At 40.4% G+C, this 283,953-nt stretch overlaps 2 protein-coding genes across 13 annotated transcripts; both read right to left on the reverse strand.

Moving 5' to 3' along the window:
• Positions 1 to 14,256: 14,256 nt before the first annotated feature.
• Positions 14,257 to 189,627, reverse strand: DISC1 (DISC1 scaffold protein). Its single transcript, XM_080615550.1, has 13 exons — positions 188,653 to 189,627; positions 185,202 to 185,271; positions 156,183 to 156,333; positions 152,738 to 152,867; positions 148,651 to 148,886; positions 132,558 to 132,612; positions 128,044 to 128,146; positions 116,444 to 116,632; positions 63,075 to 63,135; positions 38,302 to 38,545; positions 32,590 to 32,634; positions 22,662 to 22,772; positions 14,257 to 16,036 (listed from the first exon to the last, which is right to left on the reverse strand). The coding sequence occupies exons 1-13, from the start codon at positions 189,610 to 189,612 to the stop codon at positions 15,884 to 15,886; spliced, it is 2,508 nt and encodes an 835-aa protein (XP_080471676.1). The 5' UTR covers positions 189,613 to 189,627; the 3' UTR covers positions 14,257 to 15,883.
• Positions 189,628 to 220,559: 30,932 nt separating this feature from the next.
• Positions 220,560 to 258,753, reverse strand: TSNAX (translin associated factor X). Of its 12 annotated transcripts, none has more exons than XR_013956721.1 (9): positions 258,414 to 258,639; positions 257,337 to 257,367; positions 256,351 to 256,458; positions 251,321 to 251,435; positions 249,532 to 249,662; positions 234,310 to 234,437; positions 227,944 to 232,087; positions 227,744 to 227,830; positions 220,560 to 225,216 (listed from the first exon to the last, which is right to left on the reverse strand). XR_013956721.1 is itself a non-coding variant. In XM_080616827.1 (7 exons), the coding sequence occupies exons 1-7, from the start codon at positions 258,501 to 258,503 to the stop codon at positions 231,845 to 231,847; spliced, it is 846 nt and encodes a 281-aa protein (XP_080472953.1). In that variant the 5' UTR covers positions 258,504 to 258,639; the 3' UTR covers positions 226,179 to 231,844. The 12 variants fall into 12 exon arrangements, 3 of the variants coding, with proteins under 3 accessions (XP_080472953.1, XP_080472951.1, XP_080472952.1); XR_013956723.1 differs by lacking the exon at positions 227,744 to 227,830 and having other exon boundaries at positions 225,181 to 225,216; positions 228,336 to 228,402; positions 229,397 to 232,087; XR_013956725.1 differs by lacking the exon at positions 220,560 to 225,216 and having other exon boundaries at positions 226,179 to 227,830; positions 227,944 to 228,018; positions 228,323 to 232,087.
• Positions 258,754 to 283,953: the final 25,200 nt, after the last annotated feature.

The following is a 283,953-nucleotide window of genomic DNA, read 5'->3' on the forward strand; positions in this document are numbered from 1 at the left end:
TTTACTTTGGATGAAGCTCACTGCAAGTGAGATATTTATTCAGTGGAGGGAAGGTCGGAACACTATGTACAATTGCACCCATTGGAGTTTAGAGGAGGGCTTTAGAGCCGAGCAAATAATGTTTGTGGTTTGCCTGTTCCAGTGAATGCATATCTCTTCTGTATATGCAACTCTGCCTCTTCTCCTAAAATCCAGCTGGGAAAATAAGTCAATCATTTCTCATCAGGCTACAAGAATTTCAGAACTCCTCTCCAGGGCTCCTTCCACACTCCTCTGCCTACATCTTAATTTCCTGTAACAGTCCTAATCTGCTTCCCATAGGTACCCATGGGAGCCTTGTTATCGACCTCAACTGGAAAAAGGATTTTTTCTACCCCTCATTATAATTGCTATTAACTGGCATAGTTCTTGCCTGTCTCCATCACAGAGGGCATTAACATAATAGGTCAGAGAAAGTGAGCTCTGCCTGTGGCCCTTGAAGGTGTCCCTGCAGTGTGGGGATGGAGCGTGTTGGCTGTGCAGGAGGGAGCTGATCTGGCTTCCCTCCCGCTTGGGGAGCGTCGAGACCTGGGGCTGTCAGAAAGGGCATCCTTCAGCAGTGTTTAAACCCCCACGTCTGGAATAGTGATGTGGGTGACAGGCTGAAACTTCCCATGGCTTCTGTTCCTTAATTGCCTGTTCCTGAAGCAACCTCTGGGGAGAACTGGTGTTCAGTAGCTTGTTACCTGCATGGCTCCACAGGCTTCCTGCAGAGGCAGTGGGTAAAAGAGATGATGAACTGTCCTTGGAACTTGCCTTTCGCCTCTGCCTTCCCAGAGTAACTAGGCACTGGACCTAGGGTGAGCTGCTGATTTGAACAGCCCTCCCCCTCCTGCAGTGGTGTGACAGAGTACACTGAAGTCTCACCTTGCTCTCCAGCACTGGAAATACCCAAATATCAGACCAGGGCTCAAATGGACTGGAAACAGATTTGGTGGCAGAAATGAAATAATACTGGAGTCCCATGTGCTTGTTCTAGGAGCAAGTCACATATCCTATGAGGAAGATCCTGGGTTAGCTGTGGCACGTGAAATATCCTCAGGATTTTTAGCTACCTCAGCTAGATGCATGTGGGGCAAGAGGCAAATGTAGCACAGGCTTGTTCAGGTCTTGGACTGGCCACTGGAAGGTGTTTCAGATGATAATGCCCTCCAGGGAGATGCATCTGTTCTGGGAAAGCAGCCCCTTTCTTCACTGAGTGTTGCAGAGGAGGGAGATGCTTGTTCTGTGCCTATGCTCTCGTGTTTGCGGTGCCTTGAGCTAGTCCTTACACAGGCATTTGAGATGGGAGGGCAGACCAAAGAGACAGCCCTTCTGTCCTCTGCAGCCTGCTGGCATGGGCCAGCGATAACCACTTCTTTTGCAATAGCAGTCTCAATGTCTAGGTCTTGCCAGGTATATCCACACAGGGCACTTAACCTGAGACAAGCTCAGTGTGTGTGCTAAGTCTGGGACAGGCCTGTAATTAAAATCTGACTGGTGTTACAGACCTCATCGCCTGACATCTGCCCTGAGTATTTTCATGTGGCCGTACAGATTAAGCGGGATGTGAAGGAAAAGATAAGAAAAATAAGCTCCTGTGCTGGGCAGCATATAGTCTTCAATCCTGACAGATCAAAAGCGTCAAACTTCAGTCTGGATAACGTAGGACTTAGTGACTTGGTGATGTGCTTTTTTTGGGGGGGATAAGGGGGCTGTGGTGGTGTGTCAGAAAATGAGGTTGGAGAAGTACTCGTAGCACATGGCCAGTATGCAGAGCTTGCTAAGAGCCATGAAGACCTGTAACTACATTTGTATGGATTATACAAATCCATGAATTTTTAACCCATGAGACCTGGCCATGTTGAGCTAGAGAAGCACAGAATTACCAGACACTGCTTTGTGATGTGCTAGTACATGTCCTGTGGCTTTTTTTCTTACCCCTATTAGGACCTGTCTAGTAAGGTGTTGTTGCGTTCCTACAGCCTGGGTTCTGATTGGTAGTGACGATTCGACTTTTTTGGAGCACAACTTCAATTGTACATTTAGGAGGCAGAAAAACTTCACCACTCTTTAAACTTGCTTTAAGGGACAGCATAATCAGGGTTTTATTTAAATATAATCCATGGATTCACTTACATGTTCTTATTTTCTTACTTTGCTTGCATTTACATAACCAACACCAATCTTAAAAGTCCAGATCATGGTTTACATTGCTCACCTTTGAGAATAAACTCACCCCATCTTCATCTATTTCTCATTATCTTTCTTAATGCTGCAATTTCAGGGTCCCAGTCCCCACAGGGAACAGCTCATCTCAGGCTGCTCACTGGCATTTCACTGTCTGAATTCTAGCTCTCCCTCTTAATTTTGGCAATTGCTTGAATATCCCTGGCAGTACCCTTTTAAAAATGTTTCATCTGACTTAGCAAGCTAATGCCTCCTCTGGGACCAAGGGAACATTATTTCATGTGCTCATCCAAGCCTTCTAAAAACTACGGAGGCTTCTGAGGAATGTGACTGCAACCTACACTCAAAGGAGGTTGTGGCCAAATGGAACACCTTATACATCATTAAATGTGACTGAAAGATAAAGTTAAAAATCATCAACCTCAAGGGCTCAGGGCTTGAGCTAAAGTAACTGACCCCTCCACTAAGCTGTTGAGTATCCTCCATACCTCCTGAAAGTGAGGATGCTGGAGGTGCTTGTGATGTGATCATCTCACACCTGTAGCATTGAACCCTTCTTGCTTAACTGGGGAACAGCAGTGCGGTAACACCAGTTCAATATTTGTCTGAACTATGTTTTATGTTACAAAGTTTATATTATTAATGTGGACTGAAGCCAGCCTGTGGAGGTCACATTCCTGTGGGTTCTGTGCCCATAACTTGTTGGACCCTGGATCTATTCAATGTGTTATCTTTGAAGATGTACTAAACCAGGCAGGGTGGTCAGATGAGTTGTGCTGTGGAGTAACCCATCCAACAGAGACTTTATAAAAGTTAGGTTTTTGTAGGAATCCATGTTGGAGGGTGAAAACACATAAGAGGCATCTTCTAGCTACAGGGGGCAGGGAAATAGCAATATAGTTATTGAGGGGAACCAGGGCTCACAAGTACTATTTGGGAAGTGTTGGAACAGCAGTAACTGAATTTCTGAGCTCCAGCGTACTTGTGAACTGCTAACCTGATGTGACTGCTTCCTGGCATATAAAGCACTTTAAAAAATGCTTCAGTATGTGATGCTGCCATCTGCTATGAGATAGAGGTGTCTTCATAGTGGCTAATAACAGGATTTCTCTCAGCAAGTTTCATGTGTTCCTCTGCAAATGTAGATGGGCCCCTCAGTACCCTCCCCAGGCCCACTAAATGTCCTTTATCAGGCTGAAAGTCAGGAAATGATCCAGGGATCTGCGGCCAGCCTGTGTTCCAGACCCCATCTATTGTAAATTGCCATTAATCTCAGTGGCACTGGGATTCAATACCTCTAGTGAAGGTTACAGGAGGAGGTGGATGTAGTTCTTGGCTTAGAACCATGGCTGGACCTGTCTAGTGCTTACTGGCCTCCAAACAGCCACATTTCCTAATTCAGAATATGTAAACTGATGGATGTTAGAGTGGGTACTGGTCCTGGCTTGCCCCAGGTTAGTCAATATTCTCTTTCCTGACAAAGTTCAGAACTACCTTTCCAAAATAAAACATTCCCTCAGTTTCAGTCACACCGTGCATCTGCACTGGTGTCTATCCAGTGCTGACCAGAGAGTTAAGAGAAATACTGAAGCTTCATTAAGAAGTCTGCAAGCTGGAAATAGAGAGGAGGGCAATATGGCCCTGAGGGTGGGGAGTGGGAGAAGGTGAGGAGAAATATCATGTTCATGCAGAACATTTGATATTTAAAACTTGGTAGCATTTGCAGGGTAAACTGATATCTGTGGTTCAAAATGGGATGTGAAATGTATCCCCAGGACTCCAGGGGATGCTCATCCTGTTCCCAGATTCAGTGGGGCTTGATAGAGCTGTTACTTTTTGTTTGCAGACTGTTTGGCACCACGACCTGTGTGATGTGGCTACTGAGTCAAAACAGGCTTATGGGCTCTGTGGCTTTCATCGAGCTACTTTTAAACTGGCTAAGCATCATCTAACACAGATACGGATGTGTCAGAGCTCTCATACAAAACATGCCTGATGTGCTAAAGTGTGATCTGGCCCAAAAGCGTATCTGGAACACACCAGTGAAGTGATTTATGATGTAGATATGGTCTTTGCTTTGGTCCTGCCATGTCTCTTTATGTTTCCTGATGCAGAGCACCCTGTCACTGTGTGCACAGCGGCTCTTCAGCATTGTGGAGCCATGCAAGTGGGGCAAGCTGCAGTGCAGCAGGCAGCATGGCCATCCAAAATGTGCCCAGCTGCCCTCCGAAGCTTCTCTGGTGCAAGAACTACAGCACTGATGTGTTAAATAAGAAAGTGTAGACCTACTTTTACCAGCTAATTACTGTGTCAGAATTGGTTAATTAGCCCATGTCATGATGAAAACAGGGTCCTGTATGTGCATATAGGAATGAATAGTACCAAAGGGCTGTGTGGTGGGGAAAGAGAAAACAACCCTGCAGATTAGCTGGGAATATTGTGCACCCCAAAGAGGGAATTGCAGGGTGGGTTGGAGAGTCCTGATTATCTAGCCCTCATCTAGACAATCTCTGCCCTGATTTCTGCATGAAACATGGTACATCTGTCTGTGAGCTGACGTTTGCATTCACTTCTCTTGGTTTTGGTGGGTCAGTGGTGGGACAATCCCCCCCTTCTCCTCTCAATGTGAAGCTGATGAGAGCCAGTAGTGGGAATGGTGAGCTCCTTGCTCCTGCTGCTGAACGGGTTGCATGGAGGGTTTCTTTGCTGCCGTGGAGTGAGCTGCTGCTTGGCAAGCTCACAGTATTTATTTTATTAACTGGGCTTAGAGGATCTGTGGGGAGCGAGAAAGATGTCTCCAGTGTGTGCAGAATGGAAATGAGCAGTAGGGAGAGGAAACTCTCTCAGCAGGAGCTACCTGTGCCTGTGCAGACCAGGCAAATGGTGGGGGACCCTTGTTTCTTTGGATTAGCTCCACATCTGGGCACAATTTTTTATGTCTTGGTCGGTGAACCTGGGTGAAGGAGGCTGTGTGACTATTCTGTGCTAGGTTTGCAAGGGTGAAAATCCTGTGAAGAAAGTTACTGTCCTTGGTTTGACACAAAGCATGAAGTTTGTTCCACACAAAGTAGTCTGACATGAATAATATTGCTGCTAACTCCAGGTGTGTGAGGAGATGGTGGTTGAGCTCATCTCCTCTTTTTTTACCTCAGCTCCTTTTTTCAATAAGGTAGCAGGGTTGGGTTTTTTTGTTGTTATTTTTATTGTGATCATTAATTCACGTAACACAATATATAAAGGACTTACACCACCTTCTGCACTGTCTTGCTACTGACAGAGTGATGGCAGTGACTAATGCTGTGGACCAGTGTGGGCAAGCATTACGTATGAATATGTAACCACCTCTGTCATGATAGATAAGACTGCTGAGAATAGGGGTCCTCACTGCTTTGTGACTGTGAATATTTAATTCAAGAGATGGCTGAAGACATTATTTTTCCTGGTTTGGAAAAACGATACCTTGCTCTTCCCAAGTGATCTCTAGCGTTGCTGACTTACATTTATCCCATTATTGTGATGGAAAATGAGGACTACATGTTTCCTTTTTAAAACAGTTGGGCAGCATCCCCACATTAGAATAATTCCTTACACCCTTTACAACAGGAACTTTGTTTCAGCTGACAAGAAAATATTCACAACATTTTTTGGATGAGAGGTGAAATAAAAAATCTAAGGTAGTATTTTCCTTAGCAAATCCACCGATGGCAGTGCTGCCATCACCTGAAATGCATGATGTGCTCTGGGGTCTTACAAACCCTTACACAGAGTGACCCATGAAGTAAGTTATGCTAAATTGTGCCCTTTGCAGGGACCTGCCTCGCATCTCGTGCCTCACTGGATGAAAAGTGTCACACTCATGGGTAATCTGTAGCAATTTTGCAGGATCTGGCCTGAGTTTGCTTTCTGTTTATTGCAGGAAGAGCAAGTTCCTATCGCCCTCTGAGAGCTTCACATCTGTTCCTGAGCTGAGCTGGAGAAGCCAGACTTGTGCTTTACTTTGCACTGACTACCTTCTGGTGCAGAGTTTCAGTGACAAATGTCGTCATTCCTATTATTTTATGAGCCTGAAACAGATGAGCTAAGAGAGGACTGTCTTACATCAGTTTCAAAGGAGAGACACACACAAGGAGCCCAGGCAAGAGTTCAGATGCTCTAGGGACATGGTTGCAGATGGCAGAGCTTTTTATCTTATCACCTTAGGTCAAGCTTTCCTTAAGCAGCTCAGTTTTTACTCCAAAAGGGGCAGTGAATTGTTTCCTGTGCTTAAATCTTATATTTGGGTCAGTGCTGCTTGTAAAGATGCAATTCAGAAATGAAATGCACTTACTGGCTGCCATTATAAGGATCCTGTGTGAGTATTTGTCTAATCTCAGGTTTCCCTAATGTTTTAAGAGCAGAATTTGAGAGCCATGTCAGTGGCATGCCTGTTGCCTCGGCTTTTCTGCTGGTATTGCTTTGTGACTCTCCTTGGAGACCTCTATATGATCCTGCACACTGTAATGCTCCCTCTAGCAAAACCTCTTAAAGGATTACTTTGACTTGTGACAAAAAGTGGTAGGGAACACTTGACAGATCGGAAACTCTTAACAGAGCAGTCCACTTTACTTTCTGGGCTTTTTTTTTTTTTGCCTCTTATTTGTGTTTTAAAGCAGTCAAATTGCTGCCATGCCTGGAAGGGCAGGTGGGATTTGGTTCAAGACTCAGTGTTTAGCCTAGAAGAGGGCGGGGTGGAAATGTGTTATATTATAATACAAAGCTTGTATTGAATGTATGTATGAAGGAGAAGCTTTCCCTTTGACAGCCCATGATATAAAATCTTATACTGTGTCCTCTATGAAAGAGGCTGTATATCTGCAAGGGGAAACTCCAGAGGGCATCAGCAGGTGGAAAGAGCAGCTGAAAATCAGCATCAGGCTGTGGGAAGTGGAGCTGCTCCCTGGACTCACCTGTGTACGTGGCACTTTCTGAAACTCAGTCCAAGTCCCTCCCAAACGCAAATCAGTTTTGTTCCTCCACATGAGCAGAAGTTGTCACGTTCTCCTTCTACCCAAAAATAGCATGGGAGAAATTGTTCTGCCTTTTTGTGAGACTTGATGCTAGCACCGTAACCTCTTGGCCAATGGCTGGAGGTTAAGTAGTGGCATTTGATGTTGTACTTGAGGCTCCTGCTAGGGCAACTTGCTCACTCTGGGTGAGAATGAAGTTGCATTCAGTGACAGAGATTTGCAAGAGCATATGGTTGGAATCTTGTCACCAGTTCACAAGGAAAGACTTGACCTCTAACAGGCAGTGCTGTTTGTGCATTCATGGAGTCTGTCTTCTATGTCATGTGCTTCATGGAGGGTATCTTATGAGCTTAATTTCCTCTTTATCAACCCAGGATCACATAAATCTCTGCCTAACTGCAGATGACCATGACACTTTGTGGGTGCTTTTTACCCCAAACTTCACTATTGGCATTTTGAAAATCAAAGTGGTGTCCAAAGTCAGAAGAGATGCAGACCGAAAAAAGGGTCTGAACATCCTGTGCCACGTGAACAGTGTGTCTTTGCACAGGGGACAGACTGGCCAGGAGACCTGACAGCCAGCAGCGAGTGTTGAGTTTGGCAAGAATAGAGAGGTATGTGGATTTCATCCTAGGATTAGTGAAGGAAGACAGACCAGAAAGTTCAGCTTGGACAGCCTTGACAGCATTCTGTTTTTATAGTGAGGGCATTGATAAAATTTACTAGGGGCTTGAGTTTACATCCTCAAAAGCATTAATGTGTTTAAAACCCCAGAGCGAAAGCAACCTCTCCCCTTTCATCCCTCTTCAATGAGAGTAGTGCTGGGCAGCATTACTGGTTATTTGGATAACTTGTAGTTGCCTATCAGGTATGAGAAGTTCATCTCTCCTGTTTGAAATCCTTCACAACTAGTAACTGAGCTACACAGTAACCATACAGGACTGATATATTAACTATATCTGAGCCTGGTACAGTTTGGGGCAGAAAGCCTGTGATCATACAGCTGAGTTTTGATAGGGCCAGATGGAGAACCAGACTGTCCTTGACTCGTGAGTTTGGTTTTGTTGTATTTCCAGGCAGATGAGTTTGCTTTGCCCTTTCAAAGGGGGTGTGTGAACTTGTTACTGCAGCTGATAAGCCCCCATGAAAGCCTGAGCACAGTAGCTCAGGCGTGTTGGGTGCTGACGGGATCGTGCAGCTCTTCCTCCTCTGGGGGAACTGGCAGGGTGAACTCCTGCCTGCCCAAATTGTACCTTCTGCCTCCCACTTCAGCCAGTGGAACTAAGCTTTCTTTCCAATCTGGTGGTGTTTTGTCAGTGCTTCTGCAGTGATAAGGCGAAGATTTTATAGATGCTTTGGGCATGTGGTTACAGACAAACAGCTCTGCTCTGTGTCGGGCTGGCCTCAACTTCTGAAGAGGCAGATGTGTGTGAGACTGCTGAAAACAGCTTTCTTTGAGCTCACCTCTGTGGATCCTTAATCCCTGACAGGCATGCTTGCCTCTCCTAAACATCGTTTCAACAGTGTTCAACCCAAAGGAAACAAGGTGAAGCTCTGTTTAGTCCCTTGGACTGAGTGTGTGTGAGCATGTGTGTGCGTGCCTGCGAACATGTGCGGAGTGCAGGGGTGAGGACTGCCACAACCACCCATGTCTCTGAGCTGAGATGCAGCCCACGGCAGAGGCAAAATGTTGTGCAGGGAAATGAAAGAGCTGAAATGAAAAGATGACTAGCAGACAGGGGGGAAAAACACTTGAATTCCAGTGCGAAATTAGCTCCTTTCTTTCAAATCTGCTCACTGTTTAGGACATGCATAAACCATATGTTAAAGGTGTTAAAGGGATGAATGTAGAGTACATCTGCCTGCCTAAGCCTTTATCCAGGGGTAGACTGACTGAAGGGAAGGATAACCACCCTGGGAGCTCCTTACCAAGAGACATAAGCCTCTTTGCTTAGGTTGCTGTATTACAGGACTGTCTGTACACAGGAGTTGGGATTATTTTCTCCTGTTGATTCAACTCCTAGAGCTTAATACCACCTCCCATAATAAATGATCCGGTAATCATTAATAGTTTTAGAGGCAAAACTTGATGCTTTCCAATATCTTTTGCAAAAGATAAGCAGGGTCTGTTACCAATTTATAGGGAAAGTGAATAAAGAAATCCCTGAATGATTGTCCCCCTGGCCACAATATATCTTCTGGGAAGAACTTTCTAAAGCCCAAGAACTAAGGCTGCAGAAGAGGAGACATTAACCAGGCCTGGTGATTTATTTATCTTTTAGGAGACACCATTGCTGCTTCATTTCTTTTATTTTCCACTACAGAAGACCTTTATCTTAATAGGATTACTAAGCATTGATATTTAAGAAGACCTAATCAATATTACATTTCCAATTCAGGATAATAAAAAACATACACAGTAAAAAGAAGGAAATAAAGCTGTGATGCCTTACTGTTCCCATGTCATAACCAGGGAGTAATACTGTATTGGAAGAGCTGCTCTGTGTTGCTGTCTTCTGTTCAGGATGCTAAGGAGAAGTTTCAAGGAGAGCTGGGGGTTTGGTAAGCTGTAGCACATATTCACTCAAAGACTTTGGGGTACTTGATGGGAAGGCAAAGAAGAAATGTTTCCTGTCAGGATTAATGGAAAGAAACTGGCTTCACTTGCTACAGCTCATAGAGAATTAGCAATGACAAATCACATATGGCTGTGAGAGGCAGGGTGCTCTCTTCACTTTTTCCTTCTCACTTAATGAAAACGAGTGGCAATAGGTTGATCAAATGCCAGCACTGGAGCCAAACCAAGCAGTGCCTGATGGCTGTGGTGCTGGTTGGTTTTCTCTGGGTTTTCTTCTTTTGCAGAGGATGTTGTGCAGTGCTGCAAACAGCTGTGCTGCCTGTTAGGCTGGAGCACAGTGCAAGTGCTGAGCAATGCCTCTGCTCCCAGACACAAGCCCAGTGTGGGCATCACCCCATTCTGCCTGGTTCTGCATCATGAAATGTGCCCCCAGCCACGTTTAACCTGCTGGCCCTAAGGAAAGAGGGAATTTGGCTTGAAACCCTTGGCTCCTGCCTAGTCAGGCTCTGAACCATTTTGTAATAGCTTTAGTCTTGGCATCCCAGGAAAGATTTACAATAAGCCCTTCCTTAATGTTTGGTTTCACTTGCCCTTTTGAGCTAATGTCAAGATCAAAGAATAGGTAAATAGGTTGTTGCAGCTTGCAGACACCCAGCTGCCCTGTCTGCCAAGTCTACCTCTGCTGCTAAAAAAAGCATGTTTTCTTTCTGTGCCCTTTTTATTTTCAAAGCCACTAAAGATAATGCCTATATTTAAGGTAAAGCACTGTGCCTACTTGTCAGTGGCATCCGAATCATGCATGTATGAAACTGCATTGTGGTGCTTCCTGAATCAAATGTGTTTCATCTGGGATGCAGGAGGGCTTTCTTCACAATTTCAGAAAAGAAGGAAAAAATAAAATCCCAAGCTTGGTTTAACTTTGAGACAGTTTCTTGCTCCAATGGTCAATTCTTGCCCTCCCTAGAAATGTCTTATTTTCCTGTTGTGGAGGATTCTGCTAAATGAAATTACCAATAGGCACTGGAAATCTTCCCCAATGTAAATACTAAAGGATGCAAGTGAGTCACATTTTGGTCTTTAGCTGGCTAAGTTACTGGTTACCAGCTTTGCTGGTCTGTTGTGAGAAAGTTTGATTTTCCTAATCTCAGCCATTCTTGTACCCCTTTACCTGAAACCTTGTCCGCTTTCATTTTGTGGGGTCAGTGAAGTTGGCACCATTTGTAAAGTCTTGTCAGTGCTGTGTGCAGGTGCCAATACTATGTTCCTGCTCTTCAGCATTGCCATCTAAGTGGGGGAAAGTAGCCTGGTCGACCAGTCAGCAGCTGCTCCAGGAACTCTGGTTATTGAAATTACAGGAGTAAACTTTGATCCAAACTCATCAGACAACAGCCAAGAACAAGCAGGTCCCATTGCCTGACCTTACTGTATTAGAGCTAGGAGAAACTAATCCTGGTCCTTTCAAATTTCATGAAAGATGCACAAGGAACTTTCTGAAATGTGCTTTAAACAATAGGAAAACAAAATTTTTAAGTCTCTAGAAGAGCACAGAAATAGTGAGATGGATGTGTCCCTATTGCCCCTCCCAATCCCCAAGAAGTGGAACAGGTATCTCTAAGCCAGTTCTTGTGACACTGACTCCCAGTACAGCCCTGGAGGAGCTCCTATATCCAGCGCTGTACCTGTCTCCAGGCTGCTGGCACTGGGGTGCTCCTAGAGGGAAGCCTGAGAGTGTACACAAGCTATAGGTCTTGGGATTGAGCTGATACACATAAAATCTTGAGCCTACTTGGTAAGAAAATCCAGAAGTGTTTCCTTTGGTGTTTCATAGCCTCATTGTCAGAAAAGTAAAACATGTGAGGTTGTTTTCTTATTGTAAATTGGATTGTCACTGTGGAAAGGTCTCTTAATTTTCCATTTCTCCAGTCAGACCAATCCTGTGTCTCCTAGCTGTGACTCTGATTATTTTAATATTTTCTCTCATTTTCCACTTAGTATTCCTGTGTGGCTGCTTATTATAAACTATTTGTTCAACTTTGCAGATGATTATAAGAACAAATAGCCTAGTGATGTACTGACCTTGTGTGTGTCTTTGACAATACCGCAACACCCCCTTCCGTAGGACGCTGCTTTTCCAGACAAGAAAACCAGGAAAGAGTGGCCGAATGCCATGCATGTGAAGAACTCAGACATTTCCTTACTCACTCAACCCCAGATGTTCTTTTCCCAGGCCTCATACTCAAGCCTTCGTTAGAAATTTGAGAGAAATGCTTTACTGTGGCTGCTGGCTTGGCTGCTTTTCAGGTTCAGAAAGAATCTCCTATATTCACAGGCCTTTCTTACTTTTTCTTTTTTTAATCTCTCTAGAAACTTCTACTATCTTCCTTAATAAACAGTACAGAAAAATATCCACATGTGCATAGTATTTTAGAGCGTCTTTGTATCATGTTAATCTCTGAGACTAAAAAAAAAATCTCTTGGTCCCAGTCTCATTTATAAGAGGATAGTAAACAAAGAGGATACACATGAGGTTTATTCTAATCTTACCCTGGAGCTCTCTCCAGCACTATCTGGGATCCATTATTGAACTGCCTTCTCCATTGCTCTAGAAAAGACGTGCTTATCTTGATTTAACAAGTAATGATAGCAAAAGTCTGAGCTGTCATGCTTTAAAAAGAATGGATTAGCTAATTGATTGTGAAAAAGAATACTGGGCTGGAGCTAAACACCCTTTGGGGTGCTGTCCCCTCTTTGCTTTCTCCTTTAGTCCCTTGAGTATGTCTGTACATGGCTGGGGGTGGTGTTGGTGGTGTGTATTAAACATAACTAACTCCTCCTCCTCCAAAGCACATGCAACGGACTGCTTGAGGTGAGCTGCTTTCTCATCTTGCACCTTTCCTCAAGCAGTCTATTGCACATGCTTTGGAAGAGCAAAGAACCTGGTGAAGGTTCCAACCTAAACAATTCTATGATTCCTTTGATGTGCAAAGGCTTAACACACAAAGCCTGTATGCCTGTCTGTGTACTCCTCAAAACTTCGAGGGCTTGGGGTCTTAGATAAGGAGAGCACCCTGCTCAGAAATGAGAAAGAGGCTTATTTCTGTTGAGAATCATTGCTTGCAGGTGGTAGGACTTGAATTCACCTGGAGGTGATGGAGTCCTAGCAAGCATATGTGAAACACGTCCTTGGGATACCGCAGATGCTCTTTTACTTCTCATCACACCAGGTTTATCTGTCTGTGTAGCTCACAGCATGCTATTTCTCTTCCTTTCACAATGAAAATAGCTACATTTTGCTGTGAGACTCTGGTCTTGAATGCATCTTTATAGACTGCTTCCAGAAGGCATCATAGAATTTCCCAAGCAGAGGCGTTGCTGCTGTCAACAGCACAATAAAATAACAGTCACGCACGTGGTTTCTTTCTCCTCTCCTCCCCTCTTCATCCACACCCACCTCCCCAGGATGAAATTTCTAAAGCCTTGTATGCTGCAGAGAATGTAAACAGGCATCGGGTTAGTTAAAAACATTCTTCTCTTTATTTGAAAGTTTTCTACCCACCAATAAAAGGCAGCTAATACATTGCATAGTATACCTTCCTTTAAGTATGCTTATTATACAGCATGTCTGAGAAAAGGAATGATTACTGGCTCTAACTTCCCACAACAAACAGTGAAGTTAATGGAATAATAAATTATAGTAGTCCACATTATGTATAAAATAAATGTTAACAGAGACAAATATGACATGAATGATGACTGATTCAGTTTTCCTTCTCCTTAGGAGTTCAGTGTCTTACTAAAGTGGTTGCATAGGTTGAGTTTTTATTAAAATGCAGCAGTGCTCTGAAACACAAAAGCCACACGGGCTTTTTAACTGAGTGGGAATGTCTTCAAGAAAGGGGCAGTGAGAATGAAGGTGCTGTTCTCCTGCCCCTGTGATGGTTGCTGAGCAAGGAAGCAGACTTCATGCTTGGCTGGCTCTAAGGCACGCACTTACAGGGCCTGCCAACTGTTTACATTGTGGGCACTACTTATTCAGAGGACAAAATTCCATACGCCCCTCTGTGTGGGAGAAGAAGGGTCATGCAACCTTAGTGTACTGGCCATCATCTTGTCACCGTCCTATATAAGAGCTCATAGCTAGAAACTCAGTACCTGGGCCCTCTGTGGTGTTAACCCACAAGAAGGTTCTACAGGTCTTAAGGAAACACTTGTAAGAGATTGATCTTGTCAGTGTGCTTTCTTTGCTGTTTACCTGAACTCAGGTGGGTTCCAAACGATGGGAGCTGGTCCTGTGTATGGGGTGAACATCAGGGTGCCACAGGCACCTGGTAATTGGGTTGCCAATTGTTACCCATGGTAATTGGGCTGCCTTGAGCTGGAGACAAATGCCTTGTTTATCTGTCTAGGTGCATTTCAGAAAGTGCCAAATCTGCTATGGGGATGTAGGTATTGAACAGGGACTGTCCAGAAAAGCTTGGAGAAAGAACTGGTCAAAGAGAGGAGCAGCAAGAGATTGCCATTTGAAACTGGGGATGGGAATTGAGTGGCACAGTCCAGGCAAGGTGAAGATCCAAAAGTCTTTACCCACAACAAGGATGCTGGCTCATGTTTTACACAAAAAGAAAAGTCAACCATGTTCTGAATTACAGGGTTGCAATTCCACCTTGAGGATCTGATGACTACAGCAACCACCTGAGCTTTGCTTTGACAACCATATGCTTCTGGATGCAATTATAATCCTGTTGTGTGTCTTGGCTGCCTGGAACTTTTTTCCCTTCTATCCTTAACATTGAGGTAGAAGTTTCAACTAGTGTTAAAACTCAGAAAGCAATTGAACACAATCTTAGTGGGCTAGTAGTCCAATGACCTTCCAAATTTGTCAAAACCTTCACAATGTGGCTGTAAAATAAGTAATTCAAGAAGAACAAAAAAGTAATCCTAAAAATGTCAGAGCAATGGTATAAAAAGTACAGTACTGAGGTGCAAGATGTTTTCTTCATCTATTGGCTTAATAAAAAAAAAAAAACAAACCAGATTTCCTTTTTAAATTCTCCCCCTGCAACAAATGGCAGAAGCAGATTTTTTTTTTTGTGACATCAGAGATATACTGGTATCCAAGTAAGAGTACTTGATGAATTCCTAAAGGCATTAACTGTTTTGAACAATGATTTAAGTATAGATCATTTATATTAGTTGGCTTCAGTTGAGTACGGGTTTTATTTCCTATAAAAATACATGTTTACGTATATATACATATACCTGTCTGTCGCAAAAAAATCTGCATTCCTGTTGAAGTTCATAAGGAAGATCGAAGTAATATAATAGTAGTAATAATCTTTACAAGGAGACATAATGACATATTCATACAGTATTTAAGGTAGACAAATTATCAATGTAATAATTCTTTGTGCTTTACAACCCCTGTAATACTAAAGCAAGTTTATATTAATACGTAAAATGAAGCGAGTTAAGCTACTGCTATAGGGGTTGCTGTTAGTTACCTCCACTGTACTCAATACCACTGAGTAAATGAGGTCCAAATTTCAGTTGAAAGAACGCTGTTAGCTTGAATTTCATCCTATTGATTTAATTATTGCAGGAATGTGAAAATGCATTCAGTGAAAGAAAGCTGTTAAAGCCACAGGAAGAGGAAAAAAAAAAAAAAAAAAAAAGTTGTTCTTACAGCTAGTTTTCAAGAAATACTCGATGTTCCAGCTTCAATGCTACATTTTAAAATCAGAGATAAAAATCCATGAGTAAGGAAGACAGATACTGTTTATGAGTCTTCAAGGAGAACATTTCACTGACATTAAAGGCAACTTTGCAGACTCACTTGAAATGTATCAATTTGTAATCTACACATTTACAGGGGCTGCTCTGCTCTGAAAGCTGTTTCCCAATCTGTGCCAGAACATGTGAGCCTGTGTAGCATACTTCTGATGATAGACCTCCAGGCTCTGTTGCTCCATAATTGATTTAGTTATTAGTTATGCAGGGAGAGAAGAGATCCCTGAGGCTTGGTAAAACAGTATTCAGTTACTAAAAGCAGCCCTTTGTGAATTAATGTCATCGTACCAGCTCTTTCTGCTCATTATTCCTTCAAGTCTTGTTTTCCTGGACACCAGCTGTCACAGAGGAAGTCTCCAGCCTTTTCTTCTGCCTCCCTTGCTGGCTGAAGTTGCATGAGCACTGTCTGGAGTGCCTCCTTCACCACCTGGATCTCCCTCTGCAGAGACTGTGCAAGCTTTATTAAGGAATAAATCTATAGGTGATTGGCAGTCCCTCTTCTCTTTCCAAGTTATTAAATAAATTCTTGTTCTGCTGCTCACAACAGATGGCCATGGCTATCTTATTGTAGCTTCAAGTTCTTCCAAATTGTTAGGATTAAATATTAATACATTTCTCACACTTGCTTTCAAAAAGAAAAAAAAAAAAAATCCAGGCAAACTGGAGTTCTCAAGTAGCATTATTTAGCACTTTAAAAGAGGAACAGGATGGGGGATACTGCTTGGATATTGTTCTCAGGGGAAGGAAGGAGATGAAGAACTTGTACCATGCAGGCAGCAGCACTAGCTGCAAACTGCCTACTGGGTGGAGGGTGGACTTCTAAGCCAGAGCCACAGACCTGAGTGGATCAGACCCCAGAGATAAAGGCAACAGGGCAGCAGGAGCAGTCTGAGATGTAAGCCAAGCAACCACAGCTTGTGTGGCTCTAGCAAGCTCAGCAATGTGTGCAATCAAGGAGTGTTGGGAAGCTAGGTAAGTAGCAAAATTAGCTTATAGCAGAGAAAATTTGTGCTCTACTTACCTACCTCCAGAAAGCTTTAATCTTAGCCGAATTATCAGTATAATTACAGCACAAAAAACCACAAATATAAAGCTATAGGAGGTCTCACAGTGAATGTTTTGAACAAGTAGAAAAGCAAAGAGATTAGCAGCAGCAAGGTTATGCAGTTGTGCATGAAAAGGAGAAAGGCCACCAGAAATGCATCTGATAATTCAGTAAATATACTTCATTTGGTTAAGAGAGTTTTCCACATTTTATTTGCCATTGTGTATTTCGGATTTCCTGCAAGGCACTCGGGAAGAAAACTACGGCTAATGGATCGGCCTCTTAGGAGACCTTCCACTTCTCTCATTCCTCAGCTCCACAATGAGAGGCAAGATAGCAGGAATGAGAACATGAGGGGTGCAGCAGTGAACAGACTGGCAGATGAAGGCAGGATATGCATGGGAGCTAGTGGCAACTGCTGAGACACACATGATTTTTAAAGTGGCATAGCTTCTTAGGCAGTACAGCTTTTTGTTCTGGTGACTACTCTCTCCTGGGAATAAGCATAGTTTGTACTATCAATATATCAGCCTTGCTACTGATAATCTTCTGTCAGTGAGACTATCCATTGTTGAATCAAGTGCAAGGACTGGGTATAGATCAAATGACACAACCAACCTTATTTTCTCTTCCACAGATTACACTATGTGGAGAGCAAAGCAAACACGATACAAGTTAGAGCCTGCTGAAGCTGTGAACCAACAAGCAAGCCCTTGTGAACAAGCCCCAGGGACCACCCCTTCCACACTGAGGCCTCCTGTACAGGTATGGCTTGAAAGGCAAGGACCCCAGAAGGTTAACCCAAGCAGGCCATGAGAGAGAAAAATATGTTCATTTCTAGCAGTAAGTCATCAAATGATCTCTGAGAGAGCCAGAAACTCACTTCAAGGGAAATGAAACAGGCTGACACTGAAACAACTCCATTTCAAAAATACAACACACAGGAAGGATGACGCACAAGGACAGGCTTTATCCTTTACAAAGCTCATCCATTATGAAAAGTTGTTTTACTTGACCCCAATGTCAATGCAACGTCAAGAAAAAAAGACACCCTCAGGTTATGTAACTGTAAAAAGTGAGCTGCTATGTTTGAAAAACTGTGACTAGAGAGGACCATGGGAAAGCTATACCAATCATAGCTATTTCAGGCAGTCACAGTTATGCCTTTGAAAAGCATTTTGTCTGCTTTTGATTCTGTTATCAGGTCCTCAAACTTTCATCTTTGTATATTTACATACATTTACTATGATGTTTTACTCTTAATACATTCATCAGGAGTATTCATGCACACTTCTAGTTTCTGAACAGCTCTTATTAATATAACAGGATTATGTCTGTTATTACAAGTAATAGCACACATAAAACTTCTCCTAGGATCTCAAAGCACCATACTAGGATCTCAAAGCACCATACAAGGACAAATTAATTATGCTTTGCATCTCCTCTGAAGTAAAAAACATTATTGTCTTCTTATGAGCAGTCCTGGACTGTCCACCCCTCTGCAACTTAATCATGAGACTCTGCTGAAAACCCAACTGGTAGAATGGAAATTCTTCAGTTTATGAGCACCAGGAAGCCTCTGAAATTTAATTACTTCTGATGTGCAGTTTCTGGCTACATGCTGTTATTTGTAATATCCTAAACTATTACAAAATCTCTTTTCAGGTAGAAAGAAAAAGCAAAATTTAAACATTTCGGTGCCAGTGGATAAGAAACCTTGAAGGATGGATGAAAATTAAGAAGACAGGGAAAGAAACTCTTAACCAACAGGAAGATGGAGTGACAAGAAAGATGACTGCATAGTCTAACTGCAGCAAGTTTCAGTAACCTCATAAATAATACCACAGCCAGCTGTAGACCAGTAACTGTCAAAATAAGCCAGTATAGCTAGGAAAAATATATGGTATAGGGCTCAGCATTGAATCACTATACATATACAGAGGTTATGTCTGGATAAACAACTTCCCCCATTCTAAATATGGAAAAAAACACCCTAGTTTTGCATGGATCCACATGCAAATATGTCCTTAATGCTTAAATTCTCAGCCCCAATGCTGCAAATATTGAGCCAGTATCAAAATAGAAGCCAAAATGAGTTTCAACTAGGAACATTTTGTGGTCCTGCTATCTTCCTGTGAAATACTGGCAAAATCTCTTCAATGTCTCATAAGCAGTAAATTCAAGTATTTAGGAACAGCTTCACATAAACACAATCCAAATTCTGTGACAATACCACAGCTCTAATGTTGTCTTGACTGTAGCTTTTCAGCTATTTGACTTTCTTTCTCTAAAACACTTTAGCAACATGATACAAAGCAGAGCTAATTATGGCAGACTTCATTTTTAGACAAAATGGGCTCATCGACGATCTTTTATTTTCTCAGCTCAAATGTTTAAGGAAAAGAGACAAAAAGCAGGTATTACAAAACAGTTGCCTTCCTATAGGAAAGGTTAGAAACTAAGAGTATACTGTAAAACAAAATGGAGGGCAAAGAAGCTGCAGCACATGGGTATAAATACACTGATCTACTTCCATCATACATAAACAAGTGGAACCACGTTCTCTCAATGTGACACACAGTGGAAAGAGCTCACCCTCCTCTCGTCTAAAATAAAATCAAAGAGGGCACCATTGACACCTCTCACTCTTGTAGGATCCCAACATTTAGTGCAGGTTCACCCAGGATGAGATTCCACACTCCTGGTTCTGTTGAAAACCTACTCTGGTGTAAAGCAAGATTTGATGGATCCTGCCATATGATCAAGGTGAAGGGTTAGCAAAGTGACCTGCAATGACTAATGAACAGGCACAAAATTCCGATTTCAAATAAACTGTTTAAAATGCCCATTTAAGGATGACAAATGCAGATTGTTTTTATAATAATAGTCCAGCCAGGTTTCTTCCAACAAAAGCGTTTTCACCAGGAGGAACTATTACAAGCATTCAAATTGTCTATCAAAATGTAACTGCTAATTAAGAACAAAAATGACTGTGAAATTGCAATATAGGCTCCATTTAATTTTAGTGGGAATTCCAAGCCTTTACTGTCAGGAAAGTAACACCTCTCATCAGCTCTGCAGACACCAGAATGAGTCGCTTTTCATCCTTTGCTATTTCCAATTAATGATGTGGACTGTTTTCATACACTCAGCAATAATTAGACATAATTGAATGTTCTGTAGGTTTATTTGGTTATACTACATAGAATTTAGCAAATATGTCGTAGTGCTACAGAGGAGATTTTCTTCCCCCTTCCTCCCCCATTGTTTGATGCCTTTTATACAAAAGTACAGTTTAATATTTGCTGTGAAAGGCTTCAATAATAAATGAGAATCCCAAGTCAGCCTGTGCCTATACTCGGAACCAAGAAATAGCACTAGATTTCTCTTTTGTTCAGGTTGTGCTGGCAATTATGATGAGCAGCATGGTTGATTTAAGTGTGCTATGCCACCAGAACATAGAATGAAAAACAATGACATCTGGGATTTTTCTTCTAATACAAACTTAATTATTAATCAAAGCTATGACACACACTAAACATTGGCAAATGGCTTAAGAGCATCAGGAATTTATTTTTCTCAGTGGAGTCTTCAAAAGTCTTTTAATAATCAGATGACAGGACTAATTTACATCTGTGCAGCCCCAGTTAGATTTCTGACCTAATACAATTTGTAACATTTATTCTTAAGGCAGTTTTGGGGGGGATGTTGGGAAGGCCAAAAATAACCAGCAAACAAGAGTTTGAAAAATTTATCCTCCTTTCATTACAATCACAGATCTTTAAGCTCCTGCTCTCAAGAGTTCTACAGGTTTTTAATGAACACTGAATATTTATCCAATATTGGGATAAGAAGTTGATTTATTTTAAACCAAATAAACTACCATGCAAACAATAGATCCATCTATTAATCGTAAATCATTCTACTGAGGCAATATAGGCACGTTCCTGCAATATAGGCATGTTACAATGACTGAAAGTTTATTTTATAGGCACTGAGCAGTTTTTACTTAAAAAACAATCTACAGGTCTGTAGCACTGTGGTAGCTATTTTTCCTCATTCCTTTTTGAAGTATAGCACAGCAATTACACGTACCAGATGGTAACATTTTATGCACATTGATCTGGACTACCTCTGAAATAGCAACTGAATGTTAATAAGGGGTAGCTGAATTGCTGAACTGCTTTCTCTGTATGTTCCTATGTACTAAACATGGTTTCTCATTTTGTGGCTGGTGGTCTTGCTAGGACCAGGATATCACAGTGTGCATTCCTGTACTTAGATAACATGAGCTGAATTTCATCAACAGTGGAAATCAGATCTGTATCAGACAAGCGTGGCTTAGAGCGAGATTAATCTGCAACTCTTCTCAAACTTTCAATGATTAGATTTTATTTTTCCAACTACTTCTTGTAGTTTCACCAGCTACAAAGAAATATGCACACTCCATAGAAAATACAAATGCTACTATTTTACTTGCAGTGTATTTTCTTCAGGAATCAAAAAGCAGTTTTCCAGCTTATTTCACCTTACCTAGTAAACTGTAACCACAATCAGGCCTAACTACGTGGTTTGAATGTGAATTTAAGTCCACTACAAAGAATCCATAACTCAATGTTCTTCTATCGGGGTTAATGAGAAAAGCTTATTTGAGAGCAAAAATGCATAAAGGAGGAATTAGATGCTCTGCACACACACAAGACGCACACATTCATATAGCTCTGAAAAGAATGCTCACAAAGAGCATCAGGGAAATATAAATGCAACCAAGCACACAGGCTGTAAATATAATTGAAAGAGTATTGCAAACTGGTCTGTCATATATACAAGAAAATAATCTATCTGTACATTGAAATATTTAGGGAAGAAAGATTTGAAGTAGTAACAAATCAATGACTGCCTTTCTCCCCTCTGATGTAGCACCTCCTGGTACATTCCTCCCCTTCTCTGCCTTAAAGTTTATAATTCTGATACCTTTACAGAAACTAAGTTTCTACAATAGGATTTTGCAATATGCTGGCCATAGATGCCAAATTATCTAAACTACAGTGGTATTTCCACACACTGTGCTTATTATCCTTTCTCTAAATCCTCTCCTGCAGGCCTGCCCACCTCAGGTTAGGAGGAACTGAATCCTTCCTCACCTCAAATCACCTTCAGGTGTCTGTAAAGGCTCTTCTATTAATCTCTCCAACCTGAATTTATTCATCTTTCCTCATTATCCATTGCCTGCCACCTCTTTTCCTTTAAAACCTAACCAGCTAAGTACTCTCATCTTCCTTAGCCCCATCGGTTCTCATTATTTTTTTCTCTTTCTTAGCTGAACAAAATCCCTTTTGTGATAAGCTTTTCTATGAAAGTTACAAATGAAATAACACTCTGGGCTCTTAAATTTTGAAAAATGCCCAATGAATACCTCATAAAAGTTAAGCAATTTTCAATCAGATAAGGAATGACAGATGAAGCACAGAAAGATACGGGTGCTTTATAAGACAACATCTTATCTGGTTACTAGCACTGGGGAGTTAGAGGCAGATCAAATTGCATAGGATGACACATGATGCACCTGCTGCCCATTTATTTTTTTAAAGGGAAACCCCCTAAACTACAGGTGACAATATGCACAATCTGAGTCAATGATGTAGCATTTAATTCGGCTAAATCATGTTGGGAAATGCAGGTGCATGGATACTTGTATCCATGCAGCTTTTAGTGTGCTAGGCATTTACTTATATGAGCATTACTAACAAAAGGATTTTAACAGTAGTATAAAGGCTTTTCAGTGCCTAATCTCAGCATGCACAGAAATAACTTCTGTTTAAATCAACTAAATCAGACCACAGTGAAAGTTCACTCTAGGAAAACTTGCTACAACAAAAACACCCACCTCAGCAAGACAATCAATTTCATCTTCTTAATGTATTTAATCTAAATTAAAAACTAGTATTCCATTTGAACCTGAAAGGCAAGTATTCCACATGCATACTTACATAGATTGATACATATCTGTAGCTGTATCAAAAAGGATATGAATAACTCCTTCATCAACTCTGGAGGCAGAACTTTGCAATTGATCTTCCAGGTGCACCAATTTCTCACTTATTGCTTTACATTTTTCTCCCAACTCTGCAGAAAATATGAAGAACTCCTACAGGAAGTTGGAAAAGAAAAGAAACCATGTTTTCTGCGGACTACAACCTTCTACATCAAATTTGCATCAAATTAAAGGGAAAATAAAGTATTAGTCAGGGGAAATGATACTTCGCAGTGCTAAGACATTGCCTGAAAGCAAATTCCCATTACAGAGACAAAAAGTTGTTACTATAAAATAAACAGGTGGTTTATATGAAATGGAATAAACTTGTGGTCTCAGTCTATTTCTCAGCACAAAAAAAAGTCATGATCTCACTTTCAGCAGATGATTAAAGGGGTGTGAAGACTGAACTGCTCTCCCTCTTCCCTGTTGTTTCACCATAGCAGGGGAGGAAAATCCCATGCTGACTATGCCATTTAGGGCATAGTCAAACTGTTCATGTAAATATGATTTACACTGTTGGGCCATTTAAAAATTTAAAAGAGACACCACTTCTGGTATCTGTTATAAACACAAAATATACTTACTTTTTTAAAGGAAAAATATGGTTAGAATACCTAGGGACTTCGTTCAACTGACAACAGAGAATGCATCAGACCAGAGAAAATGCATCAAAGCCTTAAGAGATTACAAAATGAAACTACACTTTTTGTGTTATCATGAAATATGGCTAATTTTTCAAGAGTAATGCTTCTCTACTTACACAGATAAACTCTTTTTTTCTATTTTAAACTGAATATTTTAAACCAGTTGCAAAGTCCTTCCCCTAAGATTTACTGCACAATAGTGTTTGTATCTTTATATTTTGTACTTTTTATTTCTTTGAGAAACAACCCAAATAAGCAGAAAATACAAGAGGGGGAGGGGAAAAAAAAAAATCAATCAATTTGTGCAGCACTGAGACAAAGCCTCTCCTCTCCTTCCCAAGACATCATGAAACTGTCTACAGTGATTGATAAGGAGTACATGTAAGGAAATATAGTGCCAAGATGAAGTTCTGCTGGAGCCATGTTGACAAAAAAGGAGTCATTCATCTGCTGGAATACAGAAGAGTGGATTTTTTCTAGACCTAGTCTATACACTTGTCCATAAAGCCAGCTGCACATGTGGCCATATGCAATCTTAATAAAGATTTTCTCCTTTAAAAAAGTACTTGAAGTCCTTTGCACTGATCTGTTGCTATGATAACAGCCCATCAGTGGTTGCTTAAGAGAAATCAAACCTTCAAGCAAAGGCCTTCCAAAGAAATCGTGCTAATACTGATTGGAATGCTGCCCGTTGTGAAACAATCTGATTTTTGGTAAACGCGTTCACCAGACTTCAGTTCTGTGCTACCCTTACGCTTCATGTCACACAGTACATACATAGAGTCAAGTGTCAGAAGAACTCTGCTTGCTGGCACATCCTCTGTTACAGCACAGGGCTTTGATCTTTCTGCTTTCCTAGGTCTTCTGCCAGACATGGCTGTTCAGCAGACCACATGCATATGCATCCAGCTGCAGCTTGAATCCTGGATGAGTGAGCTGGTTAAGAAAGGTTATGTTGCAAATACCCACAGCTTAGAGAAGCACAGTGTGAGAACCAGCTGGCTAAGTCCCTGACTCTGCGTATGAGTTCCTAGCAGCCATCTTCAGAGTCAGTACCAAACATGAGAATCTATGGCAGCACTCCACAGAACCGATAGACATAAAAATGACCCACTGTTTCAAAAATAAGAACAGGGGAGGAGAAGGTACACATTCTCACTCCAGCAACTAGGAATGTCCTTTCCTCAAGGCCAGGAACAGAAGACGAGTAACAAGTCTTCCATCCAGCCGCTAAATCATTATCCAGCACACCAGCAGGACTCTGTATGCTGTTAGGGAGTGGAATAACCCAGGCTATTTATATCAACAAAAAGCTTTTAGGGAACCATGCTGTGACATACATGCAAGAACCGATGACAGTGGTCTGAGAGAACTTAGGTCTCAGGCCAGAAGAGTCAGTAAACTGCAAAAACCTAGTACTCTGAAAGCACATCTGAAATTCTGAGCATCTAGAGAAAGATCCAACTCAGAATACTGATTTTCTCTAACAGCTAATTACACCTAAGAAAAACAGGTCTTCGCATAACCATCATCTCAAACACAAGAAACACAAGTCAAAAATACTCAGTTTGTCCATTAATTAAAAGCTGTTATTCCTAAATTAACTGTTCCATGATTGTATAGCACTAAGTATTGCTCTGACAGGCAAAAGCCATAGGTGAAGTTTTCCAAACCAGCCTCTTTCTACAGACTGTGTACTTTGACAAAATGAATTAATCCTGTACAGATCCTGAGGAGCTGCTATGTCATAGTGACACATAAAAAGCTGATTCTTGCTCTTATAACATCAAGGTATTGAATGCTTTAGTGTGATCCAGTCACTGCTTTTATCAAAAACTATTACCATATGAGATTTTGGATCACACTAATGCTGTCAAGAAGGATGACACTTCCAGTCCCAACTTGAAATCATCAGTTACTACAGAGAGCAAATAAAGAACAGTACATGTTACAGCACACTCTTGAATACCTGTGTCATTAAGCATATTTAAATATAAAAAGCAATACAAAGATATGCATTACAGTAGGGATCCCTTTCTTTTTTAGTGTACTGTTGATAGCTTGAACATTTATCCAGATAATCTCTCACCCAATTAGCAGTATCATCAGTTGCTGTAAGAGAAGATCCATTTCCTCCACTTTAAAACTGCTCTCATGTTTCCTGTCTCGTATATGCAAATACACAGAGTTCACTGAGCAGCTAATCTAAATGATAAGCACACCGGCCGGATTTGCCCAGCCCTGCTGTGCCAGTGAACGTGCAGGGCAAAATGGGCCTTTTAGACTAACCACCTCACTGAACTTCAGGTGGGTTAAAAGATGCTGGAGACAGCATTTAGACACCTGGTTGGTAAAACAGGCTCAAAGCTGCAAGTGTGGCCTAACTCTGATGCACACAGACCCTGAAAATCCGAAATAAAATAAATATAACTAGAGCCTGAAATCCACAGGTGCAATGCATAACTACATTATAAGTGGATAACTACACTTAGTGGTGTACTGCTACGTAATCTGATTTCACGTTTGACATTTTCTTTCCCCTTTTAAAATAAAACTTTACAGCAAAGTAAAGAAAAGCCCCAGGAAGGATGGAAGTAACCAACTCAGCAAGCAAGACCCCCAAGGCCCTTGGACTTCAGGTGAATGCTAATTCTGTAGCAAAGGCATCTCATGGTGCCTTCGAATCAGTACAAACCTGTATTTGGGATTCTAAGATTTGGCTAGTAGCTTCTAACCCACTGCAATTCCAGGCAAGGACTTTATTGGTATATTGATCTCACACTAAACACATTTAGAAATAAGAGACTATCATTTTTATCACTGGCTTTAGATCCTTTGTCAACCAAATACTTAGATTCTCACTTAAAGTAAAACATCCATTCTATCTCAGGAAAAAAAAAGCCCAGTGTAGCGCTCCTGAATGATCACATTTTGAGTATGTAATGAATTGTCTAAAAAAGTAACAAAAATTCCGTTTACCCTGGAAATGAATATAAAATGAGCAATGAGTACTAGGACAATGCACTCAATGCAGATTTGTTACAACAATAAGGGAAGCCAGGAAATCTGAGAACATAAAAATCAATCAAACTTGTTTAGGTCTTTAAACACTTGAAACCTATTTAATCATACCTATATGGCTATAGTTGCACTGCAGTGTAACTAAAATAACTCCATGAGGTAGGGGTTATATTTTATTAATCTTAAACTCGTAATAGGTATTTTGCGGCTTAATTCCTCTTTACTACAACAATAATAGTGTATGAATAAACTATTTTTTGCACCTACATGACACAGCTGCCTTTTTAGTTGAAATGAGAAGTTCCTCCATGGTTTAGACAAGCATTGTCCCTGAGGAACTTACTCAAGGATCACATGAAAAATGCAGAAAGGTCATCATATAAGTTATAATTTTCCAGAACATGTATATATTGCCTTTCTTATTTTGGATTGGAAAGATGAGGTCATGCAGAGAACTCTAATTGAACAGGAGGAAGAGTTACAATAGGAAAAAAAATATATTGCTCTCAAAATATACAAGAATAATTCTAAAAATTCAACCCATTCCACAGCTTCTGCCCCCAAGCCCCTGTTTGAAAAGAGTTCAATAACCCAGAGATGTAGATAGGAAAGATTTCTCTCAGTGCCGCTCATGCCTAGCAACGTCACTGGTAACATTTTTATTTCACATTTGTCTATGTAGGCAGGGAAAAAGCTATCAATGACACACAAACTATTCAGAACAGCTCCTGGTTGGAAAGTGGCACTTTACACTGATCAACATCTCTGAGAGAAGAGTGGACTCTGCCTCCAGCTCAACACATTAATAAAATACAACTCGTCCAAGCTTGTAGGTTATGTCCATGCTACAAGCTACTGTAAGACTTAAAAATGCTTTGCTTATTTTTGTACTAACAGCACTTTTAGAAAGCAGATAGGAAAGACTGCAGGAGTCAGGAGAGAGCTGAGATGTAGTATTGCTTTATGGATTTTTCTGTGAATGGCTGGCTGGAATCCCCACCCCCCATCCCCCATCCTTAAGCAGGTGAAAACAGCACAAATGTGGGTGTAATTTGTTATTTTTTTAAGGTGAAACTCTTCTGTTTTCTCATGCAAAGTAAAAATTTTCTTTCTGTCCCAGAGATGTGAGAGTCTGATGCAAGAAATGGGAAGAACAATGTTTCAGCTAATGCACAGCTGGAGCACCAGCATCCTGAATTAAGAGCAAAGGGCTTCCACTTTAGTCTTCTGCATTTCATTTTAACCCTTTTACAAATCATTTCAGTCACCTGTGAGCAACAGCTCCTCGACAGAATTACTCAAGGAAACTGTCTGATCAGCTTTTCCACTGCAAACACCTTCCATCCTCTCTTGGATCTAGTTCAGCAATTTTACATGGAAGAATCAGTATTGTAGTAGCTAGATTAAGCTAACTCTATTAGAGACTCTGTTAGGGATTAGAGCCACCATTAGAGTCTGTGGTGGTTGTGCTGAGAAGCAAGATTCTCAGATATATCCTTAAAATTAATTCTTTCTACAAGAGGAACTTTAGTAAAAAGGTGTTGCCTTACTTCCAACTAACAATATCATAACCCCAATAAGATAAAAGCCTTAGATGACCTTCTGCAGAACATCCAAGCCTCAAAGAGTAAGAGATTTACAAGAAGTAAATCCTCTCTCTCCTACAATAGTTGAAATAATTCAAAATAACAGAAATAACAACCACAAAAAGTTGGCCTTGCAGATACTTCACACTATGGGACAAGGTTTAGAACAAGTGACTTATCGCTGGCAGCAGTGCCGCATGCTTACCCTCACCCTTTTGCAGAAGTTAATGTAAATTGTGAGCACTTGAATCTCCAGAACATCAGGCCAGGGCACCTCTTAAATCATTTCTAGAAACAAAAATGCAACCATCCATCTGTTTGTCCTGAACAAGCAGATGCTTCAGTCACATGCAAGCTAAGCACACAGGCTTTCAGATAGTGAGCTACGCAGCCACAGAATGTCCAAAGTGCAGGTGGAGGCAGGACATTTGTCCCTGCATTGTGGGCATTGTCCTGGGCAGGCCTAATCTATTACTCTGAAAATAACACATGTAACTCATTACCAGCACCATCAAGGTGACTGGCAAGGCTGATGAGGAAGCAACCAAGGAGCACCAATGCCTGCTCTGTGTCTTGCAGTACTATTAAGCCCACTGTAACTCTTCTCAGCTGCCATCTGCCTACACAGCTCTTAGCAGCTGACAGAACAGAGCCTGCTCCAGGGCTTAACCGCCCTTGGACTGAGCAAATCTTCCTACTGCAAATTTCCCTTGCTATAAACCAAAATGGCCACATTTCATTTTATCTTTCTATATCACACAATGATAACTAACAGTTGTCTTCTATATAATTATTTTTTATGCAATTGAAGACTCTGACTTTCAACCAGACCAGGATTTCTAAACCTTTTATTTCTGTTGCTTTCCTTCTTTTCTTCAGTATGTTCCTGTCTTGTACAGTGAGGTGTCCGGACCAGTAGTCCTCTGGAGTCTTTGACATTCTCAGCTAAGCACAGTAATTATTTCTGTCTTACAACTGACATTCCCATTAATGAGGCTGCAAATGACATTTGCCCTTTCTTGGATGAAGGTAATGAATCTCACTATCTGTAGTCCACTATAATCTTAGCTTCTGCAGTACTGTCATCTTAACTGCTATTTACCACCTGTATACATAACTCCAAATTTTTCTTCCTCAAATGCAATTTGCACCTGTCTTTTAACATATCCCATCTTATTGATTTCAGGCTATTCTTTCAATCTATCAAGAACATTTTGAATTCTAATCCTAACTGAAATTATGTTGACTGGCACAAGCTCCTGGCCTGCCTCCTTTTTAAAAGCAAATACCAAGTCTGCCTTTTACTGATCCCCTGAGACTTCAAGCTTCCTCCAGGAGTTTTCAAAGAGGTTTGTTAATGGTTTGGAGATTGTTTTTCTTGGCTCCTATTCACTCAGAAGAAATTTCACCAGTCTAGCCTGACTTGAATACATCTCACTTGCCTTAGGATCCTTTTCTGTTTTCAGTTCTTGCTACCTTGAAGTGAATATTAAGAGCACTACATTATGGACATAGTTTATCACTTTTAGAAAGACCAAAAGCCAAGATAATAAGGAATGGGAAGAAATACCTCTGCCCTCTGCTCTCATTTCAGTATTTTCTCATTCACCTTTATTACTAGAAGACACACATGCTTTCTTTCACCTACTCTTTACATACAGCTTATTCCTGAACTCCCTTGCCATTTTGCATGTCTTTTGTTTACAATACATTTACAGTACATTCAAGGGTCTTGCTGACGCATTCTTACAAGGTGTAGTAGTACACATTTAGGCTCATTCTTAGGAACATTTTATCCTTTCCTTTACAAAATTCGTTTGGACCACTGAAGAGTTGTTGACACAGATGTGTAGATTGTTACTGTTCACTTTTTTTCTGCCCCAAAAGGAGATGGTGCTGTACTATAAACATGATGTCTTCTGGAGGTTACCAAAGATCATCTGCTGATTCCTCAACCCACAGAAACTCTGTCTTTTCACAGAAGAGGGACCAAGGTTCTTTCCCAATTACTTTTGCTCTTATTACCTTCCACTTACAGACTGCTAGCTTGTTCCATCAGTCTGTTTATGTTATATATATTTAGGAGACTGCAGCACTACAACACATTCCTCAGTTTCTCATATGCAACAATTCATGCATAAAGCTTTCCAGACAGCTGTTTTGCAACTGTGTCCTACCTCCGCCCCATCATCACATGCTTTTCCCACATTCCCTTTGCTTGCACTGATCGCCTTCCCTCAACCACAGGGATATACCACCACATGGGAGTGTTAAATGACACATCAAAATTACAGTCCGATGCTGGCAATCCTTCCCCTCCTCTTCCATTACAGCAGTGGAGGAATGTCCTTGGAAAAGCATCTACATGGGAATAGAGGTTTCCACTGCCTTCCAGCATTCTGCTGTGGTCTGGGCGACAGCAGTCTTCCCATTCTCATCTCTAGTAGACTGAAGATCTTCCCTGAGTGCAGATTCCCTAAAATGCAGATTTCCTAAACACTACTGCACTGACTCATTTCATTAAACTGGGACAACTCCAGCTCCTGCTGTGGGAGGATGAGGCTATTTACTGACTTACCAATAAAAATTCACAGCGGATCAGGACTTGGAAAAGAAACAAAAGTACCAAACTGTTTTCTAGTGTCCACACCCTGGTGTGCTAGGAGTCAGCATAGCTGGATATCACTTATAGGTGGTTTCTAGTATTGTTCACTCCCGTCTCTGCTCCCGAGTCACTAAGATGCAAGAATCTGAAATGACTAACAGGGTGCTCTCCTGCAGGCAGCGAGGAGACTGACAACAGTGGATTAGGGGACCAGAGTATCAAAGGAGCATTTAGGCAAAGCTCTGACATGGTAAATGGTGCTGACAGTTTCATAGAGCTGTCTACAAGTCAGCATCAATCCAGCTGTGGCAGTGTGGTAGCGCCTGGCTTTTTAGTAAATTTCTATTTCCTTTATTTGCATCATTGCTCTCTATTATCTTGATGCAGGTTTTCCCCCTCAAGACTTGAAAACGGCAAAGTTCCTCTGCCTGTGAGGACTCTCAGATATTAAACTGTTAGTGAATACTTCTACAGTGGCAGCCCTCTGTGCCTGTGAGCCCTGGTGCGTGTGTAAACCCAGCACACACATCACACATGCTCTGGGCACATCTCCTGTTAAGCAAAGAACAACTTCAGCCAAGGGCTGGGTTGTACTACAGCTTTCAGTACAGGTCACTGCTGGGCACAAACATGCAGTTGTACTCTCATTTGCTTTGGTCCAGACCATATGGGAATGTTTAATTTCCAGCTGTCTTGGCAGCTGTCACTACCAATGTGCCCTCAGTGTTTTGCCCCACTGGCAGTAGCGCTTTTTGCTATCTTTATCCTGTGGGACTAACTGCTCCTATTTCACGTCATCTGTGGACACAAGCACCTGCACGGTTTTGCTTTAACTCACAGCAAAGTTCAACAATAAGAAAGGCTATTTGCATATTCTGCAAAGTTCACCTTCACTCTCAGGGCCTCTTGGTTTTATTAATGCTGAATCTACACCCAGCCAAGCAGTTTATCCTAGGTGTGCTCTCATGTCACAGTCTCCTTGTATGCAAGGTCAGCAATCCGAGTTTGGTCTTGCAGTTAGATTATCTTTCCTGGAGCATTCCAGTTGCTCCACAGATTTTGGATTCATGGTGGGAATCCAAAGAAATGCATCTGAAGAGTTATCCCAACTGCAGTTTTTATTTATTTAGTATTCCTCGGCTGAGCACTTGCCACTTGTACTTTACATGCGGCATATATGCCGTTATGGAAGGTGACTGGGGGTTACTCACCTGTGTAATTAATTTTTTGGCTGGACACAATGCTTGCATACTGTATTTCCTTAATATGTAAGTTGCAACCCAAGGCATACCAATAAAAAAACAGACCAGACTGAATTAGTACAGCTCTTAGAACCAGTATAACTCTCCTTACACATCTATTATCTAAGCTTTTAGTTTGTGTGTAGACCGATTTTTCTCATCACTTTCAGCAAATGCATCTCCTGTTATTCAATTATCCTAGACTTCATTAAATATATAGACTAGGATCTGATGTCTTTTTAGTTATGAAAATAGTAAAAAAATGACAACATCCAGTATTTTATTCAGATGAAATTCCTATTACACACTGTGCCTGACAAGCCACAAAGATGATCAGGGGGCTGGAGCACCTCTCCTATGAAGACAGGTTGAGAGAGCTGGGCTTGTTCAGCCTGGAGAAGAGAAGGCTCTGGGGAGACCTTAGAGCAGCCTTCCAGTACCTAAAGGGGGTCTACAAGAAATCTGGAGAAGCAGTTTGTACAAAGGCATGTAGTGACAGGAGAAGGGCGAATGGCTTTAAATTGGAAAACGGTAGATTAAGATTAGCTGTAAGGAAGAAATTCTTCACTATGAGCGTGGTGAGGCCCTGGCACAGGTTGCCCAGAGAAGCTGTGCCTGCCCCATCCCTCACAGTGTTCAAGGCCAGGCTGGACAGGGCTTTGAGCAACCTGGTCTAGTGGAAGGTGTCCCTGCCTGTGGCATGGGATTGGAATCAGATGATCTGTAAGGTCCCTTCCAACCCAAACTATTCTATAATTTTATGAAGTGTCATTAGTTCTGAGGCCCAGAAAAGTTTGTACGATATCACTACACTGTCTAGAAAACACTTACCTCAGATAAACAACCCTCTGCTCCAAATGAAATGTCTTCTGTAACCTGTTAGGGACAAAATTATTAAGCATACAGTAGATACATGCTATATAAACAGTAAGATTTCAATGGAACTTACAAAAACCATATAGCACATTAAAAAGTTATATAAGGAGAACAATTACATCATTTTCTTTCACACACATGAAACATTTCAATCACATTTATAATGGAGCATTTGTAGCCACCCAATATTTAAAGCTAAATTTGAGTACATTTTACTAAAGCCTGCCTTTGGCTTCACAGTTAAAACCCACAAGGAATACAGCCTCTAAAGCTGAAGGACTAACTACAGATTAAACCAAACTTTTCTATCAAGCTTTTATGGATCTATACACCATTCAGGAGTCTACAAGAATTTTCTGTCACAAACCCTGTAAGTGACTTCCGCCAGGACATACCAGAGACCCCGCTGATGATTTGTATTGTTAACGCATGCTAATTATAGTCAATTCCTCTTTCAAAACTTGCTTCATCTGTAAAGTCTGTAAGAAATTAGCCAACACTTTATTGATTGGCTTAGGAGCAAAGAAATTTGATGTTACCATTACTGTATAATATAACAGCATTGATAATCTTGCAATAAGCTGAGATAGGGATATTCCTTTGGTAGGGCAATAGTTAGTATCACAGATATGTACATATATATAATAAAGTGCAAAATCATTACTCTACTATAAGATCATTATTACTGCTAGGTACTCTTTTTCAGTAATCTATCTGAAAAGAGATTGCTTAGATTTCTTTTAACTGTAATACTGATTTTCTAATTACATTTTTACTGCAAAATACACATAAGCATTAAGCTTACTGAGATGCTATGATCTACAGCTAATGAGACAGTATTTTTACCAGTGGATACTGTATAACAGGATCACGTGCCACTCAGGGGCATCATACTGCACAACAACACATGTGACTGTACAATGATGATCTGACCCTTGTGTACAAGCCAGCTGCCTGTTGCAGCAGAAATCCTTTCCAGCTTGGATCAAACACTGGCTTTCAGTGATGCTTAATGCTGACATTTAAAATGAAGATTAACATTTCTGAATTATTTTTGCAGCTCTACAAATACAATATTTAATTAAAACTCAAACGAATGCCAGTTTATTTAGCCTTCTAGAGGCTTTGTCCTTTACACATCGCACATTTGCCTCCTGGAGCACAGGCTATCTCAATGCACAGTAATGAGTTACAGCCTGCTGACAGAGGCTTTCTTGGTGCTTGCTGTCTCTACATTCTGAAAAATGTATTGTCATATCCTGTGATGATTTCTTTTTAATGACAGACACCACATTAGATATTATTATCCTTTCACAATTGTCCACTTAGTATCACTTAGAACATTCAATATCTTAAAAACGGTGAGTCACATGAAGGCTTTACAATTACAGAACATCTTCCCAAAACCAGAATGCTCTACAGAGGATCTCAAAACATTGTCCCAGATGGCAAAACTGCAGTATGGAGAGTTGGGGAAAAGACAGCAGCCCTTACTCTTACCTCTGCTCCTGGCTTCTTTTATGGTGAAAATGTGAGAAATGATCTACAAAGAATTCTGACAGGATAACTACCAAAAATGCTGACTTACAAAAGGTAACACTACTGAATTTTGGTTTTTACCTTGTAACTTTAATCACCTCAATTTTCTTGAAATCTAGTAGGTGTTTCTTTCCTTCATAGTGATTAAGAGGGAGCACTGCACAGCATGCCAGATAGCAGAAGAAGAAGAAAAAAGGATAGGTCAGGAACTCAAGCTTGCAGGTGCACACATACTCATGTTCATCAAGATATTTGGTGTTAGGGAGGTCCCAGCACACACACACACACTGTCTGTTTATTAGTTATCATCTGTTTCTGGTGTTATAACAAGGTTTTTCTTACACATACATTATCAACAAGCAAAAAAAATAAAGCAAGATATCCTAAGGAGTGGTAAAAGCAGGCACTAATCTCTGAAGAGAAATTAATGTTACTGTATATTTTAAAAATCATCCAGATATATATCTTCATGTATAAAAATGATCATAACAACTCTGATCTCACTCACATGTCACCTGGGAAAAATAACTTGCAGTCAGTTTGAAAGTATGGAAAATTTCTCGGATGAAAACGAAAATCAAGCCAAATTAGTCATAAAAAGACAAACTATAACTGCAGTGATGGGGCACCCTAATTTCATGAAGAGAGCTACCAGCTGGGGAGTATATGCTTATATGAAAATTCAAGAAGCAGTATCAAATACATCAGACAATGAGCTGACTTGCACATGGCTGAGGCCACTAATAATGTCTATAACTTTTCTTAAATATATATTTTAAATACTTAAACCTAATGAATTACCTGTATGAGAGGAATACGTCTTAATTTTTAAGTAACTAAGAGTGCTCCACAGGATGATTTCTGCTGGCCTCACTTTATTTAGTTTTGAATTAGTAACAATGTGTCAACAAGCTGAGATGCCCAAGCATGCAATTGCCTTCCCTGGTTAACCATTATAAAGGAAATTTGATTTACTGGATTATTTTGGGATGCCATAGTCTACACTACTGGGAAAAAGAAATTCTGTACTGTCCTAGAGAACACAGTTATGAAGACTATAAAATAACTGTTGACAGTTATCTGTGTTATGTGCTTCACACATGACACTGAAATATCTGAACTTTCAAAGAATTTATACCTTACATATCTTATAACAGAACATGTCATATTTTATGATCTAGTGAGGATATTTAATTAAAAATGAAAGACACTCCCTCTGCAAGCAGCACCTGAGGATCTAAGTGAAGGGTGCTTTCAACTCATCTACTTTGCTTTTCTTATTACCACGTTTCTTGCTTGTTTCTTTGTTTTCTAATGAAACCTATACAGTAAAACACAGTTCTGTGCAAGGAAACTATATTTATAGTGTACATCAACAAAACCAATATCCAATCCACAGTAATACTTAGCCAGACATGACATGATAAATAGCTGTAGAGCTTCGTTTACAGCATTTCACCATAAAGTAAATCAGTCACCTAAGAAAATAATATACCTTCCAAGGCATATAGGCTATTATTACCATTTTCTATACTGTTTTGAAGCAAGAAATTCAATAACCTCTAAATACAAAGAATGCCACTGTTTCATTCCACTTCAGTGACCAACAGCACTTTCCAGAAATTCCCCAATGGGGAACAAGAGACATAGTTCAAGAGCATAGTCATTCTAGAAACATGGCAACCACATCAAGCTAATTCTCACAGAGGGACACCACAGCCTTCTTAAATAATATCAAACCAAGTATTTTGACAAATACATGCTTTTCTCCCAGGTATGCCCACTTACTGTAAATGGCTACAAAAAGGTTCATTACTAATGGACAACAAGTTTTCCTATGAAAGTCATATGAATGACTAAATTTAGAGGCTAAAAGCCACGCCACTGTTGTTTCATGGGTTTTTTGGGGTTTTTTTTTGCCACAAACATTAAATTATTGTTAAATAAAAATAATGCAATGCCCTATGCCAGACCACTTAAATGCTCCGGCAGTGGTTTATCTTTCAACTAAGTCCATTTACGCACCAAGACAGATCCTGTCTTGCACTTCAACATGTTCAAAACTGGAAGTTAGCATGATTTGTGTGAGGGTTTTGTTTGGTTTTATATTCTGCCCTGTGATGAACTACTAGGAGATGTTATGGAATGTTATGCTATTGCTCTTTTCTGAAAGTGTAGATACTGCCTGTCACTCATACTGAGATCCTACCAGTTTTACTATCTAAAGCGTACTCATCTGGGTAAAATTGCTAAGCCCCAGAACAAGCAAAAAAATACTAGCTCCTGAAAGTATAAAAGCAGACTAACCCTAATTCCAGAACAAGAATATAGTCTATACGTTGGAGTTGTTTATGGTTGCAAGGGGGTGCAGTCATCACTGATGTATAACTTTGCCTCATTGATCAAAGCTGTAGGCAGCACTGAAGCAGGGGAAGGCTAGTCAACTAAGCTGTAAAATACAGCTGCGCTGCTCAACTGCTTGTAAAAACTGGAAAATGAACTGTCTTATACTAACAAAATTGCTTTTTTTTTTCTGTCAAGTTTGTCAGTTCTAGGAGCACTGTGGAAACAAATGCAGGAATACTGATGGGAATTTTTCTGTTTATATGTGCACATTAGCTTCTGAATGGATTTTGGCATGTTCTCAAAATGGAGTTTGTTCAGGGTACCAGGACAAGCCATATCCCAGGCAAAGGCATTTATACCACAAAGTTAAGCACTTAGATGGAATGCAGAAGTTTGGAAGTAGTCTCCCAAAGTTCCCTCTATGGTTGGTAGAGGCAGAGGGAAGTTATCAAAAAGCAAGTTCAAAAAGAAGACCTTAATGGAAGCACTGCAGGTATGCTTTCCTCTTCCATTAAACATATGGGGAACCTGTCTGTCTTGAGTCCTACACATCTCTCCAGAACCAGAAGTCACCTCACTTCAGCTGCCTAGATGTCATTCTAGGATAGCAATGCTGATTTCCAGGCAAATAATCTGGAATTGCAGAGGTGAAATAGGCGATCATCTACTGCACAAATCTCAAGAGTACTACACAGTCACAAACCACCTCCCCCCCCCCGCCCAGAGCTTCTCAGCCTCACTTCTGAAAGGGGAATGCAGCTTTCCATAACCAACAGAACTCTTATTACTTCATCAGACTCATCAGGAATACAATAAGAAGGGGCTGGGGAGGCAAATCAAAGTCACAGTTGACCACCTCCAATAAAAATGCTGTCTATGTGGAGTCAGTCCATAATCCATTTTCCCTAGGAAAAGGCTGCAAGCACTCTTGAAGCCCACACCAAGAACTTTACTAATGAGAAGATTTTACAGTAAGGTAAGGGCCTGCTTTCCACTAAGTTTCAGCCAATATAAATGCAAAATTAGGCATCAGCTTTCAATGTAACACAATGGTTCAACGGCTCATAACATGAGGTGTAATTAACCACACTTCCAGTTTTTGTCCATGAAATTCCAAGATAATAAAACTGACAACTCCTGTTGGAGGGTCTTTTTGTCACAGTGGTGCTGGTGGGCTGATGAAGCTTATTAACAGCTTGTTTGCCTTGGCAGTGCAGTAAGATTATTAGGTAGCTGTATATTTTTTAAGCGTGAATGGCACTCCAAAACAGAACATGAACTTAGAAATTTGTCAAACTATTTAAGCCTTATGACTTTTTTCCTCATTTTAATACTTGTTGCATGCTGGAAGCCTACCAGCATCTGAGCTAGGAAACCTTTGACCATTTCGCTAGGGGAGGAAAACTTGTTCTACCCCCCATTTCAGCTAACATACATCCAGGCTAACAAGTCAGCAGAACTAACTCAGTGACACTCATCAATGAGATGAGGAACAGCTGACAGCTTGCGTTAAATACTTAATTGTTTTTCCTTTAGGTCCTGATGTACATTCTGTACTTACCGTCTGAATAATTTCCACATTTTACAAAGACTGATTGTGAAAAGAAAAAGGGTTGAAGGGCTTCTGAGAAGCTAGTAAGCTATTTTATTCATGTCCCAGATAGGAGGTCAGATATTAAATTCACACTTAACCTGCCCCGCTGACCCATCACCCAGATTCAAATCCTCCTCTCAGAAAGAAAACTAGCAGTTTGAAATGCAGCTGTAGAATATTTCAGATACCTCTTCTAGCTCACTGTGCTTGGGGCAGGGAACAGAGCCCCACTCTATGCCCTTTGGAAAGTGACCTTCTTCTCTTTTCTCAGAATCAGATGGGCCATCAGCAGTCATCTCCATCTCATCCATTTGGTTCTCCTCTTGCTCAAAACCACAGCAACTCGTTTCTTTCAGTTGAAACCCTCGGATCAACAGCTGACAGGCCTCCAAGTCAGCTTCCCACACTCTTTGGAGCAGCTGGCTCCCGCAGCTGAAATAAAAGCCAAAAGAAAACAAAACTGCAGTTCACAGAGAATAGTTGCTATTTCAAGAAACTTTCGGGGTGAGTGCTTATTATTAGTTAGGAAAATAAAAACAACAAAAGAACAACAGCAGCTCAAATGCTTCCACAGAGATAACACAAGTGATTTAAAACTGAAAATGAACATGAACATGAGCTGGCAGTGTGAGCTCACAGCCCGGAAAGCCAACTGTATCCTGGGCTGCATCAAAAGCAGCATGACCAGCAGGTCGAAGGAGGTGATCCTGCCCCTCTACTCTGCTCTCATGAGACCTCACTTGGAGTATTGTGTGCAGTTCTGGTGTCCTCAACATAAAAAGGACATGGAACTCTTGGAAGAAGTCCAGAGGAGGGCCACAAGGATGATCAGGGGACTGGAGCACCTCCCGTATGAAGACAGGCTGAGAAAGTTGGGGCTGTTCAGCCTGGAGAAGAGAAGGCTGCGTGGAGACCTCATAGCAGCCTTCCAGTATCTGAAGGGGGGCTATAGGGATGCTGAGGAGGGACTCTTCATTAGGGACTGTAGTGACAGGACAATGGGTAACGGGTTCAAACTTAAACAGGGGAAGTTTAGATTGGATATAAGGCAGAAATTCTTTACTGAGAGGGTGGTGAGGCACTGGAATGGGTTGCCCAGGGAGGTTGTGAATGCTCCATTCCTGGCAGTGTTCAAGGCCAGGTTGGATGAGGCCTTGGCTGGCATGGTTTAGCGTGAGATGTCCCATGGCAGGGGGGTTGGAACTAGATGATCTTAAGGTCCTTTCCAACCCTAACTCTTCTATACTATTCTATGAAAAGCAGTAAAATTGTGGCCCTATTACAAAGCCAATACCATAAAAAAAAAAAACAACTTTGTGTTAAGATGTTGCTTCCAACTGTATGCTGTACACTGGCTTTACACGTCCTTCTCCAGATCACACCAAAGACCAGGGTTCTTGTGATCACAACCAGAGCTTCATTCATCCTACTGGATATACAGGCTCGCCACCCTAAAAGTAGTCATGTGGTTTTCCCAGATTTGATGTAGAACATCATGTATAAACAACCACACTATCCACTGCATTAAATCAGCTCTAAGTTTTGAAAAATATATACACTGTATTTCTTGTTATACTGAAACGTGCTTACTTCAGCTCTGGTGAATTTGATTAGATCAAACTGTAATACTCTTGCTTCCCCTCAGCCTTATACTTCTGTGTATTGTCCTTACCTCTCACTAATATATATTTTGGGTTTTATTTCTACTTTGTTATCCCACCAAAGAAAAAACAAAAGTATTACAAAATTCAAAATACCCAGCTTCCTCATACCTTTAATCTATTGATCATCTCTCAGAGATACCCATGTATGTTACAAATACTGCTCCTGAGATCCATCCAATAAGTATTTCCACCTGACGTAAATGGGAATTCTAGGCATAGATAGTTTATCAGAACAAGACACTGGTTACTAAGATCACACTGCTCTCAAGAGATGTGGTCACATCTTCATTTAATACATGTTGTCTCTAAGGACCAAAAGATTAGGTTGCCTGCTAAAATATAGCAGATAAGTGGCAGAGCCCAGGATGGGACTCAAAAGCACCAAGACTCATGGCAGTACACACTTCCAGACAGATTTCAAGGCTAATATCTAATAACCACAGTATTTTTTTCCACAGTGCTTTTCAAATGATATTATTTACTATATAATTGTAAGGATTATAAGTGACTGAAGGAAGGAAAATAACCATTTAATTTCAGGTTTTCTGACTAAATTAAATACCAGCTTATCTTTTATTCTAAATGAAAGATAAAGGAGCTGCACTGCTCACACGGATTTCATTAACCTAACAAAGGTACATTTTAACCCTACAAACTCTACAAGATGTCAAGCTGTAAAATCCACACAGCAATATTCTGAGACTGAGAATAAAATTACACTCCAGAAGCTAAGCTTTTTCATCTGTGCTTAGAGTCAGTATATATGTTTATTGAAGGCAGAATCCAGCATGAGGTCCACAAATTGGTCTCCCTCAAGGAGTTCAGAGTATTGCTAATTAGAAAGGAAAAAAAACCTTCACTAGATTACACCTGTGTTCCATTCAGGTAGCATTTCACCTACGAAGCCAGGAAAACAATATACCCTCCACTGTTTCTCTACTTGTCAGTCACATCATCATGGTTACACAGCCAAAACATTTCCTTGCAGACATACATAAGCCCATTTACTTGTTTTTTGAAAAAGTTTGCTTGCAGCTGTATCTGGTTTATTATTATAGGCTTAGAAAAGACACTGGAGACCTAAATCATGATTTCCAGTGGATACCTTGTTTTCGCTATTCAATTTAACAAAGTGCTCTACTGACAAAACTAAGGCAGAGATAGTGATGTATGCAGAATTCACAGTGGACAAAATGAATAGCAAATATATATAAATATAAATGTACAGAGCAATGGTGCCTGAGCTGCTGTTATTGGGCCGTATCTCACCTCATCGGTCAACATGCTTTTGACTGACACCTGTTTTAGTAATCAGCAGTTACTGAACATACCACTAATTGCTTACTTTTATTTTAAGAATAGCTTTGTTTTACCACCATATCTGTAAAACTCTGATACATCTTAAACTAAGACACTGAGATGTTAGGATGAACTTTTAAATTTTATCAGTGAATGCATATACACTTGGATATACTAAACTTATATACCCAAGCCCAAGAACCCTGTATCTTTTAGTCTGTGTTTGAAATTCAGTGCCTAAAAGCATTTTTCAAGCACACTTTTTGAAAGAAAATTACTTGAAAGCTGCAAATAGCTGACAAACACATACAGAAATTATTCAAAATTATGTTGTTACCAGCATGCAAAAATCTTTAGGTTTTTACATCAGGTGTGAAATCAAGCTCAATTGAATTTCAGAGTTTGGTTTATTCATGATCAATCCACACTAAAAGCGCATTTGCAGCCTCCGTGAAGCCAAAAATATGTGGATGCTTTTACTGAATAAAGTTTTTTCATATATGCAACTTTTCAAAATGATGGATCAAGATTGGATCCGATTTTGTATTATTCCTATACTTATAAATACTTTATGATATATCAACCTCTGGGTGTTATATGCCTGTCTGTATTTTACTAACAAAGTGGCATATATGGCAAGTTCAGTGGAGATGCCAGGATCAATTTGCTGGAATCCACAGCAAATCACAATCCACCAACCATTTATAGACCCAGCAATAACAAAGCATACCTTAATCACTTAACAGATTGTGAACTTACAAGTTCTCATGAGTGCTCATGAGTACAAAGTGCCAGGCTTTGTACAAGATACAGATGAGGATGTTCAAAGAAACAGAGACAACAGTGGACTGAACATGGCACGTTAGTTACAGTACAATGGTTTAATTTGCTACATCAGTAACTAATTAGTCTAATCACTGTCAAGTACATTGAGGTATCACCATGAATGAGCGTTTTAAGGACCTGCAGGAGGCCATGAAACAGGTCAGTGGATATCCAAGATCTTCACCCTTCCATAAAGAAATCATGTAAGAAAAAAGCAAAAGCAAGAGCAAAAAGAGCAAAAGAGGTTAGTATAAAAATGCAACGGGCAAGTGATTGATACCAATGTGGTTTAACAAAAAAAAAAGAACAAAAGGACTGAGTAGGTGGTAAAAGACTGTGAGCAGCCTTGACACTGAAAGCTAGTAGTTATACATGATGTGACAGGACAGAGGGAACCAATGGAGAAAAGCAAACAAATTGAAATTATCAGAAACACAGAACTTAAGAGAAAGAGAACAGTCATTGCAGTGTCAACAGCTCTTTGAATGGATGAGAGTAGGGCAAGACTGCTTTATCAAGTCATGGCCAGGGAAATGGATGTTTCAGTAAGATGCAAGACTCAACTTGAGCAATTTTTTTAGCTGGATGGATAGGTGGGACAGGTCTTATCTCAAGGACACTATGTAGAAAGAACCTACAAGAGCAGGCCTAAGTTGACTTGAAAAATGGCTGAGACATCCACAGCAACACAAAAGGACACAGCAGGAAGTATTCTGGATTTGATCAAGTTGATGATGATGAAAGAGCTGTCAGAGAAACTGAGATTTTTATGGACAGGAGGAAATGAATGCAGAACAGAGAGGTTTATCCTTGAGTTCTCTTCATAAAGTAGCAACTGAAATTGTAATCGCAGATGCCTTTACCAAAACTCAAGTAGTTTTCTAGGAAACAACACCAGAGACCAGAGAGTACAAAGAAACTAGAGGTTATCTTCAATCTACAAGCCACGTTGGGTGAAATTCATGTCAGGAGTCATATCCAACAAGGATTCTCCCTCTCTTCCTTGAAATCCAAAGAATATTGCTCCACTGTCTTTTCACAAGATTCTGAAAGATATCAGTGAGTACTCTCTATGTGTCTCTCAGCACAACATTATTCTAAAGCTATTTATAGTACTAACTGGAACTAGGAGAACATGACTTTCCTATTGAGGGCTCTGCATACATACAAAAGGCACATCCAGTTCCTGAACACTACAGCCTAAATAAAAACATGCCCATATAAAAATAGCAGAAGATTTTATATTAAACCCTATTGAAAAAAAAAGACAATTAACAAACTCAAAAAAACTAAAAGCCACCAAACAAACAAACAAAAAAAAACCCCAAACAAAAACCAAAAACACACACACACAAAAAAACCCAAAACAAAGTCCCCAAAATCTCTTCAAAAGCAAACTAGAATCATGCCAGAGAGATGGCACTACTTTAAATTTCATCATCTCTAGTGCCCCTTGGTGAGTGACTTTTTAAAAGCGGTTTGTAAAACTCTCAGATCTACTGCGTTGGTAGAGAAATTTGCTTATTTCACAGGAAATCCCTGTAAGACACATCTTGAAAGCCAAGAGAGTGAGACTGAAGTTAAAACGCTACATAATAAGACATATATTTAGAAACTGCATAAACAAAAGCCGACTTATGAGGTAAAAGTAACCATCACTAAGAAGAAATACTCTAGACACTTCTCTTCTAATAGGTGAGCCGCTCCAAGGTGCAGATTCAAGAAAGTATGAACTTTTCCCAGTACCTAGCACTCATGTTAACACTGCATTCACTGAACATAAAGGTGGTTTTCTCTGACAAAGCAGCAAACAAAACACAACAAAAAAAGTCTGGTAGAAACACCAGGGATTTTCATTACAACAATTAAAATGATTGGAAAGTTTTGAGGCTTGCAGAATCAAAAGACTTTGTTCTATATCCCTGTTCTTTGTCACTCTATTGTACAAACTAAGGAAAGTTCTCTATATTTTGGTCACCCGCTTCTATTTATATTTTACAGAAAAAGGAAGGAACTAGCTCTTCTTACTCTAAATTTAGTTATGCCTTTGTTGCCTTTTCTTAAGGCAACAGCCATGCAGTGAACAAAGGAGGCAAGGGAAAGACAGTATGGAATAATAATATTTGAAGGAAGGAAGAAAACCATATTGCTTTACTGGTAGCAGAAATCCGCCCCTCTTATTTGGTTTATCACATTAACTCAGAGTTATGCATTAACAGCCCTTCTTAAATCTAAGAAAGAAGTATTTACTACTTCAGGAATATGTTTTGCCTTTCTCCTTCATTAAAAAAAAAAAAAAAAAAAAAAACAACAAACAAACAAAAAGAGGTTTCCAGCCTGATCAGTTCTTCATCTTTCACCTTAGCTGTTATATTTTAAGATGTCTACAACCAATCTGTTGAACAAACCATGGACTACAAGGTTCATGACCCCCTTATGTGGCTCATGCAAGGCTCTAGAGAGGGAGGCACTAACCCTGTTTTCCCCATCTGGCTGGTGTGCAATGGCAGACTGATAAGGAGAATATATAGCTAGAGCTCATTAGATCACAGCTCTCAGCTGATGAACATAAAAGAAAGAAGAAAGGAGGTACAGGGAAAAGAACAGAGAAAACCTGGAGTCTGCTGAACAGCAAAACTTATTTTATTTTTTCTTGCCCTGTGCAATATAATGTCACTTCTTTTAAACATCTGAAATAACAGTCTTCTGCTTTTTTCTTCTTGCAAGTCTTCCTAATCCTATAAACCCCTTCATAACAACCTCAATTTCACAATTCCATTCCTTGCATTGTGTCTCTTTCTCTCCAATCTCCTCAGGAGCTGAAAATCTCATGAACTGACTTCATATTGTTCCGATCATCTGGTCATCCCCCAGTGCAGGAGACATTCTTCTCACTCCCTTATTTCAAAGCTCACTGACAACATTTGTTTGCTGTTCAGCACTATTATTGCACTTCTCCATGTAAGAACAAAACTCACTCTCTGAAGGTCAGGAGAGTCCACACTCCCCTGCTACATGTCAACCTGCTCCAACACTTGCCTTGGAGACTAGCTAGAACTCCTAGTCTGCAGTTCGCAGTACTTTTCTCTGGCACAAGCAATTTGCTTCTCTGACCTTGCCTTCTTCCTTATAAAACACAATAATATCTAGAAAACAACAAATAACTGACCCTCTTTAAATGTGATGTTTGACCTATTAGAGAATACTCTGTCCCAGAACCACAAGAGCCTCAAAAAGCAACCCTCACAATGTTCATCTAACCTAGACTCCTACATTCATCTTCAATACCCAAAAATTTTGCTCTGGTTAACCTTTCTAATACCTAAACCTGATGAGCCACAGACAAGTCCACTGTGTAACTTCCTAGACAAAAGACATCCAGCATACCAGACAGGACATGATTGTACATCACAGAGATGGGAACACTACTTTCACGCATCTTTAAGAATAGATGATAGCAGTGTCTCTGCTTTCCACAGCACCCCAGTAGCAGAGGCAAATGTGCAGAAAGGGACAGATTTGATGAAACAGGTGAGCAGAGCTCCTAGGCCAAACCAGCCCTCAATGTGATAGCTTTGGCATCCTCCTCTCGTCTACTCAGGGATGTAACAGAGCTGAGTACGCCTGGAGGTGCAGCAGGCAGCATAACTGGAGCCCGGCATCCTGTGTGTTTGTTGAGTGATCTGACCTTTATGATACTCTTCGGGAACACCCACCAGTCTTTTAAGTTATGCTGGGATTAGAAGCTATGAGCTCTTGACTTTGTGAACAAAACAAAGAACAACAGTTCAATCCCCTCTTTGCCGACATCTGCCAAATTTCACACAAAGCGTAGTGGAGAACCCCAAATACAAGCAGACACCTACTCATCCAAGATATCTAACACGGTAGACACCCAAGGCCCAGTTTAAAAAAGTCTTACAGAACAGAACTGAAATGTAACTAAACCACTTTGGAAACAAAATGCCATGCAGGAACACAACCACTCAAACACTGCACAATCTCCTTAAGACTGGTGCTGCCTGCTGCACAGACCTTGCTTTTCACATCCCCCCTTGCCCGTCTGAGCTTTCACTCCAGGGACCGTGTGTTTCTGCAGGTCTGACTCCAGGGACAATCTCCATCAGTCTTTACACTATTTTCAGTTGAAAACTTAACTCTTTTATTCCCTGATTCTATTTTCTTCCCCCCCCTCCCTCTCTCTTTCCCCTCCATGCTATTACCTAGCAGGTAACACTGCCATTTTATTACTCTGACATTTTATTACTTGTGGTAGCTTCAGGTAGTGCCTTTAGATGAAGATCCTATGAAAGACCATGCACAGAATAAGTATACGCTGTACTATAGAATTAACTAGCTGAGAACATGAAAATCATGTGTTATGTTTACATGTATTACGTTCTATTTTTAAACAATTTTAATTGTATTGTTTTATCCTTAGTGAAGGACCTCATAATATGTGATGATACATGGATGTGAAGATGTTCGTATATGAAGGAAATAAGCTTTTTATATTGTGTAAATACTTTCCTTTTAAAATAATGGTAGTGACATTGAAGTAAAATCAATGTACCACGTAACTATTATATATTTCACAGTGCTACAAAATGAGGGACAGATTTTCAAATGTGCATACCAAATTGTCAAAGCAAGGTAAACAAAAGGGAGCTGTGAGTGTAGGTAGTTTCCTAATTTGCATTTGTAGCTGAATGATTTCTATCAGCAGCTGAGATACATTACTGAGAATACAGCCTTTTGTGCAGAAGGCAAGACAAACCTTGTATTAGATGGGAGGGCTGGAAGCAAAACACTGCCCAGGACTAACTGCAAGGGCACCACTATGTCTGATCTCCTTCCAGAAATCCATTCTTCTCTCTAGTTCCACAGATTCTGATTTAATAAATCATTGTTTTACAGCAATAGCTGTATGTTAACAAAGTGATGAACCAGATGTGAGTTGTAATATTTCCCATAAATTCGACTCCACATTAGTCCCTAAGTTATATGTAATGAAATCTAAATTACATGTAATGCATCAAAATATTTCTCACATGGAGAGTCATTACATTCTCACATTAATGCTTTAAATCAGTTTTGAGCATTTTGTACCTGTGCATAATGAGGTTATATCACCAATTCCATGCACTGTACAATTAAGAAAAAAAAAATGATAAATGCCTTCTATTATGATAGATAGATTCTAAGATTCCTAGGAAATCTTCTCAGACCTTTTATATGCTATTAAGTTGAACTGGCTTCATGATTTTCTGTAAAAATTCCTTCCCTTTACGACACTCAGATTTTTCAAAGAAGCTAACAACAACAAAGAAGAAATAATATTCGTATAATAATATTCGTACTTAACCCCTCACAGTGATGTCAGTAAACAGAAACACATAAATATCTGACAGTATTTGCTGCCAAATGTTTTAAAAAAATTAAGCCTATCAGCTGCACTCATCATCCACAAATTCTTCCGCTCTGTAAAATGTTACCTACTGCATCCCATTAGAATCTAAACTAAAATCTAAAAACAATCTGCTAATAATCATGACATCTTTCTCCTGCCCGTAGGAAAAAAACCTGATATCAGCATCTTGAGGTCTGAACTGCCACCGCGTATTTTATATGAAATGTACATATTTTATGTCTGCCTTTTCTTCCTTGAAGGGCCTGTTCAAAACAAGGAGGAGGAGCCATTTTTCTAGTGCTTAAAACCAACAATGGACATTTGATTAGTGTTATAAAAAACAAGATACCATACAATGCCAAACAATATTTTTGCCGGTTTCTCATCAAGCCGCTACCCATTTATTTTATCCAGCACAAAACTTTAATCATGGCCTGTCATCTTTCTATCAATATTCAATGTCACTGTGTTATACTTAAATTATCTCCACTGGAAACACAAAATGATAGACTGCAGCAGCTGATGGTTTTCACTTTGATTCTTAATGCAAGGTGGATGCAGGAATGGGACCGACATGTCGAATGCAGGAAATTAAGTAATTTACAAGGGAAGAAGGAATGCACCTTGTAGTAAGAATTTACTGCTCAATTTTGTCCCTACATCTACTGTACTGCCTAATATATAATGTGAAAATTTAGTACCTGTTTTCAGGGCTATTTATTTGTCTTTAAAAAAAGGAACAAAGTAATGGTCCTCTGCCCCTACCTCCACTGAAACATCTATTAGAAATAACCTATTCTAAGAGTAAAAAACTTAACTTTGATAGATGAGGAGAAAGCTACCAGGGAATTCTTCTTAATAAGCTGTCCACATAAAGCCAGCTTCTAAACCCTTCTTTATCATTCACCTCATTCATAATCTGATAAAGCACCTTCAAGTTTGGTACTAACTCTGATAACTCAGTCTGCATGCTGCTTGCCTTTGGCTCCTGCAATAACAGCAATGTCCCACAATGTCATTAAACAGTCGGATCAGGTTGTTTGGGGTTTTTTGACTGGATGGGAATTGCTGGAATAAGATTATTTTTTTTCTGCACTATTTAATATTTGATCCAAAATCAGATTTAAAGGAGAGGCATGAATTAGGCCCTCATTTTGGAACGCATGCATCTCAAGATATATGTATTCATCTACGCTTTGCTCAAACAGCTGAGCTGCTGCACAAGCCTAAATCCTTTGTGAGATCCCACAAAGGCTTCTAGTAACTTCCACCGAAACTGAAGCAATTCAGTGGCTTTCAAAGCCAAAGCCAGTTCTAAATCCAAGAAAATGCATTTGTTTCCAAAAGTATGCCACAGGAAGAAAGCACAGCGTTTCCATTGAGGCCACATCCTCAGCTGCCACAAATCCACTCTGCTGCAATGGCAGCAATGGCTATTTATACCAATAGAAGAATGTATTCTTATCACAGAGCAATTAGAATAGCCAGCCTGATCTCTCCTTGTTTATTACAGTCTCTGACCGCATGTGTTAGGAAGAATATAGAAGGAATTTATAATTCTCCTATCATTTTTATTCTGTTCTCTGATATAAAAAAAAAATCCAACAGTTTATAATATAGTCCTCTCTCTGAAAAAAATAACAGATTTAGACTTTCACTGTCAAGTGAACTTGGGAATGTGAATCATTCTGTGTACTACTGACCAAGCAGAAATTAAGCACACATAACAATTGGAAACAACAGGACAAAGGAATGTCCTTTTAGAAAAGATACAATTGGGAGAGATTATATATTGTTATGATGTGGAAATGTACCTTGAAATTCAACCTCTGTGACCAGAAAGACACACCTGGAAAAATGAATGCTTGCCAAATCGTGATGTCTATAGACGCGTACTTACGGAGTTCCCCTGAAATGTCCAAGGGCATGATATGACCTATTGTAGCTACAGGGTCAAATAAAGTCAGGAGCCAGATCCTGTTCTGGCTCAAAAAGAGCAAGAGAGAAAGGGCAGTGTCTACAGATCCTCCCTGGTGGGATCCTGTTAGCTACAATGAAGCCTGCACTGCTGACAGCACACTCTGAATTGCTGGGGCCTGTGTGCCTTCCCAGAATGGTACAGCACATCCCTAGCAGTAAGTACATTAAGTAATGAATGCTTCCAAATGCTATTGGGAAAGACTGTCCCAGTTGTGCACAAGAGAGAGCTATCCTGCGTCTTCGTACTCATGCTATACAGGTGGTGATACTTTATCTCTGCTTCTTTAATTATCATGATGATTGCGTCTAATTGGCTAGTCAGCACTTTGTACAAAGTATTGTCCAAACATAGGGCAGGAGGATTTAGCAGCACTACCGGACAGCAGGCAGATGACACAGAGATGTCCATCCTCATCTTCCTTGACTGCTCTATGTTACTACTGTTGATGGCAATCCTGCTCAAGAGAGATAACAAAGCTTCTGAGAAATGCACAAACTGTTTTTGAGTCTTGTCTTCAGGAATGCACTCAAAACCTGCAGCAGTAGGAAAATACACATCCACTTCTGAACAATTTTCTTGCCAAGTTCAGAAAGGAGCAGGTCTTTCTCACTATTTATGTGCATTTACATGCAGCCACCAAAGGGACGTGGTAAGAGAGCAAAAGCCTGATGCCATAACACAGAGGTGACCCACAGCTTTGCCTATCCCTCCCTCTCTTCACATAGTTCTTTTTTCACAACTAAGATAGGTTGAGGTTTGCATTAAACAGCTCACAGAGAAAACAACAGCAGAGCAGAGCCGGGCAAGGAACAGGTGATGCCGACGGGCAAAGAGGAGTACTTTGAAGAGTTTACATCCATTATGCACCCACTTTTCAGTAAAAATAAAAGACTGGGAAAGTCCCACAAAATTGCTGGAAACAGTCTTCTGCTTAAGTAGATGTCTTTTTATCCATTTTTCAAAATCAGTCCCTAGTTTCCAGAGTGCCTCTTACCCAACGCTATGTTCTTAACAAAACATCTGCAAATAACACCAGCACCTCCTGTTGAACATTTTCTCCGTTATCTGGATGGGATGATGAAACCACTGTCCTTCAGCTTGAACAAGTATCCAAAGGTAACTCCTCAGCATCTATAGCACACTGCAAATGCATCCTCAAAGTTGATGGTCTTGGACCTTATCTTCAAACAACCCCTGAAAATCGCAGGATGAGGTCAATAGCTGAACATTCATTATGAAGCCAAGCGGAGCCATAAGGTAGAAATCTCTGAGAGCCATTGGAAATGGAAAACTATTAAAAAGCAAATAACTAAAGCTCTTTGTATCAACCTTTCCATCTTTAATGCAAATGTACATTAACATAGGTACCTAAAAGAAAAATTTTATAGGCTTCCACATCAAAAACCACACAACCTACTCTCAGGGAAGAGGAAGCCAGTATGGCTTGTCAGTCATGTTAAACATTCTCCACAAAATGTGATCCTCTCTGCAATGAAAAGCATCCCTGATTCACAAACAAAATATGAGTATTAATTTTAAACTCCTAATAAAATTCATGTAATTGAATCATTTGAAAAGAGATGAGAAAACAGATGGGGAAAAAAAAGTAAAATATTACTTCTGCTCCAAAATAGGGAAATCTGAGCACATCAAAGCAGCTAAGTGATGTAGAATTACTCATTCCTGATAAGGCAGGAGTTTGCAGCATGAAAGACTACTGTGACATTAATGAGTTTCAGCAGAGTGTTGAACTCTAGCTTTTCAGGCATGACTGACCAGCACCAGAACAATGTAGCCTAAGAAAAAGGCACACAGAGTAAGAAAAGATCCTCACAAAATACACAATTACTAACCAGCTAGAAAGGCTGTGAACTTTCAGCACATTTTCTTTTTAAGCAATACTTTCTGGTTTTAGAAGGGGAGACCCAGCCTTGTCCTCTGATGATTTTTGCTATGCTAAGTATAAAATGAATGGAAGACAAAGAGCCTGGAGGGAATGGGGGTAGGCAGGCAAGCTTTTCCACAAATAAGCAGCAAAATCCCGTCACCTTGTCTTTGCCAATGCTGCACACTAACTACTCAAGTTAATTCTGTAACTTTGAAAAAGCCCTAATCTAGATGAAGCCTGAATTAATATGGACAGACTTACCAAAGGCTGTGTGACCATGTGCTTTGCTTCTTCTAAAGCTTTAACAGACCCTGGAAACCAACCTCAAATCTGGCCTTTTTTTTTTGCCTAAAAACAAATCTAGTTTCAATGCTGAGATTCGATTTAAACCAAATACAGTTTTCCCTTACTTCTCACAAATCAGTATAGTCATGTGCCACAGTTCCCCCACTTCCCAATTAAAAGCAAAAAAAAAAATCAATTATTTGTGACCCAGCATCCCTAAATAGGCAAAATGCAAAAAGAAAAAGAAAACAGACAACAATTGCTAAGCTTGCAGTTCTTGTGCCCTTCTTCACTTCTTACTCTCTCATACAGAAGTCAGTCAGCCATTAAAAAATGTTCAAGGCACTATATACACATATATATACACATCAAATATACACTGGTGCAATACTAACTCGCCACTAGAACTTACAGTGGAAAAGGAAATTTTGTGTTTTGTCGCCTTCTCCCAGACAACTACTGGACCCTACACTGCAAGGTCCTACACCTGGGTCAGAGCAATCCCAGGCACAGCTACAGGTTGGGCAAAGAAGAGATTCAGAGCAGCCCTGCGGAGAAGGACTTGGGGGTGTTGGTCGATGAGAAAATGTACACGAGCTGGCTGCAATGTGTGCTCACAGCCCGGAAAGCCAACCGTATCCTGGGCTGCATCAAAAGGAGCGGGACCAGCAGGTCGAAGGAGGTGATCCTGCCCCTCTACTCTGCTCTCATGAGACCTCACTTGGAGTATTGTGTGCAGTTCTGGTGTCCTCAACATAAAAAGGACATGGAACTCTTGGAAGAAGTCCAGAGGAGGGCCACGAGGATGATCAGGGGATTGGAGCACCTCCTGTATGAAGACAGGCTGAGAAAGTTGGGGCTGTTCAGCCTGGAGAAGAGAAGGCTGCATGGAGACCTCATAGCAGCCTTCCAGTATCTGAAGGGGGGCTATAGGGATGCTGGGGAGGGACTCTTCATTACGGACTGTAGTGACAGGACAAGGGGTAACGGGTTCAAACTTAAACAGGGGAAGTTTAGATTGGATATAAGGAAGAAATTCTTTACTGAGAGGGTGGTGAGGCACTGGAATGGGTTGCCCAGGGAGGTTGTGAATGCTCCATCCCTGGTGGTGTTCAAGGCCAGGTTGGACGAGGCCTTGGGTGGCATGGTTTAGTGTGAGGTGTCCCTGATCATGGAAGGGGGGTTGGAACTAGATGATCTTAAGGTCCTTTCCAACCCTAACTATTCTATGATTATATGACCCAAAACCTCCCCATCACATCTCTCCCTTTCTGCAAAAAAACTCTTCCTCCACACCTTTACCCAGCAGGTGGGTCCTCAGGAATTAAAACTAACTCCTTCTTCCCTTGCAGCAAGCATTTGTTTTATCACTACAGACTCAGAAGGTCCTTGCTATTGCCACAAAAGACATGGAGAGTACCGTCAGTTCAACTATGTCCTATATCGTGAAGGCCATTAGACAGAATCAATGGGGATTTTTTGTTTGGGGTTGTTCTTTTTTTTTCATTTTCTCACTTAGTGGACGAAGCAGATTGCATTCTTTGTCCTCCTCTGTTTTTACTGCTCGTACAAAATGCTTTTCATCTATAGAAAGGTATAAATATTAGTTCTGCCAGTGCTGAAATACACAAGCTCAGGCTGCAGACCAAGAGTTGCACCCTGGCATGAGACGTGAGTTTGTCTACCAAATGATCTCCGCTGGCAAATGGCACCCTAAAGATGAAATACGTATTATACTGCAGACATGATTCCAAACTCTAATCTGCTGCACTTCCAGAGTGATTATTTCAGTTTCCATTCCCATGAGCATTAGCTATACTTTTCACATCCAGAAACAGAAGGAACAACAAAGATTGTCCCCTTTCCTACCGACCCAGTTAATCTAGGTTAATCCATTTTCTTGTAAGATTATTTAAGTTTAAATTTACTGAGAGCTTCCAAGATACTATACTCTGTCTGGACATAGCAGGCATTTTCAAATGTATTGCAAGTGATTACGAAGATAATGAGAACCTACACTGTGGTCATGCTTTCTAAGATATCTCAAAAAGAATCTGCTGTGTTTTAAAATTGATAATAGGTTTTCTGTGAATCAAGTGCTTAATTATATTCCTGCCATCCAACCCCCATGATATACAGAGAAGAGATACACAGAAATAGGTGTGCTAAGTAATGAAGTTGGAAATAAAAGAAAGAAGGTAAGAATAAAATTTACAATGTGGAAATAAGACAAGTGGGAGACACAGAAGCTACAATAAACGAAACACCAAGAGGAGAATAAGAAAGCTGTCTCTCTAAGAATGCTAACTTCAAGATAGAGCAATTAAAGAAGAACAGCAAACATTAGAAAAAAAGAAAGCACACAAATATTTAAAGCAGAGGAAAACCAAAGAAATAGAGTAATAAAGGATACTTAATTTTTTCTACTTTGTTAATTGGATTCACCATTGTGAAAATTAAGTTTCCAGAACTAGTAAAAAAAAAATGTATGTATCTCCCAAATAAGGCTGGGCCAACACAGCAACCAAAGAATTACCTGTAATTTATTAACTAGCACACTTAGCAGTTTGCTTTTCATTATTCATTCCTTTTATTCATTAATATTTTGGGCAAGCAGTCTTTCCTCACTACAATAGTAACAAAACAAAAGATCAGTGGGATCTTGCCCATTTTTCCCTCCCCTACAGAAATCTATTTAAAACACTATTTTTGTTTTCAAGTCTCTATGTTCTTGTAACCAGCTACACAGATGAAGCGATAATCCTTCAATTCATAATATCATAACCTTTCCACAGCAAAGTAAGTGCTATGACACAGGCAGTTTTCAAACTAGAGTATCAGGAAAACATGAGCCTTTAAAAACAAAGATGCTGTTTTCATGGCAGTGTCTCTCATGTAGACTAAAGAATAAGGTAACTGAAACAAAGCGAATGTACACAACAAAGAGAACCAGTTCTCCCAAGTAAAGTGTGATCATCCTCACACGGGTTTGGTGACACTGCAATGCTTTTGCAATATTACTGGGACAAATATCCCATATAGACAGGAACAGTAGAGAAGTCATAAATAGGTACAAGAGCTATGCATCCAACAAGGACACACAGCCCTTTTGATGTGCTCTAAGACAATCTTCAACCAGCTTTAGGACCATCAACAGTATGAAGCACTGTCCCTTCAGTGTGCCACGCTATTAAGAGTATTTGTACCCAGCTGTGCTCCCAGACACATTTCTGAAACTTAGTATGTTATAAAGGAGACTTGAGACATATGGCATTTAGCTAATAGGGTGAATAATAAGGGAAAATAATAACTGTTTTAAGACTGTTTAACTTCACGTAAACTGGAATGTGATGTGGTGCCAACTACTCTTGACCTGGACCCTTCACGACATCAGATGTCTTGTCTGAAGGAATGGAAGTCAGTGAAGATAGTGTGTTCAAATGCATTCAAAACATTGCTTGCATGAGAAAACCACAAGTTTCTGATACAGAATGCATACTCAGACTAGGAGTTGCAGCAAGCAGGTTGCAGCCACATTTGTTCTGAACTAGTCAAGTGGCATTTGATTGAAACCCTTAAAAAAAATTATCACAGATGCACAAGATCCGGTAAAACACACCTTAGGTTTGACTTCTGCTTCTTCAGTAAATGCTAGTTGTCCTAATCACACACAATCCCCTTCACACCTCAGTGAACAAGGAGCCATGCAGATGAGCACACCACACAGCAGGGTAAGACCCCGCTAAATTTCCTGTACTGTGCATCCGTGAGTTGAAAAAAGCCACCATTAACATGAAAACAAACATTCGTGAACTGAAAATCAACCAAGTGAAAGAGAAACAATTAAAGAAGAAAGGTTTCACATACATTTGTGAAGCTACCAGGCGCTGTATCGTTCAAAAAATGGCAAAACACATACCAGCAGATGCATTTATTCATTTCCCATTTCTTGCAGAATAACTCAGAAAATAGCTCAATAAAACACCTTTGTGTAATTGTCACCAGTTACTCTTGAACAATATTATTCCCAAAAAAATTCACAATTCCTATCCAGGAATTAGAAAAAGCCACTAAAAAGTCCTGTGTTTGTGATGAATGGAAGTCACATCATAATCTTTGGAGGCCTGGAGAACAGCACAATCACATTAAATTCCCTCAGCTCAAGAAATGTCATCTTTGCATTGGCTGGTATAAGAAAAGCTGTTTGCAGCCTGAGGCAGTTATGATAAGGGATTTAGAAGCCATCACCATGTGGGCCATGAGATATAAAGGAATGCATCACCGCATATAAAGTGTCTGCTGCTCACAGTTTCAGAGCTAATGTTCTCACAGCTGTGTATGACTTAGACCAGCTGGGAAGAAGAAAGGGACTAAATGAGTCACTAAAAGGATCTAGTATCTTGTCTAACCTGCATTTAACACTCCTGCAGCAAAACTGCTGGTAAGCAAAATAAGATCAGATCATTATCCACCAAGGGATGGGGCTGTGCGCTCTCTTGGAAGCACAGCAAAAAACACATAGTCTTGGGAACGTAGGCAAAGATGGCATTACAGTCTCTGCACTCCTAAGATACTACCGGCAGCTAAAATGGCCCTCAGTGCAACTGGGGCAGGTCACAGGTCACACAAATTACTGCAGGCCATCTGGCACTCCCACAAGCATGCCTGCACTGCTGCACATAAGAGAGGGAAAAGCTTTTGAAAAGTCTTACTCAGCAGTCTTAGCACAGCAGTTCTCTAGCAAACATCAGGCTTTCTACACAATGACATACATGACACTAAGAGCCCAAGATGAAATCTTACCCTTACAAAAAAAAAGAGTTTGAAGATGGCCACAGAAGAGCTTTGTCATTAAAATGCTCAACATCTGCAAGCTTGTGCTTGTAGGCTTGGATACCACAGACTTCAAACAGGGCTCTGGGTGGATGCAGGATGCTAGAAAGCTCCAGTTGGACACAGAGACCTCACAGTGGAAAAATCATTACAGGCTTGAGAAATGTTTAAGGATCTAATTGTTTAATTAGCAATGAAGGCAGCTCCTTCTGGGGTTTTTGCTGCCTCGGGGTTCAATTCTCCATGAAAGGTCCGGCTCTTACATTCTGAGTGCATGCAGAAGGATAAATCATGCCCCCAAAATCTTTGGTTTTGCCTGGCATTTCATTTGCTCTCTGCCTCCTTCCTCCTCAAGATGTATTTACACTTGGTGAGATGCTCCTTCATCCAACATCATATCTGCCATTAATTGATCAGGCTATGGTTCAGGCAAAATTTTCTAGTTATGCAGTATCACTCAGGAAATATTTGGTATGCCAAAAACCCCAATTCTTAGGACAAATGTCAGATCATTCACAGCATATAGAAGAGAAATCTTCAGAAGAAGCTATCTTCTAACAATTCTGCTACATTTACTCCATCTGCTTAAAAGTGCAAACTTTCACAGATTATCAGTTTCTGATAAGTTTCACAAGGGCAATATATTCCAAATATGCTTCAATGGGTATCTAGCAGATGAACACTTGAAAAATAAAGTATTATTTCAGCCTAAATCTCATTAAGCTGATTTGCACCATTAATCTTAGTTTTGCTTGGTATAAAGAAATACAAAATAAGTACAGAAAAAGGGTTTTATTTAATTCATAAAATGCCTTATTTCCCTCTGCTACTGCAAGAACAGCGTAGCAGTGTCTCCAAAGGTAAGACTGAGCTGAAAGAAGCAAAGCCTTTTGCTGCATGTTTCAGTGATGTAACTGAATTCCTGGTTTTGCACAGCACTTTATAAGATAACTGTATTTACTGGAGAACATTTACTGGCTTCTGTAAGGGCAATGGTCTGAAAGATAATTTTTATTTTTTTCAATTTTACCTTGTTCCACACATTTGTTTTCATTTCTCCAGCTATCAAAAAGAGTTCTCATAGAGATCAATCTTTCTATGCACACGTATTCTCACACAACCTCCTCTACAATGGAAGGGAAACAGACTGAAGCTAGGACAGAGATTTAATGAAATACAGGGCACATGTAAAATGTGACAGAGACACAATTGCTCATATCATGTGACTTCACTGAGATATGCAAGAGCTAGCAAATAACCCAGGAGATGATGGATTTTCATGCAGAAATACATATCAAAGGTTTCTTAACCATTTAAAATGCAGGTGATTTTTTTGGTATCTTCAAAAACAAGTGAATATTTACAAACCCCAAGTCTAGACTTGTATTCTCACATCTAAGTACCTAGCCAAACACAACTTAGCACTCTCTCTCCATCTCCATTCATTTCAAAGGTGTTTATTGGTACCCCACACACTTTGCAAAATCTGGCCGCTTCCATTTAACTAATGAGTTAGGAGATAGATAGCATATTTAAGCACAAAATCCCAACCCAAATTTTCTGCTCTTACAGCTTTCTAGCAGCCTTTTGTGGGCTCAATTCATGACTCTCAACCATTTACATGACTTCAGCTCACTTATGGCAGAATTTAGTGGTTCTTTAAAGAGTTGGATTGCTGAATCATAGAATAGTTTGGGTTGGAAGGGACCTTACCGATCATCTGGTTCCAATCACCGTGCCACAGGCAGAGACACCTTTCACTAGACAAGGCTGCTCAAAGTCCCATCCAACCTGGCCTTGAACACTTCCAGGGATGGGGCACCCACAACTTCTCTGGGGAACCTGTGCCAGTGCCTCATCACCCTCATAGGAAAGAAGTTTTCCTAATATTTAATTTAAATTAGATAATAATCTAAACACTCTTTTAGTTTAAAGCCATTCTCTCTTATCCTATCACTACACGCCCTTGTAAAACTCATTCTCTGGATTTCATGCAGGCCCCTTTAGGCACTGGAAGCTGCTCCAAGGTCTCCCTGGAGCCTTCTCTTCTCCAGGCTGAACAAGCCTAGCTCTCTCAGCCTGTCTTCATAGCAGACGTGCTCCAGCCCTTTGATCATGTTCATGGCTCTTCTACGGACTAGAAGCCCACTTTAGTCACAGTACTTATATAAAACCCTAGCAGAGCCTTCACTTGGAGAGAAAGAAATGAGACGCAAAATACTTTCTGTGGAAGAACAAGGGTCACATAAGAAGATAATCAGATGACTTTCAATGAGCTAGATCAGACATCTATAAGTAAACTTATCCTGTACAATCCCTCTTAAATCCCTCATCTCAAGTAATGAGCTGAAGTTATCTAAGCAAAACTTCTTGCACTTCAGAAATTCATACAGACAGATGAACACAGAGTTTTATTATGCTAACTTTAACCTCTTTTGCACATTTCCTCTTTACTAACAAAAGATAAAACTTTTGTAAGGTGTACCATGGCCAGGTTGGACAAAGCCTTGGGTGACATGGTTTAGTGTGAGGTGTCCCTGCCCACAGCAGGGGAGTTGGAACTAAATGATCTTAAGGTCCTTTCCAGCCTTAACTATTCTATGATACTATGGAAGTGACAGCAATGGTATTTACACTCTTAAAAGAGCAGCTAATGATTTAATGTATAAGCCCCAGAAGCGGCTTGATATATATATCGGTGACTGGAAAAGAGTCAGCCTGCACTCAATGTACTTATTATTTGATGGGAGGATATCGTTCTCAGCAGTTGCCAATCCACTGCTCAGAATACAAACTATACTTCAAAAGGAAAAAAACACTGCCAAATGATTTGTATACTTAATGGGTTAACTTTCTCTGGAGTGAAATTATTAGAGACTGAACATATTTCCTTTTTTGTCAGTGCATATTTTCCCCCTTTTTTTTTTTCCAGATCATATTTTCCTTTCTTTTTTTTCTGTAGGCACAAGGCTATTAAAAGAGTACTGTTTCTAATCAAACAGATTGACATTCTATAAAGCTATTTGAGAAGAGAGATATTTCGTAGGCTGCAGGAAAAGTATTGCATTTGTTTAAAAAATAAAACCTGAAAACAAGACCCCCCAAAAGGCACTCCAGTGAATAAGCTAGGTTCCACCCCCACCCTCTATTCCCAAAAAACCAAAACCAAGCAAAAACCAAAAAATATCACAAGAGGAATATATTCAAAGTTTTCTTAAAAAAATAAAAGAGAAGGAGGGGGGGTGTCATGGTTTAAGCCCCGGCTGTAAATTAGAACCACACAGTCTACTTCCCCCCCCACCTTTCTTCCCTCCGCTTCTGGAGAGACGGGGAGGAGAATCGAAAGAATGCAACTCCCACGGGTTGAGATAAGAACAGTTTAATAACTAAGGTATAACACAAACCACTACTGCTACCACCAATAATAATAATGATAAAGGAAATAACAAGGGAAGAGAATACAACCGCTCACCGACCGGTACCTCGCCCCCACCCCGTCGTGATCCAGCCCTTCCGGGCACTCTCCGTTCTACCTCCTGGGCATGACGTGCTGTGGTATGGAATACCTCTTTGGCTAGTTTGGGTCAGGTGTCCTGTCCCTGCTTCCTCCCGGCTTCTCCTCCTCCCTGGCAGAGCATGAGACTCACAAAGTCCTTGGTCAGTCTAAACATCTGTGTTATCAGCTCCGTTCCCAGGCCGAAAGTCAAAAACACAGTGCTGCAGCAGCTACTAAGAAGGAGAAAAACTGACTGCTGCTGCTGAACCCAGGACAGGGGGAAAACATTTTCATTGACAAAACTGATGCTTTTTTAACCTTAATCTTCGTTAAAGCTGTTTTGGTCTGAGTTTTCGTTAATTCTCGTGTGTTATAAAAGTAGTCAAAAATTACATTTCTAAGAGTTCAATCTTATTTTGAAGGTATATCTCAAACTGAAGGGTTCTGAATCTAGGTTTCTACTTAGAACATTACCTAGCAAAATTATATGTTTCAGCTGGAGGAAAAACTTTAGAAGCTTATTTGAATTCATGCTTATTTGAATTCATGCTGCACAGATTTGATCCTCTACTGGTTTCAAAGGCACCAAAAAAAGTGCATTCATGAGCCAGATGCAAATTCTTCCTCTGTCTACAACGTGAACTTACAATTTACTCTTTAAACTTTCCATAGAGAGTCTTTCTTTAGGTTATGATATACATAAAGGAGTAATCTGGGCACCTATATGAAGACCAAACAACGAGAAACAGTTTCTCAGGTTATTTCTCTAAGGGGAGGTGCTTGGAGGGGAGGAAGCCTCTTGGGCTCTTGCTTACTTAATTATTCAAGCTGTATAGCAGGTGTAGTTAATTACTTAAAGTCCAAAGAACCTTTAAAAAACAAGTATCTATAACAACTCTATGAGCATAAATACAAAGAGATTTTAATGATGTAGTATCTTAGAGACTTCTTTTTGTCAAAAATACCAGAGATTTTCTCTTTCCACCAGTATTAAAAGAAATTCTCTTCCCTTAATTACTTGGGATAAACTATTTTTAGAATAATAGCATCTGTATGTATTGAAAAACTGTCACACTATTTCAGGACTCAATCTTCACCATCTGGGAGCTTGGCCAGCACTGCATTGGGTTGTTTGGGAGTTTGGTTTGGGTTTATTTGGTGAGTTTTAAGGGGTTTCGTTGTTGTTGGGGGGGGTGCTGTTTGGGGCTTTTTATTATTTATTTTTAATTCTTAAGAGAAGGATGAAAAATTTTATAAGCCTGGCAACACCACAACAGCCTGTTACAGAAGCTGATGGCAATCCCTGAACTGCATGTTAAACTGCATGTACAGCTGCAGTGATATACTTTGACTTCGTGCATTTGTGTCCTCAGCAAAGGCTGGAAGAACACTTATCTCAACAGCAAACCTTTGAAGCCTGGTTGCAATAGAGAACCTAGACTGAGGCCCAGGTCTATGGGGTATTCAGAAAAGCAACCCTTGCATACAAAAGCAACAAATTATATTACAACATCTGACAACTCTTTCATCTTCTAAGGGAACTTTGAAATGGTCATCTACTGTTCATCATAATATGCTTCCAAATTATAAAGCAGTGCCAGAAAGAGGGTTTAACTTTTAATCCTTCCCCTGAAACGATACTTCTCACAGAAGCAGGATGAATACCAGCAGTTCAGCATGGAAATTTCTCCCAGAAATAGCAGGAAGAGTGGAAACAAGCATGCTGCAAGGTCATTAACCCCTATCAAGATACACAAAAATGTGTAGTAATACAAAATACTGGTGCAGAAAAGTCCAGGTAGACAACCCAAAAATTACACGAAAAGGCATAAATAAATTAAAACAAATAACAGCTGCAGAGTCTATCTAATGAATCCTTGGAAGGTGGTGGTGGTGGTGAAACATACAGATTCTCCAAGTATTTAATAGTTAAAGAGAAATATACTTGTTTCCGGAAGCTTGATAAGTCAATTGAATCTATACAGCCTAGAAGCATCAATACATGTTGTTATGCATTATATTTTAATATTAAACATTAATTTTAATATATTTAATAAAGAGTATAGTTTTCAAAACAACAACCCTCAGAAAGTTCTTAAGACTTGTCTTACGCTTATGGACTGGAGTATATAGAACCATAGAATCAGCTAGGTTGGAAAAGATCTCTAAGATCATGAAGTCCAACCATTACCCCAGGACTGCCAAGCTCACCACTAAACTATGTCATGAAGTAAAATGATATTAAGAGGCGGTTAGGCAGCACACAGTCACACAACTTGATCTTGAGGTCTGTTTCCATCATTTTTCACTTAGCACTAAATTGCTTTTGAATTTAAGAGTTATGCAAAATAAATACTTCCATATTCAAAAGTACCGAGTGAGCAAATCTAAATATCTAGAACCCTCTTTTTATAAATATACAACCAAAAATAATGAGGTCAACAAGGCAAAGTCCACTACTGTAAAATAGTCATTATAACAGCACTGCAACATTTGCTAAGCCTATTTCAAGGAGCAGCCTAAAATGTAAGGGGTGATCTAGAGTCCCTTTCACACAGTAAGAGAAAAAAAAATGCAAATGCTAGCATTTGAGGGGAAAAAAAAAAAAAAAGAAAGAAAAAGAAAAAAAAAGGAAAAAAAAGTCAGCAGGCAAAAAAAGAAAAGGCATAAAAATAAGCAAATTTTTCATTAGGATTCAGTTCTTAAAATATCTCCATTGTTGTCTCGGTTTCTATTTGTTTTCCACAATCACCCAAAATGGCATGCTTTCAAAACTGTTATATAAAGACTCATTACTTGTTAAAGATGCCCAGAATTCTAGTATGGGATTCCTTGGCTCTGCTCAGAGCTGGGTTTTGCATAGGAACAGATGAGTGATTTTTCAACCAGCTGTCACATCCCAAATACTTCAGGGCTTCTGGATGTTCAAGACCTCACACCACCAATTACAGCACCTGCAGGCAGAGCTGGAGCAATGCACACCAACCATACGCATGCTCCCTTTTCTCCAGCCATTCGACCACAGCTTCAGAGCAGTCCTATGCACTTGAGAACACAGTGATTTTTCTTTTACCTATATCCACTGGCAGGCTTGTGGCAAAGCTGCTGAGCACAGCCACAAACAGAGATCTTAACAATAACACAGGGTTTCCAGCTTTGAACCATTTTTTGTATTATACTAACACAAGTTCCAAAACATTCTTTAACACTTTTATGCATATCAATGCTGCATTAACCAGCATTTTTAAGCTTACAAAGGTTTCCATAATATCATCCTTACCTATGCAGTTTATCCTCCAGTATCTCCATATACTTTTCAGCATTTTCTTTTACACTGGTGACTGCAAAATAAAAGTTAAAGTTAGGTAATGGTATAACTGTACGGTTTTTAACCAACTCATTTCTTATCCACAGGTTTTATATATACCAGTTAGAAATTATAATTCCATTAATCTTTTCCACATTCAAATTGCAGTGTGGGTGTCTTCTCCCTTTTTTTCTTGACAGTCTATTGTATCTGTATTGCATTAATATATCTTGTAAATCCCACACACCTAGATCCTCCCCTTTACCATCAGGAGAAGCAAGGAAGCTTAACTAATTTGTCAGTCCACGCACAAGAGTCCTTTCAAATGTTATGAACCTTATATCAAACTTGTTTTGATAGAACAAAAACAGTATAGAATGGAAAGAGTTACCACTAAAGATTGTTTTAAGATTTGTGATGGGTTTTGTGTTTTGGCATTTTGGGTTGGTTTGTTTGTTTTTAAACTGGGTACCTAGATACTGCCTTCATGAGTCTTCTCTCACTTCTTCTCTCAGAAGAAACTCCAATAAATCACTCATCATAACACACAATAATAAAGCCATTCCTCTGGATGACACTTGGTCCTCCATCATGGGTATGAGTGGGGGAAAAGGTAAATCCCCTCCAGGAAACAGGAGGCTTTTAGAGAATAACCATTTTCACATTATGATAACTTTTTTTTCCCCTCCCTAACAGCTGCTTGCCAACTCCTAGTCTAGTAAGGTTATAAACCAGTTGGTCACTTTTAAACTCTTAACTCATTGTACATCAGTTAAATATACATTTTACATAAAAATGCATTCTACAGAGCATCACTGTTTTGATGGGCAAAGCTTGCTGCATGGATGAGGTACCCTGTCAATGTAACCATCCGTCTCCCCCTATCTTCCCTATAATACAGTAATGCCTCCAAGCACATTTTACACATATCAGGTACTTCATATTTCTCGCTCCCCTCTCTTCCCTCTTTTTTTTTTCCCCATCACAAAATATAATGTCACACACTAAAACCTTAATCTGAAAACTCAGCATTAATCAAATCAGCTGTGCTAAAGTTCTGTTCACACACACATACCCACGGAGGATTTCACTAAATGAAACCACATGGGTATTACCATTAGCAGTGAGCATCAGGGTCAACCTAACATCAGCTGTCTGCAGACAGTGTTATTCACCTGGTCACACAGCAGTTACACATCACTTCAGGAGTCTGCATCCTAATAGCATATATAGGACACATTTTGCAAAGGTGATTTACTTTGGGGGGGAGGGTATTTAATTTACAAGAGACTTTATCAGAATAGCAACACCCCCAAAACCCTACAAGCAATGACAAACCCAACCAACCAATCAAAATAAAACACCACAATCCTAGTACTCTGGAAAGCACCACGATTTTGTAACATCCTTAATCCAGGTTCACTGTCAGAGTAGGTTCTGCAACACATCTTGAGCCAGCAGGATTCTGGAAGACTGTATTTTACACAGACACCTGCATTCATTTGTATATTCACAGACCCATCTCACCATGAGAAGACTGCTGATGAATGTTATGCAAAAGGTTATATAAGGATAATGGCACTGGAAACTAAAAAAGTTTCCTCAGCTTGCAGCAGTCCTCTAATGACTAAAGGACTTAGCAGAAGTTCTCTGTTTCTTTACCATGCTTTTATTCCTATGCTTCCTGCGGAACTGTGGAAAGCCTGCAAGACTGCAAGCTTTCCTTTAATGACACGCTACAGCTTTATATAAAATACCACCACTTTTTCCAAACTCCCTATCCGTCAGTCCCCAATGTGCTGACCTGAGGGCCAGTGCATGCTTTGATAGCAGATAGCTTAAAGGTGTATGGCTGCTGTACTTCCCCTTCACTTGCTATTGTCGTAATATCCTTCAACATGAGCTGTTTCAACTCAGGAGCTTATTCTTTTGGATAATAAAGTCAGCAGATATTATTAATTTTTTAAGAGGAATGAGAAGAGGTGGAGAATCTGTTTCACACTCACTTTGTTTCTAACCGATATAGTGACTTCTTATGTTACATGAAAGATAAACCTTGCTTTCAATTTCTCCTGCTGTGCTTGTCACTTTTTAATTGGGTATGATCTGATAGAGTAATTCGCACTTTCACAGTTCAGTCGTGCCCCTACATGCAATTTTACAATGCCCTTGAAGCACACAGCTTAATATATCAGCATTATTCAATGACAAAAAGTAATGGACAAGAATACACCACTAGTCAAAAGTAGGTCAGTAAAAAGCTAACACTCATTTGGAAATCACCTCACGTCACTAAACCCTACTCTCTCCTGTCAAATGTTTTAACTACATTAAAAGAAATGCAAACTTTGCTGCTGAAAAAGAAAGCTCCCCAGACTATCTCCATCTCCTTGCCTTCTTCTGCATGTAATTGGATGAGCTGTGACCTGGAGATTTCGTTGAAGGAAAACACTGCTTAAAAATCTTACAGAGGTTATTTCCCTCACAACAAACCGCAAGTAGCACTGCACCAAATAAAGAAATACTTCCAGCCTTTTAGATCATCCATTTGAAACAGAAGACAAGTAACAAATTAGCAGATTTTTTGTTCTGAATTAATGAATCTAATCACCATCACTTCAAAGAAAAAAAATGCAAGCAGAAAGCTGTGCATGCCTTCAATCTAGCTAAGAAAGTACTAGATGACAGAGGAAAAAAAGGGCAATAATAATTTATGAGATTCTTTTCTGCATAAACATGCCAAATGGTTTATTTTTACATTAAAGTGAAGGGGATTGGTTTTTTCATCAGTTCTCTGAGGATTTACATGCTTAGCTCTTATTGGCCTTAAGACGTGGTATTAAAATAAGTATAAATACAGAAAATCAGACACCAGGGCATTTACTAAGATTAAAAAGACTTTTTTGTGAAGCCTTAATTGAAAAAAAGGGATTCAGCACTTCTTTCTCTTATTTTAGCATATATTTTTCTTCCTCCTTACAGCAGCAGGAAAAGTCCAATCTTGGAAAGACTTCTGGCCAGATGGAGCTGAGGGGCAATGGTGAGCTCCTGGGGTGTCCATTTGGTTGTTACAGAGCATAAATCTGCCATTTTAAAAGCTGGGTAAACATCTTCCAACAATTAACCTATACAGTGTTATTCTAAAGTAACATCATGTGATGTTTCTCATCTAAAAGCAGCCCCACTGGGGTAATGATACTTCTATTACCATTTGAGCCTGCACATGGAAGTATATCATCATTTATATTCTCCAATCTTGGTCCTCCCAAATTGAGCTTACAAAGACCTAAGGACCATGACATATGCTTTGGATTCTATGATCAATGTTTTCAAAAACTTTGTGAAACTTGAGTATCTGACTGGAGACACCTTGAACCCAGTATCCATATGGAAGCTCTAGGTGTAGGGATGTAAAAGCTTGGCACCTCAGAAGAGTAAGGGGCCTCAAAAAACTGGTAGCCAATATCAAAGTGCTAGCCCAAAAGTCTGTAGTTCTCTGCCAGATGAGCAACGAACACCATGAGTCCCAGAGATGCAAATCCAAACTTCTTGGTTTTGAATCTAAAAGGCATTTTTTTTTTTTTTTAGTTGGTTGGTTTTTTTGGGGGGGAGGGGGGGTTTGTTTGGTTTGTGGGTGAAGAGTGGGGGTGAGCCATTCTATGGTTCTGTGAACAGTGACACATATTTTTACACAAAATCAAAGGTTGGAACAGCCACAGTGGCTGCTAGCAGATCCAGACCGAGCATGAAAAACACTGCCAGACATCACCTGCCCACAGAACAAACCTGAAGCCTACACAATTAGCCTCTCCAATCCACAAGCATTACATTCCTTCTCAAATACTTTATTAGTCAGGTAAAGCAAAACTCCCACTGGCTTAGGTTAGATTTTTGTATGATTTAATGATCTAAGATGAGATTTCGCTCTTAACGATAATGTAAAAATAGAAGTAACTGATAGATATGCATTGATCCACCTGTGATAAACTCTTGAATGCAGAATTAGGAGTGAACAAGGTTGACAGGTTGCTTGTCCTGTCACTATACAATTTTTAAATGCAGAAATTATTATTAACACTAAGAAAAAAGCAAAACCAGAACATGATTAGTTGAAAATATCTGATGTTTTCTGTCACGGAAGATGTGCTGCATTAATGTGTGAAGTTGGAGTCTGAAAAACTACAGAATGGCTTCAATATATTTAAAGGTTGACTTGAAAAGACAGTCAAACTTTCAGCGATGACATCTCAGATACTCACCTAGATGTCAAACTGATTTACCAAGCCCCAATAACAAGAGTTTAGATTACAGGATAGTAAGGCATTTTGTATCTTGCAGACAGAAAGAAGAAAAACCCAAAGAACGAGCTCTGCATCAAGAATAACAGCCTCTCTCCAGTCCATTATTTCCAGGGAACTTGATTAAAAAGAACAAAAAAGGCCAGGATTAAAGAAAAGGAAATATATGGACATGCAAATACTCAAAAAATTAGAGCTCACATTCCGGGTTAAGTCAAGCCACCATATTCTATGCAGGTCCATTGACTGCTTTCTAGTAATGAAGTAAATACTGAGATATGTAGTTACCGCCCGTCTCTTCCAGCATTATGGTTTGTTATAAGGAATGTGATAATCTTCTAAATATCATTGCAGAGGAGCACAAAAAACTGCCTCAGGAAATTACTGTCACCAGAAAGGAAGGGGCCAAAACTTCGGAGTCATCTCAACAGATTGGCTATTCTGTGAATAGGAACACTACATAAAAGTAAAGTGGAAAGACTAAAATTAGTACTGAACATCTGTGACATGAAAGCCACACATTTAAAGACAACCCAAACTTACCTGATGGAGTTGAAGATACTATCTGCCTAATTGGAGATGATTTCATAACACAACCACAAGCTTTCTTCCTCCTAAAAACAGTTGGCTTGGAGAATCGGATACTGTCCTGTCACACAAATGTAAAGCAGTGCTTTGCAGTGACATGCCACCAATGGGTAGCTTTAACACAGCGGTTCTGCAGGGACTGAGTTGTATGAATGCAGCAGGGCTGTACTATGTAGGGCTGCTAAACAGCCTCAGTCCCTTTGGATTGAAGAGAGTCTGCAGCAACTGCTGGGTGATTTGGTAATGTTGACCTCACCATAATCCCATTCCAAGAGGACAGAGGGCTTTCATGGGTATATAGTTAAATGCCACTCCACTGCTTTCAGAGAGAGAAGCAGTATGCTGCCTCTTGAAGATATGAATATTTCTGCCATCAGCTTCAGTTGCCTCTCCAGCACTTGTTGTCAACTGCTCTGATACCATAGGGCAACTCTTCTGATATACAGAAACAAACTATTAAAGGTTCTAGCTCTAGCATCGTCTTCAAACACTTTGCTCACTCTAATATTTAAAATCTCAGAGTGTACTCCCACATACCCTCCACCTTTGCTGAGGGAAGTAATAAAAATACATGAAATAAAAATATATAAAGAGTAATGAAGAAATACAAAATTGGCAGAGCACATTACAGCATAACATTTTCCCTCTTACAATGCACTGAAACAGGAAAAGCGGAAAACTAGAGAGTGAACAATTCATCTTCCTCAGGAAGTTCCCTTTGGGGCTGTCAACACAGAAGGTCTACTGTTAACTTTCTGTCAAGCACATGGGTACATCCTGAACAGGAGGAAGCACACAGTCTAACCTCTAGACATGCTGGGAGTGGGTGGGCGATGGTATACCCAAGACAATCAGCTTCCTCTCCTTCAGGAGACCCCAGAGAGGCCAAGAATCAGCTCATCTAGAGGGATAGCAGTGTTTTACACATAACAGAACATGCACAAAGCACATAGTGAAGAACATGCTCCACTTATGTCTCTGCCTACAAGGCTCTTTGCATATTTACAGCTGGCTTAATTTTTAGGCCTTGCTGCAAAAGTGAATTTGAGCCTGCAATGAGTCAAGTGATACCCTGCCTTTGTAAAAAATTATAGCTAAACTTATATAGTATATAGAAATATTGATTTTAAAGAGAAGCCTCATCCTGCCCTCAAGGTAGATGTCAGGGCAGATACAAGCTACAGAAAATCTCAGCATGAACAGAAGTTTGACAAAGAAATAAAAACCTAGAAAGCTAGATCTGATAAAGAGAAATGACAGGAGGCAACAGCAGCTCTGCCTGTAACAACTTACAATTCTGCCTCTGAGCATGGCATAAAAGGTTTGCAGAGCAGAAGAGTGGGGAGGGGGAACCACCCTGAATTAAAAAGCACATTTGAGAAACAGACATTCCAGGAATTTACCTCCTGAAGCTTCTTCATTGTATGTGCTACTTTTTATCCAAAGAGACAGGTAACCCTTCAAGTTCTGTGATGAGTAAATTGCCTAAATTGAAAAGAATTACCATACTTTCACAGGGTTTCTAAGGCTGCTTTCACATTTCTGCAAAACCTGGCGAGCCTGACACACAGTGGCTCCTCCTGTGCTACATATGGGAGACAGGAGGGGAAGGAGGCAAATTACTTTCTAAATACTTTCACAGTAAATAATCTACCTTAAAAAAATAACCTGAAATGTTACAAATTGTTTTATTCCGCAGCACCAAAGCAAGCACACTGCTTCTAAATTAAAGGGGTGGTAGGTGAAATGTTGGCCCAGCAGAGACCAGAGCACTGAAGTTACATGACAATAGACCTGCCTTGATACTTATGGAGACTATATAAAGCTTAGTGAGGGTTATCAAGTAATTAGTGCAAAACCACCCACCTGTCCAGCCATGGGTCTGGGAGCAGCCTCCAGGCATTCTATCTTAAACGTCTCTCTTGCACATACCACCTCTGAGGTGGCACAAGCCAGGTGCAGAGACTCCTATCACAGGTTTTGTTACTTTTCCATAAATTATTCAAAAGCTGCAGATGTTTAGGATGCACCAAATGAAGCCTTAAATTGGTTGCAGACCTAGAGAAAACCACTCCTGCTACTTCATACACCTGGTACCAGATGGCAACATTCTCCATTTTACTGCAAGGAAATCTGACCTCAAACCCAAACTATATCTCTGCTTTAAACTGCTGACATAAATAAGCCAACTTCCCCTGAAAGGTGTTCTTCATGACAGACAAGTTTTACTCTATTTAGAAAGATGCAGAACCATGCACAATTCTTAGCTCCAGAGTGACTGCACAGCACCACTTTCTGGAAGGATGCTGGAGATCTGCACTGAGAAATCCTTACGGGCAGAGCCTCTTAAATTCTCCTACAGGCAAGGCAAGGGTTGAGTTTTACTCTCCCATCCCATTCCATGGATAGGATCTTCCTGTTTTGCTAGCTTCTCTGCAGTCACCCAGGTTAGTGTTTACATAGGACATTACACAACAGTTTATCAATGCACCTTAGGATTGAAATTATCATATCCTTTCCAAAAAAACATGAGGAAATTTTCCTTTCCCTTTCCATTCTTATTTCCCTTCCATTCTTCACTGAGGAACTAGGGAGAAATGAAGCAGAAGGCTGAGGGAGAGCAAGCAATCTGCTTACATTTTCTTCACATTCTCCCTTACCTGGCTTTCCTCTCTGCCTGTTCGCTACTTACTACTTCAATCCTCTGCTGACCATCTGTTCAGACCCCCCCCAAAAAAAACTATTTTATCTTTACTCATTTCTCCTTGCAAAGCAAAGCCTAAACATCAAGGAAAGCCATGTGTCCACCTTGCCCCCTGTGGGATTGTCAGCAATCACAAGAGATCATCTGGAAGCCATTACACAAGCTGAAAAGGCAATGAAACTCAACATGTGCATAGGCACCAAGAGAGTTCAAACCTTTTACTCAAATTGCCACAAGATTTTCCTGAAAGTAAGATTTATTTTAACACTGTTAGATTTAAAAAAAAAAACAAAAAAAAAAAAAAAACCAAAAAACCACACCAAAAAAAACAACCAAAAAAACCCCAACAACCCACAAAGCCAAAACCAGAATGAGCCCTTTACATAGCTTTCCAAGACAAACAGAGAACAATCAGGCTTTATGCAGGAGCTAAGCTCCATGACAATACCTAATGCCTATGTTATGAAAAGGAGGAACAGTTCAAACTTCTTTTGGCTGAGGAGACAAACTGTGCAACAAAAGAAACCGTGATTCAGCTTTTAACGGGATACCCTGTGGCTAACAGGGATGATCCACTGACCATCAGATATAGTCACAGCTGGTCAGCAACACCAAGACTTCTAAAACGTACAGTAGCTGGTTTAAGTTCTCCCACAGTGGCTGTTACAATGAAGTTTCAAGTAGACATGCTTACACCTAATATTTTAGTCCTTTACAACCAAAAATTGATATTAAATGAGTAACCCACTTTGGCTCTTTAATTTAAGGTCACAAAGGAAAGACTGCCAAAGATTCCTCTGAATCACTCACACTCCTCCAGATATTTTTCTCCAAATGGACTCTGCAAAATTTCATGCTGCTGTTAATAGTGCTAATTACCTTTTCTCCACCTCAACATCCTGGCTAGTCATGCTATACAAATGAGGAGGAACCCAGGCACCTACAGACAAAAAGCCAGAGGATGAAATACATTTTGTACTTCAACAAATACAATTATTTAATGCAGAAGATGCTTGTGCTCAAAAACCTTCTTTATGGAACAATAACACAGCAGTGCAACACAGGAAGAAAGAAAAAAAAAAACCTCAACCAAAAAAAGTAAAAAAAAAAAAAAAAGGGCGGGGGCAGAATTTGCTCCCAAATGCTGCCATAGAATCTGGTTACTAAAAGAGATGAAAAGGAGAGCTGAGTACAAGCGTAAGAGCTTTGAAAAGCAAAAGAAAAGAGGGAAAAAAGCGTTAAACAAGGCCAATGTTACCACTGACAAAGGAAAATGACAAACACTTATCTTCACTCCAGTAGAACAAATGGCTGCTAAGACATCAGTCTTTCAGATTATTTTAAAGACAGCAAAGCAGAGCTTAAACGTATATACTGAAGTAATACATACTGCACTAGCGACAAGAGGAATATTCAGCATTGCAAGCTATTCTTTAGCAAACGCGAAATGACATCAAATAAAGCATCAAGCTCCTGTACCAGTATTTAAAAATTATAATGGCAAATAGCACTAACTTGCGTTTTTGCACTGCTGTTCTCTCCAAGAATCTAGAACAGGTCTTCAAACTACAAAGTGGCATCAATTTCTGTTTTGAAAAATAGCTGACAATGCACAGCGATACAAAGAAGCAAAGTGTCCCACATAGACCAATACACTGCAGTTTTTAGAAGCCCTTTGTAAACTACTTGTCCGCTGATGGCTATACCAGGCAACTTTTCTTCAATGCAATTACAGGGCTTCTAAATGCGAAAAAATGTGAAGCTGAGCAGAGCCTTTTCTGTAGTCATTCCAGGCACAAGGAATAAAACAGACAGCCTTAATATATTACTTCCCTTAATCCCTAATAATCTTTGCCCTGCTGCTGCCTTCTCCTGGTATTATGCAACCTGCTCACAACTGCTTATGAGTTTCATTAAACTCATCGGCAACATTTGGCTATACTTGACATATCACTGTAAACATGATGCTTTCGACCATGAACATGCAGCAACACCTCAAAGACCTCTCTACTAATAGCATGCAAAGCTGGAGCAGATACACAAAATGTAACTTGGAAAATTACAGCAGCTGAGCAAAACAGATGGAGCTGCAAGAATGTATGTGCACTAAGTGCCCACACTAACACTGAGCACCCAAAAGAGTAGAGTCACAGACACGAGTGCACACTGTTGAGTGTGACCTTTTACGAACTACTTTCAAGACAGGATCATTAATTTAATTGGCTGACTTAGAAAATACTGCTTACACTATAAAATCTGTGTTACCTTTCTTATTAACTTTCTAGTGCAAAACTCTATTATACTAGAGCTCTTGAAAGCAACAGATTTAATATCTCTAAGCTAAGGTGGTTCCAATGAAGGCATAAGATTCCCCATAAAATCATAAAGTACATTTTATAACAAGTTGCACATACCACTTCTGACTGCACAATAAACAAGGGATTCCAATGACATTCCAACGGAAGAGAAAACCTACTAGATTGCAGACTATCATGTAATTTCCATCTATGCTGCTCTATATGTCGTAACGTTTTTTCTTTGACATCCTCCTCTCTCATCAGAGCCAGACATAAGTCTGCATCTTCCCCTTATCTGGATAAACTGTAAAATATTTGAGCTCTGTCTAACCTGGTGGGGTTTTTTGGTTTTGTTTGTTTGTTTGTTTGTTTTTGGGAGGGGGGAAAGACTGACTTATTTCTTACTTCATACTTGGATTACAGAGATAATGAAAAAAAGCAGCTTTATTACTAGTTCAAATTCTCCTTTGAGATTGAAGCAGTTTCAGCATTAATAGAAAAATCTTTTACTTGAACTAAACACTAAGACCTCTGTTTGAGTAATGTCCATAAAAGAAGGGAGTTAAAGACCTTGCCCTTCGTAGAAGTTTCATCAGCATTGCTGTACTGTAAGTAGGATGAGTGGTTTCATTCTTCATAGCAGCACAACGCTTGAATGCAGTGGCTCTTACCCCCCAAAATAACTATTTCTGGTGGACCTGACACTTTTTGTTGACTGTTGACTGTGATTTCCTTTTTTGTACATTTTGTCTGCCATACGAACCTAGCTGTCTGACTCACAAGTCTACACTGTTCGTCTCATTTTCTCCTTCATTCTTTTTTCTTTTCACTTCACTGTCTTTCAAATTCCTCTTTTTCGGTTCTTGTTGTCTTAGCTCTTCCATTTTAGTTGGAAATCATTCATTACCACAGGGATTTTTACTTCTGGTTTTGCTCTCCATACCAAACTTGCAGTGCTTCAGTTCCTGCCAGAAAAGAAAACTTTCAGCGCAATCTAATAAGTACTCCCAAGTCGGTAGGTTGTGGACACTCTACTGGTTATTCTGGTGATGTTGAAATAGCTTCCCAACGGCTGCTGTAGACTCTTTGTATAGTAGCTTAATTTAACATATTCTAAAACGAAGTGTTCTTTAGGTATGAATTCACATGCTTAATTGATCTAATCTTCATGACCGAAATTATTTTTCAAGAGGCACCTGGAAAGTTTCAATTTCTTAAGTTTTAAAGACGTGAGTTCAACTCCAGTAAAAGTCAACATCCAAATCTTCAGGACATCCCAAAACCAATAGCAACAGCACCAGTGGTATTGTGAGGCTGCTCCAAAATGTACAAAATTAGGATTTTATCCCTCCTCTCCCAACCTTTTCTTTTCACATATAAGAGCAACAGTAACTCTTACTTCTTCTAGCCCCTCCCAGGAGAAAGTAATCAGCTTTTCAGACAACATCCACCTGTTTCTCATCACTCCTTCATGGAAAAGCTAGCCAGGTAGATGGAATTGTCTGCAAGCCACCAGGCTGGACCACACCAAATTGGAGCTGTGATGGCTAGGGAATTTAATTTTCCACTACTCCCACAGCCTGAACAGAGAGAGGATGACTTGGGTTTCCTGCTCAGCTACGCAATCTAAGTACTGGGCAGTTAACAGTATAAGAGAGACAGTGTGCCCAGGAACAGACAGGAGCAGTGCCAGAAAGAGAAGTGGATCAGGCCAAACAGGAGAAAAAAAAAAAAAAAAGTCATAATGAAGAGCAGGTTAGAAAGTGCTGCTGAAAGAACTGAGCCCAAGGGGATACTTGGTCTGAGCTGATCTGCAGCTGATCAGCACATTACAGCCCCATTTCCAAGGCACTCTGTTTAAGTCTGAGTAGAGCCAAGAGTGATTTGCTTACCTTTGAGTTTTGGTGGGTTTTTTCCCCAGTTGAATTCTAAAGGTTGGGCCAAAATGCCCACAGTCTAAGAGAACTGGACTTGCACCAGCCTGTATGTTTATGCAATGCTGAAGAACATTCAGTGGTTTTCTGAACTTTAAGGCCTCCCATAGATTTTGCTGCTCACACCAGATCAAGCTGTGGAAGCGAGAAATGCTCATACAGCAATGCTTCCACAGTGCTGGATTGCAAGAGGCTTTTTCAAAGTGGTTTGTGCATTTTATCCGTGAAACTTCCAGTCATATCAGTAGGAGTCACACAGCTAAATTCCTAAGCAACACTTTTGGTCGATGACTTATATTTAAAGGAGGATTAGAAGAAAATACTTCTTAAATCATTTCCCATGTAACATTATCGTTCTTAAATTCAGAGAAACATGGAATCATTTGGGGGAAATACATGATTCACTGGGTATCAATTTTCCCATCCAATTAGGTTGGGCAGCTATGCTGAGTGTTTAACATATACTCATACTTCCCCCACCCTTTCAACAGAGTGTATACATTAAACACAAGTTAAGGCTTCTGGGTTTTCAACTTTGTTGATTTTACACTCCTTTTGGGATTTAAAGTACTGTTTTGTTTAATTATTTTTCCTCTACTCATCCACAGTATTGAATGACAGTAATAATGAGCTCAGAATCATTGTACAAATCCCAGTAGGAACCATTCATAGTTTGCTAATAGGACATTATATTTGCATTACCAAGTTCAGTTCAAAGCACGTTGTGTAAATTAGCTCTGAGGGTTACTACTACAAATCTAAAACCAGAACACCAGGTCAATTAGCACAGCTCTAAAGCACATTAGTTTGGGTGAAAACATAAGGGGTATGATTAAAGTTCTAGGAAATTCTCTCCCTTCTCAGGCTAAGTACCTCTCAAAATAAGCCTGGGTTTGCTTCTGGGAGAAACCAGAATGCCTCAGCTTACAGCAGTGTGGCCTGATGCTGGTAACCCCAATGCCTGATAAGCGATGCTAGGCTGTTCCAAACAGGAGGGCAAAATTAACTTGCAGGAGGTGTGAAAATCCTCAGAACACCACTTTCTTCTTCATCCAAATTAAAAAACAGGTGAGTGTGAGGAAGATTTGGAGGATCTAGGAATTTAGCATAAAATATATTGCTTATATGAAAATGCAGCTGACACAGAAAAGCTATTTAACTTCTACCACTGAGATAAATGTAGCACCACCAAGCCCACAGCCACAGACCAAAAAGTCACAGTTCAATAATGATGAAAGGAGGCCTACAACTCCCTAAGGCAGGGAGTTCTCAGTAACCAGTACTGTAGGACTACTTACCTTTTGGCAAACAGCATACATATATATACACACACAGACACACAACTAGCATCTTTGGATCAAACTGCTGGAACAGAAGCATACAGACCCAACAGGAGAAGGGGTATCCTAATGAAGTTCTACCTCAGACTACAACTCTAATGAAGCTGAAGGATGTCACATTAGAGTTAAAAAAAAAAAAAAAAAAGGGCCAAAGGAAATTATTTTGGTCAAGTCAGTTTATTGGTTTAAAACCTCTAGTCAATTCAGGTCAGCCTTACCAAGCCATCAAGTCAGCACAGTATACTTCTGCTCAGTCAAAGATGATCTTAAGATTCATTCCTTTATCATTTGGTGGTTAGCTTCTGAAATTTTATTTAAACAACTGCCTTATAAAGCTGCTTATTTGAGAAAAACTCAAAAATACATCCCATTCTCTGCAGAAACACATCTGAAATAATAGAGAGGTGACTTAAAAAAACATGTAATCTTAAACCAAATTATGGGATTTCCAATTACATAAATCATTCAATGGACAGGTTTCATAATCAAATAAAATTGGTCATTCCTCATACACTAAGATGAATATAGATGTGACACAGAGGAGGATTTCAACAGTAATATTTGTAACTCCTTTCTCTGTACCACTGTTCGGCAACTGCCTAATGGACATACAGGAGCTGAACTCACCAAAGCTTCTGACAAGCCTGGGAAGAAATGACTCTAATAGATGCAGAACCAGGTAGAAAAGTATTAAAAAAAAAAAAAAAAAAAGACAGATACTGGAAACCTAGTTTGGATGTTTGAGTCGAGTACCTCTGTGAAATGCTTCCAGGCCCATGAACATGACCAGCTAAATAGCTGTAACCTCCTGCTGGATGAAGTAGGGAGAATGAAAGGATTTGCCTGCACAAGACACCGGGCATGCTTTCTGGGAGAAGGCAGCACACAAAAGCATTACAGATCCCACCCTACCTACAGTGCAAACTGATGTGTGAAACAGAAAATTGGCTTTTAGTGAATTACAAGCAGCTGGCAAGGACTTACAACTACTCAGCTGGGTGAAAAATGCTCTATATGGAAGACAGTAACACATGAAAGATCAGAAACCACACATAAATTGAAAGAAAATGAATGTATTGTCAGAATGCAAACAAGCAAAAGGGATATTTCAGAAAATAAGCACTGTAAGATGCTTTACCATTACGTGAAAACTCAGCAACAAAAACAGACGAACTGGAGTGCCTACCAAAGTAAAAGCTATTTGGTATAATAAGTGCTTTTGAAACCAGGTAAAGTAACACAAATCAATAGACTGCTTATTATATCTACCTATTTAGTAGCACAGGAAGGCTCAGATTAGCCTTAGTAGGATTAGATTTCAAGCACAAATGAATTTGCAGAGGCAGGGAAGCAACATGTTACTGCAAGGTTCAATAGGATCTACTGTGGAGAAAATTCTGTCTTTAAAGGACTATTCTGCTGAATTTAAATTTTCCCTTTTTTAAAAATCATCTCATGACTTATTTTCTTTCCTTATTTCAGTTACAGCTGTTCATTCCAATTTGCTGGTCTTTTTCGTCGGGTTCATAGCTAATGTTTCTTCCATCACATTTTATATCCACTAAAGAGGCAGAGAAACTGCCAAGTATTTTATTTGGGGAGGGTTTTTCTGTCATTCTGCATTTCTATATTCCCCACAGAAACATCAATTAGAAGTTTCTCTTTAACATATACAAACACACAAATGGATGGGAATCTGGGTAAGACTATTCTTCAAGATGCATCCACTCAGTGTCAGGGCAAGCACAGAAGGAAGAAAAAGCTTCTCTGCTTTGCCTGTGTTTTACATGAGACTGTCAGTCCGATATCATTTCCCTAATGAGTGGTGTAACTATTATCCTAATTATGCATTATTCCAATTTTCAGCATTTTTAAAACCCAGTTGCCCAAAGAGAAGGGAGATGTCCAAAGGGGAACCATTCCCTAAGAAAACACATTTGAGTAGTAGCAATTAAATAGCCACTTTCTACAAAGTTATGAGGCAGAATTGCTTAATAATGATTCATTTCAAATGATCCCAGAGAACCTCAGGTTTGGGGTGGTTTTTTTTAATAGCTTCATTCTCCTACGTCTTCCCCAGAAGATATTTAAATGGGAGGCAACACTGCAGTCAGCAGCAGGAAGCAGGCACTGCTTCATAAAACAAAATGGAGCATATCAGCAAAGGAAAACAGCTGCCTAACCTTGGTTTGTGGAACTGCATCTTTGCTCAAGATATATTCTTGTGGGAAGTTCTGTGACATTTGGACAGCTACGACTCTGAAAAGCATTAAAATATTGAAGTTTTCTTTACTTATTTTTAACATCATTTTGAACACTTGTTCTCCCACCAACCTGGACAATCTGTAAGTTACTGACCAGCTGAACTGATCACATAGATAACAGGGGCCAGGTACAGTCATTTCAGAAAACTCCGACACTTCAACTCCTACTGCCTGAAGTTACCACCTCTTGCTCCTGGGCTTCTTCACAATTTGTTAAAATCCACTCTCCTGGTTTAAGGAGCTTTCCTCAAAACTTTTTCCATCTACCTTCAGTTAGTACTGTAGTGATCCATTTTTCTACCTGGAAAACAGGAATTTCTCATCCATGGAGGCTCAGGACCAGGAGCATACTGTGCAGCAGCTACCCCAGGGGACGGTCTCCAGCGCAAAGCACCCTGGCAGGACTAGAGCCCTCCAGAGAGTGAACAGTGCCACTTTCTGACCCACTGTCCTGAGCTCCTAGGCCATGCCAGCCTCCTGCAGCCAGCCAGGCATGTAATGTAATGACTTACCCAGATTCAGATGGCAGCACAGACCTGCCGAGCTTGCACAGTGCAATGAGAAGCAGAAAGGCAGACAAAACCAAGGAGAACGGAAAGAAACCCTTGTGAAACGGCTTCTGTCACCCTGCCATTAAAATCACCTTGTAGTCTAGCAAAAATCATCTTTGATTAACCTTTTATCTCCTCGCCTCCTTAGCTAAGAAATTAGCAACAAAAGCATTAAATGGCATTGAATTTATTGTATTTGATTTGTACTGTCCTGAAACTTCATCAGTTCTGAGAGGTGTTAATGTAATCTGCTTTCTACCATGGCATGGGAAATACAACACAGATATAATTCATCCTGTTTATAACAAAAATAAGTCATTATCCTAGTTTGACAATTATTTGAAGAATGTTTGTTGGTTTGACCTAAACTGTCCAAGAAGCACTCTGCAGTTTCAGTGTTTAGCTATAAGGCATCTTTTATTTACAGTGATTTCTAGGAAAGGAATGCTACTCTCAAGTTAATTTTTATGATGGACTTCAGTTTCCCCCAAGAGCAATTTCATCCTTAGAAACAACGCAATAACGCAGAGGTTCTTCAGACAGAGAAAAGAATATGCAGGCACCCTAACAGGCTATAAATCCTCTCCACAAACTTCTGCTGGCTTTTTAAGACTCTTAAATTATCTCTGGTGCTGTGGACTGGGTAACCAGAGCATTCCAGATGTGCAGGAAGGGACCAGATGGACAACAGAAAAAACCTCATCCTTCACTGTTCAGAAAAGCCTATTTCAGGAGAAAACCTTTTACAAAAAGCACGGAGGCAGCAATATACTTTGGTTGCCACAATGGGAATTCTAGCTGATGGGAACCACGACTCTTTCAGATCAATGAGCTTCAGAGTAAAGTGACAGCTTGTATGTCTGGACTGTATTTAAGGGCAAATCTCAGCCTCTTGTAAGTGTGCTTCATCCACTGCAACTGCTGAAACAAGAGCAAGGATTTTCATTTTTTCCTAAACCAAAGAGCGGATGAAATGTTTTCTGGACTGGTCAGGACAGTTAATAGAAGACCCTCTTTGGAATTATCTCCTGGCAAAAAGAGAGCAGCTCTCAGGCTACTCAGCCTTCTGCCCTGCATCAGATACCCAGCAACCTCCAAGATGATGGCTGCATGTTCTCTCTCCTTCATAAGGAAGTTCTTGTGCCAGGGAGTTTCCTGCATTTAAACTGTGGCAAGGAACTATGCCTACCTTTAAAAGAACACATTCACTGCTGGATCTCAAAAACTAAGTGATGTTCTTCACTGAGAGAGGAACTGTTTCACCATTTAACACTTAAATGAACAGACCCAGAAAGACACAGGCACTGTGTCACATCAGCCAAGAGAATACAAGGCAGAGACAGGAGCTGAATCCAAACATCAAACTGTTCAGTTTGTTGCTCCAAACTGCATGTTGCTTCAACAGACCTGCAAGCTAAGTCTATTAAACACATAACCAAGATTAAGGCTATTTCTAGTGTTCCACTTCTAAAAGCATTACTGAGGTGAAACCAGACCCTACCCCTCAGCAGGACATGCTGCATGCTGCCAACACACGTTTCACCTAAGGTGATGGGCCAGATCATTAAGTCACCTGAAGGACTGGAATGATTCAGAAGCACAGTGGGGATATCCTTGATATCAGAAACAATGTTCAGGGACATGGCTTTCCAGCCTCCTGCCTAGGGATACACCACCCCTCACCAAAGGAGACCTGAGACATGCCAACAGTTTGTGGACGGCAGAGCACCTTAGGTGGCAGATCTGCCAACTGATTGTGATTGACAATGCCTACCAAGGGGGGCCTCAAACTCTCCTCAAAGGGAGACTGTAATTCACAGAGGTCAAAGCAAAAAGTTAATCAGCTGGTAAATATCACAGAAACAAACTCTCATCCTCTTAGCAGGGCTCTGCTTCTGACCTGCTTTTTTCCCCCTCATTTTTTTCCCCACTTCCATTCACCCTTCTTCAAAAGACTGCTAACAAAGGTATTTCTTCTATCTGCAGTCACAGTTTTAAGTATCTGCATCAACTGTCTATGTTCCTATTGTGTTAGTGTCAGCATTCACCTTAATCCAGAAACCACACGCAGAACATCTGCAGCTAAGGTGGGCTGGTAGGGAGGGCAGCCTTTGGGGAAGGAAGCATGTCAAAGCATATTATAGGCACAGGAACTGCTGCAGAGACAGCAGTTTGGAGGTACCAGGGTGCTTCATTTTGAATCTGATAGAGAGTGGCTGGAACAGAAGGGGGAAGATGGCAAAAAAGAAATGGGAAAAACCCCTGGCACAAAATGAACTTCCTTGCCAATTCTGCATGGACATAAAGGTTTCTGAGTCTTGGAAAGAATAGTTGATGTAAATAATTTCAGCAAAATCCTGTTTTAGCTGCATTACTTAATATGCTTCCAGCTCAATCCTACTATTCCCTCAGATACTCAAATGGCCAAAACATACAAAGGCTGATCTCAGTGTGAACAGCTGTTTCTAGTGCTGTATCAGCACAACTCATCACAGGCAAGTTAGTTTCTACACGGCATAATAAGGAATACCCATTCCAAGCACAAATCAGATGATATTTCAATCCAACACTTTTCTTTAGATTTCATCCTACTACTATAATTTTTCACATTCCCTTTTATAACTTTAATGGAAAATTTCCACCCCCAAGCACAATGTTTTCAGACTTTCTAGTAGAACTAATACAAAAAAATTAAAAGAGACCCCTCAAAAAGCCCTTTGAAAAACTTATTTCCGTTCTGATCAGCTCTAGCTAAGGTGAAGTATCACCTACCACTGCAATGAAGAGATAAAAAGAAAACCAGAACATCCTCAAGAGTCAAAGAAGCACAAAACAGAAGAGCAGGGGGGGCCCACCTTAGCAGAAGCAAGCGTCTTCACAAGCGACTTACCTTAAAAACACCCAAACCTTTCAAAGAAACCCTGCAAGCCAAATTTCAAGTACTTGTGTTAACTGGATGTGATATTCCTCACAAGAGACAGCAAGTCCCCTCCTTCTGCAGAAGGCATATACATGCTTCAGAAATGAATTAAAAAATAACCTATCCCATTACTCACCCTGATGTTCATTTTCAAATTCTCTCACTGATGGTGTTTTGCTTTGAATCCTTTTTCTTGGTCATCTGCTGAGATCAGCATCTCTCAGTATTTCCAGCTCTTGGGGAGCAAAATTAGAAGTCCAAGGCCTCTCTTTAATTGCTCTTCGTGAGCAATTAATCCTTTTCTCCAATAATAATGGATTTTGAGTTCAACAACCTCCCATAGCATTCACTAACACTACTAAAGCTGTTCTTCAAAATAACCCCAAAACATCAGCATACCGCATAAAAATAATGAAAATTAAAGACAGCCTCCTTTTAAATTGTTGTCAGGAACAAGCAGCAAAACTGTGAATTTCTAAAGAAACAAAGTCTTTCCAGCATTTAAAGGACTCTCTCATGTCTTCCATGAAGATTGTATCAGATTTTACATAGAGAATATCAGAACAAATTACTGATGGGGTGAGGCATTGCAGATTGAATCAAAGACTTCAAATAGATAGTGCTCACAGCACTGCCACTGGAAAAAAGGAAGCAAAAATCTCTTTGCCTCAATCACAGCTCCTTTGTCCACCTGCATAAAACTCCCAGACAGAGTCTGGAAGCCTACTGCTTCAACTCCTGATGAGCATTGATGGTTAACAGTAGGTAACTGGCACAAGAAGATGTAACAAGGATAGAGCAAGGGGTCAGAGGGTTGAACTCCTTCTAATGACAACCGGTATGATGGGGGAAGTCAAATATAAAATGTACTGGTTCTGGCGATCAACTGACATACAGAGAATCAGCTCAAAGAATATTGCAAAGCTATGGCAATAGTTTTCTTGTATCATACCCTTCATGCTACTCTCATATAAGTAATCATAGATGGATTTATATTTATAATAACTTTAAGAAGTAGGAAGTCACCATTTTCTTTACTGACTAATACTAATCTCTGATGGAACTTAAAAATGTATGAGTCTCAGAAGCATTAATCTGTATTTTTGAAAGAACATCACTATTTTATAATAATACCTTCACCTCTTACAAATTTGTTTTAAATTAAGCAATAAAACACAAAACAAAGATAAAATCATGCTAGTGCAGACCAAATATAACTTATTCTTCCATTTAAATGCTTCAGAAGCATCCAGAAAAGGCATAAAACAAAGAAAAAGATTCAGGTCAAGTGAGGATAACTTTATCTTTCTTGCTAATAAACAAGCCTTTGCACATATTGCCTCAGAATGTTTTATCTAGTTAACACAAACAGCTTTGATATGGGAATTAGGGACAAAAATCATTGCTTGCTAATCTCTTGATTGTTTTAAATCGAGATAAGCTAAAAACTGTGACAGGCAGTTTCAAAACACTACCATTTACTTGTAGAAATCATATCCATTTCCATCTCAAAATATTCCTAAATTTGCACTTACATAAGGAGTATTGATAAAGCTTGTTAGAGACCACATTTCAAAGAAAATAAATGTTTTGGGAGTACAAACACGCACACAAATAATATCACGGTAATGACGCAAAAGCAAGGCTACTTCAAAGAAGCAAGATTATTCTTCAAGAAAATAAGTTTATCAATCCGATTCTTTTTTCCTAATCAAGTCATTCACTGTTCTGGACACCATTAACAGATCAACTTAGTTCAGCAGTCAAGTACATCAATCCGAATGAAATATTTTTCTGAGTTCAAATCACCTTGTCTGAACTCAGGCTACTCCAGACTTGGAACATGGGAAAAAGCTCCCCAAAAAAACCCCAAACTTCAAACCAAACACAGGAAATGACATCCCCATGAGACTGGCATAAGCATGGTGCTAACTCATGTGCTATCTGGCACTATACACACTGTTGACCTCATTCAACCTCAAGATTTCTGGCTGGAGATGGGTGGTCAGAAAATGAATTTGCATCTGTGTAACAGACTGAGCATGATAACAAGACAATGTGAAGGACAGCACACATCTCCCATTGAGGTGAACTATTTCATTAGCCTACAGTTAGAGGCCCAGGTGAGCTGGTTGGTTTTGCTAACCTTACGCATACAAACTGCTTTGAGCACTGCTGGTAGCTGCTGTCCTCAGTCTTTCACCTGCATAAGACTAATGGATCACCATGGTACATACACATCTAGGGCATAGGAAAAAGATAAGCCTGATTTATGTACCTCTGGAAGGCAAAGAAACAGAACGAAATGTGACAGTACCTGCTGTAAATCACTCAAGGCTTTTGTGACATGTCACACCATGCATTGACAACATCCATCATCCCACAGATGGATCTCTTTGGAATCCACTCTCTCTCCCCGCCTTCAACTCCTTCCTCCCCTTTTTTTTTGTTTTTTAAAGCCAACACTGGCATTAGAACAAACCTAAGACAAAGAATGCACTCTGATTCATACGTGTAATTATTGACCTACTCCTACTAATTGTTCAACCATCCCTTCAAAAAGAGCTCTTTCTGCAAGAGAGGCCTACAACTGACTTGCAGAGAGAGTCCTATCCATCCTTCCTTACAGACTGGGGGGATTTGGAGGATTTTGAGTGAACCTCAGCAATTTTCTCCTCACTGTCTGCCAACTTCTTCTAGGAACTGAATGTACTGTTGAAACATCTCACACCTGACAAAGTCACCAGGGATCAGACCAGAAAAACCCGGACACACACAAGTGGTGTGACATCAGGAGGTAGAGAACAGCTGAAATTGCTCTAGGAAGAATTTCCTGCAGAAACATAATCAGATTAGAGAAGCCACAGAGATTTTGTGAGTTTACCAGTAGCAAGTGTTAGGGGAAAATCAGAGTAGAAAGTTATCTTAAAAGCAAGACAGCCAGCCTGGCTGTGAGCAGCACCAGTGAGCCGACCACCCAGTGGAGCAGGAGGAGAAAGAAAACCCAAGAGAAGAATTACAGCAGCAGCCAAAGTTTTGCAGTCAAAGTGTGATTGCAAATTATTAGGCCAGCACAGTGCTTCGAATCACAAGCATAATATTGTGTACCAAGTGTTCTCCAATCACACTATTTAGAGATGAGACAGGGCTCGTTTTAACACTGCCCTTTAATACCAGCAAGAAAATGTTACACTTTTGCAAAGTAAAAAATAGTCCTGACAGAATAAAAGATGGAATAAACCAAGACAGGCAGCATACAGATGAAGTGATTTTGTTGTAAAACATTGGCTGCCTGGAAAACTGTGCAACTATTTTTAAATATAAATTCAAAGTCAGTATCAAAAGAAAATCAGAATTTCCCGTTCATTGTTTTAAAACCCTCAAAAGTCTCTAGTGTTAGTCAAGATACAAACTATGAGTTCTTTCTTGCTACGCTACTGAAAATCAATGAATGCAGTTTTGGACCATTCACTGTGTAAGAACCTAACTAGAAATTAAAACCAAACAAAATGAATAAAACCATCAATGTTAGCACATAACACCTCAGAGCTAAGCAAAGACCTTCTTCCTGCAATTGAAATTAAACAATCTCTTTTATTGGTGGTCTCAGTTTATCAGTGTCTAAGGATGCTGGGTAGGTTTTTACCTACATTTTACACTTTTTGGTTATTCAATTCTTCTGAAGCATACTGACTGAGACCCAATTACTGTAAAATTCAAATTTGTTTCTTTGTAATTATACAGGCCATAAAATCTATTGCTTTCAGGCAGACTTTTACACAGGAACAAGTGAAGCAGCATCACTTTATCTTCCTTAGTTACAGTTGTGGTATTACTGGCCAAGAATTTTCACTAAATTCTAAGACAATTCTCATTCCTTCTGAAGAACAACTCTATAGGTCTATAGTTGTAGTCCAGTTATAATAATTATTATGCAAATCCCCCAACTCCGCATGGTTACCCAGCCTTAGAACTCATTACAGACTCATTAGAAACACAGTTGCTCCATCTTCTCTTTCAGATACTTTGAAATTTAATCGTTACCATGAACTAGGAGATAATGCTACAGTATGAACATTATACTCATCACAAAGCTTTTGTGCGGGTGCATAGGATTCTTTCATGCTTAATTTGTTATTAATCATACTTTAGATTATAGTCACTGTTGTGGGTTTCTGGGGGTTTTAATACAAAAAAATAACCTTCCAAGTAATTCCCCCTTGTTCACGCATTTTACCAAAAACATTAAGAGAGACAAATAGAAATTAATTACTCTTCACAGAGACAGGGATGTCAGACTCCTATTTTTAATTTCTTTTTTCTTTTTTCTTTTTTTTTTAGTGGGACTTAGAAAAGTTCAGAAAAGAGAAAGGAAACAAGGGTTAGGGTGAGAGGGCAGACACCTTGAAAGAGAGCAACATCAGCAGGTGTGGTGTTATTTCTCTCAGGGGCACAGATGCTGAGGTGAGGGAAGCAACCAGGATGCAGGACTGACAGGATGAAATGCAGTACTAGAACATTGTGCCTTGATTTACAAAAGTAAGAATTACATACAACTTTAAATAAACAGGAAGTGCCTCCAAGATATTGAAGCACAGAAGTAAACTGCAGAGACATTGCAAAAGTGTAAAAAGTTACGGTTCAGGTGCTGGGATGCTGTTTAAACCTGCAGAAGTTCCAAATTTCTTTTTTTTTTTTTTTTTTTTTTTTGTCATTACTATTACCAGTATTGCACGGAACAATAGTCAAATCTCAAAGGTAAATAAGGAGTGGACGATTCAGACAAACCTTCACGGTAAAATTGGTGACTTGATACAATCTTCAAAAATGGAAGGGATTTTTAATTAGGCAGAACTGACAGTGACAAACAACAAAGATGAAAAACAGATTCCTGCTGCGGACATGAATTCTGCTTACCTAATCAATGCAATTAAATGCTTAAAAAGTCTTCACACTGGAGCTGCACACAGCAATTTCCCAGGAGAGGTGCAGGGAAATTTCATAAGGAAAACACCAAAAGGTTTAAAGAAAGTGTAATATTATTTTTTACTTCACTGGGGCAGGCAATGATGGGCTTCACCTACTATATAGTTTGAACCCCCACAACAGCTTCATCTGTTATGATCTCTTTTGTTCCAGATAAATGAAAAAGATATCACAAAAGGTACTGAAAACCATTATCACAGTAAACTGGAGAAGAATAAAAGCAATCACGACAAGTTCACTGCAGAATGCTGATAGCAACCCAAGTTTGGAGATTATATAACGAACTTCTGCAAAACTTCACAGCAAGGATGTTTTTTCAGGCAGTATAAGTATGCTGAAGACTGGGGAAAAAAGGAAGAGGGAGGAAAGCAGGATGATCATTCAGTGGGTTTTGTGTGAAAGAAGTGGCCTGTACATGCTCACTGAAGGATAACTCATAACGCATCTACGCCAAGCTATGAAACAAGGGAGTAAAAGCAAAAATATCCTACCACTGCTGTCTAAAAGTGACAGAATTAAGGATGAAAATAAAGCATTCAAAAAGAAAACCAAGATATATATACACTTACAAATAGATTTTTTTTTTTTATTATTCTTTTATGGAAAATACAGGGGAGGGTCTGCAAAAAATTGCTTGGTGCATAATCAATACATTCATATCCATACATTCTGCAGCAATAAGCATCCCAAAAGTAGTCTCTCAGTAACTTAGTGAAGCACGTTTTTGCATTAACAATTCAATTCTAATCTTCTCCTCCTGTAATTTCCCCAAAGAGATTCAATAAAGCAACTTCATCTAAAATATCCGTCTAGAACAATGACTAAAAAAAAATAAAATTGCAGTGCAGAGGCTGATCTGACCACTAAATGTAAAGCATGAGAAGATAATTGATACATCCATTTTGAAGTGATAGCAAAGCGGTCACCAGAGTATTAGAAGTCACTCGATTGCCTGACTACTGTAACAGCAAAAGACCTCTCAGATCAACAAACATTTCGTTGAGATCTCCCTGACATCATTTCTCTTCAGGAGTGATTGATTTGAACATGCTTCCCTAAGCCACATATTGAGTAGTCAAAACTAGCGGCACAAGTCTTCAAGTTATAGTTCAGGGGGAAAAACATGGGGGGGGATCAAATATGAATCCCCTTTCCATAAAATCTAATGTTAGACTTCGATGTTTAACAGGAAGCTTCATCGGTTTAGAAACAGCCTCCTACAGATCATGACAGCTACTCTTTTAAGAGATCATTTTACAAGTCTTCATTTTTACTTTCTTATGGAATTAACTGACTGAAATTGGTCACTTGTCTTCTGAAGTCACCATCTTTCACTTACAATAGTACTGATATTTCCACCACACCACTCTTCAGTATCATGGACTGGAATTCAACAAGGAAATAAGTAATAGGGATCAGCAAACTTAAATAGAACCATAAGATCCATTTTGCCACAAATCTCATTTATGTTACCAAAAATAAAAGAATTACACAGTCTGTCTCTTCCGGAACACTACAAAATCATCATGTGACAATTCAAATTGTACAATAATAAAGGAGGAATGGAAAAAAAAAATGCTTAGTTTTGCTACAATGCTAACAACCTTTTCAGACTTGCAAAGCTTCCGAAATGTCAGTTGTCAACATCCCAAGAAGTGATGCAATTGTCTCAAATCCCCGAAGTCCCCATTTCTTAATTATAAGAACTGCCTGCTTCCCAGAGGAACAAAAGAGAAAGCAGAGGGAGAAGGGGCTGGGACTGGAAGAGAGCCTCAAATCCCTTCCAATCAATAGCGTGTTTAAAAAAAGCTATCTGAAGGGACACGAGTGAAACGTAGCAATTAAAGGAATGAAAACCAAGGTTAAGACTCTCCACAGGATGCCTTATTATCATTTTAAGTGTCACAGATACCAGGGAGCCCAGCCTCCACTAAAGTGCCAAAATTGTTCAGCATATATGACTTCAGATTCCAAATCATACTGGACCTTTTGAAAGCCGTGACCTCTTTGCTCAGTCACTAAGACAAGCTTTTGTAAGACACCCCTAACCAGAACAAAACTCTCTTCAGGACAGGAAATGTGGTTGTGGTTAAGACAAACCTCCATCTCTTTCCCTTTCTCTCTACCTCCACCGCTACAGGTAAGGGGTTTGCCATGTAGTTTAACTGGTTTTATTGAGAATATGGCAACTTTAATTCACAAGAGAGGTAAAGAAAAGCCTTGTGCAGTGTATCCTGACATCAAAATCCTGATGTTAAGTGTCATCTTTACAGGGGATGTTTTTCTATGTTATAATTTTAATTTATTCCATAATTTCTACAATAATGTGTAGATGTGTGTCTAATGTCCTGAGAAACACAAAGCTATCTTAGCAAAAATGACAGACAGTGCTGACTCACTGTTGGCAAGAATGGAATAGACACAAAAGTAATTTTCCACTCTTCTGTACTGTGAGTTTTGATGATGTTTCAGTAGAGATTAATGAGCACAGGTTTTGCTTTAGATACAAACTTGAAAAACATTCCCAATAAAAAGTCATAGGGAAACTAACTTTTTACAAATGGATTCTCTGTGTCACTACTTTTGTTTGTAGTATTTGTTTGATGTTTTAAAAACATTTAAGTATTAAACTGGAAGTAATTAAGGACTTGCGTAACCTGCTGCATTGAAACCTTGCAGAAAGCCTTTTATGCAAATTATTTAATGCAATACACTGATAGGTCTTTCTAACCAAGAGGAATCAGTTCATAGCAAAATATAAAGGACTCATTTCAAACATTTTCATCACTACTAAAACGCAACCTACTCCACAAGCTCTCTGAGGACACAGTAGGTCATCCTGACAGTCTAAACGATTCAGTGTGCCTCCAAGTTCACTAACCTTTGAGTTCTACCATCAGCTAAAGCCTCCTGGGTTTTATATCCCTGTTTTGGCAAGGGCACGATGCTCAATGTCTATCTCAGGTATCAATCCACTCAAAATGTTCCACTGCTTACTAGAGAGGGGGGAAAAAAAAAAAAAAAAAAAAAAGAGATCAGCAGGAAATATTACTGCCTATCCTCTTGGTTAGAGACAGACGACTGGCAGTACAACTAGGTGCCCTTTCCTTCCCTGGCAGTTTGGATATTCCTCAACAAATTGAAATCTGTTAGTCTATCCCTCCAGCTAATAGAGAAACTAAATACTGCCTATACTTTAAAGGACAACCAGCTTTGCCTGGTGTTTTGGAGGCGAGGGGTGGAGGGAGGGGAATCCCTTTGTCCTGTCTTCAGGACAGGGGTGCAGGCTATGAACTCAAATACAGAGGAACACTCCCCTGAAGGTCTAGGCTAAATACCTTAGCTCTGGATAGACATGAGGCTAGAGCCTCGCGTCTTAGCCTTTCTTACTGGCTAAGTCTAAGCAGTTGCTGCAGATCCCCATCTAAGGCACTAATTCTCTACAGGCACTGTACAGGATGTGTTGTACCACACACTGGAGGGTATAGCACCTAGAAGTCAGTGATGGGCCTTGCAGCATCTAGTTCTTTCAGATCAAGTCCTCAATAACTTATTAAAGACCAGTAGAAAAAGCCACATTAGGTTGTCTGTGAGAGACATTAAGAGAGCATTTGCTTGGTACACACTAAGAGCAAAATCAGACTAAATGATGTAACAGTCTCTCCTGGCCTCAGCCCGGTGTAAAATGATCTTTACTGCTGAGGGCCGAGAGATTAATTAATTTGTGCTTTAAAAACCCTGCAGAAATTTGGAAGAATGATGCTACACTGCTCGCAAAGCATTCATTCTTTGGTTAACTTAATTCAGACTCCTTCTCCCTTAGCATACATCAGTGTACTCCCCCAGTAAGATACTCCAAATAAAGCACAGAAGTAGGAGACACTTTGCAGTTCAAAGCTGATGACTGCATATATTGCTTCAACACATTGTTTTTATATTCTGTATATATGAGGCTGACTGAAAAGCTAAGGAATAATTTAAAACCTTAGATTGTAATGAGACAAGCAGTTTTGTCCTTTGTTCCTCTCTGTTGTCCTCAACATGCCAGAAGGTTGGAAACAATACATGCCTACTCATCTGTGGCGGATTATCATCACCTACAATAAAAAAAGAAGCAGGTACAGCTGGGAGACTTAATTTCCTTTCATATTATCAGGAGATCGAGGCTTGCTCTAAACTAGGGTAAAATAAAACATTGAAAGTACCCTACCATGCCTCCTGCTCAAAACCAGAATCTGCCTCCATCTAGGCAGTTGACAAAAAGTACTAAACGCCGAAGAACAACTATCCCAGATACTTGTGTACTGACCCTGACACTGGGAACAAACTATCCCAAAGCAGTGCTACCAAAGGCCATGGCTTGCCAGTCTGGGGACCAGTCAGACACTCTCCACCAAGACATATGTGCTGAAGTGAATAGCACAAGAACAATTTACCCTGCCAGTCATCCAAGACTATAGACTTTGCACAAGAATGCAATGACCAAAGATACAAATCCCACTGCATCAAATACACAACTGGATAACAAGCAAAACTACCATGTTGCTCTCTGGGACAGTTTTAATATTGGATTATAACTAGAGCAAAGCATGGCCTTAAATCAGTCTTGATCCATATTTTTATTTTTCAGTTGATTTTCAAAAGAAGTGATTCTCTTTGGAGAATCAAGCTGCCTGCCAGAATATATTCTCCATGTTCTGACAGCACACGAAATAAACACTATTTAAACAGTTGTAACCTACCAGAATTGTATCTTTATATTATCTTTAAATCTATTTTATTAGAAAATAGTAAGTGAAGTTCCTATAGATATTTTGATATACCAAGCTCAGCTTGAATGAGAGTCCTTTTTAAATGCCACAAAAAGAACACTACAAACTGGTATTGATTCACTAAATAATTTGCTTTCAATGACTTCTGTACATTTGAAGGAAGCTAGACTTATCCAAAACTATTTTAAATTGATCAGAAGGAAATACTGCCTCAAATTAGGGACTGGACACAACCAGTTCTGGGTCTCCAGTTCTTCCAAGATTAGAGTTCTGGGAGACCTGTGTGTCCAAACACAGCTTTTATTTGTAGACTGGAAGAGGGGAAACAAGTTCATTATAGTTTAACTCACACAGTTCCCTCAGTGTTCAATAACCTAGTCACTAAACTGAATCAGTCAAACTGAAACAGAAAATGATCTCACAGCTCCTGCAGCAGAGGCAAGAAAGATAAGGTGATGTCAAACATTCAAACACACTGGGATCCCAGGGCTGGAGTCCAAACTCCCCTTTCAGATCAGCAGCTGCATTTCCTGTTAAAATTGTAACTGGACATAGCTCTGTTCTGTGCAGGAGCAGCAAAATATGAAAAATGTATTTAACATGTCACAGCAAGCTTAGTTCTTCACTGTTTCATACTAATATCAAACCAATTTCAGACCATTTGCTTTCACTTTTGGTTCTAAATCCACCCCAATTTATTCATTGACAGTCTGTAGCTGGTGGCTACAGACCAGTAGTAGGACCAGTGTTTGATGCAGTGCTGCACTGTGCAGGGCACCAGCCTGAAACACACTGCCAGGACAGGCAGCACTTACCTGGCCTCTTCTCCCTTCATTATCTACCTTTTTGTAGGTTCCAATACAGAGAAAATATGAACCACAGCTGCAATTCCCTCAATGCACCTTGAAATAATGAGAGTTTACTGCTGGAGCGCTCTTCCTTTATCCTTCCCAAGGCCTCATATCCTGATTGCAACCCCCTACCCTTCCCAGTGTGAGGATTTATTTATTTTAATCACAAGCAAATAAGGCACACTTACAGAGCACCAGTTCTTATAGCTGCCACTTCCCCAGGGACATCTCCACTGCCAATATATTCAATTTGATGTTAATAAACCACAATGAGTCAGCAGAAATCACTCCTATCCCAACCACTCTCCCCCAGAGGGTGTCAGCAGATGTTCAAAGGAGAGATCAGCAGTAGGGCGTTGCCAATCACCTCAGTGTTATTTTAACCTCACTTATTTGTTCAGCTTTTAACTGTCTATTTTATAAAGAGGGGATAAAGAAAACAAATCTTTTCAGTGAATATAGTTCACTCCCACAGAGATAAAAATCTAACCAATCCCATTCACACTTGCATGGAAAAACATACATTTTATTGCTTTATCACCTGAAATGATACAAAACCATTGTCATCTCAATCAATCGGTCTCCTGTTTTCTACGCAATGTAGCACAATAAAGCTCAGGGGGTTTTGTCCACATTTTCAGTTGCATCAGTTCCCAGAGCAGAGAGCTGAAAGTCCCCCCTCTGCAGAGCTCTGGTGCAGGCACACACAAAATATTGCATTCAGCTCTGGACACCTCATTACCAGAAAGATTACACATCAGAGAGGGTTATTAGAGAAGCAACAAAAATGATAAGTGGAGATTGAAGAGATTGATTACATCAAAACAGTAAAAGTTAACTGCAAGAAGATTGGCTAAGGAACAACTTTCCCAGGGACACAGTAACGGCCTGTAAATATTTGAAGTACACATATGCCAATAGGAAATTAATTATTTAGGATGGCAGAAAAAACCTAGATGCAATTAGGAATAACAAGCTGAAATTAAGAAAGGTCTGCCTCTCGAGAAAAAAAAAAAAAGGGTAACAGAAGACAGGCTTTGGGAAGTATATCGCCTGGATGACTTAATAGGTCTTTTATATCTCTGCCTCCTGTAACTCCATGATAATAATGATGGAGTGAAAGAAAGGACTCAAAGTATGAAATCCAATTAATTCTTTGCCAGTAGGCAAACCATCTTTATCAGATATTTTGGTTTAGCAATAAGCTTAAGCTTGGTATGATAGATCCTACCTGTCAGTTACTCAGATGTAGCTTTCTGTAAAGTCTTCAGGGAAGACAAGAGTATTTTTATGCTTTCATTAAAACACAGACTAAATCCATCAAAGAAGGAAGTGTATTAAAAAGATCTGTGGCATTTTCAGGGTAAAAAGATGTGTGGCATTTTCAGACTAATCTGTGCATCTGACCGGTGCCATATTTAGCATTATCTAATCTGTTTTATGCATCTAACAGACAGCAAACCCTTTGGGGCAGAAATCCCATCCTCCTCTTTCTTTCTATTATACAGCACCGAGTGTGTTGACAGCGCTCAACAAATAACAGCCAGTTCCAAGGGAGGGAAGTCTGTGCTAGTACACACTGTGCAGTGTTATTGTCAAGAGATAAACCCTTCCATTAGCAATGGAGCCGGAAGTCTTCATGTCCACTCCAGTGGAACAGTAATTCCTACTTCTCCCAGGAAGAACTTTACAAACAAAAAATAATCTCAAAACACTCAAAAAAAATTTCTATCATTTGGGTAGATATGGAAATTGGCAGGAAACAGTGTCGAAGAGGACACAGATTATTTACAAAAGGAATAAATCAAATATTGAGACTAAAATTTAGCACTTGTGAGAAAGAATCCTCTTTAAACACGCATACAATTTGTATGCGTTGCGATACCATCTTTAAAAGCAGTCAGGCATCGCTTCTCAAATAACAATTAATCACTGGGGGTACATTTAAAACAACCCATACCAGTGTATTACTCTGTTTCCCAAGCAAATATTTCATCCAGTGTTCACACTATTTATTGACACTGCTTTGGCTCATGTGAAACTCTTGCAGAAGCATGTCCCATTTGAGGAGCCAAAGCGTCTGCTCTCCATTTTACTATCTGCCAAAGTTAAGTTTTGAAAGAGCACTTAGGAACATACATAGTTATATATTGATATGTTGCTCTTTAAGGTACTCTGAATTAAAACGTAACAAGCCACAGACTATAAGTTCAGTGGGAGCAAGTTATTGCTGGCAGCCTGCATGGTACACCTGGATACTCCTCTGACAAACTCCTCCTTTTAATAGTTAATATTTCATTCACATATTAATATATTACAGAACTCCTTCTGATTATAAATTCCAGCTTTGAATCGCATAAAAACTAACAACACGATTCTCCATCATACTGAATGAGTTTTTTCTGGGCAGATATGCCGCCTGTGCTGCTCGTAGGTGAACTTTTTACCAAGAAGCAATGCCAGTGCCAGTTGAAATACTGATGGCCAAGGAAGGGACAGGTTTTAAAGAGATGCTTTATTTTTCAGATGATCTTAGTTAAGCACAGGAAACATCTGTTTTATACTGCTCCCTGTGTGCAAAATGGGTATTCAGGAAAGTAATTTACATTAAAGTAGTATAGTGATGGTGATGAACACTCCCACCTAATTTGCCACAGCCTTCAAACGCTGTGTGCATTTACAGAGTCACTAACTTCAGAAACATTTGCACTGTAGCTTCTCTATCCAAGGATAACATTAGCTAGAAGAATTTAAAATACATATTCAAAAAATTGCATTTCTCTGGCTCAGTCTCCTAATCCTTAATACTCACTCAAATGTATCCCAGGTTTTTACGGAAAACTTGGGAATTTTTCTGTCCATAGAAATTTCTTTTTCCTGTCAAAGTTTCATTTAGTATGAGAAATACACTTAAAAAAACCCCAAGAATTTGCTGAGATGGAAAAATAGATTTTGTTACTCACTTTTCATTAAATGATTAAAAAAAAAAAAAAAAACCTGTCTAAAAAGATATTTAAAGCATTATACAGACAATAAGATGCAAATCTTATTTTTATAATGTTCTTATCCCATTAAATAGCCTAGATTCTAGCTGAAGTCAACAAGGCTTCAGCTCTTGGGATAACTTATTCCACTGGACAAGCCAAGCAAAGGGAGACTCTTGAGACACAACAGTATTAACTATCTTGATAATATAACATAGATCTTGATAGTATTATCAAGTTAGCTTGCTGCCAGCTTCACCACCTCCACTGTCAAGTAGCACTTGCAGGCAGATACATTTTTTGGAAGGCACAAAAGTCAAGGGCAAAACCAAGCACAATGACAGATAGAACCTGTAATACTGGCAAGAAACAAGATCAAAATCAAACAAGCAAGCAGAATTTTTGTTGCCTCAAGTGATTATAAGTATTTTTAATAGTATTTGTCAGTATTAGGTAGAAATTCCATCTACAGTGGTTACATATCTGCCAGGAAAATTAGAAACCCAGCTGAAGATCAACAACTTCTAACCTTACATTCAATTCTGTCAAACCTAATTGAACCTTTCACACTGCCCTGTGATTGACTTGAACATTGTGGTAACAACCACTAGAAATCCACATAGAAGCTGATCTTCTAAACCATTTAGAGTAAAAAGAAATTTTAAAGCCATCATTTCAATATTATTTTAAATATTTACCTACACTGCATGCACATCAAATGAGTACACTTTGAGCAGCTTTTTAAGGACAACTGCCTAAATTAACTTCTTTCCACCTTTCTGAATGGAAGACAAACATACATCACAGCGTATACAGACGGTACAAATTGTACTAAGCTGTCCTCAAAAATCAAGAGAAAAAAGGCTTGATGAGAAGTCTTAAGTAACTTGATAACTTAAATAAACTTCAATAGCTTGATGAGAAGAGACTTAAATAACTCATGTCACACAAACCAGTGGGAAGATTAATTGCTGATTGCAAGGCTTGGGGTTCAAAAGACACGGAGGCTCCATTTTTTAAATTCTCTTACACAGTATTTCCACGATAGTTTGGTGATGATGTGCGTGTACTTTATAGTGTCATATTTAACTTCTTTGTAATCCATTAAGATGACATATGTTGTTAATGTTGTTTCAAGAGCTATTCTCATTCTTTCCTTGTCATTTTAATTGTGCATAAAAAGGGTTCAGAAACATGCATTCATTATAACTTTCCACATTTCATTTTATACCACATGTCCTTCTTCAAAGAAAAATGAGAGAAGTCCAGAGAGCAATGCAAGTCTAATGGCAAGTTTTCCTGTCTTCCACACAATAGAATTAGTAGAGTCAGCTCACAAAAAAAATAATAGAAGGGAAAAAAATCATAGTATGGTTGACCGTGAAATTCACATTTTCCTCTTATTGCTAAATAAATGGCTAAACTCTAGCACCGAAAGAAAAATGGCTGCATATCTCAACATAACAAATCATACTCTGAAACAGTAATTCGCCTGCAACATTTGTATTGATTCTCACAGATAATAATGTCTCCCCCTAAAACATATTTCACATTGTTTTCACTCCATTGATCAGGAGTGTTTTATAAATGTTTCGATCAGTCTGATGAGGCTTTTGGCTACACATGCACATCCTGCAACCTTGTTGAGCTCCAAAAACACACAGGTGTGCATGCTAAGTAAAAAGAATCCATATTTTTACTACAGGCCTTTTCTTTCTATGTATCTGCTGTCTTGCTAAGAACATGCTGCACTAGATTTACCAGCAACAATTAGCCGCTTATACCATCTACAAAAGATTACCTATATAAAAAAGGAAGGTTTTTTCCAACACATATTTTACCTTTGGCAAATTACTGACATTTTTAGGTTCTTTGTTGATACAGATTCAGATGATCTTTTTTACTTGAAGCACTCATTTGACCTTCTGAAACTCAGTATGGTTGTTATGCACCAAGTAAACTGCCTTAGCAAGCTCAAATCGCACAAGCAACAAAGAAAATGGTCCTTCCACCTCTGTCAGTAAAAATTATCATGGATAGAAGGCTAATTTTATGCACAGAGGGGCTACACAGAAACAAATCTACAACAGTGTCAACGCACCTTCTTGTTTTGTCCCTGTACTGACATTAAAGAAGATTCATCCTCTATGAAAATGCACTTTATGCAGCTCAGTCACTCATTACTGTACAGACATTTAAAATTCAGTTTCATTGCATTTTGCAGCGCCACCAGCACTGGCCAGGGATAATTCAGTTTCAAAGCAGCATTCTCGTATTTTGAAGTTAGGTAAGACAATGCTCAGAATTGTCTGGTCACTGTCTCAAGAAACATTAATTCTCTCAAAGGGTCTGTTTACAAGTGAGAAGATGGATCCATCCACCCCAGGAAATCTGGTGCAGAGACAAGGAGGGGTAGAGGCTCTACTCCTCCACCACCTAACTCTGTGAAGACATAAGTATGCAAGACTGCTCTGAACAAAGCCACACACAGACCTGTACATGGGTATCCCATTTCCCAGACCACTGTATTTACTATCTGTTTTGCATGGGTTGCTTGAAGAAGTTTTAGTCAGAAGTCTCTGCAAAACATTCTGTGATGCTCAAAGAAATGAAAAAACTTAGAGTTTTTACAAAGTCTTCTCACCAGTTGTACTTATCACACAGACTGTACCATACACCTTCCCATTTAATACCTTAAAAGAAAAAAAAAATGCCTCATGCCTCTCAGTACTCTGTTTTTAATAGGCATACAGGAAATGTAAAATACTATTATTCCATTACACAGCAGAAGTAGCACAAAATACATGCGTGTATTTTGCTCTCTCTGTGCTTCTATGATAATTTTAAGAGTCTATTATTAGTGGGATTAACAAGGTTCAGCTCAGTCATATCAATTTAGCAGCACACATGAGGTCTGTGAGCATATCTGTTTGTGACACTTTCCCACCTAATCATGTGAGTTGGTCTTTTCCTCTTGCAGAATTAACTCTTCGTCTGCAAGTGCAACTTGAACAAAATTCTGAGTTAGCGAGGCATCCTTCTCCATTTGAAACAACTTCACTCTTCCATACTGCACTACTGCTTTAAAAATTTACCATCAGGAAAGGTGCTGACATAATATCCTAATTTAAATGGTTATTTTTTTCTCTCTTGTTAAATCCTGAAGTATTTTGAATACAGCACCAGCGTATAATAGAATGTGAATAAGTAATGAAAGATAAAGAAAGTGGATTTAAATAAAATATCCCCTATTACCATTCTTAATTCTTATCTATTGTGAAGAGGACAGCCATCTGGATTATTACAGCAAGGTGTGCATTCAAGAAGAACCCAGCCAGGACCAAACGCAATTCAAAGCCCAGAACAGCAGCCTTCAATCAGGTTTTAAAGGAGGACGCCTGGATACCAAGAAACGCTGCAGCCACAACCACTCTCCCGCGGCAACACCGCCCTCTCGCGCTGCGACCTCGGCCTCTCCCAGCCTGTCATTACTTTAATTGCAGATTAATTACAGCCTTTCGCCAAGGTCAAAAGGAACACTTGGAGGCAGCATAAATGCATTATGCAGAAAATACATAATGTTGGAAAGCTTTGGGGTTTTTTAAACGTAAAATTTGACATTTGCTGTCTTGATGAGCACAGAGCTTGCCTGCCACAGTGCAAACCCGTGTGGTAAAGCATCTCTCCCATGCACAAAAATAGTGACCATTTAACCCACACACCAAACGACATTCAGCAAATATTAGGCTTTTTCTCTAAATTAATCATTCTTGAAAATACTTTCTATTGAAATTAATCCTTTTCCAAATGATACTGTCCGATAGGATTATGCTACCTGTAATTATATTTATGTGATATTTGAAAGAACATCAAACCTTTAAATTGATTCAATTCAAAAGCAATGGAAACAGCAGTGAAGACCGGCTGTTGAGTCTAAGCAATAAATCATATAAATTGCATAATTACAACTTCCCGTGGCTCCAGAGACAGTTTGCACTGGGAAAGGCAATGAATGATAAAGCAGAATTAGTTTTATAACCCTTAGGTTATCAGGACACAGAAGTGACATCACAGGGCCCCCTCCAGAGCACATTCAGCTACTGGGGACCCACCACCCCTTCCAGCCTTATCCCTGTTCTGTGGGTCTGCAGAGCCAGAGGCGGATTCAAATCCAAGACACAGGAGAAACTGAATCCAGATATTGCACACCAAGATAGTTCCTTAACCATAGGGCCACTGACCTCCCACCTACTCTTTTTGGGGGGAGAGAGGGGAAAGAACTGAATTCACCTCATTCTGCAAGTTTGCAAGGGGAATAAACCTAAACATTACTTTTGGCTGAAGGAAACATTTCACACATTACTAAATCAAGAGCTTCTTCCAATCTACAATACCTCCTCTTCAAATGTTTTCTTAGTTTTTGTGCCTCCTTGCTGTCCTCACTAAAAGGCTTTATTTTCCTCCTCTCCCCCAATTTTCCAGTTTATTACACGAAATGAAAAATAAATTATTTGCAGTATCCAAATCATAAGTGCCCCCCCCGGTCAATGGAGGAACAGCCCCTTCACTTTTCTTCTTCATTGCAGTTGATTTACCACCAGTCACAACCGAGCTGAGCCAGCACCATACCCTGCCAGGCAGGGAAGTGCCTTCTCAGTGCGCTCTGATAACGCAGCCACAAAGCAAGCAGCAAAACAAGAACTGGCATAAGGCTTCTCGTAATACCTAGTTAAGCTGGCGTAGCTGATGATACAAGACTCCAGTGAATGCTAGAACAGTTTAATGTTACTTTCTCTCTGTTAGCAAATCACTCCCGTTTTCCAACCAATTTACAGCCCACATACCTACTCTGCTGTTGTAACTGTTTACAGTAAATCAGATTTGCCTGTGGTTGTTGAAGCAGTAACTCTCATCAAAGGGGGCAGCAAGAACATATTTCAGTCTAATAAACTAAATGATGGCACATTACGCTCCCTTTTAAGGAATGCCTTATCAAAATCCATAGAGAGACTGCCATTTCATGGAGGTGGGGGAGGAGGGTGGTAGTTGCTGAAGCTGGGAAGAGTTAAAGAGCTTGCTGCCACTCACACACAGTGTGCCAAAATAACAAGAATGCTTGAAGAAAGCCATCACCTACAGTAGGAATGGGGAATAAAAGCTAAATGAGTTTTGCCTGTGCTAGTGATCTTTGAATGCTAGACAGCCAGATAACTTTTCTTACCTAACCTTTTATTACAGAGTTGTGCTTGGACAGCAATTCTTCTAATTACAGTGCTTTTCACCTATTTTTTAACACTAAAAGCTCACAATATCAGACTCAAACTATTTCCTGAGGAATATCCTACGTATTGAAGCAGAATTCTTCATTAAAAAATCATTTCAGGTAGTTTGTTTCCAGAAATGTATCTTTTTGCCATTTTAAACTTTACAGCTCATGTAATTTCCAGAAATACCTTGGTATATAAGTTTATCACAAGTTCTACTGTTCAGCAGCAAAACACAATGGAAGAAATGTAGACAGAAAGAAAGAAATAATAATTCCAAAGCCAAGTCACCTTGGGCTCCCTGATGCTTAACATACAAGAAATACGCCTCTGTGGGATCATCGCACTCCGCCTTGAGAACTCAGTACTTCATCACAGCTCAACATGGTCCTTTTTCTAACAGGGAACTGAAAGAACAGATAAGAACTTGGAAAACACTGCTGAAAGAAACACACATTTGTGATGTGCAAAGGCACAACTAAGCCAGGGTTACCCAGCCACACACCCTTTAAGCACCACATCCAACAGGGACAACATGTAGTGTAAGAAGAATAGAAGGTCTGTGACGAGAAAACTGTACGACAGTGTAAGTCCACCTAAGAGCCAAGCAGTGTTGTCTCTAGCCTGGTTATCATTAACACCTTATAGCAAACGAAAGCAGTATTTTGAGTGAAGACACTTCATTGCAACATCTGTTCTGGGACAGAAAAAGGACCTGGCAGTAGAGAACACTTCTTAACTAAACTGAGATGAGTCTCCTGCTTTGAGAATTTCAGATACACTGCTGCTGGAGGCGGTGAGTGAAATACTGTAGGTTAGTCCCTGCTGGTTTACACAGCACAAATAGTAACACACAGCCTAAAGAGTTTTCTGTTCCTTAGAACAGTGAGAAGGTACTTACACAGGAGAAAGAAGCAGAAATAGCTTCCCATTTGGTGTCAAGCTGAAAGAGCGTAGGGTTTAGATGAGATATTAAAGAAAAAATCTTCACTATGAGGGTGGTGAGACACCAGAACAGGTTGTCCAGAAAAGTTGTGGATGATCCATCCCTGGAAGCACACAAGGCCAGGTTGGATGGGGGCTTTGAACAACCTGGTCTAGCAGAAAGGCAGTTAGAACCAGACAATCTTTAAGGTCCCATTCAAGCCAAACCATTCTATTATTCTCTTCCACTGAACTTGCACACTGGAAAAATACTTGTCACCAAGAACTGACAATTTCTAGTGCAACCATCTAACTACAAAGTCCACAAATCATGCAAGTAGAATGAAGACTCCTTCTGTAACTCAGTTTTGCTACACATGGATTGAAACAAGAAACCAGCCTGACATGTTTTTTTGAAAAGATGTAAAGCATCAAGTGTGGAAAACTCAAACTGGGGAAAAACAAAGATAAAATTAACAGCAAAGTCTGTCCATTCAGCTTACCTTCAGTAACCATTTGCATCAGAAAAAACTATTAGAAATGAGAGAATAGCATGATAAATTAAATGAAATTATTTTGCACATACACAAAGACTACAGAAAATGCAAAAGGATTGAGCAGAGATGAGGAAAGATAAAAGTAAAAGAAAAATACACGTCAACTGGACTTAGAAGGATGAAAGCTTACAATGAAAGTAAACACAACAATGGTAGAAAGAACAATTAAGGAAAAAATCAAAAGGAAAAGTTGTAAACAATTTGATGCCCAGGTTTCAAAGGTTAAAACGTCTTTTCTGCTGCAGAGATACGTGGCATTTATCAGAGATGGAGAAGTATTATAGCACATGCTTTGCAAAAGCTTAATGCTTGGAAAAGGGTATAAAATAAATACAGGAATGCCAAAGACTACAGACTCTGGAGGTTCAGAACAACTCCCAAAGCCCAGGAGAACTTTAAAAGATACAGATTTTTTTACTTCTTTATATTTCTTTGAAAGGCATAAAAGGATGCCTGATACCCTACCTAGGGGGATGCTACAGAAGCAGAACGAACTAATAAATGTATACCCTGATGGTTCTCAGCTGCAGTTCAGCATTTTAGCACTGCGACAAAGTATTCTAACACACGAAAGGATCCTGGTTGCCCTGGTACTTTATCCTGCAAAACTGTGAGTACATCTTCCATTTAGACCACTGAATATCGGTTTTCAAGGTCAGGCAGACAGCTTGTAAAATGCTCTAAGCTTTTAGAGTGTTCCATTTTCTCCTGCAGTCTCTATTTCCCTAACCAATCCACTCATACGCTACACAAGTAACCTCAGCAGGGGTCACCATGAGAGGCAAAATGCAAGCAGCATAAGAATGAGATAACACGTACATACTGTGCCTTTGAGGAATTAAACAAGTCTTCCCTGACTTGGGCATGGCAGCTTCTTTCAAAAATAAATTTATCAGGTAGAGAGTGCAGTGGTGGTGAATTGCACACTGCCCTGGGAAAGGTGTGAAACTGTGTTCCATGTGATTAGGAGCTCAGATGAACAGAACTTCAATGAATCATTGAATTGTAAGAAAACAATTTCAGAGCGTAAACTGGGTATGAAAATAAATTATGCAGAGTTTGGAAAAAGTACTGGGAGTTAGTAAATTAAAAATTAAAGAAAACAGGGGCAGGAAAAGAACCAGGAGTTGCCACAGAACCCAGTGAACAGTAACACCAATAGAAAATGCTAACAGCATTCTGCATTGGGCTTCATTCACCAACAAAAAATGCCAAAATAGGAATAGCTTCTCTAGTTACCATATTGATAAAACAACAGTTCCAGCACACAAGTCTAACAGAGATTATTGAATCCACTGATCCTGGTCATCTGTGAAACACAGGCAGTAAGATTTCTCTGAATTCATTCCAGCTGAAACTAGGTATAAAAAAAAAAAACCAAACAGTTACTGGAAATTTACATCCATCTTTGCTGAACTCTGGCAAAAGCTAATTGTCCTGTCAGTTAAAAGGTGAATGACTCACTTTTTTAACCTAAGGTTGTCAAGCTTCAATTGCTAGCCATTAGAAGTTATCATTTCTGCTTTGGTGTATCACCATAAAGATCTTTCCACTGTCAGTTCTGGTCTCCAAGCAGGCAGTTGCAGACTGCCGTCCAATGATCTCAGATCGCTGTTTGTTAAGCTGAGCAGACGCACTAAACACCTTAAGCCTCCCATGACTAGGCTGTCTTCCCAACCCTTTCATCTCCCACAACTGCTCTACAAATTCTCTTCCATTTTTGAAAGTAGTGACTTCATTCCACCATTGAGCATCATCTATGACATTCCAAAACATATGAAACAAATGTTAAAAACTTTTCAAGTTCTAGCTTTTGCCAACATTAGGCAAAAAGCTACTCACAATGGAAATAATTAATAATAATTTTTTAATGAGAAAGACTAATTCAAATTACAATCTAAAATTCCTTTTCTTTTTTTCCTTCCAACTGCTGTATAAACAAATTCTGTGATCAGTACAAATACACTCAAATTTTACTCAAGGAAAACTCCAGTCAATGGAATGGAGAATGCTCTTAACTCACCAGAATAGAAGTACAATATTGTCTCAGGCTGCCTGTGATGGCAGAGGGTATCATACCTGGTTCTAACCAGTCTCGTTGGCAAAAGCTATTCAGATACACAGACTTTATTTTTTAACTTCTTCTGGTCTATAACCTGTACTGGAGACTGTTTGTAGGCAAAATCTTTCTGAGTATTGGCCGATTTGCTCATGAAGCATCTTCAGGCTATGACACTGACACGTCATCTATGTTTTTTGGTGCTGGCAAAGGACTGAGTCAAGTACTTGCAGAAACTGTCAAAACCTCTGTTTCAGCACCAGAAGACTGCAGGAATGTTGTGTCCTGCTCTACTTTTGTTATTTTTTAAGTTTTCCCAAGATTGTCATTACTCAGCACATAAAAAGAAAGCACATGAGAAAAAAGAACTACATTAGCAAATATTCACACCCATGTCACAATGCCATCTAAGGTGCTTAAAAGAACACCACCATTTCGGATATTTCAGCCAGTGTCTGAGCCTTATTTAGAGGCATCTCTCCCACTTGAATAATTATCCTTCCACTTGAGGATGTGGCTGACCACCTAATGAGCCCACGAACAATGGCACGTTACACAGCTTTTTTCACAGGTACTGAACAGAACGAATAAACTTCATACTGGGGATTTAACATTTTTTCTGCTGGGACATGCAGATTTTTATTTTGATGGCTAGAATAGAATTTACAAGAACATTTTTATACCCACAAGACTGTATACTGGAAATCTGAGAATACAAGAGCAATACACGTTTCACTCGGGTCATTCTACTGCAATAACAAGACTAAATGCTACAGATGATTCTGTTGGAAATACCACATTGCAAATACTCAGACTTGTAAAAATAATCTTTTTTCTCCCAACTACAGAGAAGAACTGTCCTAAAATAAAAATTAAAAAAAAAAAAAAAAAAAAATTGCAGAAGTCAACAGGATAGAAGTTCACTGAACTAAACCCAAAAGTAATTAGCTTCTAGTTTAAAAACTACGGAATAAAGCAACTGTTTCTTTCCCACGGGGGGCCTACCAACTGCAAAATGTATCATTTTGTGATAAAACTGAAGGATTTCTAAGATAAATGAATTTCTGACAAATTTCTGCTCTTTCTTATGTTGACAGCATTTCCATCAGAGTAAGTGGACCTGCATCCAAGCAGCTCAGGTCAGAAATGGATGCTGCAGCTTCAACATAGCAGAATGCCAGAGGTGAAACTGGAAGCAAAATGCGTTGATACCAGTGGACCAGAATTTCTGTCTCCATGTATTTTCAAAATTCTCTCTCAAACAAAACATTCAAAAGTCAAGAACAAGAGATCTGCCAATTTCTGCAGGATTTAGCATTTTTCAAAGCTGCTTAAAATGAAGCCCACAGGACACATGGCTGGTGCCTATTTGTTTTTCTCTGGCATGAAGCACAGATAACTCTACTCTGTACAGTGTTTCAGAATACAGGAACTGGGAAAAAAATAATAGAGAAAACATTACTATGACTTCTGATCTAGATATAGGATCGTTTATCTGCACAGAAGTACACATAGTTTCAGCCTGTCATTTCCAGCTTGCACTGTTAATTATGTTTCAGTGCACTCACTAGATAAGAGGTATATTCCCACCAAAAATGTATAAAGGTTGTAGTCCAAATTATGCAATGTGTCCTCCAGCTGATAATTCCAACATGTACAGAACTGTCTAATCTTATGCAGCTTGGCAAACACTGTTTATCTTTACCCAAGCCTTCCACATGCACATCAAACCAAATATACTTTCTGCAAATATGACCACTGAATCTTCTTTTCATTTGGTCTCATTCAAAGTTTGAATTATATTCTGTCTACTTCAATATTTTTGTACAAAGAAATATACCAGGATTTGAACACAACAACAAAAATAAGAGTAGGCTTTCAAATATCCAGTTTGATGTATTTCTTACATGATCATAGCCTATCAGTTGACATCTGACAGGTACTCAGAAATAGTAACTAATCACTAGCTGCTGCACATGGACCACAGATTCTGTGCAATTATTGGTGGCAAAATTACTGGTCTTACGCTATAGCCTCCTACTACCATCTCCTGTGCTTAAGTATTGAGTCTGCAGACCACAGACCTCACAACGTAAGTGTAACAGAAACAGTCATTACCTCAAGTCCTCGTACAAGGAAACTGTGGCACAAGTCAACTGAGACATGAGAAAACTCTCTGTTCCTTCTTTAGTAAGAAGAGAAATCAAACTTCAGGGTACCAAATTCTAGCTCCTGACTTAAGGCATTAGCAATTCCTTGGTTTTCTGCCTCTTACTCCAGTTTATGTCTCCAAGGATAGAGGGAGGAAGAAATTTATGTGATGAAAGCTTTAAATTTCTGAACAAGAGATACAAGGTACTTAACTCTGCTCTAAATAATAGTATTTCCATTGCCTCAGAGTAATCAGTTAGGATTTAATAGAAGTACAGAAAGGACAACAAGCTTAGAGAATAAAGAGCAAGAATTGTAAATTATATTCTCTCTGGGGAATCATAGTCAGAACAAATAATCTCTCTTCTATTTAAAGTTTCTGTATTTTGACTTGTGTATCTTGGTGAAAGATGTGAATTGGAAGAGGTTTTCTACAATAAAGCCTTCTTTAGGATAACACATGTAGTATTAAAATAATTTGGGGGATAAAAAACAACTGTTCTAGGGAGGACTACAAATTCAGTGGTTTTATTCTGTTTTTATCAACAGATACTATGGCTTCCCCATCTTTACATTACTTCAGATTTGGTTATGCTTCTCTGCATCTGTGGGTATAAAGCCTGCAGCATTCTTGGAACCCTTCGGTCATTCAAGTAACAAACCATACAGCAGATAGCCATTTCATTCATTTTAAGTGTATAACTATTAAGTAAAAATAAGTATTATCCAGTAAAGGATAACAATATTCCTATTTTACAGTACCTTAATTACAGAAACCATTATTTAGCTCATATCTTTATTACTGTATTTGCAAATACCTCAAAGAAAACCTTGAACTAATTAAGAGCAAGAAAGAATGAGGCAGAAAGATCTGACTAATCTGCATTGGACAATCAGCAGGAACAAAAACTGGAACAAAGAAAAAAACAAACAACCTGTATTTCATGAGGGACATGTTGTATTCCCAATGTAATGGTAACTCAAGGGTTTCTTTTGCTTAAGATATTCGTGCTCCTAGATGTCATATCTAAATATTGCCAGTTGATATCAAAGCAAAGATGAAAGATAACGTCTTAGAAAATTATCTGACTTTTCATTCAGTCAGAGGTGAATTTACCATCAATGTAAGGAGGTACAGCTCTTTACAAATTGCATGCATTTATGAAAGCACAGAATTGACTTGTACACTGCAACTCAAGAACACTGCCAAAACTCCTGAATGAAAACTTTCGGGGGGAAATGTATTACTGTGCTACATTTTGCATTAAAATACATACATCTGAAAAAATAACCCATAAGTTAAACAATATCTTCACTCTCTGGTTCTGCGGCAGCATAATCCTGTCCTAGGACATCAATTTTACATCAGTGATCCCAGATGACCCAAGCCAACATTTTCTTGCTTACAGCAAAAAAAAAAAATAAATAAAATCCAAAACATTAACTGAATGTAAAATGCTGCACTATTTTTACCTTCAATCTGCAGAAAGGCTGAATCTTTGGAAGGATAACTGCCTGAAATCGGTTTCACTGAAGTGCTACTTGAAAACAAACTGACACTATTCCTTAAATATCCTATCAATCTCTATACTCATCCTCAAAAAGAAAGTCCATGAGGCAAAGAATCCTGACGAGCCCTTTGCCCATTTTGGGGACCTGAAAATATATGCATGTTAGCAACACTAGGCCAACTGTTTACCCACTTTTTCAGTCAAACTTTGGGTCTTTAAGAGGTCAAACACTGGTTTCACACTTTTAACCATGTTTCAAGATAAAGATTTCAAATACATGCCATAATCCCATCCAACAGGTCCGGACCAAATACATACAAGGCCATAGGTATATGAAATGGCAAAATGAACAGAACCACAAAACCAAGTACCTGAGCATCCCAGTTACCTCACCTGTGAGACAAGAAAAGCAGTATTTACCTTGCTTTGAAAAGTAATGTCATTCTATCTGTTAAGTGTAACTACATATGTCAACAGTTTTCTTAGCTCTCTTCTGAGCATCCCACCATCCTCAGACATGCTTCAACTTTCTGCCTGCCTCCAAGCAGCTTCAGTCAGACACAACTTTACCTTTCTGCCAAAATTGTAATTCTCTTAATACGATGTACAGAAATGACAGCTCTACACCATCAGGAAAATGATAGCCTCACAACAAAATAAATCGGAGAGTACAGTAGCATGACAATACTATCTGCTCAAACTCCAGGAGTGGTAGATGTTAAAGAAGGTATGTTGGAGATCACCAGGGCTAGTGTCATGCTAAAGTAGTTAGGATTGCACAGGAACGTGTTCATCTATCTGATGAGAAGACACTTTTTTTTTTTTTGGCATCTTAGCACCTCTTTTCTCCTGAAAATAAACTTATGGTCATAAAAAAAAAAAAAAAAAAAAAAAAGGAGCAGTTCAATCAGCCCAGTACCACAGAAGATGCAGCTGCAGAATTAGAATCTAATGAAGAATGGTTAAAATTGGTGGCATACACTTTCAAATTTATTCCAAATTCATTCATCTATGTTGCTTCATACGATTGCAACTCAATCAGCTGGAGCAGCTCAACTAAGAAGAGAAGTAATGCAGAAGCCTAGAGCACAGACGGCAAACTAGGAATAATTTGATATTTTCAGACACCTCAAAAGTTTAATGCACTGTGTATATAGCTGACAATAGCATTCCAGGTATAAAGGAAAAAGTTGCCTGGCATACCATCAGGACTTCGTACGTGCTTGTTTGTTTGTATGTACACCAGCACACTAAAGTACGCACATTCCACTGTGGGTTGAGGTTGACCATCTCTCATTGCAGCAGAACGCTGTTCAAGTAACACTTTTCACCATCACATTGCACTTCCACAATTCCAACAGAGCAACTTTATATTTCTGCAGCACCACAATTTAGAAAACCTTTGTGTCTACTGCTTATTCTAGGTAAAGAGATCATCATTTTCCCTGATGAGAGACAGCTTAAAAGTTCTAACCAAGCTTTATTTCTTGCATCTGGTATATAACCACCTCTACAAGTAGAAAAAATACCAGGTCATTTGATGAGCTGTTATTCTGTGTGTAATTAGGTCACGCTGCTATCTACAGAGAGAGTATAACACAGATATACAAAACATTTCAATAAAGTTAATACCATCAGATCTCAGAAGAAAGAGATAGAAGAGAAGCTCACCTCTGGGCAGCAACAAAGAAATGGCCTGATCAAAAGACCCCTATAGATATCAGTGGGCTTTGAACCAAGCTGCTGTGTCAGTTCAAGGTGCCTGAACACATATTTCTTATTTCCTGAATTACAGATATTTGCATCCAATTATACAGAATGGCCAGATTAAATTTAATACCTCCATTGCATTTGTACAAACTAAACTGCTATCCTCCAAGTGAAAATTATGAAGTATTTTACATATTTAAATGAACAACAGCAAACAAGATGACCTTTATAATCACCATTATAAAAAACACATTACAAGTGACTCAAGACATACAGCAAACAATTATCCTAAACCAGACTGGTTTCCAATCTTTTCAATCCAGACAAAAATTGATGTCTAAAATACAAATGTATTACAAGTTTTAATTATAGGAAAAGCTTAGCAACTTAATCTTTATATATTTCTAAATTCTACAGATAATATTTATCAAAAAAAGCAATTCCATAACGCAAAAAGCCCTCAATTACTTACAATTAAGTATTATTTAACAGAGATGGTATTACTAAAAGAATTATTTTACTTATTTTATATAAATTTTTGTGGAAGCTTGATATGGAATGAAGACCATTAGTCTGAATTTAATCCTCAAAGCTGGGCAACAACTCAAAATGCAATGACGACCATCACAAAATCGTAAGACAAAAAGATGTATATGGGTATACTTAACCTGAAAGATCCCAAGTGATTTAAAACTGATTGAAGAAAAGGAGAATCATGTTCACAATGAAATGCAGACAAGCATATAATATGCATAACAGTACAAGTCCAAGCAAATGCAGGAATACCAATTTTTCAAATGAAACAGCAGAGAGAATACTGATGAGCACAGTGCAATTACTCATGCTGTATTTGGCCATGACAACACAAAAGGAGCTCTGCAAGGTTAGGCTTCTTGGTTTTGTTTTCTTTTTTCCTTTTCTCTTCTTATGTGGACCTGGCTTTTACAAGTTGCCTGAGAGAGGGCTGCTAAGCACTACTTTGGAGCACCAGCTGAATGTCAGCCAAGAATAAAGGATGCTACCAGCTGCAGTGCCAGTTCTATTCCTGCATCACCACCAAGGTTTTTATACTTTTTGGTGAAAGCTAAACAGAGTGAATGCTGGCTAAATCTGACAAGATCACTGTTTAAATAGAGATGGCCATAGGCATAAGCAATAAGCCATTCCATTTCACCATTCACTTGAATGACAACAAACATTTCATATAGGTATGACATGCAGAACATAATGACCTTGCACAAATTAGAAGTGGACACACAATGAGACTGCAAACAGCTTCCTCCTCATGGAAGCCCATCTGTTACACATTGCGTGGTTCTCCTTTAATGATTTATTTAAACAGAAGCAATCAAAAGGTTTAGCTTTTCAGTTTAGAATCAGATAATCACACACAGGATGAACTGTGGAAACAATATGGAAAACCTATTTGATGCAGAAAAACCAGCACTGAGAACCAAAATTAAAACCACCACCTGAAAAATCAGTAAGCAAAACATGGAAATATTTTTTTTCATTTCATAGGCAGATACTGAAATGTTGGGTTTCTTAAAATAATTAAAAGCAGTATAAGGTTTTTAATAGTCTTCAGACAGTTTCAAAAAGCATTAGAAAAATCAGTTATGAAGAGAAATACAGAAGCTTTTGTATAATGGCTATTAGGAAAAAAAAAACAAATAAGTAAACTAAAAATATATATAATATATATAATAGCACATACTATTATAAGACTTCGAGTATTGAATCTGCCAGAATAAAGTATTTTTCAAAGAGAATAAAACCACTTTGCATTAAACGGTCATTAACAGTTTGGTAAGTCACATTCTGTACAATTGCATATGAAGCACAGAGCCTACCTTTCACAAATATTCCCATATGCAAAGCCAATATTGCTTTAAGCAGCACCACTAGTGATTTCTGCTGTCCACCTGGTATTAAGCTTTTAGACTACTTAATTACATCCTCCACAAGAGTCAAATACACAGCTTTTTAAACAATGACTGTAAAAAGACTATGAGAATTTTTGCTATTTTTTGAAGTACATTCTGAACATTTTATTCGTGAGTAGCTAAGCTAAAACTTTTTTTTTTTAAAGGCAAATTAAAAAATGGATTCAAATAAATTTCTTTTCTGTTAGAGGACAGAAAGCTATGAGGTATTTTGTGCAAGCTCGCAGAGTGCGGGATTGAACAGGAGAAAGAAAATCTGAGTGTGAAAGAAAATCCAGCATCCTAAAAAAACCCCTCTGCTCCATCTAATTCATTATTCAATAAATGTATCTGTTCAATCCCAGAAAGCTTCACTCTACAAGCAGGCTGGTAAGAGCTTTAGGACTTACACAACCAGTTTCTAAGACTATAAAACTCAATCATGTCAAATGACAGTTGAGCAGTACAAACTGAAGTACCAACCTCCAAACTATAGTTTAAAAAAGGGTTAAAAAGCTACTTTGATGTGTGGGATAGCCTTTATTTTGTATTTCCTCTAGAAATTAATTCAAGTGTAGAAATTCTACTTAAGATGACTTGGCAAGCACAACCTAGCAATTAGATAGCAAAATACGGTCCCCTCACCACAGTTTTGTGCATAGATACATTATTTACAACTAAATGCTTTCCCAAAAGTGTAAAATAGAGGCAGAAAATGGCTGAGTGCAGCCAGAAAAGGAATTCACCAAATGAGGCAGGAAAACTTGCCTGTCAATACTGGTAATGAGGAAACTGAGAGAGCAGGTTTCATTTCCAGCTCTGGGTTACAAATATGAATCAACCCAAGCCAGAACTCCTAAACAGAATCCAGCAGTTTTGGCAGACAGGCAAGTAATTAAGCTTCTCTTGTCTGGAACATGGGTTTTGTTGGTTTGGGCTACAAAGCAGTTCTCTTCCTTGCCATAACAGGACCTTCCAATTTTGTAAGGCGGGTCTGCTCAACAGTAAAGCTCAGACCTTCAGTGATTTTTCCCATAACCATTATGTCTTAGGCTATAGAAATACCGGCAGTCTAGAAGAAGGTAATGCTCACACAGGGTATTGCTTGATTTCAAATCTGTTTATTGCAAGTCATTAATTCAACCATGACTCATGCTACAGCATCAACTGGGAAACTGTTCCAGCTAAAATTGCATGACCTCTGAGTCTCATGCTTTCCTGTCCGTAAAACGGCAGCAACAGTTCACCACTTTATACAAAAGTGTTCTGATGTTCCCAGAAGAAAGTGTCTAAAGGGCAAATTAATACTATTCTTCCTAGAATGCTCATACATGGCGTTACTTGTTAATGCTTCTGTTATCCAATAGGGAAAACATTTTTTAGTATCTCTAAAAATATGAAAGGATTTTTGTCAAATCTCCATTATAGGGAGTACTGACAGCCCTCAGCGCAGTAAGCCAAGCCTGATTTTTGCACTGCATCTGCAATATCTTTTATACTTGGGCAGCTGGCATAGAGAGAGAAAATTCATTAACATGCTAATGATGTGTCCTATTTAAAATTCCAGCTCTGATTATTGTGTGATTAAGTCTCTTCCCTTGACGTCTGCTTCCTTATATCTGCATTACTGTGAGAAATCAACAATTATTAATGAAGTAAAAAAAATAGGTTACCAATTTATACACAAGAGAAAGACAAACATACACACGTATTTCAGCATTCCAATGTTTTCCAGACAAAGCAGTATTATCTTCAGTCAAAAAAAAAAAAAAAAAAATTAAAAAAAATTTTAAAAAGATTTTCAAGAAGTTCACAGTCACAAAAGATAACAGTTCAAGTGCCAGATGAGAAATAGCCATGTGTAGGAGGAATACCTGCACAGAAGGTTTTAAGGTTCTATTAAAAAAGAGAGAGGGCTCCTGATGCAGGAAAAGTAGAAGATTATGCCCTGAAAAGAATACAAAAGCAAGAATGAGAGGAGACAACAGCTCCGGCTGATCTGATTACTGCTCCCAAAGAAAAATGAAGCATCTCCTTTCTACAGTGAAAGACATTTAAACCAACTGACTTATTTAAACTAGCATTCATCTGCCTTCAAAATGAGAAGACGAAGGGACCGCTTTCTTCGCATTACTTTCAGTAACTTATGTTTAGTTACAGATACCTATCTCATTGTGTTGAGTCAAAGCATAGCACAGCTGTGTCGCAAAGAGGAATCACAGGTACATCCCTACTGCACACCAGGACACAGATCAGCCAGCCTAGCCCAGATTGGTTTTGCTGTTTAAGTTCACATAGCCTGAAGGGTTCCCTAATGAAATCTGTGCAGGCAGCTAGTAAGAAAAGCCAGAGGACAGTAACATCCTCAGCTAGTAGAGTTAGGTGGAAAAGGGATTTCTCTGACTGGCTTCTAACTATAAGAAGTCAAACTAACCAAGAATGGGCTTCACCAAGCAATGGTACCACTCATGCTAATTTTACACATGGCACAGAGCAGCTGAGCACATGCTGCACTAGTAGCTCAAAGAACAGAAATCATTTTTCTGTCAGACTACACTCTCCCAAAATCACACTATCCCCCAAACCAAGGGGTCAGAACACCCTGCATCACAAGCCCCATGTCCCTGCTGTATCCCTTGTGCTGATGCTGGAGTTCCCACCAGGCACTAGTGGGTCTCATAGGCGCACTTATGCCCAGCTAGTAGCAGGCTTCTGGTCTGAGCTGGCATACAGGATGGGGAAGAAACACAAGTAAAAGGCAAAACCACCCTTCTCAACAGCAACACAGATTTTACTTGCGTAAATGAATCACAAAGCCTGAGGACGTGCATTAAGTCAGCCTGGCCACCCTGACTCAGATTTCACCTTTCACAGTGCAGACCAAGCCAACACAATTATCTACAGTTCTTTTAAACAACAGCAAAAACAAACTGTAACAAAATTGTATTCCAATTGTTTGTGCTTTTTTCTGCAAATATAAAAGTACTCTGCAAAATAACAACTGGTTCATAAAGTGGATGCTGTCTTTAAGACAGTCTAGATACTGTTTTCCAGAGTGTATCAGAAGGCTTACATTCAGTTAAACATGTTGGTACTAAACTCACACTAGTGTTCTCAAACCTATGTGAGTTTCCATTTGTTAAAGGAGAAAATGGTGCAGATAACACACAAGGAGGGCAGAGATGAGGGGAAAGGAAGATCTCAGATTTTCATTTATGTGTCTCTGACTAGTATTTGCTTGATAGTTGCATTTTACACAAAGATTTAATTCCTCCTCCCGCCTACAGAATCACAATAAATTAAAAGAACAATCCATGTAGTAAACACAGTATTTTGCAATTTATTGCCATAAACTGTAGGGCAGCAGAGGTCAGACCAAGAAGACACCTCATTACAGCTACATATATGCAAAATGGAAAAAAAAAAAAAATATCTGTGAACTGCTACCAATTCTGTTGCATCAGCAAGAGTCTTGCAGAGGTTTTGTTTAAAACCCTGCTGCAGAAAAGTACAAATGAGAAGCACGTGTATATTATAGGAAGTTTAAAGGTCCTAGAAACAAAGGAGCGGATTAGAAGGTCAGAACCCTCTTCAACTTACTTGCAAGCCCAAGCAATGAGGAAGGCATTGCCTGGTGTTTATTTGCAACTTTGGATCACAATGCACTAATTTGAGGAACCATTTTTAGAATTTTTATCTGGTTTCTAAGAAAGCAAGTTCTTCTCTAGTAGTGTGCATGTATATATATATATTCTTCTATGCATTTTTAAAACATTGTTGTAAGACATGTCCAAGTGCCTACAAAACTTTGCTTCTAGGATAGCTCTGCTTATCCATTTGCCTATGAAGAAGCTTCATATAATTTTAAAACAGAGGTGCTTTCCTCTGTTCAACCACCTTATAAGATCTGGAAAAAGGAAAGACATTTCAAATCCCTACAGCTTTAAAGTAGCTCTCAGATTTATACTTAGCTGTTTAGAGGTAACTATAGTAACTGTACATTTGTAGTCAATTAAATGTTGTTCAGCCTTTTCATTTAATCAAGCAGCAAAACCACTTTATCTGCTTAACTTCAGGAGAAGGTACAGCAGATAAGAGGCTAAGTCAAGTCTAGGAACGACCGTGCTGTTTGTTAATTTGTCAGTAGCTTTCACAGTAATTCCAGAGAACTTCTCCAGTTCCGCTGTGACACTACAACCCAAGCACACTGCTTACAGTTACATGTGAGCTGCATTTGGCAAGCTGTTTAAACCCAATTTACAAAGAGAACTCTTGCCTTCTGAACCAGACATCCCTTGCACCTCATACGTCCAGACTCATCACCAAGTGTTTTTTATATATATACACATTAAATATTTAGTTATATATCCCAAATACATCGCTATTGTCACAGCCAGCCACATCTACTGCTTCCACATAAAAGACCACATATGTTTCTCTGTATGCGAATACATGCACAATACCATCATCATTATTATAAAAATGGGCTTGGAAAATAAAGTTTGGGGGAACAGGGCTAAGAGATTTCGAAAATCTGTATGTTGCCGGGATACCCCTTCTCCCCCTCAGACTCTCTCACCTCAAGTGGAAACAGCTGAGAGCATATTCAGCATAATGCTTATCTAGGTCCTGGCCAAACCTACCTCAGAAAAATCAGCATATTTTGTGAAATGCAGGATGGTTCCTCAAACCCTGTAGACATCTAGGATCTCATGACTCAGCAAAAGCTGCAAGAGCCTGTGAACTACTTACCAAAGGCAGTCTCTCCTTCTTCAAGTTCTTGTTTCAGTCTGGTGTAATCATCTTTGATTCTCTCTAGTTTTCGGACATTTCTGGCACTCAGAACCAACAGTTCATTGAGAAGTCCTTCCAGCCCCTCCTTCTCTGACATTAATGATCTTATTTCTTCTGTTAGGTCCTTTGCAGTACCAAAATTACTTCCTGTGTGTTTTGTGGGGACAGGGGATAGGGAAAGAGACAGGAAAGGAAAGAGACAATGAAGTAGATACTTGCAACATCGGTAGATTACACAGCAAACAAGGAAAATCAAGCAACTATACCTCCCAAAAGCAACTCAAAGACCAATCTGAGGGGGAAAGAGAAAAATTAAAAGAAAAAAACAATTGCTTTGCAAGCATCCATTTCAATAATATACCACAAAACCAAACCATAATCGTAGCAAATTTAACTTTATACATACAGAAGTACTGTGCTTAAATTACAGATACAATTTACAATTTTGAAGAAAACCTGTTTCTAAGGATCCATACTTCAAAAAATGTCACACTGTAATTCACTGATCACTACAGTGTGATCTGTCAGACCAGTTTCTTCTCTTGGAGAACACCTCAACTTGCAACACTTTTGAAATAGATGCTATCAATCTACTAGACCCCGAAGTATTTTTTCTTGAACAAAGCAGCACTATGATGTTGCTCCTAACAAGAATCAGAAGATTGCTTATAAACGACACACAGCATTTCTTAAATGGCATGCAGCCTGTGCGAAGACTGTCAGTAGATGTTCTTCTGAGAGACCGTATGTGAAAGTCACAACTCTCCAGTTCTGGTTCCCCCTGAAGCATAAAACCTCAGACACAGGCAGAATACCTCAGTATCACCAGCTCACACTGCTCTGCAGCCTTTAAAAATGACTGGCTCCTTTGGGCAGGGATCCAGAGTCAAAAGTTCAATTCCCAACCAGTTTGCAGTATAGCCAAGTAACATTTGCCCACTTGACCTTTCTGAATACCATTTTTATAAGAACCTGAATGTTTCCTTACTTCACAGGGAAGCCTTGAGTATATATAGACAATAACAGTCTGAGATGCTCAGCTATTAAATGATTTTTAAATAGCAGTAGAGTAACTATTACAATGCTACATTTATACAGATGAGTCTGTGTGTTTTCAGTGATTCAGATGCTTGGCTGGGGGGAAAAGAAAAAGAAAACAACAAAAAAAAACACTTTAAAGAACACCAATTTCCATGTAGACTTACCCAATACAAGATAAAAGTTCTATAGCACAAGATCTAAACTCTAGCATCGCCCTGACTTAGCAAAAATTTGGTGGCATGATATAATAAATTAAGGCACTTAGAAAATTTAGTCTTGAAGCAAATATAAAGCACATTCAGTCACACATTAATTAATTTTTAAGATTTAAAGATGTCCTTTGGCTTTTGTTTCTGGAATATTATGAGATGTTGCTTACACTCAAGAGAGCAATTTAAAAGTATAGTTTAGAAAATTAAGACATAATCCAAAACATTAAATCCATGTCAGAGTATTCTAAATTGTGGCATTACGTCCTTTTCACCTGGTGTCTCAAGAGTGTTGGTCACAAAGTCTTAAACAGGAATGTTTTGCCTGCTGTTCAGTTGCTTCAAGACAGAGCAGCGAGTATTTACACTGGTCAGAAACCACTGTCAGCTGCTGAGAGAGGCTTTACTCCTCCAGAATGTAAGAGTGAACAGAAGCACTTCCAGCAAATAACTACAATCATCCTTTTGGAGGAAAGAAGCTACTGCAAACTGAAGTGGCTGTATGGAGACAAGCGTGCCAAAGGGAGACTGCACTTCCAAGAATTTTGAGAAAAATGGTATCAAACAAGACAAATTTAAAGACTGTACATTGCAAAGTATGGTAGCCTTTGTTTCATTTTAGTTCAGTCCTAAGGCTATGGTAGTGTCCTGGATTCAGCAGTAGCAGTCATTTTTCCTCCTTAGTAGCTGTTGCAGCACTGTGTTTTTGACTTTCAGCGTGGGAACAGAGCTGATAACACCGATGTTTAGACTGACCAAGGACTTTGTGAGTCTCATGCTCTGCCAGGGAGGAGGAAAAGGTGGGAGGAAGCAGGGACAGGACACCTGACCCAAACTAGCCAAAGAGGTATTCCATACCACAGCACGTCATGCCCAGGATGTAGAACTGAGAGTTCCCGGAAGGGCTAGATCACTGTGGGGTGGGGGAGAGGTACCAGTTGGTGAGCGGTTGTATTCTCTTCCTTGTTATTTCCTTTATCATCATTACTATTAGTGGTAGCAGTAGTGATTTGTGTTATACCTTAGTTATTAAACTGTTCTTATCTCAACCCATGGGAGTTGCATTCTTTCGATTCTCCTCCCTGTCCCTCCAGAAGCGGAGGGAAGAAAGGCTGGGGGGGGAAGTGGACTTTGTGGTTCTGATTTACGGCCTGGGCTTAAACCACGACAAGTAGTTTCAATCAACCCCTTTTCCCCACTTAAAGCTGACACTTTTTTTGTTTCTATTTAAGAGTTCAAAATTCTCTGATTTCTGATTCTCAGCTAAAATCCTGTTTGCCAGTTCTGTCTTATAAAGAATTCTACAATTAAGTAACTATAAATATGCTTTACAAACAATAGGATCTCACAGCTTACCAGTGCATTTATTGGGAAACAATAGTGCAATTTTTATTATCCGAATCTGTCACATGTTCCCAAGTGGGCAAAACACAGCAACAAGAAAAGCAAGACAAAAATCACTGGGAAAATGGCAATGATTCAGATGCTTCTAGGGCAACATGACTTAACAATTCAACAGTCCACCTTTATTCACCTGAATTCATCCCAAGTACCAAAGCATAAGAGCCTTAATAAAACATGAAGGCAAGAGATTCTTCATTAGAATCTGGAACCTGCTTTTGCATTTTAGAAGTCAACAAGAAAAGTAGTACGATATTACATATTAAAGTTTTATACATACTGAATTGATCTTCACTCCCAGAGCGGAAGTTTGTATCAAAACTGAAGCTATGAGGAAATGGCATTAGATATATACCCAAAATCCAAAGCACAGGTGCCTGATGCAGCTACCTGTGACAGCAGAAGTGTCTGGAGGTGGAAGTCTGTCGTGAAAATTCAGAAGAGTGTACACAAATTCATGCACCACAAGTGCCATCAGTGAGCTCCTGACCTCAATCATAGCAACCAAAATAGCTGCTTTCTAAATGCCATAAGAAGGTTGATTTAAAAATTAATATATAATCTCTAGCTGCCAGCATTAAAAGACATACCCTTTTAGGTTTTTTTATTTGTTAAGAGACAAAGTCACATTTAATGCTGTAGAAACATTCTGAAGATGTGTCAAAATATTTTCTTCTGCTAATATCCTGAAAATGCTGAAATTCTTTCTTTTGATGATAAAATAATTATTTTCCTAAATGAACACAAAAACTGTTACTTTGTCACACACTCAGAGCTATGTTTTATATAGCCATACCACTGGGAGAGCTCTAGTTGGATGATACTATACAAATAAAGTCAGTCCTAACTCTTTCCAGGAAATTCAAAAATCACTGAAGCTAACAGAACTGCTCACACAGGAAATCTGCATGGAGACAATAAAAGTAAAGAACTAATAGTCTGAGATCAAAGCTTAGCTTTTTGTCTAAACCAAGACAGAAATAGGGATTTTATGAAAGGGACTGAAGAGCAAAATGCTCCTTGTCCCATCCTTCATCCTGTCTCACAATGATGCTGACTACCAATGTGTAATTATAGCCACTTCATACATGTTCATATAAACACATTGGGCACAAACTGGTACACCAAATGGGGAAACCCACAAATTCAGAAAACTGTTTATAAACCTCCAGGATTGAAAGTCTGATGCTTTATCAGAATCTTAAATCTATTTCATTTCAACTTGAATACATGGAATCAAGACTTCTTGGGTAATCATGGGAAGTAAAGTTGGGATTACAATAAAATCTGAAATCATTCACATGAACTCAACAAAACTGATTATACTTCTACAACACTGAAAAGTCAATTTTTAACTTTCCAGCTAATTCAAAGTATCCAGTGCTCTTACCAGGTTGAATTACATGCTTGCAGTACACTATCATAAGAAGCTGAGTAGATACACTTTACTTTCAAGAGGCTGAACAGTACCATTACTTTGAAAGACAGCAACAAAATCCCAGTTTAAACTTCCTCCTCAATCTTACCCTCTGGGGCTATCGCTTCACATACATCCTTCATAACCCACTGTCTACAGAGGGTCGCATCAGGTAAGCTCCAGTGGCTTGATGTGAATGCCAAAAATACCAGCCAAATCAAACAAAACAACCCACACTGGGAAAACTAAAAAAATTAAAATTATCCCCAGGTACAAAGTAGCTATATAACTGCTTTTATTCACTGCAAACATAAGCAGTATATTTATTTTCCTCTCTTCCCAGAATTTTATTTGTATGGCTATAGCTAAATAGTGCTCTGCATACCAAGTATACTTTCTCTATACATAGTTACATGCCACAGACTCATGTCCATTATAACAGCTCATGGTTAGGTTTTACTGTATTGGTCAGATTGTTGCCCATTTAGTAGCCTCAAACTAACATATTAAGTTGTTACCATTTGCCCAAAACCAAACTGACTAGAAATATGGTTGACTAAAAATCTGTCCAATTTTGTAAAAGCTGAACATGTTATCATTTAAGCTTTATTAAATATTTCTCCCCTTCAAAATGTAAGACAAAGTTAATGGCCCACAAGGTTTTTATTCCCACTTTTTCTCGTATTTATGGCAGAAATTACATAAGCTCTTAGTTTTCATTATTTACACTTGAAGCAGAGTGGTAAGTCCCATCCCTACTGAAACCATGTCCAACGTAGTACAAGCAGAGGAGACATTTTTCCATTCACAGAAAAGCATACATAATGGACACTGGCTTGAACGTAGGAAAGAATAGACTGGTCATTCTTTATTATTACCTATAAGCTAATTCTTCATAGTCTAACACCACTACCTTTAATAATACACAAGAAAGTGAAAATTTCTATTTTAGCTTAAGGCATTTGCCACCATAGTATTTATCAATGGCACTGGAATTCAAGGCTGAAAATCCTCTGCCCTGTGATTAATGAGAATACAAACTGATTCCAACACCAGAAAAAAAAAAAAAATGAAGAAAATAAATATCATTCAGCTGCTCACAAAGAAAAGAGAAAAAACCTAAAACCATGACAGAAATGTGAGATTTTGGAAGCACTGCCATTGGGTTTACACCTCTGAAAAAAAACAAATAGCAAATGAGGGACAGCCTACCGTCTCCTGAAGCATTTCACAAGAATTCCAGCATATCTGAAACACAATTATTGTTTTAAGCAATAACATGTGCCAACGCTTTCATGAAGCATAATGCAACTGAATGATTGATGTGATCTTGAAAGGTAAAGTAAGAAAATCCATCTAGAAGCAGGCAAGAGACCTCACAGACATACATTTGAAGGAGGAATTCTCTGCCGCAGAAAACCTCTTGTTACTACACTGAACCAGTTACCATAGAGCAACCAGGAACCCTCACCTTCCCTCCCACACCCCCCCAAAAAAAAAAGGGAGGGAGCATAAAACCTCAGCAATAATAAAATTTCAAATCAATAATAACAACTCAAAGGCTCAAGTGAAAATTATCAATGAGAAAATGCACAAAAAGCTGTAGAAAAAGGCAGAGGTTTGAAAGACAGCAATTCAGCAAGACTGAGACACAGCCTATTCCAAGGAATAATAGCTACTGGTGATTGTCAGGCCACCAGATGCCCTCAAGTGCCTGCACTGGGGGTGATACGTATAGCCCAGGAGCACACTAGTCCCAGCAATTTACTATGCGCATTAGCCAATAAATGGTTGTTGCAAGTCATGTATAATTTCTTAAAACATCGTAAAGGATGCCCAATTGAAAGTGGCTCCAAGGCTCACCCAATAGCACAGGCACATGAGCACACAAGCTTCCCTACATAGTCATTTCCCCCACCTCACAGCTCCCACTCACCTTACGCTTTTCAGTCTCTGGTTTTTACATCTCCTCTCTCTCCTGCCTTGGCCTCCATTCATTGCTGCTACCAGCGGAGAGTAAGGGACATGCTGAGAGTTAGGAAACAGCCCAGACTTGATCTCCATGATCTTGAGGGCTGCAGGAAATCATTAACTCCTTTTTAGCCAACCAGGCCAGGAAAGAAAACCAAAGAAGGATGAGGGAAAGAAGTATTCGTGCCACCTAGGTTTAGGCACCAAATGCACTGGGATTCTGAGGTTTGTCAACTTGACTCCCAGACAACCAGTGGAAAAAGGGACATCACTGACCCCTTCCACAGACTGTGCTCTTGCATCCCCTCCAAATGACAGAACAGCCTTTTTCCATGGTGTGAGCACACCTTCCCTTCACAGAATCATAGAATTCCAGCTTTCACCATCTAACATTTCTCCTTTGAGCACAAACCCCTGGAAAAGGAACAGCCAGAGAGACTACTTGACCTTCCCTCCTGCTCCAGGAATAGTAGCTTAGGTAACAGGGAAGTAAAAGAGTAAGTTGTTACATGACTGACTGCCTTTTGCAACAGAAGCAATGATTTTCTGCTGTCTGGTCACATATCGTGCCGGAACTTCAGCTACAACAAATTAGCCTTGAAGTTCACTGAAAGCCAGTAACAACCAGCAGTCTCATTTGGAAATGAGATGAAAAAGACAAATAGCATAGCTGTCTGAGGTCTGTGTGACTGTTTGAGAGTTGGGTTTGGGGGCTCACTGGCGTTATGTTTGCCAAAAATTGCATCACTTGTGCCCATACACAGTGGCAAATTTTACTTTATGGAGCATAAAGTGACTGTTGTGGGAAGACATTCCAATACACAGTATTGTATGCTGGAGACAGACATTGCAATAGAGGCATGAAGAAGAATTAATCTTAATATGCCTCTGAACCATTAACCCACACCACTGCTGCAAGTAAGAATCTGCATGTGCGGAACCAGCTATGTCATCTGACAAGACACAGACCTCAGACTCCAATTCATCAAAAATTAAGCCTTCATAAGGCTGGAGGCTTTTCTGTTACAGTTCTTTTCTGAGCCACGCAGAACTTCCCCTAAACGAGCATCAAAGAGGCAACAGTTCTAGCACTAAGTTTTGCGGAAATACGGTATCTAGTATTTATGTCATACTATTTATAAACTATACTTCTACACTAACACAAGGAAAAAACACTTTTTGTTGTACTGCTGGAAATCATCCCACAACAGCATTTCCAAGCAGCTCCCACTTGCAGATATTTAGTGAAATAGAGATAGTGCTAATCATAGGATGATGACACACAATCTCTCACTGGTATAGACGGGTTTAAGATCAAAAACGTTTTAATTTTTCTTTTTAACTACTTACAAGTCACCTCATTGTAACTTCTGTATTCGGATATAATTTGTGTTTGCAAAGACATAAGGAAAGTTAATGACATGCATCTCAGATAACTACATAACAAATAGTATTTCATTCATGCCTGCTTAGCTCCCTGCTAGTCACTTTCTGCCTATCCAGTCCCACGCTATTATGCATTCTCAAGAGGAAAAAAAAAAAATTCACCTAGATCTATGAAGACACTGTAAAAAGTATCAAACAACCTCTTTTATTATTCAAATACAGGAAACATGAAATGATGGCTAAAAATTCATTTTAGCTTACAAACTCTCTCCTATTCCCAAATTATGTTCTAAGGAGAAATGAGAAACACACAATTTTTCATATATAATTTGCTCTCCTGCAAAACAGCCCAAAGTAGGCAAATAAATTTTAATAATATTTCTACAGTTACATACACACTCTTTTAGCATACCATCCTATCCGAATTCTCTTACCAGTTTAGGATTATTTCATCTGCAATTTATTCCCCCAAAACATTTCATGCTCAATAGACACACAATGCTAACAAAGAACAGAGCATCATGTGCTGTGCTCTTCCGGTAACTAATGACAGAATTCTTATAAGCATATTAACAGCTACTGCAAGAAGCAACTGTTACAATAATCATATGCAGGTTTCTAAGCGCTGACATTAAGGTGTTTTGTTTTAATAAAAAACAACCCTACTAGATGCTAAACCATAACATTTCATCGATAAGTATTTACAAATGTGTATGTCAACAGTAACATCTCAGGCAATCAGGAGCACTTGTTAGCTATAATTAGCTGAAGCTACAGACTTAAAAACCATGAACAATATCATAAGATGCTACTAATTATGTTTGAAAAAAATTCTGGACTAGCATCTCAGGAGTATTAACTGCAAGTTATTTATCACAATAGGCAAATGCCTGTAGAAGTAAGGGAGTTGTTGATATAAAGGATCCAAATTGTAACTGTTGATAAAAAATACTTCCTGAACATTTCAGTACACGCTGCTTCTCCCTCCCCCCAAAATCTCAGCGGGATTTAATGCCTGTATTTATTCAATGGCTTTCAGTAATCAAAATATTCACAAACTAACTTTCTTTCTCCTCCAAAATGAACTTTACACTTCTTCCAAGGACAAAATAATAGGGAGAAGAGACGTTCTCATATAGAATCATAGAACCATAGAATAGTTACAGTTGGAAAGGACCTTAAGATCATCTAGTTCCAACCCCCCTGCCATGAGGAGGGACACCTCACACTAAACCATGTCAGCCAAGGCTCTGTCCAACCTGGCCTTGAACACCGCCAGGGATGGAGCATTCACAACCTGCCTGGGCAACCCATTCCAGTGCCTCACCACCCTTACAGTGAAGAACTTCTTCCTTATATCCAATCTAAACTTCTCCTGTTTAAGTTTTAACCATTACCCCTTGTCCTATCACTGCAGTCCCTAATGAAGAGTCCCTCCCCAGCATCCTTATATCTAACTTAACTTTTAGGATGCACTAGTACAGATGTGTGCAACTGCATTCAGTTACCTTTTTGCTCTGACACTGTTCCACAATCACTTAATTCTAACTGCTTCCTCAAGAAAAATGCTATGGTAAAGAAAAGCGATGCAACAGCTGTTTAGAGTAGATCACAGTATCCATTAGTACTGTTGTTCAAGGTAATTGTTAGAATGAATGATCTAACTGCTAGATATAAAAGCAGAAATAACAGACCTTTATCCCTGTGTGATGCTTCCAGACTAAATTAAAACCTCTATAACCAAACTTTATTATTACTGCATATTTAATATACATACTATAATTCCCTCTGAATTTCATGCTATTCCAAAACTGTCCCTAAATAATTGTGTATTACCCAATTGATGATTCTCCCACCTTATAATGGTTTAATATACTCAGGCTGTTCATTAACAGTCTGTTAGCTGCCTGACAGTTCCGGGTACATGTAGGTAAAGTATCTTGTTTAAAACTTAACCAGTTCTTAAAAGGTTAAGACGTACTTCTTAACTATGCCTTATTTAAGAGATGTCATTCATTTATGCCTAATACAGGAATATACAGAAACTGAATAATTCAGCTTTCTCTACATTATCCACTGCTCACTGTTTTTGCCTCGTTAAGGAAAAAAAAAAAAAAAAAAAAAAAAAAGGCTATTTTTATCTCTTTTTTTCCTCTTTCCTCTTCTGCATTTATAAAATCTTTTCTTCCTGACTTGCTTCTCTGCTCACTGCAATTAATTCTGCACCCTGAATTTCCGATTTTATCATTTCATGCTTTAAGACTAAAATATTTACCTTCTTCCCCCCTTACCCCCACATTTGGTTTTTTTTTATTTTCCTTTCAGGTCTTCAGAGAGTTAAGTTTTTTTATTCCCATATTTCCCCCATATCCTCTGCACACTATTCTTCATGTAACATAAACAAAAGCCATCACCATCAACTAAATGCATCCATATCTTATGGCAAGAGAAAGGAATTACAGTATCCACTGTCACCAAATTACCTCTTGTCCTTGATTTTTAGCCAGTTCCCTCCAGAATTTTGCCTTATAACAACTTAGGATTGTACCACAGTCATTAAAATTCCCTGACGTGAGAGTTTTTCAGAGTAAGAATTAAAAAGAAAAAAAAAGACAAAGTAACAATGCTTATCATCAGTACTAAGAAACAGCACTGACACTTCTTAAAAAATGCATAGAAAGGCAATCATAATCCCAGTGCTGTGCAAAAAGTTTATAGCAACATCAGCATTAAATTGTCTTTTGAATTCATCCCTGAAATAAGAAACCTCTTTTAACACCTAAAAAGTATAAAAGAGTTATGAAATGTTTTGAAAATCATCCTCAAGTTGTCATTTACTCTGCCAAAGCTTCTGACTAAGGTACATATTTTCTGGCCAACTGCTTCCTGCTGGCAGCATGAAGCAGTTGCACGTCCAGTCTATGGGATATTTTGTTCTCAAGAAAGCCATAAAATGGTTGGGGAAAACTTTGACCTTGTTTCTGAAAGCAAGAAAATTACCTACATTCAAACAGCCCGCAGGCAGAGAAGGATCATTGTTCAGCTCACCTCTCAAAGTGGGACACAGAGAAATAGAGAGGGTTTCTATTTTGGAAAGTTGTTATTAGAAACAAGGAAAACGAACATGCTCAGCACCAATACAAGAGCTGGTCCTTAATCTCCTTTAGGACTTTGCTCAAGCCTGATGTTATCCACTTCTGGCAAACAAACCATGTAACACTGCACAAGGTTTCATCTTTAAAAAACCCGTGCATGCCAGTGCTAGATTCTTGTATCTAATTGAGAAGGTAAATCACCAACACATAGCTACAATGTCACCTCGACATGTATTAAAACCCTCTAGCCTTTCTTTACTTGGTGTAACACTGGAAAATTCCTTGTACTCAGGTCTACATTCCCCCCTACTCAGCTTCCTCTCTGAGGCAGGTGTCTAGCAGAGACACCTACTTACACACCTGCAAAAAATATGCTGAATCAAAATAGAATAGAAAACCCACCTCTTCAAACTTAAGAGACAGAACTGTGCTGTGCCTTCTTTCATTCGAAAACAGTGCAGTAATCCCAAATAAATGGTATGTAAAGCTGTTATGTATCAGGCTCTCTAATCACATTTCAGTGTTTTACTGGTTGTAAATAACAGGCACAAGCACTCCACAGACCAAATTGCTCTTTCACTGCCAACATTAGTTGTTTAATGATCTGAACAGCAGAAGCTGCCAATTATTGTATTCCATTTAAAAGTGTCACTTAAAGCCACACTTGTAATTATTATGCCTTTCCTGTAGATTTATGCTTTTAGCTAGTATATAAGTTATATAGGCATATAACTTATAAGGTCCAGGAAGAGCTACCGATAATTACTTATCAATTTCACCTATGGAAAAATATGTTCTTTGCATGTTCAATGCCTACCACACAGCATCTTCTTTACCAGTATTTCCCAACCACACAGAGGGGCCTGAAATACCTTACACAACACGGGACACATCCTGGTTACCCAGACTTGCCATAACTTCAAGGTTTCTACGTACGAGAACATCAACTTTCCTAGGAAGTCTCAGATATTAAAAGCTCAGCAAGTGCTTTAACAGATCACTCATCAATGTTAGTCCTTTTCATTACTTAAAACTTACCTGAAACAGCCAGCATTTTTGCTTCAAGTAGAGCTGGTAGTTGAGTCTCAATATCACTCACTTTCCTCCTCAAAGTACTGCAGAGTTTCTGACTCGTGCAAACCTAGATCAAGGCAGACAGCCATGATATACAATTCATTCACTGTAAAATATAAGGCAATTTAAATGGGGCTTCAAATGTTCTTGGTTTACAGACACGACATAACATCATATAGCAAGGTAGAGAAGCTTAATAAAAAGTGATGTTTTTACAGAAATACCCAACATGAATCAAAGTTTCCAGGCTTTGTCGCACATTCTATCATAAAAATAGGGAAAAGTACTAGTATTAGCTACCTGCATGAGAAAGGACATGTATCATTACTAGATACTGAGACTGCACACAGAAGAAAGGCCATCTTACAACTTCTGTGCAATTTCAGCATTAAGAGTGATGCCTGGAGCGGAGTGTAAATAAGCCAGCATTTGGAGTTTAAGATGCCATAGCACAAAATGTACAGCAATTTTTATAAAAAACATAGGGTGCTGCTCATTTTAACTGAAAACAGGCAGAACAGCCAGAATTAATTCTCTACACAGACGACAAATAAAGCTAAACCAGGTTAATACTATACTTTGTTTCACAATCAGGAGACACAGCTGACGGGGGCTCAGATTTATGACTTTCCTGCTCTCTCTTTTTTTAACTTAACTGGAAGTTTTTTCAGTAATGAATCAGGACTGGTATTAAAAACATTGAGAGATAGGAGGAAAAATAAAAAAGGAAGTTACACCGTCTTTGTACTTCCCATTTAAGAGTACATTACCACTGCAGAAGGACTTTACACAGCATACAAAATTCATACAACTCCCACATACTCAAAAATGTCAGCGTTTCCTCCGTATTGTATCATTTGTGAAGAAAAGCAAAATGAACAGGAAAATCCTTCAGCAAGCTAATGTAAATCCCCTGTTCAGAAGGCAGGCATCAAACACTTGCTTAAAATTGTAGCTGACACTTGAGAAAACATTGTATTCATTGGAACCAAGAGTAAAGCAATAGTGAAGATAGGCACCAGACAGTTATGAAGAAATGAGATGTGAAATGCAACCTCCGGAGGAAAGTTTCCCTTCCTACTTGACTTCTCTGGCCACATAAATAAGTGCATATACCATGCTGTGAACAGAAGCACAGTTACCACTTCACTTTCTAATAGCAAAAGCATACAGCTCTAATGGCTTACCTGCTTGTACAATTACAATAATTCAGATATGACACTAACTGTAAATCCTTTTAAACAGATAAATACCCCCTTGCTTCAGCTGAGAGCATCTGTTAACCTTTTCCTTGAGTCAAGAGAGCTACTGTGCTTCTTTTGATGCAGGCCAGGGCATGGTTGGCTTTCTCCCACATAGAGCACCCCAGCTGGTCGACACAGAGGGCAACACCCTCTCTTTGTCTCCCCTGCCTGTATCATTCCCTTCCAACACTCTAGTCATAGTAATCTCCAAAATAGATCTGAAATTTTTTAATGACTTTGTTCTACACAGTTCTCCCTCTTTAGGGGTACTGAATGGCTCAGTGAACTGCAATTAGATAGGGAACTTTTCAGCTCCAGGAAAACTGCATGAATATATCCCATGCTGGTAGTAACTTAAAGTCATTACCGCTAGACAGCTGTTTGGCAATTATGCAAAATAAGATGGGAGGTTTAATCAGTTTCTAGTGAAGACTGTCCACTTTTGTAAGCACTACCATCAGAACAAAGCTCACTAGCACTTTTTATTAACGGGCAAAATGCAGGAACCAGAGGCTGCCCCTCTTAAATCACAGAGATGACTCTTCTGGAACATGAGATAAGTACATTACGAAGCCTCTGCTTGTATCTACGTCACGTGTATTCTGTAAATAAATGAACAACATTAATCTTCAGAGCTATCATATGGCACAGTTCAACAAAACTAAATGAGCAACTACGAGAGGCAAAATAATGTAACATCCTCTAAACTAATAGTACTGCTCAGACATTAGATCAGTTCTACTCTACAAGCTTCAATTCTTTTCATTTTTTCCTAATTATTTTATCTTAATAACAGCTACAATTATTCATTACAATAGCTTATTTGGCCACTAAGGAAAGGTTATTTCTGAGCTGACAAAAATGAACATTCACAAAGCCAGCTTCCTCTGTTGCTCCCATCCTCCTCTAACCAGTCTGACTGCAAGCACCTGTGCCCCCAGCAATGCCCTTTCCCTGATGTCAGTGACCAGCTCTGCTGTAGCCCATGGACCAATGAGCTCCAAGTCTGTAAACCCTCCCTTTCAGTTTCAAGGAAGTTCTTTAAAGCCAAACATTACTCTCTTTGGCGGGGTTTGTGGGTTTTTTTAAAGAAGACTATTAAAAAAAAAAAAAAAACCACCAAAAAACCCCAAACAAAAAACAACAAAACAACCCCACACAAAACCAAAAAACCACACACAAACCATAAACAAGAGGCTCTTGTTCAGGAATATATCTTACAAGCTGTGTTCAGACACATAAATGCTACTCAAAAAAGCAGTCTATCTGAAACCAGTAGGATGCTGTTTAGCAAAGATATGTAGAATCAAGATGAAAAGCAGCAAAATATCAAAAGAAAATTTGCCTATTGTCATCCTCTTCCATCTTTCCAGCATATGACTTTAATCTAAGGCAGCAGAAACAGGAACAAGGACACTGACTAAAGTGCTGAAATTTACTCTTCCTCCAACCATTTCAAAGAAAAAATTATAATAATAACAATAATTTTTTAATAACCTTCACATTTCTTTACAACAGCACCTTGGAAAGAAAGAGAAATTCACTTTACACTGCCTAAAGATGACAATCCACCTTGGTCTCCCATAACAGCACAATCTTGCCATTAGGAAAAGCAGATACTAATTTCTGAAGGGTGGTAGTGGATAAGGGGGATTGTTCCCTTCATTAGCAGGCAAATTTTAGCTTCTGCAGCAGCCTCAGCTGAAAACAATACAGATAAGGCAGAAAAGGCCATAGAAATACCAGTGGCACAGGGGAACAAAAAGACCTTTGACAAAGCAGTGTTTTCCCCATACAATGAAAAGGTTTAAAAGATCAGCACTATTCAGCTTGAGAAAAAAATTAATAGGATGAGACAGTCTGAATAAATAAACCAATAAATGATTTGGAGGAGTCTCATTACGTTCTTCCTATTTATCTTCTCTAATAAATAAAAGACATCACACAGGAATGGAATGAAATTAAAATAATGTTTTATCTCTTGAATATTTAAAGGAACAAACAGGCTGTGGAATTCTACCTTGCAGACTTCAATTGTTATCCAATGTTTCAGTTCTTATTGAAAAAGTCTCTAGATACTACAGCTGGAAAATAAAACTTCAAGAGACACATTTTCAGGGTAGAAGGTGAAATCTGGTTTAGCTTGCAGATGGCTTGAAATAACATATTACTGAGGTCCTGAATATCTCATTCATTTTAGTAGACAAGCTGTAGGTCAATTACAATCTTTTCCTTGATGCTTTACTCATAGTAATTTAAAAAATAGGGGAAGCATCATGTTTTAATGGTGTATGCTAATTTTTTTCCCCAAGATGTGCGCATAAAGCAAGGAATACAGGAGAATAAGCTCAAAATTATGTAAGAAAGGAGGGAGGGGTACTGAGATGCAGTCTTCAAATAGTCTTTTTAACAGTGCATGACAAAACATTGGTTGAGATGATCAGAAAGAATAGATTATAAAGGATAAAATTTTTACTAATTTTAGTGTGTGCTACTAGAGAAAGAACACAAAAAATAAACTTATTTCAGAGTATAAATTCATTACTGATCAAAAGCCAGAAATATTTTCCACTCCCTGCTCCATATAGACCGATATGGATCAGCTACAATAAATGGACCTTTTTTTCTAGAGCTCTCAGGAAGCAAAGATGTTCTGTGGCTCGCTAAAATAAAAAGAAAATTTTAGTATTCTCTTTCTCAGAAGGAGGCCATGAGAAATAAGAAAATCTCTGGTTAGAAACAAAAAGTATGCTAAATACTCCATATCACTTTTTTTAATTTTTTTAAAGGGGAATAAGAATGAGATTGCTAGTTTAGTATTAGTGTGGGTGGGAAAGATAAATACTTCATTTATGCTTTTCTTTTACACCAATGAAAGCAGTCAGCTAGGAAAGTAAGAAGCTCTGTATGAAGAGCGAAAAGCATTAAGTTGTGACCAGAGTTCACTTTCATTTCATGAAGCTGAGGATTCTTTTCCTAAATAGAGACTAGCAAACATAAACCAAGAAACAACAAATTACTCCATCTGCTTCTTAAACGTAATCTCTGTGGCCTGTCCGAATATAAAAGCTGGGGGGTTTTTTGGAGTGTATGTTTAAAAATATTTATATGCAAAATCTGTTCAGAAGAAGTGCCACAAAACCAGCTTTCTAAGACACAGACCATTTATTAAGATGCAAGCTATTATCTGCTTCTCAAAATATTTTGAAGAACCGAACACTGATATGTACTTACTTTGGCAGTAGTTTCTTTAATGGACATGGTGACCGATTGTTCTTTTTCCTGAAGGCTAGAAGGGATTAAAATAAAATAAAGTGAAGTTGACTTTCTCTGCTGATCACGGTCTGCTACACAAGACACATTTTCATATGGAAGCACAGAGGCTTTAAAATGACTCATACTAACACAAAAGAGCCAATACCAAGATAAAATCTGTACATTTGGTTTTAGTGTTGTTAGTGACTAACAGAAATTTTTTCCACCCAATTTCTATCCACTTAATCCTGTTCTTTTGCAAAACAGTTCATATACTAGCTTTACAGTTCCTTATTGAGTGTATATGCATTTTACTTATCATTTGAATCACAATTATGATTTCTTGTGTAACCACAGTATCTTCGAATTTCCCAGCAGTGTCTAGGACTGATGCTTTGCTAGGCTACCATCCAAACACCTAATATAAAGGCATTTCTGACATAAGGAGTTTGAAGTTAACTGTTCTCTTATAACCCAGTTTCCAACTCTGCTAGGAAAAGTTTAACTACAGTCACTTGTTCTAACAGTAATTTTATATGAAATATCATTACTCAGTTGGTTTAATTTCATAAAAACCTACAAAATATTTGTATCAAATTGACACAACAGTAGGCAGAAATTGAGGCATTGTTCATGCTTATATGAAGAAATTCAAAGTTTTTTTTTCCCCATATAAAACCTAATAGGTTCATTACTTTGGTATTACCAAACCTAACATAATTACCTTTGGTGCTTGTAAGTAAATTCATAAATTACATTTTTAACTTGGAAAAAAAAAAAAAAAAAAAAATCCAAGTCAAGTCAAACATCAGGAGTTAGTATAGAGATTACTTTTTCAACTTTAATACTTCCCTCCCTCCTACTCAACAGGCACACTCTCTTTCATACAGTGTTCAATTACTTTATCACACACTATTTGGTTTTCTGTCAGACACCTCAATTCAATGTACATGACAGCACTCCCTACAGCAGCATTACGATCCTTCTTTTTAGCTGCGTTATAAAAATTGTACTTCTTTCACAGTCTACTGCTAATATTCTTGCCAAAGAAAGAACTATTAATTTATTTCTGAGCTTTTCTTTAGTGTTCAGCACTGAAGTATCCAAACATTTCAGAAACATCACAGGGTTTACTTCAATGATACTCCCTCAAGATAAGGCAGTATTGTATTCATTTTACAGGTGAAAGAAATACAAATCACTGTTATTCAGAAAGTTAAGACTGAATGCCCATTTCGACATGCATGCTATCCCTGCTACTTACCTCTATGCATTTCAGTTTTCTTTTGAAAACTTACTCCTTCATATTTTCCAAGCGTAGCACATACTGAGTCTTGTTTAAAGAGTCAGAATTTGTGTGAAGTCTGAAAGCCAAGCACACAAAGTTGGACTTGTACTCAGTTACTGACCACCTACAGAAAGGCTGGCACACAGGAGACAGCCTCAGAGGCAGGAATCAGCTATCTAGCATATCATTTAATCCCATTAATGAGACAGCTATTTGCATCACTTTCCTTAACACCCTGCTTCATGTAGCACACACCTTTTCTATCTACAGCCAGCAAGGCCGGTCACCTCATTACCACCACAGCATGCAAGGGTCCCTCCAGCTCCAGATGAGGCAGTCCCCTCAGAAATAGCTAGTAACAGCGTAAGTCAATGCCTCTGTAAGGCAACAAACAGAAATGCAGCTGGGCTAACTATGTAAAAGTGGTTTAACAACATTTCTCACGTAGCAGTCTCCAATTTCTCCCTTTCTGCAACAATATATAGGCAAACCACAAAATATTACATGTGTAATGATGACATTATCAACTTCCTGCTTGCCTCTAGGCATGCCAGAGGGAATGAACTATTCAGCCATTTCTTTTCTCAGGCTCTGGAGCTCTCAGTGACTTTCAGCATCTCCCACAATCAGTGTCTGAGCTGGTCAAGTTATGTAAAAAAGAGCTGGGCTTTGTGCACAGATGTCAACAAGCAGCAGCAAGGCTACAGTGTGTAATTGTATGAATAATGGGTGACTGACCCAATTGTTCTGAAAATGCCTTGTAAAATTCAACTCTAGAGACCCAGGCCATAATAAAATGTAAAGTGCAGTTATAGCCAGAAGAACAACAGCATAAAGATGGCACCCCTATTTAACAAACGTCTCCCATGTGCCTTTCCTCTTATCAGTTTACTTTTCTTCACAGAAAGTCCCCCCGGGTCCATACAATGCTTCACTCCTCTGCAGAACTCACACAACTAATAGGAAGAGAGATGAATTTTAAACTTCTTTTTAACCCATACATCCAAAACAGCATTACAAACTAAGACCCAGTTGTAAAGTCTATATTGCTAACAAGGAATCACAAGCCCATGAGGATTTTCAGGTCCAGGTACCGAAAGGAAAGAAAGAGACTCTTTATACCCAGACTTCTTTTTTATATGTGTCTATCAAATCACTGAAAATAAATAAGGAAATCACAGACTGCCATTACAATGACAGCAGAACTAGAGCTTTAAGAGAATTTTATATTAATCTGACACATATCAATAAAGAATATAATTAGTAAATCATCATTTTGACTCAAGCTAGCAATAGCTACAGTAACCACAGACTTAAATCTGAAGAATCCTTTGTTACAGTTGAAGCATTCATGCAGACTCTTACAAGTGTATTTACATTATTTACAATATGAATTTCACAGTAGGATCCTGTTTTGAATCCTTGTTTGCCTTCAGAGTGATACTGCAGGAATCCCCTATCCTTTTAGAGATTAGCTCATCATACAATTCGCACAAAGCAATCAAAACCATGTATGAACCAACCATAGTTACCAGCTATGACCACCTTTTAACTAAGTTTATTCTCAGGTTGTTTTCTTCTACCACAAAACATCGTCATGGAGAAGCCCCTCACAAGCTTTCCAATTAACTGACAAGCTAATGATCCGCAACAGAATCCAGGCAGTCAATACTGATTCATTCTACTAACAAAAGAGCTTTAACAGCCACAATCTTTTACATGCAACTTGAACCAGAAATAGTATTTTCTTTTACCACCACTCTGAAGCATCATATTTCATTTTAAGAGGGTTATTCTGTCTTCTTAAAAGGTGCTTTACTTATTAATCTCAGGGAAAACAGCTTTAAAAACAGCTCTCTGGAACAGCACTGAATTCTTTCCTTGGGAAGACATCCCTAGTTTTGACTCATTGTTATTCTTCTCTGGCAGAACAGCTAATCAAGAATTTGACTGCTTGTCCTCACAGTCTCTGCTATCTATTATAAGGAGCATTTAGAAGTTACTTCTCAAATTCAATATAAGCTAACTCCAACACAGAGAAAGTGAAGCTCTTGACCCAGCTGACAGAAGGTCTAGAATAAGACAGGAATTCAATTAACACAAAATTAACAGACTAAACGCAGGAGAAGAAAGGTTTTCAACACTTGCAGAACTGACAGCTGTCTATATATCATGGGTAATTTCTTCATTCATGTGGATGGCCATGTAAGCCTATCACTTAAATGGCTTGCAATGGATTTACATACATTAGGATCCATAATGAGAAGAAAGGCATGTAGACTTGATATATCTTAGGGCTTCATTGTATACACACTAGACAAGAACAGGAAAGAAGGAGCTGAGGAATTACCCTTTCTGGATAACAAATTCAGTAATAATTTGGCAAAACATGGACTTCAGCTGGAGAGCTGCAGGAGGATATGGGAATGCTGCATATTCGGGAGCTGAGGCTGGCTTGGCACGTAATAAAAAACCACAGCAAAAATTTTAAGATCTCAATACTTCAAACAAGACAGTACCTTTTAAGTATCTCATTTTCGTGACCTTAAAGAAAGATAGGAATGAGTATGTTGAACTGTAATAGCGCAGTTGTAACCTCCTGAGATTATAATGTTCATAATCAGTAATGGTATGCTGGCAAAATAAAGAAAGCCAATTCAAAGCAATGGGGGACAGAAGGAGGACTGGGAGTCAGGTGGTTTGCTTCACTCATTCCTCGCTTTATCACAGGCTTTCCACATGACCACAGAGGACATTAAATGTCACAATATAGCAGATAATGTTTAAAACGTCTTTTAAAGAATATTCCAAGAAGTTATAATTTACTTGCAGGAATTACAAATACTATGGAAGTGGCTTTGTTCAGAGGAAGGCTATCTAGCACAATACTGGGAAGAATGGTTTTCTACTAAAGGAAGGCATGTTTCTGAATGTCTTTCCTTCCACTTTGCTAGTATACTTCCCTTTGCATACCAGGCTATTGTGTATTTATGTTTTGCTTCCTCAGAAAAAAATTCAAAGAATGAAAATGGGCAAAAGGCAAGTCATGCTGCTCTACATTCAAGACATATAAATATACATATTGCTTAAACAGAAACAGTTCCTGTATTATTCACAAAATATACATACAGTGACAATAAAATGTAGTCAGAATGCAGTTTCCGTAACTGCACAATAGAACATACCACACACATGGTACCAGTGTAAAATAAATAGTCTGTACTCCAAATTCTTATCTTCATACAAAAACTAAGCAGCCAGACTGAAAGACAAGATACCCTTTAACAGCAAATAATCCTTACATTAGTGTCACCTAAAAGTTTATTCTAGATCCTGTAATTTCAGTTCCTATCTCCACACCACAACATAATGCTTAAGCAAAAGAACTTCCATTTCTTTAAAACTAAGCCCAAGACAGAACAACCTAAAATTACCTGTTTGAATTTCTAATCCAAGAGCAATAGTCTAGAAACATATGCTGAGATTATATGCATATGAGAAAGCATGATGGGCTGAACTCTCAGTTCATATAAATATGTATCCCCTCCTGGATAAAATTAAAGAGTATTTTCTTGACTATCAGCAAATTTAAACAGGTTAGAGTATGTCTGAATTTGGCCCAGAGTAATGAGACTGCCTGCAAAGGATAATCTCATTCTAACAGCTGCAGCCTATAGAGAGCATGACTTCTCCACCTTTAAGTCTAACACAATTCCTTCTTCAACTCTGAAGTCACAAGAAGCTGTACTCTCTTAAAAGATGAAAATGCATAAACCAAGCCCTACACTAGTAATCTTGCTTTTAACAGCCAACAGAAGTTGACCTTCCAAAAAAGCCTTTGTCCAGTCCGTTGCAAAAGAAATCGGAAGTGCCACTCAGGGAACATTTGATGTAAACATCTGCTACAGTCTACATGAAGGCAAAAATCCAGCAAAAATCGTAAGTCTGGGGACTTCACTGGGCTTTTAAGGAAGAAATCCACAATACAAAAATAAAGCAATCAATCAATAACTTTGTTGTACTTTTACAGTTCCCTTTATGTGCATATCTCAGAGAACTTTGAAGACAAATCAGAAAAAAAGCTTTTGAACGAAACTATACTTAACAAGAGGCAGGTTTAAGCTAGATATGTACAACTAGGACAAAGAAAAATAAGAAAACCTACTTGTACCAAAAGTTTTCTTGAGTAAAATCAATAGATTCATTATTACAGGTACCACGTGCAGCTTTTTTTTATAGGGTTAGACCTACAAAAAAGTGTTGCTGGCCCTACACTTCTGCTTGATTAAGAACATTCAAAGCCAGATGGCATTAAATGCATTAACAGCACTTTTTGTTTTCTTTTTAAACTCTCCACCAAGAAGTTTGATTCTACCTAATCAAGAAAGACATTGAACAACAATATTTTCATTCTGTGTGATCTGTTCATAAGCCTGGTGGGGAAACATATTTGGGTATTACCATACCAGGAAAGCAATTTTTTAGTCAAGCGAGTTCCTTTTCATCTTCGCGCAATGATCCATAAGACTTTAAACAATGTGATTTTCACAGTAGCATATCTCTGTGTTTGGAAGCAAAATCATCCATTAAACATAAGTCAGGGTTTTACAAGCAAACTCTGATTTTTTCCTTAGATAACGCAGCACACAGAAAACTTCCGAGATGACAGAGCTCGTTAAACAATGATAAATCCACAAAATTTCTGCTGAACTGATGTGGTGAAAAATCCAATTTCTCTATCTAAACTTGTATGTGCTCTTGAGATGTGGACTTTGACACTAAAGAGAAAGAGAGAAAACTTGTATTTAATTCATCTGAAAATGAAATTTGTGGCAGTTGCGAAGACTAGTCGCCTGAATTAGCAGCAAAATGCAAAATGTCACCTTGGAAAGCTTCCAACCTGAAAAATTAATCTGATCTGAGATGACAATTATCAAGAGATGTACTTTAAGGTACAGAAGCACTGGACCTTCTGCAAATTTCAATCTACAGAGTTCTCCAAGGAATATGAACGAGAACCTAAAATTACGCACCTAGCTGTGAACCACTAGAGAGCTGATTTTGCTCCAGCAATTTGCTCTTTTTCTATCACGTGCAGAGCAGTTTTTCTTCATTGTTGCTCTATGTCAAGGATCACTTCAATACTCCTCCAACACGCTCCTCCACTCAGAATTCTTCAAGAGGCAAAGCCAGAAGTACACTTTCCCACTGTCTTTGTATAACATCAGCTTACCCATAAGGTTTCCCATTGACTCATAGGTTGCTGGGTGACTGCACTTGCTTTTGTCAACTCTCAAAGAGTTATACCTATACAAAGTGAACCATAACAACTCATCATACTCCTCAGAAGCTCTTACATACACCAGAACTTTAAACTGAGACAACCCTTATTTGCTGCAGTGCTGCCACACACTGGCCTCAGTTAGGGGAGGCTTGCAGAAAAATCAGGGAATTAGATGACACTTCACAATTTTCTGGTAAGCATGATAAATGAGATTTTCTTTTAATACCTGCAATAGGAGGACTGAGGCAGCACCTCAGTCTGCACAGTACGGTAGCTGGGGTTTTCTTGGATAAAAATCACTCCAACAGAAAAAATGTGCTCACAGTCACTTGAAGATGCTGCTGGCATCTTTAACGATACCATCAAGCTAAATTTTCATTGGCATGTACTGGAAATCTTCTGGCCCTGTATAACACACCATTCAGACAGCCAAACTGGTCGCCTGTTTCAACCAATCGTTCACGTGGTGTTATAGTCACTCTTTGTCAGCTGCTGCTGCAGAGAGTAGTTGTGGCAGTTGCTGCTCCCTGAAACAGGAGCATCAGACTGAAAACAAAGGCACAATCAAATAGCTATCTGCAGCAGCAGTTGATCGCTTCCAAACACTTTCCCCAGACTTTTTGATGTGTCAAGAGATGCCCATTCTCCTGCTACACCTGTCTGGAGTGCACAAAAACTAGAGCTTGCCCACAGCAGCTGCAATTATTCTCGTAACATCCGTCGTACTTCACAGCCTGAAAAGGTCTGTTCCTTGATATTGTTGTTATAGCTGTTTCTCTTTCTTATATACAAATGACTTCAGTATCATACACTGATTGGGACAGCTGGCCATTTTTCCCTAAAGAGAAATAAATCTCATCATATGCATCCCCAGAGGAATCCACACATATGTGGCCTAGACTTTACAGGCTGCTACATCCCACTGGATGCTGTTCAGGCAAGCAAGGGGAACCAGATGCTCGGCAAGGAAAACCAGATTCCTTATCACACTGCAGATGTGGGTACTCGAGCAGGTGGTACTCATCTTTCTGTTGTGACTTTTGCCTTCTAAAAAGCTGCTTGGAAGGATTAAAAACTGCTTTTAAGATTGCTCTAAAAGACTTCAAGTTGGTAGCAGTGGCTCTGTCCTCCACGTTGGAAAACTTACTCTCCTTTCCCTGCTGTGCTTCCAATACATCCTGTTCTTCCCAAAGAAGGCCAGTGCTTGCGGCACAGTAGCAGACTTCACAGAAGCCCTTTTTCCTCCCTGTAACAGGGGTTCCCACTGGCCCCAGCAGGATCAGAATCACTATGAACTGCTAAGACACAGAACAAAGAACTCAGCTCAGACACAGGCAACTCAATCAAGAAGTCCTGCACCACAGTTTCAAACTCTGGCAGCTCTTGCTCAATGACTTTTGTTCGCACGTTTGCAGGAAGCAAATTCTTTACATGTGACAAAGCACAGACATGGTATGTCATGCCAGGCTTTCAATACACAGCTTCTTCCCACAAGCGAGTTAAAAAAGAAATAAAGCCACTTGCCCAAGGAGTCTACCCTTGAATCCTCAGCAGAGAACAAAGAAATGAAATTAATCCTAGGTAGACAAAATGGAGAGGAACACACCTATCTATCTACAAAAAGAAATCTGAGCCTCCTAATCATTCAGATCACAAAGAAAGAGGCAGACCTCTTCTTTCACCTATGACTCGTCTTAGCCTCTCACAAAAGCTTGCAGCCACCTTTTTTGAGAAGACAGAGATGATGGCCTCCTCAAAACACAAACCCAGCTGTGGGACCAGCTGAAATTACCCAAAAATCCAATTATCAAAGCTCAGAGTGGGTTATGACATTCAACACAAAATTCAGTTTCCCCTGAAAAAGCCCCTTGTGGCAGAGGAAGCTGGCTATGCAGCTAATTGCCCCAAGGGCAGGAGGGCCAGAGAATTTCCAAGGCACAGTCCTCCCCAGGTGCCAGGGAACATCCTCTCTGGCTCTGTTCCTCTGCCACAAGCTCACTGATATAGGTTTTGTGAAAGTGTAGCACACTAAATAAAATGGATCAGTGGATCATTAGACAAGAGAACTACAATTAAAAAAACAGGGCACCAAACTACCATCATTATCCCTAGCTAGAGTAGCAGCAATGGTATTGGCTATACTTTAAGAACCCCATAATTGTGTTTTGGTTCATCTCATGTACCACAGAAGGACATGTTTCCTACCACAAAAGAGAGTTTTAAAATTCTCTGTTAAGATTTAGAAACGATAAAAATCAGAGCAGCATGAAAGGGCCCTAAGTCAAGACAGTAAGGAATATTCAAAGTGACCTGTGCATCGTCCTTGTGTCACTGAAGATGATTTATCACTGACTGAAATTAAGTTAACATGAACAGGCCTGGGGAGGGAACTGGAGCTGTCTGAAGCCTTGAAGGCTTCCATGCCCAGAGCTTACGACTGGGACAGATGTGAACAACAGAGCAGTTCCAGGAGCTTTGCGTCGCTTCTTCAAGTGGTGTATTTCAATTCCTGCAGACCTGCAAAACTAAAACAACTGTACTACTGAGGTGACTGAGAGCTCTCTCTTCTTCATTCCTGTTACTTGATGAAGCCCTAGCTGTGGAGGTCACACAAGGTACCTGTTTTGTCTGTGCATCTGCCAGCTCAAAGCACTCATTTTACCATTCATATCTGTAAGAGGGAAACGGGGGGGGGGGGGGCAAATCACTCTTCTCTCACTTACATTTTACTTATATGCCTTCCTTTTTAATATTCTTCATTCCCTGGACTCTTGATATTCCACAGCAATACTATGTGGACTGATAGTGTACTGTGGTTGTGAGAGGGAGAAGTATTTTTAAGAGGAAAAAGAAGAAAGATCGCCCTACAAAGCAGGGAATAGTACAGAGAAAGGAGCCCAGAGGCTTTATCCTCTCACACAGCACAGGACCAAGAATCTTACACAGATCAGACACAAACACACATGCTCACACCACCATCAGTGAAATATAACGGTACCGGAGAAGGCAAGTGGCTATCAGGTTGCGGCAACAGACGGCAGAAGGGGGAAAGACTGGTCAGAAGGGCAGAAAGCCTTTCTGCCAAAGGAGCACCACAGGCTGACACCTCCCATGGCACAGACATGATGATGAAGCATGTGAAAAATCACCCCTCCAAGTAAAAACCCACAAGTAAATTATGTTGCATGAGAAGGTGAAAGCAATGGTGACTTGCTGAAAACAACTTCATGTATAGCCAGCCCAAGCCCTGGCTACACCCCCCCCCAGCACCAAATGAGGTCAGAAAATGTTTCATATCAATACAATGCGCTTAAAGGTCTATTAAACCATCAAAGCCTTCATGGTCCAACTCACAACACTCCTGAAAACTCCTGAAAACATTCAGGAGGATCTTATAAGAAGAAAAAAATTTAGATTATTTTGCCTCTAACTTACCTACTGACAGCACTTTCTACTTGTAATTAAGCACTACTAAGGTTGTGAAATCAGGAAAAAAGTGCAGACAACAACAACAAAAAAAAAGCTCCAAACCCCAGAAAGAAGGAAACCCAGCAGTAAAGACTCTAAGCGCATTTGGCATTAAAAGTACAATTCAGTTCTCTGCTGTACCATGCAGGAACATTAGCAGCCTGTACACTGTCACATACACTTCATGATACTATAAAGCCATTTCATTCCTCTGCTCTTTGTGTTTGCGCTACCCTCCTGGTTCCCAGAGGATAGTTTTGATACATGTGCATTTTCACAGAAATAACGAAAGAAAACCTCAAATTACATATTAAATAAGGACTTTCCTGGCTAGACTGCACATTATATAGCAAAAAACAGATATATTTTTGAAAGCATAGGGTGCGATTTGTTTTGCTTCTTCTAAATACAGTTCTTCAAAATTTTGTTGAAAAGCTCATGTGAATAACGATGGCTGCATCCACAGTTCTAAGCAATTTCACATAGCTTGCTAATCACTAATTTGCCTAGAAATATGTGGACAATATACTTCGAAGAACATCAACACAACGTGTACAAAACAGTCTGTCCTAATGACAGCCCATTCTGAATGCCACTTTTCATCAGTTAATGTTAGACTACATATAAGCCTTTTTTTCCCCATCTTTTCCAAAGTAACCAACATCTCTAAAAAAAACAAAAAAAAAACAAAAACACACACACAAAACCAATAAAAAACCCCACAAAAGAAACAACCAAAACAAAAAATAAATAAATAAAAAAAACCCCACAACAAAACAAACAAAAAAATCAACACAGCCAAACACCACCACAAAAAAATCCATACCACCTTTTTTGCCTTTATCAGGCTTTGACCTCAGATGAAGTTGCTGAATGCTTTGAGTATATTCTAATAATGTTTTCAACCCCCTGAGCATTTGTATTCCACTTTGAATTAATCTGTCATATGAGCTCCAGGCATCACTAAAGCAGAGTAAACTGATTGCATAAAACTTCCGTTCTGTGCACCACTAGCCATGACAGTACTATACTAACTAATACACAGAACAGAGAATTTCCCTATTTTCAGAAGATCCCACATACCCACAACAGAACAAACTCCTACTAATTGAAAATTGGTCCACAGGAGGGGTGGAAGAAGAGGTGGATTATTAAAATATTTTGAAAGATATTTAATTGAATTTCTTTCTTTCAACCAACATTCAGTGCCCAAACAATAGTCCAGATGGAACTGTACAATTTATTTTAAGGATGACATGCTGTACAGTTGCATATATCTATAGATACGGATAAAACCACAATGCCAAACAAAACCAAATATGAACATAAGAGACATCCCAGTTTTCACTGTGAAAAGAAACAAAAAAAGGAAACAACAAGTACTGAAGAGAGCAAGGCAAATAATTAAAACAGTCTTATTTTATCAATAGAAGATTCAAGTTACACTAGTTAAAGGCATATATCTGAAATGGTGTCCTCTTCAGTAGAGTATGGAAATTATACATTTTGTTACATTTTGGAATCTCCAGGAGAAAGTACTTTCCACTGAAACACTCAGTCCTATTTTCTTCTGATTTCAGTATGTCATTTTTAGTTAAAACACTAACATATGTCACAGTGCACACAACACCAGCTGTTCCCACCTTTTAAACACATCCCCACACAAAACAAACTGAGCTTTTGCATTGCAATTTCCTCCTTTTATAATAATGATTACACCCTTTAGTTTACCAAGGGCAATCAGACCTGTCTGGATGAGCAAAACTACACATTCTGTAGTATCAACCTTGATGAGAATTCCTGTCAAAACACAAGCTAACACATTTGCTTGCACATTAACCAGCCAGGTTTTAACCTCAGCTTCCAAGAGCCCACAAGAAAGAGCCCAGGGTAACATTTCTCAATTCTTCAGACTCTAAACATACTGTTGTTACTGACAAAGGCCTTTTATTTTCAAGAGTCCACCACAAACAGAAGATAAACACGACAAAACAAAGAATCTTCCTGAAAATAACAATGTTTGACAAGAAAAATAAGCTTAGAAACAGTCCTTAGCCCAATACTACACTGACTTGCGCTCTTGCTTCTGCACATTTCTATCTGGGCAATTATTCTTCATTTAAGATGTTCTCTCAACATTCCCTGAAGTTTACTTTAATAAGTCGCTACTTAGAAGCATTTAGACCAAGAAAAACAAAATAATTTGTATTTTATAGTGAGCTACAAGCCACCCAATACAATTAATTTTAGCACAGATTGTCTTGATGCTTCAGACTAGCCCTGTGTTATTCCAGTACTGAATGCAATTCATGTATCCAACAAATAATTATACCAAAGCACATTACAGCAGTACTTTACTGACTAGGACAATGCAGTTAGAATACATAGTATCTTGCACCCTGATAGCCAAGAGACTGTAATTTAGAGCATATCGATACTGAACAACTTTCTGCATAAGCACTGATCTTTAATAAATGTGCATGAGTAATAGCTTTATTTCTCACACAGGTAGCCCAAATTTTGGAAGACATTCATAAAATAAAAAGTACATTTCCAGAAAAATCTATTCCATATTAAATATCCCAAGACTTCTTAATTTAAAACTAATATGCTCAACTTACTTCATCAAGTATCTTAACCTGTTACCTAATACACAATTGCCATTCACAAGACATACTGACTTAGGATAGCCAAAACAAGTTGCAAAAATGGAAATTCCAGCTAGATATGGACCAAAAAAATCCTTGGAGATAAGCAAAACTTAAGACAGAGGGGGCCCTGAGCAACCTGATCTCACTTGGAAATTGAGCCGGAGTTTGACAAGATGACCTCCTGAATCATTCTATAATTGTATGACAATGTAGAGGATGCCCATAGGCATACAGGAAGTATATCCACACCCTATGTCTTACTATCTACTACTGCTTTTTCTCTTACAGAAAAAGAGAACACAACACAACTGGAGATGTAAACATAAGATCACTGTACCTGAGGTATGATGGACTGCACAGATTTAAAGGAAAGAACATCCAGAAAGCCAACCAGATCCTGGGCTGCACCAAAAGCAGCATGACCAGCAGGTCGAAGGAAGTGATCCTGCCCCTCTACTCTGCTCTTGTGAGACCCCACTTGGAGTATTGTGTGCAGTTCTGGTGTCCTCAACACAAGAAGGACACAGAGCTGCTGGAGCAAGTCCAGAGGAGGGCCACAAGGATGATCAGGGGACTGGAGCACCTCCCGTACGAAGACAGGCTGAGAAAGTTGGGGCTGTTCAGCCTGGAGAAGAGAAGGCTGCGTGGAGACCTCATAGCAGCCTTCCAGTATCTGAAGGGGGGCTATAGAGATGCTGGGGATGGACTATTCATTAGGGACTGTAGTGACAGGACAAGGGGTAATGGGTTAAAAGTTAAACAGGGGAAGTTTATATTGGATATAAGGAAGAAGTTCTTTACTGTGAGGGTGGTGATGCACTGGAATGGGTTTGCCCAGGGAAGTTGTGAATGCTCCATCCCTGGCAGTGTTCAAGGCCAGGCTGGACAGAGCCTTGGGTGACATGGTTTAGTGTGAGGTGTCCCTGCCCATGGCAGGGGGGTTGGAACTTGATGATCTTAAGGCCCTTTTCCAACCCAAACCATTCTATGATTCTGTGGCTGAGGGAAGAGATTTGAAAACCAAAGGCAAGCAAGGGGCTGTATGATAAAGTCAAGTGGTTGAGTCACACAGTTGGACTGGGGATTTCAGTCAGTGGTCCCAAGACAGCTTGTGCACTTCTCAACAGAGAAGCAGCTACAGCATATGCAACACCTGAGCAGATTTTGAATGGGATGTACAAAACCAAGAAGCCACATCAGGTACAGAAAACACTTACAAGATGTTTTTAATTCAGAGCAAGCCACCATCTTCTGCAGACAGGAAAGCTGCTGAATAGACAGTGAGTGGTACGTTGCTTCATTGAAAGACTGCATCAGCCATGTTGTGACGCATTCCTATCAGCTCACTTTGAAGTTGTAAAGAAGAAGGGAAAAATATAAAATTTAAAAAAAAATTATCAGTCTTGAGGGACAGTTGCCAAATCCCCCAACAGATATGACAGATATGACCACCACATCAGCCTCATCTCAGCTGAGTGCTATAATCATTAATTCTCCCCACTTTCACTCTCCCAGAGCAAGGGCTCCTATTGCCTGCTAGCCTTCTGCCAGATTTCTGCTTTTGCATTACTAGATACATTAAGACCCAACTTAAGAACTGTGATGGAACATGCTTACTGCCAGAACATTGAAATCCTTGGCAGGTAAGAGCTTACTCTGAGATGGCAGGTTCAGATCCGGTCAGGCTGCAGAGCACCTGAATGCAGAGCTTCCATGTTCTGAACCAAGGACTCTAGCTTCCAAGTGACCGTGCCATAGGTGGACATTTACACCACTGCCATTAGTTCTGGTCAGAAAAAGCTTTAGGGTTTGACAAGAACACCTAGCTATAAGCTATAGGAGATTTAAACTGTTCCCAAAGATTGTCACAGATGACTGCCTGAGTGGGGTTACTTGCACAACCCAACCCAGCATTCATCTGTCTCCACTTCCAATAGCAGAATTCCAGGTATGGTAAAGACAGCAGAAGCACCCAATCATTGTCCCAGGTGACACAGAGTTGACCAACAAACAAAACTAAACCAAAAAAGTTTCATTCAGTGCATCTTTTAAAAACGAACAGAAAGGAAACAAAGTAATTCTAAATTTTCATTTAAATTTTGAACCCACTTTCAATAGTGCCTGTTTTCCCTCTAGTGATTGTGTTATTCATGGTGCTAGCAAGCGAAGAACTCTGAGCAAGTTCCTCCTGAACCAGTACTAATTTAACTCATCTTTAAATCATTTCCCAAAGAGTTAACGGCAACTCAAGTGTTGCATCAGCAATGTGAGAGGAAAAAGAATTTGAATATTCTTTCACAAATAAATATAAAACTGAGAGAAAACTCAAATCAAAGCCTGGGTTCTGACAGACTGCTTGAGACCTTTTATTCCTCAATCTCAGAAACACAGGTATAAGATACTATTAAAACAAACTAAACTTAATTCAATAAAATATTTCCCATAACCTAATTTAAAATTTTAACCAAACCCAAAAAGAGATGAATATGTCCTTTACAAAATGTTCTGCTGACTTCAAATAAAAATATCTGTATAAATTAGCACACATGAGCAGCCATTTCTTATGAACGTTAATATAACCAAACTAAATCCAATAAACATGAAGGGAGTAAAAAAAAAAAAGGCAAGAAATGTAGCTATTGCTTATCTGGAAGAAATGCAAGTTATTTTATTTTGTCCTGGTGACACAACACTTTCAAAGTTCCATCACCAACATCCCATTACCTGCCAGTACAGCTTAGGCTCTGAGCACTTGTGTTGCTTTCATAAATAAAGATGAGGTTATTTCCAAAAGGTTACCAAAAGTAGCTACTTTTTCATTTAAAGGAACCATACACTGTGCATTTAAGGGTAGGGACCTGAAAAGTCTTCATGCTGCATCCTTCCCCTGCTACCTGAAGCCCACTGTCTGAGCCTAACACTCAGAATTTATTACTATTGGAAGTTCACTGAAGCAAGAAGCATCTCCAATATTTATTCAGATGATGCCTAGTACTGACTTCCAGGCTATGAGAAACATGTTGTAATTACTGCAATTGCCAAGCTGAGGGTAGGGGTGGCAGGGGAAATCCACCAGTTAAACAAGAAAAAGTTTAAACTGATGATAGGTATTAGCAGTTAATGGATACATATGCTTCCTGTAAGTGGCTCTTTACCATAAAAAAATTAAGTGCAAGACCTGCAAATAATTACAAAGTCTTTCTTCCTGAGAAAACATATTAATATTAGAACTTCAACATCTCTTCTTAGAAAATTTTAAAGTATCTGAATTCAGCTAGTTCACTGGCATAATTATGAAGAAAACAACTGACAGCAAATTCAACATTATTTTGGGAGGATACAAGCCTCTACATCACTGACAACATGCTGAAATTTTAATACCTCTTTAGTGTCCCCGGAAGATCCAGACTGAATGGAATTTGATAAGACAATGCTAAAGTGTCACCCACAGCCTTGCTTATTTCCTGTAGTTCTCTCAAAGAAACACAGCCAAGTAAAGCAGCCAGTTCACAGTCCTGTGACTGAATAAGCCTATCTTGTTCTTCAATTTGTCTTCTTAGCTGTTGATCTTTTGCTTCCAATATGGCCAGTCTTGCTCGGAGGTCTTCAATTTCCTTCTGCAGAGAACAAAAACCTGAGTTTACTATGAACCCTGCTAAAGAAACCCCTCTGCTCTTAGAAAAATACAGTACAAGTCTCTAAGGTAGCATTAATTAAGGTTCTCCAATTTAGCACATTAAATAAGACGACATTCTTTTGTTGACACACAGTAACTCTTACGTTTATCATATTTAGAAACCCTAGTGCTCCCAATCTGAACACTCCTCCTCCATTTCAACATCAAATTTCAGGTTCTTCTTCATCAGCCACCTTTTACCTTTAAAATACAGAGCTATTTCTAAGTAAAACAAAAACTCGGTTCGACCATGACAAGAGAATCTTGCTACAGACTGACAGATAATGTGATCAACTGTATATCTGTCCTCCTGCAGAGTATCTCTGCAACGGTTTCTCTAGGCTTCCAATCCAATATCAGGATGTAAATTGCAAATCACTGACTCTATCAAGTCCTTTTGATTATTAGCATTTAACTTAAATTAAAAGCACAAAATCCCTCCCTTGACTTAAAATGACCACAGCTTCAAACCTCAGTTGCACTTGTCTTGCTAGAGGTTCAAATACCATGCATTATGGTTCTGAAGTTTCTGCAAAAGCACATTCTAATTTTTCCTTGGAAAGACAACAGGTAGCTTGCACCGTAGGAAGGAGCACTTCATGAAGGAGTCAGGGTTGACAAGTTCATAAAAATATTAAATATCTAGCCCTTGGCTCATTTGTCACAATTTAAAAGTGAAGCTAAAAAGAAAAGAAACAAAGAAAAAAAAAACCAAAAAAAGGATAACTACTTGCTACTGAAGTAGTTTAATACCATCCAGGAAAATCGATTCTATTCCTAACACTTCCTACAGCTTCTGTGAAACTTTGCAAGCCACTTAAACTACTACCCCCACACACAGTCGCAGACCGAATGCTCACCATCTTCCATAGAACCAGAAAGAGGGGTCTCTAAAATGCTATCTATAGACTCTCAACAGAAACCAAAGCTTCCATACTCTGATTATATTCAGTCCAGCTAAAAAGAAAAATTAACAAAAAAAATAAAACCAAAACAACCTCAAAACAAAACTGTTTACAGGGTAAATAATTAGGCATTACAAAATTGACCTCTGAAACAACTATATAGCTTTTTACAGCAATTCACTTCTTCATTCTCTAGCTGTAAAATGGCAATAAGAGTATCTCATCACCCAAATCAATGTGATGGAGACAAAATTAAGTGGTTTTGAATCACTCTGATGCCATGTTGATTAATGCTGTAAAAAGAGCCCATTCACAAATTAATACATCTGAATCGAAGAGGGTTTGAGTGACACACAGTAAAATGGGGCCGAATATTGAGTAATGAAGATAAAAATGGTATTCTGAATATCTAAACAAGCACTTTCCATCCTCAACAACATATGCACAGCAGGAATCCAGAAAAAGAGGCACGTTCATATAATTAAACACTTTCATAAAGCATACATACTATGCACAGATAACCGACTTAAGCACTTACTTGCTTTTTGAGTACCTTGCTTTCAAGCCTTCATATGATTTTAATATTTTCAGTGTATTTTAAGTGAAATTTAGTTCTCTAATGCTCATTTTGTCAACAAATGTACTTTCAGGTTTGCTGCACTGCAATAAGCTCCCTGAGTATCACTTAAAACAACAAAAAACAGTCCTAGCATCTTAAAAGGTTGACTGGCTCCAAAATTGCAATTTATATTAGTACTGGCATGCTAAATTCATTAATTATTTTCCTCCTTTTTGGTTTTAGATTTAGCGACAAGAGAACAGGGTGGCCCATGTTTCAATCCACAGGCATTTGTCAAGGACAGAAAGGTCAGCAGGCCAAAAAACATCAGTTTTATTTCTTTCAGTCTCAAATTAGGCTTTTAGTGTGCACAAAGGACAATTCTGTCTCTGTTACCAGTTTGGGAATATTGCCAAAATCTTCATAGGCCCTACTTAATACAAAGACCTTCATACTCTGTAAAAACATAGTAACTGCAATCACTCCAATAAGCAACCTACCTGGGAACAGAAAGGGAGAGAAACAGAATTTGGTTTTACAAACGCACTTTTAGTACCGAAATGTTTTTACAACAGAAGCACGCAATCTGCATTCACAGAGAGAAAGTTCTTCTGATCAGGAATAGTTCACAGGCATTCTTGGGAGAATGGAAATTTTAGTCAGTAAACTGAAATTCTTCTGCCTTCTTTTACAGAAATGCCAAGAAGCTTTTAATGGGCACTCGGTCAGCCTCCAGGGACAGATAAAAAGGACTTAAAGCCTCAGCATGGAGCAGCAGATTATATTCGGCTCACTAAACATAAGATGGAGTTGTACTTTCTGGATTTGAGTTTAGACTGAGGTTTCTATAACATGACAGCTAATCAGTACTGATTGTAAACCTCCAGCTTCACTTACGGGCTGGTGTTCTCCATGAAGCACAGATTACAGCAGAAACATTAATATGTAAATTTTAGATACTTCCACATGCTTTCTAATCCCTGAAGACAAAATGCAGAACCAACAACAGAGAGAGTAAAAGGAAAAGGAAAGGAAAGGAAAGTGGGGGGAGAGGAGGGGGGGCAGGGAGCCAAATGAAAACAAACAACACTGATGTTTTCAGATCACAGGAAATTTTGGGCAGGAGTACTCCTTAAGGGGTGCTTTAGAGCCATCAAATGCCACAGAGGTCAGCCTTTTTCTCCAGAAGCTCAAATTAGTGGTAATTTTTATCAAATGCTCATAAATAGCATGCCTGTGCAACAACGCAACCGATTTGTCCCTAGTATAACTACACAGTAATAAAGATTCACCTGAAAATGTATAAAAACATTACCTAGCGTGGAGTCTTAACTACAGCAGTTTTCAGTTGAATATCTTAGGGTAGCTGACTAGACGTCTACATTATTAAAAAATGTCTCTCTGAAAGCTGATAATGTTGAACTATACTCTTACATGTTGATGAAATAAATTAAACAGTACAAAGGTGAAGACTAGGAAAAGACATTTCTTCATTGAAGTTAGATTTTGCAATGACCAATAGATACTTCGCTCTAGTTCTTTCTGGGGTTTATATACATATTTGTGTGTATACAAATAAACAGATGATTATACTATCAGAACCACCAAAGGAAGAATAGTATCAAAAATAATGAGATTCTAAGACAAGACCTACTAGCTCTCTAAAGTGTCACATTGCCAAATGTGATCGCCAAGGAGGTGGAGCAAAGTACATGCACTAGCCAGTAAATTGGGATTTTTTTGAAGGACAGTGAATAGAGCTAAATTTTGCAGAAAAGACTTACAGATTAAAAATTGGACAGAACCCATCTTAAAAGCATTCCATTTGCCAAACTACCACATTGTGACATCACATGTCAATGTAAAGTTATTGTTGGCAAATGTTAACATTTCCATGTTGATTCCTTCATCCTTATGAAATGCATCAACCATCTTTCAGAAACAAAAGCTGGTAAATCATGTATTTACAGTCAATTCTAACCAGAATCGGATGAAAATTTTGTCTTTGAATAAAAATTTCTGGAGATCAGTGAAACAATAAAATGGCAAATTAGAACATAGAACACTTTAAAAGATAATGAGGAAAGTTAAAGCATGCACACAAGCCACTGAGCCTTGCAGTTCTGCTTCTCCATAATGAGATTAACTCAGCTCCTGTGGCTGCCATCTCCAATCATCACTTAGATATCAACTGGACTACAGCCAAGGCTCTAATTGCTGCACAGAAGCAAAGTCACTATTAAAATGAATGTACTGAATTCTGTGTGACAGCTTACAAGCTTTTCCCCACACAGCACTGGTTCTTAGAGAACTTTGCAGTCCTGTTACCTGTAACCACTTCTTTTCTTGAAAAAGTTGGTTTCGTTTTGTGGCTGAAACCTCCATCCTCTCCTGGTAAGTGGATCTCAAAAGTCTATGTTCGTTTTCATGCCAAATTTGCGTTTCTTCATTTCTAACACTTCAGAAAAATGAAAAAAGCTAAAAGTTAGCATTATTGTCGAGTACCGACATCTCAAAGACTAAATAGATCAGAATGTTACATGTTACCTTCAGAGTCATAACACTCCATCACCAGAATGATTACATCTTAAATGGAAATAGTTAGAGAACAAGAGATTTTTCCTTGGCATATCTTCCTTTATTATCTCAAACATTTACACTGTTTTTACAACACGCTGAAGAAGGAAAAAGGAAAACTTGTATAGCTTCAGGCTTCCTCCAGCTTTTTCATATTTCAGAAATTTATCCATCACTGCCTTGAAAGAGACAAAACTAAGGCATGTAATTTCTATCAATACAGAGAAAAATCTCTCTTAGACATAAGTTTAGAAACTTGCCAAAGCCATTTTTGCAGCTTCTGACAGCTTTCGGTGACTACATTAGAGATCATCTGGAGTGTTTGCTTCTCGATGCCAAATTTTACTTCTCTGCTGCACAGCAAGTTCTTTCAAAATTGCAGTCAGTGGGATTCCTCACAGTGGCCAGTACAACCCTCAGCTGTAAATCTTTGCATGATTGCACCCCAAGGTAATAACTGTACTACATTAAGTGTCAAGTCTATAATCAGCCTCTCAAAATGCACCTGCAAGCAATGCAAACCTTTCATCTTGCATGTTCCTGCATAAGGGCATGCATGCTTGTAAGGCCAATTGTATTTCTGTGTCCATCTCTATAGAAGCAAGTGCATTACCACATAAAGGGTACAGATGCATTTCAAGATCTTGTTTAAAAAAAAAGACCCACTATGTCTCAAAGAATGTTTTTGAAGCATGATTTCCCACTGTAATCATGCAAAGCAAATGCATTCATGCCACGCACAAAATATGCATCACAAGTCTAGTTTAAGCACAATTAATCACACACTTATGATCCCCATTCACAGCTGTTTAACAAGTGTGTAGAACAAGAGGTTCCTGTCTCTTCTGCAGGACCATCAGAAGACAGACATGCTTTATTCCCTTTCTATGCGCTGAAGAATGTACTGAAAAGGCAAAATAAATCCTAGCACTAAAATAAATGGCATTAATATTTAAATAAAACATACATAATGACAGTGCAACTGTATTTCTGTAATAACAAAACAGCTCAAAGGGACACCTGCATTGTCAGGTGCTAGGTCATCACTATGTATATATATGCCTTACAATCGTTATAAGTTGCTGTGGCTCCAACCAGCCACACTTGCCAGCAGCTCTGAAGCCACCTTCTTTTAGCAAAAGCTGCATCTTCCCAAGATCTGTATGCAATAGAGATTTCCGAGTAGTTGGTTGAAATTAAGAAACATTCCACAATAAACACAGGCTATTCTCAGAACCTCCTTGGAAATCCCCATGTACATCTGCCTATTTGGTACTGAGCAAACAGAAACAAGACCTCTTGGATCTCACCAAACTTGGGTGATTGCACGAACCCAGGTTTAGCTTAAGTATTGTTCCTAAGCTAAACATAACCAAACCTGGCTCCTACCACCTGCCCCCAATATCCTGTCAACACCAAATACACACCTAAAATTAAAACAAAACCAGGGCACGAATTTCAGTTTCATGTACTGAACAAATAACCTGCCATACACACTTTTTATTTAAAAAGTTGTTTATTTGCAAAAAGATGAGACTGGCTTAACTACTGGCAAACTGCAATGATTTGGTCATATGGGCCTAGCCTCGTCATCTTTCTAATTCTCCAGTGAAAGAAGAAATCTTGGGTATATTGGTTTTGTTCACATTCAGAATCAAAATAAAAACTGAAGCCTACAAGTTTTTCCATGAATAAGTGGTCACGTTTTCAATCTTGTCCTATCTAAAAATACTGTTGGAAAAGAAAGATTGTCTTCAATACAGGTGTTTAAAAAGGGCAGGCCTGCTGCATCAGCAAGAGAGTCAGACCACAAACAAAGCAGTGTGAAAGGCTACAAGAATCAAGCAAGAAAAAGAAAGGGTGTCACAACAAACGCAAGCTCAAAGAAAGGAGCATGCACAGGACACAAAAGTGAAGAGGATATTCATCTGACCCTGAAGAATGGCACTGCTCTCAGACCTGTGCAAACAGAAGGGTTACAGATATAATCAAAGAACAGCACTAGTTTCATAAATGTATATATTATTTATTCTGTATATTATTATACAAAAATTATATCTACATTATATAAGAAAAAAGAAGCAGACTATGCACTTCAAGGATGCTTTAGTGACTTAATTTCTGTGACAATAAAGACAACAGCACCTCTAAAGCCAAAATCATTATAAAGCAAACACATTTCAATGACAAAATACAAGATGTTGTACCCTAAATCATTAAGGAATGGCAAAACAGCTGCTTAGGGCCTTAGAAGGTAGAAGTAAAAAAACTCTGAGGGCATGCAGTTTGTTTTAAATCTGTCTTATTCCTAAATACTATAAAATGGAGACTAAAAATACCCTTTAAATGTCTCAAATTTAGCAATGAAATCCTATTATCTGTACTGGTTTTACCCAATTTTCATGTCTATCAGGAACTATGTATTGACTAGCACACTGAAGCCTTTCTATGTACATGCTGCCAGAAAACAAAAGATTTTTCTTCTTTCATTTGTGTTACTGCATTTAAGAATAGCTCCCAATATCTATGAAGAATACTCTTGCTTCTAATAACAGTAACTGGTAGCATAGCTGAAGACCGACCTAGAAATAGAGACAACTTCTTTTTCCTAAGCTAACTACCTCCCTTGGGTCATCCAACGCATCTTCATTCCCCTAATCTTTGAAGCTGTTATCCCTGCAAAAGAAGGTTGAGAAATCGTTTTTGTGACTTTGTACAGTGCTGAGCACATTACTGCCACCTAACAAGTGATGCATAAAAGAAAGCTCCCAAAGATCTGTTCGTATTAAAAAAAAAAAAAAAAGAATCTGTTTTTACTTTATATTTAAATATCCTCTCATTGCTTGTAAAGGAGCATCAGAATTAACTCCACAGGGAACCACTGCTCAAGCTGCCTTGCTGCTGTATGCTCAAGTTGCCATGTCAAGGATTCAATCCCATTCCCACTCAATTAACAGTGAGAAAAGTTCCATTTAATTCACCAGTTCGACATGATCAATGTTTTTCAAGGGCAATTCTAAAAGAACTGTAGAAATAAAAGAAAAGGGAAGGTGGGAGGGGATTTTCACAAACAAGTTCCATATTGATATGCTAGAATGTCCTTAAAACTCTTTATTAGGCTTATTCATGAATTACATTCTGTACTTGCAGAAAAACAGAAGCATCATTCTACATAATAGGGAATCAACAGACTTACCGGTGATCAGCAGCCCAGCGCAACGCGGCTTGAACTTGGGTAACAAACCGGTCCAAAAAACTGCTAACTGAAGGATGCCTTGAAGGAAGCTGAAATTCTAAAGAATTTTTCTCTTTCTCTAGTTCTTCCAGTTTCCGTCTAAATTTATCAGCTAGAAATTAAAAAAACAAACAACAAAAAAAAACCACACATACATAAAAATTCACTTGTCAGTGACAAAAAAAGGTTCCATTTTACGTGAAGAAGAAATAAAGGTCAATCAACAAAAAGTAAAATCCACCTCACAGGCAGTTCCTTCTCCTTTTGATAAAACATATCAGTGTTTTGCTCAAGGATGAATTGCTAACACTACAATGGAAAACACAAGACAAGCAGGATGCTAAGCTACTTTCTTCTACGACAAGGACAAAACTGCAGGCTCCTCAGCACTTTCACAGAGTTTTAATTTGGTAAGGCTTAAAAAAACTGGTTCAAAGTTATAATCTCTGCTTTTTTCCTAGAGAACTAGCTCTGAATTCAATTCTAAGACACCTCCTACTCTTAGCTGTTCCAGTTTTAAAACAGTCTTAGATGGCAGTTACACATTTAAAGTCTGACCTTATAACAAACTGCACTGTTATTAGATCAAGAACTGAAGAATCACATATTCAGCAATATATTTCAGCAGAAAATGCACATGCAATTATTGCATTTAAACAGTTGTATCATTCCAGGCTGTCCTGAATTATGATTATTTTATCATCCAACAAAAAGATTTACTTTTAACTTTCAATAAAAGAAACAGTGGTCCTTAAGAGATTACTTTGACTCTACCATAACTATAAATTTCTTAGAGCAAACAGTTCTCTATATAAGCCAGTTCTTTGTCTTCTTTCCCTGTGTAGAAATCAAAGGAACACAGTTTCAAATACAAATTATTATTTCTAGGACATATATTCTGTATAGTGCCAGTATATTAGCAAAAATCACATCCATGACAGATAAGAAGCCTGGCTGGTCCTGGCCAGAACACCTTTGATGATACATTAGTCAAATCAGAGAGAGTTGAACTATCCTGCAAATGGAAAACCCTTACACTTCAGTACTTTCCCCATGACCTCACTGCCCACAATTTTGCATGATTAGCATTCCTTCCTTTTTAACATCTCAATACAGCATGTTACTATCAGAATAACATCCATCTGTGCATGCTTTTTACAGCTTATTTTCTTTATCCTCAAAGGGGTTTTAAGAAGAGGGGTTGTCTATATTCGCTAATTTAGTGAAATGATCTATTTTTACAATAATCTATCGCTCATACTGATCTCTTTTCTGCTTCTGTGCTGATGGGGTGGAATAAAAACACAAGAACATACTAATGAGACTAGATCTTCTCCCTGGGGCAGCAGACTGTTCCAGGGTAGTAAACTCCTGTTGTTGTTATTATTAGGGTGCAAAATGCTGCCAGAAGGCTCTAGCCAAAATGATCACCACGCAAGTTACGGCAGGGTCCAGGCCTTGCCCCAGCAACCACATGTACATGTGTGTTTTCTCTTCCTGCAAAGGAGAAACACATTTTCAGCAGTGAAGTTGAACTACATCTGCAGTGCGTTTTTCAGAGACCACAGTTGTCCAATCTCTACCACAACAAGGAAACTCAAATTTGGGCCCAGATGAAGCTCCCTAGCCCATACTTTGACCAGAAGGACATATCAGCATTTGTAATTTGTACAGCATTTCAAAGACAGCCATCAAAAATATCACTGTTTAAAACAGAAAAGTGCTGGATTGTGACCAATGACTACTGAATGCCAAAACACATAAAAACACCTCGTTTTATTCAAACTATCCACCACCGAGCTTTGTGTGTTAAGCAAGCAGGAGTTGAGAGAGCAGGCAACTCTACAGCCATTTAACAACGTTTTCACTGTTCTCCAACATAATTACGCTTACACTGTGTTTGTGCGTCCAGTTGTTTCGTCATTCTATTCTACCCATCCTGGCCCTAGAAACAGGCTATTTTGGGAAGGAAAAGAGATGAGGGGGATCCACCTGCCAATTCATTCTCTCTCTCATTAATTCTTGGCTATGTCCTGCTTTATACATTCCAATCTACACAGTATTCAATTAGTTTCTACTAACAGATGTTTCTAAATAATTTGTTCCACTGGCGTTTTGTAAGTATTACTGCTAGCCATATCCACTTGTTACCTCTCAGCACTAAATGATTTTTTTTATCCTTTCAGCATTGCAGTTAGGGGTTATGTCTCAAGAGGCTCCAGCATCACTGAGCTGAACACTGCAGCACACGACTTTCAGTCTCCTTGCCTGGAAAGTTTGATCTGGCTGATGTCTTCAGTGAGTGGAGAGATCAAGGCTCTTCAGTGCCAGCTGCAAAGAGCCATGCAAATAAGGCTCATCTCAGTCCAGCTTTCAGCTTTGCAGCTCAAGAGACAGCTGGGTCAAGCAGAAGTAACAGAAGTGATCAGAAGTCTAGCAAACAGAATGTAAAAAACATGGCAATAAGCAGGGTTCCTTCATTTAGTGGAGATAAAGACTGAAGGAAGTAACTTCCAGTACCATTACATACCAGGAAGCTACAAAGAAATCTGTAATACAGTGCTTTTCACCTCTCCTCAGAACTTGGGTTCCCAGTAACAAACCTGAGTTGCAGTAAAGGAGGCAAGGAAAAAACATTGCATATAGTAAAGCATTAAAACTAACTGCTCGGGATAGACGGGAAATCTCCACCAGTGCTGGTTTTCAGGTCAGACAAACATCTCTCAGGAATAGCTCTGGCACGGTTTCTAAGGTTGAAGCCAGCAAGATCAAATGTGTTCTCCTGAGATCCTTTCCCACCTATTTTCTAGGAATTTTCAGCCAAAAAGCAGATACAGAAGGCCTTTGCTATTCATAAGCCATCAGACTCAAGGACATCACTTCTACCTCCATTTTAGTCTTCTAAGCGTATGATTCCAACACAGAAGAGACCTTTGCAGAATCACAGAGCTCACTGATGGACAGAAAAAGAAAGAAAACACACACACTCTGATACCTACACACACAAAGGCCTAATATTTTAGTGCTCTGTCCGACACTTCACCTCAAGTCATTAATACACAGCTTACACGAAAAAAAGCAACATCCCATTTGAAGTTCTTAAATGAAGGAACTTAGGGTATTCAGTAATGAAGGAATTTAGCATATTCAGTACATACAGTTTTACAGACAAGTACCTGGAATAAGGCTGAGTTCTCTTAAACAGCCTTTTATTTCACTGTGTTATGTTGCCAACTGCCTTGCATCAGTCCTACGGATACCCTATACAAAGCTTCTGCTTCACAGAAGCATAAAATGGTTTGGGTTGGAAGGGACCATAAAGCTTACCTAGGTCCAACCCCCTGCCGTGGGCAGAAACACCTTCCACTAGACCAAGTTGCTCTAAGCCCTGTCCAACCTGGCCTTGAACACTTCCAGGGATGGGGCATCCACAACTTCTCTGGCCAACCTGTTCCAGTGCCTCACCACCCTCATAGTAAAGAATTTCTTCGTAATGTCTAATCTAAGCTATCCTTCATCAGTTTAAAGCCGTTGCCCCTTGTCCTGCCACTACATGCCCTTGCAAAAAGTCCCTCTCTACTTCTGTGTAAACAGCTAAAGTTAACCCTTAAATTATCCCCCATCCCAATCTGTTATTGCCTTATGCACCTCAAACATCCCACTCAAACTAAAGTCAACCCAGAGTACAGGCCTGGAAGACACTAACTGCTGGTTTCAATTAAACAGCAGTAAGAACTGCACTGTCTCCAAAGAACATGTTTTGTAATAGCTTAGAGCAAAGGAAGCAATTTACATAATTTTTAATTTACCATATGAGAACATCTGGCTACCTCTCTACTTTTCACATATTCTGATATGCATTTTTCCCTATAAGACAAGGTTCACTTTATCAGAACTATTTATCATTACTTAAAACACATTTAAGAAAATCATCACACTACGGGTAGAACCTCATTTGCTACATACTGCATATATTTACATTTATTTATGTCTGTTCTTTGCTGATAGGTGAGAAGATGGATCAATCCTGCTATTCTACAAATTGCTGTATATTAAAAAAAGCATTTCTTCAGCTAGTTCAACTAGAGAGTTCTCTTTTCTTATGCTATCTATGGTTTTGGTCTCCAAAATATACTATAGCAGAAAATTTCAAATGGGATTATGAATTATTTAATCACATACTCTATTGGTAATTTTAAATCTAAAGTCTGACCATTCTTATTAGCTGTTTATTTTTTTCTTACTGTAAAGAAGAAAGAAAGAAAAAAGCCAGCAACATTCCTTTTTCACTTTCCCTACACATAAATAACTTGGACATCATCATGTTCAAATTGCACCATTCATTTTCCAGAAGAGAGAGACTTATATAAGCTAAAGCAATGCTAGAAAGGCTAGAAAGCAGGGAGTCTAATGTGGAGCCTGAATACATGACTGAAATGCAGCTGGAGATTAGACTGGTAAGTAGAGTGTCTACAGTCCACTTACTAGCATTGCCTCCTGCAAAATTACTTGAAGGAGAACATGCAAACCAAGTAATATCCAAATGTGACATGTAAAGACATATACTGTGATAACAACTGAAGGCATTACGAGCAACTGGAGTATACCTGTGCCCTTAATTTAAGGATAAAATAATGAACCATTTAACAGTACCAAAAAGATACACAGTAAGTGATACTCAATTCCTTGCAAGTCCTAACACATGGATACGTGTAAAAGGAAGCTTCAGATTAAAGTTGGATAGTTGAGCAGCTAGCCCTTAGAATCTTAGAATAGTTAGGGTTGGAAAGGACCTTAAGATCATCTACTTCTAAGCCTCCTGCCATGGGCAGGGACACCTCACACTAAACCATGTCACCCAAGGCTCTGATCAACCTGGCCTTGAACACCACCAGGGATGGAGCATTCACAACTTCCTTGGGCAACCCATTCCAGTGCCTCAACACCCACACAGTAAAGAACTTCTTCCTTATATCCAATCTAAACTTCCTCCGTTTAAGTTTTAACCCTTATCACATGCTGTCTGGTCACAGGTACAGAGCAAAGCTTTTTCCACCTTCCATTCAGCCCTGCCTATGGAAACCTTTGAAATAAAAGTCTGTGCAGAGCCAAATTGTACACCCAGGCATGGCTGGCTCCATGAAGGTATGGGGACATTGGAAACACCTGCTGAAGCAACAGAAGCACCTGCTCCACCACAGAGCTATGCCCACCCTACTGACTACGTGGACTAAAAGGAGCACATCTGCAGAGCAAGACAGTTCAGTACTAAAGCCCCAACATCTGCAGTTCAGAGGGTCTTACTTCAGACTAGGTTAAGTGTAGCCCCATGGACCAAAGGCCAGTTAGTAGTTGGAGCCCCTTGGGTAAACCTCTAGAGCACATCTTCAGACTTTATCCCACCTGCATGAAACCAGTCCATGCACTCTAAGACTGCTCTACAGTGTAAAGCAAAGTAAACGGGACTACTGGGAAATTCCCTTCAAAGGCTTGCACACCTAATTTTAACTAAGATACTATTTGGGTTGGGGTCCTTGGAATATATCCAGCTGTCAGTGGAAAAAGTAGCTCCTAGAAATGCCAGTAAGCAGAGGCTAAAGCTTTCCAGACAAGGCTATAACCCCCTGGGTTACAGAGCCAAAATTTGTGTTCAGTTCATAAAAAGCCAAAGCCTAATGGCTGCTACAGCAAAGTGCAAATGAAATTACCTAGCTTACCCACCACTTATTATTTTCCATTCAAACCAAAAAGGCAATTTTGTGAAATTCAGTCCAGCGGTGCTCCTGAACTATCAATCCTACCTGGAGGAACAGCTGAGCAAACCAAACTCCTGGCCACTGAACACCCTTTGGAGTCAGAAGTAACTGCTACAGAATCCACCCTAAAGCAGGAAGGCCAAAATCTGTAGAGCACACTACAGCTCCCATAAGTCTTTGTTTTGAGCGTATTCCTCAGTTGTTTGGCACTCAGTACAGGTGGCAAACCCTTGTAATTCAATGTTTGCCTCCAATTCTAGTGCTATTTAAAGTTAAAAGCGTAGGAACCTGAAAAGTACAAGAGAACTGGTCTCCTGCATTTCCAGCCAGACTCAAGGCATAGAGCAGCCAAAATGCACAGCAGTGACCTGATGTCACATTTGATGCCATAAGCTTCACCTGCTGCAGGTAACATCAATGGGAGGGGTGGAGAGGAGGAAAGGAAAAGGAGAGCAGGAATGTGGAAACAGGGAAAATGACAGCACACACACACAAAGAGTCCTACTGCAATAAAATTACAATCAACAGCCAGAGACAAATGGAGAGAACAAAGCATCAGACATGCAATGAAAACATTGTACCATAATTTCAGCACACCAGAAGCAGCTTAATCTCTACAGCTCTTAATCTGACATTTGTATTTTATATTAAAGCATAAACTAACCACTTCCATAAATGCTGGAGCAATAACATTTAAGTTACTGATATGCATAATAGTTGCTGAAATAGTGGGCAGTTTTCTGTATGTGACAACCTCTCACTCATCTCTGTAACTGCAGAAAAATAAAGGCACAATCCCACGCAGTGTCTGTATGCATCCGTACATTCCTATAAACACCACCAGAGTTTTAATGTATGGGCATTTTTTGAAGACATCATTTCTTCTTTAGTCAATTCGCAATACAAAATAAGCAGTGCCCTGTTGACTGTTTGCTTAGTCTTTCATAAATACCAAGTTTCCAATGAAACCGCCAAGATGCTTACATTTCCAATATGACTTTACAATAATTTACAGTAACATCAAAAGAGACAATAAAAGGGAAAAAAAAAAAAAAAAAGTGATTGCTGGTGCATTTCATTTGATACCAACATTATTCTGCAAGCAGTGCTGACAGTACTGTCACTACATATGAAATAGTACAGAAATAAAGAAAAGCATGCACTGCTGATTCCAGGCTGAATCTGCATTTTAAAAAAAGTAAGACTGTGCAACACAATGGCGTAGATGCCTATTGTGAATTAAATTCTGCTCTTAAAAAGATCCCTCAAGACAAGGAAGCTCGCAGAAATCAACGCAAAGCCACACAGCTCCTTATTTTATTGGAGATGGTCGAGGAATAATTTCGGTAAAGGCTTCCATCAGCACGGTTCACATACATGAACAACTGTCAGCTATATATTAATATATCACTTGTGGGCGATTCAATCCCAGTTCACCATGGTCCCTTCCTTGATTCAGGAATCTCTAAGCCAACATCTGCTTTTATTCACTGCCTCTGAATAAATGCCATAGCTTGATTAGAAGATAGTCTAGTCAATTAACAGTGAAACAATCCAATACTCTACAACTAATTGCATTATATTTTGAGATACCAGTCACTTTTTATAAAGCAAGTTTCTAAATAATAAGAAATTTTAAAATCTGATGGACTGTACCTGGGCTTATATATCAAGGATTTTCTAACCAGAGACACAGTCAGATTATGTTGGGATTTTTTTACCAGGCTCTACTTAAGCACATACTGTGAATGTTAAGTCCTTTGTTCTAGCTGTCAAAGAAAGAAAAGCCTCCTTTTTTACTGCCTAACCTGAATATATTAAGAATATCATTCCAAACCATATGAAAGATTTTTTTTTTTTTTTTTTTGCTATAGAAGTCCAAAACTAGTATAGATAATGTAAGAAGTATTTCACAGAGGTTTATCTCCTTGCTTTTAAAAGCCAACCTGTAAAAAAGCACAACAAAGCAGCACAAAGTCTAGGCTAAAAACACCAATGAGTAGATGTAGAATTGCTTTAAGTTGAAGTTTGAAAGAAAACAGCACATATTTTAAAATGTGGTGCATATTAAATTGTGCAATGTTCCCCCACCCCCACCCCGGATTATAATATGCAAAGAAATTGACTTGCAGTTCTGCTTAAGCCAGCAGCACCACCAAAGCCAAAATGCAACTAGACAACATTATCTTCCTTCTGTGACAAGGCACTCTGATGAAAAGGTATAAAATATTCTTTCTTATAGAATGGATATTACCCACAGAGAACTGTAAAGAGAACATAGCTACATGCATACATCCCAAACCAATTGCTCTGAAAACTGCAGTTAGGAATGCTATGGGGAAACTTGAAGATTTGCTTTAGAAACAAGAAGAGAGAAAAGATAAAAAAGTCTTTGCAGTAACTGAGCTGAAAACAGTACATCCTTTCATAATGAATGAGTACCTGGACACCAGGATCTTGGTTTGGGGTGAAAATATTTTTAATTCCCTCTTGCTGCTTGCATTCCCCTTCATGTGTTCCCACAATAGGACTCAATGTTTTCTTGTATTCCAGGTCTTCAGTCTCACACTTAGTACTCTACATAATCTCAAATATATACATCTAATTGCTCCTTTCATTGTTCCTTCCTTATCTCCAGTGTTCTTCAAAAACTAAACCTTTACCCTCAAATTAAGCTGATACCCTTCCCAAGCACTCTGGATCAGTAGATGCAAAACCGAAAACTGTTTCAAAACTACTAAAGATGCTACCTTAGTCCAGCCTAGCCACTTTTCCAATTTCTGCCATCCATGTCTGTTCTAGCACCCAAAGGTCACACTGTTCTCCTTCATCCAGAAAAGGCCATATTCTGAGAAAGCAAGCAATATGAAAGAACAGTTTACAGCATCTGTAATTTGTTCTCAGACTACCTGCTGTTAGGCAAAATCTAGTCACAAATGTTAACATTTCATAGAATCATCACAGAATGGTTTGGGTTGGAAAGGATCTTTAAATGTCATCTAGTCCAAAAAGGTTAGATGACTTGCTCAAAAGTTCAACATCCTACACACAAAGCATTGCAAGAGTATCTTGAAATTCTGTTTCCCCATCCTCACTCATTCACCAGTACTTTCACAGAATTTCTTGTGGAATTACCAACAGCTCAAGAGTATTACAGGAAGAAAAACAATTAAGAGTTGTTCAATTTCCCTGTAGAGAGCTTACAAAATAATTTATCCATCTGCTGTGCATTGGAAAGTCTGACATGAACACGTGAAAGTAGTTAATATACAAAGTCTCACCCACATAGGTATATTTTTCTTACTACTGGTTCCCATGAGGCTCTCAAAACACTTAATGCTAACCAAAATATCACAGGAGCCTGCAGATTTTAAGCACAGCATTAGAAAAAAAAAAATAAAAGGAAAAACAACCAAACAGAAGTAGTTACAGGCATCATCAAGAGAACCCATTTTAGTCATTTCTTTTTATGCATCTACATCTAGCAACGTTTTCAGACAAAAAAAAAAAGCAGAAGGGGTACACAGTATGGTTTCCTGGAAAGGGTTCTGCCTATTGCTGTGCCAGGTGGCTTCAAGTCATACTCCTGATATTCTCTCATGACCATGGATTTACAGTGATCTCAGCTGAATAACCCCATTTCTTTTAGCTTCTAGGTCCTCTGCCTGTAAAAATTTGGATAGTAACAATTGCTCCGCAGGGGCCTCATTAGGCTTAATTAACTCCTGCGTGAGATCTTCAGATAAAAGGATTGCTGTAATTACACAATCTGAACTGCTTCTTGCATAAGAAACCTTGTATTATCCCTTTCATAATTTGACCTTTTCTTAAAAGTTAGTGCCCTTTTGTTCTTTTACAGGACTCTGTTCCCTATAAAAGACTACTACCTCCGGGAGTCACCTCTTAATTTTCTAACTTCAAAAGCAGATAAAGCCCAGCCTTTCTTTCCTAGTTGAACAAAAGGGATCCTGAGTATTATTTGTTTTTTTAAATCACTGTTCCCTACTTTCCTCCCTTTCACAGACGTGCTACTATTTTTACATTTATGACATTCTTTTAATCCTGGCATGCAGCTGTCCCCACCGTCCCGGCACAGAGCTCCTGAGAAGTGCTCCAGGCAGAAAACAACCCCTCAGGCACAAACGGCACTGAGCCGAGCTGTACAGGAGGTTGTCAGCAGAGGGCAGTGGGGAAGAGATCAAAAGGCTCTCCAAGCAAGTTCCACAGCCCTTTAACTCTGTACTTTAGCAAGCACTGATGAATGAGACAACATCCCATTGACCACCAAATGCAGACAGAGGCTCAGCTGGATTATGTTCTCACAGAAAAAGAGCCCACCCAACAACAGCTACTCCAAAGAAGCATGACCTCCTCCAGCATGGTGATCTACAGAAGAGCCTCTCCATGTCCCACCCAAGTGGAGCACAGCAGTGTCAAGGCACCTTCGCTGGTCTCCATGCTTTAAGCTATGAGGCTTTAAAATTTTATATACAGGCTCACTGCCTTCTTCCAGCCTGAGCCCATGAAGTTTCACTGTCTCCAGCAGCTTTTCCATCTACTCATCAGAGCCTCCTCAGCATGGAAACTAAAACTGCTAGACCAGTGTCTGTATTGACAGAGAGCCAGGGTGGATGGGGCTTTGAGCAACCTGATCTAGTGGTAGGTGTCCCTGCCCATGGCAGGGAGGTTTGGAAGTAGCTGATCTTTAAGGTCCCTTCCAACCCAAACCATTCTGTGATTAAATCTCCTGTATCCTTCTACTTTCCTCATGAGTTATAATTAAATAGTACCGCTACAGTAGCAGATCCTGCTGTAAATTTCACTCCATGCCAGCATACCCACACCACCTGTTTTACCATAGCTAAGTAAATACTTCTACCCAGCCTCCCACCTTGACTCTGTCTGAATACTGAAATTATTTCAGCAAAATGTCTTGGAAATAATAAGTAAATGTTACATTAATATGTCTCAACAGCAATCTCTCTAAACTTTCTTTCACCTTTCAAATACTTCCTGCAAATGCAACAGACAATAGCTTAGCTGCTTTTCCCACCCACACCCAATACCTTAACTGGACAGCTTTAGAAGAACTGTGGTAAAATATGTAGATCAGACAGATGGCATTTGCTGCTCTTTTATCAATCCTGCTGCTCAATAGTTTTAAAAAGCCATGAGAATTCACTACTTGAATAGTATCAAATAGATTCTGGGTTCCACTTCAACTTTGTCTTCTCCATTTCGTAAGTGGAATTATTTTATTCACAGGAAGGATCAGAACCTTCAGCCAGGGCACAGAAAGATATTTGATTTCAACAAGATACCCAAGATAACTGACTTTTGTTCTTTGCTTTTCAATTTCTCCTCAAAAAACACAATCCTCTCTCTGCTTTATTCTGGCAGATCTGAAAAACAACTGGCCTCTGCTTTTCCCACCTGGAACAGTGGGGCAGGGAAAGTCCCTTACAGTTCTCTTTACACTACCCACCCTCACTGTAGTGTGTGCTCATAGCTCCCTGTTCCTCTCCACAACCAGAACTATATCTAACCATTATTTCTTTAATATATGAATAAATTATCAAAGAAGCTACTCATGGATATCTATCTATATATATATCTATATACACACACATATCCCTCCACCTTTGAGTGTGTATATTTGTATACACACACATCCTCCCATCCTTATGGAAGACATGTCTTCCTTGCCATATAGTGAAAACAGTTTGTCTGACTTTTATTCCTCTTCTTTTCAGAGAGAAATGTTAAGACAAAAAGCAAGGTTAAAATACTGAAAACTACTGTTACTTGGTTACAGAACAACAAAGCATGGGGGGAGAGCGTAAAAACAATAGATTTTACTCTGAAATATCACTATTTGATGGCTGGCTTGCTAGAATTCCAGTTCATCAGTGTTCAAATTGCAACTTAGGCAGTGGTCATTCCTAAGCAAGTTCTTTCTTAGTGATGGAAGATATGCAAATAACTTTTATCAGGTTCTTTACTAGAGGCTCTGCATTTCAACACATACCTTCTTCCAAACAATAAGCTCCTGTCAAGTTAGTGTTCCATCAAATCTGTCAATTGCAACTCATTTGGTGCTACAGGACAAGCCAACACATTGCATAAAGGTCAAGCGGAAAAACGTCCCTTCCACTACATCAATGTCATAAGTTGGTAAAGGTCACTGTCCAGTAATTGCCACTATAGAAGATAACTTTACAGTAATCTACCTGATAGAGGGGGAAAAGAAAAAAAAAAAAAAAGCAGTTCCTTCATTTATTTTCCCAAGACACAAGCTAACATTACTGCCATTGTCTCGCTGCCTATACAGTCTGACGAGAACAGCTTAACCTACAGGCTTTGTAGTTCTCAGAAATACAACAAATATAATACACAAAGTTACATGAGGACAACTTTTCCATAAAACCATGAAAATTAAAATGTCAGCATTTATTGATAGCAACACCTTACAACTCTGAAGCTCCAATCACAATAGGAGCTCAGTGGGATATACAGTTTTCTATTAAAACTCCAAAGACTGTAGTATGGCAAGTGATGATATACCCATTTTATGGACAGCTCATTTGAAGTAGACTGAAGTAGCTTGCCTACAGTTAAAATAGCAAAATACCAATATTCTCTTGTAGTTTAAAACAAACAAAAACAAACAAACCATCTTAAAACCCACAAAAAAACCCCACAAAATCTGTTGTGTATTTTTTTTTAGCTCCTTATTCCTGTATAATAATTTATTCTCTCATGAAAACATTTTTCTGCTTCTCCAAAAAGATGTTCCACTATCATTTGGAACATCAGCAGTGTGTTACAAAACAAAAATAATGTATACAAATACAGAAGTTAGTATTAGACCACTTTAATGCTGGAACTGAAATCCTAAGGCTAAGTGAGCAACAACCCAACTTAAATAGATGCGTGATCCTCATCACCTGAGGAACCCTGGGCTGTGTTGTGCAATGGTGGAAGAAAAGGTGAAGGAAGATGTTCAGGTTCCCCTCATCTCACTACACCTATCCAAAAACAATTCATACATGACTTAGCGTACTCTCAGTTTCTGCTAAAGATTAAAAATTGAGCACTAGCATATGAGATTCAGAATCTGTATCATCAAGACATGTTTGGAAAAAATTTTGCAGTTACTAGGAAGAGTAGTAGAAATATTTTATACACTGGACTCTAAATGCAAAAAAACCTAAGAACTTTTCTCACCATAGCATTTAATCAATGCTCTGACTGTTAGCACTGGACTTCCAGATTTGCTGCAAAACTGCTTAGGTTCTAACAGATTTTACAAGTCAGCTGAACATAACCAAAAAATTGTGTGCATCCTAACAAGCTTTAATCAAGAAGAAACAACTTCTTATTAAATTAACAAAAAGTTAACCAGAGACAGCTGCAACTCTGTCCCTAAGATACAGAACAGACATTAACTACCTGAATGCCTCCAGAATGAGGCTAATAGATATTATAATATCATCAAAAATTGGAATTGTAACATCAGAGTTGGGCCATCCCATCAATAAATATTGTGAGAGAGACAGTACAGGTATCAGAGCCTCATACCTCTTTCAAAACCTTACTGCTCCTTTAAAAAAAAAAAAAAAAAATCTGGCATAACATAATAACATACAGCTCCTTTCATAGGTTTTCACTTCCACAGGGAAGGGGGGAGGCTGGAAGCTGGCCAAGGGACAGGGCAGCATTCTTCAAAAACCTCTTCAATGCCACTTCAGCTGCCACATGCAAGAATGGAAGTGATGTTTGTTTTACCCTCTGGCACATTTCCTAAGTGTGTCAAATTCAACTAGTTATTCAAAGATACTCAATAACAACACTATCAAGACCTGAAAAAGCCATAATGGTTTCTTTGGTGACAAGTACTATGAATGATGGCAGCACCACAATGTGGGGTTGCAAGCAGCTGCAGTAAGGCACATCCAAGGGGAAAATAAAATTATTCTCAAAGATCTTTGCTTTCTAGCTGTTCATTAACAGACAGGAAATAACATTTTAAAGTCTTTTAGGTTAACAAAGCATTGTGTTTGACACATACCCCTTCAGATGTGGATGTTTTAACTGTAACTGCATTAACACAATACCATATATTCCCCCCCATTCTGGAGAACGTTACTGATGTTTGGAAACTTCATCAAGTAGATCCATTATTGTGTAAATAAAATTTTCCCTTGGAAAGCTGTCTTCTATCTGAAGAGGTGAAAGTTTAAAAATCCATAATCTAAATGTAAAGATTCTGATATTCACTGAAGTCAGTGGGATTTGCAGGTGTGCAGCCTATTTGCAAGCTGGAGCACTTACATGAGCCTAAGATGCAGAAGAAAAACGATTTTTTTTTTTTTATTTATTTATTTATTTTTTTTTATTTTTTTATTTTTTACAAAGGGCTAGAAAGGAAAGTTGTCAGACAATACCTTACACCTTTCCAAGCACAATCCAGCTGCACACACATACATACAACAAAACATGGGCACATTAAACCACTAGAAGAAACAGAAAGTCATAAAGTGACAAGAATTGCCAGACTAGATCAGACTCAGGTCCATCCAGAACAGGATCCTGCCTGCAGCAGTGACAACTGGATGTTTCAGCATTTCAAAAGATGGAGAGAAAAGCCTACAGGGGCAGCCTGACAGCCTCTAGAAGACTGCACACACTTTTGGTGCCAGAAAATCCTATGGATTAATTCAGCAGGCTACAGGACTTAGCAGGCAGCCATACCTTAATGCAATTATGTGATGACGAAAGTTAAGAAACAAACCCTCAAACAGAATTCCATTGTGCTAAATTTACAAAAAACTTTTCCAGAAATACTTTTTTAAACAGATTTAAGCAGAAGATGCAATCAGGTACAATTGTGTCAAATACAGGAAAGAGTACAATAAAAAAATGTAACAAAGTATTTGCATAAAGTTTCAAAGGAAGTAAGAGTCTGAATGTTATTCCTTCAGAAAACTCCTGTAGAATATCTCCCTCTGTACAACTACCTTGTCTCCTACATTATATCCCTGTTATTGAGCTTCACTGTTGATCAAATGCCTTTATTTTCTCAAATAAATTCTATAGTTCTCCCTGCCGCTGCAATATTTGCACTGTTACCTTTCTAATTTATATTCACCTTCTCCCACTGTTATTAGGCAAAAGAATTAACATAAAACTCCCAAAAAGTTAGAAATATAATCTTTTGTAAGTAGCAAAAATACCTAGTCTAATTTAGACATTCCCAGTCACTCTATCCAGTTTCAGAAATGTTCCTTTGGAAACCAACAAACCATCATCTGCCCTTATACTTAACCCAATTCTTTAAATTATTTATTTACTATGGAAAGGATTAAGATATTAATATATCTTCTAGCACTATGGCTTCCTTACCATTCCTAGGTTGGCTTTATTTTCTTCACATATAAACAAGACTTTGGCTTATTTACCTAAATCCATTAACAGTGAGCCCTAGCTGGGAAGTGAGTACAGATATCCTCAAATCTTGGCAAAAAAGATTGGAATGGGATTAAAATCTTGTTGGTGGCTGGCCACAAGGCTCCCATCAGGGCGGAGTGTGAAGCTCACTCACTGTGGTTACAGCACATCTTTTTTTTTTACATCTTTTTCTTGGGAAAAAGAGAATGCAAGAAGTATATGATTCAATGTAAATATTTACTTAAAAATAAATAAATCAATCCCACTGTTCTTCCAAAATGGGAAGCTCGGACAAGATCAAAGACATAAAGTGTAGGCAAAGAGCAAGTCAGAAGTACAATCCTGTTCTGCCATTCCCAACAGACCTGGACAGCAAAGGGTAAGTTTAATCCAGCCTCTTCCCCTTACTCCTTCCTGCCGGAATTCTTCAATCACACACAGAAGCCTGTAGCCTCAGGAAAAGACAGGGAACTTCGTTAGGAGCCAGGGATGGCCTCGCAGAATCTGACTCAAACCATTCAGAGCCAGCAGAAGAACACCACCACCACACAAATCCTTTTTACTACTTTCCAGAAGATAATAATTCAAACTACCAGCACCTAATTTTGATGCAAGTAGACATACTGCATGAGGCTCCCTCCCATACATGTGACATGCACAGTGACCTCCAGCTCCTTTCATACATTCACTGTTGTTCCTCAGGCTTCTGGGGGGTTCCTGCAAATAAAGGACTTCAGGGAAACACCACCTGCTAGGAAAAGGTCAGTAACTTCCCAGTCTGATGAAAATTAACTCATTGAGTGAAAGGGACAAGGAAGATGCACCTTGTCATCGTGCCCACAATCTTGACTTCAGATTACAGGTAAGCAGCAGAATTACTACCTTGCACCAGCTCAGAGTCTGCAGTCCAGAGGACAGTTTACAACCACAGAGACGCAGCACAGCAGCAGGCTGATAATACCCACTACCACCCCCAGGATACCACAATAAACCATTGAAGAGCAAATTCAAGCCTGTTCACCAGGTGATAAGCAGAAACAACAGCAGCCCAGGCTAACAGAGCCTGCTGGCTGAACAAATATGCGAGAAGGGCACAGGAGAGGAAGAACATGTGACTCATGGTCTTCCCAAAAGATACTTGCCAAGCACCTTCCTAAAACACAAAGCAGAGGGAAGAAGAGTTACTGCTAGAAGATATCGTACTGTTGCAAGATGCCAGCATGGGAACAGAGGACATCAGAATGGGAGACATGGGAAAGCAAGCTTCTTGCCTTACAGTCACTAAAGTTCCTCATATCATCCTATGCACAGGATGTAGTCTTCTTTATGCACAATTCCCATGCCTGAAAGACAGGAAATCTTCATTTTTAAAAGAGCATCTGCTGGGGCTGAACATGCACAGTAGAAGCCCTGGCAGCTCCTCATGGCCAAAGTTAAGGTGGTAAGGAAATAGCCATTTGGTAGCCCTTTTGCCAGAAAGGAACCCCAAAGCACTGCATTTCTGAATGAACGAATGTAAAACCCTGAAGTACAGGATCCAGCTGGGGACAGTAGTTCCGGCAGATTCATTTTTCTCACTGGGGTGACCCTGATAATTAACACTCCCTTTTTCATTATGGTGATTCCCACAAATTTCAGTAGCAAGTAGGTGCCTATGCTTGGAAGCAGCTAAGCAATAAGGAAGAAAGAGGCCATTTAAATATCAACTGAAAAACAAGAATGGCAAGAGCATCACCTGTGCAAAGACCATGCACAGGCACTACAGCACTGAACACATCATAATACTGCTAAACATATCCCAGATCTGGAGGATGTTTCTCAGTCAGGTACTCAAGGTCAAATTGGAGGAAGCAGAATAGTTGTGAATTTCATGAGAGTTGGCATTGATGAAATACAACTTTCCGACCTTACTCTGAGCTCCCAAGAACATTCTCTGACTAGAAATAAGCACTGCTGCAGCTTCATCCTAACCTTCAAAAGAAACCTGTGGCAGTTAGTTAATCTTAGCTGAGCAGAATATTAACATCAAGTAAGATTCAGCCTCTGTACCTCTCTCCTGCAAGTTGGATTGGGTTGTTGCTTTCAACTTCTTTGCATAGAAAGGGCAGTTGGTATTTTTTGTGACCTTTAGCTGGCCCCAGTCTCTTCTGTGTACTTGCTTGAAAGCCAAGATGACAGGTTACAAACCTGTTACATCACTTCAAAAAAGGTTTCCAACTGTCAAGAGTCAATTGGCCTGCAGGTGAGAATTAAAAAAATACCTAGTATTTCACACTGTTTTCTTGACTTTTCCAAAGGTTATCCAATGCACTTTGGTATAGGTAGCCTTTCCGGTTGCCTACCAGGGCTGTATAAATGTTTTCTTTGCTTTCACAAGTACACTTCAAGAAACTCCGCACCACAGGTAACGTTTCTCAGAATCCCTTTTAGGTAGACACTGGAACTACTGGGAACAATGTGTGCCACTGTATTACATGATATACATCTTGATATTAAAAATGGGCTTTGATAATTTTAGGCAGACATACAGTATATCTTTGTACGGATGGGAAAAAATAAAGACCACAGGAAAAAAAAAAAAAAGAGAAAGCAGAAAATCCTTAGAACTGAGAGACATCAACTATACACACCTGAACAACTAACCATCCATAAAACAACTCTTTAGATCTTGCTACAGATAAAGAAATACAAACCCCACAGCCTTACATGAAACAAATTAAAACCCCTCGTATTTATCTTGGCTAAGAACACCCCATCCTTCTAGGATCTCTGCTCAAGCAGTGGGGAAGGTATACAAGCCACTGATCTACCCACACCTGTTACATAAAGAAATGACTAAGTGCAGCAAAGGCCAGGCAGCACACTAAACTCTGGAGCAGGGAACTGGGAGTACAGAAGTTCGCTTTTCTGACAGAAATAGAGGAAAGGTTGCCTCTTAGGAAAGGAAGAGCCAGGAAAGCTTTTAGGAGCAAGGAGGGTCAGTGTCTCTGAAGAACTAATTTCCCATCCCTTCTAATTTCTGAAATAAAAATTGATTTTGCAGGAAAACATTCAGTTTGTTATTAGTTGCTCTTAAGAGCGCTCTCTCTGAACGACAATTAGGGACCCTTCACAAGAAAGTTTCTATTAAGCAGTTAGACCCTATAAAATTAAAGCAGTGAAAAATAGGCTTCTAGACAAATTAAAACAGGCACAACGTGCAAGGCAGACTTGGCTTCTTACTCCAGAAAGGCAGGAGACACAATGGTGTTTCTGGCACACAAAGGAGGCCAGGAAACGGGGCTGACACCACTCATAGCACAGTCCCTATAGGAGCACACATGGGGGTAAAAGAAACTTCTTTCCACAGGCTTGTTGAAGTCAAGGTCCAAGTTTGCTTCCTTAAAGCTACAACTCAGGGGATGCTTGTCCAGCAGAACCAGGCCTGCTGCATTACCCCCCACAAAACACTTCTGCCCTTTCATGCCTTACACCTCCTGTAGCCTGTAACTGAGCTCCAGCTTGGATAGGAACAGAAATTCTTTCCCTCATCTGAGCAAACACGGTATTTTTAAGGATACTTCAACAAGCAAAAACCATTTTGTTTCACATTTTTGGCTTTTTTTTTCCCCCCACAACAAATGCATGTGTCACAGAAGAAGAAAGTCAGTCACGTACAGCTCAGCTGCCTTGCTGCCCACACTGTTTCTGAGTAACTCCCGTCTGTTTACACTGGGGTAAGCATTACCCATTCGCACAGAGACATGCAGCTTTGCCTTCTCCTTACTTGATTTAAAAGGAAAGGGCTCCCCACCCCAAGTGAAGCAATAGAAATTAAATAGTTTTGCTGAGCATGTAAGGCTGCCCCCTAAATATTCAGAATGAATGGGTCAGTCAATACGACACCTATAAGTAAGCAGAGCTGAAGTATTTTGAAAGCAGGAGGGAAGAAACACTTCTTGTATACAAAACCAGGCAGGTTCAACCAACAAGCAAATAAGCATAAAATTAAAAGAATCAGACATTTGATAATAGCACAAATGGCATGAGGAATGAAGATTTTGCTCCCTTGCCAAATTTCTCTTCTCCTCACATGGAGTCTCATGATTTTTCTGAAAATGTCAAAGAATAAATATAAGAGTGATCTAAACAAAATAGCAGCATCCTACTGGATCCTATGTATTCCTTGATATGAGTCTTTGGAGTTACAGGTGGAAAAAAAGCACCTGAGACAGGAAAACTGCACAAAACTCAGAAGACTTATCTACAGGCAGACATGAACAGACTCATGATGCAGAATAATAATACTGGAAAGCCATTCCAGTAGCAGTGCTTCTGCAGGCACAGTGCTCTGAAGCAAAATTACATTTTAATTCTGGAATAATTCTATTTTGGACTTTTTTCCCAAAAAAAAAACGTTTCTCATTCTCCTCAGCACCTTCAGCGTTTCTTTCCCTGAAAGATTCTGTCATTTTATAAAAACATTATGAAAATGCACTCGCACATCTTAACTCTTTTTGCCCTAGGTCCTGTGAGGCAGGTGACACAGCATGACTGGAACCTCTTCATCCAGAACGCCTTGCTATTTTCATTCTTATTATTGGTTAGATGGCACCAAAATAACCAGCTGTTGAAGCCTCCTGTGACTGGAGTGATTTCAGCTCTTGCTCACAAGTGTTTTCTCTAGCCAGGAAAGGTCATAATTAAAATATTTCAAACCAACACCCCCAAACTTCAATATGAATTTTGGTTTGATTTTAATTACTGCTGTGTGCTTAAACAAGCTAAGCTTTTTTGTTTTATTCCTTTTGTTTGTTCTTTTAAAAGACAGGGCAGCAGATTCTCTATGAACCTGGCAACAAAGCATGACATTTGGCCTATAAATACCGACTAGCAGATACTGCTTGCACACATTTGGAGAAGGTCAGGATCAGCGTAGCACCCTTGTGTCACTAGAGCTACTTTCCTAAACCTGTAAACACAAGGCTTTAGTAGAATTACTAATGTGCTATTGCGCTTTCTGCTTCCAGATCACCAGTTTGACTCTTGCTCAGATTAAGCATTAAGAAATTGTTCCTCTTGAATGGTATTTGATAGATGAGGAATTTTCAGCAATAAACCCCGCTAGTAGGTTTTGCACTACATTATGGTGTACAGCAGGAACCTTTTCTCTCTGTATTCCTATATGCTCATCATTAAGAGAGTCATTTAATGTCAAAATGATTCCCACTGAGAAACTCGTTGCTGTCGCTCAGAATTCATTTTGAAAAGAGCACAGCTTCAGCCCAGTGCACAGCAGCAGCCAAAAGTCATTCCACTACAATACCAGTTATTTGCCAGTATTAGGAGTCACCTGTACCCTTGAGACTGGGCAGGTGAAGGTCAAAGCATAAAGGGGAAAAAAAAAAAGGGGGGGGGGGAATAAAAAGAGGAAAATCCTTTCTTTGGTAAAACATTTGAATGTCATCTAGGGGGGAGAACCCAGCTGTTTGAGCTCTAACGAATAGGAAGTCATGTACATCACAGTTTATGGGGGCCTGATTCCTTGCAGTCTTAAAGTTTCTTGAACTCTTCTTTGTCTTCAGAAAATTCAACTGTACTAATTTTTAGAAAGATCTTATTGTTGAGACCATTATCACAGGTCGTCCAGTCTACAGCACTGTCCCTGGCACTTTGGTGCAATGCAACACAAGCTTTGTACGGTACCATGGCACATACCAAACTGGTTTTGCTCTTCACTTCCACTGACACATTTTCTCAAGAAGTCTAATGACCTCTGGAGAGCTTCTAGCAATCCACACATTAACACTTTCTCTCCAAGATTGTCCAGTAAGCTGTCATCGGCAGGGAGACGTACTGAGGCATTTGGGAATGCCAGAGGTGTGCATGAATGAACACCCACAAATAAGTCGGGTAAATACTATGTTCTGCAATGACCTAATCAAAAAGGCTGTTCATCTTTATTTGTATTTGGTTCCAGCATCATGTCTGAACTATGCCTCTGATCCACAGCACCTCACTTTGCTCTTCGCTCAACTTTGCCATACATCAAATCAATCCAACTCATTAACTTCATCTACTTTTTCATGCTTTAAAAATCTCAGTGAGTACGGAGATGTACCAGTCACTTCCTCAAATCAAAACCTACCAGTATTATAACTGGTAGGATATCAACAGCAGAAGTTTAAAACTCACATTATATGGCATTGGTTTGGATGCTCCCACTATCAGATTTCTTGCAGACTTACTAGCTCTTTGTCTAAACCATGTTATTGTATAGGAGTACTAGGAATATGAAATTTCCCCTCTTCACTTTTTTGATTAACAATCATTGCCATAACCCTACCATTGTCCCAAGAAGGCTAAAGATGTCCTTAAAACAGCGCATTTGCTACCTTCATCTTCCACAGGCAAAAGATAAGAAACATGCAAAAGTTTGCATATGATGAAGGCAAGGAAGCATCGGAGAGGGCACGCATTCCTGAAGAACTATGAATGCACCCCAGGATAAGCAGCTGGGTCTGGGCATGTGGATGGGGAGGACAGGAGTGAAACGTCAGGAGAAAGGAGAAGTTAATTAACTGGAGGCAGTCCCACTTTGCAGAGAAGTTTGGCAAATGATGGAAGGTCTGCAGAGATCTCCAGTAAAAGCATCCTATTAAAGAATTCAACCATACACCACCCAGCAATCAGCAAGGAGTGTTATCAGTTCCCCACAGAGAACTCACATTGGAACACTTCAGTGTTTGCTTTCAAATGGTAGTCACAGTCATTCAGCATCTTTTTAATTCCCAATTATACAGAAGTCACATTACCATGCCATCTAGAAGTTTCTGGCCAGGTCCAGTCATTTATTAAGCAGACAACAATTAAAAACAGAAGGTGCCCCTCACTTCCTCAAGATGTTTATATCCTAAGTGTAAGACAAGGGCAGCAAAATAAATTTCTAGTAGTTGGTTTAATTAATACTCATACTGTCTCCAGTGGTCATGCTGCAAATGAAAGATGATTTTCTTATCTGGAGTTAATATTCCTAAAGAGCAAGAGAAAGATAAGTTTGTCCTGAATATAAAATTGGGCTGCATGATTTTGCAAGTGCAAAGTAAGCAGATGGGCTGGGTGGCAGGAGAGCTGTGTCACTCACTCTGTGCGTACTGTCCAGACAGCACATCAACACTGCTCCCAAGCTCTATGCACCCATCAGAGCTCTATGTTTCCAGCTGCAATACAGCAAGTAAGCTCTTAAATTATCCACAATTGCTTATTTTGTTCGGATTTTTTCACTGCTTGTTTGTTTGGAAAAGACTAGCTTGGCTGTCTGGGAACAGCTTGGCTGCATCACGGGCTGAGAAACAGAGCCCAACTATCACAGGAGGGGTAGCCCGCAGTGTCAGTTTTAGACAGCAGATGGCCAGGAGTGGAGAAAGCTTCCAAGCACATGGCATGCCAAAACTTCAGCAATTTTCTTTTTGTCAAGCAGCTTCCAGAAACACAAGATGTAGCTGAACCTTTTCATGCTGGCCAAGATTAAAATAAGAGAGCATAGTAGCATCCCACAAAATACTATCGCTTCCTAAAAATATTTAGGCTGCACGATCTAAGCAAGATACTGCATGACTATAGCAGCTTCCTCTCCAATATTGGCTAAGGAATTAAAGATGCAGAAAACACAACTACATTTTCAATGTGAGGGCATAAGCAGATCAACAGCAAAATCTTACTCTACCTCAAAGACACACCTTTACAAGACAGAAACTGAACAACTGGGTTAAAATGAGGATTCGCATTGAAAGCATTTCAAGAAGTTGCCGAAGATACATGCGCTACACATGCAATGAGTAAACAAATACAAGTGAATGTACCCAGAAATGTATACCTGACCCCCCTCTCATAAACACTAGTCATTAAAATAAAAAAAATGCCATTCTTCTGGCATTAAAAAAACCCCAACAACCTGAGTTTTCCAGAGGCCTACCTGACAGCAAGATAAGGAGTTTCTTACCTATAAACTGTGAAGGGCTGTAATCCTGCACAATAAATGGATATGGAAAAAAGTGTTCTACCTTTTCCTTTCAGACTGGTGTCTTCAAGAAACACGAACAAGGTGAAAAAGTTGTAGGGGTTGTGCTGCCTCTGTTTTTTTGCAAGGGAACCCAGGACAGAAATTAATTCACATTTATACTTCACATAAGCACTTCCTTTCCTTAACCACCTAAACCCTTTTGTGGAGGCTAAGTCTGTCAAAGAAAGACAAAATAAATGAAGATTTGATTTTGAGAATTTGTACAAGCCCTTCCCCCCTATCCTCTTAATAGCTTTACTGGAAAGTTATAAAAATGGAAAATGAAACCCAAAAAGACTTACCCCCAGATTTCAGGAACTTCTACAAGCTTGTGATGGAGCAAGGCTCTGACAGTACAGCGCAATAGAAAGCCCTATTTGTCCCATCCGCCCCAAACATATTTACAACTCAATGGCCTGCAATTGCAAGTTACAAACTCACAGTAGGCCTCCTGTGTCACAGAAGCTCTGCTCCTCCAGTGTCCATCCCACTACCTTTTATCTAACCAGTAGCCTCAGATGTACAGCTTCACTCAATATACAGCTAGGTTTAAGGATTTTACTTGCACAGGTATATGCCATCCTGAAACAAGTAAAACCCAAAGTAGCAAGTTCTTTGAGAGTTATTTCCAGGTATAGCTTCTCTCAAATTCACTGTCCTTCCTCCAAGCAGCTAACTTGCCTTCATTTCTGCGTCCTAACAACAATCTGTCAAGCAAGCTTTTAGTTTGAAATAGTAGAAGTACAGTAAAGCACGGATTCTATCCAACCCTCATCTGTAAATAGCTCTTCCAAAAGAAAAGAAAAAAAAAACAAAAACCCCAAACCAAACCACACCAAACACACCACCCACCTGCCTGAAGATCAAATTAGTTCAAGCGTTCAAAAGCTATGACTAGAAATAGCACTTTAAAAAGGAAAAATATTTTTTCCAAACAGCTACACATCTGGCCAGGACTTTGGGACTATTGTATAATTCAGTGTTCGCAAGTACCACGTAAGAAGTGGCCAAGACCTCCCTCTGAATGCTATTTAACAAATTACATTTTCAAGCCAGATACTACTTAAAATCATACGCTACTGTTTTACTCTCTCTACAAGTGAGCAACAGCATCTCTTCCAGTATAAACGTATGAGAGGCTAACTGCTAGAAAGTCCTTCCTTCCTGCAGTTCTGATTAACGGAAAAACGCGTGAAATGAGACTCCAACTCCTACACAGCAGAGGGTTCTGTCCTTGATGCCCTGCAGCTCCTGAGACACCGAAAGGCCAATTGGCATGAAGAGGTCTCAAAGAGCACAAGCAGAGAGGAGAGATTAAAAAGAAAACAACAAAACAACATAGGCTATTTTCCTGCAGAGCACACAGTGCTCTGGCACAGCCCATGGCAGCTCATCAATTCATATAGCCCAAGCTTTGATATCTCAGCTAAAATAACTGAAGGCTTACATGACATTAAATGTATCTATAAGTGAATTTTCATTGGTAGGATAGGTTAGGTTTTGCCATAACAAGCATAAATGTTTCTGTCTTCTAGCTGCCATATTGAACAGATAAGGGAGTTGCTTCGATCAACTCAATGACCTTCACTGGAGAGCCTTAACTCTGAATGTGATCTGTACAGGGAAGTTACCCTTCTCTATCAGTCGCAAGCAATGAATCCATACACTCACATTCCTACAAACAAGATTTTAAAATTGATAATAATTCATAAGAAACGATCAGTAGTACAGTAGAAACTTATTTCTGAGTAACATGATGGCATACGAACCAATGGCAGCAAGACCCAGTCCTGACACTTACCAATCCATTTGCCCCTTGTACCAGGCAACATTGAGAAGTTCAAGCAGCGAAGAACAGGAAAAGGAGTTTAAATGTTTGGGCAATAGATTTGTCCTGAGCAAACTTGCTTCCACTGCAGGCACAACTTATACAGACACAAAATAAGCTGCTTTTCTTCTTTTTAGCCTCCTGTATTCAGCAGTACATTTAACCTTGAAGCTGTCAAGCTCCATCATGAATAATGAGCCATGACAACACTCCAAGTGATCCTTGGAGAACAGACCAATTTTTACTATATACTATGCAAGGCAAAACACTTATCATATTCCCATGGTACCATACGTGCTTTGAAAATATACAGTAATGTGGCCATCAAGAGGAGACTACAAGTAAATACAGAAAAAATAAGCAACTTCCTGATATTTCATCACCTCAAAACACAGAACAAGGAATAAAACATGTAACATCCTAATGGTTCCTTTTTAAACTTAAACCAGGAGTGAGAAGATTTGTCTCACTGAATGTGCATTTCACAGCCAAGGAACATCTGCATTTGGAACAACCCATGGTGGCTATAGTAGGAAGAGAGGGGACCCTGCAGGCCTTGCAGCACCGTGCTCAGGGTCCTTTAGCAGATGAGGATGAACACGGCACAGGAGAATATCCTCTGCCCCAAGCAGCCCCTCCAACATTCTCAGAACAAACATACACACACCCTCCATACACATGGGGCGACCAGAAATATAGGAAGAAACTGTAGCTGCTTAAATGACTGACAGTCCTCTACACCAATACCCTAACCATGCTGGCAGATCTTTAGGAAAGCACAGCACAGGTAAACATCCTAGTCTTGTTGCCACAACCAATAGCACAATGCATCATTTTCCATCCTCTGTATGGGCACCACTTTACTTAAACTTCAGTTTCAAAAAGTTACTATAAACTAAGGGAGCTTTCAAAAAGCTCTAGAGCGCAGGAAAGCAGCAATATCAGACAGTAGAGGTTTGGCTTTCATTAAGTTGCTAAGTTTCAGGCTGCAGAAACCAGTCCTAAGCACTTTGAGGAGTTTTAAGTGCTAACACATCTCCCTCCCACTGAACTGCTGTTAAAAACAGAGCCCTCTCTCCTGCAAGACGGGATGGCTCTTAGAGAGCCAAAGTCAGAAAATCTCTTGAGTTCCTGCCAACGGTTGAAGCTGAAGAGCCTCTACCACTGAAGTGATAACAGTTACATATAATAATGTATTTATTGACAATTTTGTTTTCCATTTGGGGGTATAGCCACCCATACTCCCCCTCCACCTGCCCTCCTTCGCCTCTACTCACATCTTCCACATATAGGGCATTTTGCAGCTACTCACATCACACCAGATCTCCCCTTCCCCTGCATCACCCCCAAATCAGCAAGACCTGTGCTATCATGACACATAGCACTACTACCATCTCCCATTCACAACTTCTGCTCTTAACAGAGGACTTGCCCTACAGTCAAAGAAGTCCCCCAAATTATAGGGACAACAATTTTCTTTTAAGCATTATAGTTAAAACTTCCTCAGCCCTCCACATACACCCTGTCAGCTTCTCCCACTCCCTGATAATGTATTTCCATTTATGTCCCACATCACAGCTCTGAATGCTTAGCAATTCCATTCCATGCTAGCAATATTTGGCAATAAGATCCCTTTAAAGAAGGCTAATTACAGATTCCACTTGAACAGAAATTGGTACTGGGCCAATCTGTAAGCTTTTTAATAAGCTTTCAAACCTCACTCCATGCCAGGCAAGACTTTGTTCTCCACTAGGAACTGTGACATAGCTCTAAAAGCAAAGGTGGAAAGCTTGCAAATGCAAGAGAAGGAAGGAAGGTCACAGCTCTAATACTTCTTGCAGCACTGCACCTTCTCCATGCAAGTCTTTCCCTGAAGATATGCTGCCTGTGATTCACAAAAAAAACAAGGAAGCCAGTTCAAATACCATGAACGTAACGAAAAGTAATCATAAAAAACCCCAGCTGACAGTTCTATCAGATGAGGAACAAAGACCAGTAAGACAGTAAATGGGTCAAAGACTCAAAGGACTGATAAAATTAAGAATGCATTGTCATGTGCATGTATGGAGCATGGCATTTCCTGAGAACAGTCGTGTGTGGAGTTCTAGTTTTCAAAAGGATGGAGGAGCATAAAGCAAACTCTCTCAAGCACCTCAGTACCTAGTCTCGTATCAGGACAAACGTTTTCTGCCTATATATGCCAGGCGTAGCACAGAAAACAGCAATCTCACCTGTGGATGCTCCTCTCCACCTTTGCATTGCTGCCACTTTTGCTGTCTGTAAGAGGTGCCCACAACACAGCCAGACTAGTTTTCTGAAGGGAATTAATGCAAGACTCTGCAAACCACCCTTCGTGCTACCTGCCTGACAACTAGGGTGGAAACTGGAAAGGGTAATTAATAAAACAATGGTCAACATAAAGATAGTCCTGGTTTGAATATACGATACTAGCACCCAGGAAAACTACATAACAACTTTCTGTGCAAACTTAGGCAAGTCATCGTTTTTCACTGTGGTCAACGACTATGTGGCATCACAGGCAGATGTTACACCTGATATAGTAAAATACTCCTGTCAGAGTGGATGACCGCCCAGAAAATCCCAGCTGCAATGTGTGGGAACCATGCACGCTGAGTACACAGCTGTCAGGAAGTCTCCAACTGGGAACTCAACCCAGAGGCACTTTAAAAAAAAGAGTTACGAGTGTTACACATGTAAAGCATACACATCAATAATGTTTATTTGACAGAGATTAAACCCATGAATATCTACAACATCCTCCACTTTTAACATAGCTAAAGGGTTTCCCCACTGGAAAAGGCCACACTAAAAGAATGACTTGTGACAGTAGCAGGCTTTTCTCCTACATACAGACAAGTGCTTAAGAGGCCAGCAGAACCACTCCTGTAAAAGGGCTACACACCTACTCCTTGGACTCTATTAAAAAGCATTCCTATTGTCCTGAAGAACACCTTTGGAGGCAGGGAAACAGAACCGTGGTACAACTGCAAAGCTTCACACATTGATTTTGAAAGGAAAACCACAAGTCTGGCCACTCCCCAATACCCTAAAAGCTGAGAATAAAAAAGCAGCAGGAAATTACTTTTTCCCAGCCTTATTTCTCTGATGTACCCATGCAGATTTTACTGAACCATTTGCAGGGCTTCCCAACTGAAGACAGATCTAGCAGGAAGAATTTAACCTAGAACTTCAAGACTATCAAAACACGAGTACCTGAACACAGACCACCATGTGAAATAAGAAATCCAAAATGTATGTTAACAGATGCTCTAATTATTAACAAACACACACACACAGTGCTTAGCGAAGTGCCGAGGCATTTGAAAGGAAAAGCACTATTCAAATACAGATATTTGCCAGCAGCTGTATCATCCCCATATTCTCTAGATGGTGGTTTTCATTCAACTCAGCAGACATCAAGTTAATCCCACAGGACAGTATCATTCACTTTTGTAATAGCTACTGACCTCATTTTCTGTGTTTGAGACCTGCTGTAGTGTCATGACTAAATCTAGCAAGCAAGAAATCACACTCTGTCAGCAGCCAGTGCCTGTCCTTTCTCTTTTCAAAGCTTTCATTCATTTCTGCATTTTTTAAAGTCATGCTACTTCAAAACAGCTGATCCAGATAGTGGATATTTGGATTTCAACCTTCCCACATGGTGATGTGACTCAAGAAAATAAAAACTGTTGCTACTTGCTGCTGACCTATTTTGCTCTTTGTTTCCTGCCATATATCAGAATAAACAATGCAGTTCATTGAACTCACCTTCCACACCTACCCACCACTATGTAGCAAATGTAAAATAAAATTAATAGAGGAAGAAGGGGGAAGGGAAAAAACCCCGGCATGATCTAGTGGGGGAAGGAGGGAGCAACTCTCACCTCTATCATAGTCATCTTCCTCTACCGCTTTTTCCTGAAGCCTCTGGAGCTGTAAGATCAAGGATTTTATCTATGCAAAGAGAAAGAAGTTAATGATGAAAAAGTTGCATTTTAAAAATATTACACTATTAACCTCTACATCATATCAATTTAATAGATTACTAAATCGCTAGAATGGCCCAACTTTGAGAGTTAAGCCTAGCGTTTGTTGAGTGGACAGACCCATTTGGAACTCAGCTGTACTGCAGCTACTTGAGCCAAGCACAGCTTCAGTCCAAATGCATACAGAGAATAACAAACAATATTTCTTGAAAAGCAAGAGATCATGTGATTGTAGGATATTTTTCACACTTTAAATAAATCAAAGTGCAGACTATTCGAGGATTCTGTCAACACAACATCCACTTCAGATCACATTGTATTCTGTGTGCTCTTGAGACCATTATAACAATTTTTGCTCCATATGAGTTTTGCACAGCACAAATCCAGAATTTCCATTCGAAAACCATTTTCTTCTGTAAGTAAAAAAAAGAAATCTAGCATGAATGTTTTGCAACAGGTATACTCATGTTATGGCACAGAAAATTGTGTTCACATGAAGCTTACAAAGTTTTACTAAAATATAATTTAGGCTCATCTACATAACATTGACATTTACATCTTCAGAAATGTTCCCACTGCAAATGCTAGATGGGGAGGGGAAGGGGGCAATGGGAATCAAACCACCAGGAATACCTGTATCACACGCAGAGCACCCTTCCACACACAAAAAAGAAACTTTTACCACAAAAGAAGTTCCATTTCAAAAGCTACTGTTTCTTATTTTTAGCATGAACGGTTTGGACAAGAGTATTATATTTACTAAAAATTTGTAAGGCCAGGGATGTATTTAAAGGCCACAAGTTTTTACTGCAGAAGAATTTGGTAAGAAGGTAGGTAGTCCTCATTGCCATGCCAGCCACAGCCTAACATGGCTACAGCTACAAGACTGAGAAGTGCTTACTTCTTATTAAATTTATACATGGCCTGTACCAAAGATACCATTATTATTAGCACTGAAAAAGGTAAGCCTGGAAAACAAGCAGCATACATTCTCATAGCCCAAAGCCTGAAAGTGCTTGAGAAAGCATTTTTCAGCACAAGAAAGTCTATGCTTCAGATATTTTGCATTTACTCCTCCCTGAAACTCCTTTATATTTAAATTCTAAATTGCATAGAGGAAAAATAGATACAGCCAGCTAGCAGCTTACTACAAACACTAAGTTATCATGACTACACAATCAACACACAAATTAGGCAAGACATTTAAATTAACTGTGTCCCTTCTAAAAATGGTACGTGGAAGTCAGAAAATAACTATAAAAAAAAAGCCAGAAAACAATCAAAAACAGGCTATAGGATGCGCCAGAGGGAAAAAACAAACAACACTGCACAACATTGCAAATACTCCCTTTTCCTCAAGGCTTTATTTTAGTTTTCACATCCTGAAACTCCAATCTTTTTCTCAGAGACTGGTGACGAATGTGGAATATATTGAAGGGAGAAGCCATGAATCCTCACCATAAATTATTTTCTGTATTTTATGCCATACTTTTGATAGAGTTTTAAAGAAGCCTGCAGTAGGAATTATTCAAATGACACTTTTTTCATATACATGATGTATAACAACCATCTACATTGAGAAGTCAGTTTTGCTGCTGTTTGCAGTGTTTACTGCATCATGTGCTCACAGTGGCAGGTCATTTAAAGACTGCTTAAAGACTGGGTACCACAGCCCAGGCATGCCCACGGCAAACTGACTGATGCTGTCACAGTAAAGTGCGTTCCATTTGCAGGCTTGTAAGATGAGAGGGTGGTGAGGCACTGGAATGGGTTGCCCAGGGAGGTTGTGAATGCTCCATCCTTGGCGGTGTTCAAGGCCAGGTTGGATGAGGCCTTGGGTGACATGGTTTAGTGTGGGGTGTCCCTGCCCATGGCAGGAGGGTTGGAACTAGATGATCTTAAGGTCCTTTCCAACCCTAACTATTCTATGTTTGGAGCTCATCTAATCAAAGAGCTGCTTCAGCATGGCATGTCCTATATCTGTACTACATGATGGCCACAATTACAGAAAAAGCATAAGTTTAACAACCTTGGTATTGTCCCCTTCTCTGGACTATAGTTGCTTTTGTTTCTTTCTGAAAGTTTGAGACTTGCTCATTATCATTACAACAGGAAGAGGCTTCAAATTAAACATACACAACTGACTAATCAAGGGCAAAGATGTGAGGGCACAAATCCCCAATTCTCTGTTCAATGAATTAATGACTACAGAAATGAAAGATAGCAGTGCTTCTTTTGTACCTATCAAAGCAGCATGCTGAAAAGATAGAAAATAATTTCCTATTTTGATTATGGTTTATATTGCCAAATTTTGCAGTGAATTAATTTCCCAAACTGTCCCAGGCTTTGGGCACATTGTCATTCCGGGCATGAAGCGAAAGAAACTGCTCCATAAAAATGTGAGTGAAGGCTGTACATAAGAGAACCTAGCTTGAGTCCTAGATGTATCCTCTATGAAAAGTAAGCATCAGAGAGCACTGTAAGCCAAAACAAAAAACCCAACCACCCACTTAGGGCACTGTAAACAAAAATGAAATAAAGCCAGTATTTGTCTCCTTATTGCAGGCAAGATCAAAATAGTTTCCCTCCAATGCCCACTCCATCATCCTAAAGACTCTATAACAAAACACAGCTAATCCTTCTTAAAAGTTTCCCTTCCCACAAAAACAAACAGTGAATGAGACTGTTTGTCTATACATACATGGGTATACACAAATGCAAAACCAAGGACTCCCGACTCAACAGCCCAGTACTCCTCTGGTGTGGAAGGAAAAAGAAAAAAGGTTCAATTCCCAGTTGGAGTTAGAGCAAGGACTTGACGCTCATTTTTCTTTATGTGGGGAGACCACCCACCATTAGTTAACAGGTTACTCTCCTATGGATGCCTCACTCCAAGAACTTAGCTAAACTTAAGCATTTCTAGTTATGAAGTTTAGTGTTGTTAAATCATGGTGCTTCAAGAAGAGAGTTCTGACCACCCTCAAATTTTGTACTACACGTACTCCAAACTGCAGGCAAAACAGCCATCTGTGGGAAAAAAACCAGTATTTGTTGAATTCAGAAACTGATGTGTGACATATCAGAAATAAGAGGATCACAGTTTCAGTCAAACATAGGAATAGGGTACTACAAAAGTATCACTTTTTTTTTTTTTTTTTTTAAAAGGACCAAAAAGAAAACAAAAACAGCTCTCACTTTTATTATGCACAGCGCTACTGTAAACCTTTATGAACAAATGCCATAAAAGCCGTTAACATCCTAACTCCTACATCAACTTTGACTTTGGCTCTGTAAATACAAATGTTTTGAGGGCCAGGGGAGGAATCAAAGATGAAGTGAGGTTACTAACCTTTAATCTACTACGGTTGCCAAGCAGGCAGTCCTGTAGCACTGGTTCATACTTTTTTATCAAAGTATCCCAGCTATGGTCACTAACAGTAAAACTACTTTCATAGCCTGAGGTAACAGAAGAGCCAGCAGATGCTGCATCTGAGGAATCCGTAGAATATGAATATGTTGCATCTGTGTCTGAGAGAGAGACAGTCTCACAGTCCTGCAGTTTATCATTCACTGTGGTCTCATTTTCATACTCCAAATCCTCACAGGGCCTGGAGAAGCACTGTAAAGTTCCCAAGTGCTCATGAGTGTGCATCATCTCTTCTAGCATCTGTAGATTTCCTGCAGTGCTGGGATGTTGAACATACTCAGTTTCCTCAATGGTTGACTTGCCTTCAGTATCTCTTACTCCAGATGCCGAGTTCAGGGAGAGCTGTATGAAGCTGAAACTTGAACTAAAGCTATCGTGTGCCCTAACAGAACAAGAAATGACATCTCTGGTTTGACATTCACAGCTGTTATTCCCTTCTGTCTGATCCAAAGCACACAAGTTTGCAGGCTCGCTCACTTCAGCACCATCACTTTTCTGCTGTGTACAGCATACAGCAGAAACATCTCCTTTTTTTGTTGCTGCAGTAGAGTAAACCATTATTGCTGTGTTTTCTGACTGCGGACTCTTGCAACATGGAAGATTTTTGTGGCATCCTGGCATATTTCCAGTAGCAGACAACACTGTTACCTCATTAGCAGAAACTACAGAACTACAGCATGAGAACTCAAGGTTATTTTGGCATTGCCTGCGTAGAGAGCAGCTCTCAAGGTGTTCACAGCGCTGCTTGCCACGTCTGAGCTCTTCTGGGCTGAATGGTTTGCAGGCACTCAGGGACTGAAAATCTACCTGTCGCTGAGCTTCTGTCCTCATGTATCCAGGTCTTTTTGCCAGCTTCTTTTTACAAGGAGAGCCTGCAGGCATGAAGTGCTCCTGACCATCTGGGGGAGGGAAAAAAAGTCATTAAAGTGTTTCCACAGTTTCCTAGGCTTAACATATTGCAGCATCTGAAAATAATTGTTTCAGGAATTTCACACAGTGCATTGCTTTCTGTTTCAACAAAACAAAGACACAGACCATAATGCTGATAGAGGAGAAAAGGTGTGGCCACAGAACGGTGTGTGTATTCATTCACTTCCGAAAGAGTTTGCACCTGCCTCTAAGTGAACTCACTAACATAACTGGGACACAAACCTTGGTACAATGAACTGCATCATCTTCCCTATTCATAGCACCACTCTTGTGCTTTTTCATTCTCAATTTGCTTAGCAGCACAGTAAAGCACAGACCTGGTTAAAGTCTCTCTGATCCAGAACGATTTTCAGACTTACAAGGACATCTAGGATAGGACTGAATTTTCACAAAAAAGATGAGAACCATGCAAAGAAATTTTGTGCATAATCTGTTGTTACTCACATCCAGTTTCTTGCGCATCATATCCATGTGTTATTAGTATGAGCAAATGATTCAGATTCTACTTCCAGAACAGATGCAACTCTGTAACAGTCTGTAGCTGCAGATGTCAGTCTAACGAGATATTTTACACATTGTCATTTAGCTTTATTGTATTACCTACTGTCCAAAATACAATGTTAAAGGAAAAGGTTTGAATGCAGGACCATCAGTTCTAGAAAACTAATGCCACCATATAATTGGCAGCATTTCTGCAGTGTTGATATCATTAAGAAAATGGCTCAATAGCTCAATTTCCCCACATATACCTTACTTACACAGATGGAAAGATTTGCTGTTTGCAGAGCAGAATACAAAGAAGCAAGATAAAAATAAAAAATAATTAATTAATTTTTAAAAAAAACACAACACACCAAACATTAAAAGCAGGATACCAGAATGTGGTATCTGGTTGTTTTCTGCACATTTCTATTAGAAAAATATTATGGGTGAAAAATTACATGGTGACTACTTTCAATTTCACATGCCTTTACTGCTGCTAGTCAAAAGATATTCCATTCCTCTGTCCTGTGCACAATCAATGAGAATACAAGCTCTGCACCATGATCCATTTTGTAATACAAAAACATATTGACTGGACCTATTTACCAGAATCACCCTTCAAAGAGATCTAGTGACTACCTGAATCATGCCTTCAATTACCTGCCCTCTACTCATTGAAACAGAATCAATTGCCCAAAGCTCAGGTGACAGAAACATTCTCATCACCCACACAGGGCTCTTCCCAAGACACAATTTTCCAATTTTTTTTCTTTACATGCAATATATTTAATATTCATCTCTCATTACAACCCCTTGACAATTTTTACATTGATATATGTGCATGTAATCTAAACCCCTTGACAACTCCTAACACAGGTTTCATACACACCTCAATACACTGACATCCTATATAAAATTTAAGCATCGGACCTGGAAATTCCCAGAATAATTTTTCCGACATTCACTACACTTTCTCCAAATAACCTTCAACAAAAGCAATTTATGCATTTTCCACATACTACAATAGTGGCACATCTCACCATGTGACTACAGTTGAGCTTCTGTATTCTGCTTCCTACCACCACAAATTAGAATACCCCAGCTGCCTCTTACATTGTCTTTTGTCAGAGAAAAAAGCATCACAGAAATCAGAAATAAAAAAAGGTCAGGGAGTCCATCAGCCTGTCTCCTATAAAAAGACACTGAAATGCTGTACTGGGAGTAATTTAATAGAAGTCTTAACAAATAGGAACTGCTTTTGGAGTAAGGGAACAAAAATTGAACAAAATGTTCTTTAGAACTTAATTCTTTTAATTTATATACAGAATAACAGCCCAAATTTCCTTTCAGCAGAAGAAATCAGTCATGCAGAAAAGTCATTCTAAGACTGGATATACTTTATCACCATTTACAAAGACCAGTCACAGGCCTCATCTGTAAAAATGGAAAAGGTTCTTTGGTTTAATTAAAATCAGCTTAAAATTGTTCTCACTAAATCACTATGAATTTCTAAAGCAGACAGATAATCACAGCTCTTTAAACACCAAATTTAAACTAAGCTAATATAAGTAAGGTTTAAATTGGCCAAAGCATTAGATATTCACACAAAGTGAAATGGATGCGACTCTACAAATTCTTGGAGCCAAAGTGGTACAATTGCAGTACTTAGAACTAGTCTACCCTAAACTCATCCCCTTCGGTGCTCCTCTAGACAGGTTTACCATTCAGCTCCTTTACGGACCCCAGGTATGCCTCCTGGCAAGTCCAGCAGCACAAATCCCTCACCTGGCTACCAGAGCAGAACTCCTGCCCAAATATACTGAAGATTATAGCTCAACCCACAGGCTAGATGTTACGAGTAGAGGGCTGCAGGTCCTAAGCCCCAGAGCTGGTCAGAGCTGCACTCTGCACAAGGCAGAGAAGGAGTGGACAGTCACAGAGCTGGGACCAGCACCTCAACATGAACACCCACACCTCCCCCAAAGGATGATGGAAGGAGAAGGCAGCCACAACCTGATCCCTGATTCCAGCTAGAGAGCAGTCACAGTACCCTCAGCCACCCTGAAATCCAGCCAGGATGCTACTATGGCTTTAGATATACTGTGTGCTGTTTACCCTTCTGCCATGTCCCTTTTTCGAAGATTAGAATAATTTCAGTTGTTTATTATCATGTATCTGAAATTAGTTACAGAGACTTTGTTTTTCTGCATAGACTTCCAACTTGCTTTGTCTGCACATCAGATACAGAAACTACACTGAACCAATTCAGCTAGCTTGCTAAAGAAAAGCAGGCCTCAAATTTTCCTTGCAATTCCCTCAATTTCAAGCACAACAAACAACTGATAGCAATTAATTCCAAGGCTATCAACACAGTTGCTTGGCAGTGCCTTGACAGTGAAGCAACTGAAGGAAATTAAAATACACCCACGTTATAGCATGCAATGCATTGTATGAGACATGCACCTAGGAAAAAGAGTCACAAACAGAAGAGAAGGGCCTTACAATCGTAGTATTACAAACTAATTTTTAATACATGTTACAATCCTAAGAGATGATGCAATGTATATTCTAATGTCATATTACATGCAAATTGCTTCAAATACAAATTATGAAGGCCCAGAAATAATTAAAAGAGCTTTTTCACCATAATAAACTTTCCCAGTGACCTACATTTCATAAAATCTAACAGCTCAGAGCCAAAGCACAGTGGAAGGGGAAAGGGGGAAGTCTATTGCAAAGAAAGGTATGACCAGCAATGCCGTTCCCATCTTAGTTGTACCAGTAATAAGAAAGAGGGAGAAGTAAAGCCAAAGAGCGTTTTCCACTCTGCTCAGTGGGAAACTGGGTACAGTGGGGACTGCCACAATAGTGGCAGTTCAATTTTCCCATCAAAGGTTCCAGTACCATTTGTGGACAGACAGGTTTAACTACCTTACATTTTTATGAAGTCCACTAGGATTTTATAGATCAGCACAGAAACTCCAACACAATTATCTCCCCACCCCTGCTTTAAAGACATAATGCAGAATGCTTGCAAGCTCGTTAAGTCCTCCCTGAAAGTAACTGAGAAATTATATGTGCAGTTTTAAAGACAGCTCAACTATATGAATACACCTATATTACACACAGTTTATTCTTATTAGAATAACAAATTCACCTTCAGAGCATTGGTGGGTGGTAACTGTGGTGTGGAGGGAAAGATACTTGGTCATATTCAAATCCTACTATCAAAGCACTGCTCCAAGCCATTTACGTAGTGCTGCTTCTGTTAGGGAAGCCTCAAACACCTGCACTAAACTGTATGCAAACAAAGTGAGATAAAAATATCTATTATTTAGAAATATAGACACAAACATTTAACATATCAGTAAAAAAAATAATCTCCCAGGGGTTATTTGATCTGACATGACAATAACCATTACTGTTCAGATCCTACATCATTAAAATAAATAAAATGTTGCAGGTTCCCAATTAGTTATATTTTAACTCATTTGCTGAATTTCAAAGATACCACTAACTCTTCAAAATAAGATGGCACTGATCTCAACACAGCCTATGTTAAAACAAACCACCACCATTTCTTTACATAAGCAGGCTTCAAAAGAAAGTTACTTTCCAATAAAGATTTTCATAACTCTTAAAAAGCAAAGGTCTCAGACAGCTTTTCCACCTTATTTATGGAATGTTAACTATACTTTGATTTATCTAGCATTTTATAAAGCGTATCTACACAACAGAAGCAATGGCTGAGCTACATTACATTTGATACCATTTGCAAATTATTTCCCCACTAAGGGTTCCTGTGATTCCTAATGTCACAGACTGGGTTCAGTTATTCAACTGCTAAATTTCCAAGACATCACATACACAATATTCTCTGAAGTCATTAAATGCACATTAGTTGCTATTCTTCATTAAAAACACTTCAGAGCTGTGCATTTTAGAAGTCAAAGTATTCTTCCATAGCCAGTGTTTAAATAATTGTGTTTGTATTGACACACTCCCATAACGCGCATGTCACTGAGTTGTTACACTTGAGCCACTTACCTCCTTAGCACAACAACTCATTTTATGGTATGATGAAATTATAGCACCTCTCACTATAGTAAGAATCACATTAGCTGATACCAGTTTCAATATGCCATCAACTTGATTTTTCCCCTTCAGGAAAAAGGGTTTTAAACACAGGTTTGCCTAAACACTAAGAAATAAAAAAAAGAAAAAAAAGCTGTTAAAAAGTAAGCTGGTAAATATCAAAAGCTTCCCGTATCAGTAATAATCACCTATTTAGTCAGGGGAAATAAGGAATTTGCTTAATTACATACTGTAATTGTGCTTGATACTACTAAGACTTTACAACACATCTGTATCATCAGTATTCAGCAGTACACTGACTGCACACAAAAGCAGGCTTTTTTCTCAAGCAAGTGCCTTGCTGAATCAGCACCTAAGCACCTTGATATGACAGAAAGAACAGAAATATGTATTTCTGATCTTTTCAAATTTAAAAATATAAGTAGCCAGCTTGTGAAAGCATGCAGTCACACTGTAAAGGCCTATTTGATAACTAATCAACACCCTATGGCTGGCAATCTGAAACCTAAGGCTTGGCTATTACAGAAAATTGCATTCCTCTAAGCTGAATGAAAATTACACCTCCCAACTTTTCCACTGCAGTATTACAAGGAAACACATTTCACTGGCCAGAGAAGTAACTGGCCAAATTTACTCTAGAGCAGCCAGGTGACTCTGCTGTCACAACTAAGCAGGACCACTTAGATCACAGAATCGTAGAATGGTTTGGATTGGAAGGGACCTTAAGTATCATCTAGATCCAGACAGTGGACTACCTGATGGACAATAAAACACCCTGGGGGAGAACACAAGCAGGTCTGGAAAAACAAGCCAGTACCAGCACTGGATGCCTTCAGCACAGTCAGTAACAGAAGACACTTCCCCAAAAACATCCAGCCCAATTTGTTTTAAACCTGTGAGCATAATTATTTTTAACTTATAGTTCAGTAATTGAGAATGTTATCCACTTTCCAAAGAGGCAGAAGGACATACAAATTGCAAACCTAGCAAGAATTCTCACAATAGAGAACCAATGCTTATTTTTATACAAATGTCTCAAGCATAGAGATGTTCTGGTTCTTTCAGTCAAGATCTGAAAACAGTTTTAAATGTTACACAGAGAAAGGGGAAAAAGGATTTTTAATAGAAACAGTAAGGTCTGCTTATGTCCTAAATTAATTTGCAAATAACACAATGGGCTTGCAGTCATCTCCCATAGAAGTATTTCACCAAATATGCATGTAACTATGAAATCAGTACACAGCAGTCCTTTCAAGAATGGTCTGTTTAACACACCACACTTCTCTTTCATCACTCTGTCTACAGAATGACAGTGTGGATTCCCACTACTTCTGCTCAGTCAGATCATCTACAGCAAGACTCTAATGTAAAACTCGTCAGGGGGAGGGGAGGGAGAAATTAAAAAAAGCGAAGTGTGAGAGCACATTGACAGCAGTCAATTTCTAATTCAAGCACAGTTTGAGATCTCCAGCTTGGAGATTTGAATTTTTAATTTCACCAAGAGAGTGGGTTCCAAATTAAGCATCTGATGCACAGTCAGTCTGAAACCAGAATTGAGCTTACTGAAATAGAAAGTAATTTTCTCTTAACAGCTCAGTAGTGATCACATCTAATGAAAATAAAACAATGTGGCAGTTCCTATATTGCCAAGGGTGAGGAGTCAAATGCTTTTTAGCTTTACAATTTAATATCAAAGTCCCAGGACAAATGCTCCTCCTTTGCCTGCTGAAGGAAGTTTACCTTACATCACCAATCAGGCTTGTCAGGATGCAGTGTCAATGCTGTCTAGACAACAATGGGGATGGAATGGACTTCCAGACACCAGGAAAGCTGAGCAATAACTTCCCACAGAAAGCACAGCACCTCAGGATGCAGCTTGAATACAAGATACTGCTTAAGCCAGGCATATACACAAACTGCAATTGCAGCAATGCATGTGACAGAGCCCACATATAGCGAGGAGGCAGGCAAATGAGCAGCACAGGTCTCTCACCCTGTTCCCCCAGAAAGAAACTCTCAGGGCTTTGCATGAACCACTGCAACTCTTCATGCTCCCACCAAATTTCTGTACTCTGGTATCCTCCACTTTGCTGCAGTGATTGTGGATTGTGTTTCTGCTGGCTAATGATTAATCACCACACTGAGTGGCAAGATAATTCTCAGCTGAATCCATGAGGCACAGACTGCAACACTGCTGTCCTACCCTCAACAACTACACAGACAACTTCAGTAACACAAGTCCTTGCTAAAGGCCAGCAGTACCCTTCATCATCAGTCGACGTCATAGCCTGCAAGGAGTCAACCTTCATGCTCCAGCAGTTCCCTTAGAGACCTACACTGGTAAGTAGGAAAGCACGATATCCCTTTTGAGATCTTTGGTAAGAATATGGCTTGATCTTTACAACTCATACCCATGGCAGTAAACAGATGAAACAGAAATGAAAGATTTGTTTTATGGGGCCCGAGACCACAGAAGTGATGACATCAGTTATATCCTTTTCCTCTAGCATAGAGGAGAAAACTAAATGGCTCAGGTGCAATTCCGGACTTACTGTGTGAACAAGCTTTGGAAGAAGTACTATAGTAGACGTTGCTGAACCTGCAGCAGATTACTAACCATTGGCAAGAACACTTGTCTTCTATCAGATGTCACAGCTGCTTATAAGGTGGGACAGAAGTCTTTCCGCCTAGCACAAGTTACACCACTAACAAAAAATTAACAGTCCAGGAAAGAATATACTTTCTCTCTACAAGGTAACTGCATTGAATTACAGAATTTACCAATGTGCCAGCACAGAATGATAATTGCCATTGATACAGAGGATAAGAAGACCTCACAGAAAAGGCTGAAGAGCACTCAAAGAAGGCACTCATCAGTGCTAGATAGCTAGCAGTCCACATCTCCCAACATAAGAGCCCTGGCATTAGTGGCCAAACTTGGTATTTCCTACCCACATCACTAGGTACTGCAGGAACAATGCCTCCGTAGCCAGACTCCTGGAGATCCCCAAAAGTCACCCAATACACCTTACACCACAACTGGAAACTAATGACTCAAGAAGACCAAAGCCCTGTCTTCACATGCATCCAAAAGCCATATCCACTATGGGAGGACATCATCAACACCAACAGATCTACTTTCACTGTCACTTATTCTTGTTTCCATTCCAATTCTGCCAATCCCAACACTGCACATGCTTTTCACCACTCCCATCAAATCCTGACTTCTTTTACACCAACTTCCCTTGCATTTCTCTTTTTCATTCCTAATTAGCCTTCACAAACCAACTGCTTATATCTCTTCAAGTAAGTGAAAAAGACAGCTGTACCAGAAATCTTTCCACTTGCTGCTCTAGACTTCTCACTGAGGGTCATGTTTGATACTATACCATCTAGAGCGCTAACCAGCCACAAAGCTCACAAGCAGTGTTCAAAACCACACAGAAATACTTTTTTTCCTGATATCACTCCTCAACACCACCCCTTTGGTCCTTTTTGGTTTATCCTATTTGTCACAACCCTGACATGCTCAAGCCTCCCCCATTCCCATTAACAGAATTCCCCTCACAACAGCTATCAAGCACATTTCAACTTACCTCCAAAAGCCCTCCTTACATGAGCTTCCAGACTGTCCAGCTCCCCAGTCTCCTCCAAGGGATCTCATCCCTTTCCATAACAGAAACCCTTCCTGCTTCACTGTCCCCACCAATAGGGCTCAGAAGTTTCTAGGCTTCTCCAGGTGCATTTAAAAGGAGCCCAACTGCACTTCAGCTGTGCCCACTGATTTCATTGCTTGTCCCAGGTGCTCTGCCTTTTGACTATCAGGACTGCAGCCAGTTCTCAGGGCTCTTGTTACCTCTTTCACAACACACACATAGTTTGTTTGAGCATCTAAACCAAACCCTACTCTAAAGGCACACTAGCTCCATTCATCTCCTTTGAGATCAACTCAATAAAACCACTCTTGTTAGAGCTTCTTTCCCAAGACTGTAAATCACTGCTATTCATGTCTAGGAAATCAAGACAATTACCTGCCACAATTTACTCTGACAGTCTCCCTGGGCAAACATACATTAGCTAATAATACAGGTTACACTTATTAACATATGCCTATGATGCTCAACAAAAGCCCAGATTTTTGCCAAAGGATTTTTTAACTTACTTCTGCCACATGCTATTTGTAATTCACTTAAGTATTCTCACCTATGTACAAGGCCATAGGATCTGCCACCTTTCATTGAACTTACCTGTCTGCTTCTATTACCCACGTAAATTAAAGCACAATATTAATCTTCAGAGAAATTGTACCCTTACTCATGTACCTAATGATAACTTGCAGATGTTTCTTGGGTGCAAGTACCACACTCTGTGTGATACTGTAATGAAACAAAAGTCCTCAGCTAAATACTTTCAGTTAAAAAATAAGTAAAAGTAAATGCAAAAATCAGACCTACCTTTCAAAAATATTCTCTATATTAAGATTGTCTTGAGTAAGCCAACTCCTTTTTTTTTTCAGGTCAATGTATTCTGGATTCAGTTTAGCATTTTAAATGGATTTTAAAAGGTGCAGATTGTACCATATGGTGTTAAACACACACACCTGAGAAGATCTGCCGCAGAAGCAAAAAGCTTGGCAGAGAAAAACTTTGAGCGTCATTCAAATTGTTTTCCAAAATAACTACAGGCCATTAACTCGTTATTTCCCATACTGTTTGGGGTTTTGTTGGTTTGGTTTTTGTTTTGTTTTGTTTTTTAATTTATTTATTGATTGCTTTAGAAAACCTGAATTCAGAATCCAGGGTTAGAGGGTCCTGTGCAAAGTCACTCACATTTGCTTATCACTTTGAGTTGTATGGAACAGCCCCCTGCAACAGCAGGAAATCTCTTCCCCTGCTTCTTTCAGGTTTACACATAGTACTACTGACAAGTATTATTGTTAAAAAGTAGCAGGCAGAACTGCTGTAGCTTCCTTTCAAGGAAAGCAATGCATTTTCAGAGACATTTGATCTCATGAGTCCTGAGGTACTGCAGTAATCTGTGGTTAAAGCAGACCACATGAGAAGCTACACAATTTACCCAGGCCACAAAGCACACCCAAGACAGAACTAAGGACTTATGCAGGACTCCTGAAAGACGGCTAGAGAGAAAGCATTTTCACTGTAAGGATACGCCTAAGGCTTTGTACCTTTACAACTCCTGTCTTCATGGAAAATATGTGATTTTTTAAAAGCAGCATCTGAATAGAATTTTATCTGAATAGTCTCAAAGCTATCAAACCTTGGAGTCATAGGTTCCCCCCTAGGCAGATCCCTGCAATAAGGCCATCCTGTGTGGGATTCTGTGCAGTGAAGTTTCACTGGAAACTTCAGGTTTAACTTACATTGTCACCAGAAATTTGAAGCAAATACAAACATGATATTTACATGACTCCTTAACTTAACTTACCTATAATATGACTTGTGCTTACCTATAATATGACTTGCGCTTGCTTATGTCTTTGTATTCCAAATTTTTTAAACAAATATTTACTAATCCACAGATCTGATACAGGAAAGTATATTTATAAAATATCTGTGTTAAGTAAGTCCATCAGGGTAATCTATAGACAGAAGTTTATGAACAGGCTCCTTTAATTTCCAAGTGGAACAGCGCTACCTTTAAGCTGGAAGCCTTTTAAATCCTGTCCTGACTAGGAGGAAAGGAAAACTCACAGTATTCTGAAGGTACTTGCAAAAGTTTCACAACCAGAAAAATATCCTTTCCTTCCAATGCTCAGTGAGTAGGAACATCATGCATGAATAGCCTTATAAAAACAAAGAGGTGCCAATAAAACTGTGAGAGATACTGAGAAGACACATGGATTTTAATTTCTCTGTAATGAAAGTGTCATAGTGCTTTACTGAACAAAAACCTGAGTCATAAGCAAGGACTTCTCTATCAGAGAAAGCCACAAAGGCAGAACTAAGAACATCTTTAAGGTTAGAATGCCCTCTTTGGGTATAAAGACATATTTGCAGCAATAGTAAATTTCAGCAAATACAATACTAATTTATGCTATAGGCAGAAAGTAAATCAAAGAATGCCAAGAGTGGTACTCTAAAACTTCCATTAAAGACATTATAAATGGCATTTGATTACGCAACAACATTCATAAGATGCTACATACAAATGGTGAGGATAACAGCAATCCATACACAGCAGTATACAAGGGTAGGACAAGAAAGAGATGGGCATAAGTTAAAACAACAGAGGTTCAGACTGGATACAAAGGAAAACATCTTCATCCTCATGCCAGCCAATCAGTGGAGCAGGCTGCTCAGAGAGGTCATGCAGTCCTTGGAGGTTTTCTAGTCCTAAGAAGATAAAGCTCTAAGCAACCTGGTACAACTTCAGAGTCAGCCCTGCTTTGACCAGGGAGTTGGACCAGAGACCTCTTGGTCCAACTCAAGCTATCCTATCTTACTTCTAAGCTTTAAATACATGTCTCAGGATTTGCAGTATTCCACTAGTTGTCTATATACACAACAACAGTTCAAGAGTTTTACATGTGAAGATGCATCCAACTTTGCAAGAAAGCAATTTATCTGATTTAACCCCACAAAGGAGTCACAAGGAAGTTAAACAATAGTGTTGCCACATCCTGGAAGCTGGAAAGAGCTGACTTTCTATGAACAAAATTAAGAACAAAGTTCAGTACTTGAAATAAATAGGTTCACAACCAGCATTTAAGCATCCAGCACACACAGACACACACAGAAATCACAAATTTCGATGATGGTCAGTTCCTTAAGCAAGACAGACACAACAAGGCATAACAACACAATAACTCCTATGTTCCACAGCAGCAGACCTTTAGCAGTTAGCTGGTGATTAAATGATGCTCATGAGCATCACTTAAACGTCACTTTGATCTACTGCTGTTATTTCACAAAATGTTTATTACTGAGACCTTTTTATTGCCTGTACAAACATTGGAGAGCATTTCTCTCAAGGCATCACTCAGTTTACTATATTAAAAATTATTTTGATACCTTTTCCTAGGCTGCTTGCCAACTGGAGGACAAGACAGAGCCATCTGTGAGACTATAACTGTCTGAAGACACTTGCCTTTCAAAAATATAATCCCTTAAATGGTGCTAAGGGCATTAAATGCACACACAGAAAAATATCACATCTGAACAGCTGCAATGAAACCTGCCTCTCACACAAATTTCCTGGCAAAGGAATAAGGAAGACAACCTCTACTCAGGGAATATTGCCTCTACACTATTCAGTCCATAAAGTCTAATTCTAACATGGGCATGAAAAAAGGCAAACCTGAATACTCTGCCACACAGCTGAGTCAGGCACCCATAACCATGCCAAGAATGTATATGTTCTATGTAACTGAGTGCACAAATACAGTTCTTTCTATTCTCTTTCTTGTTTGTATTTAGAATTTGAGGGATTTCTGGGGCTGATCTCTTTCTTCTTCCACTACTTTGCAATGTCGGTGCTCAAAATACACAGGCTGCTACACAGAATTCCTTAGAATAGCCTTAAGCTGTCCTCTGCATTGTTTCTACCTGGTCAGTTTTGGGGCTTTTTTATTATTACTACTTCCATTATTACTCCCTACTTAGTAGGGAGTAATTGTAATCTGCATTGTAATCCTCCTTTTAAAAACTACTTTCATATTTTGTATCATGATTTTCAAGTCATTAAAGATCATTTTAGACAGCTAACATGTAGAACAATTGCTCCTAAGAAGAAAACTTGAAGACAGCAACCCCATGTACTTCTCAAATGGCTTGCACCAAACAGTCATGCCATACCGGCCTTTCAATATTAAAACCACAGCTAATCTAAACTTGCTAGGGCCACATTTAGTGCCCATGTAAAGCACTAAGTTTCTCTAAGACCTAGCAGTGCAGGAAGTAATAACATAAGAAGCATGTGTGTCCAGATCCAGTAGAAAGGTCTGGACACCCATCAAAAAATTCAGTGCCACACCAAGCTCACCAGAAACACAACAAAGCTGTTGCTACACACCATTATCATTAGTTATAACACAGATAAATTATTTTAAAATTATATTTAATTAATTTGGAAAGCGAATGGCATGAATATAGCCAGTCTCTTCAACCCAAAGACAACAAACCTTACCGACTGCACTCTAAGAAAAAGCAGGTGCTGGTCTTTTTTCATCTTACAGCAACCAGAGACTCCCTGACAAAGCAACACTTTTCCTCTGTCCTCATTCTCACAGGAAGCAGACATTGATGCACTGCTCAGAAGGAACCACTAACCACAGTAGCTCCTCCCATGGCCAAGTCTGTACAAGACCCTGCCAGATTACAAGCATGGGAACGCTACAGCAGTTGTCTTGCCATGAGCACATTCAGGTTTCCCAGGAAAAGGGGAAATGCAGTACCTGTTGATTATTAACTAGTTTGAGAGCAAAACCACATGGACAACCATCTGCACCAGTGCTGCACTCCAGGCATTGGTGACCAGGCCCTTCTCACACAATTTCAACAAGGGTCTCCTCAAGATTTTCACTGCTTTAAGCAAATAAAAATGTACTTCTCTCCTAAACAAGGGGTCTGGCTGTACAAGACCAAATTTTCAGCACAGTGCTGTGGTAAAATACTGATGCCCCACCACAGTGCCAGCATAGCCTGGGACAGGGTGTCCAACAGCATCTCATGGCCCCAAGACTCCACGCCACTGCAGATGCATATATGTCAGCACCCCTTCCGTGCCACTTCCACTTTGGACACAGCAACCACAAAGATGTTAAAATCATGGAAATCTTGCTCCAGCAACATAAAGCACCACCAAACTCAGCTATTGTCTGTCCTGCTCTTCTGAGACTGGTGTGCCTATTGCTCTTCAAGACTGAAGCTGGGATGTCGACAGCTCAGCTCTCCTGATCACAGTCTGAGCTATTAGAGCAAATACTGACAGATTAATGCACTGTCCAATAAAAGAGAACAGCCAAGCCCCAGCAAACAGCTGCGCTGCCCATTCCCACCCTCCCCCCACCCCGAGCCTCCATGGACCATTAGCAACAGGAAGCAGCTGGACATTAGCCCAGCACATGAAATTCAACCTCATCCCTGCCTCAAGGTTTTGGCCAGGAATGGTTACTAACAGAGAAGGGTAAACTCTTGTTCCCAAAGCCATGCTCTCCAACAACAAGGGAAATCAAGCCCTTCCTCATATGATCAGCTTAGCCCTTGCAACAAAAAGTCACATATTTTACAGGGCTGAGGCTACCTGGATTTACCACAATGAACAGGTTTGGGGGTGGTCCTTCCTTGAAACCCTGGGGTGTTCCCCTCAAGTCAAACATTTGCTCATGTGGGAAGGGAAACAACCAGACCTCAAGAATTAGATAGCCATAACACAAGAAAAAAGCCTCTGCCTATAAGCATTTGGCCTTGCAAGTAGTCTCCACAACCACCATTCCTATGTGCCTATATATCTGCAGAAGTGATAAACCATAAAACTAAGCTGATATGTCAGTGGAAAGGACTCTTACCATGATAACATTAAAAACGGAAAATAAAATACTTTTGGCATCCCACAAAAACAGCAAGAAAGCAGTTTACTAGCAGGAAAAATCATCTTTCCACTTCCCAAGCTCTCTGGAGGCTTTATGGCTTTCCAAAAGCAAAACTAAAAGACCCTAAGAATGGTTTCTTTCAATGGTCAAAACATACTTTTCAGACCCAAAGGCCTATACTGCCAATTTTAATTCCAAGAGCTGCCAGACAGATGAGTTGAGCTACGGACTACTCTGCTCACCCCATCAATCTGCAAAGCCATGGAGCCACTGTCAAACTTCATTATCATCAGGCACATTAAAACAGTGCTATCATCTGATTCTTGTTTTCCATCATCATCATTATTATTATCATGCAGAATTTAGCAATGTCTTGAAAAGCTACACTGATGCCACATGCCTCACCTTACACAGATCAGAAGACTTGCAAAACAACTCTGAAAATCTAGTATCAACTCCTAGTTCCTGCCTGTTCCACAGATACTAACCCTTTCATTCTTACTTGATCTTAGAATACTTGACTATTTGCTCCACAGGTTGCCTCAAAGGTGCTCTAGCAAGAAATTTTCCTCTGCAGTTTCCTGACCCCTCAGCAAAAGAAACCTTTCAGCCTGAGCCCACTAAACCTCTCCAACCAACTCTTCTGCCACTAGAGAGAACAGGGCAAGTTCACACACATCACATTCATTCTGCTCTTAGTTTCAAGCAGCCACTTCTCCCACACAGCTCTCTTCCAAGGAGATTTTATTATCTGATCATACATACACTGTGGTTAGCAAATTACTGTTATACCTGTAGTTCTGACTCAGGTGCTGTCTGATCTGAACTATAAATATAGGTAATGCATACACCTTTGAAACAAAAGGAGCTAGCGAAGCACTATTAAGAAAATGCATTTTCCACTTTCCATCCCTAAATCTGAGTACACAGCTGTTTACATAATAAATATTCACTTTTCAAGGAAAAAATATTTATTTTTACATTTGCTGTTGTTATAAATAAACATATTGACAGAAGGCAAAAAGAGCAGAGTAACTAGACAATTTACTCAGACACCAGGGTTGCAAACTAACACACCTATTTGTAAGGCAGTAAGACGAAGGAAAGGGAGGAGGGGGTGAGAAAGAATAGAAAGTGCCACGGATCATATTCATTAGGCAGCAAGGCCCCAATTAGTAATTTATCACACAGAGATTAATAAGACATATGCCGGAAGGAAGCATGGCTGTAAGATGAAGGAGGGTCTGAAACAGAGGGAGCAGCACTGTACAGTATGTACAAAGGGGAGGCAGAATCCACATTCTGCATGCCCCAAAGGAGTCACTCTGAACAAAGAAACCCTACTTGAGGCAAGCACATGATCTCAGCCCTCTGCCTGCAGACTTCAGATTAGTCATTAAGCCACTTTACATTCTCAGCATCAGTCAATAAATAGGGAAGTAACTCCATGTCAAAAGCTAATTCAATTTCCATACAGAAAACTCATGTTTAATAAACAAACTATGTCGACAGCAGATCTGATTCCACAGCAGCAGCAGCTATGAGGCCCGACAAAGAAACATTTCTCCCTGAAAGCATTTTTCAGGTGAGCAGCTAACAGAATCTGTGCCCATGTACTAAAAGAGAAGAAAACAGAAAATTAAATGGAGAGTTAAATATTTAGCATTACACATAATTAAGTAAACACCTCCAAGTAACGATACTACCAGGCGTAACATAGGCACAGCAGCCTTAGTTCTGTGCAAGAGGGCCAACTTTTTCCTCGTGTGACTGCTGATTTACAAAGGGCACATTCATCCCAAATGCATAAGGGTTTTGCAGCAGTTTTCCTTCGAGACTATTGAATAGTATTACAACATACCGTGGGCTCAATCCTAATCTAAGTGACACAGCATGAAAGGGCTGCTCTCTGGAAAAAGATGCAAGATGCTAAGGATGAACTTGGAAATCACTATGGCAACTCTGCAGGTTCCTTTCTGCTCACCTTCGAGGCCGATATACTCCAAAGGAGGTAAGAAAATCCCTTTCCACAAGAGTTGTTAAATATGTGTTACAGCCAAAACCAGAAAAGGCCACAGCCTGTCAGTCGCTCAATTAGGAAGAAGGTCTACTCAAGGAAACCCAATGCTAAAATGACCCCCAAAAAATCATAACTCCCAAGGAGCACTCCCAGAGGTGTTACACACTCCAATAAATCCCATTTGAAAGATCAGGTGGTTCAGTAGCTCTTGGAGGCCCAAGTTATGGTGAGCAAAAAAAAGCCTAACCAAGTGTGCCTAATTTGTGAACAAAGTCAGAATTAACCTTCAGGGTTTTCCCCTTTGTGAGTACAAAACATTGTTTGCAGTGCTTTCTGTCTTCCTGTTCATCACAATTAATTTATCCTGGTGCTAATAAATCCTCTTTTCTTACATGACCCCACTACAATTCCAGCAGCAGCAGCTTAGGCCCAAACTTTTGACTTCACTTTACTGAAGCGAACAAAGGCTGATTTATCTAAGTTTGAAGAGAGAGGAAGCCAGCAGCAATACAATACTTGCCTCTTACCACTCTAAAGAGTGCTGCTGCACTATAATCATCAATATTGTGTATGAGAACAGGTTATTTTCACTGCCTAATCTCAATGAACTATACAGAAAAGTGGTAACTTTAATAGAATAAGCATTGAGAAGCGAGGGGGGGGGGAAGTTGGGTATGGTCTTAATCTCAAGTATACAAAACGCTGTTCGTGAGCATTTGGAGGTTCATTTACGTTCCCTCAACCCATCATGACCACAACATTTTAAGTAACCACAAACATCTAAACTCAACTTTGTTCTTTTTAAATCAAATATTTATTCTAAATATCCTTACTTTTCAGTTTCATGAGTGCTTAAAGCCTAGTAAAAATGTGTAGCTTCAACTGGAAAACCACTCTCCAGTGCCTTCCTTTTCAGCAATGACATAGGGGAATACCCATACAACATTATCAGAGACTTTAGTAGTTATATAAGAAAATTTTAATAAAGAAGAACACACATTTCCATGAGTTACTGTAAGGCCAATAGCAAATTAGCAAGTAAATGGACAAATACGAAAGGATAATGCCAGAGATAATGCATCCTGGTGTACTTCGCTCATTTCTCTCAAATACCTCATTTACTTTTAATGACCAGTAGCGCTTGCTGGTATGTGTTCTGCAGCATACTTTGTGAAAGCCCTTATTTATAAAAGCACTTCACTGCAGAGCTTTTACATCCCTATTCAGAAGCACAGCAAAAAGTTACTCAAGCACTTGTACACAAAGATTAGTGTGGATTACCAAAACATGAATGAGCTGGTTTCTACTACACCATTGGCAAGGCCAACTGAAGTGTTTGCACAAAGTCTTGCTGGACTAACGGAGCTGGAAGAACCATGTATCCCAAACAACCCGAAAGGCAGCGGATGCACCCGGTGAGTGACACGTCTTTCTTCCAGCGATCCTGGGAAAGGTGAAGTATTATTTTTCCCAGCATCTCCCCACAGCTCCAGCTTTTCACCAGCACCAGTGTAGGTAACACAGGCAGCCCTAGCTTGGGCCAGTTGATGACTGCTGCTCCGAGGAAAATGGAGAGCAGCTCATCCACACTAGAGGTCACAATCTTATGAAACTCATGTTATGCATAAGAGTATATATGCACAGTTTCTCTATTAAGATGTCAGTTTCCTTTCTCTTTCTTAAAGCCCAGTTTGGAGGCAGCATATGGGTAACTGTTACTTCCCTCTTTGCAGCTGGTCATTTTAAAAACAAGAAATTACACATCTTTGTATCAATGTAATTGTTCTCACACTGGCTGAAATGAAATTGAAGGGGGTTTTGAGTTAGAAAGATAACAAGCATGTCATTTCAAATGTTGTAGCACAGTTTCTTAGACTGTATTTACTGTGGAAAAAAAAGCTACCATCACCGGGGTTTAGGATTAAAAATCCCAAAACTTTAAGGCTGAGAAACAAGAGATCCGTATTTTTCCACCCTTAATTCCCCCGTGCTCAACACGACTCTCAACATCAGAGCTGCCGGCCCTCCCAGCCTGAAGTCTCCATCTAACCGATCCGCCCGGCGCCTCCAGCCGGGAGAAGCGCTGCCAGCCCCGGCCCCGTTAGGGCTCAGCGTCGCTCTCCTTCTCGGTCCCGGGTACCTGCCCGGCCGGGCCGGCAGCGTGAGGAGGGCAGTGTCCCTGTCCCCACTTCACACCGCCGGCCCGGGCCGCCCTCCCCCTCAGCAGCCGCGGGGCCCTCAGGCCGCCCCCCTCACCTGAGCTCGCCGCCTCCCCCCCGCCGCCGCGGCGCCGCCTGTCGGTACCACCCGGCCGGGACTGCGGCCGCCACATCCCGGGGCCCCCTCCGCCCTGTTCCTCACCGGGGCGGAAAGCGGCCGTGGCGCCGGCCCCTCCCAGCCGGAGGCGGGCCGCAGGCAGCTCCACCGCCCTGGAGAGGGCCTCGGGTGGGCCCGGTGGTGGAGGCCCAGTGTGGAGCCGTGCACAGGCCCAGCGAGCAACGGTGCTTCGGGCAAGGCAGGCCCTTGCCGGTGCAGCGGTCTCAGGCTGTGCTGTCTCTACGCCCCTAGGTCTGCAGCACATCGGCATTAAGTTAGGAGGGAAGAAGAGGTGACTACGCTCGCACTCCCCATCTGCATCATCCTGAAGGGATCAGCGCACCAGAAGAGCCACCTCTGCCACACATACAGAGGCATACAGGCTTCCTCTTGCACATCCCAGCATCACAGGAATACGGCTATACCAAATATATATACCAAATATACTATTGGGAATCGATTTGCTTTCAAATGTGCATTGGTTGGGTCTGACGGCTGTCGTGTGACGGCTCATGAGCCCTGCTGTGGCACTGTGCTGTGTGTCAGATACTGACTTCATTAGAGCGTGTGTACAGTTGGATAGCACGGTATTCACTATCTTCAAGTAGCCAACCCTTCATATGTATTTTTGTTGGCTTTGTATCTAGATGTCAAACACAGAGCTTTTCCATTTTGTTGTGCTATCATTTATATATACATGTATGGGTTTTGGCTAGGATAGAGGCAATTTTCTTCATTGTAGCTCATGTAGGGCTCTGGTCTGGATTTGTGACCAGTGTCAATAATTCAGAGATGGTTTAGTCACTGCTGAGTAGTGCTTACATTGGCCTCTAGGCCTTTTTTGCGAATCAAACTGCCCTGCCAGCGAGTGGGCTGCAGCTGCACAAGAAACTGTGGGGGGACACAACTGGGACAGCTGACCCCAACTGACCAAAGGGATATCTCAGACCATATATCCGTATGGCATCATGCCCAGCAGTAAAGGTTGAGTGCAAGAAGGAAGGGAGGGGTATGCTGGGAGCGATGGTGTTTGTCTTCCCAAGTAACTGTTATGTGTGATGGAGCCCTGCTGTCCTGAGGATGGCTCAACACCTATCTGCCAATGGGAAGCAGCAAATGAATTCCTTATTTTGCTATGTGTGTGCAGCTTTTGCTTTGCCTATACCTCAATCCATGAGTTTTCTCACTTTTACATTTGTGATACTCATTTCACCAAGGCAGCAGGAATGAGCAAGCAGCTGCATGGGGCTTAGCTGCCTACCAGAGTTAACCCACAACAATATACAGCAGATAATTTCAAATCCTTTTTTGAAGATCACTGTACCTTTCCTGAGGCTGTCCCCATGAACTTACAGATCATTGCAATAATATAACTTTCTCCTAAAAACCCTCTCCTATTTTGTGCTTTAGATAATTTTAATCGTCCATCATTTCCCTTGTATCTTCTCCCTAGTTAACACATCACCTTTTACTATCCCGAATATTTCTTTACTGACAGTCAGTTTTATCTCTATTGGTACCCATAATTACAAGCTTTATATAAGCTTATGACTATCCACTGACTACAGCTTTTTATTACCTTTGCTAAAGTAGTACCTGCTTCAACCATGGATCATCATATCCACTATATTAGCCATGCACGGGAAATCAGTGCTTTTCAAGATGACCTCTATACATCCTAGTCTATGAGAATGCTTCTACCTTCTCAGATGCATCAAATGCTATTGTAAGTTAAAAATACCATCCTCTGCACAGGGAAGTTCTCATAACATTCAGAAAAGTTGCTAAAAAGAAAGCTCAGGTTTCTCTAACAGCTGACAGTTTACTGATGTTCTCTGGTTTCAGCCCATTTATTAAGAAATACAGGACATGCTAAAGGGAGTTTTGACCTCAGGTTCCAGTCTGTGCCTTTCCTGACTTGTGAGAAAGAGAGAGAGCAGATGTGCCTCACATGCCAAAAATAGCCATACATCCTTCTCCTTCCTTCAGCCTTGCTGCAGTGCGTCTGGTTCAGATGGTGTCAGTGCTAGCTCCCATCAGTCAGAGAGAAATTTGTTGTAAAAGGCATTTGTTCTGATGCAGACAAAGGGCCCATCTAGCACAGCCTTGTGTCCAGCTCAAACCCATAGCAGTTGCCTCAGCATGAGCAGAAACAAGGCAGCACACACGAAACTTCCCCTTTGGATTCTCCCACTCTCTGACTGATATCTGCTCAGTTGTTTCCTCAGCTCAGCTTGGTTTGTTCAGCTAGCACTCTGCGGTGGCTCTCATGCTCTCCAAGTGCTCACCCAGCCTCCCCTTGAGCCCACTTCAGCTTTTGCCACACTCAGCATCCATGCGTGAAGGTCTTACCCACTGCACAAGGCACAAGCTCCTTGTGCTTGCTCTGAGCTCTGAGCTCTGTGGCTCACTGTCTTTGAGAGCTGTGAGATATTGTGCTTTCCTAATGTGTCCATGATGCTGATGATTTCCATATGTGTTATGAAAAGGGATCATGTGATCCCTTGACAGGGGGGTTGGAACTAGATGATCTTAAGGTCCTTTCCAACCCTAACTATTCTATGATTCTATGATCCCTTTTCCAAACCGGGGGATGCTGAGCTACTCAAAAACTGACCCTGTACAAAAGCATTTCCAAACCTTTGATTATCTTTGTTGCTCCTCTCTACATTTTTCTATTTCTGCTTTTTGGGATGATGGTGCTAAGTAAGGGTAGAGGTTAGCTATGGATTTGTACTGTTATTCATGTTTCCTGTTGTGTTCTCTGTTCCTTTAGCAACTAATAATCAAACTAAACTAATAATCAAAGGAGGCATGGCATGATCTATATTCAGGAAAAAAAAAAACCAAAACCAACCTTGTTAATGGGTTCTTTGCATTTGTTCTGAATCTGTTCCAAGAGTTAAAGTTTATGTGAAACTTCAACACTTCTGCTTCAGGTGACTTTGCCTTGCCTCATGTATACTCACATTAATGTGCATATTTAACAGAAAATTCCCACCACAACAGAATCATAGAATCACAGAATGGTTTGGATTGGAAGGGACCTTAAAGATCACCCAGTTCCAACTCCCCTGCCCTGAGCAGGGACACTTCCACTAGATCAGGTTGCTCAAAGCCTCATCCAGCCTGGCCTTGGAATCTCAGCAGACTGTAAGTCACTACCTCAGTAGATAATCAGCAGTATGTGTGAATATGTGTGTGTGTGTGATATATATTTATATATTGAACATGGCAATCTGTTCCTTTAGTAAGCAAGGGGCTGCTTTTGGGCAATCACCCTTATTCAGTTGTCAGACTATAGGAACGGAGTTGGAGGGAGATGGCAGGTCGTTTCTACAGAAGACTTTAGACACACCTGGAGAAAAAGATGCAGGAAGCAAATAGACTTCTGGTAGGTAAGAGAAGTATTCTTGGGTTTTAATGCTGTTTGAATTGTGCCCTGCATGGAAGGTCTGATCAAAATGACATGGTGAGACATCCAGAGCTTACAGAGAAATCTACCCACCTACAGTTTACCCTAATGCACTTTTGGGCACTACTTAGTATTTAGAGTGAGATGGATGGTGTAAGAAATTACACAAAACATACCTAACAGCTGATACTATGTGGCTATCTTCTAATTTAAGTTAGAGACTAAGAAGCTGGAACATTTTGCTATGTCTTGATTTTTAATTTTCATTATGATGGTGTATACAGGCACAGCTGCCTAAAGAAATGGCTCTGCCTTACTCCTTCCACTACTTCTCCAATTGAGCCTTCCTTCCCTTTCCCCATACTACTGCCCACTTAGTGCTGCAAGAACGTTTCTCTGGCTCTACAGTAAACTGGGAACAGATGTGGATTTAAACCTTTTTTTCTTTTTTTCCCACCAAAGTCCTTTCTCCAGTTGAAAGCGACTGTGAAACTACAGCATTACAGGCTGCATCAGAAATCACACCAAATTCCAACAATCCCCCTTGTGTACTGAGGGCAGGGCTGCTGCCTCTTCTCAAACAACTTCCTGTGCCCTCATGGAAGCCCAAAATTGCCTCCTCTGTTTTCCACTCCTCATCTTGGCGTCTTTGCTTCTCATTGTCTACACATAGCTGCTTCTTTGTGTGATACCTTCGCTTCCAATTGATATCAGTGTATGAGAGCTCCCCCCTGCACCTGCTGCCATAGTGAACAGATTTCCTGTAGCTCTGTCCCTTATGACCTCTGCTTCATCTCATAGCTCAGCTGCAAACTCTGTTTTTCTTCTTCTTGTATTCATCTTTGTTTTTCACTCTTTACCCCATCACTGCTACACCAGAGACCTTTTCTATTTCAGTAGTAAATAATGTACTCACCAAAACATACCACTGAAGGGAAGCCAACTCTACTTGCAAATTCAGGTCAAATTCAGGGAGGAAAAAAAAGGCTTTGCCTAGCATAAAAATGAGGAAAGCCCAGACATGTTAGACTTACTAATTTTATCTCTCCAGGATCAAGACATCTTAATCTTTTTAATCTAATCTTAATCTTTTTTTAAGCTATGCTTATGTGTGGCACTGCAGCAGAAGAGTAAATAGCCATCATGCTCATGTCCTCATGTTCTAATATGATTTTTCTCAAGCTGTTCTTTTCATCATCTCTCCTTCACTTTGAAAACCATTTGCATGGCATCTTTTGGAGCATGGATTCAGCATGGAGTAGGGAAGCTGCAATGAGATAGGAGGCCAGGCAGGAGTGGCTAGGGCAGAGCAGCAGCATGGGCTGGCACAGTCCATGGGGAGGTAGGACACCCAGCCAAGCTGCCGTATCTCACCAGAAGACTCAGGATAAGGGATGAAGGTAATCATGGCTGGCTGGGAGATGGCAGCTTAGCTCAGTGGTTTGCTGTGGCTGCAGGCTCCTGCTCCTCACATTGCAGCCCTCTGCAGAAGCCAGATCCTGGCCAATACTTTTCCATTGCCTGGTCCTGCTGGAGCCACAACCTCTGAGCTGCTTCCTTTTCACCTACATATTCTCACAGCTCAGCTCACCACTTTTTCTTTCCCTTCAGTAACAGCTTTGCAGTGAAAACTAACACTTTCTTCCACTTCTCCTTCATTTTCACTTTAAATGTCCAGAATCAGAAGAACTCATTTCACTTTCAGTGGTGAAGTTCATCCCCAAAGGATTGTTTTCCATCAGAAAACAGTAAAAGCAAGGGCATTTTGGGTTAATCCGCAAAAAACTTTTAAGTATATATCTTTAGTTCATCCACAGAACTGAAGTTATTTTTTTTTCACAGCTTTAATCAATGCGTAGCTTAGATATACTGCCATGCCCTATCCAAATGAGGTGTTCTAACTTTGATTGTGCTTTACTTAACTCTGAAGGTAATAACTCTGGAACTTGCTTTGTGATATGATTACCATACAGGTAATCTTTATGATAGATAAGTCAATAAATTGAAGTGCTTAGTGCAAAAGCTAAGTCACAGTTCGAGTGATTAGGAGTTCCCACAGAACTCCTAGAGACTTCAGCTACCCCAGGATTTTGTTAAAAAAAAAAAAATCAACTTTATAAAACTTTCACAAAACATGCGAATCTGAATGGAACTGATCAGACTTTAATCCAATTGTTGTTACAGGTGAATACATTTTGCTTTCCACAGTGATCTTTTTCCTTGTTCATCCACAGCTGTAACGGAGCAGCTGTAGATGCTGCTGGCATCGTTTTCTGATCCTGTTCCAAAGACAGTGACTCAGCTGGTGTCAGGGTAGACTTCAAAACAAGAGCAAAGATGATAGTTCATTACCACTCAGTTCAACATATTTATGGGATTAAGACTCATATATTATGGATAACTCAAAAATGTTTGAAGGCCTAATCCAGTAGATATACAAATCAAAAGAGTTAAGACTTTGGGTGTTTATTTTCACTGAATGTCTCCCTATAAACTTAAATTAGTTCAAGAAAACTTGAAACTTCCCTAGAGACACCTGATCAGTCGCAAACAAGCTCAGAATTCATATTGATGTTCTCCAGGCTTTAAAAATGAACTTTAGGCCCTTTAATCAATAGTACTGTGGACCAGCCATAATTCTAAGTCAGTATATCTACTAAGGACAAAACTGGGAGAAATCAGGAATAATGGTGGTTTAAAAAGCAGAATAAGCATTTTTTTCTCAGCAGCTATCCTGTTTACTGTACTACCCCCCCCAAATCCCAAATTGTCTCAAATTTATTAGTCTCACACTCTTCAGTTTCTACTGCTTGTCACAAGTTGTTTTAAACATTACAGTACAACCACTATGGGAACCACGTTTCCTACATTCATCTTTTTACGTCTGGATACAGAATTATTTTCTATTGAACTGTCATTATTATTTTGGGGGAGTTGTTGTTTTTTTTTCACAGCATGTGTGAATTCAGATTTGGACTTATCATTATGTGGCTGTAGCAGTTATTTTAATAGACCTTAACATGTCACCTCCCTCATGAGATGATCGTTGTATACATCCATTGTATTCATCCATTTTCCTGTGTGGATTGAGTGGATCACATAGAGGGGAAGGCCTGGGGTGTGGGCAGTCACAGTGACACTGGCAGAGTCCCTCACAAACACCTGCCACCTACCTTCACAGAGCTGTGGCAATAGCTTGTCCCATCCTATAGCACTGGGACGTAGCTGCTCTTGCTGGCTTCCCCACACTATCAGTCCCCAGCTAACTGCATCAGTGCTGTCAAATGACCTGCTGGTGCTGCAGTACACGTGAAACGCTGGCAGAGGGATGATCTTGTGGCTTGCCCACAGCATGACTGCTGTGCTCAAAGGAGCAGTGGGCACTGAGAAGGCAAGTGCGCTGTGCCGCAAGGGGCCCCTCAGAGCTGCTCATGTGCCCAGCCACAGAAAGCATTCAAACACATTAGGCTTGGCAACGAGTGCCTGCCACCTTTATTTTTCCCATTTTCATGCCAATATACCTTATGTTGGAACATTTAAATGATGTATTAAGCAGAAATAGAAGATAATAAAAGTACAAATATGTGAAGCATGTTCCCTGCCTGCCAGAAATCCAAGGGGTGCCAGAGAAGGACCACAGTCAGGGGTTTGAAAGCCCAGCGTATTGGGTCTCCAGCTGGAGAATGGGATCTGGCTACAAATTCAACTTGATCCATGTACATCTGTGCTGAGACTGTCCTTGGAGTTTACGTCAGGAACTGCAGGTTATTCTCTGATTGCATGTGATCGTGTTAGCAGTAATTCCAGGGGATTTCTGCTGCTGTGTTATAACAACTCTTCTGTTACCTGCAGAGCTTGCAGAGCAGCTGGGGGAGCTCGCTGACATGGGAAGACTGAAGGGCTTAATGTCTGGAGTGCATAACATGCCTAAATCCAAGCTTGTGGCATATCCAGCAGATTCCGGAACATAGGATTGAGCAGGGCATTGAGAGTTTATCTCATCGTTTTCCCTGCCCAAAGGAGGAGTCACACATCTGGCATCTAACATGCTGCAAGTGACCGTTTAGGTGATTGAATCCCATCCTGTGGTTTTACCCCAATGTAAGTGTTTTTACCCTAGCTGATGAAGGCTGATACTTTCTTTCTTTGACTAAATAAAGTGAACTCTACAGTAGCTGATGAAAGGCCTTTTTTCCCAGTTCTTGAACTATTTCTGTGACTCTCTGATCTGCTGACAGAAAATTCTTCAGTCTTCTTTTTCAGTGGGAACACTCCAGCGGGATACATGTTCCAGCAATGGTTTCATGTGGGGCTTTGATCACTACCCACTTCTCACCAATTGCGTATCCAAAGATAGTCAACACCTTTTCTTCCATCACACTGGGAGCTCCTACTGAGTTGCTTCTCTCTTCTGAGCTCTCCAAAGTATTTCAGAGTTACTGCTTACCCTCTGAAAACCACCTCCTGTAAGTCCAGCCTCTGTTCCTGCTTTTTAGATGTCTAATTTAGCTAGATATCTTAGGACTGTACTAAGACATCACTTGCCTGGATGAGCTGTCTACTGAGCAATCCTGGCCACTCTAGGGGACCCTTCATCATTATTTGCCGCCTGGCCAGCATTTGTACTATCTGATGTCTTAGCAGAAATGTTATGTTTATTCTCAGATCTTGACAAAAAAGGCAACAAGTCTTGTACTGCTCCATGCAGACATTACTACAGTAACTCCCATTCCTTAGCAGTTCTCCTTGGACAACTGCACCTTTTCAATCCACCAGATCTCAGACTACTGAATATTTCAGTCTTACACAGTTCTACTTTATTTTTTATTAAATCAGGCTGTTGTGTGATACTTGGTCAAATAACTGACAGAAACCTTACATTATGATGGTCCACGTCCACCAAGCTTCTGCTCTCATCAGCACTGAATACTGAGCCTCAGGCCAGACAAGGCTTTCCTCATTAATGCCTTCTGCACTTTCCACATCAGCATCTTCAGTTCACAACTGATTGGGTTCTTCACCAGTAATTAAGTTATTTTTAGTGACTGTGTCAAGGGCAGAGGTTAAGCTGATCTGCCTTGAGTTCCCTGAGGCCAGCCTCCTTTATTGAGGAGACTGTCATTAGCACAGCCTGAACTTCTGGGGTTGTGCCAGGACTTAATAGTCACCTAACCCAAACACTGGCAGAGACTTCCTTGGCCATGACCTGTGACTGGAAAGGGAGCAGGCAACCCAAGCCAACTAATTTCTTAATATTCATGACATCTTCTCAAGTTGTTGAAAGACTGGAAGGCACCTGAGATCATAAATCCCAAGTACCATCCTCCTGCTTTCTCATTGTGCTGGTTTTGGCTGGGATAGAGTTAATTTTCCTCATAGTAGCTGGTATGGGGCTCTGTTTTGGATTTGTGCCGGAAACAGTGTTGATAATTCAGGGATGCTTTAGTCACTGCTGAGCAGTGCTTACACAGAGTCAAGGCCTTTTCTTCTCACCCCATCCCACCAGTGAGTGGGCTGGGGCTGCACAAGAAGCAGGGAGGGGACAGAGCTGGCATAGCTGACCCCAGCTGTCCCAAGGGATATCCCAGACCATATGGTGTCATGCTCAGCACATAAAGCTGAGGGAAGAAGAAGGAAGGGAGGGACGTTTGGAGTGATGGCATTTATCTGCCCAAGTAACCACTACATGTGATGGAGCCCTGCTGTCCTGGGGATGGCTGGACACCTGCCTGCTGATGGGAAGTGATTGAATCCCTAGTTTTGCTTTGCTCATATGCACAGCTTATTAAACTGTCACAGCCTATTAAACTGTCTTTATCTCAATCCATGAGTTTTCTGACTTTTACTTTTCTGATTCTCTCTCCATCCCACGGCAGGTAGTGAGCAAGTGTCTGTGTGGGGCTTAGCCACTGGATGGGGTTAAACCACAACACTCATTCTTTATTGTCACTGGAAGATGGAACAGCTACATTGAGTAGTGAGCCTGGCCCCTCACTAAGTTTTGTCTCTGCCTAAGATTTCTGAAACATACCCTGTTAGTCTTCCCGGTTGTTGGCCTCGCATCTTCACTACTGTAGTGCTTGCCTGAGAATGCACAGATGGGCAACGTAGCAGGCATCCAGGCATTTCTGAGCTAACAGGAAGAAACATAACCTCTGCTGTGACCTTCACGTGCCTCGCTTGTTCACAGGTTCTTTTCTGACTGTGCTAAACCAAGAGCCAGTCCTGCTGGTGGTACTGTTGTCTCTGCCTGATTAGAATCATAAAGGAAATATTTCTCTGGTCAGTGATACAAACCACACATAACAATTCTGGGAAACCTGGTTGTCAAAAATAGATTTACTTTTTAAGAAATAAATTATACGTATTAAAAATCCTCCTCATTTTATTCTCCAATTCCGGAAATGCCACGAGGTGACACAAAGATTTTCATTTGTTGATGCCTGGAAAGAGGAAAGCTGGTTCCATTTCAGACACCATCAGATAATACCTTTGCCAGAGGATGTTACTACGGTTTTAGGCTAAATATATAATATAAATAACCTGTTTTCTGCTGTACAAAAATATCTACTGGCTGGAAGCAATTATTGTGAGATAATACATGGAAGTTTGCCAGCTGGGCTTGTTAGGTTTTCTAACTCTACATTTATAATTTACATTAGTGCACAGCACTATCTCCTAGCCCAGCCAAGACCCCATTGCTCTATTTATGAACCTACTTTATGTATCAGTGGCAAAATTATAGGCTGAAGTAAACCATGCAGTGAACTAATCTAAACCAAATCCTTAGAAGAGATTCATTTCCATTCAGGAAATAAGCACCGTGTTTAAATGGATCTCATTCAAGGTGGGTGAATTATTATTCCAATTGTTCAGCCAGTTTTACAGCTTGCCAGTGGCTCAATGCCAGCATTTACTTAACAGGCTAATAAAAGTCTGATTATCAAAGCCACCAGGTCAGCTGCACACTGGATGGCAGCCGGGGAGCAGAGAGCCACAGAGAGCGGAGCAGCCACCACCACAACAGCCACCTTGGTCAGACACAAGGCCAAGGAATTACACTTTCCTGTTACAGCATGTCCTGCGGTTAGTAATCAAATGAACCAAAAATACCCCCAAGAGCTCTCTGGGCCAAAGAACGTGTGGATGTGGACACAGTTTTCCCTTCACCAGTGACCTGTACAGAGGGGCTAAGTGTGAGAAACAGGGTCCCACTAGCCTGCCTTGGGGATAAGGAGCCTTCATGGAGAGAGTGGTCGTCCTTCCTGTGCTGTAAAAGGGAAGGGAGGGAAGAGATGCACAGGGAATGGGGGGGAGCATGTGACTTCACAGGCTTTTGTGTTCCTGGTCCAGCAATAATGATCCTGGAGGTGAAATCCTAGGAAAACTATGACAAAATCTCACAGGCAGATCATAGGACTAGATTTCTACGTAGAAAATAGACCTTTACCACGTAACAACTGGTCAGCAACGTTAGTATGCAATAGAGCGTGCCTACAGAGAGATTCTGTTGTTGTAATGTCGCCTGTATTTTCTCAGTGTGATCATAGAGAACTGGTAAAATCTCTTTGGGAACAAATGTCTGGATGGAGATAAGGCTGTATTTGCAGTTCATGGTTCCTGTGTGATTTCTATGGAAAAAGCTAAACATGGCTCCATTCAAAACGTTCAAGCTAGACATTTTCCCAGCAAACAAAAGCTGTGGAAACTGTGCAGATGCCTGCTTGGAAATGGTTGGGTGAGAAAGAAAGTTTTGCTTCCCTTTTCACTTTTATTTCCTTATTCCTTACATGATACTTATTTTTAGAGTGAAAAAGGAATAGGAGCAAAAACGCTCACTTGGCTTATTGAAGTCAGACCACTTTGTAGCACAGAGGTGAGAATTTAGGGTGGGGGAAAGTCTGGCACCTGGGAGCGCAACATTGGTTAGAGGGAAGATGCTCTGATTTGTGCTCCCCATCCATCTGACATATGCCAAAAGACTGCACAAAAGCAGGATTTGTACTAACTTTTGTCTCCAGTTCAAAGCTCATAAATTAGGATATTTGAGTTATTAGCAGACCATGGCAGGAGATCAGTCTTCACAAGGTCTTTTGACAGCATTAAAAACTGAGTGACCTTCTGGAGGCTCCAGTCTCTCCCCGTTGACTTCAGGGAGAGCCAAGGAAGGTCACCTTCCTCAGCTGAGTGCCCCAAGCTGTGGGAGATGACTCTGAGCCACACAAATCGCCATGCAAACACAGCTGCTGTGATTCAGCCCTCGGGAAAATGACCAGAAAGGGAGAAAGTGGTGCATGTGATCTTAAGGTCCTTTCCAACCCTAACTATTCTGTGATTCTATGATTCTATGTGGTTTGGAAGAGGGAAAAGCAAGAGAAAGAGGGAAGCTAAAAGAGGAAAAGGGGAAAAAATTGAAAGAAATTCAGCTGAGTGGTAAGAGGGAAAGCAACCACTGAAAGGAAGTAGCAAAGAGACTAAGGGAGGACAGTGCTTGAGAGAAGAGATCAGGCAGAGGGAGGTCAAAAGCAGACAAGTGAGCATACTGAGCATCACGTAGAGGGGCTCTCAACCCCAGACCCTGACAAAGTAGCAGCTGCTGCCTGCGGCTGCAGGAGCCACTGGCTGACCCACCCCCCCCCCCGGGACTGGAGGGAGCCCTGTGTGAAGGATGCTGCAGCATACTTGGAAAATCATTCAGGGCTTTTCCTTGCTCTGTTGCCAAAGTTACCACAGCATGACCAAGGCAAGGTAAGCACAGAGAGGCATCCAAACCTATCCTGTGGGTGCTGGGAGTCTCTGGAAACACTTTTGGTTTAATTGTGAAATGCCTGTCGTACCTATCGTGTACTTGGGAAGTTACACAACTGCATATGTTGTGCAAATCCAGTGATTAAAAATCACTAGTTCATAACAGTAAATACACTGCTGACTGGAAAAGTTAAATATGGTTTAGAGAAATAATGTGGGAGCCATTAGCCAGTGTAATTGCTTTAATAGAGTCTATTATCTTTAATGGAGCTTTAACAAATACACAGACACATGTACACACAGTGAATATACCATATTAGAAATAAAGCTGTAGGAGAGCCAAGCCGCAACTTAACTATTAAGACCATTGATAAAAGGCCTGCTCTTGCAGCTGGATTACAAAGTACTGTAAAACACAGTGAGATGCTTTTTCTCTTTGGGAAACCTTCCTGCTCACTGTGAGGAAGCGTTGCCTTAAGGCTGAGCCAGCACATGTGGGATGCGAGCATCCAGACTGCGGTTGCATGGTGCTGAAGAATAACGTGCTGCAGAGCTGCAGCGGGAGGCTGAGGGAGGCAGAGAGGAAACTCTCACAATCGCCTGTTTCCCCGCGCCGCATTAAGCGACTGAGTGATCCCAGGCCACAACAGAATCACAGGAGTGAGTCACAGAGTTCAAAACAAGAGCATCCACTAATTGTTCCATGGAAGAGGCTCAGGGAAGTCTGAAGGAGGATTTTGTAGGATATTCTTTTACTCATTGTAAGCTTTGTAGTCTTTTGTAGCAAAGCCAGCCATTCTGATCTGAGAGTTTGTTTTACCACTCATAGCCCAGGGAGGGCTGTGTTCCAGGGCAGGGCATCCCCCACAGGCAGGTTTTCTGCTGTGAGCCTGAAGTAGCTTTGAGGCTGTCCAGAAGGAGCTCTCAGACACCACCTGATGGCAAATGGAAGGAGGGGGAAAATGGCCTTATTCCCAGCCTGGCTGTCCCATCGGCTCTCTGCAGATGTTTTGGTCAGTTTAGTTAAGATCTGTTCACCTACATTTCAGGTGTTCAAGGCAAGCAGATCATATTATCTCTACCCCCAAGCCTCTGGACTTGGATAATACGTCTCAGTGATCAGCCCCTGAGCCTTACTCAATGACGCTGTAGAGCCAGATACAAGATGGGGAAGAGCTCCAGGCTTCTGGTGAAGGTTTAGTTTGTAGGGGCTGGATGTTACATTCTGGGTGATGAATGAGAATGAATGGGAGTCCGGGAAGCATATGCATCCAGGGCCCTTCTTTGCCACACTCTGTATCCTTATCTTCAGTTCACAATGGAGTGCACTCCCTTTCCCTCACATAGGAACAACTCGTCGGTGCTCCTTTGATGCCAGTACATCATTGCCCATGACCAGGGTGTATGTGAGAGGGATGAGCGCAGTCGCAGGCCTAGGGGTTGCACGAACAGTTGGGGACACATTGCAAGTTAGGCGGAGGGGCGAAAGGGCATTCATCCATGGGCAGGTTGCTCTGGCAAGGGGGTCAGTGAAGATGGGGATGGCTTCCACAGTGCTTATTGCCACAGACTGCAAGTTCATGGCTGTGGAACTGCCTCGTGCCTGTGCTTTCACCCTTCCCTATCCCTTACTGACCACCCCACCCAGCAAGCTGATGCAGTTGGGTCACAAGCAACCCACTTGCTTTTATGGTGCTGATTTGTTTGATCTCTTTGGTCTATGCTTTGGACAAAGACTCTGTTACTCATTGCGGGTAACCCAGCTCTTCCATAAATGCTCTAACCCCTGATTTGTGTCTTGTCACTTTCCCATAGCTTCACCTCTACATGTGCTCCAGGTTATTGGAGTCCAATTTCCAGGAACCAGGAATGCATAAAACAGTCCAGGATCCGACAAGCACTAGTGGTATAGAAACCTCTTTCCAAGATTCATCTTAGTGTACACTGGGATACTATGTACTCATTCCTCTAGGTAATTCAGGTTCTTGGTCTCTAGTTGCTGTCCTGATGATAGCCCTGACCTTTTCCTTCCTCCTGTTCTCTCTGTCCTCTGATACATGAGGTCTCTTCCATTCTTATCACCAACCTTCTGCTTCTGGTTACATGAACCTGCCCAAGACAGAAAAGAGATCACAGCCTACCTGCTGGACTGTTGCTTTCTGAACTAAGGGCTATTCAGTATCTCAGCAGGCTTCCTTGAAAGACAACCAAGGCTTAGTGACTGTTTGGTTTGGACTTTTTGGTCATGTTCTTTTCAAATGTCAGTCCAAACCCGACAAACAAAAAACATCAAAAGCCAAAGCAGATGGATCAAAATGGGATTTGGTACAGAAATGACCTGTGCAGGCAGATTCACTTGGCAGTCAGCTGGTTCAGAGTAAGGCAGGAAACACCTTATGCAGATACAGTATCTTCAATGAGACGACAGAGGCACAAAAGACTTAATGACCAACGGCTAATCTCACCTTTGCTCTTTTCTGAGAGAAGAAGTTAAGGAGTGGCTGTTTCTGGACCTGTCCTCCTCCCATATGTCACTTGTGGGGAAAAGTCCGTGCTGTCAACAGGAGCCAGGCACATTTGAATTTTTCTTCTATCTGAATCTTTATGAAAATTAAGACAAACTTTTTTTTCCCCCACTGGCAAAGATGTGGGAATTTCAGCAGGCTGGGAAGGTGGACAAAAATTAGAAAATCTTGCCAAAAATTGGAATTTTTACATGTTTTACATTTGGATTTAATCCAAAATCTATTTGGAGTAAAAGCACTTCTCAAATTATTACCAGAAAAGTGAGAGGGAGCAAAGAGATCTGCCAGGATGCAGAAGGAGCCCAAGTTGGTGGAAAATTATCACATTTGGGGACCATTTACTAGAATAGTAAAACTTATGGTCTTATATTTAAAACAGCTTAGTCTCAACTGTCTGAAAACCCTCATTGCACTCCTGCCAAGTCATTAGCTTACAAAGCTCCAGGCCCTGTCTACACACAAGCCTGCCACCAGTTTAACTAAAATCACTATTTAATCTATTTAGAGCAATCAGCACAACCCTTTTTGGGGGTAACCAAATTAACCTAAATCAATACAAGCCTGTTGCAAACAGAGACAACTTAAGGACATTGACATCAAACCCTGCGTTAGCTCGAGCGGTGCGAGTTTTGTGGCGAGGCAAGAGCTCAGGTCAAGCCTGGGGATGCTGTAAGGGTCCAGTTTGAGCTGTAAGGCCGTGCTTGAAGCACGTCCAGTTGTAGCTTTGTGCTGAGGTGCCCAAGTTGTCTCTCCTGCACATTGCTACATGCATAGTCTGGATCCCCACCACTTCTCAGGGCTGTGTGTAGGAGCTGTGGCCACCTTCACCCTGTCCTCCTCCTGGTCCTGAGCCCTGTGTGAGAAGCCCAACTGGTTTGCTGGGGGAGCTTAAGGTGAAAGGTATAAGACATAGCTAGCTCTGGTAGAAAGCATTTGGCTTCAATGACCTGAGAAACCTTATTTAAACTCTATTCTCCTGAGCTGAAACACGTGACAGAGTAAGTATGGCCACAGCATCCTTCCTCCCCATATCTATGGCTGCCTCTGCACAAATGGGCCTTTCAGAAGACCTGCTGCATCTCCCTCCTTGAAAGGAAGGAAGGAAACACCAACAGCAGCAGCTGGCCCAGAGCACAGGCTGTTTTCCCCAGGTCTCACCCACTGCACAAGCTCCTGGTGCTTGCTTTGAGCCTGGCTATGAACAGCTGCAGTTGACGGTGTCTAATTCTTCTCTTGGCAGAGACAGTGAAAGGTTCCTCCATATCCACCTTCCTTATGGCAGACATAATTCCATAGACCTCTATTATACCCTCTCTAATGTAGTTTTTCCAGGCTGAAGGATTACAGCCCACTGGACTTCCATAGTTTCCTTTCATAGAGAATCTGATCCCTAACTTTGGTCACCCTTTCTGCCCTTCTCTGAACCTTTGTGCAGTTCTGCTTTATCCTTTTTGAGATGAGGGATCAGAGTCACACTCAAAAGCAGGTGACCCTGGGATTCATACAGTGACATTTGTACAGCATACCCTTGTCTTTATTTCTAGTCCTTTCCTAATAATTCCTAACATTTGACTGGATTTTTTTTCTTGCTGACAAGCATTGATTTGATACTCACGGAAAGAAAAATCACAATATTTTGATCTTGAAGGGGGCACACAGAGATTATTTTTCCCTATGTGTATCACTTCACATCTACCTACACTCAATCTGCTTCCCCATCCTGTCACTCTGCAGTCTCGTAATGCTCTTCTGCATTTTTTCAGTCAACTGTTGTCTTTACTGCAGTGAATATCTTATTGTGAGGAAACTCTCACCTCACAGCTCACCTCCTTCTCCAAGTCTTTACAGGTGTGCTCCTTGTATGTGCACAAGTGGAGAGGGAAGCAGGCAGTAAATAAGACAAAAATACAAGTATGTACTCATACACCAGTTATTCTGTTTTCAGGTGCTGCATCAGCAAACCCCCATGGTAACACCCTACAGCAAAATGTGACTCCAAAAGTAAAGGAAACCAAAACTGGAAAAGAAGCAAGGCCAAAGGCGAATCATGGAGAGGCTGCCAAGATGCGGAGACACCTTTGTAAATGCCTATATGCCTATATCTCTGTTTCCCTGCTGCCCAGAGGGAGCAACAATCTCAGAGCCCCTGATAACTTCAGGGAGAGCTTTAACCTGAGAGAGAGCAGCAGGATGTGGCTGTTGAGGTTCAGCAGGTGAGGGATGCCACTAACTTCCCCGCCAGGGCTAGGGATTTCAAGGTGTTTTTACTGAAGACAACAGCTGGAATCTCACCCGAGTTTATCCAGAAGACCAGGAGGTCATCAATTCTCTCCTAGCTTTATCCACAGTGCAAGTTGGATCCCATATATTCAGAAGTTCATACAAAATCTCAGTCTTCGTTAAGCTGTGGTGGAAAAAGACATAAATCCCTCTGAAAACTGTGATCTTCCACAGGCACAGGAACTGCTCTAAAACAAACTAGCAGCTCCTTCCTCTTGTGGCTGTAATCCAGAAAGCAGTTAACATTAATGGAGTATCTGGCCCCCAGCTAAGCTACAAAAAGCCAAAGATGCTCAGATACAACTGCGACAATATAACATAAAACAGGGCTAATTTTGTATTGCAGAGTGCCTGGGCAGCAGTTGATGTCTGCAGTTCAGACACACCAGCCTTGCTCACAGGTTTACAAGTGTGATAGCCCAACACCCTGGAGTTAGGTGTAGGACAAGCAGGAACTGTGTGCTGTACAATGGGTTTCAGCCACAGGGGGGGTATCCTGGGGAAGGTTCTCAGTTATGAATAGGCCCTGTAGGAGAAGGACCCTTAAATTACCCTTGAATGGCCTTTAGGAGAATAAATCAATATCTGTGGTGACAGTGTCACCATTTCTAAGCCTGTTGATGCGATTTTGTAACTTATTGTTACCGGTGCACTGGGGCAACCCAAGTAACAACTCTGGTTGTGTTATCCCCTCCAAAAGCCCACTGCAGGGGTGTTTCATCACCCCTTTGCTGTGGTGCATACCAGACCTCTCCCAGCCTGGGGCACCTCTGAGCAGCACAGGTAAGGAAGAGCTGATGGACCAGGACAAGAAGAGGGACCAACTCACCTTTAGCATCAACTGGGCAACGTCTCAGGGCTTAAACATCAACCCCAGCCCTATTCTGTTCACAAAGTGCAGCACAGCCAGTTCTTTTATGCTACAGACAAAGTCTCTGGGTTTGAAGCCTCTTGTGCTTTCTACCTGAAGGTTTTCTGTGGCAGCCACAGCAGGGAAGTACACGGGCACATTCACACATGCAGAAGCATTTGATTTTATACCAGGAGTTCAACAGCTAAAAAAGGCTTGCATTTTCTTGTATGGGTAGCTTGATTGTAATATAAACTAAGGAATTTAGGACTCCAGTCTACAAATCCTTGTTAGCACTAGTATTCCTTAAAAGTACTAGTTCAAATAAGAGTATTTGTATAATTCATAAATCTGCAAGAACATGTCCAGTCGAAGTTTCTTATGGCTTTTTATTTATTTGTATTCAAGCACCATACCACATATGATGAGATACAAAATAAACATAAGCAATTCCTCGGGATTCCCAAAAGCACTTATAGTACAAATGTAATTTATACTGAGTATAATTTATTGCTAACAGAGGCCTACCCGAGTATAAAACTGAAGCTCAAACCACACCACTAACTGTGTTTAGAAGAACTTAAAGAGAAAACAACGCATCACTTGTAACTCTAACCCACAAGCTTGAGTATTTCTAGAGCTGGACACTAGGTGGCAGAACAAATATATGTTCTCTCATATCTGACGAATATGCGTCCTTTAAGTAAGAAGGCAGGCCTAGAAAAGTTAAAGTACAGCATATATCTAAAATTTATTGAAATCTTATAGGTGCCCTGCTTTTCCAGATCAGTTCCTGTAGAACGCAGGCCCTGGTAAGGTTGGGTTTAAACCTTTTATGTTCTTTACTATGAATGTTTACACACGCTCTCAGGTCTTTTGCCACAAATACCCGCGATTCCCCTTCTTTTTAAATGCAGGACCCTGGCGAACACTACCCCAACATTTAATAGATGATAAAGGCTTTACAGAGAGGTAAGAATCTCAACTGATCTCACGTGATTTAAGAACATTGCTGTAACTGCAAGTTTGTAGGACAGCGCAGCAGTAGCTCAAATTAAGCAATAATAATTGAAATCAACTGCTTATCGCTGCTTTGCTCCTGTAAAGCAACGTTTCTTCAGCAGCACATCAACCGGGAGCCTCCGTGCGTAAAGGCTGAGCCGAAAAGTGGGAGAAAAAGGTCTGGGGGAAGGCAAAGGCAACGTTTTGTACCACGAGGTGTCAGCACACACCGGACCCGGCTGCCCGCTGCTGGGTGTGGGGAGCTCGAGGTGCTGGGTGCGGGGAGGCTCCAGACTGATCTGCTGTGTGACCTTACACTGCTTCGTCTTACCCATCTTCCCTTACAGCCCTAGCATCTCATCTGCCACCTCTCCCTTTAGGTGCGCAAAGCAAAACAGCCAGCCGTCCTTACTGCAAGGAGAGGAACAACCCCCACTCCTAGAATGAGACTGACAGCACTGAACAATATTCCTGTGACATCAAAACACCTCGGTCTATTCACATGCATCCTTTGCCCTCCTGGTTCCTGTTCCCAAGCATGCAAAACCTCATTTTAACAAAACCCTGGGCTATTTCCACATAGCTTTGTCAGCTCTTCTTGTGGGGGCCCCAGAAGAGAGGACCTTGAGGAAGAATTCAGTGAAAGTGGTCAGACCATTTTGGATTAAAAGGGGCCTGGCAAGGCTGCAGGAAAGTACAGGGCTGTGGGAGAAACTCCCGGAGACAGATGATGTCCCATAAAACCTGCACTGCACCAGCAGCCAAGAAAGTTTATGATGGGCTCAAGAAGCCATCTGACCTGTTGTGTCAGTGGAGGAGCAAAGCACGCACAACAGCTTCTTTCTTTGGGAGGAATGAACATCTGCGTGACATGAAAATACCACCACTAGAAGGGGGGAAAAAAAAAAGAGGATGAGCCCATGTGTGTGCACAGGGACACCAGCGCCAGCCTGCCCAGCCTGTGGGAGGAGCTGGGAAAGGAGGCACCACATCACTCACCGCCAGGGTTCAGGGAGCCATGACTGGCTCCAGAAGTCAGAAGCAAGCCTCTTCTGCTATGCTCTGCAAATGGGCCTTTCAAAGGGATAATAGGTCAGGTAAAAGAGGTAGAGTTGGTGGGAAATCAGACTCCTCAAAGACAACCTTCCTCAGAACTGGAGAAGAAACATCTTTTATGTTTGTAGGCAATTTACCTTGGCTCATGATGATTGCAAACCTCAGACTAAGATTTGCTCACCAGCAAAAGCAGCATGAGATCTGCCCAGCCATCCATCCATCCTGACACATGGCACCAAGGCCGGGGACGTATGTACCAGGCCTCTCCCCTCACAGCCAGAGCACTGTTTCCGAAGTTGAAGGCGCAAACAGACAAACTTACTTCAGAAACTAACCGATTCCTCTTCCTGCATGGAGACGTTTTACCCCAGGATTCCAGCTAAACCAGGAAAGGACGGAGCCCTAGGATGGACATGGGCAATGGCTCAAAAGAATGGTACTGCCTAAGAAAGGATAAGAAAGGGAAAAAACAGAGGGGGTTGACACAGCAATGACAGCGAAACGGACAAGTAAACAGCACACAAGGAAACAGTGGTCAAAGTAAGTATTCCTTTATGTGGAAAACTATCTAACCATGCCTCTAACACGCAAATGGTGGTAGTTCACACATTGAGGTTTGTGGCTACCAATTCAGGAGCAAAGGGAACATGCATGGGAAGTTGGGTGGCTGTGAACTAAGAGCTTGTTGATCTGCAGCAGACTGGCTGGAAGCCTGCAAGCCCTGCTCAGTCCAGGATCCGCAGGTTCTCTGCTGCTCAGAAAATCAAGTTCCCCTTATTTATAACCCAAGGATAGATAGATGCCTTGGGAACCATCTGGTTGTTTTAAATTCAGTTTCTACGGTCAACTCCAATCTCTTTTATAGCTGAGTCACCTGGTTTTGAAGTGTTGTTTCTAGTTCCTTGCAGGGCCGTCTTCCTGTCCCACGTCCTCCCCAGTCCCACCCTACCCCCAAGAGCACCCGCTGCCCTGCAGCTCAGCCTGCTCTTCCTCTGTGCTGTCCCACTCCTTGCCACTCTTCCCCCCTTTGTCTCTACCTCACTTCCTTCCATTTTGCCTCTCCGCCGCCTTCGCCCTTCCCAGCTAACCCTTTACTATCACACTCCAGGCTTTCTGGAGTTTTGACTAGTTTCTTTTCCGGAATGGGAAGTGGTAAACCAACCTACGACAACGCACAGTCTTCTGGTAAAAATCCTGCAACTTCATCTCCCTCTCCCTCGCTACCATCTTCCTTTTGTTTGTCTTGGCTACTCTTCTGCCTACTCTTAACGTGCAAACACTTTGAGGGCAGTGCCAGAATCTGGTCCATAGAATTCCATTAGGCACACAATAAACTAAATATTCTAAAAGGTCCTATTTTAATTTTTATTTTGCTTTTGATTTTCAGTAAACTCACCAAAAATACAAGTAAGCAGGGCTCTAAGTAGACAGACATACGTGTCCTGTCAACAGGAAGTTTCTCTTGCATAACTTCTCTGGCAGTTCTGGAAAGCAAATTGTGGTTGGCTTTATTTTCCTCACTACAAATTAATAGTCAGGAAAAAAGTGAACACGTAAAGAAAAATCATTTCTGAGAAAGGAGATTGTAGAAAAGCAAACGATCTTTAATATGCAGAGTTGCCCTTGTGAAACATCTGCTATGACGTAGTCCGGTTCTGGCCATAGACCAAGCGTATCAATAGCTCCACAGAGTAATGGGATAAGAAATGGGAAAATTGCCATTGCTTGTTTAAAAGCGTGTTTTGCTGATAAATGCCTGTCACTTTTCAAATAGCTACACGGTAATTGTTTTTTTGGGGAAAATATTTCCTTGAGCAGGACATTTGCAGGCCATTAGCTATTTCCCATCTGTGCTGGTGTTTTAATACACCACATATACACTTTGCTCCTTAGTAGAAATTATTCACAGCTTCTGATTCCAGGCAGACAGCCTGAAGTTTAGAGATCATTTCTGTCATTAAGAAGTTCTCTCTCACCTTGTAGAAAATTTATTTTTCAAAATCATTAGAAACAGTATGATTTGTTTGCAAAAACCTCTAACATAAAGATTGCTAGGGGGGAAAAAAGTATTCTTTATAGGTATCTGTAATTTTAAGATAATGAATGACTGTACAAAAGCAGGAGCTCTTTGACTACAGCTGTGGCCGCTGTGGGCTCATTCCACGGACAGAAGCAGAACACAACTCAGCCAAGCGCTGCCACGTGCTGGAGTTCATCTCAGCCCTTTTCAAACTGTGCCATGAACAGTTTTAAATTCCACCTGATAGCTGCTAGGACAGACAAGAGACTGACAGACCTTTTTTTAATATCACATAATACCTGTAATAATACCTGCTTTCACTTCACACACATACACTCAACAAGCAGTTACTTGCAGTAAATATAGCTGTGCCAAAAGACACAGGACCATATGCTCTTTACCTGCATCAACTGAAATACTGGATGCTTACATTTGGAGGGGAGGAGAGGAGGAAGGAAGAAAATAATAATAAAAAAAAAAACTTATAAAAAAAAATATCCTTTTCCTTTCTTTTCTCTCTTCCCATAAGAAACAAGTAAAAGTCAAGGAGAGATGTAAAAATGTGGATGCCATTACAGATTTATTCCAGTGATAAACTTGTTTTGTCATCTGAATCCTTTGCATTTTTTTAATACAAGAGGATCACATGAAGTTTCTCTCCTAGCTCGTTTTTAGACTTCACAGAATAAAGTTAAGGGAGAAAGAGAAAAGAGATTCAGGATTAGAAAGTGTCCCTCCAAGTACAGACATAGGAATGGAGTGAAACTTACAAGTCCAGCCTTGCACAGTGGGAAACTCGCACCATTATTACTGCTGGGACCAACAGGCAAAAGGACCAAGTACAGGCAGTGACTAGTTTTTAGACTTTATTGTAAAAAATAGTATTTAACAATAGGAAAAAAGCCACTCCTTGTTCAACCCACCATATATTGCTCTATGTGGAAACAATGGAAAAATGTGATAGAAATGTATTTACCCATTCCTATCCATGTATCAGATGGTCCCAGCTATTCAGAACACGCTCATGGGAAAAATATTGGCACTATCACAGTATATGGAAGTGGAAATAAAGAACATGCAGTATTTTCAAATACAGTTGGGAGGCCTATTTCCTGGAGTCTAAAGATCATGTTGTTTTATCTGTTTTCCTTTAGCATAATGTACATTATCAGACTTTCATAACTTCAGACACCGGCAGAAAGCCCTGATTTTTTGCCAGTGGTGACATACTCACCTCAAAGATAAATGTGGAAGTCAGAATGTCTGCCTTATTTCTGTTTGCAATTTCCTTTCCATAGGAACATGCACATGATATAGTTCCTGCTAACAGATTTTTAAAGCTTGGCTAGCCCTTTCCCATTTACACCAGTTCAACCCCACTGGAGGTCCTCAGGGCAGCACGAGCAGTGGAGAACAGACTTCCAATACCACACTGCATTTGTTTTGGCCAAAACCTGCTACTTGGAAAGTCTTATGCTTTTGTCTACAGACAGAAAGATGTCAGATTCTGCATTAAACTGTATTACAAAAAATGCAAACCAATATATTCCACAATTTTATTTTTGTGGATTTTCTAGCTCATGTCAAAACTGTGAAGTACCAGTGTTAACTTGAACAAAGCTCAATTTAAACAGAGCCCCAAAATAACAAGTGCACAGCAGTATTTACCTGTTGTGATTAGCTTCACTCTCAACTGGCAAAAAGTTGACCTAGTTTCAGTTTCATTCGCAAAAGCATTAATCAGAAAAAACTTACAGTTACATGGCACCTTTGAGACGACCTCAGTTTCAAGACAAGGAATGAACTTGCACATAGATAGGTACATTATTTTAGGTATGAGTATAGAACCCAAATACTCAAAAAACAGGTCAGCAGAAATACATGGATAATGCTAAATAACAGTACCTCACCATTTTTATTCCACTGCTGTGCTTGCCAAAAACTGTTAACAACAAACACAATAATTTGACGTGACTCACACGAAGGACAGCCACTGGTGTAGACTGCAGTGGAAATTCTGGTTAATTCTGAAGGAAGATACAATGGAGCAATACAGGAAATTCCAAACTGAAAGGACAAAGTCAAACATTTGTTCTCTTGCACATCAGAAAAAGTATGTTCGGTTACAAATTAACCACTGCAAACAATATTCTCTTAGATAAAACTACAAACGTCTCTACCTAAAAAGCTTTGAGAAGAGTCAAACCCCACAAACCGTAACTAGAAAGCTTCCCCTAAGTCCTCTCCCCTTCTGCGTTGCAACAGTCTCCTTATTTTAAGGAAGACTATCATCATCAATCAATTCTGTTTTGGTGGAGAACACATCAGCCAGCATGTGCTTTGGGATTTCAGATCCCCGTACTTTTAATGTGTAGCAGGCACTCTCTACTTTTGCCAGACTCTGTTTCAAGGTATACAGCTTCTTAGATACTTCGTAAGGTCCAGTGTTGCCAATGAAAGTAAAACCATCATAAATCTGACGTAAGAACTGGCTCAGTTCAAAAGGTGTGTCTATGTCACCATTTCCAACGCTGCTGATGCACAGCCGCATCAGCTCTCCAGTTAGATCAGCTACTCCCAGCAGGTAATCGACAGGTGTTATCTTCAGGCTCCAAGTACACGGTTGTTTATCATGGGAACTGGAGTTCTGAGGGCAGGACAAAGTCCAGTATAGAGAAACATGAAAAAGCAGCCTATAATGGTTCAAATACACACTGACTTATCTGACATAACTGGTAATTGAAAACAGTCTGGAAAATTAAATTGCATGGCACTTCCACACAGTCTGATTTCTGAATTACGAACCTCCTTCCAGCATACCAGAAGGTATGAAAGCATCATTTCCACTGGAAATGAGATTTCCATTCTAGCAAACATGATAAACATACCCTGCTACTACCATCTTTATTTGAAACAGAATTATCACGTCTTTGTACTAACAATTATTTGCAGTTGCTTTTTTTGCTTTTTCTTCTTTTTGGCTGATAGGTCTCAGCCTAATAGATTTAAATTTTCCCTAAATGGTCTATCCAAAGTTATCAAAGCAATCAAGAATCAAAGTATCAGCATTATGAAAATCAATCATAATTTTACAGTAATATCTTGAATTTCAAAATGTATCTTCTACCAGAAGCTGATAGGTATAGCTCTTTCAGATGTATTTTATATCAACTGAACTCATTAAAATAGCTAAAAAATACTTCATGAAGAAAACTCATCACAAAGTTACAGATTTGTTCCTTTTCCAAGTTTCAAAAGATTTTTATTGCCAAAATATTGGAATGTGGGAGACAACACAGGATTATTGCTGGCCCCTTGCTCCCATGCTATCCATTCAAATTCACAAATCTGGTCAGAGGCATGTATGCAGGGGTTAATAACTCCACAACTTGTTAAAACAAGTGTGCCACAACGGGTTTGCCTCTGGTAAGGACAAATAAACTTAAGCTGAAAACATGGCTTCTTTGGAAATATCTTACCAAGAGAATGAAAAAGAATCAGAAGTGCTTTACAGCAGAATCTCTTCAACAGAAGCAGACTTAGGAATTCATCTCAAGCTGTGCATTACTCTACACTGCACATGTACTGCATGTGCATTTCTGTGTATCACTATAAAACTGCCTTTTGTGCTCTGTCAACAATCAAACTGAACCCAGTTTACTGTGGTCAGTGGCAGTAGTTTGTCCCTAAGCAAAAAGTTCTATTTAGTGCAGGGTAGGAGTACGGGCAAGCCAAGAAACAGCAGATACGGTACTAGGGGTAAGGTATGATGGTCCTCTGAGGGAAAGCATCAAGATCAACTCCAGGAAGACTACAAATGAGCTAAGACACACACAGTACATTTTAACAGAAGGTGAATACAGTGCCTTTTGTGACTAGTTCAGTACCAGCAGCAAGATTTCATTCGCAGAGTTCATCCTGCTACATCACTATTACACCAGTATAGTGATACTTATCAGTAGGCCTTACAGGCAGTCCCAGACATTTAAAAATCCCTCCTCTGTATTTGTTTGCTGGTATTTCACTATCCGGGATCCTTCCCCCTACCAGGAGTTCAGCTTGCTCTGAATAAGAAGGATGTGAAAATTATAAACTTGTATCCCACAGATTTAGTTTACTACTTGTCAGAATAAAAAGTATGTTTTGAACGAGTCAAAGTCCACATGTATATCTAATATTATTCCACTAACTGGCCTTATTTAATCAGATGCCAAAAATGTGACTGAGCTTACTCATTGCATTTCCATTCCAGAAAGGTGTTTGTCACATGAGAAAAGAAATATTTTTACCGTGTTTGTTGTTTCTTCTCTGTCTTCTGCTGTAAATATTAGTTGTTTGTTGATCTCTTCAACACTAATCAAAGAGCGTGTTTTGATAAAATACTGAAATGAGACCGCCTCAACGTACTCCTGAAGTCCTGCAAAAATAGCACAATTAAGATAGTTAATTCAAACTTTCCAGCAATGATCCATGCTCACATTATTTATTTTTTTAGAAATCTTTTAAGTGAGACTATTTTAAGGTTACTAGGAAGAAGTGAAAACTAAGATAACCCAGAAATAACACTGAAACATAATCTAACATAGCACGCTTCTGAAGTACAAAAACCAGACCAAGAGCACAGCAGATAAACATTTTCAAATTTTTACTCCAACTGCATTTTTCATTCAGAACCTGCTGTAATTTAGCACAAAGCATCACATTACTCTTGGAAACATACTGAACAGCAGCTCCCCATGATGTTCCTCAGAGGTCTTCAATGGGATCAGTACTGTTCAATACCTTCATCAATGACATAGTGGGATCAAGTGCAGCCTCAGCGAGTTTGCAGATGACACCAAGCTGAGTGGTGCAGTTGACAAGCCTGAGGGGTGGGATGCCATCCAATAGGACCTGGACAAACTCAAGAAGTGGGACCATGTTTAACAAGGTTCAATAAGGGCAAGTGCAGAATCCCGCATGTGGGTCGAGGCACTCCCCAGTTTCAATACAGGCTGGGGGATGAAGGCATTGAGAGCAGCCCAGAGGAGAAGGACTTATGGGTACTGCTGGATGAAAAACTGGACATGAGCGGCAGTGTGTGCTTGCAGCTAAGAAAGCTGACCGTATCCTGGGCTGCATCAAAAGGAGCGTGACAGCAGGTCAAGGGAGATTGATTCTCCTCTGCTTTTGTGATATCCCGCTTGAAGTACTGAGTTCAGCTCTGGAGTCCCCAGCACAGGAAAGACATGGACCTGTTGAAGCACATCCAGAGGAGAGCCACAGAAACAATCACAGGGCTGTAGTACCTCTCCTATGAAGACAGGTTGAGACAGTCGGGCTTGTTCAGGCTGGAGAAGAAAAGGCTCTCAGGAGTCCTTACTGCAGCCTTACAGTACCTGAAAGAGGCCTACAAGGAAGATGGGGACAAATATCTTAATAGGGCCTGTTGCAGTAGGACAAGGGGTAATGGTCTGAAACTAAAAGAGGGTACATTTAGACTAGATATGAGGAAGACATTTTTTACAATGAGGGTGGGGAAACACTGGAGCAGGTTGCTCAGATTTGTGGTGTATGCTCCATCCCTAGAAACATTCAAGGCTGGGCTGGATGTGCTTCTGAGCAACCTGATCTGGTTGAAGGTACCCCTACTCATTGTGGGGGGGTTGGACTAGATGACCTTGGCAGGTCTGTTCCAACGCAAACAGAGCTTTTAAAAGACAGCACTTGTACGATGGAGAGTGCAAATTAGTATTTCACAAGTCCACAAAGGCACAATACAAAGAACAAGACTGCAGATAAATCAAAAGCAGCGCAGATCACCTACCAAAATCCAGTAATTTCCAAAAGAAATTTCCTTTGTTTCATCTTAATAGCAACAGTAGATTATTGTTTAAAATGGAATTTCCCACTTCTCTATTTTGTGGTAATTAGTGAACAGGCTCCTTAAGACATGCAGGTTAGAATTTACCCTCTAAAAGCAAAGGATTCAGAGGAACAAAAGGAGTTGGTGTGTTGGCAAGGAAATAAAAGATGGGATAACAAACATAGCTTGTACCAGATCTGTATGCCATCTGCAGCCACCTGTCACAATTACCTCTCCCTACCTACTTGGCAGATGGTAATTTTCTGTATGCATTACTGCAAAGGTGAGATCTAAGAAAGAGTCTGAATGTTCAGACAGCGATTTCACAGGTTGTCAGTTTTTCCTTATGTGCAGAGAGCAGATCTGAGGAAAGCATGCGGGAAAACTTTGTAAGTAGAAAGCTGAAGTTGGCACTGTCGGTGGAAAAAAAGCAGAATCAAGCCTGGAACAAACAGCCAGGGTAGGACTAAGCTAAAAAGAGTTCTGAAGACAAAATCAATGCATGTGGATCCCTGACCTATGGACAGAGAAAAGTGCCAAAGGAGGACATTAAAGGGACAGACATGACTCTAACAGAGCCATTCTATGGGGATGGTGTCACTTCAAGAGAAACAAAGAGGTGACACTGTCAGATCATGCTGCAAGCATTAGACAACAGTTTTGCCAGTGTGAAAAGTGAGAAAATGTGAACGCACCCAAGGGTACCAGAAGCAGAATCCTGGTTTCATTAAAATAATCTTAAAAACCTCAGCTGCCCTCTACAGGGCCAGGACCTCATCCTATGAAGATATGCGGGAAGCAGCAAATTTAGACACCATCTGGATCAAAGAAAAAGTCTAAATCGAAGAGAACACAGATTTGAATAACAGATGACAGCTGAAATACCCCCAAAAACTGGAGACAAACTGAAGGGAAAATTCAATCGTAGGAGGCTTTCCAAATTACTGTAACGTGAGAAGTGACCTGCATGTTCTCTTTTTACACGTGTATTTGCAAGGTGAGCAGGGACAATTCAGAAAGGCAGTTCAGCCTGCACTCTTCATGCTTCCATACAGGAGCATTTGGAAAAGCCGAATAAACATCCAGCAACCAAAGCCACCCTCAGCACTGCTGATCACAAATCAGAACACACACAAAGAGCTGCAAGGCCAATTAAACACAGTAATTTAATCAACTGAATTCAGATAAAGCATTCAGGGCACAAGCAATAGAAGAATACTAGATAAAAGCTACTCAGAATCTAAGTTAAATAACTCCAGAAGTTGCAAAGAGGTCGATTTCATCACCCATTCCTTTCCTGACTTAACCCTCCAATGTAACACAACCAGTTATCCATTATGAAATTCTGGCTTTTTCTGTGGATAAGCTGTAAGCTACCAGACACAGTGGCACTCAACAACATCTATCAGAATCCCTCTGCTATCTGTGAAAAGGACTATCACATGTGAATAACTGATTTGCCATTTTCTCAGGTTCTCAGAGATCAAATCAGCTTTCAAACATTTTGGTAAACAGTTCCCTTGATCAATCATAACTTCCAGTTTCAGCTCACTCCACTTTAATGCTTCTCCACACATTTCGTCCTTTTCCAGGGCATATGTTTTGCTCCTTTTTTATGTATTTTATTATAGAGGCATACTTGTATGCATGTATACATAAGCATATTTTTACTTCCTCCTGCTGTCCTGCCATAGCTGTCATGTTCCACTCTTCTCCTCACTCCCGTTTAATGTTGCACACACTGTCTGGTGTGTCATTTACTGTCACCATTTCACAATGTGGGAATTTGCCTCCTACTATTTCCAAGCAAGCCTTACAAAACCTCATTTAAAGTTGTTCCCATTACAGACTGTTTACAAATCCTGGTAATAGCTACTCCGCAAAAAAACATTAATCTTTGACTTCTCCCCCTCTCCCCCTTTTAAAGCCCTCCTTCTAGAAGTAGCTACAACATGACACTTCAGTGACCCAAGACCTTGAAATAAGGTACTCTCACGCGCAGGTAGAAGGATGTTTAAACATATTATGTTTTAGCTTAATGGTAGGACATCCGCTATTTTCAGCAAACAATCCCCAAGGTGAAAAAACCCATCCCATTTCACTACACCATCCAACAATACCTTTCCCCTTATGCTCTTGTTTTGGATTTATTCCAAAACTGGCTTATTTATGGATTGCACTGCCAGTAATGGAATAGTTTGTAAGACTGCCTTTTATGTATTTTTTTCTAGTACACAGACCAAAAATCCCAATTAAAAGCAGTGTATTATTTCTACCAGCACTTCTTAAAATCACAGAAGGTAACAAGTGCTTAAGTATTCTGATATTTTACTACATTTATCAGACATAAATAGCTTGTGCTAGTGACAAGTTACAGTGTCCCAGTGTAACAGAGTCCTTCTATATTTTGAGAACTTATTTTAACTAGAAAGTTACACTGAGGCATCTTCTGAGCACATGTTGTCTATAAAAGACATTTTGTGTCTGAAATTTTGTGCACATTTTTGACAGCTGTATCAGCTGATATTCAAGACAGTTACCCTAATCTCCATATGCAAGCTCTGAGAAAGTACTGTTAAGCCATTTCTCTAAGAACCTTAGCAAGAAATCAGGTTTCTTTGAATAAACAAGTCATTGGGGCACTCAATCCAAGAGTCAAATGAATGCATGAGGGTTAGGAAAAGATAGTTCTACTTTAGAAATGAGTAAAGAATAAAAATTCCTGAATTGTAGGAGTCAGGATAGAGTAAAAAGAACCTAATTCTATCCGAGATATAAATGCAGGCACACACAAAATTTTAACCTAGAATGAGGGATGAAACAAGAGGTGAAAGTTTCCTCCTAAATTTTTGCTTACTTAATTCCCTCCTTTAAATTATCTGTTCAATAGTTAAAATATGGTTTAAAATGGGTTTCATACCTTTCAGTTCTTGATGTTAGCAATGCCAATGCTACCTGCCATATTCTCAGATAAGCTGCTTGTCTCCCTATTTCTTCCCAAACTCATTTTCCTTCTATCCCTTTGCCCTCTTTCCTTCCTCTTTCTCTGTATCTTTTTGTTCACAGAGCAGCCTGTGCTGATGGTCAGGACATAAGCAATGACACCCTGTGTTTTTTTACTCTCCTAAACCATGCAGCAGGTAACACAGGCCAATAGCAGCCACTAGAAAAATAGTAGGAAAATACACACAGCAAGTTTCTTCCAGGATCACTAAATGAAGGGTGGGGCACATTTACAGGGAGAGTCATGTGAAACTACCCCCTTGCAAATTCATTGCAAAATGAAGAGCACACCCACAGATCTATCTTATCATCATGTTTAGGCTGGCAAGTTACATTCTCATTAAAGAAACCCAAACAAACCACCAAAAACCATGCAACCCCCCCCCAAAACCCAGGGGAAAAAAAATCATATTCTTGTGGAAATCCCAAAGAGAAACCAAAGTTTAACTGGAAAGCTGCTATTACTAAGCTCTGCAGGATATGGGACGGATGGCAGACTTGAATATCCCACTTCTACAAGCATATTGATCAATGAAGGGGAGAACTAGTAAAATAATCAGAAAACTAACCTGAAACATCAACTGAGACAAATACAAGCAATAAGCTTAAAAGCATTAATACACAAATTAAATGATGCTGCTTCAGAGTTAGCATCCTATTAGGACAAAACCGACAATTCACAGCTCAGACTTTTCCATTACAGTTCTCTCCAGACTTGGCAATGATTCCTTAATTCACAAGTCTCTTTCCTTGCACAAGTGATAAAAACTTAAGGAATTAAACTAAACAATCAACCTGCTTTGTTGACTGTGAGCATGAAGTCAAAGGTTAATTTTATACTGAAAGAGCATAGGGCCAGCTATCCTCAGAGACAGGCGTGCTCTGGGCATCCTGTTGTGAAAGTTGCTTGAAAGAATAATTTGATAAAACTGATTTGCTAAAATGGGACTCACACTCACAACCATAAAACATTGCAAACGGGGGGGGAGGGAGGGGTAAAGGGAGAAGGAGAGAGAGAATCTGTTTCTATTCACTCAGTAATACTTCAAAAGCCAAGTCACTACAGCAGGTAGGGTTATGAGTAGTCTGAATTTTTAAGGGAACTGGAGAAAGAAAAACCACAACTAAGTCCATATCCACAGAAACAAATTGTGCAATTTTCTCAATCCATTTTTGGAATTATTTTAGTGATCAGTACAAACACAAATGTGAATATGTCAGGAAACCTTAGTTTAAATAACCCTGAACTGATTATGAACGGAAAATAAATTTTCAGAAGCATATCACATCTAGCAGTGATTTGTCTAAACTGCTTTAATACTATATCAATAATTAAGTTGATGCAAATTTCTAGTATTAAGCCTTGAATGCTTTATTGATTACTCGATTGCTACTTGACACATCCATGACCACCAAGAAGTTCTGTTCCCTTCTAGCTGCCTGTGTTGAATTGATGTATTTCAGATACTGAAGTGTTAATATTGTTTGTACTTTGCTTAAAGGTGAATACACACCAACTTTAGGTAAAAAGGTAATCCCAAATTAGTCTGTTTTCCCAGTAACTACAGCAACAAATAGAGGTCCCCTATTTAATAGGCACAGATGCCTGTGAGATTTCACTTATTTTCCCAAAGAGGCACAAAACCCCTGCAGTAAACAGCAAAGAATATTTTAATCTCTCACTACAGAGAACAATATTATCAAGCTTTTTGTTACTGCTATTAAGAAATATGAGTACATATGAGAAATGCTAGGGTTAATTTGCAGGTGACTCATTTTGCTTCTACTTGAAGACCTGATGGATGTACCATGGCTACTTTTGTAACCAAATTTATTGTTCTGAAGGGTTGTGGGGGAGTTCTGTTTATTCATCCCCCGATGTAGTAATTTTGAAGTGCAGCCTATGTTCTACAGAAGTTCTTAAAAAACAAACAAAAAAACCCCAAACTATTCCTGGGAGAAGTAGTCTTCTTCTCTTTGACTACCTCCAATTGCCTTGATATTTGGTAAGTTTTAAAAGTCATTCATCTAGATGGCAAATTTTACACTACTAACAGTGTACACTCGAGGGCAAGTGTTCAAGATACCAAAGAAAGGAAGCTCTGACTCAGCCAGGAAGTTCAATGATCAAAGAAGGAAAGGCAGCTAACACAACACGGCTTCTTCAGCTCAAACCCCAGTGAAAGTTCCTCTCAAGATGTTTCCATTCAACAGCCCCAACTCAGTAGCATGCCAGAAGCACCAACGGTGGCCATTTATCTTCATAAATGTAAACCTGGTGAGATAGTAAAAAAAGTACATCACTACTCACCAAACCACTTTTCTCACCACATGATGGCAAAACAAAAACCTCATCACCATGGGCTATACTAGCTGTTTCCTGGAATGCAGTTCCTCTATGACACATTCTCCTGTGTGCTTTTTAAGCAAACAAACAAACAAAAGAAGATTTAAAGATTTTTTTTTCTTGGTCTTCTCTCATGTTCCACCTGTGCTTGGTTCCTGTAAAGGCTGGAGAGCTCTGGTCTGTGAATGACTGCTGAGGGGGCTCAAAAAAATTCCTGAGCCAGAGAACAAGGACTCCTCCATTTCCTAACTATGAAATGAATTAACAGACAATGTCACTAGTTTCAGATTGTGATGTAAATAACTGCAGTATTTGCCATAATAGTTCTGCAGGACTTTAAAACAGTCAGGTCTTAACTGGAAAACTGCAGTAGGAAAGGACAGACAATCCTTGTTTGGCCCAATCCACAGCATACATCTTAAAGACTGTAAAAGCTTATCTTATGGATTTATGCTGCCCTGACTCCTGCTGAATTTACAACTTTTGCTGAACTCAACAGTTCATTCAGGTATCATCTGATAATCAATGCTAACACAGCGCATGCCCTGCTTGGTCATGTCTCAATTCACATTCACTCTCCCAAGGTTGTTTTAAGTTTTTGTGTCTGGTCATACAAACCCTGCAGCAGAAAGCAAGAAGTTCTGCAGTTGCTGATTTTTCACATTCCCTGAAAGAACACAGAAAAAAGGTGTGAACCAGAAATAATAAAAGGGTAGTAAAATGCAACAAGCTGAAGGTATCAAGTTTCACATAAGCAACTTGCACTGAAGAAAATCAGTTTGACAAAGTCTGTTGGCACACTTGGTGACGCAAGTACGCAAGAGAGACACAGAAAGTAACAAAACACAGAAACAAAGACATTAACTAAATTATATCTGATAAATATTAGTTTATTCACTGCAAATTCTGTTAATTTTCCGGTATAATCGGGAAACTTTGTTTCCATTTCTGGCATTTTACCTCTCACCCACAACAGCAAAGAGATTAACTTTAATTTTTCAGTCACATCCTGTTCCTGTGTTACTATGTTTTCCCACCATCTTGCAGAAACCTGATTGCTTCCTTCATGGATAGCTTTCCTTTCAAGTTTTAGGTGTGTATTCAAGTCTTTCCCTGGGTGAGACATTCACAATTAATGATACCTTCCTTATGCAGTAGAAAAGCTTTTCCTTTGTATGGGAAACCTATAATTAAATATGCTGCCTATTTTTATCAGTTTTTAAACCTTCTTACAGAAAAAAATGTCCTAGTTCTACTGTTCCTGATGTACAGAATAGTTCTTTACCTTGGTATTATTTCAGAAATACACAGGTGTCTACAAATACAAAGGTAACTAGCACTGTTCAAGTCTCCACTGTTCTTTCCATTTCATGAGTAAAACAGTTAAGAACAAAAAAACGCTGTAACACAGAAATCATTATGTGGATAGTTCCTTTAGTTGGTGTTCTGACTAAAAGCCTTCATACAATACCAAAAAAACCCCCCAGTATTACTTAAATAATCAAATTACTTAAATCTGGCCTGCTTGGATGGACCTCACGCATCTCCAGCGCGTTTCTTACAGCATCATGTCTGGTGGTCCTGCATACTGTAGTTAAAAAACAGTATTCTAGTACAATTGAACTATTTTTCATCCATGTAGATTTATATGGCTGTGTTCAACCCAGCAATGCAGTTTGTTGCAGTATGATTATACACGCCTGAAGTGACTCTAAACGGCATAAGGCAGGAGACAGAAATAAGCTCCATTATATCATTCTCTCGGAACACAAATAATGCCCGGCACAAGATAAATTACGTGTGAGACTGCGTCAATGCTGAACTTTTACACAGAATTCCCCACATCAGCAGCAGCAGCAGAAGCAGTCACAGAGCAATAGTTTTGACAAGGTGCTGACATTTTACAGTCTCGTCATCTAATCCTATTGGGAGCAAGTGCAGACATGATAAAGAGCTAATGAGCTTCTCCGTGCACATCACTCCACTCACCACTGCTGCTAGCTCAGGCACACAGCAAACAGAAAGGTCAGCCAACAATGCTCTAGTTGCATCTTCTAACATCATCCTACACCACACTACTGAAGAAGCCCCAGGAGAGTTATGGGCTTCTCATTCCTCATTTTGTCTATCAGCTGTGAAGATAATACTACACATAGCTCCTAGCAGAATCTAAGAACATCAACACATAGTTAAAACCATCACTCCAAGAGGTTTTTCAATCAAGCTGTGTGTTATATATGTAACATATATATCAAAAAAATATATAAAAAATAGTTTAACACCTCAAAAACCTTAAAATTCTCTCATATGTCCTTATTGAGGGACAAAAAAAAAAAATTTAGTGTCCAAATAGCTAGAGATTTCATTTTTTAAAAATCATGTTAAAAAGGTACTCCATTCAATCCCACACAATGCCAACCTATAACGGAAGTCTTAAGTTTCCTTCTGCATTACACGAGTTTTGCATATATGCAGCGCAGATTTAGAACATGCATAGAATAATTCATCATTAAATCCTAACATAGAATCACAGAATCAACTATGCTGGAAAAGATCTTTAAGATTATCAAATCCAATCCTTAGCCTAGCACTGCCAAGTCCACCACTTTACTATGTCTCGAAGTACCACATCTACACGTATTTTAAATACATCCAGGGATGGTGACTCCACCAGTTCCTCGGGCAGCCTGTGCCAGTGCCTGACAACCCACTTGGTGAAGTGTTTCATAATATCCAATCTAAAACCCCTCTGGCACAACTTGAGACCATTTCCTCTTGTCCTATCACTTCTTACTCGGGAGAAGAGACTGACACAGACCTCACTACAACCTCCTTTCAGGTAGTTGCAGAGACTGGTAAGGTCTCCCCTGAGCCTCCTTTTCTCCAGACTAAACAACCCCAGGTCCCTCAGCCATTCCTCATAAGACTAGAGCTCTGGACCCTTCACCAGCTTTGTTGTCCTTCTTTGGGCACGCTCCAGCACCTCAACGTCTGTCTTGCAGTGAAGGGCCCAAAACACAGTATTTGAGGTGCAGCCTCACCAGTGCGGAGTACAGGGCGATGATCCCTTCCCTAGTCCTGCTGGCCACGCTATTTCTGATACAGGCCAGGATGCCGCTGGCCTTCTTGGCCACCTGGGCACAAGCTGGCTCATGTTCAGGCAGCTGTCAACCAACACCCCCAGATTCTTTTCCTCTGGGCAGCTCTCCAGTCACTCTTCCCTAAGCCTGTAGCAGTGCAACCCAAGCACAGGACCTACCACATGTTGTAGGCTTGTACGTATCTTGTCTTTAAGGCTCATACAGATCTTTCCTGTATACTACTGATATTATCCTTAGCATTTTAGAGTTAAATATACATACATAAATACCCAAACACACATATATATATAAAATCGTGAAAATTTTTTTCCTCCCGTTCATAAATTCATACCATGTTTTTCAGTCCCTTTCTTGCACAGTGTCTCACAGCAATTTTAAAGGAACAGTACACATTTCCTCACAGGATATATAAGGTATACACTGCAAAGTGGGGCAAAGGAGCAGGAATTCTATATTACAAATAGTAAAGCTTTAAAAATATCAACAAAGCATAACATTCTAACATAACAAATTAAGAGCTCTGCATTAAAAAAAGACTTCATTATTTCAGTATCTCTTTGTTTGCTTGTTTAATCATCCCCTGGGACAATCTGTACTGTTAAGAAACGTGTAGAAAACAGTCATCAGTTTTTGTTGTTGTTCAATTAGTGCTATACTCAGTGTTTGAGCTCATGCAAGTGTCCTTTGGGGAAACGTCCTGCGTGCCATTAGCACTATTCTTAATGAGGGAAAGCATGAAAACTCCTTTAGTGCTCTGCCAGAATTGTTTTATCTTCAAGTCAAAAGAACAACTGCTTGGAGTAACCCCAAAAAAAGCATTTAACAATTACAAGTGGCAAACAATATTCCCAAGCATTATACTCACAGCACTCTTCTATTTATAGGCTAACAGTTATTATACTGAATAAAATACGTATTAGGCAGCTTTAGTATGCAGACAGTCATGATTCCCCAGTTACAGCTGCTATGATGGTTTCATTATAAGGCCAGTTTTGATCCCTTTTACTCTTTCTGTGAGAGGCAGGGTGGGGAACAGGAGGATGTTTCATGTTTGGTTTCAAGACAAAGGAGAATATTTTTAGGAAGTTTGAGGTTAATTGGACATGCTGCTTTTGAGATATGGGACACAGCATTTCTTTATTCTTTTTTTGAAGAAAAAAAGCAGCTTAATGGCATGGTTTTGTTCATAAAAAGCTTTTTAACTAGATCTCCAGAATTTCTTTAAAATACCAAATCAGAATTGAAAGCTAGGTGAAAGGAAGTTCAAAACTTACAGCTCTAGGAAATACATAACAGACAAAAGATCTAGCAGTTTTCCTAGCCACATTTATTTTCTACAAGGCGTACAAGCTTTTTCTACTATGAAAAAAGCAAAGCTACAATTGAAGAACACTAGGCCAAACATTCTTTAACTCTTACCACTGTTTCCCTCCCAATTACAGTTCTTCCTAAAATGTGGGGGGCAGGGAGAATAAAGCGTTCTCTCTTGCAGTTGCTCTTTATCTAACTGTTCCCTCATTCTTCAGGCTTCTAGTCTTTCTATCTCTGCTTCATAATCCTGACATCAAGCATCTTCACATCTCTCACACCTCCTTGATCCCAGCTTCAGCACGATCAAGACCTACAAGTCTTTAAGCCTGCACATTCCTATTTTTTGCCACCCCAATGACTAGCTGGAGAGCAGAGAATTTAATGAACAAAGTAAGGGTAAAGTTCTGGCTAAAAGTTCACATACTTGTCACACATACAAGCTTATTTAAACAATGTGTAAAAGCATTCCCTGTATTCTCAGGGACACACACGTTCTAACACATACCCTTACAAAACAATGGACATCAGCTGGCAAAAACTCCCTTCATAAAGAAGCATTATGTGGAAGAACTAGAATTTAAGCAGACACTGCGGATGACCTCAGAAATGGGATGAAGGCATCTTATTTCAGTCGGATTTTATACGCAGTCTTCGAAATGAGGCAAGAAACTGCATAATTCCAGAAACAACGGGGAGATCACAGAGCCAGGCAGTATTATATAACCAATGATATTCCACCGACTTGCCACCTACTCATGTCACCTGAAAAGAAGAAAAAGGTAGAAGTACAGCTATTCCGAGTTCTAACTCTAGAAATGCAATGGGGGCTGCATACTTCTATCTTTTTAGTTCAGTCCAAACAACCACAAAGTTCAGGCATTTGTTTGAGACATTCCACACCTAACTTCTGGAAAGATGAACAGCAGCCTGCTTGTTTCTCCTTATTACTTAATATACTAATATCTCTTTGCTTTCCTTTCTTTTCATCTAGAAAGGTCAATAAGATTCATTCTCTTAAGTTGTCTTAAGACTGTGGTAAGAAAATTCTTTAACTCTATGACAATCTTGCTCCAAGCCTCATGCAACTGTTAGGGATGTGCTTTTGTGGATATAACTGCATGCAGCTGTGAAGGATGTGAAGGTCCTTGAATGGGTCTAGAGGACAGCAACAAAGCTGGTGGAAGGCCTGGAAGAAATGTCCTGTGAGGAGCTGCTAAGGACTTTGGGCTTGTCTAGTTTGGAGAGGAGAATGCCGAGAGGCAACCTCATTGCTTTCTGCAGCTTCCTGAGGAGGGGAATTAAAGAGGGAGGCGCTGATCTCTTCCCCCTGGGATGCAGTGATAGGACACATGGGAATGGTTCAAAGCTGCACCAGGGGAGGTTTAGACTGGACATTATGAAGCATTCTTTTAATGGTAAGGTGGTCAAACACTGGAACAGGCTTCCTCGAGAGATGATCAATGCTGAAACCTGTCAGCGTTTAAGAGGCATTTGGACAGTGCCCTTTGTAACACGCTTTAATTTTGTCAGCCCTGAACTGGTGAGACAGTTGGACTATGTGATCATTGTAGGTTCCTTACATCTGAAATAGTCTATTCTACTTTAAATAGCTTTGCAGCTGTGGAGGCATTGAGTCATCATACACCTGCAGTAGGCCTCTAACTTCCTATACTAGAGGTCTGTAGTAACCTGGCCTGCTCTATGATGGACATAAACATTTTAGTCATTTTAAGAGGCAGAGATTTAAAACACTGAAGGAAAGTTTTAGAAATGCTGAATTGTTTCAGACTGCATTATTTTCAGTTGTTTTCTAAAGAGTTTATTCAGGTCCATTTTGATATTACAGGTATCTTCATGCAAGTCAGAGATCAAATATGCAGGAGAGTCAGTGTAGCTGACTATGTAGGAATATTTACCAACCACACAAGGCAAACCTGAATGGAAAAGTTTTCATTAATTTCTTTACTCTTAGGTTGCTCTGGCTAGCTTCAGTTTACATATCTTTAATATAAATATTATAAATATAACTTTTCAGGTTAGAAAATAGGTGTTTTTAAAAAAACAAACCCAGCAATTTATTTTTAACTCAGAGGAGGGAATCTGGACAATCTGGAGGTAGAAACTTAGCATCAGGTTTGCTCACTTATAAGACATGGGCACACACAGATGTTACTGCACAGTAAGTTTTCATAGGTCTGCTATGTAGGCAGGCATAGTCTATTACATCTGAGATGAATGCAAGCTATTTCCAGGTAAGCTGGACCTCAGCAAAAATAGAGATAGGTATGCCTCTTTGAATTTACCCACACAAAGCCATGTACTAAGAAAACAGAGACAATTCAGGTGAAGCAGATGATACAGGGAACCGGTTACCACATACAATTTTGCCCACATGGCAAAGCTGACAGCTTGTATCATGAGGTCTCACCAAGATTCATGGGGTAGCAGACCCCAAAAGCTGCTGTTCTATAGATAGCATTATACAACTCGCACAGGACTACAAACTTTAGGGATTATTTAGACAAGGTTTACAAGTTTCAGCGAAGCTTTCAAAAATATTTGTTCATAACACTAAATGCAAGGATTTCCAGCTTTTATTAGCAGTACTTAGAATGAAAATCAAAACACATTTGCAGCATGTCAAGATACTCACAATATACTTGGACTAGGATTGCTTATGGTTTGAGGTCATAACAGCATCAGAGTTTTGAATTATCTCTCTCTTTTTACTTCCTCATTACAGTACTAAGCTATATATAGCAGCAAGACACACACAGTTTAAGTGGCTCTTTAAGAGCAACTACTTGCATTTAATTTTAACAACCCAATGCACCACAGGTAAAAGAACTGTGGAACAGAATTAGAGCTATGAAGACTAGCATGGCAAGCTCCTTCTGGTTCAGAAGTGCCCAAAACAAGCTTTCACTTAAAAGCTGTCTCACTCTTAACCAACTTATGTTTGTGTAAAACGTAAGTTAACCTGTGCACTGTTTGTCTTGTAAACTACATAGATGTATTTGCTGCTGATTTATCAAATCAATCCTATGGACATTTTTAAACAAATCATTCAGTGCAAATCTTCAGGTCTCCTCAGCTGAAGAAGTCTTGCCTTAAACAAGGAAAGATATATAGGAGTCCAATATGTTTAAAGTAAGACTGATAAACACAAGACACTTTTATGCATGGACAAGATGTCAAAGAAGCAATTACACATTTTACTTACGTGTTGCTGAAAACCAGATATTACAATTTTAGGTAGGATTCAGATTGTCAGCAAAGATTCAGCAAAGAAATACGATTTGACAGCAGGAGTCATGAAAGTACTGGGATTTAGTATCTCAAGGATGTTAGTAAAGACTGCTATTTACAGAGAGGAGCAGAAAAAGATGTGATTGAAACAGTATAAACTCAGATTTAATGCTTGTAACACAGAAGCAGAAGCACATTCTGAGTCTTTAGAAGGAAGAAAATGCTAATCTAAGGATTTTAATTCATGAACTTTATCAACTCAAAATGCGATCATCTCACAAGACAGTCACTCTCACTCTCCTCCCAGACACTATAACCCTTCAGCTGGGGTAAATGCTCCTAACCCAGAGGAGAACAGCCAGTACATTTGTTAGAACTACTCCCCCCAACTTCAGTTTCAGTCTGGGTCCAAATTTCTCCAAATGTAGTCTCCAATTTAAATCTTTGTTTAACTGCAGTGATAAGCCGACTGAAGGGCAATAGCCTAATACCAAAGCCAATTTTGCTAACAACAAAGATTAATCTGAGTCCTGATTTATAAGCATAGAAATGTGACACATTCAGACCTTGCAGCATGAAGAGGAACCATTGCTTCATAAAGGGAAACTGAGCTTAGTGCCAAATAACATACTTTCCCTACTTTAAAATAATATACCTGGAGATATAGCTCTGTGGAACTGATACACATCTTCTCCAATCAGTTCTTGTGCAACCTGCTTAATCTTCCGTCGGACAGCATCTAGTTTTACTTCAGATTCATTTAATATTTCTTCCCCATTGGGAGCACTGCAATCACAAAAGATAAACTGAAAGAGCAGCTTTCAGAAAATGAGCAAACAGTTAAAAATAAGTATCACACATTTTCTTCTACTAACCAATACATTTTCAATGGCTTCAGGAAAAAGCAAAGCTGATACTGGAATGAGAAACAGTTTAACTTCCATTAATACCTACTGCAGATGTCAAAAATCTGTACATTCTTACCAGGAAAATAATCAGCCAGCCACAGAGTTCTGATAGCATGATGTTTATTCCAGATGAGAATTTTAATTATTGCTTAAGGAAGAACAATGAGAAACATGTGCAAAGGCTTCAAAAAAGTACTCCAGAAAACCAGCAGTATTTGCAGAAGTCCTTCAACCTCTTAAAAAATAAATCAACAGTTTGCAGTACACGACCATATTGCAAAATACAATACATGAACTACTTATATGTGTGATTTTTTTAATTATTTTTTTTTTTCTTTTAGGAAGTAATTATGGACTATACTGTTCAGGATCAGCTGAAATATGATTCATATTCACAATATATACTTGGCATTTAAAGTTTAATTTATCTCCTTTTCTTTAAACTTCCCCCTCCCCACCAAATAATCTATATGGTATATTAGTTTACAGTCTGTTTAAGGAACTACTGATAGACCGAACTCAAGAAAAGTTTTAAAAGCAAACAGTAAAATTTACTGAAAGTAAAGCCACAACAATAGTGAAAAGCAAAGAAGGAAACAAAAATACAGCACAGAAAGCTTCTAGTCTCACAAAACCAGGAATATCTTACAAAACAGGAATCTGGAATTCGGAGTAAAGAGGAGTGTTTTTTGTGTTTCTTTCCTCTATCAGTTCCCAGCTACCTAGCCCCTGCAGTGGGAGTAGCTATTTACAGTCAAGGCTGTAGCGGTTACTGGAATTGTCACAATGCCTCTTTGAGGACAAGCCCAAATGTAAAAGAAGGTAACTTCGTAACACCTATTTATAACTGTTACTACTGTGGTAACTATAAATAGTTACTAATACAGCAGAATGCATTGATAAGTAAGAAAAGATAACTAGAAATACAAGGATTGGACAGAACTGCTATAATACATAAGACCAATGTTTGACACATAAAGGATTTTATGCAGCAGGCTATGCAAAGCTTCAAATTTTCCCTGTTATTCTTCTAGTTTGGCTTCCAAAGATTGCTTGGAGGCTCATAAGAACACAAAACATATAGAGGCTCGAAACTTCACACAAATGCCTCTTAGGCTGCAGTATTTACTGAAGTAAACAGAACCCAGGTCACCTCCTCTTTGGATTGATGACCTAGGGTGGGGCTGCAGCAATCAAAATGGTGAAGTAACTGCAGAGGCAACTAACCTGAAGAAAGGGTGCATGCTCTTCTCTCCCAGTTTGCTGAAAGCTGGAAAGGTCTCTTAAGCTGTTACACTCTACTATTCTGATCCTGTTTAATACATCAGTAAAACCAACCGAGAAACCTGAACGTGCATCTTTCATTCTCTAACTGGAGTGGGCATTCGCTAGCTCCCATCTACCCAAAAGGATGTTTATGGGAAGTTAATTAAATTCCTCTCAACAGAACAGTGCAGCTATTAATCACAAATACTGAGAACACTGCAAGGCAGTTTCTAGGTTTCTGTGAACACTTTAATGCTCGGTACTACTCACCTGATAAACCTGTGGAGCAGAAATATCGTTCTTTTGCTTTCAATAGTTATATCGCGACTGAGCTTCACAAGCCGTTCATATTTATCATGCCTGGTGTCAAGCTCCAGCTGAAATGCTGCAGAAGCAATCATTACAGGAACAAGCCTGGTTATCACACATATATAGTGCAGGGGAAGAGCAGAGAGCCTGTGCTACAGTCACTGCTTACGGGCCCCAGCCCCACCAGCCTTTATTCCTTTTCCCCCTGGTTGCCTTTTCCCAGGGTGGGCAGCACAGCTGCACCTGTGTGTGGCATGGCTGCAGAAGCCACCATTGTCAGAGCTGCAAAAGTCAGCATTAATACTACTTTTGCTGAATAAGTCAGGTTTAAATATACATCAACCCTGATGATGCTTTAAGGCAGCTCAAACTATTTTAGGGTAAAATACTTGTTCTAGCTAGTAAATCTATTCTGTGATACTGCTGCTCAGGAAACTGACTTAAAATTTCACCCAAATTCAGAAACATAAATTAAAAAATAGAACCCTACAATCATTAGTAAATAAGATTCATCAGTCCTTAAAACCAAACAAAGAAACAAGGCATTTGACCAAGGCACATACATTGTTAAAATGCACCATTTAGTAAAAAGAAAGGTTGCATTTTACATCCCAACTAGACCTGGCCAAAAGTCAAATACATTAATATCCCTAAGAACTAAAGGTTCTAAAAGTACTAAAGCAAAACAAGATCAAAAATAAGATTTCTGACTTACTGATGCAAATTCTGTCTAACCACAATGAACACAAAAAACAGAGGATGTGTATCTGGTTATCACAGTCACACATGAATGTTTCACAGATACCATTAATATTTTATAGACAATTATTCCACTAAATAAATCATTAATAGATACTTAGAAGAAATCTAACACATTTCCTGCATAACTGTCTCAAGTGTTAAAGTGTCTGTATGAGAAGATAGTGAAACTGAGCTAAGAGGTTGAATTTTTAAAGGGTCTGACAAGAGAGTATGCTTTAGAAAAAGCACAGCAGTTTGCTGACAAGCAAAGTTTAGATAAAGCTACAAAAATAACAGTACATCTCATCAGTTTGATAAAAACTTGGTTTCTCTTATTTTATTCTATACTCCCCAATCTTCTTCTGAAACTCCAAGTCACAAATGCTCCTACTGATCTTTTAAGTCTTTCACGTGTCCGATTAGTATCTCTCTTCTAAATTATGAGAGTCAAGTCACAGAATCACAGAATCCTGAGGGTTGGAAGGGACCTCAAAAGATCATCTAGTCCAACCCCCCTGCAAGAGCACGGTAACCTAGAGTACATCACACAGGAACTTGTCCAGCCGGGCCTTGAATATCTCCGACGACCCCCCTGGGCAACCTGTTCCAGTGCTCTGTCACTCTCACAGTAAAGAAGTTTTTCCTGATGTTCACATGGAACCTCTTATGCTCCAGTTTACACCCATTACTCCTTGTCCTATCACTGGACATCACTGAGAAAAGCCTAGCTCCATCATCTTTACACTCACCCTTTACATATTTGTAAACATTGATGAGGTCACCCCTCAGTCTCCTCTTCTCCAAGCTAAAGAGACCCAGCTCCCTCAGCCTCTCCTCATAAGGGAGATGCTCCACTCCCTTAATCATCTCTGTGGCTCTGCGCTGGACTCTGTCAAGCAATTCCCTGTCCTTCTTGAACTGAGGGGCCCAGAACTGGACACAATATTCCAGATGCGGCCTCACCAAGGCAGAGTAGAGGGGGAGGAGGGCCTCTCTTGACCTACTAACCACACCCTTTCTAATGCACCCTAGGATGCCATTGGCCTTCTTGGCCACAAGGGCACATTGCCAGCTCATGGTCATCCTCCTGTCCACCAGGACCCCCAGGTCCCTTTCCCCTTCACTACTTTCCAGCAGGTCAACAGTCCAACCTGTACTGGTACATGGGGTTGTTCCTCCCCACATGCAAGACTCTACACTTGCCCTTGTTGAATTTCATCAAGTTTCTCTCTGCCCAACTCTCCAGCCTATCCAGGTCTTGCTGAATGGCAACACAGCCTTCTGGTGTGTCAGCCACTCCTCCCAGCTTAGTGTCATCAGCAAACTTGCTGAGGGTACATTCAGTTCCCTCATCCAGGTCGTTGATGAAAATATTAAACAGCACTGGTCCCAGCACCGACCCCTGAGGGACTCCACTAGTCACGGACCTCCAGCTAGATTCTGCCCCATTGACCACAACTCTCTGCCTTCTTCCTTTCAATCAGTTCTTGATCCACCTCACTACCTGATCATCAAGCCCACACTTCCTTAGCTTATCTATGAGGATGCTGGGCAGGGTTTTGGGTTTTTCAATCATGGGCTGCTATATGAGACACCTGGTTTGCTGGTGGCAGGTGGGATACACCAGTCCCAGAGGGGGAAAAGGTTTTTGGGGCAGGAGTTAGCAGGGCTCATTGACAGGGCTTTAAATTAGATATCAAGGGGGAAGGGGAGATAACTGGGTCTGTTAGGGACAAGCCTAAGAGAAACATGCTAGGGCTTGGAGGATGGCGGACTAGGGAGGACTCTCAATCTATTGTTTCATTTGAGGGAAAGGATAGTTGTTTAGACCCTGTCCCACAGGGGAAAAAGGATACTAGGGCAAGAGTTAGCAGAGCTCACTCACAGAGCTTTAGGTTAGATTCCAAGTGCTATGGGGTCGTAGCTGGGTTTGAACTAGTGGGGCATTGTTCTAGTATTAATGAAGACCAGAAGGCCTCCTGCCTCCCGAGGGTGCCATTCACGTGCTCTGCTCGCTCCCTGAAATGCCTGTACACCAATGCACGCAGCATGGGGAATAAACAGGAGGAGTTAGAAGTCTGTGTGCGGTCTAAAGGTTATGATCTGGTGTCAATCACTGAATTGTCATCAAGAAGAAATTTTCCCTCAGATCATTGTGGCAGAAATTGAGGGAGGGTGACAGGTACTTTCCTTTGCAGGATGCCATATAGGACATCTGCAGTGACCGTTTACAAATTTCATCTACCTGGACATTCACTATTCCGAGGATCTACAAGATTACCAATGACCCCAATCAATCTCTTCTGGACAGCTGTGGCTTTTAGACTTTTATTTTAAATTTTAAACCTGTTAGGGACTACTAGGAACCATTTTGTGACCTGAAGTAAACCACTGACAAATATAGTAATCTTTAGCCTAAAGGGATGTAAGAAAGCATACCGTACTGTTGCCTAAAACTGCAAAGGACTAGAACTCAGTGGATTTTCCAGGCTAACACATTGAGACCACACATTTCACTTTGATGTTCATTCTATCACTGAAAGCAAAGACTCAGACTCTATTGCTTTTGGTCATGCAGATTCAGACCATCAAAAACGACACTTGGTAAATCTTAACCTTAAAAGGAAGATACTATCTTTATCACTGTATCACTGTATCACTGAGTTGCCATATTTAAAATGTATTATGCAAAAAATGGTGTAACTGAATACTCCTTGGGTTTTGATTAATTATTATTATAGAAGACAATTTCTCAATTTTTTAGGCATCTTTGGTGCCAACAGATAACTACATCAAATCAAGTACAACACTCTTCCAAGGAGATGAAAAAGAGTAAAATGTGTATAAACATTTAATGTCACACGTTACGTTGCTTAGATTCAAACAACATACATAGAAATAGTCTACCACTCCAGATCACTTTACACAGCTTGCTGAATTATAAGCCACCTGGAACACACTTCTCCTTAAATCTTATGTCTGACGTGGAGACAAAGACCACCATTGTCTCCACCTGGGGCTTAGAAGCACTACTATAATAGAAAGAGTGGATGTCTGAAAAGATGAATATATCATGTCCCTTACATCATTTCTGAAATGAGCCAAATGCTGCTGATTGGATCTCATGTGAAAGGAGGGAAACAAGTGTTTTGAATCTGAACTAATGGCAACCTTATGATAAATCAGTATGCTTAAGGGTGAAAAATTAAAGTACAGTTGCCCTACTCAATTCAAGCACAAGTGTATGTACATTATTCAGTATAACAGTTCAGGGGTCAAAGTTAATGACCTGCCTAGCTGATTTACACAGGAAAAAGAAGAAGTATGTTTTAAAGAAAGCAAGGGAATTACATGATGTTGAAGGGACCATCTAGAACAGCCATTCGACTCTTCCTCCTTCACTCTCCTTAGCTTCACAGAAAATAGTCAAGATGGGGAAAATTTTACACCAATAATTAATCTGTTCCCTTCTTTCTTCTGTCAAGACTTCTTATTTCTGAAGTTCAGCTTTGCCTCCTTATGGCTTGTCTAATGAGAAATTTCAACTAAATTTACTGGAGTTTAAATCTGGTTTTGTGCAAAACCCTATAAAAACAGTTTGGCTGGAGAGAAGTTTACACTTGCTTATTTGAAGAAACCTAAATACAAGCTAATTTATAAACACACACAATTTGAACTAAGTGTCTACATATAGGTCTGCATTAGTTAGCTGAACTCTTATTTTTAAAAAGTGCATGTATGAACAGCTACCAACTCAAAAATCAATGCGTCCAGACCTACATTAAAGTAGCTTAAGTCATCTATGCACCAGAGCCAAGGTCAACAGCTAAGAGCCTTCTCAGTGTCCCCAGTGGGAGCCATTTCCTCCTCTTGTCCCCATGGCTCAGATTTTTCATTACACTTCTGCAGATCTTAGTTTTCTGCCACCAAAGGACCCTGTCACCTGTTGTCTGGCTGAACACTTGCTCAGTTTGCTTAGCAACACGTTCAGCACAAGTGGGGTGAGGGAACAGCAGGTAGGATGAAAAAGGAAGCAAATCATGAGTCAGGTGGAGCTCTGTGAAACCCCACTCTCAGGACTCTATTGCACAAGAAGCAAAAAATCAAGCTCTGAATGTGTGAAGCACGAGCCCAACCAGTTTCAAGCTCCTCCCCAGAGAAGCTGGTTTATTCCATCACAAAATACTAGTTATTTCCTAGCAATTTCTACACCACATTTTTATAATGTGGCTTTCTGAATTCCTACTTACATTTGAAAGATGTCATCAAAGCTGAAGATGGAGTAACAGTCTCTTTTTCCTCTCTTTTTTGACCGCGTGGAAAATTGTCATGCTTTCGTTTTCTGAACCCACCCGATCCTATTAATAGAACACCCAAAAATGTATTTTAAAAATCAAGCAGTTTTGCCAGAGCATAAGCAGCATCAGAACACTGTCTTCAAAGCATTCCCAACTGTAACCGTATTTTACAGGATGGCATAAGATAAACTGGATGAATCTTATTACCAACTGATGTCATCTTCATGTTAGCTTCTTCTACCACATTCCTAGGGAAAATTAGAAAAAATCCTACCAATTTTAATGGATGAATATGGTAGGATTCCAAGTGCCTTTTTTTTAAATTTTCCTTTGTTTTTTTGGCAAGATCTTCAAACTCTTTCATGTTTCCTTTCTGTAAGGGGATGGCTGCCTGGAAACCCTTGTCTGAGCAAGAGCCTACAGGATTAGACATTTTTTTTTTTTTCCCTCTTTTTCCCCTTTTAATTATTTTTAACATTCAGCTTGACCAGAGTCACTGAAATGTTTCCAATACTGTAATTATTTTGTGTCATGGGTCTTCAGTAATCAGAAAAAGTAGCAAGGCATAATTTAAGTAAACTACCATTAGCCAGGTATGCAGGTTTAGCTCCTGCAGCATAGCATCTTACATTCTGCCCATTAACTAGCTTCTTCTCTTCTCACCCCACTATAGCTGTTCCCTTCAACAGGCCTTATATGCCTTTTCCTTAGGCTCCCTCTTCCCCTCACCCAGAGCTCACCTTCCTTGGACTGTGCTTTACTACCAATTTACACCTTGTATTGTTTCTTCCTTTTGTCCTTCCTTCACCTAGGATTGACTCACTGTGCCATTCAGTGTTTTATGTATTCCTTCGTCTCACTACCACCTTTTTGTGATAGCCATACACTCTGTGTTCCTAACAAAGGCCACAATTTGGCAAACTTACATACAAGCATACCTTCTTGAATATGTGGAGTGCTCTCAATTTCCTTAAAAGAAGAACAAAAGGAAGCTACTTAAAAGTTACAGAGGAACACTGGATTTTAAAATGCTTCCGTTTAATTGTTTATTATCCCAAAGCAAAGTCAGAAGTGGGCGTAGTTACTTTCTAAAAGAGGAAACTGAAAATCATTTTTTCCTTCTTTTCTGTTAGGACATGAGTTCAGGGTTTTGTTTTTCCTGTAGCAGTTGAAACATTACAAACACAGCCCCCAAAATAGTGCAGAGAATTAAAACTCTCTGCAGTATTCTGAAAGTTGGGAACCTCATAACGACCTACAGGAAAAAACAGGCCTTCCTGAAGTGTGCGCGGGAGAAATAGAGAGAAGAGGTTCTACAGAGTAACTCGACAACTTGGGTACCAGAAAACCACAGACTGCAATAACTTAAGACTTGATTTTTTAAAGTAAAAATGCCAGCTTCCTTGTTGCAGGGCCTACTTTGTGGCTGAAGGGAGGGAATGACTGCCTAGGCTAACCAAACACACATGCCGCAAGGTGAGTGCCGTGTGACTGGAAGTTAGTTACCATTACAAGTACTATACAGGTCTAACACACAGCTTTTAGCTGTAGCAACCACTTTTTTGCCATCAAGGATGATTTCTGAAACTACATTCACAGCTACATCTACAAGTCCAAGCGGAAAGGCACTAACACCTATGCAGAAACGGCCTCTCTAGGTGTAAGGGCAGAGTCCGGTGACACAGCCGAAGAGAACCGCTGCTCAGGGCAGAGGCTCATCGTTCCGCCCCCCCAGCTGCAGAGCCTTCTCGCCTTCGCCATCTCCACCTCCTCTCATGCCTTGTCTACTGTCGGCTCAAGGCGCTTAAGAGGCCCTCTTAGGCCCCGCGCACCCAACGGCCCCTAGACCGCCCCTCGGCGGCAACAGGCGGCGCACGGCCCGCACGCCTTGAGGGACGCGCGCCCGCGCACTCTCCTGCGCGCCAGGCGGCGGCAGCGGCCCCGCTCGGGCGCCTCCGGAGGCCGCGGGACTCGCCTCGGTCCAGCGGAGGCCGTGGCCACGCTGCGCCACGCACCGAGGAGCCGCCGGCTCCAACCGCTTCCGGGCCGGGGGGTGAGGGGAGAGAGGCACGCGCACCGCCGCCGTCACCTTCCTTGCCGCTCATCCCGGTGCCGCCGCCGAGCCAGGCCGCGTACCCCCGGCAACCCGCTGCCGCCCCGTCCGCCGGCAGGGCCCCGCCGCAACGCCCCAGCGGGGTGCGAGCGCAGGTGCCAGAGGGAAAAACGCCACAGAGGCGGAGCACGCCCCCCGTCGCTCGCGGTGTGGGAGGCGAGGTGCGGAGTTGCGGCGGCTCCGAGGGTGATATCGGGCGTCGGTACCCGCGAAATAGGGGTAGCGCCGACGGCAGGGCTGTGTTTGCGAGCAGGCGGCTCTCTGGGCTGCTAGTCTGCGACGCTGCTGTAGGGCCTCCCGAGCCCGCGGCACGACGGGATATGTAGTGCTGGGGCGGGGTGGTGGCGTGCCGGGCCGCTGCCGCTGGGCAGAGGTGCTTACGGCGAGGGAGCGGTGGTGTTACCGCTCGGCGCCGCGCTGACAGCCGGCGCGTTCCTCCGCCGCCCTGCCCCACCGGCTCTGCGCGGGGGGCGGCGGCGCTGGTCCCGTCTGCTTTCCTCTGCCCGGACTCGCAGAAAGTGACCGTCGTGTCCCCTTCCCTTCTCTGTCAGGCTGTGTCTCCTGCTGTTCCCCTTTCAGCCCAGCACACCAGCACCGTGGTGCTTTCCTTCCGTACGAGGTGAATCGGAGCACGCCAACAGCACAGGGCAGCCAGCATCAGGCGCTGTGTTGCTCTCCTCATTGCCTAGCTACGAGACACATCGTTTGAAGGAGGCTAGGGGGAATGCTATCTGGGGCAGGGCCTGGGAATTGGAGACACTAACTGTACACCTTAAAGATATGACAGAGGGGCCACCTGATACCTGGAAAAGAAACCTGAGAGGAGGCAGATGCAGCTGCTGCCACACGGGAGGCAGTGGCTGCCCCAGGAGAACAGAGGTCCCTGGCCTGCAGGCAGGAAAAGAGGGGCCTGAGGGGACTGTGGGTTGCTAATCCGACCTGGTTTGGGACTGCCAATTCCTGAACCCATGTTATGGGTAGTGTGTGTTTTGTCAGACCTGGTAAAAATTGTTTCCTCTGCTAGGGATTGAATGCGGGTGTTCATATGGGACATCACAGGCTTGAGCACAAGAGAGATGGATGCACCCTCCTTGGCGAGAGTATTCAATGACACTTCAGTGCTTATGGTGATGAGCTACAAAAAGTCTGCTTGCACTGCTGCATTATTCATGCTTTTCTTTCCTAAACAAGCATCCTGATGTGTTCCTCTAATGTGTTTAAAAAAGGGATGGGTGCTGCAAATCCCCAAACAAAAAGCGTTGCTGCTCTGCTGCTAGGTCTCATTTCTTGTCACAGCTGTTGCCTGTTTTAGTAGCTGGATTCCCAAGGAAACAAAGCTCATATGAGCACAAAGGCGGAGCGCTCATAGCCTTTGTGTGCCGGTGTGCGTGTGTGTCTGTCCTTCCTCCCCACCCTTAATAATTTTTTAATCTGTTGGTCAATTGGCCAACCCAGTGCGACAGAGGGAAAGAGCCTCCAGGAGTGATTATAAACATCCTGACTGGGGAAAAGATTTTGGGTGGAACTTGCACCTTACTAGAAACCAGATAAGACGAGCTGTGAGATCTGAATGCTTCAGAGTCCAGCATTAGCAGAGCCCAGACTTCGGGAGTTCTCACAGGCCAGGGGCACTATCTCTTGCTCAGGCCTTTGTGTTTAACACATAAACAAATACAGCTATTAGTGAACTTGAATACCAGGTGAATCTGTCAACAGATTCAGGAGGACAATAAATCAGCCCAGTCAGATAGTAGAGGAGTAAAGCTTTGACAATGAGCTTTAAATGGTCTAGGCAACCAAGCAGGAGTTGCTAAAACTTGGTATTTCCAAATACATAGAATACATAATTCTGTCTTGTGGTGCTCAAAGTTATTCAGAAGCATAACATAAAACCTCTGTCCAATTTCCTAATCTAAGAAAACAGATGTTAATCACATTTGAAAAACAGCGTACAAAGAGGATCCTGGCAGAACTTCCCCAGGCCTGATCTGCATATCAAGTTGTGCAATAGCTTGGTTGCTGCCCTACCAGCTGCACAGGAGCTTTCTGCTTTCTACGTAGCAAAATCAGAACATGAAGTGATTTGTACCAGTGTTATTGCTGCATGTGTTTAAGCACAGCCTTTTGGTTTAGAAGATGTACAAAACTGCTTTTGCAAACACTCCCCCCCCTCCCTCCGCCCTGCTTTTTTTTCCCCCCAACCGTGCTATTTCCCTGTTCTCAGCAGCTATTTGGACAAAAAGGAGAGTGCTTTTGGTTACATGTATGTCGCAGGATAGTGGAAAGACTGATGACATTTAAATGTTTCCCATCAGTAAAGAATTTTCAGCCAATTGTGAGGAATGGATTTTTGGTCTTCCACTTAATTCTGTTTGCCTCAGTGACACTTTGCATGTACGCAGAGATGCTCAGCAGCTTGCTTGAGATGCCTAAGACAATCAGTTTAAATATGTCAATGTTAAACTGCTTTGGCAACAGGTTATTTGCAATATTTTCCTTTTTTCTAGCTGATAATTAAAGTTTTCTCCCTCCCCTTACAGTTAGGTTTTCTTTATGCCTGAAGAGAATGGCAACTGCACCTGCACAAGTGTGAAGGAGGAACAGCAACATTTTGAGGTAGTAAATGGTAAGAGAAAGGAGGTACAAGGATTTAGTAGGGGGAAAAAAATTCCCAAACAAACTGACAACAGAGACTTAAGGTCACACTGAGATGTTGCATATGGGTTGCATATGAGTGTGCTCCAGATCCTAAGACAAGATCAGTAACTTAGCTTCCATATGGAAAAAAAATGGGGTTTTTAAGACTCATGGTTGTGAGGACAGAGCATGAGTAGGTAGACCAGATATGATCTGTGCCTTTCTGAATGGGCAAACCATCTCCAAACAACCACTGCAGGAGGTAGGAACTTCATTAATTTTATCCCTGAAGTCTGATGCTTTGGGCAATGACCTACTTTAATAAACACTCCTACACAATATTCTTCAGTGGGGCTTTTGCTCTGCTGCAGTTTTGTCAGCAGAGACCATCTTGAAGTGATGCTCAAGGGAGCAGAAAATTAATCTTTGTTTCTCTGGGAAAGCCCAAGTCTAATGTATACTCCATGAAGGACAGACATAGGAGCAGTTGTGGATCCAACTCAAAAACCACAATAGTGAAGCTGCTTCAACACCTACAGCTTCAGCTAATGAAGTTGCACAGAAGTAGGGCCCAAAAAGTGATTTTTCAGACACATGAAATCACCATATCTTTATGCCCTCAATCTTTTTAATGTAGCTCTTCAGAAACGGTTTAATATCTCTGGGCTTGCTGGCAGAGCTCACAGTATGTTCATATGGCTTTTATAGCTTTAGAGCCAAATGCTATCTTTGTGATGCACTCCAGTGTTTAAATAACCAGCCTGGGAATGTCTCCTAAAGTCTCTGCTAAAGCAATAGTACTATGGATAGTTAGAGCTGAAATCATCTCTGTGTATCCTTTTGGTTTTTTGTTCTATCTCATATGTACTCTTAGAACAAGGTTGTGAGGTTGCCTTGGAGATGGAGGGCTCAACCATGGGGCTATCTGTCATACCACAACACTCACATTAGCCAGTGTAATTGTGAATGCTTTCAACAGACAATTGAGTGAAGTGACAAAAGCTTATGAAACCATCACAGGGGAATTGCATAAACTGGGCTCAGATGTTCAATTTGAGACTGTTTCATGACCGAGAAGTTTTGCAGCTGGCTGACAAAAGGGAGTGGGAGGTCAGCTGGTCTCTAGTTGTTATAACAACAACCTGTTATGTTTCTCATGCAACAAGATGCCTGTAGTCTTGGCAGGATGGATTGGGAAGATGATTTCCTCTTTTCCTGGAATAATGTCTGAAAGCTGCAAATGTTTTCTTATCTGGTTGAGTTTGGGATTTCTCTTGGAAGTGGCAGGATTCTCCCAAGTGCTAATGCACCATGGTGCAGCCCTTGAGTGGATCAGTGGGAAGACTTCGGGAATGCGCTATCGATTAAGCTGACATGTAAATGAGTGAGTGGAAAAGAGAAGAACAGAGAGAACTTACAGGTTTGCTGCAACATCCAGCTCAGAAAAAAAAAAAAAAAGAGACCCAACTATGCATTGCTTTTATTCCTAATGTTTAGTTTATGTCTTCCAAGGGAAAACTGGCAAATGACCGGCTATGAATAATGTACCCATGGGGAAAGTTTGTTTCTACACATGAACAGTGAGTGCCTGGCTTATGTCTGGGTGGGTGTGCTGGCTGTTTCATAAAGATTTCATTTTACTGAGGCAACCACATAAAAGAATTGCTTTGGAGGAATTCAAGGTGAGAATATCTTTATTCTGCATCTACATCAACACCAACACCCTTAATGCAGCAGAAGTGAAGTGCAGAGACAAACCTTTCTCCCTTGTCTCTCCATGCATCTCTCTGAGACCCTTGCAAATTATAACTGAAGTTATATGATCCTTCATATTTCCAGCTGTTCTGGTTTGGCCTGCTCAGTAAAATCCTGGGGGTCTTTTGCCATAGTGGCAGGACAAACAAAAGGTACAGGCTAAAGTTATAGTTTATTGTAGTTCAGGAAAAGATGCTGATGGAGTAAGAGCTGCAAAGAAAGCAAACCCCAAACATTTCCTTCAGCTATGGAAGTCACAAAAGTGATGGAGCTTGAAGGTGCGGTTCTTATCAGAAGTGGTAAATCTGATTGCATAACAGCAGATTTGTGCATTTTTTGTACACATACCTACGTCTCTCATCTGAACCCTACCAACCTTAAAGAGTCTCAGATGCTCTTCAGTACCTCAAGCCCTCAGTACCCTCTGGGTAAGCAGTGCCAAATACATACTTTCCTCCACCTTCTCAGCCTTCTTAAGTGCTGCAGTTTGGAGGTAATGGCAAAAGAGTTAATCTGATTCATCTGCAGTTAACTCTCTATAAGAAGGAGTCTGAGAATGATGTTTGTGTCTACATCTGAGAGAGGCAAAATATTACATTATATATGGAAAACCCTCATTCATGCCAGTGTAAACCAGGAATAATTCTGTTTAAATTGGGTGCCATTGAGATGACTATCAGGCCTAGAGAATTCCCAATGTACAGAATATTTTATGCTGCGGTATAGGTAGGGCCAAAAAAAACACAACAAGCCTCACGTAGTTAGAGAAATGCTTTCCTAACAATTCCCACCAAAAAGTTCTGTTAAAAAGCAGTTAAGGTTGCTCAAGGGCAAAACACACCCACACAAGAAATGACAGGTTCGGGGAACCTTCTTCGCATAAGCTATCATGCACGCCTCATATTAACCACTCCCAGTGACAGACTCCAAACCCCAACAAGAAGCTTCCCTTGTTCTGCGGGATAAAGAAGCAAACTAAATGCTTATCCCTCCTACACGCTTCAGTGCAAAACCCTCTGGCTTCTGCAATGCTCACATTAGCAGCTGGTGCATGTGTAGAGGCTATAGTGAGTACGGGGAAAAAAGGATTAGCAAGTGCTCCCCTAAGCGTGCACTCTGATGGTACAGCTTGTCTTGAGGACCTTCTTTGACTTTGTCAGACTTTCTCAGTTGTTGACCTCTCCATTTAATAGACCCCTTCCACAATGCAGAGCTAAAGAGTCATCTGATGTGTTTTATTAGACTGGAAATGAGATATTTTATATATTTACACTGAAGTAAATCTCTTTCCCCCACTGCAAGAATAGCTACACCTGCACCAGGTATTTGCATAGGACTTCTAGACTATTTATTCCCAGCTGGGCCAGGAGAGATTTTTATGTGAAAGGAATTTTGTCACCTAATACTACAGGGATCCTGGGCAGAATGTTGATGGCACTAAGTTGTGGTTACACTTAAAGCTTTAATTTTTAAACAGAATCTTATGAGCAGCATAACACACAATTTTATGGCCAGAATAGAACAAGGTTTTTATAGTCAGGGTCAGCGTAACATAATTTTATAAATAGTAAAGCACAACATTTGGAGCACAGGTTATCTTACCGTTCCTAATCACCTGGACCCTTTGCAGATAGGGTCAAAACTTAATACTTGGCTTGCAGTATCAATGTACAATCACAATATAGACTCAAAACGTGTAAAAGAATACAAGTCACACACTCAGCCTTTGGAGGAAGTAGGTGACAGTGGCGACATCCCTGACCACTGAGGGATCATGGGTTTTGCTGTCCAGCAGAAGTTGAGGTCCAAGTCCCACTTGGGACTTATAACTTCAAGGCTGGTAAGGAGCCTAGGAAACTTGAGGCTGATGTGGAAGGAGAGAAGAAATCTGCCTGGTGCGCAAGGCCTTCCAGGCCTGATGAGGAAGGGAAAGGGTCTGATGCATGACCAGCTCCATCAGAGAGAATGGCTGTTTGCCTTAGAAAATGGCATTAGTTATGCTAACCATATTACAAGTAGTCAGGAGCAGGGGAGAAACAGTTACAGATTTGCGCTGAAGTCTTTGCTTCAGAGTGTGGTGGTAGTCTTCCATCTACCTTCCCACATAGCTTTATAACTTCCCGCATCTACCTGCTACTTTCATCCAAGTTATTTTCTGCTCCACAGGGTCATGGTGACCGGCTCTGACCAAGTTTCACCTTGTTTAAATGCTAATACTGAGTTAGTTCTGCCTTTATGTACCCAAGTGCTCTAGGAACAATGTCTTGGCATCACACTAACAGACTTTATATGCTACTTCCTATACAGAGCTGCATCAAACCAAAGAATTAAAGACAAGTAGATGACGTACAGTAGTGCTACAGACCTTTCTCTATTGAAAAGGAGCTGGAGAAGACTTTGTCAAGAGGTATTAGTAATTTTGTGTCATGGGTAATGACCTTGAAAATGCTGAGGATGGTAAAACTGAAAACCTCCTCACTGAAGCTACTGTACACATGCTAACCCTGTGACCTGGTCATAGTCTGTTATTTGACCACGTGTCTCCAAAATTCTGGCCCTGCTATCCCTGACTGCTATGCTGTGTCTTTGAGATGGAAAACTGAAATCATAACAAAACTGTGCTGATTACGGACTGAACATGTTATAGTTCTGCCACAGTGCAATGGCACCAGAACACAAACTAGTAAAAGGTCTGACATGCCTTTATAACCTCACCTTTACAAAGTCAGCATGAAGTTTTTATTTTCCTGTCCTCCAGGAAAATCTGTTTCTGTCAACAAATCCCAGGGAATCAATACTCATTTAGAAAACTGTAATAACTGAAACATTAATCCTAATGCCTTTTGAATACTAAATGCCTTTATTAATGGTTTATAACTTTACCATGGGCTATGTAAGGGTAATACACAACACAAGGTAAGCTTGGAGCAGGAAGCTTGTAAGGATGCCTATATATGATACACGTCTCTGCTCACTGGTTTAAGAACATGATATCAAAATGGGTGGAATCTTTTCTTTGTTTCCATTACAAGAATACATCCCATATGGGAGTCATCAGCATCAATGCTAAGCTTCCCTGTAAGCTCTTTTGAGCCACTGTTATTAAAAACACATTACACATACACCTGTACAAGTTGAAGTCTTGGAAAAACATGTCTACTTCCCAGAAATCAAAGTACTTTCAGTGTGGATGCCTGCAGGGGACAGTGATCATAAAGCAGCCAGGGAGCAAAAGGAATGCTGAGATTTCAGAGCCTGCATGATTACCCACAGCTGTACAAACAGTACAGTGGAGAAAACAGATTGACCTTGGCCATGTTTTGAGAGTGCCAGATAACCAGGTCCTTTAGCACACTCTGTTTCAACACGAAGAGGAAAGAAGAGACGGTGACCCTGAGGAACAAGAGGAAACACAATAATGACTAAAGCAGCAACATCCCAAGTCAGGAGCTTGAACATCTTCAAGGGACTCATCTGAGATAGAACTGGTTGGTGATGACAGACACCTGCCTTACGTACCTGACAGCATGAGAAGTGGATTAGACTGGATAGATGGCAGCAGTACAAATAGAAAGCACCCTCCAAAACATGAATTACTGTGCCTTAACTGTCCCATAAATACCCATGGCAGTGAAATAGTGAAATTTTAGCCTGTTTGCAGGGAATCTGAAATAGAATTTGAAAGGCAGAAAGTGTTTTGGTATATTTCTGAATACACAGGAGCATGGCCATCTTTTCCCAGCTTATTAGTGCATGTATCCTCGTGCATAGAAAGAACATTGGGGGGGGTGGGGGGAGTGGGAAGGGAGGGAGGCATTCTAGCAAATAATTGCAATGCTCATCTTGCTGACCTCCCCTTCACCCTTGCAAATAGTTATTTTCTTTGCTGTTTCCTCACATGACTGGGGAACACACCCTCTAACAGCAGGCTAACTTGCAAAAGCACAAACATTATCACTAGGCTGGCCATCAGCATCCCCTCTAACTCTTATCTTGGGCTGTGCCCAGCTAGGGTTGTTAAGTTAGATGCTGAACCTCAGGGAATCAGTCCACTCCCCAACAGTGACTGAAACACAGTAGATGAGCTAACTGGTAGACGGGTCACTAGGTACTGGGACCATGAACCACAGGCTTGATGCAGGATGAAAGCTAGAAATTAACTTCCTACAGAATCTCCTGTAACTCAGAGCAGGCTGCGGAGATGACCCTGAGAACAGCTGTGGGAAACAGCTTGAGGATTGAAGGAAACCTTATCTTTGCTGTGCTGGAAACTTGAGTGTTACACAATACTTGTTTTTCTCACCTTGTGAATTCTGCCCTTGCAATGTGCAAATCCTCAGGCATACATGTGCTCACTGCTATCCAGCATCTTGGTAAATAGAGAATAAAGAAAAGCTGTTTGGAAAGCTTGTGAAGATCACTGTGAAGAACATCTCTGTAGTTCTGAAATGACAAGAGTTCCCTAAACAAGGAAAGGAAAAATTAAAAATAAAATAGGTGGAAAGGGATCAGAAGGTGAAGGAAGGTGAAGGTCACTATTCTGTCACTCAGTCACTGGTGGACTCACCTCCTAGCACAGGGACTATGAAAGCGCTTCCCTATTAAGGCTTCACCTCTAGCTGCTTCCAGCTTGGCAGGGAAAGCATCTCTCTGATGAAAACAAATTCCTGTGTTCCCTGAGACTGAGTTGCTCCTGCAATACTGCAGCTCTCAAAGAACCTGAGTGACTTCAAGCAGAAACACTGCAGCTACCCTTGCTGGTTTGTTCTCCCCTTTCAAACACTAATTTTGTATTCTACAGTCACCCAAACAACCCTTTGCAAATTTTACAACCTGTTCTCCTGGCAGCCTGAAGATATAGAGCATTCACACAGTCCACAACCTGAGAACTAAGGTATAAACTGCATGAAAACACATAAAGCCTGCATGGAAGGTCCTGAATAAGGTCAGTGCATCTGCCAGGCGCAAGCACTCACCTGACCGATAAATGAAGAGGTAAAAATAGACCATGTTAAAGGCTGATGAAAGCACAAGTAGGCATAGCATATTATTCAGATGTGTCACACAAAAATCCCCTATCTGATTTATGAGGAAGTGTATGGAACATGTCTTCACCAGATATCTGCCAACTGCATACTGAGACCTTTAGAACAAATTTAGAGGAATGAATAATTACAAATTGCATGTAATGAGTAGCTGGGAAGTGGGATAAGATGCAAGATGGGTCTTTCAAAACCAGATCATGCCAAAATAAGCAATTATCTTTCTTAGAAGTGATAACTCAATCTCTTTGGCAGAGGAAGCATGGTATCACCTATTGCACTCCAGTAAACATTTGATTCAGTGCCACTACTTAAGTGACTAAAAGGCAAACTGGAGAACATGGAGATTAGTAGGCAAATTGTAAAGGGGCAAGGAACTGCCTGAAGGGAAAAAGATAAGTCATGTTGTAAAGGTGTCGTGCTAGAATGAGGGGGTTCCACAAAGACCAGGCTTAAAGCTTTCGGTATTTTTACTGACAGTTTATATATATATACAAAAATTAAAAAAACAAAACACCAAAAAACAAACCAAAACAAACAAAAAAATCCCAACCCAAAACCCCAACAGGAGTGTTATGAAACACGACTGATGTGATGAATTCCATCAGCAGCAGAAAGCTGGAGGGTGTTGCTGGCACTCAGTAAGTTATGGGTATCACAGGCAGAAATCCCTGAGAGATAAAATTATACAAATAGAATCAATCACTGTAGTGACAAATGGACAGAAAAGAGGTGGAAATAATGCTAACAGCATTGTAAAAGAGGCACTGGATAAGCTTCATCTGGAATACTGTATACAGTTCCAGTTAGCTCTATTTTTCAGAAAGCCCTGAAACTGGAACAGGTGCTGTGAAGAGACGTCCAAATTATGGGGATTCCAAATTACGGAAAATTATGGGGATCAGACAGCCTGTCCTGTAAGACAGGGGAAGAATTTCAGCAAAGCAAATGACAGAGCTTGCCATTTCTCTCCATAAACACTGTGGGGGGACAGGAAGGAAAAAGACAAACTATTTAACTTGAAGGGCAATCTGATCCGAAAATATTTGAGTGCAAATTGGCCATCAACAGACTGAGTCCTGAAATTAGAGGTAAGTTCCTAGCTACCAGAGGCATGACCAAGCAGGCTTCCCATAGAGGAAGACAGCAGCAAATGTTGCCAATTTTCAGTATAAGGTGTGTTTTGTTTCCAAAGAGCCTGTACCCCATGCCCGCCTGCAGCGACCTGGGCCAAGTTCAGTGCTCCAAGGGATCAATTCCCGTCTCTGTCCCTGCTCCCGTCCTCAGAGCAGCTGCTGGTGGCATCCCAGGAAGGAGTTCCTGGAGCCTGTTCTTACACAAGCGGGTGTCTCACCGGTTGCAAGGCTGGGATACAAATCTTAGAGCCTCTGTCTCCCAGCCCTGGAGGAAGGTCGCTCCCTTTTCTCACAGTGCTGCACAAAACACAAAATCCTCTTCTGTTTCTCCAGCTGCCCCGGGCATTGCTTAATACTTGCCAGGTTTCCAAAGGTGCTCTTTGTTTTGATCTTAGGCAGTAGTTAAACGTCTCGTTTCTCCAGCCCAGGTGCCTCCTCCACCAAGGCAACAGGGAACAAGCACACTCTGTGGCAGGCGGGTTGCTGAGCCCCCATACAATGACCCTGACATTTCGTGGCTCTCTGCCTCTGCCCTTGGGCTGCACAAGTGTCTGTGGGGACCTACCAGAGCAAGAACCGGGTCTAGCCAAAACACATGCGCCAGTGCAGTCACCAGGAGGTGCATGCAGGATCATAGGGAGAGCAGGAGGAAGAGGAGGCACATAGCTACTGTTGGTTATCCATGTGGTGGCTACACATCCATAGTGGGCCAGCCACCTTTCTCATTGGGGAAAGAAATGTGTATTTTGAACAGTTTAACGTGATCTTTGCTGGATCCAACTACTTTAAAAACAGCATGTTGACCATAGTGGATGACCAGGTGCTAAAGCACATCACGGAAGTGCTCTTTTGTGTTTGTGAACTTCAGAGCCTTGTTCTTGGAAGAAGCGGCAGAGGAGAGTGTGGGTCAGGCAATAGGACTGTGAGCTCTGTCAAGTGCACCAATACATAGGGGGTACCTCAGACCTCTGAAGCCACTGATCATGTTCCAGGGACTGGCTTTCTACATGTGTCCATGGCGATGTACACTTTCACCTCCACTGCTTTAACATGCAGCTACACCTGCCTCCCCCAGGCTCAAGGCTGACAGCCAGGAAAATGCCCTTTGTCACCTTGGCACTGCTGGCCATGCCAGATTCACTGAGCCACCCACCTTTTCTCTTCAGCATGGCACTGGCCTTGCAATAACTGGAGCTTTTCCAAACCCTCCTTGAAGCCGCCTCCTCTCTGCTCTCCCTCCTCCTTGCTGGCAGCAGCTTTCTGTGGCCAGGGGCAAGGAGTGGGTACCTGCAGGGTGTCCATCCCCTAGGAAAGCGGCATCTGTTGGGAAAGTAAAATCTGACTTTTCCTTTGCCCACGTTGGCATCAAGGAGGTGCACTGGGCTTGTCCATCTGTGCAGCTCACGTGGATGTAAGCTCTGCTGACATTGAGGGGTCCCACGGGATTTGAGAAGGAGATCTGGCCAGTTTACATAGAAAGTGTTAACAGGGAACACACCGTGAGCAAGCCTATGGAACGCGGGAGATATTTTACATTCTCTGTTAGCACAATACAGTCTTGGCCTGTCCAATACCTATTCTAATGGTGACATCATTCAGAGTTAAACCTGCTCCTAGGCAGAGGTCACACAATTGTCTCAATAAATAGCTCAGGAGTCTATCTTTAGAGCAGAGCTCCGGCACATAGGGAGAAAAGTTGCTATTTTGCCTGCTCCTGTATATGTTGGCCCTGATGCCCTAGTCTGGCTGACCTTTCACTAGTGTAAAACCTCCAAGGGCTATTTTCATCCTAGTGTAAATCAGGGTAGCTTCAGAGTTGGCATCACAGGAAGTTCTTATCTCATAGGGACTGTCCCAGCACAACCTTCCTCCCAAGCACACCTCTGGGCTTGAGATAACAGGATCTGCTGTACGTGCTGACTGCTGCTGGCTGTGTCTGTCCCCCGCAACTGAGGAATCCTGAGCCAATCATTTAGGATTCCCCCTTCCTTAACAGTGGCCCCAACCACCCACCAGTATCTTCCCTTCAGGCAGTGTTTCTGCCACGCTGCTCCCTCACTGCAGCTGGGCTCCTCCCAGGTGAGGAGTGTAGCTCTGTCTCCTGTGCTGGAGAGTCAGGGAGGTGTCTGCAGAAAGCCATTTATTCCTCCTACAATCTGATCCGTGTCTGTCTCCGGGGAAGCACCCTGGACAACTGTGCTCCTGACACCGGTGCTTCATTTAGACACTTAAAATGAGGTGGGGGGTAAATCTACACCCTACTGCTTTTCAGGCACGGTGTTTCACACTCAGAAGCGTTGTAATTCTCCTCCTGCTTGTTGCTCTTAGCTGCTACGTGTTAGGTAGGATGTTAGGTAACGCACATCCTCCCATGTTCTGGCAGAGCTTTCCCCCAAGTGGCATAAATGATTTTCATCTTGCTACTAGATATTCAACATCGCTTAGTATAAAGGATGCATATATTCATATCTGCCTGTAATCAATAAACAGTTCCTATCTATGGCAACAACTGCCTGCAACATAGAGGGGTTGGATTTTGTTACGTGACGGTTGTCGAAATGGCTATCTTTTGTAATCAGTAGCCTGGGAGTTTTTCTCAGGAAGATTTGCATTGCATGATCAACAGCAACGGTAGTACAAGCCAATTTGATGAAAGGGACAGTTAATCCCAAAAACCCAAGTAAATGGAATGTGCCCTGCTCTGAGGAGGCATCACTCAGCTACGTGCATACAGCTGGGCATGCCTGGTGTTAGTCAGAAGTCTAGGGGTTGTTTGGTGTTTTGGTTGGGGGCTTTTTGTTGGTTTGGTTTGGTTGTTGATTATTGTTTGTTTGGGGGTTCTGCATGTGTGTGCTTTGTGGGGGTTTTGGGGGGGTGTTTTTTAGGTTTTTTTTTCTGTAAGTAAGAAAAGAATCCACAGTTGTTCCACAGGAAAGGAACAAGTAATCTACCCACATGGAATATATGCAGTTGTCCTTGTTTCCTCCTTGCTTACTTTCACCTTCTGCTAATGTAATCTGGGTGACAAGGTTTTTCCAAATCCAAATTAGGATAAACAGCAGTTGGGTGCAACAGATGAAGGGGAACAACAGTCAGGCTTTTAATAAGTAAGTGATAGGCATACAGGGCAGATACTGAAGTACATAAACCTTGCAGTAGTTTGCAGAATTGGGCAAAAGCAGTTAACTCATCCACACAGGTAGAGTCCTATAGCTGTAAGGTGTCCATGCTTCACTGCCCACTCTCCCCTTCCCCTGGAGGCAGCTACTCCTGAGATGGGACAGCTGAGCCGCATGGGAAGCAACTCCTAACCCAGTGAAGTTGAGTAAAGCTAACCTGACACAGTAAAACAAACTCCTCCTCACTCAAGCAGGGGAGTGGAAAGAAGCCCAAAGCTTGGTTCTCCATGGAGGTAAAGCACCCCAGGAGACACAGCCTGATACCTGAGCAAGGTCATTCCCACCACACATATGAACAGCAGTGATTTGCACCTGCTTTGCACAGATGCACGTGCCTACACAGTGCTACACAGTGCAGTAAAGGACACGCTCTGAGTCATGTTCAATGCCAAATCAGGTCTGATCTGACCACAGAAGCCAGCCTGTGAAGCAGGCTCTCCTCACCATTGATCCTGCAGAGCTCCACACAGCCTGACAATGGAGCAGACCTCTAAAAAGGACCAGTCACTGACTTTCCTAGGCTGCTGCAGTATGAAGTTAAAGAGGTTGGCATTAATCGTAAGTGAAGGTACCAAGACATGCCAAGCCCATGCCTGGTGCTTGGTATGCTGCACTTCAGGACACCTGATTGTGTCTCTCTTGGCTGTTCAGCTGAGGCAGCAAAGCTGACTTTTGCCACTCCAAGGATAAATAGCCAGGACTGGGACTGATTCACGGCATTCACAGGAAGACGGAATGGCCAAGATAGAACAGGGAGCTGGCAGAAGACCCTGAAGAGTTCGGTATGCTGTCCTAATACCATTGCAGGAGGGGAAAGAGCAGAAGTGAGAGCAGGGACATTAGTTTGTACCCTCCCATTCCAGCTTCCCAAGCTCTGCTGTAGCTAAAATATGTAGCACAGCCATCACCATTCCAACTGCTTACTTTGCCAATGGGGAGAGCCAAACTTAACTCACACCAGCATTCCCTGTGTCTTGCTGCCTCAATGCCCAGAAGCAGCTCTGTTTGTCCTGATGAAAGGAAGATGGTGCTTTTATTTCTCTGTCAGAAAAGCTGCAACACAGCAGAACAGATAGAAGGAGAGCTCAGAAAAGCCTCACAAAGTGGGAAGAGCCGAGGCTGAGTGTGGGGCCAGGTGCCCAGGATGTCCCCAAGCCATCCATTCGCAGGTAACCTAACATGCCCCTCACCAGGCTGCCTGAGAGCTGCTGGAAACCAAAGCATGGGGCTGGAAAGTGGTGTAGCCATGCCCTATGTGCTACAAGTTTCCACTGCTTACAGGCTGGGAGGGAGCGAGGTCCCACTGCCCAACACGTGGCTGCTCCAGCCTGCGCCTTGGCCCCACTTGGATTCACACGTGCCACATAATGCCTTCACACAGATACATTTATCAAGCTAAAAGCAGTTCTAGTTAACTTTTGTGTTGACTCTGAGGCCTAGCCGTGCTGTCTAGGAGGGAAAAAGAGGCCACCTGGAGCTGCATAAAGCTCACAAGCCTCCAAAATAAAGAGCATGCTGGTGGGAGGCTGGATACTTACTGGAGTGGCAGAATTCGGTGGATAAAGAACTGGCTGGATGGCTGCATGCAAAGAGTTGTGGTCAATCACTCGATGTCCAGCTGGAAACTGGTAACGAGTGGTGTCCCTCAGGGATCGGTGTTGGGACCGGTCTTGTTCAACATCTTTGTCGGTGACATGGACAGTGGGATTGAGTGTGCCCTCAGCAAGTTTGCCGATGACACCAAGCTGTGTGGTTCGGTTGATACGCTGGAGGGAAGGGATGTCATCCAGAGGGACCTCGACACGCTTGTGAGGTGGTCTGATGCCAACCTGATGAAGTTTAACCATGACAAGTGCAAGGTCCTACACCTGGGTCAGAGCAATCCCAGGCACAGCTACAGGTTGGGCAGAGAAGAGATTCAGAGCAGCCCTGCGGAGAAGGACTTGGGGGTGTTGGTCGATGAGAAAATGAACATGAGCCAGCTTCAGTGTGCGCTCGCAGCCCAGAAAGCCAACCGTATACAGGGCTGCATCAAAAGGAGCGTGACCAGCAGGTCGAAGGAGGTGATCCTGCCCCTCTACTCTGCTCTCGTGAGACCTCACTTGGAGTATTGTGTGCAGTTCCGGTGTCCTCAATGTAAAAAGGACATGGAACTGTTGGAACAAGTCCAGAGGAGGGCCACGAGGATGATCAGGGGAGTGGAGCACCTCCTGTATGAAGACAGGCTGAGAAAGTTGGGGCTGTTCAGCCTGGAGAAGAGAAGGCTGCGTGGAGACCTCATAGCAGCCTTGCAGTATCTGAAGGAGGCCTATAGGGATGCTGGGGATGGACTCTTCATCAGGGACTGTAGTGACAGGACAAGGGGTAATGGTTAAAACTTAAACAGGGGAAGTTTAGATTGGATCTAAGGAAGAAATTCTTTACTGAGAGGGTGTTGAGGCACTGGAATGGGTTGCCCAGGGAGGTTGTGAATGCTCCATCCTTGGTGGTGTTCAAGGCCAGGTTAGACAGAGCCTTGGGTGACATGGTTTAGTGTGAGGTGTCCCTGCCCATGGCAGGGGGGTTGGAACTTGATGATCTTAAGGTCCTTTCCAACCCTAACTATTCTATGATTCTATGATTCTAATTCCTGCAGCAATACAGAAATGGCTCATTTTCACACCACAGTCCCTCCCCAACCATTGAAAAAAGGTAAATTACTTTTTACCTATTTCCTGGAATGTGTGACTTTATAGAGGTGTGCTTTGTGCTCTTGTCATGAAAGGGAATCCAGTCCAGTGGGACAAAGTCATTCTTGGAATAACTTTCACTGAAATCAGGAGTTGCAACTGGTCTGACTTTGGCATAAAAAGTCCTCAGGATATTGGTGGCTGCTGCAGTCATGTTTTTGTAGGCAGTCTGGATCTACTAGTTTTCCTAGTATAATAATTGCACCAAGAACTGTGTTGTTTTGTAACCAAACTAGTTTATACTGGCAAAAGCCCTACCTTGGATGATAGAGAGGTGACTTATGCTACTAAATTTCTTCCAGTTCTCATCTGGGATTTGCTATTCTGTCATAAAATGTCTTTATGCTGTCTGCACAGGTGGGGGTGATTATTTCTGCATTGTCATAACATTACCATTTTCTATTTTAGTTTGTCTTCACAGACAAGCTAAAATGTCTAAACTTATATTTTGCAAAATACTAACATTAGAATATGGTTGGGGGGGGGGGGAAGAAACTACTGTCTTAAAACAAAATAAAGCAGATTGATGCCCTAGATTTGCCTACAAGGCAAATTCTGTGTGACAGTAAGAGAACAGAATTCACCAAAAAATCTAGAATACTTTATTTCATTATATATATCATGCTTGGGATCTTTGTTTCCCAAGCTCTCTGTATGACCATCTGCATGAACTCAGAGCCTATATGTCTACTTTTGTCTTTTTCTAAAGTGCTAGTTAATCTTGTTTGCAGTATGCAGAGAAATTGAGCAGTATTCTATATGTGATACCACTTAATATCATGCCCATTTAGAAATGCAGTAGCACTGTAGTATCACTGCCTGGCCAGCCCAAGGGGAACTGGAACTGGAACACCAGCAGCCTTGCTATTGTCAGTTTGACTGGGGACAGGTCTAAGGAACTTTTGGGAAGCAGGTGTTTACTGGGAGCATCTCCTGAAAGTTAAAGGCAGTGTGATAGACAGCACAAAGTTGCAGGGATAAAATCTAAGTATGGGGCATCTCCCTGAAGGTGGGATTTCACCTTGTATTTTGCCATGGAAAAAAATGAAGATAGGCTCGGAAGGCTTTGAAAGCAAAGACAAGCAGCTGTGTTTGATGGTTTAAAACCAGGAAACTCAGTCTGTGCTTGCTGAGAGCAGTTTTCGAGTATTTCCAGATGTACAGTATGTGACTTAGAAGACTGCAGATCAGTGCCATCCTGTCCCTTAAAGTAAGCCCCCAGATAACTCACAGAACATCTCAGCAAAGGCAAGAGAGCTGGTGAAGAAGCAGGAGTCTATGTAGGATCCTAGCAGGTGATTTACCAGGGAAGAATGGCCTCTGGGCCACCTGACTGTGCAGATTGCTTCTGAGTGGCCCATCATAGATTATACTAATGAAAATCAGGTCCTTTGGCTAGAGCATCTCTTTGTCAACCAGTTTCTTGAGGTAACTTCAAGCTCACAGCAATTAGGCTGTGGGCAGCAGGAATTTGCTCTAGGGATGGCAGGGCTATTCTGGCATCTTGCATTCACCTTTCTGCAGGGCTCCTTGCGCTATCGCCCATCATGGGAGTGGCTTATATCCTTGATGCGACAGCAATGGGGCCTTGGGACATCAGAAAAGGTGATGATGGAAACAAACAGCCACTGACAGTGATTCAATGGCCTGCAGCTCATCCACAGTGAGCCCCGAGGGGCATGTTGCACTTGGTGGTGTCTCAGCAGCAGGACACCTCCGGCTACGCTCCTTCCTGCAGTAACCTGGGGCGCAGCAAAATCACTCCACTCTCTGTGCGTGTGCAAATAAGTCCATCTGCACATACAGAGTAAACCCATCAGCCACAATATAAATGGGCTTGTATAAATTGGGTTGAGTACTTCTACTGAGATAAGGTCAGTGGAAAGGGCTGACAAAACAGCAAGCAAAGAGAACAAGTTTTGCAGCAGCCCCGTGAATAAATAACCGCAGAGCAAACGTGTATGCATCTCACAACCAGAGAAAGGATGTTGCAGCAGTCAAGGTATAAAAGAAGGAGAGTCTGGCACAATTTTGGCTGTGAGGCTAGCTAAAAAATAGACTACAGCATGTAGATATTATCCAAAAATAGTCTGCAAGACTAAAAATAGAATGGATATATCAAGGCTTAAAAAGAGATCAGAACTGAAGCCTGTGAAGATTGAGGAAGTCATATGAGTGTGAACTTCACAGCTTATAAAAGACAAAGAAATGGGAATTAATGTATACTAACTCACACCACCTAGTCTCAGTGTCCAGCTACCTGAGCCAGAATAAGCAGTTTTATTTACTGGTTTGTTTTTTTTTTTCCTGGGATGTACAAACTGAAGGTGCTGCATGCCAGAACTCCCATGCTTCTCATGTATGGACTGTGTTTCTTGCTTGCACAGGCATTGCTCTTCTGCCAGCACCTCAAGCATATACTTTGGTGGCTACCTCAAAAAATGCCTGAGGACTGGCTGTGTCTGGAGGAGCAGGCTGTGTGTGAATCCCACAGCTTTCTGCAGGTCAGGCACCTGCCTCAGGTTTGCCCAGTACTTCACATGCCACTCTTCTCCTGCTGGTGGGTTAGGATGCCCACCACATGAGGCTGGGGTCCTGGTCTTGAGCAGGCAGGTGCCAAGCGCCACCAGGGGTGTAGCCAGATGACTGGGGGGATTTAGGATCTCAGTTTTAGACTCAGGGCCCTTAGTTAAGCATATATCCTGCTCAGGTACTCTAATCTTTCATCTGATTTAACCCTCCAGCCCTGCTCAGGGGTATTAACGGTTTAATTCGGTATTTGCAATGGGACTCAGATAGATGTACAGCTTAAGTTAATGGTACAGCAGAGGGGCTGCAGCAGAGGCCGATCCTTGTCCCATCTGGGGGACCGCACAGAGCCCTGTCATTTGTGCTGTGTGTTGCTGCAAGCATGGAACACAAGCCAGCTCAGCATGGTTTGGACAGCCTCTGCATGAAGAGACAGTGCTCAGTTCTGAGAGGGAGAAGAGAAACCACAGAAGGAGCAGACAGGCTGCTGGGGCAGCTGCAGCACCTCCTAGGAGGGCATGGGGAGAAGAAGAGAAGGAACAGCCTTTCTCAAAGTCCTCCTTCAACAGTCATAGCCTGTATTCTCTTCCATATGGCCACAACCAGGCTGGAGACCCAAGTCTTCTTCCAGCTGTAGTTGAAGGGTTTATGTCCCAGTCTACCCCTCCCTGGCTCATCACCTGCTAACCACAACCACCCTCCCAGGTTTGTCAGCGAAACTGCTTATACATGCTTTCCTTGACCCTGTCGAGTTGAAGTGAGCAGCACTAGCTCAAGGAGTCAAAGCACAAGGTCTGCCTGTATCTAGTTCATTGCTTGTAAATAGGTCAAGGAAAGCTGGCGGGGAGTGTGTGTGCCCGAGTGCTGGGTGAGCTGTAATCTCTTCAGATGACAGACCTGGAGTTTAAAGATTGGCTTACACACCTTTGTGGAGATATGCCCCAGAAGCTAATGCAGCTGACATTTACTTTCCACAGCTTGTGTTCTGCACGAGCCACACCAAGAGGGTAAGTCTGGTCAGAGGAACTCCAAGCCACTGAGCTGCCTTCTTGCACCAGTGATTTTCATGCACCTAATTCCTTGCAGCTAGGAAGAGATAGTTTTGATGCTGCTTTAAACACTGGGATCTTGACTGGACCTTGGCAATGTAAAGGAGAGGGCCATGCTCTCTTCATTCATGTAATACACATCCTGTGGGGTAGATGGGTTTGGGGTTGAGCTTATGAGTGCACAGAATTTGCAAGTTCTCACCTCTTCCTTCCTTCTCAAACACTCTTAAACCAATATGCCACAGACTCAAAGCCAACCACTTCCTTGCAAGTGTCTGTACTACTTTAAGTAATTCAGATCTGCAAAATCGCTTTCTCCAGGTACCTTAGTGAGCATCAGTGTGAGATACTCTGACAAGGGATCTGAGGAGACCTAGTGTTCAGTTCTCTGGACAAGCAAGAACCTTAGTCTGTTTAAAAAAGATGATTATCAAGGGGGTGTTTGTGCCCATTCTTGTTTTGAATGACTCTCCTTTCCTTTTGCTGCTATGATTCATAAAACTCATTAAACCAGAGTATGCCTAGCAGGAGAACATTTAATTATATAGCAGTTGCAAGGTAGTGATGGAATTTATGTTTGACAGGCTGACGGCAAGATGGCTTTATCTACAAAGCTGTTGGTATAGCCCATTCCAGCCATAAGGCTGGGCAAACCATACCAAGCACCGAACCAGCAAGGAGGAAGGTAAAGTACATGCCAGGAGCAGGCTCAGGACACTGGTAATTAGCATGAATAGCCTGAAAACGTGCTTGTCATCACTGCATCTGGGTCAACACGTGGAAACATTATCTGGTAAACCAACAGCCTCACAATGGACAGTGACCTAGATAGGAAATACGATGCAGGGAGGGAGAAGGTGAGACTGTGCAGTGTTGTAACACATGGATCAGGTTATTTGCTGCTGCTTTTATCTGGCTATAAGAGTTTAATAGTCCCTAAACCACCTGGAAACAAGTTCTGGCCTCTCCCTTCTTTCTCAGGCATTCTCACACCAACACAGCGAGCAGCCAGACCAATTTATGAACCATGTATTTCAGTAATTGTCAAAGTATTAAGAAAGTATTTTGAAAACCACTGTACACAATGTCAGCTATGTCTGCTCCTCTTCAGTGCAGCCTTAAGGTTTCTGTGAAGCTGCTCAAACGGATTACACCAACATCAGAGTGACTGCTCTTCTCCTTTACACCTGTTTACATGAAGAAAACTCTTTCCACTCTGGCCTTTGAGATTGCAGCAGTAGACAATTCAATTGAAGCCAGCTAGGATAGTCTAGGATCATTTTCTTCACTGGAATCAAAAAGCAAAGGGAAGTGCTTGGGAGCTAATGCATGCCACTGTTTGAATTCCCTTCCCATCTGTACATGGTTTGTCATGGTGTACTTAAAAGCCAGGAATTTGTCATCACTTTTGTTTTTGTTTTTATTTCCTTGTAGTTTACCTTATAATTAGCACATTGTATCATATGTTCTAGCCAATCTAAGATCAGATTGTTCTGATTTTAAAACTGTACCATAAAACCTCAGCATTCTGAAAGAAGTAAGTACTGTTCTGGCACAGAAAGCACATCTCCCTCACCTTCAAAGAAATTGTATCTGGATAGCACTATAACAAAGGCAGAGGGATGACAATCTCTTAGGGCAATGGCAAAGTGCTCCTCTATTATCATTTCCATGTTCTTTTTGTATCAGCAAAATAAAGAACTCTCTTAACTCTGAAACTCTGCTGGCAGGAATAAAAACATTTAAAGACTGTATATCAAAGGTCTTTGAGACCAAATGGTAACTTATCTATAGCTCAGTGTGTTCAATATGCAGTCTGTGAGCAGGAAAATGGTTTGCTTTCATTTTTCATTCTTCTGTAGACAGAATGTTGTCTCCCAAATTAGCTTGGTTGGCTCCAAATTACTGTGCTTAGTAAGAATGAAGCCTCTTTTTTATATTTTCAGCTTTTTTCCCACAAAATAATCAAACCGGCAATGGAGTATTCCTCTTTCAAGTGTACAGTAACCAAGCTTGTGATATTACCATTAGGCTGAGCTATCAGAAGTCAGACTGAAATTTTTCTTTTTCAGTCCCATTTTCAAAGTAATTTTGTTTGAAAACAGTACATGAAGCTTGACCCCAACAAAATTTTTGCCCCACCTTTACACTGTAGGTAAATCTTCAAAAATACACTGTAGCTACCTTTAGGAACACAATGCTTTTTAATCTGCTGACATAATCAAGGGCTGTACACTAATGAAAACAGAGAGTGTTAGGACAGATTTTTCTAGCTTCTGTAGCAGTCAGCAGGTTTTCTTCTATATTTGCATATTTTTTAGGAACAAAGTTCCAAGTGTGTTGCTCTTGGGACTTACTCCAGAGTTATGTTTGTGATTACTGTGTCATATATCATGTCACTCATCACAGTCCATTAGGGCAATTAAATTTCTATGAGGTAAACTACAGTAATTCTAGCAGCATTTATTGCTGTTTTCACTGATCCCAGTGAAACTATTTCTCCAGTCATTCTAGAGGGTGAATGATCTCCTCTTCAGGTGTGTTTCTCGACTGCTGGAGGAAATAATATATATTTCTTTGTCATTTCAGCTGACAGTCAGTGTGGCTGCATTTTCCACTCTGCTGGCAGTATTTTCAGTGTAGGATCTAAGGGAATTTCTCCTTGCACACACGTTTTCGGGACGAGCCTTTCATCTTAATTAATCTCCTCTCAATCTGTCTGCAGACCTCATCTCACATTCAAGGAGATCCCATTCCCCTTCCCAGTCCCACCATGCCACTCCATAACTCTCCTTCCGCTTCCATTGGAGCTCGGCATTCCCCTGCAGAACAGCATTGCAAAACCTCCTCGGGGATGAAGACCTCCTCTATTTATAGAGCGCTGAGGCTAGACGAAAGTTTCCAGAGAGCTTTCTGGAAGGGCTCCCATCTAGCTGCTTTGAAGGCTTGCAAAGGGAAACGAGCCTGCACCTTGCTTCATAGCTTTGGCCAGCATTCAGTAAACCTTTGCAGTAAAATACATTGTGCACCAGGCAACTATTTGACGTTATACACTGGCATTTATGAAGCTTTGAAGAAGTTTTCTTCCCAACATGCCTCATCCATATCTGGATTACAAATGCAAAATCAGAGGCTTGAGGCAGATTCTCGAACATGAGCCCACGTTCTCAATTGATTTTTATCCTAGGTCTGCAATTCAGTGCTATCTTGAGATAACAGAGAGAGAACTGTTTTCAGCTTTGTGTTGGTTTTTCTTTTTCTTAAAAGATTCAGTCTATTGAAGCTGGTATTTTTAAATTGAAAATAATGTTCCACTAACAAATGCTGAGTGTTGCTCCACAAAGATATGATTCAGCATTTCTTTCGCACATGTCACAGATTAACTACAGAGTACAGGTTAAAATAGAGGAGGAATGGTCATCCTAGCGAAAATAAGGTAGGAGCCAGGCTGGGTATGCAGAGTAGGCACATTCACAAACACGAGCCTTTGTGTGGATATGAGCAGCCATGTTTGGCCTCGCACATTGATAAGTTGCTGTTTAAAAAAAAGAAAGAAAAAGAAAAGCAAAGCAGCAAGCACTTCACTACTTTTACCCACAGCACATGTCTTTTATTGGAGGGTATGTTTGCACAAGGGAGGAGCATTGCCTCCCACCCAAATTTCAACCACGTGTACCATTTGGTAAATAGATGAGAACAGAGTCATCTGTTCTCTGACTATCCCGTCCAGTTCAAATTCTATGACACAGTGAAAAAATTGTAATCTGAGGAACCCTTTCAGGAATCTGTTTTTTTAATGAGAACTCCTGAACATGGTCCTAGCATTAGACACAGTCCGAGGTTAGACTCTCCTCTCCCCCTCAAACCAACAAACCAAACAACAACAACAAAAAAGACCCAACCCAACCAACCAATAACAACTAAAAGATAGAGAATAATGCCAGGGAGAAAATGTAACCCTAATGAAAAAATGAAAAAACCCTTTTTTTCCTAAGGGAAAAAAGTGAAATCCACCTCCTGACAAGATAAGCATTATAATTTCCATTGCACTGTGGGTGGATGAAGAATGTGTAAATTCCTTGGTGACCTGGTTTTTGCTTCTGCATAAAAATGAAAGGCAATTTCTTCTAGTACTAATAAACGCCACCTTATCTCTAGGTCACTAATTAGCCAGCCGGGCGAGCAAGTAACAGGTTCAGGGGTAGCAGTTCTAACAGTGACAAATTGATGCAGCATGATAGCAAGACTCAGATGCAACCCAGCCCTAATTACAGCTCTGTAGCATGTACTATCACTCCAAGAACACACCAAAGATGTTAATAATTCATATTCAGCTTTGTGCTTGCACGAACTCCTGGTAAGTTTAATTTTCCAGGACCCAATATTTAGGTAGTGTTTTGTGAAAGCTCTCCAGTGTACAATTCCAGTATTATGTTTTACTGGATTTATTAACAGCATTGTGCCATCTGAATGTCCATCGAAACACATGAAATCAATAGTGTCAGTTCAGATAATGCAGGTGGAACACACAATTCTGTCATACTAATACAGGAATTTAAATTATTATATATCCACTACTAGACTACTAGCATTCCTGGTTCAGTAAATATCTGTCCTCAGTAGAAGTTGCTTGGGAAGTGCTTTATAAGATGCTGAAATATTTTACTCTAGTATTAGAGTATTTGCACAGAGGGCGGTACTTGTTAGTGTAGGAAACAAGAAGACACAGATCACCACCATAATGAGTGTGCATAGATACCACAATTTTTAGTCAGACATTTGTTCAGTTCTAAAATCTTAAGAACTATTTTAACCAACACACAGAACCTTTTAACTTCTAAAAACTGAAAAGGAAAACCCCCAACATCTTACAAATGTGTGTCCCTGGCATGCTGTCCAGAGTCAATAAACTAAACCTCCTTTCCTCATATCCTTAAATGCCAGAATCAGGTGATGGTAGCATTATCCTCGCTTGGTATAGAATATCCTGCACTTTGGATCTGCTGATTCTCTCAGTACAGATTTCAAAGGAAGGACTTCTCTCTCAGTTAGGGAGAAAGTAGAATTGGGTCAAGTTATATAATATGAAGTAAACGTGGGTGAAGTTACATGACATGACTGAGTCAGCTTACCGTCCTGACTTGGGTGGTCCTGCTTTTCCCTCCCTGACTCCTGGCCCTGCAGGTCCACACCCTCTCTTGCACCACATCAAACCACTAGGTAAGCCAATCCAACTTGTTAATCCAACAGAAAACTATTCTCTTGAACTGACTCACTAAAGGGCTTGACAAGCATGGTGCTAAGGAGCATGGTGCTGGAGGGAGCCGAACCACCCCTTTTGGTGGGCAGCAATGCAACACTGTGACTTAAATGCAGCACAACCAAA

The sequence above is a fragment of the Psittacula echo genome, assembly GCF_963264785.1.
Source record: "Psittacula echo genome assembly, chromosome: 4".
NCBI classification, from domain to species: Eukaryota; Metazoa; Chordata; class Aves; order Psittaciformes; family Psittacidae; genus Psittacula; species Psittacula echo.

Coding starts and splice junctions, on each gene's coding strand:
- DISC1 (XM_080615550.1), bottom strand. CDS start 189,612: ATGCCTGCAGGCTCTCCTTGTAAAAAGAAGCTGGCAAAAAGACCTGGA. Junction 152,868..156,182: donor CGCTGGGCTGCTGATCACCG/GTAAGTCTGTTG, acceptor ATTTTTCTGAAG/TGTTAGAAATGAAGAAACGC. Junction 22,773..32,589: donor CAGAGGGTTGTTTATCTGAG/GTAAGTGTTTTC, acceptor AACTTCCTGTAG/GAGTTCTTCATATTTTCTGC.
- TSNAX (XM_080616825.1), bottom strand. CDS start 258,503: ATGAGCGGCAAGGAAGGTGACGGCGGCGGTGCGCGTGCCTCTCTCCCC. Junction 256,459..257,336: donor CACTCCACATATTCAAGAAG/GTATGCTTGTAT, acceptor TTCTATTAATAG/GATCGGGTGGGTTCAGAAAA. Junction 249,663..251,320: donor CTGCTCCACAGGTTTATCAG/GTGAGTAGTACC, acceptor TTGTGATTGCAG/TGCTCCCAATGGGGAAGAAA.